General features: G+C 31.7%; 4 protein-coding genes across 4 annotated transcripts in view; 1 reads left to right on the top strand and 3 right to left on the bottom strand.

Annotated features, from left to right (window-relative positions):
* LOC129216969 (uncharacterized) overlaps positions 1 to 34596 on the bottom strand; it is a 45784-nt gene extending 11188 nt beyond the window's left edge. The window contains exons 1-12 of the mRNA XM_054851192.1: positions 34398 to 34596; positions 34186 to 34309; positions 27337 to 27435; positions 27183 to 27248; positions 23774 to 23839; positions 20949 to 21040; positions 18246 to 18340; positions 11379 to 11506; positions 10760 to 10816; positions 6835 to 6909; positions 6611 to 6721; positions 4209 to 4343 (exon numbers count right to left, since the gene is read on the bottom strand). Coding sequence (XP_054707167.1) covers positions 4209 to 4343; positions 6611 to 6721; positions 6835 to 6909; positions 10760 to 10816; positions 11379 to 11506; positions 18246 to 18340; positions 20949 to 21040; positions 23774 to 23839; positions 27183 to 27248; positions 27337 to 27435; positions 34186 to 34309; positions 34398 to 34513 — 1164 coding nt within the window. The 5' untranslated portion in view covers positions 34514 to 34596. The remainder of the gene's footprint in view (positions 1 to 4208; positions 4344 to 6610; positions 6722 to 6834; positions 6910 to 10759; positions 10817 to 11378; positions 11507 to 18245; positions 18341 to 20948; positions 21041 to 23773; positions 23840 to 27182; positions 27249 to 27336; positions 27436 to 34185; positions 34310 to 34397) is intronic.
* Positions 34597 to 41059: 6463 nt separating this feature from the next.
* On the top strand, positions 41060 to 84667 carry LOC129235223 (uncharacterized short-chain type dehydrogenase/reductase y4vI-like). The gene is made up of 10 exons (XM_054868928.1): positions 41060 to 41296; positions 44362 to 44515; positions 49060 to 49154; positions 50323 to 50449; positions 51337 to 51524; positions 59479 to 59658; positions 62468 to 62621; positions 65125 to 65219; positions 65778 to 65904; positions 84455 to 84667. The coding sequence occupies exons 1-10, from the start codon at positions 41115 to 41117 to the stop codon at positions 84653 to 84655; spliced, it is 1503 nt and encodes a 500-aa protein (XP_054724903.1). The 5' UTR covers positions 41060 to 41114; the 3' UTR covers positions 84656 to 84667.
* Positions 84668 to 91092: 6425 nt separating this feature from the next.
* Positions 91093 to 183705, bottom strand: LOC129235221 (cell adhesion molecule DSCAM-like). The gene is made up of 25 exons (XM_054868927.1): positions 183696 to 183705; positions 181509 to 181799; positions 179007 to 179297; positions 175371 to 175579; positions 173489 to 173597; positions 172041 to 172325; positions 168372 to 168650; positions 165017 to 165301; positions 161725 to 162006; positions 157652 to 157942; positions 154784 to 155074; positions 152019 to 152306; positions 137444 to 137563; positions 136344 to 136511; positions 135767 to 135908; positions 127266 to 127414; positions 124661 to 124795; positions 120724 to 120888; positions 117307 to 117377; positions 111910 to 112147; positions 110498 to 110599; positions 104954 to 105136; positions 97906 to 98073; positions 93693 to 93857; positions 91093 to 91374 (listed from the first exon to the last, which is right to left on the bottom strand). Exons 1-24 carry the CDS (start codon positions 183703 to 183705, stop codon positions 93694 to 93696), a joined length of 4716 nt encoding a protein of 1571 aa, XP_054724902.1. The 3' UTR covers positions 91093 to 91374; position 93693.
* A 424-nt stretch (positions 183706 to 184129) lies between these two features.
* Positions 184130 to 254331, bottom strand: LOC129235220 (titin-like). Its single transcript, XM_054868926.1, has 19 exons — positions 254277 to 254331; positions 251942 to 252232; positions 248404 to 248694; positions 236579 to 236869; positions 232515 to 232808; positions 228294 to 228587; positions 224160 to 224450; positions 219415 to 219705; positions 214910 to 215200; positions 211092 to 211385; positions 207507 to 207797; positions 205064 to 205360; positions 202261 to 202554; positions 197056 to 197277; positions 193232 to 193522; positions 190968 to 191258; positions 189518 to 189568; positions 187150 to 187440; positions 184130 to 184425 (listed from the first exon to the last, which is right to left on the bottom strand). Exons 1-19 carry the CDS (start codon positions 254329 to 254331, stop codon positions 184130 to 184132), a joined length of 5007 nt encoding a protein of 1668 aa, XP_054724901.1.
* Between the last annotated feature and the right edge of the window lie 34027 nt (positions 254332 to 288358).

Genomic DNA, 288358 nt, shown 5'->3' with positions numbered 1-288358 from the left:
TAGGAAAACTATTACAAATTAAAAATGGTAAATTTAAGTAAAATTGTTTGACTTGTGACTTGACAGTAACACTGTTCATAAGGAATCATAAGGTCTTAGATTTGCACTGCGGCATTGCTTTAAGTAAAAAGAGTGTAAAGTCATCAATGACATGCTTGTTTAATTTTCATCAAATTTTCTGCTGGGTGTTATCCTGGTATTCTGTCCAACAGAATACCCAAATGGTGAGAAAATCCTACTCCAAAGTCTAGAAAAGCAGTGGTTCTCTACAGTGCTTTGTAAACTTTTAATAAAAAAATGCAACATCCACAGCTCTTATAATTTCAGGGATAAAAACAGTATAAAGTCGAAAAAGAGGAAAAATTGCGAGACCTAAAATTTGAATATACATATATATTTTACATTACGCAAAATTATATTGATACTATACTGTCTTTTAAATATTAAGATATTTTTTTTTACTAGTAGAAATGCTAACAAATGAATAAATAAAAAATGCTTTCATTTATTAAAGATTTTAACAGATATATCAATTCCATTTACCACTTTCGATTTCCCATAGCCTACAAAACAGGTGAAATCAAAACTTTATAATGTGACATCTAATGCTATAAAACTTCCATATAATTAAACACTTAATTCAAGCTGAATCATTGGACACCATAATTACAAAATGATATTATCAGTGTGGCTAACCTTGTAGAAACAATTTGAGGAGCATTTTGAAATTTTGTGGAGCTATTGGGTATATTCTATAAAAATCATTAAAAAACTAAACCCAATATAAAACTTTTTGAGCTTTGATGGTCGTTTTAAGCACTAGCATAAAAATGATTATTTTTAAATTGATAAAAAGTTTTTAACACTATGTCATGATTTGAGAATATAAGCATTTTTAATTTCCTATATTTACATGTCTGCCATAATAAGTTAGCACAGTATAATTAAAATAAATTAGAATTTATTAAGATCTTCAAGAGCTATATCTTTGGTAAGCCTGATGAGCATTCAAACTAGATTTGAAGAATTATGTTGGCTTAAATTAACTCGGATGGAATATGATAAGAATTTTTGAATGGGCGTGGCAGTCTTCATTAAAAATAAATAAATAAAGTATAAGAAGTGTTGAAAATATTAGTCTACAAAACGGTATTAATGTCTAAGGAGTAGAATGGCTTAGCAGATAAAAATGAGAGAGTTTTACAGAAGCAGATGCAATTGGGTTTCAAAAGCTACATCTAACGATTGCACCGCATCTACGGTCACTCTTCAGTATTTCCACCTCAAATCTGGGGAACAATTGGTTCGATTTGAATCATTGCACTTAATCAATCAGATATTACACTATTATAGTCAAGGTGCCAGACAGGGGTGCAAGTGGACTCAAGTAAAATTTTCGGAAACTATGAGAAAGCTTGACCTCCCCCCCCCCCCCTTGTAAAAACTCTTCAAAAATGCATACAAAAGCGTTGAAATCATGGAAAAAAACCTTTTGATTTTTTTTTGAATAATTTTTCAGTTTTACAAGGTGATGTCAGCCCAAAATTTTTGGAAATGGCAACCCAAAATTTTCAGATCACAAACACCCCTGGTGCCAGAATATGCTCGTAAGTTGCACAAAACTGTTTGGCACAAAACAGTAATCAATCCTTATACAAACTGAAACTTCTTTTTTTCTCTAAATTCAAACATGGAATACAGTGTGGAAAAAAAATGTGTTGAAAATAAATAAGCAATCTTTTGCTCACTACGCAGGGCCAGATTTAGGGGAGGGCAAGCGGGGCTACTGCCCCAGGGCCTCCACAACAAAGGGCTCCCCACAAATTTTTACTTCCTTTTCCAAAAAAGGAAGTATTGTATTCACGAAAAAATTTTCACTCAAAATTCGACCTTAATTTCCATTTTGCTCACCCCCGAATTAATGTTGAGTTTTTTTTCGACCCAACCACGCATGGATATATGCCTAGAAAAGTAGAGACACCCGAAATATCCATTTTGACGACCCCCGAGTTAATTACAACGAATTTTCTCATGACGTACGTATGTATGTGCGTATGTATCTCGCATAACTCAAAAACGGTATGTCCTAGAAAGTTGAAATTTGGCACGTAGACTCCTAGTGAGGTCTAGTTGTGCACCTTCTCTTTTGGTTGCATTCGGATGTTCCTAAGGGGGTCTTTTGCCCCTTTTTGTGGGGAAATCATTGTTAATTTCGATGTAAACTCAAGTGGTGTTATAATTTGTCGGACACTTGGCGATATATTGCCAGTCTTTTGGTCGCCAAGTTTTGTCGCCAACTTGGCGACAAATTTGGCGATTTTTTTTTTTAAATTTAATTTCACTTTGTCCACTGTTGGTGATATTTAGAGAGTAAACAATTGAATCACATTAAAATTGCCAGTAATGGGGAAATGACATTAAATTGGGGTAAAAGGAAGTCATGTGATGCACACATCAGCTCGTTTTACAAAATATCCTAACTTTCACGGGTCGAAAATATTGGATATATACATATATATCAAAATATTCGGATATATATCAAAGTATTAGATAATTTCGAAAATATGATCTTTTCAAACCCAGATTAGGGGCCTCCACTCCTTTGTTGCCCCAGAGCCTACACACTTACAAATCTGGCCCTGTCTCTATGAGCAAAATGTGCCTTATGGGGAGATAACATTTCCGGGCTTATTGGCCGTGGTCTAATTGGAGTAGAAATTCCAGACATTTCGGCTTGCTTTGCTGCAGCCATCATCAGTGGTTTGAGTTGGTGAGACTGATTCCTGGCTTCGATGGCTCCGGTATTTAAGCAAACCGCTGCTGGGCTGCTGGTCCTGATTGGGAGGCGTTCTCAAGCCGCAGGTGCAATAAGGTTCCTGATTGGATGAGATTCAAGCCGCTGGGTGATCCTGGTACCTGATGGGATGGGATTCACAAGCTGTGGTGGCTACCGGTTTGATTGGATGGGACCACGGTATGTTTTAGACTGTTGTGGCGAGCGGATCTAAGGGTAGGGTGCCATGTTTTTGGTAAATTGAAATTCTCCTCTTTTCTGTTGAAATTAATGGGGTGTTTGAAAATTTCTATAGCTTCACGATGAAGACGGGCAAAGTAATGAGATGTTGTAGCCAAGATTTCTGTGTCCTTAAATTTGATGTTGTGGACTCCTTCTTGTTGGCTGTGTTCGGCTATGGCTGACTTATCATAGTTTCCTAAACGGCAATGACGCACATGCTCAGAAAGGCGTGTCTTGATGCTGCGCTTTGTAGTTCTGACATAAACTGATTCACAGGAGCACGGAATTTTGTTAACTCCAGATGTGGAGAAAGGGTCACGGGAGTCCTTCACCGGGCGATAACAATTCCTAAGTTGAGTGGTGGGCTTGAAAATGGTCTTGATGTTGTGTTTTTCAAGGAGTTTTCCAATTTGGTCAGTAACTCTGTGTAGGTAGGGTAAGAATACTTTCCCTAATGGTTCAGATGGGGTAGACTTCTGTTCTGGGGTAGACTAGCCTCCAAAGCCAGGAATCAGTCTCAACAACTCAAACCATTGATGATGGTTGCAGCAAAGCAAGCCGAACCGTCTGGAATTTGTACTCCAATTAGACCACGGTCAATAAGCCCGGAAATGTTATCTAACCATATTGACGCCAGCCGTGAAAGCCTTAAACAGTATTTAACTCGCCTCTACGGGGAGGAAGTTCACCTACAAGTCCGCCGCTTCGAGTCGCTCCGGAAACGAAAATGCGGCCACCGAAGTCAGGAATCAGTCTCACCAACTCAAACCACTGATGATGGCTGCAGCAAAGCAAGACGAAACGTCTGGAATTTCTACTCCAATTAGACCACGGTCAATAAGCCCGGAAATGTTATCTCCCCATATTGACGCCGGCCGTAAAAGCCTTAAACAGTATTTAAAATGTGCCTTAATCCATGTACATTGCGAATGCTTTCATTATACACAATTTAAACCTGTTCAAAATAATAGTGCATCTAGTGTGTTATGTACGTGGTGCTAAGAAAGAATCCAAGTACTAAAGTAAAAGTAAATTCCGTTGCCAAATGAGAAGAAGAAACTTAGACTCTTCTCAGCAATTATGCACAAAGATAGACATTGCAATAGTTCTCTAAACCAAAAAATGTAGTTTTATAAAGATGTGCATTGTGAATATCATAACTTAAAATTTATAAAATGTACATTTAAATTACCAAGTGAAGTGAATTTGATGAGCACTCAGCAAAATTTGCAAGACCTCTTCCTACATGTGCTAACACATCACTGGAATCATCAGTTAAAAATGTAAGCAACTCACACAAAGCTGTAATATATTTGTGAGAAAATTCCTGGAAGAAAATTAGAATTAGTTAAAATAATATAAGAAGCTCATTTAAAGTAATATATAGCAAAAATTGAATTTAATAAATTTATAGCAATTCAATAATTTAAAACATACACACTTCACTGCAGCTAATTTAGTACTGCAAGAAATGAACAAGGGTTTCTAAACCTTCTAGTTTTTGTGCATATGTGCATACAAAGTGATATATATTTTTTTACCATTGCCTAAGACAACATAGAAAAGAAAGCAGAAAAGTGTATTTCTAGTTTTCACAATTATTACTATTAATGTTTTGATCTGAAAATTTCAGATTTTCCTAAGCAGTGGCTATCTGGCATTTAATGCAATGGCCTAATAAATAGCTGGAAAAAGAATGAATTGTACCTTTCTGGTATGAACCCCTGAATTTCTGTGAAGTGGCAAATTGAGCCATAGAGGTGATCTCTTGATTGTGCAAGGTCATTTTACTTTCATTGTTGTATTTTGAACCATGGTACAAGCTGCAATTTCATGAATTGCAAGTGTAAAACCATCAAAAATTATTAATCCTTTTTGATATGCTAGTTTATTAGAATGCAAACCAGTTCTTTATAGAACATGATTCTTATATATTAAACTACAACAGAAAAGAACTGTTTAACCCCCCAAAGTGATCCCTCCAAATTGAAAATCAAAATAAAGCACCCAATTTTTCTCCAACCCTACATGAGCACAACAAGAATTTCTTTCTCAAATACAAGAGAAATTGAGAATACATAAAGTATGAAAATCTAACAAGATTTATACTTGGTTTTTAAAGATCTGGGAGGGGTGCACATGAAGTTGTAAACTACAATTAAATGAAAAAAAAAAAGACTGAAGCATAAGAGTACAGTAACAGCTAAAATACATACATTTTAAGCCTACTTACAGTATACAAGACAGATCCAGCTTCTGGTTTTGAAGGGGGTCAGTATTAAAAGGGGGGGGGGGTCAGAGCAAATAGGGGTCGAAGGCAAATTTTTCAAAATATTAGTTCTTAAAACTGTACCTCTGAACCAGAACGATGTAAGTCACACAATAGGAGAGGAAAAAAGGTAGACTGGCGCATGCAAAAGATGGCCCGTACGCTCTTTTAACGCTGGTAGATAATTCCAAAGGAGATAAATAAATACCTTTGTGCTGAATAGTAAAGTCAGACCAAACAACGTAAGTAGAAGCACAAATTTGTAAATAACAGCAGACACGTGTTTCGGCGTTACAGGGAACGCCTTTTTCAATGCAAAAATAATGAGCTTATGGATGAAAAGACATCCGACAAAAGGTCTCCAAAGGCTTTTTTTTAAGAATTATGTTCACATGACTTGATGCGGAATAGGATTCTACATAAAAGACACTAATAAACTGAAAATCACAATCGTTGGACTTACGTCAGTCTGGCTCTGAGGTACAGCAAATGCAGCTGTATGTTTGGCAGTTTAAAAGGGAAGGAGGTAAAGGGATGTGTTCGTAAACCCTATATTTTCTGGATCCACACCTGACTGCATAATAGTTATCACTTACACATTTTCAAAGTAACTGGTAAATCAAACTTGAATTATTTTGAAACATTAACAAACATTTTTAGTTTTCTTTGGAAAATTGTTAAAATTTCAAACTGCAAAAAAGAAAGTAAAACAATTGGTTTGACAGTTTGAAAGAGAAAGAGATGATAAAGGCAGGGGAGAACAATTGTTTTTTTTTTCTCTTGTAAAGGATTTTGATTAAAATAAATAAATAAAACATATAAAGAACTATGAAAAATGAATTAAATATTAAATATTGCTAACTCAAAATTAAGCTCTTTAAAGCTCCTATAGTAAAAAATAACTGAAATTAATCACTTTGAAAGACTCACAAGCCCCCGGTTGGTTTAATGACTAGCATGACGGAAACTTAAATTTACCTCAATTATGTGCTAAAATCAGGTAAGGTTCTATTTCATTTCCCAGGGATTGGTAAAATCTAAAAATAAAAGTATTTTTTTTACACAGACCAATTGCACTGGTTCATTGGTGCGTTATAGAAGGGAGTTCAGAGAGAGGTAGTACAGATGTGAGAGATCGAAATTGAAGGTGCCAAAAATATTCAACTTTACAATACCGCAGAAGATCTATGAGAGTAATAATATATATAATAAAATCTATAAGCACATTCTTATTGTATGAACAGTAAGCATCAGCTTCATCACAAAAACTTCAACTCCTTTTTACACATGCACAACAGCTTGAAAATGATCATGGAAGCACTTACTTGGTTCATCTGCAGAGAGAAATTTGCAATTATACACACCGCATTGATCAGCACATTTGGAGAAGAACCTTTCAGAAGATATAATAGAGGAAATCCTCTTGAAATATCTTCCTGTGAAAGATAATCAGATTTGTCTGAATTGAAATCAAAACATTTGGAGCACACACTATAGAAAATGGTTACAAATGCAACACAATTTAAAAGTAGTCATGAAAATATCAAACCTGTAATATTAGTTGGCGAAATGTGTCTGAACCAGCAGAAAAGTGCATCAGCATTTTCGATAAACATGTCTGCATCTAAATAAAATGTTAAAGAATCAGTATTTCTAACAAAGTATGTAGTTAAGAGTTTATTACAATAAAATAACCTTTGAATTTGTTCACTAGATAGACCTATTAAGGATTAACAAATAACCAAATTATTTTAGGGGTAGATAGAACTACAATAAAACAGAGCAATTTATTGTCATGTGTTTTATAGTGGTCCCTTGATAATTGGTATTCCCAAATAAATTATGTAGTTACTGTCTATTATAATAAACTTTGATAAGGAATTTGTCCATGAGGCAGCTCAAGTAAAGTATCAACATGACTTTAGTGGTGTGTCACTAGGGCTACTATAAAACACAAGACCTGCAACTGACAACATTAAAAGATAAAAATTTAAGCAGACTTTGCATGAATAAGTTAGATAAAAATTAGAGCGTAAAGAAAACTTTTAAAATACAAGTAAGAATTTCTTAAATTATGTTTGAATACGATCAAAACTTTGGAAACTAAATTTATTATTTTTACTTTTTTGAAGTTAAAAAGAAAAAAAAAAATGTAAAATGTTTTAATAGAGCCATAAGTTTTTTTCCTCTTATAAGTGATAATAAAAATTTCATGCAACAGGTAAAAGTTTCGGAAGTTCAGGAAAAAAAATCGGGATTGTTTTAGCATTTTTGGGAAACAAAAATTTTAAAAGAAGGAAAATAAAATAAAAATACTTCAAAAATTATCAAACATATTTAATTTTCATACTTTTGAATGGAAAAGTTTTGTTTTTGCGCTCATTTTACTGTAGGGATTTTTTCTGACATTCTAATCACTAAAAAATCCCTTTTAGGGGTCCTTTCGTCATTTTGATGATAATTCAGGCGATATTTATTTCATTAAAGAGTTCTAGAGTAGGCATCAAAAGGTGGGAATGAATCTCTTGAATGAATGAGTAGGTAGTCATGTCATCACCACTATTCTGATACCAGAAAACATGAGTGGGATACTTACTATATTTGCAAAATCATCATTTTTTTTTCATAATTTTGATTTTGATTCATATACTATTCAATGTAAATATTTGAAAAGTTTGAAAACTCAATTAACAATAATTAATGCTGCCAAACTATTAAGGAAGGCATCAAATGTCTAATCGATCAGTTTGTATTTATACAGTCGTAGAGTGAGGAGGTGCCAAAAATACTACATTATGCTTCTAGAGAAGCGATATTAATGATAGAACATCAATGTTTAAAATTGAAACATTGATGGTATCAATACATTGATTGTTAGATTAGCTATTTATGCTTAGTAAACTGTAAAACATGCTTTTGTTAGAGGAGTGAATTTACAGCCTGTATTTATTAATTTTTTAATCAAGATTTTTGTACTTTCAAAACTATGTTTATAATAAAAATAATAATGAATTATTAAAAATACTTTACTTCTGAATATTAAGTAATACAAAAGAGTAAAAAATTCATGTGTATACTAGAGGACTCGACAGACATTGTTCTGTTCAACACTATGTAAATTGAAAAGTTAAAAAATTTCAATAAACTACCAAGTGTTTGAACCGTTTTATTGAAAAAAATAATCTAAAAGGAAAATGTTTTAAGCTGCTTGGTGTCAGAATGCATATAGAATTTATTACAACTTGATTTATCTAATGCCCACTGAGCAGTTGTTTTATTAACTATTTTTTCTCCCATACTTGATGCCATACTCAAAGGATAAAAAGCGTCCTCAGATATTAAGTGTAAAAAACCATCTAGAACAAATGGGAAATCCCGCTGCAACGTCCGCCATATGAAAAGGAACAAAACAATTGAAAGGATATTGTTTTAAAAAAAATGATAAAGGTAAAAACAGTTCTCTGAATAAGTGAAGCCCCCCTCCAGATGTAAAATGAACACTTTCTGCAACTAAAATGACTAAACACTCGTTAAAAACGAAAACCCATTCCTTGCAATTTGAAATATTCCGCCAAAGAAACAGAAAATACAATAAATTACATTGACAGCAGCTTTACAATGTAAACAAATGATCACGCAACTCTATTGTTCATAGCCAAAGTCGCGAAGCCACAACGTTACTGCAATCCAGCCGATCAGTGAGCGAAGCTGACGCCGACCGATTAGCGGTCCGATCTTTTGAACGAAAACATTTAAAACTTCATGTATAGCATAATTTGTTCTTTCCCCAAAAGATAAAGATCTTAAACTGCACTCATATTTTGTGTACAGAACTACCCTGTTGTAATTTATCTGGACGAAAATAAAATTTGTTCATCTTTAAATTCCATCATCTTTTCCTTTAATAATGTACTGATTAGTTTGATAATCCTTCAAGTATTCTTGACATTGATGCCAAAACTCAGATGGATTTGAGCCGCAAAACAAATGTTGCTAGGTAAGGTACTTTCTGATTATTAGGTTAAGAAAACCTAGAACCACTATATAGTTAGGCCAATGCATCAGCTTAAGTTTAGCCATTCTGGATCGAATTTTTAATTTTGCGCTGCTAGGGTTACCTCAACAAAGTTTCGGATTTTGCCAAATTTACCGAAAATAATTAAATTGTTTATTTAATAAACAATTCACGTGTGGCTAATAATTGCTCTCAATGAACAATCACTAAACGTGATAACTCGCCAGAAAAGACAACCACTCAAACACGCGCTCTGATTCAAAATGGCTAATATTAAAGATAATGCGTCAGCTAATATATCTAGGGGCCTTAAGAAAACCTAAAGCACTGATCCGGTCACATAGTTCAACTACGGCGACAGAACACACGTTTTGCGTTAACCTTCCAGTTACTTTAAAATACATCAAGGGACCTAAAATCGTTGCTTTTAAGAGAGAAATGAAGGCTTCGCTCTCTACGTTTTATCTATTCTCAATTGACATATCCCAATAGGAAATTTCATTACAAAAAGCAGAGCTGGCTTTCTTTGGCAACGGGTTAAATATCTATTTCAGTTCTCGCTCAACAATAGGTTAAAATAAATATTAATCATTTGGGACATATAACCATCCAATGTTTAAATTAATTAATTAATTAACAAAAACATTTCTGATTCGAACCATCACGCTTTAAAACCATGCTTGCCACAACTTAATTACGCACAAAAAATTTGATCAAAATCAGTCCAGCTGTTTAAAAGCCTTATTGTGACAAACGTCCGCACAGAAGATTTTTATATATTAAGATTTAAAGTACAAAACATCAATACAAATTAATAGAAATAACATCACATCTTTTAATTTTCTACCTGAATAATATAAAACTAAGTATTGGTATTCAATGATTAATTGGAACTAATTAGAGAAAATGGTAGCATATTTAAATTAGATAAAGTAGTGGGGGGGGGAGGCAAATTATAAGAATAAATAAGTGTTCTAGTAGATTTATTCAAACTGAATTAGAAGGAAGAATTATACAAATTACATTTAAAGTGTATTAATGTATTCAAACATTAAAAAATATTTATAATGATTTGGAATGCCTAGTATGTATAATTTAAGATTGAAAATCAATCACTTATAACATATAGTAGATAAAAATAATAATTTTCATATATGTCTTTGGATGAAAACTATAATAAGGCTCCATATTTTGATTAACAGTGTGTTGGAAAAAAGTTTTTTTTTTTTTGTTCCAAAAGAAGTCTACAGTTTTCCTTTGAGAAATAACAAGGACAAGTAAATATTTGAAAAATATTACTGTAGCTTTCTGGCTGCTGGAGGGTTTCTGAAATTTTGTTTTTTAGTAATTAACGTTCCAACAACTATTGTTCAACTTTCATGTGCAAGATGAAAAATGAAAAGCCTAATATATTGTTAAAAAACTGGATTTTCTTTTCACACAAGAAGAAAACTAATACCTGATAATCTTCATTTTGAAAGCCATCAAACAAGTCTGATATGATATGTTTATGATTCTGAAAAGATAAAAAACAGTTTAAAGTGTGAAAAAACATCTAAAAGGTAAAACTAAAACTCACTAACTTTTAAGTTTGATCCAATTTTTACTTAAAAGATTTTTTTTTGAAAAATTAAATAATGAAACTAATTCTATTCAGCTGAAATAGTAGAAACAGAAAATAAACATTTGAACACACTGAATACTAGTAAGGGTAACAGGCACACGAAAATTGGTTTACTGTTTGGTTCTTAGAATTGTCATGCTTACTGAACATGCACTTACAAAAAGATTAGTTATTATGAGGTAAAATCCTGCACACTTTATTACATTTTTAATAATTGTATTGGTATCGTAAGCCCAGCTAAAATAAAATTCACAATAAAATACATAAACAATTTTTATCTGATTTTAGTATAGGAGCATTTTAATAAATATTTTAAAATTTTTGTTCACTGAACTTTGAAAATTTTAAGAGCTGATTTAAGTACTTGGTTGAACACCTGCTGAGTGTCGAATGTAACTAGACTGAATTCACCCATACTCTTCATTTTTTCATTAGTTAGAGGAGGGAATCTTACCTGCAGTATAAAGTCATGATGATCAAAATTACAAACTAAAAATTGCAAAATTCTTGCAGCAAATACAGCAGATGTTCCAGTACAACGCACAACAGTAAACAGTGAGGGAACAAATCCTTCCTTTAATACTGTAAAATAGTTTGAAAGGATCAATATATATATATATATATATATATATATATATATATATATATATATATATATATATATATATATATATATATATATATATATATATATATATATATATATATATATATATAATAATTATAATAAAAGTGAAAAATATTGAAAAGAACACACAAAAAGCCCATAGATGCGCAACACAGCAAAACTAAAAGCCAAGTAAATATAAAAAATATGCAAGTCAAAAACCAAATATTAAGCAATTTATATAAAAAATAATGATGAGAAAAAGAAAAATTGTAAGCAGCTATTTAATAGGAAAAGACAAAGTATGAATCCAGAGCTCATCAGCTGTGGAGGATTCAATAACTATGGTCAAAAGACCAAAAAATTTAACTATGAGCTAAAAGAGAGTGTCAAAGCTCCAGTATATGCAATATAGAGTAACATTGGGCAAAACGTACCACATGTTAAACTATAAACAATAAACAAGAGCTCAAACCTAAAAATAAAAGTAGGGGGTTTCGCCTCGACTAATTAGGAAAACAAGTTCCGAATAAATTGTCATCCATGCGACAGTACCTGCCATTATAATAAAACCAATCCGATATTCAACTTGACAAATTCATTCCAGTTATCAATGTAAAATCTAAAAAAATAAACCCATATCCAAAGAGAATAATCCAAAAACATGCCAGTCGTCCGTTTCCCACATGCAAAAACCATCTACATCAGCGATCCAAAAAAAAAGGTTTGTCACTGTTGTATCACACATTTACACAGTTAAACGGTTTCAAGAGAAGTGAAATGTTCATCGAAGGCTATACTTAAGCAAATGTTTTCAACCAGATTTTTAGGAAAGTTATTATTAAAAAGTATATTTTTGAGTATTTTTGAGTACAGAAATTTTTTGATTAAAAGCGGAAATGGTGTTGCAAATTCTTTTTGTTCTGATAGCTTGTGAAACAATGATGCCAATAAAAACCTTTTTACTTAAGCAGGATGAAAAATCTTGTAAGCTGTTAACTTTGGAGTTAAATTCCCACCTTTTATCATAGATTGTAGTGTAACAATTTGAATCAATTTGTATGTTAATATCCAGGAAATTGAAGTTATTTTGAGAAAAACTAGTCTTTTTGAGCGTTAATGAACTATGATATATAGTTTTACTAAGTTCAGAAAAATTCGAAAAATTTATACACAACAGGTCATCGATGTATCTACAACAAAGAGGTGCAGAAGAAGGATTTGCAATTGAAAATTTCCTCTCATAATATAAAAGAAAAAGGTTAGATAATGTAGAGCTAAAATTAGCTTCCATTGCAATGCCATTAATCTGAAGAAAACATGAATTACCATTTTTGAAAAAGTTATTGAATATACAAAATTTAAAAAGACCAAGAAAAAACTTTTCATTAAAATTAAGGGAGTCCTTAACCGAATTAAAAAGCTCTGAAAGAGAGGAAAAAAAGTTCATTGAGCGGGATATTGGTGAAAAGGTTTTCAAAATCAAAGGTTTAAAAGTATCCTGAATATCAAGCATGCTCAGTAAATTGATCACTTCAACACTGTTATTAACAATCCAAAACCAATTCTTTTGTTGAAGTTTAAGTTGTTAAATTACTTGGAAATCTTTGATTGATGGATACGGATCTACATTTGCACCCAGACACATAGGTAAGACTTTGATTTTTGCTGGTGGTACGGTGGAGGGATATTATCGATAGCCTTGGCTTCTAATGTCCGAGACGAAACCCCAGTACTTAGTTTTAGGTCTTTGTTCCTTAAATCTGCATTCATTTTCCACATGTGGTGCGTTTTGCCCAATGTAATCCTGAATGTTGATTTTTTTCGGAAATTGACATCCTATTGTTAGTTTTAGTATAAAATTTTGTTCTTTTGACCATAGGATGAAGTTTCCACTGCTGAAGAGTACTGGCTTCATCTCTGTCATTTATCTATGTTGTAACTTTGTCTGTTTGTTGTTCTATTGATGTTTATATATATACATATATATATATATACACGCCCAATCCTGTTTTTGTGCGGTGGATAGGGACCACATAAAAAAAGTCTCACGTTGAAAATAAGCCAAAAATCTTACAAAGTAATTAGGCATTGCTTCTTTACAGGAAGTCAAAATTAACCAAATGATGATAATTTTGCTGAATCGTCAGGCAAAATTTCCCCGAAAAAAGAAACTTTGGGTGGTCACAGTGACTTCCCATTAGGGTGTCCCAGTGATCACTTGAAGATACTACCTCGTCCCTCATTTTATAAATAATTTTGCCAATGAGTCCCAATCCGATTGAAATGTTCATATACTGCACAAAGAAAAAAAAAAGACTGCACAAAATCAGGTTTGAGTGCATATGTTTGCAAATAAATTTAGATATGTATCTCTATCTAGGAAACAGAAAAGACAAGAAATATTTCGCACAGTAATGAATTTGAAAAAATAATGAAATGAATTAATAATATGTATATATTTTTTAAATTCTCCCCAATGCTATCTATATCTGCAATTAATTTATGGAATACTACTAATTTATAACACAAATCATTTTAGTCTTAACTGGGGAAAGAAAACTTTAAATATATATATCTCAACTTTTTAAACAAACTTATTTATAATAAAGCAAAACTAGACTGGAAGATTAATAACTTTATGAATATAAAAAAGTGGACTAGAATACAGTGCAGCAGTTATTGTGTTTATATGATATTATTGTTATGCTACATTATTTTCATTCAAGTGTACCAATAAAAAATTCTTGCTATATGCATACAAGGAATTGATTAAATATAAATAAAGCACAATGAGGAACTGAACCATTTAATTGTAGAAGGACATGCTCATAGTTAAAAAAAACCTAATTTTAAGATCAAACAAATGCAGATCCAATATTTGAGGAAAACCGAGATGAAGAAAGGGAGATAGAGGCAAACCAAGAAATAAAAGACAAAAGCTCCATTCAAAGTTAAATTTTCTCCCTTTTGCTCAATAATGCATTCTATATGTATTTTTTAATTTAATTTATTTATATTAATGTTCTTCCAGTAGTAACACTTTGCAATTCATTTTAAACATTATAATACCTTAAATTAGTGCTTCTCAACCTATGGTACGTGAGCAATTTTCATGTGGTTCGTGAACAGCTAGTAAAAATTAATTCATATCATTTTTATAGTACTAATCAAAATTATTCATGAAAACTTTTAGATTCATCTCATTTCACTAAATATATATTCTATACAAAAAATCAAAGCACCTAGAAGGAGTTGTCTGAATAAAATGAAATTTTTCATATGTAACGACAACATTGATACACAAATGATCATTTACTAATGGAATAACCCCAAATGAGTGGAAGTTTTAGTTACTCTGTTCAACCACCTCTAGAGTGAATGTATCAGGCCGGAATGGGACTATTTGGCGCCGCCGTTTCGGCGCGGCCATTTCAATACTACCTGTTTAAAAATCGAAATTGTCTGCATATAAATATGCTAAAAATTACTTAAATTCAAGATATCTTTTGTTTTCTTAAGTTTTGTAAAACGTTTTATGAAGTAATATTTTTAAAGGTGTATTTTGTTTTCTTTTTTATTATTACATCATAAAAATATAAGTTTAAAAATATCTTCATTATTTTTCAAAGTAGATAAGTTAGGAAAAAACATTGACATTTTTCTATGAAATTTAAATATAAAACTCATTAAATTTGAATTGAATTTTTTTTCGTTGCTGATCATTAATTTGTGCACTTACTTTATTTTTTTTGGGAAAATTAAAAACTGTCTGATGATTTTTTATATTTGTCATTGGAAAAAGTTAATGTGTTGAGAAAATCATCCGTAACCCTGCTCTCTATAAAGTTTTAAGTTGTGTAGCGTGCTTTGAACACAGGATAGACAAGAAAAAACTTATAAGACTACAAGATACAAATAATATTTATGTAAAGATTATTACAGTGAAACCTCCCTTAACGGACACTCCCGAATAACGGACACCTCTAATTAACGGACATTTTTGCAAGTCCCAGTCCCTCAATATTGACCATTCCATGTAATTTACTCTGAATAACGGACACTCCTAATAACGGACAGTTATTTCACAAAAAATTTCCCTTGCGATCGTAGCACTTCCGTTTTTTTTTCTTTTCAGAATATCTTAGTAACTGCTTGCCTTACAAAACTTTTCATCTTCCACAACTGATATCCCCCCCCCCCCGTCATTCCCTTATCACTGTTTCTTGGAATTAAAAGGGTGTTAATGGGCAGAGGCAGCAATTGGGGCTTAAAAGTTGAGGGCATAAAAAAATAGAACTATAAGACATGGTACTTTTTGCGGGCAGCAAAAAATGAAAAAGAAAAAAAAAGTCATAATTTTGTTACGGCTAGTTTTGAGAGTATTGAAGCTGATAAGTGAAAACTGATGTCAGTCTTAACAATTAACGTACGTTTTTCATTAGATTTCAATGAATTTTATACACAATAACTATTCAAAAGTTAAGATAAAATAGAGGAAACTGGGCGCTTTTTCTAACTGGGGCTCTCGGGAGATGCAATTGAGTAGACCGGCGCCGGTAGTAGTCGCCTTTATAGCGCCGAAGTTTCGTTGGGTTGTTTAATTTTTAGATATGAAAAAGATTTGCCTATATTCAAGGTCATATTGCCAACTAACATATTAATTACACTTGACGTAAAATGTAGTAAACCTTTCGCAATTGTTTCGATTGTGCTCTACAAAGGGAACAACAGCCCATGTTGAAAAAGGTAAATTAAGTAGTTCCTCCTAATAGCGGACACCTCCCAATAACGGACAAAACTTCTAGTCCCTTGACTGTCCGCTATTCGGAGGTTTCACTGTATTATATATTGCTTTTAAGTTTCATAAAGACTAATATAATGAATAAAAAATATTTTAAACTTTTTTTAAAATTAAAATAAAATATTTTGCATCTTTTTAATTCCTGTAACTGTTCTATAACACTAAACTGTCGACTAACTATTTGTAACAAAAAAAGCAGTAATAAATAATAATAATAAAACTTTTTTAAAAATGTAATTTACAAAAACTTATGAATCGATTACAGACAAATAATAGTGTTTAGAACTAACTTTAAAAAATAAGTGATTTTTTAGTCAATTAAAAAAAAAAAATCAAACATTGCCCTAAATTTACCTTGATGTTCATACATGGGTTTGCAATAGTTAAGTAGAGCTTTTTGGTTAGTTTGAAACAAGTTTTCACTTGAAGAAGACTTATGAAATTATTTCCAATAGCTGCTACAACAAAGAAGTAATCACCACAGAAACACAAAACGGCTCAGCATTGATAAAAAAAAATCATCAAAAAGGTAGGACTGGTACTGGCATTTTTTGCTAATTTTTCAAGATATTTTACTTTGTTATAGCAGTGAAACATACGTGGATCACATATGCTCCCTCTTCCCCCCCCCCCGCTGTAAATTTTAAAATAATTTTTAACCAGCTTCTAGAGCACCAAATTCACATACTTCTTCCAGAAGTCTTTTTTTGTCTTTGAACTAAAATTCCTGAAATTCACAAAGTTCAGAATGCAAAAATCTGGCGCCGAATCGTAACAAACCCGTATGAGGCGGTACATTCATTCTAGTTTATTGAGTGTAAGTCTTGCACGCAGGGCTGGATTTGGAAGTGTGGAGGCCCCGGGGCAACGAAGGAGTGGAGGCCCCCAATCAGGGTTCGAAAAGATCCGATACTTTGATATATATCCGAATATTTTCATATATATGTATATATCCAATATTTTCGACCCCTGAAAGTTAGGATATTTTGTAAAAATTTTATTTTGGGGGCCCCGGGGCAGTAGCCCTGCCTGCCCTCCCTTAAATCCGGCCCTGCTTGCTCGATGTCTTACGTCATCTCGTACCACAGTCCATGCTCTCTACCTACTACAGTTACTGTAAACGTTCCACTAATTCAGTCAAACTCATAGGTTGTTACCGTACCAAGCAATTTCAGATATGCTCTGTCAGAGACAACTCAGGAAATCGAGCAGGTCAGAGAAGGAGATAAAGAGGAAGAGTATGTCCTCTGACACCCTTGCTCTGTCCGACCGATCATTAGTATTATCCTGTTAAAAAATGGTTCCCGAGATCAAGCCATGAGGGCCATGACTGAACATGGTACAAATGTAATGGTAGGCTATCTTGGTGTAGTGGAATCATATCAGGGATGCCATTATCATCTGCAGCTGGGGTGGTGTGCCACTGAAAACAAAGGCTGAACTATGGTTTTCACACTGTCATCTCTATTTGGTGTAATATTGTGTTCGACATAATTGGACTGCAATTGAATTCATCCAGATTGCCTTTAGTGCTGTATCCAGCTTCAATTTGGGCCAGAGATGGCAAAACAGGGTACTAAAACCTCCATTCATTTAGGATTTTTCTAACAATAAATGATCATTTTGCTTTTATTTAGTAAACACTTTCTTATATCGTTATATCAATTTTGTTCTTAAGTGTGTAAAATTTCATTTCATTCTGAGAGCTCTTTCTTGTTAAGTTTTTTTTCTTATAGAGTGTAATTGTTGCAAAAATAATATTTCTATCATATGTGGTCTACTTAGGATTCTGGAGGGTATCAGGTGGTCCTCAGCAGTGAAAAGGGTTGAGTACCACTGCTTTAAGTTACATGCTAGTTTGACTTAAAGAACTTTCAAAAAAGATGATAGGATATATCTAAAATTTTTACCTTTTATTCTAATGTTAGGATCCATGCATAACAAATTTAAGGCACTTAAGGAATCATTCAACAATTCATTACAATCATGAGATGTTTCCAACAAACTATAATGTTAGAAAAAATTTCATGTAGTTCATGCAAAGTTTTACAAAAAGAAAAAATTCTCTTGTATATGGTACATTTACATAAACCACATTTCAACTTATTAAAATATGTGGTGAATAAACCAGCTATTGTAGGCAGTTCTAAATCTGTCTATGTGTTACTCAAGATCAATGAGTCAATTCTTTGTCTGTACTAATAACTCATTTATTTAACACAAACTAAAATGAAAATAACTGCTACTAGTATAAATTTTTGTTTTAGATTTAAGATGGACCGTTTTCAGGAGCTTCAAGACAAGATTGAAAAGACATTTCTCAAATTAGAACTGTACCAGCATTGTACTGTAAACTCTATTTAATACCTTTAGTCAATTTTTGAAATAATCTAAATGAAATATTGTAAAAAAAATAAGTAAATAAAATAATTTTAAAGATACAGGAAAATTTTTATAAAATATGTTTAAACGTTAGAACAAGAATAATTGGGACAAATTATTTGTGCTAAAATGTTCTTTGCTGAAACAGAGAATGAGTGAGTTATGCTATGTTTTATTTGTCTAACCTATGACATCAGGTTCATGAGGCATATGAGGCAGGGGCTTCAAAGTCAAAGGTTGTACAGTCAGGGCTTGATTAACGCATGGTCCTGCAGGTCTATGAACCTGGGTACAATTTTAGGGCACAAAATGGGGCCTTGGTCAAAATGAGTTCTTGCCAGATTTGAGTGCAGTGCATAATACAGAGTGCAAACAACGACATGTGAATATTTATTGGGTGAGTGCGAAATTTCATGCAGAGTTTGTGAGTAAAAGTCACACAGTGATTATGCAAACAAAGTTCTTTATTCAATCAATGATATAATCTCCAACATTGCCTATAATTTGTCTTCAACATTAAGGCAGCATATGGATGTCCCAATAATAAAACAAGCACAGTTTAGATTAGAAGAACAAAGACATTACGCTTCATAAGGCATCCAAAGAGTCAAAATTTTTTTCCATGTTAATGATTTTGCAATGACTGGAACAAGTGAAAATCAGATGGTGTGATATCAGAAGAATATGGTAGGACATTCTAGTTCAGGCTGTTCAGTTTGCACAGCTTCTGTCTTGAAAAGTGTGGTTTGGCATTCTGACAGAATCGGATGTTCTGTTTAATTTCTCGGTTCAAATTGGTTAATCAGCAACAGTATTTGTCCAAGTCAATCACTTGACTAGCGGGGAGAAGCTCAAAATAAATTTTTTCCTCGCAGTTCTACCAAACAAAGAGCATCATCTTCATTCGATGCTAACTGGCCTTTGCCATTGCGTCACCGTGCTCACCAGCATGTTTTCATGTGTTTTTAAGCTGAATATTGTTGTACAGGACCCATTTTTCATTGCCCGTCACAAATAGATCTGAAAATGGCTCGTTTTTGAGTCGCCTGAGTTAAGAAATGGCTGCAGATATTCGCTGGTCTTTGTTCCTCTCGGTTAGCACATGGAGCACCCAGTATATCAAGCTTCAAATCAAATCCTTTTTTTTAACGATGGACAGTGGTTGATTGGTCAATGTTACGTGCTGTAGCAACTTCCTCTATTGAAATTTGCAGAATATTCTGAACTAAAATTCGCATGACATCATCATCAATGTCCGAAGATCGATCTGGCTCATCTTCAAGATTAAACTCTCCAGGGCGAAATTTTGCAAACCATTTTTCATTAACTTGTTTAGCTGGAGCTTGATCTTGATAAACCTCCTGAATGTTTTTTATAGCTGCTGCAACCTTTATTCCTTTCTGAAACTTGTAAAGCATAACATGCCGTAAATGCACCTTATCGACACTCATTTTGCAAGTAATCTTTCTCGAAGCAGTTTGTATCTACAAATCATTTTGTTTGAAATGAAAGCTGCACGTATCACCTTTCCAACAATCTGCCTTACGTAGATGCCGGTATTAATGACAAAACTTTATGCCGCTTCTAACAGTATCTATTGCACCTCTGTACGAACTTTTGCATTCATCCAATATATGCAACATATATAAGTTATATATGAATATTGAGCCTCATAAAGAAAACATAAATCCATTATTCCAACCAGGGGTCGATCCAGGTTTTTATTTTAGGACCACATTTTGTGAAAAAAATTAGGTCACATTGCATAAAGTTGTTCAACAATCCTAAATCTACTCAGAAATCCCTTTGGCCTAAAGGAATTCACTGGGAATTAGTTGGAAGCTGGAGGTGTTTTTACTGATATTTTGCTTTCAGACAAACTGATTGAGCTTAAAAGTGATGAACAAACTGTTTTTATAAATGAAATTACATGAAAGATCTAACATTAAGGGATGAAATTTTGGGAAGTGGCCACTTTTACGATCTAGAATTTTGCGAGCGAAGCCTATTCCCGTCAGAATCGACCCCTGCCAACACAGCAATAACAACAAAGAGCAGTTGTAAAACAAACGAAGGAATAAATATTAATATATATAAGGGTTCTACTCTTTGTGAAAAGTCATCTATCAAAAACTACATCAACATCATACAATCATAAAATTATATCAGTTCAATACAATACACTTCAAAAGGAGAGTTTAACAAATTCTTTGCAAATAAAAAAAGTTTACTTTTTTAGAGCTTTCAAGCACCCAGCTTCGACAAGAAATGAGTTTAACATCATACTTTGAGTTATACTGTGCAAGGCAGAAGCAATAGCACACTGAAAACAGAATAATTCATTAGTAAAAATAAATATTTAAAAACTATAATTAATCAGCAATACTTCACCCTTGTCAAAAATGCTTATAGAACTACAAGTGCAGGCATAGAAGTGACGTTCGACAAAGAAAAATATAGGAAATTATAGGAATTGTTCTTAAAAAATATAGGAATTTCTCCAGAAATATGTAGGAATTTTTACAAATAGATAGAAACTTCCCGAAGAAAATAGCACAGGAAGAACAATACAAAGTCCGGTATTTTGAGTCTTTGGGACTCCGGTGGGATCAAATCATGGATTTTTTTTCAACTTTTGGAACGTAACATTTTTACATTAATTATATCAGTCTTGAGTAATATAGACAAATGCGCGAACGACGTTCGGAAATTTTTTTTGGCTCTGCAGAAATTTTTTTAAAACTACCAAAGTTAATTTTAAAAAAAACCTCACACTTTATATCTGTTTCTTCTGGATCTTGTGCTAAATAAATCTAAAAAATAATGATCTCTTCCTGAAATCATGATGATCATAGTATGCTAATTACTTAATAAAAATGCACATTATTTTAGTGTTGAGTGCTCTATATTATCAGTTAAAAAAACTTTCTGAAATAATAAAATGTAAATAAACTGCCAATTATTTATTTATTAGAAAATAGGAAAATAAAAAACAAATAATTAATGAAAAGGGCACTCTAAACTACAATACAACGAAATTTTGTTCATAATTGAAAAGAATTGAAAAATTTACGGTTCGCAAAAGGATCAAAATAATAATTTATTCAGAAAATAATTCTAAAAATAATATTGCCTTTATTTTTTAATGCTTTATTTAAAATACTTTTCCAGTATTTGTAAAAATTTAAAAATAAATCAAAACATGAACGATTTTTTTTATCCTTTCAAGCTCTTATAATTCCCACGAGAAAACATAGATGCTAACAATATTAATTAATAAAATAAGAAGTTAAGATAAAAAAAAAAAAAAAACCCTGCAGGATGCAAAAGAATTTACATCTCAACTACGGTAAGCAATTATTGGAGGAGTATTAATTTATCAATAATACCATGTTTAAATATTGTATTTCTTAATTTTTGTATTCCCAACATTTTTTCACAACGCATTTTTTATTTCAATTTAAAAACAGATGATGAATAAAAAACAAGTATTTAACCCTTTTAAATTATGTAATTTCCATGAAAAATGTGTAAATTACAAATAATAATAAAATATTAATTGGTAAAATAAGAAAAGTTGTAAAATGAAATAAATTTTAAAAGAATAAATTCAAACAAATCAAATTATGCTTGTAAAAATAAAATCAGTGCTGGTTTGTAATCAATGATTTTATAATTAGTTTTCCATAATTGAACAAATTGTAAGAAACATTGTCATCACAAAAACTTTAACAGGTTGAAACAGGGACCTGCACAGGGGGGGGGGAGGGACACCTGTTGACCCGGCTCGAGCCTGAAGTGGGCCCAAGATGTTTAAAAAGAGGGGTGAAATACCAGACACGTTTTTAAAGTAAGTATTGTTTTGAAATAAAAAAAGAACAAGCACAGGATAGAGCAAAGAAATTTATTGGATAAAAATCTACCACCCTTACGCTAATTTTCAACATTGCTCTTGGATTTTCCAAGCATTTGTCATAAGGTGGTACAAGGTTGCCTGTGTAAACAACCTTGGGGACTCTTAAAGGGCTCTGGCTGGGACATTTTTTAGCATTCTCCACACTGTTCTGGCTTTGCTCGCAGCAACTTTCATTCATTTTGGCATCTAAAGTCTTTCCTTGGCGGTCGATGGCACAACATGAGTGATGAGCTCAGAGAACATATTACCCAATGGTTGACTACACAGGTGGCAACTTTCTACAAATAGGTATAGAAAAACCTGTACTACACTATGACAAAACTTTGGAAAATCACGGGAGCAATGTTGAAAAATAGCGTAAGGGTGGTAGATTTTTGAGCAATAAATTTCTTTGCTCTACCTGTACCTGTTCTTTATTTTAAAATGGTTCATTACAGTTTAAATGGTCATTTGTGACGGACCCCAAAATTTCTGTGTACACCCCTGGGTTGAAACACCTAAATCAAAGTTTCATCAAAATCCGAGACTATGAGTGTTAAATTCTATTTTATTGGTTGAATAAGGCCCAACAACTAAAATCAATTTAAGAAGTAAATAAACTATTGAAATCTATGTAAGGTAAAGAATAAAATAGACCGACTTAAGGTAGCTATGTTGCTATACTAACAAACTTCAAAAATAATTAAAAACTTCACAGAATGCAAAACGGTTGAAATCTTAAAACAAGGCATGTAATTTTCGGCGAATCACCTATTTGTAACTGGCATGTTTCTAAAAAATATGTTTTCCAGCAGAAATTATGTTGTTTGAAGATTGAGGTTGGAAAAATAGGAGCTGCAAGGAAGCAGGGACTAAAAAATATAGGAAAATAGGAATGTTTTTTAGACTTATCGGAAAATATAGGAAATAGGAACACTTCTATGCCTGAAAGTGACGAAATAGGCTTACAAAAAGGATGATATGGGAAAATCCTCCCTTTGTAAACTTTCTGCATTTTTTCCATAAACAAATTACAGATTTGTCAGAAAGAATAACCAAAGATGGAATTTAAATAAATAATTATTAGAAAGATTAATTAGAACTTGTTTATTAATTTTTCTGTAGAATTGAAAAAGGTGGAATCACCAAGGTGCATCTTACCTTTAAATTCAAATCTCCATTGACAGTCATGGATAACATAATATGGATGCCGCCTGATTCTATAACCTGAAAATTCAAAAAAACTTTATAAAATAAACTTCACAAAAAAATACTCTTTTCATTTAACAGAAAAAAATTTATAAAAAAAAAATCATAAAATGCTCCCCCAAGATTTTTAATTAATAAACATTATTTCAAAAAGCAAAATACTAAAAAGAGAAAAATTGTTTCAAAATTTTAGAAAAATAGGGTGCAGATCATTTAGAGGGAGTCATTGAGTACAGCTTGAGGACTTTGTATTTTCCAGGGATGAAGTTTTACTTCATTTGAAAAAAATTAAAGAGACTAAGGCTCCGAGACCTGATAATATTTATCCAAAAATTTTAGTTGAATGTGCGGAGGAATTAGCAGATGTAATCGTAAATATTTTCAATGCTTCTTATAACTCGGGGACAGTGCCAGAGGACTGGAAGCTGGCTAACATTACACCACTCTTCAAGAAAGGGTCTAAAGGGAGTGCGGGAAATTATAGACCTGTGAGTCTAACTTCGGTGGTTTGCAAAATTTTTGAAACATTGATAAAAATTAAGATAGTAAATTTTCTAGAGACTAATAATCTATTGACTAGTTTTTGGTACGGTTTCAGGAAAGGTAAAAAAATCTTGTGCAACTATTTTATTACATTTCTGTGACAAAGTTACCATGGCTTTGGACAATAAGAAACCTGTAGATGTTTTCTACATTGATTTTCAAAAAGCTTTCTATTCAGGTACCGCATGTTGCTCTACTTAGCAAATTAGCTGATATAGGAATAGGAGGGAAAACTTTCATTTGGGTAAAAAACTGGCTGACCGGAAGGAAACAAAGGGTAGTTGTAAGGAGAAATTATTCTAATTGGAGTGAGGTTTTAAGCGGGGTTCCTCAAGGATCAGTGTTAAGGCCTGTTTTGTTCATTGTTTTTATGAACGATATTCACAAATATATTTCTGGGAACATGAATTGTTTTGCTGATGATGTCAAAGTTATGGGGACTGTAGAAAATGAAGAACAAGCAAAACAGCTGCAAGAGGATCTAGACCATATTACGGAGTGGGCTGATAAATGGGGTATGGCTGTTAATGTTGGGAAATGTCAAGTGCTACATTTAGGGCATGGAAATAAGTGTACCAGTTATTATTTGCAAGGTTCAGTCATTAGTCAGGCTGACAAAGTTACTGATCTGGGGGTCTTAATAAGTCAGGATTTAAAGTTTAGCCAACAGTGCAGTATTGCTAGTAACAAGGCCAATAAGATGCTTGGGTTTATCAATAGATCTATTTCAAACAAATCTAAAGAAGTTCTTCTGCCCTTATATAGAAGTTTGGTAAGACCTCATTTAGAGTATGCTGTTCAGTTTTGGTCTCCTTATCTTAAGAAAGACATTAATGTATTGGAAAGGGTTCAAAGGCGAGCTACAAAGCTAATAAATGGACTTTCTCACTTAGACTATGATTCCAGGCTTAGAAGGCCAAAAATGTACAGTCTTGAGCAAAGAAGAGACCGAGGGGACATGATTCAGTTGTTCAAATTTATTAAAATGAAAGATGTTACGGGGCTGAAGTTTAGCACTGAAAACAGGACAAGGGGTCATTGTTTTAAGCTATTTAAATCTCAGGCTAACATGGATGTTAGGAAAAATTATTATTTTAGCAGGGTAGTGGAACCTTGGAACAGTTTACTGGAAGAGGTGGTAATGAGCAAGGGAGTAGATAGTTTTAAGAGGGCCATTGATCTTCACTGGGGATTGTAAATTGACTAGGACCAGTCTAGCTGGGCCCAGAGCCTGTTGCTGGTTGTCACTTTTGTATTCATATTTGTATTTACAGTTATTCATTATAAATCAGTGGTGCCCAACCTTTTTTTTTATGTGAGGACCAATCATACTTTATATTAAAATGGTTCTGGTAAGCCAGAACACAAATGAAAACTTAAAAAATATTATAAAACTTACTTAAAGTACTATAAATCTTAAATATTTTCATAACTAGGGTGTCTGCCCCCTGCTATGTTTCAAAGCATTGCTAACGTACATTAGTTATTTTGGTCAACAGACTTTGAAATTAAAAAAAAAAACAATCACTATACACAGTTATTAAATTCACAATCACGTATGCATATAAAGCAACCAACAGCTTTTATCTACATTTAAATTGAATTTTTATTAACATTCAAAGTAAAATGAAAAAAAAAAAAACTGAATGGCATATGTTTATTAAATAACACAAAGTAAACATTAGCACCATATAATTGTAATGGTTATTAGCAAGCATGTGGTTAAAAAAATTAACAAGTCACCCCCCCCCCCCGGAAAAAAAAACTTTTCATTATTAATAGGGTTTAAATGTTACAAATGTGAAACAAGTTAAATATTACATAGTTTAAGTGTAGAAAACACACTGTAGTACTTTATATGGGGCTTTAAATCACAAATGCTGAACACTGCTCTTAAATTCCATTTAACTTTTTCAGATAAAGCTTTCATTTTTAAATTTGCAGAAAAATGAAAAAAATAATAGAATAAAAAGGCTGAAAATACTCTATGTTTATTAAATGACATCATTCGAATATTGTAGCTGCAAAGAAAAATGGCAGGGTTTCCAGAAAGATCCAGAGTAACTAAAATATTCTTAAAAATCGCCTTCGGCCCCTTTAAACTTTGCTTTGTTATTGAATCAGCATTTTTTGAAATGAAATTAAGTGCATTTGTTTGTGAAATCAGAACTACTTCCTTCCGTACCAGGAAATATAAGGTGCAAGGTTGTAATTACGAACCCGCCAAAACCAAAACCAATATTCCTCTTCATGAGGTTAGTATTGTTATTCTTGTTGGCAATAAATATGCATCAGGTGTCTCATGCTGCTAGGAGAAAATAAAAGGTGGAAGGGCTGTTATATTTATCTTTGGCAATAAACAACGCGACTTTTGGCAGACCAGAGCGAGTTAAAAGTTTGGCACTATAGTTCAACCGATGATATTTGAAGTTGAAGTGGTTTTTTTTTTACATTTCCCAACTTTTTTTTAACATTCATCATATTTTTTACATTTTTTAGTTGCTTTTAAACTGAAATAGTAGCAATTTTTTTTACAAAATAGTAGTTTTTGTCTTATTTTAGGCTAAAATAGTCATCATAGTCTACAACTCTTCAAAATAGTCGCTTTTTTAGTCTGCAGCGGTACCCCTGCGTTTGGAGAGAATCTTTCTGCTTTTACTATTCTTAAAATTCAAAAGCATCTAATAATCCAAAACGTTAACTTTTAGTAAATATATTTCAGAATTTTATTCAGACTATTTATATTTTAAGACAGTATGCAGAATGACTGCGATCAGTTAAAATCAAATTATAGAACTTTCAATGAAGTAAATCTTACTTTGCACAAACCAGAAGTGGTTTTTGTAAGGTTACACAATCCAGTAACAGCTTCATATTTCAAACTCTGCAAACGATAAAATATTATAAATATGCTGATAAATCTGTTTAGATACATACTTTGTTTAGAAAACTTTCACTGAATAAAAACCTACCATATCTTCAGATTTAGATTTAGTCATCAATTCAACAATTAACAGGCAATTAAGGCACACTTTTTCTGGCTCATTTATGTCAAAGTGAGGCAAGCACATCTAAGAATATAATGAATAAGCAATTAATCACACACATTTCATATAAACATTAACAAATAGTAATCTAAAAAATTGCAGTGAAGTTAGCTTGAGTGGTGACTTCTACAAAATAAATAGCTATTAAAAGACTTTTGGAACATAGAAATTCTCTACTCACAGATCATTTAAAAGAAAAAGAAAAGAAAGAAATACAAGCACGCATCAGGAAAACTTATTGCATTCCACAAGTTTAGAGTTTTGATTATTTTTTAATTTCCTTAACCAGAAATTTAAATTCGATTATAATAATAAATATCAAAAATACAAATATTTAACTATATTAACTATTGTGTTAACTTTACAGCTATTGTATAAAGAAAATTCCTTTTTAAAAAACTATTATGCCAACTATAAGAGTAGTGAGTGTCTTTTGGTGTCTATGAGCTTCCAGAAATTAAATTTTGTGCCACCCAGGCTATCCTCAGGTTCCTGACTTCCTCCACTGATTTTTTTCTCTAATTTTGAAACACTGGTCTACAGTCAAACCTCGTTAAACTGCCAACCTTAGTGATGGGCCAAAAATTGGCCAAAGTCGAGGGTGGTGGTTTAACGAGTTCTACCCAAACCTACAAAAATACATGTTTTCATGTAAAGACATTTTAAGGCATGTATTTTACTTTCCAAATGAAGTTTGAAAAATAACAGCCATTGGATTTCCAGCAGTGTGTCATAGCTCACGGACGGTTCATTGGCTACCTTTTTTTTTTCTTTTTGCAGAACTTGAAAAATGTTTACCTGTAACTTATTATTTATCGTCAATGAATTGATGGCTTGTGAATTGGTTTTTATTCTTAAACTCAAATTGGAATTTTTTCGTGCATGCTAAAGATTATTTTCGGCATCTTAGCAGAAGGAAGCAAAAGAGCACGATGTTATAAAATGTTGATACAAGTTCATTTGCTGAAGTATTCACACAGTGTCAATTTCAGGTTAAGCCTCAGCACAGTCCCCTGCTGAGCGGAACAGAAAAAGGGGTAGAGAATGAATGCTTTCGTAGCTGAGTAGTGAAATGTCAAAATGAAAAGGTTGGAAAAAGTCGAGGAGCAGATAACACCCAGTTAAAATTTGTGGAGATGTTTGGAACAATGCTCTTTCTCGACTGAATGTGGCAGGAGGCAGATTAAACAGAAAAAGAGATAAGAGAGCTGGACAATTACATAGTGGCTAATGTAGGTGCATTTATATGGGACATTAGTGGCAGATATGTGTGACATTCATGATTTCTCTCTGTGGCTCCTCATGGACATTCACTCTGGCTTATCGCCAAGTTTGAATTGCTTAACATGATCTTTCAAGATCAAGATGGTGGTTAAAACAGCAGTATTATCATACCGAGTATGCAGTTTTCCTCATAAATCAGTCGCGGTTGGCAGGCCTGTGCTGGGCACCCAAAGAGGGCGGTGGAAAAACCAGCTTGGGGGCGCCTGTTTTTTCAAGTCAGGGGTGTATCCCTACAATAGTTTGGGGGGGGGGGGAGGATATAACTAATTCATTATACGAGGGGGGGGAGTGGCTAATAAAAATAAAAAAACATACGTAACTGATTAAAAGAATTTAAATGAAAATTAAGTGTTTTTCGAGAGACAAGAATGAAATAAAGAAAAATTCAACAGTATTCTGAATCCATTAACTTTTCTCAAACCATTCTACTATAGATTCGTTTGAGGACTCGGAAGCTAGAATTGATAATCAATTAAATCTTTAGTGGTACTACTTTTTTATAAATGAAAAGTAGTAATATCAAGATGACATCTGTTTTTACCACTTTCAGTAACAGTGAAAAAAAGGCTTCGGGGGTTCTCCATCAGAAAATTTTTGGAATTGAAGTTCAAATTGTGAGTTATCTTTGATAACGCTAGAAGAAAAGGCATTGGATTCAGAACTCTCCCCCACATATGTTCGATTTTTCTCCAATGATTTTAGAGAAATGAAAGTTTCTGAAACCTTTCCCCGAAAATATTTCAATGTTGAGGTCTAAAAATGGGATTTTTATGGGCTATGACATTAGGGGAAGAGATGGGGTTCAGGTATGCTCCCCCGGTAATTTTTCAAAACAGAGCTTTCAAAAATGTAGTTTTGTTAGACGATCTTCGATGACATTAGGGAATAGGGGATTATGAATTTAAGAGCTCTTCTTCAGAATTTTTTTGAAATTGAAGTCATAAAAATGCAATTGCCAGCCTTCTTTCAATGTTGGGAAGGGACTTTGTTTGGAACTTCTACGTAATGCTTTTATAATTTAAGTTCCAAAAACGCAATCTTTGGAGGTTTGGGGCCTTCCCCCAGAATTTTTTGAAGTTAAAATTTTAAAATTGCGGAATTTAACCTGTTTTAGTAGTTTTATGAGAAATAATCGGATTCGAGAACTCCTCCTCAGTCAATTTTGTTATTGAAGTTCTCCAAACGCTACTTCGGACGATTTTCGTGTTTCAATAGAGGGGATCTGGTTCCCTCTAAATTTTTAAACTGCAACTGTAGGTCATCATTGATGGCGTTAGGCAAAGGCATGGGGCTCAGCAAAACCGGAAATGTTTGATATTCAAGTTCAAAAATGCAATTTTAGAAAAAAAAAAGTGGTGTTAGGGAGAGGAGAGATTTTGTGATCTTTCTTCCGCTGGAAGTTTTTCAATATTGGAGTTTTAATCACTTCCTTGAAAACTTCTAGAAATTTAGACCGTGAAAATGCTGTTACAGACTATGTTTTGTGTTGCTATGGAATGAGATGTTTTGGTGGCCTTCTCTCGGATTTTTTTCTTCCCTAATCTCCTATCGTAAATCCATTTCTGTTTCAGGTCTGATCGTACGGATTCGAACTTTAAAGGTGAGAGGAGGGCAAGAGACACTTGTCTATGTAGGAATTTTTAGGTAGAGAGGGGCATTACTCTTGGGAATGTCTTGACTTGAAACTGCCACCCTTACCCATCTTTATTTAAGTAACTATCAACGTTTAATTAACATGAGGAAAAAAAAATAGAGTGAATTTATAAAACCTTTGATAAATTTAAAACAGATAAATTCCTTTTTGGGTAATTTATTGCTTTGAACGAAAGATAGATTTCAAAAGTTACACGTACTAAAAGGCCAATTTTAGGCAGCCAGAGGAATGTCAGAGAAAAGACAGAAAAGGGATAGGAGAGGGAAGAGGAATCACAGGTTGAACGAACTTCCTGAATTTTTTTAACTTAGTGTAAGTCAATCTTTTGTGGGAAAAAAATTTAAGGATCTGGATTTTCTCCTAGAGAATTTCTCTAAATTGATGTCAAACATAGCTAATTTTAGCAAATGAAGGTTTGAGGTTTCCGTCAAATTATTTTTCAAAACTGAAGTTACTATGAGATAAGCTTGGTGACGTTTGGCATTCGGGAAACGTTCCAGGACATTTTCCAAACTAGAACTTTTGAAAACGCAATTTTATGTTGTTAAGGGAATGCGAAAAATTCAGAGGTTTTTCAATAAAATTTTGAACTTTATCTTTGCTGACGTTGGGCAGGGAAAGGAATAGGAGTCAATGATTTTTGCTGCAAATTGTATTGAATATAAGTATTTAAAACCTAATTTTTTTAGCACTACCTTTGCTGATCCTTGGGATTTGACGTCTCGGCTTCGGTTGCTGATTGACTTTGAAGTTTTAGAAATGCGGCATGAAAGTTTGCTTGGTTAGATGGAAGGGGGGGGGGAGCAGGGAGAGGATTCGAGATTCCCTCTCAAAACGTTTTCCAAACTTAGTCAAAGTTAGACTAACTTTGGAAAGGGGAAACTCGAGGGTTCACCCTCTGAAATTCTTAAAACTGTAATTCTTCTTTTCTCTTATGCTTTTGAAAATTTTCAGACCTTAGGGAAAAGAATAGGAGAGGGAAGGGGTCCACGGTTTTTCAAAATTGAAGTTTAGAAAATTCAATTTTAAGCTAATTTTAGAGACGTAAGGTGGAGGAGGATTTTGAGATCTCCCTCGGAAAGTTTTCCAAATTCGAATATTAACGACCTAATTTCAGACTATCTTCGCTACGCAATCCTTTCTCACAAATTTCAGTTTTAAAAATTCATTTTTAGGCCACATGTTGATCCGTTAGGTCAGGAGGGGGGTGTTCTCCTTGGGACTCTTTTCGAAATCAGAGGCGTGAAAATGCATTTTTAGGCAATGTTTGGTGAAGTCAAGGGAAGATCATTCAGCGTTTGTATCCTTTTGTGCCTAATTGGTCCAAAGCCTCATTTATTCACCTTTCTTCAAGTCTTTATATCAAGTTTCAATGAAAACACATAAGGGTCATTTTCCCTAAACAGAGCAATTTGGAGAGGGCAAGGAATGGCATTCACTGTGCCAGGGGAATGACACTTAGAGGAAATAATGCGTTTTACTGACGATATTATAATTTATGTGGGAAAAGGAAACACTACTTTTATGAAATTGAAAAAGATCCAATGTCGTGGTGTCCAAAAAGTAGTTATTGTGGTTATTTGTTTCCCTTACATTTTACAGGGGAAGGACGACAGGGGAATGACAAAAATTAAAGTTAACTTATATATTGTCATAACTGCAAACAACAAATATCAATGTCACTTAAAGTAAGGGGGGGAAACTCGATACAAACAAGAGTATTTATCAAGATTTAACTTGATATCACCCGAATATACTCGACACCGTATATTTATTCAAAAAGAACTAATTAAGATTATTTCTATGATGAGACCAGAATTCAAAGATTAAATTATGAGTTAATACAACTATTACCAGGTGTGAAAAACATTCATTCCATTCCTCGACAGGGGAATGACAAAAAATCAAAGGACATTTTTTACTTTTTTTTTTAAAATAATGCAAACCATGAAGAATTTTTTTTTCTATTTTACAACATTGCATAACACTTCTTAAGAGGTTAAACAACATTTTCTGGACAAATATGCATGGCTTCCTGAATCTTTAGAGCTGATTTTGCTTTAAGGTGGAGGTAGGGACACACAGGGGAATGACATTTATCACGTCAAAAAATTATTTAAATGTATAATAATAATAGAGTGTTTGTTTTAACTTATTTTACAAACATAAAAACATGTTGTTAAAGCGTTCTAGCATCAGTTTTATTTCTATACTAGTTAGTTTGTTATTTTTTGAGCAAGGACAAGAATTTAGCAGTTTAGAGAAAATGACCCAAAGGGTTCCGTGAAACACAAATTGGATGAATTTGCCGCCCTCAAAAGTTCTGCCGGGGGCTGAGGTTAGGTGACCTGTGTCACCGCTATGGGCGGCAGATTTTAGGGACGGAAAATTTCAGGATGGCAAAATGTAAGGAAACAAAGAAAAAAAACTGAAGTTTATTTCTTAGTTTTTTTTTTGAGCAATCACGATTGCTTATTGCTTTCATTTGACTGTTTTTGATGTCCTATCATTTTATTTTCCCACCGCCACCCTCCGCACCATCACCGTCGACCGGCTCCTCACGATGCTGCTCCTCTAGCGAAAGCCGTCTCCAGGTTGCATCCATATCCTACACACACGCGCATATATACACAACTACACGCACACATACATACACACACAAACACATACAAACACGTACACACATACATACAGACACCTACACATACACACACATTCATGCACACAACTACCCACACATTCATGCAGCACACAGGCACAAACACACATGCCTACACACAAATACACCAACCCCCTACACACAAACACACACGCCTACATACACACACTCGTGATTGCAAAAAACATAATTTGAATGCAAGAGGTCAAAATTCAAATTAAATTTTTTTTTTTTGCAGCTCAAAATGCAGCGGTGAACGTGTGCTCATGGGGTGGCACTTGTCAACATCGCCTGGGGCGACAAAACTACTCGAGCAGGCCTTGCAGGGACAAGAACTCTGGCTTGCTCTCCCTAGATCCAGCTCTGAATTATTCGCTTCCGTATTCAGTTTTTGGTAGACACATTTATCTTTTATTAAACTGGATTATTTTCATTCATAATGGTTTCAAAAAATATGTCTGTGGCAATTTATGAAAAATTTTACAGTTGCAGTCAAAATGTAAAAAGCTGAAGAAAGGGGGGCCGTAAGAGGAGGGCGTACCGGGATTGGTCCCAGCGGCCAGCATGAGCCTGGCGGTTGGCGGACTGCAGTTTAAGGAGGGAATTCGAATTGCATTCATATACTGAACGTCTTTTCCACCACATTTCTTGGCGAACTAAGAAGGTGTCGGTTTTTCTGGGGGCGGTTTAACGAGGTTCAACTGTATATAGCCCTCTTTAAAAAATTTTACTAGTAGCATGTTAAAAAAAAAAATTTTTTCCTTGTATTATGTTTAGCAAAAAATTGCTATTATACAAGATAAATATTCATAAGTTTATAAGAAAATATATAGTAATCATCATGTAATTGTAGAATTTTATGCTAACAAAGAGTCAGGTTTCTTCAGTGGCGGCAGTTTTGAAAATTTTAACTTGAAAATAATCAAAACCCATGTTAAAAAACGAGTGTCTATTAATTTATTGTGTCATGGGTTTGAGCAATTAAAGCTATTACATTCATATAAGATCGACACATAATCAAAAGAAAGAGACTAAAAATGCAACATTTACACACAACATAAGAAAAATGATTATTAGGGGAAGGACTTCAAGTGTTCTTAGGAAAAAAAAAAAAAAGGTAACGACAATACACAAATTGTGTTTTTCAGTTTTAATAGACTTAAAAAATATTACAAACCTTTCCAGAGCAGCATTTGGAACAAAATATTTTGCCGCAGTTTCTGCAATGATGTTTCCGTCTCAACTGAGAAAACTTTAAACCACAATTTAAACAAGAGTGTGCTTCCCCATCCGGTACCCAGCTAAAAATTCAAATAAAGAGTGCAATAATATTAAATGTATTGATACAAAAACACAGCATGGTAATGCGAAAGTGATAAGTCAACTCACCACGGTTTCTGAAAGGTAGCCTTTGGAGACAAACTTTCTTTATCCCCATTCAATACTGGCAATGTTACAGGAATTCCATCAATTAATAGGCTGTCAGGCGGAGAAAAGGGATTCATTTCGATGCACTAATATATTTTAAGTGGTACACATTTTTTAAAAATAAACTTTTTACTATTACTACACTTCCAGCAGACGAAAATAACAAACCAGTTCATAAAAACAAAAACAAACATACGTTACGGGAGGAGTCACGGTCACGGGGAAACACGTGACTACAAGACAGAGCAAAATAACCCATGGAAACTGAGAGGGCGCTACATGGCTGACATGAATCCTCGTAGGCTACACTGTTTGTCTTGAAGTATGCATGTCATGCGATGTGCATCAAATTAATTGAATGTAATCAAGCCATTTAAAAGCTCAGATAAAAAAAATGTTTTAAATAGCTACAATATATTCGCAACTCCAGCGCTCGAATACGCTACCTTGCGGTGATTTACAAAACTGCCGAAAAAACTAAAACATTGCCACATTGCCTTCCACGTATGTCTGTTGACTTAAACATAGGCAGTTTGTTCTGAGTATTTATTAACGCATTCGATGTGTCTTGGATTGCTTTCAGCAACAGAAAGTGTTCGAGCTCCTCAAAATAATGTTAGTTTTCATTATTTCCCTCTAAAAAGTGATTTGATTGAAAAATGGTGAAAACGCGTAACACCAGAAAACTCTGGATTAGCAAACTTGGATGACGTTATACCAGGAAATTTTTTTTATTGTTTTGTGTGAATTTGTAAGAATATAATTTTTTTTTTAAATCTTAAATTAATTTAACAAACCCTATTTTACAGCAGCATTTAGTTGGAATAGACAGTATGCAAAATTTTTTCTTGAATATATTATCGTAGAACGAAATAAAAAATGTTTAACCGAGAAAGAATTTATTTTGTTGCTTTTATTCTCAGCTGAAAGGTTTCGCCAAATTTGTTTAGGGTTATAGTTTTAGCATTGTGCGAGCTAAGTATCCTTGGCGAGATTCCGCCCACGTTGTTAAACCATTTTTATTTTTTATCATGAGTGGAATAAAATGGTAGAAAGATTACAGAATTCGATAAAAAGAAATAATGGTAAATCAATTGAAAAGAAAACTACCACCATATATCCGTGAGAATTTTGTTGATGATTTGTATAGCATGACATAATTAAATCATATCTCAGAAATTAGAAACATACCAAACAGAAAAATTTAAAATGAACCGATTCGGCAATTTGAGAAAAATAACTCAGCTACAAATGCAAAACAATTAGCGCTAGCCAAGCAAGGCAAAGAAGTATCATCTTCTTTTGACAATAATTCGTAATGTCATATAATTGAATTTTCTAGCATTAATTGTTATTCTTCTCAGGCTACAATTATTATTTGGTTTTATCAAGAATTGATAAATATCGAATTCAACATCGTGGAAATGGCTGCTTAGAACTATGAACTGCGTATTTTGCATTAATTTCTGACGTTTAGTAATGCTTCTTGAATTCTCATTTCTTTCTACGTGGGCCAGAATATCAACAAGACTTTGAAAATTAATTTAAAAAGAATAAAGCGAAAAAATCATGCATACGAAAAATTTTTACTAGACTTATTAGCATTTTCTTCGTTACCACATGCGTTTGTTTTAGTTTTTTCGTCTGCCATTAGACAGTGACTGCAGTGCCCCCTATAGTTCGTTGGAGTTGCGAATTGTTTTCATTGCTGATGCTTTTTATAACAATTATTTTTACTCTTTTGCCCGAAAATATTGCAACTGCAAGAAAAGACTTTACTTTTCTACTGACAACTGGTTTCATTGGACAGAGAGTACAAACGGCTATCTTAAATAGAACAACAAAAGAAAACCAAGTTTGAAGAATAAAGAGTAGCATAAGCTTTATGCTGCTGTTTTATTTAATTGATAAATTGCTGGTCAGGCATCAAAGCATTAAAATTATTCTTGGAAAGCTATAAAAAGGTAATAATAATAGAATAAAATAAATTGCTTACTTAAGTCAAAAAAAATAAACCAAGTGGTCAACTTACAAAGAGTTTTTTACAATACTCCGAACCAAATTTGTTGTACATTAGTGGTCAAGATAGAGAGGTGGTCAAGTTACAGAGGTTCCTTCATTATATAATGTAGGACTAATTCCGTTCCTGACAAAAGCAGTCAACATTGGTAGATGGTCAACTTACAAGGGTGGTTAACTTTACAGGTTTTACTGTATGTTAAAAACATCCTTTTTGGTTGATATCATATTCCATATTTGAGCGAATTAAAGAAGTACTTTTAACAAGGGAGGGGGGGGGGGGGAGATGCTCTTTTTTTTTGCGTTCTTAGACTAGAACGAAGGGGACGAGGAATTAAATTTTCGACATCTTGAATTCAAATTATGTTTTTCGAAATCACGAATGTGTGTGTGTGTGCGTGTGTATGTGGGCGTGTGTGTTTGTAGGCGTGTGTGCGTGTGTGTGTGTGTGTTCAGGCGTGTGTGTGTATGTAGGCGTGTGTCGTGTGCATGCAGGGGTGTGTATGTAGGCGCGTGTATGTGTATAAAAGTTTGTGTGTGTGTAGGCATGTGTGTGCAGGCGCATGTGTGTGTAGGCGTGTGTGCTGTGTGTATGCATGTGTGTGTGTGTATGCATGTGTGTGTGTGTAGGCGTGAGTGTGTAGGGACATGTGTGTGTTAGTGGGATATGGACACAACCACCCAGTGTCTCCGCCATGTTTAGTCCAAGTGTTGTCAGCTCGAAATCCTGCGCTGTGTGAATTTTTTAGCTTTCCCACGGAATATAGGATATGAAATCTTTAAAGAACTGACTGATTTTTTTTCTCCTCGTATTTTCATTAAACGGAGTGAGCGCCAAGTCTGGCAATCCGGTGCAATCGTTTCGTACCGTCATAGCGCTTGGAAAGAATTTTTTAATATTTTTTTTCAAAAACTTGTTCATAAAGATAGAAAACAAACAGATATTTGTGATCTGCACATTGCATTTCATAATATCAAACTAGCTTCCAATTTTTTTCGGTACAATGTACAGTGATATTTGGGGCAGAAGATGCATTACGGTCTACGGGGAGTGAGCATCGTTGGACATAAGATGGCCGCCGTTCTGAAGTTGTCCAATCTCTCCCAAAGAGTTCTATAATAGGGTAGAGGAACGACTCGTATACTGCTTCCATTGGCCGCCATGACCAAGCACGGAGACCGGTTTGAGAGAGATTAGAGTGGCAAGAACGGTAGTTTCGTCATGAAACGTACTGCGGTGATAAATGTTTTTTACTGCGTCAAATTGCTGATATTTTTCCTCAAATGCAATTTCAAATGGAAATAACGATGGAATCTGTTGGGAATTTTTGTTAAATAATTTGAGGTTAAACTGTATAAAAAAATTTAATGAATGATGTATAAAAACATAATGCACTGACAGAATACAGTGATTTTCAACAGATAAATCGGGAACTTTTTAATCAATGCTCAAGAACAACAAAAAGCTCTACATATTTTATTAAACAGATTATAAAATAGTGCTTAAATTGTTGGATCTTACTTCATAACAGGGTTGATAAAAATCAGGATTTTTAAAAATATATATATGAAGACTCGGATTTTTTTTATTTAAATCGGATTTTTTTTTATTTAAATAGAATTTTTGAAATTTAAATTTATTTAAATATAGTATTTGATATTAACAAGTTAAAATGCCCAAGTTAGATGTTAAATTAGATAATTCTTTTCCTATATATTGTTAAAAATTCATAAAATCTAAGTTTAAGCAATTCAGAAATCAGTAAAAAATAATTACACATCAGAGCTTGATAAAATCTTGCTACAATATAAAGTCCCATATCCATATGGGTGTATTTCCCAGACATTTGTTTACAATCAAAATAAATAACACCTTCCTTTTTTCTAAGAAAAAAAAAGGAAATATTATGGAATTACATAAACTGAGAGAGAATAAAAATAGCGTAGAACATTGAATTATTTTCCTTTTTTTTTTTTGGAAAAATAACACCTGAAATAAAATGCACGAAGAAAAAAAGGAAACCATATGCTTCTTGTATTTTAAATATTTTAATAAAACTCATCAAAGACTGAAAAGAAGACTGTTTTTCAGAATTCTTATCTTATAAAACGCATGCATATTTTTTTTCACTGTTTTGACTTACTGTAAGTTGAGGAGGATTGTATGTTTATTTTTTAGTGAATAAGTAAATAGCTTAACTAGGGTGGTTCAAAAATACATGTTAAAAAAAAAAAGTTTCTCCTAGATAACAGGACACCCGTCAATATTTTTAGATTTGTGGATAGTAATATACCGGAAGAATTGTGACTTCTTATTTCAACTGAAAGAGGGTGCTTAACTCCCTCCCCCAAACATCGTAAGTATGGGGAAGGGGGCGTTAAAAATTACATTGAACTGAAAAAACAATGCTACATATTATGATATACAAAAGTAACATTGCAAAAAAATTTTTTTTACAAAGACACAGCTGGGGAAATTAAATGTTTCCAAATTTGTGACATTTTCCATGCTACGACTAATGTTAAATTGAGCACCCTCTTAAAATTTGAGTAAGAAACTGAAACTTTTACAGCATAATGCTATTTGTAAGTCTTTAAAAAAAAAATATTTTGCGAATTCTTTCTTTTTTAATGTTAATTGCTACTATGATTTTTTTAAAAATATTTTTCTTGGGTTTCAATTAAATTTATTTAATAACAATATGATTTTTTTTTGTTTCTTTTAGTAAGAGTACTTATAACTAATGTTTGTTTGTTCATTGTTTTTCTAATAAAAATACTCTGAACTTCATGTCCATCAAACTCAGTCTTTTGAACTTTTAAAAATTTTATCTTTAAAAATCATGATTTTTGCGAATCAATGATTTTTTTTTTTTAAATCAACTGATTTAAATCACTCAACCCTGCTTCATAAGAAAAAAATAAATAAAACTTTTATGCATCATTTTTTTATTTACAATGTCACATTTATTTTTAACAAAACAAACAGTCTGTAAGATGATCCTCTAATTTTAATAACATGAAACAAATTTATTTGCACTATTTATTACTTCTGTATGTTGTATCCAACAAGAATACTGTGTTGCCTTTGAGTAAACTTCGGACAGATTTACTAAATCACATCACCAATAAAAAGTTAATTCCACATATTTCACTAGCCATCTGTTATAATAGAGTTCGATAATAGTTTGAAACATATTTTTATCAAATGCAAAATTATTCATTTTTGTAAACCCTAACACAAGCATGAATAAAGTTTTTTTTTAATTGCTCATCTAAAAATGTTTAAACTTTGATTGAGTGCGGTTGCTCTGTTTGTGCAACCATAATGAACAAGATTTCACCATTTTAAAAACATAAACAAAGGCGAAAAGCAGAATAAAAATCTTTTAGTCGACTCGAACTCAATACAATGTTTTGTATTCTGCCACTCTAATTTTTCCCCTTACTGGAACGTGGAACTGTTGCCAGATTCAGTCTCTACCCTATTATAGAACTCTTTGATCTCTCCGTCTACCACCCGGGAGGAGAGGATTTCGGTAGTGCTCGTTGGAGGAGCTGCACCTGCAGGGGGGCCAGTCGACGGTGGTACTTGCAGATGCACAGTTCCAAAAATTAAAGGACTCGGACGTCATTCAATGATCAAGTGAAACCAATAAGCAGTTCTTTATTGCTCACAAAGAAAAAAAAATATATTAATTTGAATTTTTGGCATCTTGAATTCAAATTATGTTTTTCGCAATCACGAGCGTGTGTGTGTATGAATGCGCTTGTGTGTTTGTGTAGGCGCATGTGTGTGGGTGCGTGTGTATGTGTGTATGTATGTATGCATGTGTGCGCGTGTTGTGAATGCAGTGCTGTGTGTGTGTATGTAGGCATGTGTGTGTTTGTGTCTGTGTGCAGGCATGAGTGTGTGTATGTGCATGTGTGTGTGTGTAGGAGTGTGTGTTTGTGTCTGTGCATGTGTGTGTGTGTAGGAGTGTGTGTTTGTGTCTGTGCGCAGGCGTGTGTGTGGATGCGTGTGTGTGTAGGATATGGACGCAACATGGAGACGGTTTTCGCAAGAGGAGTAGCATCGTGAGGCCGGTCGACGCGATGGTGGTACTGGCAGAGGGTGCTGGCGGGAAAATAAAATGATAGGAATTCAAAACAGTCAAATGAGAACAATAAGCAATCGTGATTGCTCAAAAAAAAAAAAAAAAAAAAAAAAAAAACCTGACAAATATAGGGTTAACTTTACTGCACTGTGTAACTATTCGAATTTTAAATACATTCCGTTGAAATAAGAGCAATTCAAGTATGAAACAAGTTAACTAAAAAATATACAGTTAACAGCAATGAAGTGTTAAATTTTTTTCACAGATTTTTTTACCATTTTTGGTGTTTATCTCGAAACAGTTTTCAAAAAACCTCACTGAAGGTTAAAATTTTTACAATGCTTACATATCAACGGCAAAATAGAAGGCAAATCTTATTCACAGATAAAAATAAAAGTTCTTACAAGCTGTTTCCAAAACAATCAGATATAAGAGATAAGGACTTTCTTCATTTACTTATTTCAGAAATGACATTGCAAAGATAACACTTTTCGATTGAAGGTTTGATAGTGAGTAAGTTATTCACTTGCTCTACTGAATTCAACACGTCAACGTTCGGAAAATGGAGCGCTGGAGTGGTAAAGTTGCATTGGTGACGGGCGCTTCTGTGGGTATAGGGGCCGAAATTTGCAAGGAGTTGGTGAAACACAACATTACAGTAGTCGGTTGTGCCCGAAATGTTGAGAAAATACAGAAAATTGTGGAAGAAGTGAAAAATGCTCCAGGACATTTGGAAGCTGTGAAGTAAGCTGTATTTGTTTCTTTGTTGAATGTCAGAAACGGCTTCAGATAATTTTGTATCTTTTTCTATGTCTACGACACATATAGGAATTAAGCATGATCATGTTGCTAAAGATGTTAAACTTAAATTACATTTACTGAAATATTTTTTAAATCACTCGATCTTCTTCTTTTTGCGTTGAAACTATCTATCTCATATGAGACGTGAGAAGCAAAGGAATGTAAGTGAACTTTTTAAAGTTTTGAGTAAAACACGTGTGATGATGAAACCCTAGATAGGTTTCCAATGGAAAGTTTTTCTAAATCATGCTACATAGCAGCACCTAGCCAAGATTACTACATTTCTTGCCCGAAACAGATGAGAACATCTTTTACCATTTATACTAACTAAACTAATTTTGGCAAATATACTTCCATGCCTCTAGGTGCTTTTTATCATTATCGGTTTTCGGAACAAAGAACATTAAAGAAAAATATTGAGTAATTATGCTTAACTTTAATGAAATGAATTCGTTTATAACAAATACTTAATTAAAATACCAGAAAGCACAAGAATGACTATTTACTTTTCTCATAATCTTCTTTATCTTTATCTTTATCTTTTCTTTTCTTTTACTAATAATAAAGCTGAAAGTTTCTCTGTCCGGATGTCTGGATGTCTGTGACGCGCATAGCGCCTAGACCGGTCGGCCGATTTTCATGAAATTTGGCACAAAGTTAGTTTGTAGCATGGGGGTGTGCTCCTCGAAGCGATTTTTTGAAAATTCGATGTGGTTCTTTTTTTAATCCAATTTTAAGAAAAAAAACTATCATAAATTACGAAATTATCATAATGTGGAACCGTAACATGGGCACAAGCCAATTGGCGACATACGAAATTATCATAACGTGGAACTGTAACGTCAGTACAAGCCAATTGGCGAGAAAATTCACCATACATTATTTGTAAATATAGAGGCAAACCAAAAGACCTTTAATTTTTCTATTACGGGCGAAGCCGTGCGGGTGCCACTAGTTACTAATAATAAAGCTGAAAGTCTCTCTGTCCGGAGGATGTCTGGATGTCTGTGACGCGCATAGCGCCTAGACAGTTCGGCCGATTTTCATGAAATTTGGCACGAAGTTACTTTGTAGCATGAAGGTGTGCACCTCGAAGCGATTTTTCGAAAATTCGATTTTGTTCTTTTTCTATTCCAATTTTAAGCCCATTTTTCACAGAAATTTAATAAAATGGGAAAGAATCTTTATCTTTATCTTCTTTACTGATAATAAAGCTGTAAGTCTCTCTGTCCGGAGGATGTCTGTAGGATGTCTGTGACGCGCATAGCGCCTAGACCGTTCGGCCGTTTTTCATGAAATTTGGCATAAAGTTAGTTTGTATCATGGGGGTGTGCACCTCGAAGCGATTTTTCGAAAATTCGATGTGGTTCTTTTTCTATTCAAATTTAAGAACAAAAATATTATAAAATGGACGAGTAATTTACGAAATTATCATAACGTGGAACCGTAACATGGGTACAAGCCAATTGGCGAGAAAATTCACCATAAATTTTTAAATATACAGGCGAACCAAAAGACCTTTTAATTTTTCTATTACGGGCGAAGCCGTGCGGGTACCACTAGTTAAAAATAAAAACAGCGAAGCAAAATCATCATTATAGAACAATTAAGTTCATATATAGTTCAATTTTGTAGGGAAAGAAAGAGCGAAAATATTTTTTTTTTTTTTTTTTCATTTTTATAATTTGAAACTATTGTTACCTTTGCTTGGAATTATGTTACGTACTGCAGGCATATGATTATAGTCAATAAAAAAAACTCAAGAGCGATGGGAGGGGTCTGAACCCTTTGGATCCTCCCCTTGTGTTCCTGGCGACTGGTAATATTTTAACTTTGTAGTAATGCATGTAGTTGATTCCAGCCAGGAAAAGTTCTTTCTGAAGATCAAAACATATCATAATACAAGCAATTTTCACAAACGGATACTCATATTGTAATTTATACTTAATTGTACGTAAAAACTTATTTTTGTTACTATAAAATGATAAACTTCTTGTTATTAACACTTGGAAAATTAATTGAAACCTACTAATGTTCAGTGCAGTATTTATTTATTTCATATTACACTGTTAAAAATTCAGGAAACTTTTATGGTAAATATTACTGTAAAATGTAGTGTTCACAGTACAGAAAAAAAATACTGTAGATTGTACAGAGGAAAATAAACGATTGCAGCGCCAATTTTGATACACCACGTAACTTACAGTGTGGAGCAAATAACACAGTATAACCCCTCACTCGACATGTCCCAACTCGTATGGTGGGCAGCAAAGCCGCCTGACAGTCCGAAGGTCCCACGATAGAACCTGCAGCTTGCATTTTGCGTTTTTTATCTCTAGTTTATTCTACCGTAAAATTTTACAGTAAAATAGGATTTTACGGTAAAAGTTACTCGCAACATGGATGCCAGTAACTTTAACTGTAAAATTTCAAGATTTTTTTTTTTACAGTGTAGGCTTATTTTTATTTTGAAGTTTTTATACAATTAGTCAAGTGCATGCGGGAAAAGTGGATGAAGCGTAGTGAAATAGTTCATTTTGCTTACTTATTCAATCATTTATTAAACCACTTACGTATTCATTAATTCATTCATTTACATTCCTTCATTTAATAACTCATTTACTTATTCATTTACTTGTTTATTGCTTCATTATCTAATGCTATTTATTTAATTAGTCATTCTTTTATTTACTCTTTCATTTGTTCAAAAATATTTTCAACAATCAAATAAAAAATATTTCATTAGATAAATATTTTTTTTTTCACTTTTCCCCATGAAAAAAAAAAGTGAAAACTTTCCATTTTTTTTTTAAGGTACATATTTACAACCAAAATTGAAAAATAATGCTTCAAAACAAGTTTTAATATAAAATACACTACTTTATGTACTGTAATTTTCGAAACAAATTTTCAATTTGTTCATTTTGAAAAAGCTCAGTTATCTTAGCAATTCCACTTTGCCCCACATTCCTCTACACATATTACAAAGGCGCATCTATTTTATTTAGATGTGATATATCAAAAGAATCAGAGATTCTGGAAGTATTCCGTGGAATCCGACAAAAGTACGGACGCCTGGACATCTGCATAAATAATGCTGGATTTACTTCTGAATGTCCACTGATATCAGGAAAAACAAGTGAATGGAAAGATATGCTCGATGTAAGTATGAAACTTTTAACTAAGTATGACGCCCCTTTAATTTTTTTATAGTAAAAACCTTAGAGCAGGAATTAAAGTGAAGGGAGCATCAATCATTGGCTATAGTGCCTAGAAGCTTTCTAGGCACTATACATTGGCTTAGGAAAAGCTGATCCATAGACCCCAAGTCACGCGAATCAACAACGACGAATGGTTGGCGTGTTGTTGCGGGTTTTGCGTGAAACAACCGAAAGAAACCTGATTTCTTCCAATGCTTTGCTTTAAAATCTATCACGTGACGTGGAGTCTTGGTTTCATGAATGAAAGTCTTCACTCCCTCCACTTTATCTCTTCTCAATGGCTCAAACTTTGATGGTTCGCAAAATGCACTTAAAACAGCAGTAAATTTAATATTATGGTTCTACACTTCATAAAACGTTCATCAAACCATTTTTTGCAGGACTGTGTATATAGAGTGTTTCTGAAATCCTGGGCAAAACTTTAGCTGGTGATAGTAAACATTATTACAAATAGTGATGTGCCCCGGATCGTCAAAAAAGTAGATCCGCGGATACGAATCCGGATCATTAGTGTCAAGATCCGCGGATACGGATACGGATCTCATTTTTTTAAACCCAATTCAACTATCCAAGCGTTTAATTTGTTACGGAATGTATTTCCGTCAGAATAATAACACTCCTTCTTCAAAAAATGTCATCTGCGGCGAAAATATAATCAAGACTATGATTTACTCTTTAAAGAAATCTCCGTTAAAATTGAGGGAGAGTTGGAAGGAAAGGGTCAACGTTGCATTAATGCTTAAATAGAATGTGATAAATTATTTCTAGCTAGCTCGGTAGATGTGGGATACAGGAGCAAGAGTGCAAAGCTGCTACTGGACAGGCTAGAAAATTTTTTCGCATTTTATTTCAGCATAAATGCAGCGCTGACCCATTCCACCCAACTTACGCCGACCGATAGAATAACAGAGCCGTGAACACCTTTACAACCTGGAAATAGAAAATTTAGTCTCACTTTTTTTGAAGAATGCCGATAAAAACCAAAATGAAGAATAACAGAAACCCCAAATCAATAACAGAAACTAATATTAAACTAGAAAATAAAAAAAAAAAACATTCCGACCTGATATTGAGATGGATTTCGCGGGTCAGAACACGTATTGTTAACAAATATGAACTGACAGCGGAGAAATTTTAAATCATTGAGCTTTTCTCCTTATCCGACTATGAAATAGCTACCGATCACGAGTATAAAGGTTTTGAATTGCATTTAAAATTTCCTTAATACGATACAACTTTTACTGTACATAACTTGGAAGTTCCAAACAAATATCAAACGCAGAAAACTTAGTTCTTTGAATTCGGGGTCAATATTTTTAACGTACGGGTAAGTTTTTACTACCATAATTCTGAAATACTTTAAGTCGGTTTTTATTAATATTTCCGGTAATTCAAGTTCTGCAAAAACGAGACCAAGATAAGAACACTTTCGATCAACAAGTCACCTTTTGAACGAAAAAAAAAAAAAAAAAAAAAAAAAAACTATCAAAATCGGTTTATCTGTTTAGGAGCTACGATGCCACAAATAGACACAGATACACTTTAAAAACTTATTACCCGTTTCTTTTTGGAATGGGGGGTACAAATTGGCTTCTGAAATGATACCTTATAATTTAAATGTGGAATAAAACCTAATTTAAACGGAATTTAAGAGTCTTTTATTCAAATATTTAAGAATTTTTAGAATAGAAAAGATCCATTTAAGATCCGTCAAAAAGGTAGCGGATACGGATACGGATCTTTATTTTCCCTCGGATATCCGTGGATACGGATACGGATACGGATATCAGGAACATCACTAATTACAAACAATTTAATTAAAGAAAAAAAAAATCAAAGACGCAATGTCATAGGCAAAAGACCATATATTTCCGGTGAATCACAGGCGAATATTAACGTTCTCCTAGTTCGAGCTATCACAGTAACACACACAGACAAATATGTAAAGCACCGTCTATACGTTTTTCAAGGGACTGTATGAAAAAAGCGTATACAAAAAAAAAATTGTATAATACAGTGGTGGACAAAATTATAGACTCAATTTTTTTTTTATTTTGTTTCAATTACAACATGACTCAGTTTAAATTATTTTCATTGAAGTAAAGATGAATAGTTGAAGAAATAGTTCTAAAATTAGTACATCTTATCAATTAAATTAAAAAATTCATAAAATTAGAAAATTTGCAAATTTAATATTTTATTATTACGTGAAACCTAGACAAAAGTATAAACTCAAAGGTAAAAAATCCAGGATTACGAGAAAGCTTCGTTGGAAAATGTTAATTTAACGCCATAGAATGAATAAATGTTGCCATCAGTGATTGCAAAAAGTTTTGTTTTTGGAAATTTATGAGAAACATATAAATGCATCGCTGGACAAAATTATAAACTCATTTATTTTTTCATTTTTTCAATCATAATTTAATTCAGTTAAAAAATTTTTTGCTCCAGTAAAGATAAATAACTCTCTCAGCATGGTAAAGCAGGATTGGCATTTCTTAATGGAAGATAGAACGCTGAAGATTACCAATTAATACTGAAAGATCATCTCTTACCTTTTGCTCATCTGATTCCTGGAGGTAACTGGTTATTTTAGCAAGATAACGCGAGTGTACACACAGCGAAAAGTAGAAAAGAATGGTTCAAGCGCTGGGGTATCAAAGTTACCAAATGGCCAGCTCGTAGTCCGGATCTTAATCCGATTGAAAATCTTTGGGGGACCACGGTTCGCAAAGGTTATCATGATCTCGGCACCAGTACCAAACCATAGAGGAATTAAAAAGAGCAATATTTTCAGCATGGAACCATATGCCACTGCAGCTGTTGGAAACGCTTTGTGAAATCTACATGCCCATTAGCATATTCGAGGTAATTCAGAAAACTGGGAGCCCAACTCGTTTTTAAAAGTTTGTAGTTTACACTAATAAGACTAGACACACTGGCTAGATTTAATGCAATGTTAATTTTTAAAACATTTCAAATATTGTTTTTTTTTTTCAATTTATTCATGTTAATAGCAAAATTACATTTTCCTAAATTTATGCTTCTGTTTTACTGAAGTAATTGCAAATGTAACTTAATTAAACTCAAAAATATTAAAATTTTGTTAGCTTATAATTGTGTTTATGCAGTATTGTAAGTTTGCAATTTTGTAATTCAGCATCGGTTCATTTTTGGGCATTAAATGATTAAGTATTTGAATACAATTCTACCAAACTTCTGAGTTTCTTACTTTTGTGAGTTGATACTTTTGTCCAGGTTTCATGTATTATAAAGATATTAAAGCTGAGATTTTTTTAATTAAATTATTTATTTCATAAAGTTTATGAGTTATACTGAATTTAGGACTATTTAGTCAGTTATTTATCTTTACTGGAACAAAAAGTTTTTTAACTGAGTTAAATTATGATTGAAAAAATGAAAAAAAAGTGAGTTTATAATTTTGTCCGGTGGTGCATTTATATGTTTCTCATTAATTTCCAAAAACAAAACTTTTAGCAATCACTGATGGCAACATTTATTCATTCTATGGCGTTAAATTAACATTTTGGAACGAAACTTTCTCGTAATGCTGGATTTTTTACCTCTGAGTTTATACTTTTGTCCAGGTTTCACATAATGATAAAATATTAAATTTGCAAATTTTCTAATTTTATGAAATTTTTAATTTAATTGATAAGATGTACTAATTTTAGAACTATTTCTTCAACTATTCATCTTTACTTCAATGAAAGTAATTTAAATTGAGTCATTCCTGTAATTGAAACAAAAGAAAAAATAATTGAGTCTATAATTTTGTCCACCACTGTAATATTACGTTAATATGTATTCGACTCTGCAAGGACCAATTAAAAAAAAAAAATATATATATATATATATATATATAAACGTATAATTGATATAAAAGTATAAAATAGAAACGTATAAACGGTGCTTCACGGTATATATATTCCTTTGAATGCTACAGAAGCTTATTTTTGTTGAGCAATCACGATTGCTTATTGTTCTCATTTGACTGTTTTTGGCGTTACGCTGATTTTTCCAACCGCCACCCTCCGCACCATCACCGTGGACCGGCTGGCTCCTCACGATGCTGCTCCTATAGCGAAAGCCGTCTCCAGGTTGCATCCATGTCCTACACACACGCGCATACATACACAACTACACACACACGCGCGCACATACATACACACACAAACGCATACACACACATACACACATACAAACACTTACACGCATACATGCAGACACCCACACACACACACATACACAACTACCCACACATTCATGCATGCACACAGACACAAACACATATGCCTACACACACATACACATACCCCCCCACACATATTCATACACACACACATAACCCGTACACACAAACACACACGCCTACATACACACACTCGTGATTGCGAAAAACATAATTTGAATTCAAGATGTCAAAATTCAAATTAATTTTTTTTTTATTTTTTTATTTCTTAGGTCAATGTGCTGGGTCTTTGCATATGCACCCGAGAAGCCATCAGTTTAATGAGAGAAAAAAGCATTGATAATGGACAAATAATTCAAATCAGCAGGCATGTATTGTTTACCTATGTTCTATACATTGCGTTTCATTCTTGGTGAATTTTAACGACAAATTCGGGAAAAATATACGATTCTGTTGAAAACAAAATATTTGTAAATCTAGAGTATGCATCTGGTATCTTAATACTAATGCAAGTTAAATTTCATCATTTTATAAGGTCCCGAAGAAATTTGCGTGGCATTTGCAATAGTTCTTCCATGCTAATGTAATTAAATTTCATTAAATGAAAAAATTTTTTTTTTTAAATCTAAGTCATGCATGACTTGGATTTTAAAAAAAACCATGACATTAAATAATTTTATTATTGTATGAATATTTCTTCAATCATTTCTAAGATGAATAATCTACGTTTAAACTAATATTTTCCTTTCCTTCAAAAAGGACTACTTTCGTTTTTTTTTTTTAAATAGGTATTTTTAAACATTAACATTTCGAGGAAGGTGCACACCCAAAACAAATTTTGTAATACATTTGTGTCGTTTTAATTAACAAGTCCCGGATTTGAAGTATTTTTTACTAGTTAAGAATTTGAACCGGATATACTGTTAGTTTTTTAAAGGGATGAAAATAATCGTCGACCTTTTTAGACGAGTGAAATATACTTTAAAGGAATGAAATATATGAAAGCAGTTAAAACCATCTTCGATCAATCCGTCAAAAGTATAACTTCCTAGGGATGAATATATGTTCTTGGAAAATGTATGTATTTTGGAATTTAATTTCGAAAATTTTTCTGCGGAGAGTCACCGAACCCCATCTCTTCCTCTAACATTATCAATGACTTCAATTGCGAAAAATTTTCGCGCTTACTTTTGTAAGAATAATAGCATCATAGATATGGTGTAATTTACTTATAAGTTTCTAAAATAGTTAACTTTTCAAGATCCTTGAAGTTCCAAATTTTATGTCCAAAAAAGGGCTAAATTTCTTACAATTTTCAACATTTAAATCGAACTTGTGTGATTATTTTTGTGGACGTTATTCAATGAAATTGAAGAAGGAAATGTATTTCCAAATCGATAGACACATCGCTCGCGCCATTAACTCTTTTAGTGGTATAGATTTTCCGTTTTGTGTATGATTCTAAAATGACGCGAATTTCATGAAAAAGTAAGATACGTATTTAATTTTTAAAAAATCTATTCTTTTTTACATAGCATGGCAGCTCATAGGGTACCTGCTCATGGAGTTAGCTTTTATGCTGGAACTAAATTTATGGTGAGAGCTCTTGCAGAAGGTTTGAGACGCGAGCTTAAGGCCATCAACTCCCACATACGAGTTGCGGTAAGTTTTTATTTGCATAGATGAAATTCTTCAACCCTCTGTCAAAGTTCATATACCAATCCTAATATTCTAAAGCAGGGGTTTCCAGTTTCTAAGTGTTCGAGAATTGCAGCTGCAAACAAGGTTCGGTGGTGGGGTCGCAACATAACTATAGCAGTGACGAAAATACTTTTTTGAGGGGGGGGGGGAGCATTCAGAATTTTAATGCATATTGAAAACTAAAATTATTTTTTTTTGCCACGAGTCTGTTTCATGTTTAACGGGAAAACTGAGGTTGTCAGCTTGCAACCACCAAAAACGATTCCCACTTTAAGCTCTGTCATGGAAGTCTCTACTATACTTCGTGTATGGAACACATCTGCTTTTGGAAGTGCGTTTTATAAGCCGTAAAATAAGATTTTCATTAATGAACAGCATTTGGAACAAATTTGGACTTTCTCAAAAACAATTTTTCTTGCATACGAACATGAAATCAATGTAAAGTAAGAAAAACAACGTTAAAAAAGCACAAATTTGCCAATAACAGCAGACACGTGTTTCGGCATTCCCTGTAACGCCGAAACACGTGTCTGCTGTTATTGGCAAATTTGTGCTTTTTTTAATGTTGTTTTTCCTACTTTACTGTTCAGCACAAAGGTATTTATTTATCTTATGAAATTAATGCTTCAAATAATTTTTCCAAAAGGCTTCACGGGCCGCCAGTTGGAAGCCTCTGTTCTAAAACTTGTGTAATTTGAAGATCCCTCTTGAACATTTTTTTTTTGACGGACAACTTACTGTTATTAATGCAATATAATGATTCAAAACTTATTTCAAACTGAAGCAGTTTTGACACTGTACGTTATTTTTATGACAGTGTATTAATTTCTTTATTTTCGTTTCCACAGTGTATAAGTCCAGGTGTGGTTGAAACTGAGTTTTTTGAGCGGTTTCGTGGTAAGGAAACAGCACAAACACTGTACAACAGTCTGACCTGCTTACAAGCCAAAGATATAGCTGAAGGAGTTTTATACATAATACAGATGCCTCAGCATGTGGACATTAATGATATTCTCATTAGGCCAGTGGAACAAAAAGATTGATCACTACCCTCGCAAGAATATATTTCTAAAGTTTATTGATTAAATTTGAATGCACATCATCAATAAAATGTATAAATAAATGAAAATGTGGTGTTCAGTCAAACTTTTTGGAGTTTAATTTTTTGTCCTCAAAGTAGAGTTAAATGAGGTTCCTACATACAGGCATTAACAAGAAATAGTCACTGGCCAATGAATTAGAAACCTTTGAGATTTGTATTTGAATGCGTGCACTGTGCAAGGGTCTGGAGGGAGTATTGTGATATGGAGCATGTTCTGCTGATATGGAAGTGTTGCCCTAGTGTTTACCGAGGGTAAACAAACAGCCACGCGATACCTAGATATACGGGTAGATCAAGTGCACCCTGCAATGTTGCATTTTTAGTTTAATGGTGACAGATAATTCATGGGCGATAATGCAACTAAACATCGTGCCAGAAGTGTTGAAAATTGGTTCGTTAGGCATCAGTCTGACTTCCAACACCTTCTCTGGCTATCCCGCATAGCCCGGATCTCATATAGAAAATGCATGGCCCCCATAGAAAATGTATGGGATATGGTGGAAAGACGCATCTGGACAGAACTCTCCTCTTCCATCTAATTTAAGAGATCTAAAAAGCTGCATAGCCAATGCATGGTATTCTCTGGATATAAATGCAATCCAGAAGCATGTAGACTCGATGCCCTAACGCAGCGTTCTTAATTTCTTTGATCAGTGGAACCCTTTTAAATGCTCACTTTTTCCGTAGAACCCTTAGTTTTTTGTCAATAGTTTGCAATGGCGAAGCCAAGGTTCTGTTTGAGAGGAAGTCCAGGCTCTTATCTTGAATAGACTATCACATTAACTATTTGTCCGTAATTTGATAATTAAATGGACTTCATTTTTGCTGACTGCTAATCATTATTTGTTATATGATAAATACCAAAACACTCCTATTTGCATAGGCGGCTGGTGCCCCCAAAAGTGGGGGTAAAGGAGGTGAGAGGGGGGAGGGGGGCAGGTTTGGTAAGCGACATACCCTTAAAACTAAATTTTTTCTTCAAAAATTGGGCAATTTAATTTTTACGTCATTATTAATGAATTGACCTTCTTCCAAAAATTCGAGAAACAGATTCAAAAAGCGGACTTGATGGCCAGAGAAGATTCCCTCCGACAAAATCAAAGTTCCATTTTAATTTTTTCGAAATAATAACATGAAAAAAACATAAAACAAGCACTTATTAAGTCAGTTTTTTCTTTAAATACGTGAACAGATCATCACTATAATTTTTCATTCAACCCTTAGTTTTGAACTTAGAAAAGTGGAGGCTCCCTTTACTGTAGAAAGAGAGAGGGAAATTGCCTTCCCTGCCCCCTCGTACGAGTCGCCTATGTCTATTTGTGAATCTGAGTATTATTAAAAGGGATAAATAACTTTAGAATTTATGCATGAGTTATATGATTAAAATATTTTCTTAGTTAGGAAAAGAAATACTAATGTGTTTTACCTACAATAGTGTTAATAATTCACTAAAATTTACAAAGAAAAAGTTTTTTAAACTTAAAACCTAAAATGTCTCTTATTTTACAACAATTTTTGAAGTTATTTATAAATCAGAGACTTTGATGTCGCTGTACGTTATGTTGACTTAAATTGGTCCTCACTCGTTAAATTGTGCTTTCAACTGCTGCCATAGATACTGGAAGAGTGACTAGTGTTAATAGTAGGATATTTGAATTTTACATCAAAAATCGTAATTTCAGCCAATACAGTCAATTTGCGATAGCTCGAAGTCCGATGACTCAAACATCACTATAACTCAAAGTTTTTATGAAGTCCCGACACCTTTGTCTTTAATTCTATGCTAATTATTCTCAATATTTCAAAGTTAACAACTTCCTTTAACTCGAAGTTTTTTCCAAAGATGACTCGAAATTTATTTCGGAAGAACGAAAAAAAAAAGAAACTAACAACTATAAGAGAGGAAAATTAATTCACCTTCACTTGCAATTTATGCACCCCTTCTAAAGCAAGAAGATCACCTGTTGAGCCAATGTGCGATAAAGGAGTTACACGTGCGGAAATGAGTTAGCTTGTTTTCTTTTGTTGTACTGTACTGTTTACACCAGGGCCTTAACATGTTGCTGGACTAGGAATTAGCTTTTAAGCTGTCAAGTCAACGGATTGCACCTTTATTCAAAGGTTGACCGAAGTTAAGATGCATTCCGCTTCATTCTTTAGTTCGATCATTTGCTAAATTCCTGAGAGACAGGGTGAGTTTTCTTTACTATTAAAGATGTGTCTAAGCAAGTACTCTATCAATGATATTAAAAGAAAAAGAGAAATTTCTAAAGCGGTGGAATCAATGAATCCAAATTTGAAACGAATGATGATGTGCACCTTTCCTGAAGTAAAATCAGTATTCAAGTGGTTCTAGCAATATCGAAAGAGAATCCATGATTTTGATTTTTTTCTCTCAATATTTTTGATTAAACTGCGTACATTGTGCTTAAAAACTTTTCAAATCTAATTTTGTCTGTTATATGTATATATTTAAAATATTCGATTGTTTTTAATATTAAAATGTCGAAAACAAAACTAGCGGTAAGTCGAACTTCCGATAAGTCGAAGTTTTTCGTTGATCCCTTTCAATTTGAGTTTTCGCGAATTGACTGTATTTGGTAATGATGCAGGAAAGGGAATTTGCGGTGTCCTTCCATAAGTTTTTCAACATTGCAGTCACTTTTAAACTATCTTTGGTGATATTAGGGGTCAGTAGTTTCCTCCGGATTTTTTTCGAAATTGAAGTGTTAAAAAGTCAGAAAGAGGTGCTTTATAACTGATCTTGGAAAAATTTCGAAGTTGGATCTTAAGGGCACAATTTCAGACGACAAATAAAATTATTCCTATTGTGGCTGACCCTGGTGGGTAATAAAGCTCAGATTAGTGTACGAAAGTAAAAGTAAATTTATTTTTAATTTTGGAAAAGCATTTTTATCGATTTTTTAAGTGACAAACTTGAGAGATGTAGAATGAAAACATGCAAATCTCATGGAACCCCTGATAGAGCTTCGTGAAACCCTGGGGTTCCGCGGAACACAATTTAAGAAACGCTGCCCTAGCGAATCAAAGCAGTTATCCGTGCAAAAGATGGTTCAATAAAATATTGATCTTGGATTTCAAATTCATTGGCGAATGAGTGTAAATTTAAGAAAACTTTAGCCTTACGCATGAAGCAATAATTTCCGTACATTTAGATAGTTGACAGATTTATTCAATATTCTATGGTAACACATTAAACATTTTAGTTCCCACAAGAGAAAAATTCATTTATATATTTTGAAATGGCAGCTTTAATGCACAGACACTCCATTTTCGTTCTTTCCTTCGAGTATAGAAATAAATAAATCAGATTTCAGCATTTTAACATTACATAAGACTACTAGTAAATGCTCTACATTTGGGGGAAAAAATAATAAGATTCAAGGAGAGCAGTGGCGGCACGGGCCTTGAAAAAGTGAGGGGTCCAGACCATGGGTGCACTCCCCCCCCCCTCCTAGTTTTTCAAAAATAAAAAGAATTAAAAAAAAAATAATTTGAATTTTGTCATCTTGAATTCAAATTATGTTTTTCGCAATCACGAGTGTGTGAGTATATGTAAGCGTGTGTGTTTGTGTGTGGAGGGTATGTGTGTGTGTAGGCATGTGGGTTTGTGTCTGTGTGCAGGCATGAGTGTGTGGGTAGTTGTGTGTATGTGTGTGTAGGCATATGTGTTTGTGTCTGTGTGCAGGCATGAGTGTGTGGGTAGTTGTGTGTATGTGAGTGTGTGTGTGTTTCTGTGTGTATGTGAGTGTGTATGTATGTGTTTGTGTATGTGTGTAGGTGTATATATGTATATGTGTGTAGGTGCGTGTATGTATGCGTGTAAGTGTAGGATATTGACGAAACCTGGAGACGGTTTTCGCTAGAGGTGCAGGCAGCATCGTGAGGACCCGGTCGACGGTGATGCTGTGGAGGGTGGCGGTGGGAAAAATGATAGGACATCAAAAACAGTCAAATGAAAGCAATAAGCAATCGTGATTGCTCAAAAAAAAATTAATATTTAAACTTTCTTATTTTTTTTGTTAAATTAATAAAATTAAATCCATTTTAGCAACTAAATTTAAAACGTGAAGAAATTATAACTTTCAAGGAAAATACAAAATTAATATAAAAATAATCTAAAAACTAATGATTGCTTCTCTAAATTGTCGTTATAGTACGTTAATTACTTGAAGACAGAGTCAAGAAAGGAGCAAACGGTCTAATCTTGTGCAAATGAAGCCCTCTTCCTTTACTGCATGTTGTTTATTTTATGATAACCTGAATCTCGTAAGAACATTCAAGCTATGTAAAATAAACAGCATACAAGCAGGGTAATGGTCTTTGCGAATACTGCTGTAAATATTGAGGTTCAAAGCGTTGGTGTTGAGGGAGGGGGGGGGGGACACATACGCACAGATACTCCGTGACAACGTATAATCCGCAACTGCACCTTATTAATTTTACTTTTTAACAGATAATCTGCGGATTATATGCAGGATAATACGGTACAATCTATTTTTTTTTTAAATTTCAAGCACGTACGCACAAAAAAAGAAAAATTAATAAAAAGTTTAAAATTATTGTCTGTTGAAGAAAGTGAGGGGGCCCGGGCCCCCTCTGGCACCTCCCACGAGTCGCCACTGAAGGAGAGAAATGTAGTTTATATATACGAATATCCAGAAAACAACAATCGTTAAATCCTTCAACCGTCTAAACTAATCCCGTTTTGAGGTCTTTCGCTTCTTCTGATAATTACCGGAATTCGCTGGTTAGTCCTTGCTAGTTGCGGCTGTACTGCCGTGGGCAGGTAAATGGCAGTATCTGCGGAAATAAGTTTTCGAGATATTTGAAGAAATGTGTGTTGGATTCAATACTAACAGTAGGGAATTTTGGAATTAGACTTTTTTTCGCGCTTTTTTTCAGCGGGAACCAAATAAGCAAGCTTGTATACTAAAGATAAAGTACAATAGATGCAAAAAAAAAAAAAAAAAAAAAAAATAATTTGAATTCTGAAATTTTGAATTCAAATTATGTTTTTCGCAATCACGAACTGAGACAGGACCCTACTCATTGGAGTTATTGTTTCTAGAAACGGCTCCTGTCCCCCCCCCCCCCAAGTCTGCCTCTCCTCCTGGGCAGTTACTTGTGCATAGTTGTGTGTGTGCGTAGACCTGTGTGTATGCACGTAGGCGTGTGTGTGTGTATGTGTGTGAACGTGCGTGTGTGTAGGACATGGACGCCTCCGACCAGGAGTAGATGATAGCTCAAAACCGGAGCAGCCGCGCCGCGCCGCCAGCAGAGGATGGTGGGCGGTGGTGCTGCAAAGGCTTCTGGTCCAAGTTGAAAAAGGCACGGACACCAAAAACGGTCAAATGAGAACAATAAGCAATCGTGATTGCTCAAAAAAAAAAAAAAAAAAAAAAAAAAAATGAAAAATTTGCTCAACGGCGTTTAAAGTGGAGATTTTTCTAATGCGACACAAATTTATTGGGGGGTTAAATTATGCTATGCAACATCAAAGTTCTCATTTATTAAACTTACACTAACGAATTTTCTGGTTATGTCCATCGTATTTTTTTTTTTTTTTTTTTTTGAGCAATCACAACTGCTTATGGTTTCCACTTGACCATTGAATGGTGTTCTAAACTACTTAAGATCCACCGGACTTCGCGCGCGGCCGATTCTCCTGGACGGCGGAGGAGGAGGCGACTTCTCGGTTTCCTCGTCCTCGACCATGTCCCCGGAATCGACTTTATTTATTCCCGACCCTCCAGACTTTACATAATCATCTTTAAACAAAAACAGAATCCAGTACACAAGATCCAGTATTCAGCACACAAATTTCAGCATCCAGTATACAGGATCCAGCATTAAGAGCACAGGATCCAGCCCACAGCATCTAGCACCCAGCCCTAACGATCCAGCCCAGGGCATTAATTTGAACTTTGACATCTTAAATTCAAACTATTTTTTTCTCAATTTTGATTGCGATAGGAGCCATTTGCAGAAACAAGATATCCAACGAATAGCGTCTTATCGCAGTTCGTGATTGCGAAAAATAAAATCTGAATTCAAGATGTCAAAAAATTCAAATTAATGCCAGGGGCTAGATGTTAAATGTTGTGTACTGGATTTTTTTTTTCTTTTCTGAATTTTTATGCAAGAACGGTTTTGAAAAGTGTTCATCAAACATGGTAAATAACTGAACGTGCTTATGTATACGTCAAATACTTAATGTATGCATCGTAACGGGTACATCCGATGCCGTCGCAACGGTAACGGTACATTAACTTTTGCGACGGTAACGGTATATCGCGTACATTGTACTGATACAATAAAGTGCTGTTTTTTAAGAAAAATAAAACTTTTCTACACTTTAAATATAAATACAATATTAAAGAAATGAATCATTGTGCTTAGTTGCACATTAAAGGCAATGAAAAATTTCCAAACCAAATCATTATGATACGTCTCCTCCACAGAAGTTAAGAATTACTATTCGATTACCAAGAAATACTTCATTAGGTCAAAACTTAATGTACAAGAGAAATCTTTGAAAACCAGCTTTTAGTTTGTTCAAGAAAAAAGATAGCATGAGAACAGTCACAGAATAAGATAAGTATTTATCAAATTCCTGAGTAACGATAACGTGGAGAAGTTCAGTATCTGACAAAAGTTTTAAATTGCAGCTAAAGGTTTTTGGAAGTCCTGTATTCAATTAAAAGGTAATATTGTTTTAGTCTATGAGAATAAGTTATTATGTGAAAAGTAAAACGCTTACTCTTTGGTTAAAATATAAATTTAAAAAAATTATCAATATTGATTTTACAAAAAAAAAAAAAAAAAAAAGGAAGAAGAAGAAATGTCATTGCAAAACCTGAAACTTATATATATAGTTAAAAAAGTGCTTAGTCTGAATTTAACTATTTGTTAATTTTGTATTTCAGTTGGAATTATTGCAATCAAACGCAAAAAGCTTTTAAGCTGCCCCTCCATGTGTCCTTAAAGGGGACCAACGGCCCAAGAAATTGAAAAAAAAAAAAAAAAAAAAAGCACTAAGCTATCACTAAGACGTTAAAAATATACAATGCTGGCCTCTGGAGAGGTGCCGTATAGATTTTGCTGCAGGGGGGGGGGGGGGGGGGGGCAAAATTTATAGATCAGGGCCTGATTTTGATGAGTAGAAAAACAAATCCTGGTAGTGGTTTGGGAAGGGGGAAGGGGAGTGTCGATATTTTTAAAGCCACGTGTATTCTTCAAAGACCATCACAAAAGAAAGTGAAAACAAGATAGTTCAAAGCAAATTAACCGACTTCTTTGGTACTGTACAGAAATTTAAAAAACAAAACAAAGCAAATGTATGAGTTTTATATGATTTTTTTCACGAACTCATTTTTTACGAGAACTCGGTTGTAGCGATTAAATCTGTCAATTCCTCAGCTCTTGATTTCAGTAAGTTCGAATCTACTAAAATCCTTATTCACATGAGTAATTTTAGATTTATTTTGGGAGGGGCTTGGGAAATTTCAGCTCGCTCCTCCCTCAACTATTGCTAATATGTGCTGCGATCTGCAGCACATTTTGGTGTGCACGTAGCACTGTAGCACATGAAATAATTAAACTTTTTTGAAAGTTTCGATATTGCAGACAATTTTTCAACACTATTAAACTAAAAGTCACGTCTCACGCGGCAACAAGTATGATTCCGTTGAGTCACAAGATGCTCGCGAGACGTCGGAGTTGGCGAAGAAGAAAATTGAAAAAGAAAAACAATGTAGCTGAAGTTCAAAAACTCGATGATTCTCCCCGGAAAAGTAAGTTCTGGAAAAACTTCTTGTTTTCTAAAAACTTTTACTCATTTATTGATTAAATTTTCATTTCAAAGAATGGAGAAATGGAATAATCGGGTAGCTTTGGTCACGGGAGCGTCAACTGGAATTGGTGCTGCCATCTGTCGAGAATTAGTCAAGTATGGAACTAGGGTCGTCGGTTGCGCCAGAAACGTTCAGCAAATTAGGGATTTGAGCCAAGAAATAGATACACCTGGAAGTATCCACGCCATTAAGTAAGTTATTTCTTAGATTTTTTTAAAGTCAAGATGCATACAATGTTTGTTGTTTTGTTTTTTACAGCAGCAGTAACCTTTCCTGAACGATATTCTTGAATCTTTTTCTCTCAACATCGTAATGCAATGAAGCAAAAAAGTATTTTTGGTTTTCAATAAATCAAACTTTTGCTACTGTTTATTGAAAAAAGATGACAATAGAGCCAAAGGATTACTCGTAATATTTATTTTCAAGAACAAAGTCAAGAAATATTGCATCCACGAATATTGCATCACGATACCATTTTAATCATTCCTGAATTAATTTGAACAGATTCTTTGAGATAAGTGTAGTAACACACTTATGTAAATGTGTACACATGGGCAACTGAAGATTCCATTTTAATCAGTCCTGTCATTTTGACAAGTTTTATCGCTTGTCTCAACAGATGTATACACGTATTGTATCATAGTTAACACTATTATATAGTAATTTTGCTGTCAGGATCAGTACAATGTCAATTTATAAAGGCAGTTGAGGAAATTAGCAACAACATTTTAGAGTTTCATCGTAAATCCATTGCTGCTTCCTGCATTAATTGAGAAATACTATCCAACCACAGATTGCATGGAATTTTCAAACGTTCAGATAAGACGAATCTATCTGAATAAGGGGGAAAAGTAAAAATTTGATGCGCGTATTCCGCTTATTTGAATGAGACTCTGCTTCTGCAAAAGCTGACATCGGTAAAAAATAATAGATTCGTCCATTTCCGGTTTCCATACAATCCGTGGTCAGACAGTAAATGTTTGCATTGCATACAAAACTGATCCCCTGGAGCAACAGTGTGAGAAAAATTTGATGCTATGGCTAGTTTTTAGCGAATGAAATCCTGTTTCCATTTACCGCAGCGTCTCTTAATTTACCTCAGAGACTGTTCAGTAAATGAACACTGATTTTTGTCTCCATGAGTTTGATGCAGGTAGAAAACCTTAACAAGCGCACTAACAGCACATTCAACTGAAAGGCTGAAAGGCATGGGCTTTATAAGACTTCTAGGTGAAACCTAAACTCATTTAATAGAAAAATTTTAGTTATTCGTTAAATTTATGAAAAATACACACAAAAGTTTAATTTACATCAAAATCTTATTTCAAAGACATAGGAAGCATCCCCCCCCCCCAAGCTGATTTTTTTTTCCAATTACCCAGAGTGTATGTCTGGCGTACCTGGAGTTGCAAACACCTAGTTTGAGCAGCGAGAGCAGAGGAGCAGGTAAAATTCATAATCGATTGAGGCAGTGAGAAGCAAAGGGATGTAAGTGGACATTTTCAAGTTTTTAGTAAAACGCGTTTTAAAGTTGTTAGGAAGGTAACTCTTAGTAAGCGTAGCATTTGCTTTTTATTTTGATTAAATTTGCAGCTAGTGCATATATTGTACAATAAATTATGTTAGTCTAATAAACATCACTCACTACAGCTGAACCATAATGATGCATTGTTAGATTTACAGTGCTTTATTCACACAACACGTGTTTGAACCAGAAGACAGGGAACTTATTCTTTTTAAAGAAAAGATGAGAAAAAAATGTTTTGATATACATGGTATCGGAAAAGTATTTGACACTTTAAAGCAACCAAGAGTCGTATGAATTTGTGGTTTTCACAAAAATAATTCGCAGGTTCACGAATATTTTTGCGGTCATTTGTGTCAAATGTGGTAGCGCTGTTAGCACTGAAGATTTGAAAATACCAATTACTCAAGTATTGTCCGTTTTCCACGAGAAGGCACTTCTCCCCCTCTCAAACACAAAGTTCAATTTTACGCGGGGGTGATCTGTAAACATATCCCCACGTTGTAAATGAGACAACCTTAACTTTGGTGTGCATTTTAATGTTCAAAAAAAAAAAAAGTCAGTGTCTTTAACATCACTTGCTTCACTTATCTGTTGATACTTTTATTATTCTTACATTTTAGAAACTGCTGCTTTTACGACAAAATGCTATGATTCGAATACGCCTTCTGCCGAAAGCAACGAAATAGAATCATCGGATACCACGTGATGAAGGCGGAGTCAAGTGCCTTCTCGTGGAAAACGGACAATAGGCTTAACTGTATCTTCAACCCATGCTCGCTACAGAACATGAGATGAACTTCAGTACCATTTAGATGTGGTTTGAGCAACATACGGTGTACACATTGAACTCTAGTAATGAAAGGAATTGCTTTTTTTTTAAATAAAATGATGAAACACCTCACATTACGTTTGTTTTCCTTACTGTGACGATACAGTGCCGCCGTAAAACACAATTTTGGAAGTTTTTTCTTTTTCTTTTTACGATGTCATAAAAAATTTGTGAATCTATGAAGTATTATTGTGCAAACCGCTATTCATAAGTAATTTATTGCCTTTCGATTTTTACCTGCCTTTTGATTTTTTAAAAATGTGACAATGACTTTATTTTTATGACTGTTAAACAATTTTCCGTAGTTTTGCTATAAGTATTTTTTTTTCAAGTAATGAACGGGAAGTCATCAAAGTAATTTAATTTTTTACTTTGCTTATTACTCACACTACCCGGATTTTCCGGACTTCCTATCATCCGGATTGCCTCTGGTTCTAGTTAATTCACAAATTACAGATTACTGCCATTTGACGTTATTTCTTATTTTACTTTTCATCCACAAAGGTATTTATTTCACTTGCAAAACCTTTATTCTACAAGATAGAAGTGTTTTTTACGGTTTTTTGCTTAAGGTTTACAAATAGCCCAAATCCATGCAATTATGAATAAAAATCTAAGTATTTCGCTTTTTTTAATTCAACAGATGTGATTTGACAAAAGAAGATGAGATTCTCTCTATGTTTGAAGAAATTCGAGAAAAATTTGGCCGATTGGATATTTGCATCAACAACGCTGGACTATCTTTTGATTGCCCTTTGTTAACTGGAAAAACAAGTGAATGGAGGACAATGATTGATGTAAATAATTTTTCCGAAATATCACATTAGTTTTTTTTTGCAATTTAGATATTACATATTTTGGTGGCTTTCTTAGATAGTGAGTACTCTCACTGCTACTATTTTAAGTCTCTGTGTTAGTTATGTTACTGTTTTAGTTATGCTGAAAAATTCTCATTAGTAGTTACATTAATTTTTGAATTTTTCATGCATGTCTCGGATGTTTTGCTTACAACTGCCTCATTATCTTTACAATCTTTCAAAAATAATAATTGTAAAAATTTTAACAGAGAAAATTTTCAACTCTAAAATAAAGAAATAAAAAAAAAAAATAATTTTTTTTTTTTTTTTAAATATACACGCAACGTACCAACAGTCCGATCGTGACATCTAGCGATTGCAGTTCCGTTTTTATTAGGGATTAGTGGTACCTGCACGGCTTTGCCCGTAATAGAAAAATTAAAAGGTCTTTTGGTTCGTCTGTATATTTACAAATAATGTATGGTGAATTTTCTCGCCAATTGGCTTGTACCCATGTTACGGTTCCACGTTATGATACTTTCGTATCTCGCCAATTGGCTTGTGCCCATGTTACGGTTCCACGTTATGATAATTTCGTAATTTCCTCGTCCATCTTATGATAGTTTTGTTCTTAAAATTGGAATAGAAAAAGAACCACATAGAATTTTCGAAAAATCACTTCGAGGTGCACACCCCCATGCTACAAACTAACTTTGTGCCAAATTTCATGAAAATCGGCCGAACGGTCTAGGTGCTATGCCCGTCACAGAGATCCAGACATCCTCCGAACATCCAGACAGAGAGTCTTTCAGCTTTATTATTAGTAAAGATTAAACAGTGTTGAACAGTCAATAAGCGAGATAGAGGCAGATGTAATAGCATTGAAGCTGAGTAAAAACTGGTATCTAAGGTAAATTTGGCTCATCTGCTAGAATCCGCAGTAATAGTGCGGTTCAACTTGTTAATTGAAAGCGAAGTTTGTGTAACAAGCAGTAAGTTACCGCTCTTCAGCCAGAGCTAAATGCTAATATACTGAACTATATGCAATATACTGACAGTCCGGTTATCCCGTCCATAGACTGCAATTTCGTCTTTGATACGGACTCGTGAGTCTTTGTTGGCACTCTCAGCTTTAATGAGATGACATCTGCCTCCAGCTTAGTTATCCAGACTTATAAGTTCGGTTACCCAGTTCTGTTACCTAGTCCTATTATCCCGTCCAGAGACTGCAGTTTCGTCTTCGATACGGAATCGTCAGTCTTTGTTGACACTCTCAGCTTTAATGAGATGACATCTGCCTCCAGCTTAGTTACCCAGACTTATGAGTTCTTAACAAGGACGAAACTGCAGTCCTGGATGTCACTAGGTTGTCGGTATACTGCATGTTGTTCTACCTTAGTCCTGGCTTAAGGGCGGTAACCTACTGCTTATGTCACACATTTATTTAAGTGTTCATATATTATTCTAAAATGTATAAGTTCAGCTTATTTGTTAGTTTAAATTATGTTTTCACTAGAAGTTTGACGTCTTGAATTCAAATTAAGTTTTTCGCAATCACGAATTGCGACAGGACCTTACTTGGGAGTTTCTTGTTCCTAAAAATGAAATGGAATGGAAATGGCCAAGAAATTTGCTTCCGTCACATTATGACCAATGATAATCTAGAATAAGTAATATGAGGCATATTCCTGAAAAAAAAGGGAATTTTTATTAGGATGCGGAAAAAAGATAAAGACGATTGCTGACATCCAGCCGTACACTTATCATAAAGATTATTTACAGCGCATAACGTTATGTATTTTTATTTCTGATCAATCATAAATGGTGGGAATTGGTAATTTGGAAATTTAGTATTTAAATAAACTTTTACTGTTTAAGTTCATCCATATAAGTGCTCGTTAACTAGTTAGCTTTGCAAAGAGGTGAATAATGAAGAAAACGAGGCACTCAAAAGACATTTTAGCATAAATTTCTAAAGAAATTTGAATTCCAAGTTTGAAGTTAGATAGTTATGTTATGATATCTTTCAATGACACAGGTCCACGAAATTCAAGTTTTTGCAACATACGAAATAATTTTTCGCTGGTCTTTATGTTATTTGGTATGCTGATTTCGAAAATCATCTCTATTTTTTCCCATCACATCAGGATTTTTTTAATAAAATTGAGATTGGTTTCTTTTCTTGCTGAAATTCCCCATATAAAATAATTCTCTAGAACATTTTTGCATGTATTATCTGGCATCATCTTTTTTTTAAAAAATTTTATTTATGTTTATAGAAAATATTCTATTCCACGTGAAATTGAATTTTTCATGAAAATGCGACGTGCGAAATATGTGTCATTATTTTTTCTTGAAATCAGCATCGAAAAATGCATAAAGTTCTTCTCTTGTATTCTATTATCTATTTATTTTTAATCTATTTTAAAATATTCTATTTTTAATCTATCTTTAATATCTATTTTTAAAACAGTGTCCTGATTTTATATGTTCTAATGTGTAGGTGAATGTTCTTGCATTATGCATATGCACAAGGGAGTCTGTGAAGTTTATGCAAGAGAACAAAATTGACGATGGACAGATCATCCATATAAGCAGGTAATTTACGCATCAAATATTTAGTGGGAATAAATAAAATTGAATACCATAAAATTAGCTCATTCTCGTTTGAGACATTGTTTATCCAACTTTTACTGTTTAGCTATTTTTCTCTCTTTATAAAAAAATGTTCGTGCGCGCGCGCGTGTGTGTGTATGTGTGACTGAGACAAAATTTTGCTGTCCTGAAATCAGGCACTTAGATAACCCACGAGAATTTTCCAAAACAAAAGTCGTTTCGGAAAATGGTTTAAATATTAAAACTACAGTTCGGGCATCTGCGATTTTGAATTTTGTTCTACCAATGAAGTTTACATGGCAATAAATAATCCAGTAATTTCGCCCAAACTTAAAAGCATGGTTGACAGCAAAAGCATGGAAATTACTTGGTTCATTGATTTGTTCAAAAATATCATCATGATGAGAGATAAAAAGAAATATTCTTTTTCAACATTTGAAATATATTTACAACTGAGTTTTAATGATACTGAGACTGACATTTTCAGAATTTTCAAAATAATTTTATTGAAAGTACTGATGTCTTTCTGAACTTCAACAGCATGTCTGGTCATCGTATCCCAGCTATGGATATAAGCATGTACGCAGGCACTAAGTTTATGGTTCGAGCTTTAACTGAAGGATTAAGGAAGGAGCTCAGAAACATAGGAAGTCATATCAGAGTAGCAGTAAGTATTAATGCTTCCTGTGGATTAATATTGATTCTTAATATTGATCTCTCCTTTGGAGCACAACGAAAAATCAATAATATGTATATTTTTCAAATTTTCATAAACTCTTATAGATACAACTTCTGACAAATTTTCAATGTCACTAATTCAAAAACAAAATGTTGCACAGTCGAACATCGTTAATTCGAACACTCCTAAAACGAATTACCGCTAAGACGAACTCGTCCCCGTCCTATTGTATTTACACATAACGCTGTTTATTGTTTTTTAGATAAGATAAACTACGTTATAAGATGAATTAATTTAAGAGGTCCCTTTGAACTCTTTATAACGTCCCTTTGAACTCTTTTGTACTTTGACTGTATTTCTGTCTTACTTTTTTAAAGTTAAAATATATAGAACTGAGTATTGGATTCGTGAACGTTTACGATTTCGCAATTTTGTCTTAACTGCACATTTTAAGATGTGCTGAACACATTTTTAGAAAATATCGTTCCGTACGAAAACGATTTTTTGTGACCGTTTTTTCGATCGAAGTTTGGAAGACATATGAGGCAGTAAGTAGCAAAGGGATGCAAGTGGACGTTTTGAAATTTTGAGTAAAACGCGTTTAAAAATCAGATCCTAGGTAGGCTTTCATTGATTTTTTTTTCTAAATCAAGCTGTGTACCGGAAGCATTTATGCATACGGTACTCGAGTTTGGACATGTGAATAACACGCGCTCTTCATTGGTCGAATCGTCTGTCAATCAATTGCCTTTCGCTCCGTCGCCGCTGAAACACGCGCCATGTTGTTCTGAGATGGCCGATATGGATTCGCTCTCGTTCTCCATGAAAATAAAAAGCAAACATCTACCTGCTAAGTTTCACAATATTATTGTAGAAAATGATGAAAAGATTTTAATAAGAAGCAACGTCAAGTCCATGGTGGACATAGATACTTGAGTCCGAGAATTTAGAAAGAAAACAAATACTGAGTGGAAGACGAGAAATTGATGCCTATCAGGTCAAAAGTTCGTTTGCTGATAAGTTTATTTTTTTTCCTTCGTCCTTTTTTTTAAAATACTTAATTTAACTTTGAATACTTTGATGTTTTTAAACATGTTATGAACTTTTAAATCAAATTGTGCAGTTATGTTTTCTATAGATTTGTAGTGTTAATGAATGATTAAAAAAAATTATTCATGGCTAATTTATATATATATACATATTTATTTATATTTCAAAGTAAATTTTGATTAATTAAACTGTTGAACTACAGTGTGATGTATTCCAGGATTTATTAGTACAACACTTGACATTGGTGTGAAAATATTTTAAATTATTGCTGAATCTATCAATTGCAAAATGTTTTAATTGACAAACATCAAAATTATGTATAACATTTCTTATAAAATGCAATTAAAACAGAAAAAGGAGTTATTTTTTATATTTAGGCAATTGCGGTTATTTTTTGCTTATGCTTGACTGAAAAAAAAATGTTCCCATGAAAATAATTACTATGATAATAATAATAGCTGTAGCTTGTTGTTTTAAAGCCTTATTAAGAGAGATTAATTTTCGTTAGGATGGTTACAAGTTATCTGTGGTTGCGTACATTTTTTGTTTTTTCTCAAACCTTAAGTAAACCAGAATTTACTTTAAATAACTGGTTCATTTGTGTCAAATCAAAGGATTTCGGAAAACAGGTACCCAAGGGCGGCTTTTAACTACCTTTTTTTGGGGGCGGCAGTGGAGGATGATGCTGACAAATTTTTAGAGTTTTGACCACAAAGTTTTTTTTTGAAACTGATTAGGTGTCAATAAAAAGCACCAAATCAGATAGAATTAAGGCACCAAATAACTTTACGAATGAATTTTATGAACAATTTAAAAAAAAAAAGGTTTCAACCTTTACAACTCAAGATAATTCATGAATTGAATCAAATTTTGTAATTGTTTTCACTTTATTCATAAAATATTTCAACACAAGGGATGGATAGTATTGTGGTCAATTGGGGGGGGGGGGGTGCCCTATGGCCTCTCCTGTAGCTGCCCCAGCGGATACAAAACGCGGATACACACAAGCCCCAAGTAGCACACAATGATGACACAATTCTAGCTTTAAATCAGCGTTAAAGTTTGTGACAGCGTGGAACAGAAATTAACTATACTATAAAGGATATGTCTAGCAAACCATTCCAGATAACTTTTCTGAGCTATTTTGAGGGTTTTAAATCATCGTCTTTTTAATGTCTCTTTTAAGTTTGCTTCTGGTTATTGCATCACTCGAGTTTCGGTTGGTATAATGATTCATAGAAACGTTGGAAAACAATTATAATAAGATTATTTTCTAGCAAATTTCACCTTAGCAATGATTGAACAAAAAGATAAAAATGAATATTCTTATTGATCCAATCCATACGTATAACAAAACGCCACTTATGCATAAAATTCATTAAAGAAAAAGTTAATGAAGAAGCATACTCGATTCGCAAGCAACAGAAATCCATAATGTAAACAACAAAATAGTTGCCACTCAAACATAACCTTCTTTCTAAAATCAGTACAAAATTGCGGCCACTACGCTTTCGAGAAACATAAAACGATAGCAAAACAATTTATTTCTCAACAAAACAATTTATTTCTCAAAAATGAAAAATAAACAGCTTATAACACGATGTTTACATTTGCACTTAACGTTCTCGCATCACTTCCAGCGAAAGGCGATTGATTGACAGACGATTCGACCAATAAAGAGCGCGTGTTATTCACATGTCCAAATTCGAGTACCGTATGCTTAAATGCGTACCGGAACCTACCAGGGTTACTAGAACTATATTTTTCCCTAAGATAGAGGAGGGGTTTACCTACCATTTGTACTGGTTATCTCCAAATTTTTAAGTTTGCCACTTGCATCCCTTTGCTTCTCGCTGTCTCATATTATACCTAGCTTCAATTATTATTAAAAAACTGCACACTACGGGAGATGCCGGTTACAGTGACAAGGCTAAAACACTGGCAAAAACGAAAGCAAGACCAAAATAGAAGTCAAAACAAGTTAATAAAATCAATAAGTATAGCATCTGATTTTTAAACGAAGACATACTAAAAATATCCAAGCCACTCATGTTTTTTTTTTTTAAGTGTGCATAAAATCACACCTTATTCTGAAGAAGAATATTTTTAGCAATTAAAAATTATTTGTTGTCATTGATACTTATCAATATATAATTTTTGCCACTACGCTCGGTCTTGGCAGAACACAATCAATATTTTACCGAGTACCGTGTACCGAGTATGCGGAATTTTTGCTCAGCAGGCCAAATACCGAGTAAGTAAATACCGAGTTGAGCTACAGTGCCCTTCTAGCCACTGTAGTTGAGCTACGGCACTAAAATAATTAATATACACTAAAACAAATAAATGAAAACTATCTTGCTGAATTGCATAAAAAAACTAACAAAAATGAGCAACAAAGCAAATGAATAAAATTAATAATAATAAAAAAAAGATGCAATGAAATAATCATCAGTTAAAAATGGGGTTTACAAAATATAAACGAAACCGTTCGATGAAGGTGAAAAAGGTTTCCATTTAATTTTCACTTCGCCTACGAAAGCGATAACTCACCAAAGATAGTTTACTAAACGTAACGAGCATCAACACACTGCTTATGCTATTAAAGTAACCTTTCCTACTTCCTCTTATCTTTATAAAGATAACGCAGGTGTTCTTTAGCAGCTGATAAAATGTTTTGCAGCAGCAACAGCAACTTATCGGAAACTCGAGGAACAACATTACATGGGTTTTTCAGTCAAGAAGTGGCGCTATCTAGTTGACATTTTAGTAACGAAAAAGAAACGGATATAAGTAGTTTCAGAAAAAAAATGCTTTAAAATCATTAAACGAAGTAAGAAATTCTGTGAAAGGGAGCAGAAATTGCAAAAGTGTTATTTATGTATAACTTATGCAGTTCGTAATTAAAATATTTTGCAAATTAAATCCAAATGTTGCTAGAAGAAGTTAATGAGATCATAGGAAATTACTTTAAAGTTGAAAGTAGCTAAAACACAGAAAGAAAAAAAAATCGATTATGGAAAAAAAAAATCTTTTGGGAAGAACATCTTTCTTTCTCGGTAGGAGAAATTACGAATTTAATTTCTTTAACGAGTAAATAAAAAATTAGGACTCGTTTGGTGTTCAAGCTCAAATATCTTTTTTTTTTTTCGCTTTCTACATCGTAACAACTTCAAAATTAATAGGGAGTAATAAAAAGAGAGAACAGAAAAATTTAGCAAGCAAAACAAAAAAAAAAAAAAAAAGAAGTTAATTGCGATTTTTTTTACAGTTGATAAAAATCTACTAATACTGCAAAAAAGTAAAAAAAAAAAAAGCTTAAATTCATGAAGTTGGTGTAAATTACTGAGAAATGTAAAGTTCGACTATGCATATATACAGAAACTTAATCATGTATTCAGAACGGATTTTTTTACTCTCTCCTGTGCCAGATCACTATACGAATTTTTTCTGTTTTGATTAAGCTAAAAAATAGGCTTATAAAAATAACATTCAATCATTTTTTTTTTCCCATTCCGGCCATTGCTGCGATGCCTTCTAACAAAGGAGATATCACAGCAATGCTGTCGTGGGAAGGTAAAGCGCGATAACTGGAAGGTTCTTCATCCATTATTTCTTTTTACTCTTGTCATCTATTGTTCTTTCGTTTTTTTTAAAATACAAGCTTGTTTATTTGGTTTCCGCTGTAAATAAAGCACGAAAAGAGCGTAAAATTTCAACTTTCACCTATTTTTAGTATGTAACCCAAATGGCGTTTTTTCAACTTTCTTAAGAACTCATTTCTAAAGATATTGCGCTTTATCTTCCTACTGCAAAATGGGTGAAGAGGTGGATTACAATGAGAAAAGAAAAGTGTAAAAGTGCTTAGAATTTTTAATAACTCGCTATTTGTTTTTAATACCATGCATGATGAATGCGTGATTATGTTAATTTTGTAATACAAGTTGCTATACCATTGGTTTTCAAATATTTTAACGCTATCTTTCCTCTTATCATTGAATGGATGCCTCAATTGTCAAATCTATTAATTCCACTTTTAAAAAAAAATCATCATTTCTGCTTTAATAGTACTTAAAAATGCTTAGCATGTGAATTTACATTAAAGTTTTGGTTCAGTACATTTCTGACCATGTAACACGAAGGCCTATTTACTCCTATGGATAACACCATCTTCTTCATAACTGTTCTCCATTTTTTGTTTTATGGAGTTAATCGATTTGGCAAGTGAGACACCCAAGCCAAAGCATTTTGGAAGTAAATCACGACACCTTGATTTAAAAGCATCAAGAATGGATCTTAATCAGAGACAAGTTCACACCCCTGATATGAGAGATCAACCCTGTAGGTGAAATCAGAGTACGATTAAGATATTGGCCAAACCCTAGGCCAAACACTTTTTCGGGGCCCTTTACAATTCTAAACTTTAACAACCTTTATTCAAACCGTGCAATTTCAGCTTTGGCTGAAACAATTTTAGCAATTTGGGGGCTCATAAAAGACGGGATCCTAGGCCATGGCTTAGTTGGTCTGTACAGTAATTAGACACCCTGCGTGAAATCTATACTAATATTATAAAGAAAGAGGGCGGATTTTTGTGTGTATTACTACTACACATATAACTTCATTTTGAGCGTGTTATTATTAGAACTAATGAAATCAAAGAAGCAAAGAACTAATACACATTAATTTGAGGAAATCTATGATCTAAGTGAGATTGGCATATAAGACCAACTACGTTGGTGGGAGGGCTGCAATTGTTTGGGATTGACAAATTTCTGAATGTTAGGTTGAAATTAACGCAGTGCATCAGTTTCAATACCTTCTTCGATGCTTTGACTTTGTATGTGGTGCTAATGCTGAAAATTCAGATTCACTTATATGTGGATGAAAACTACACCAACAACCTGAAAAAGGCGATAATGTCGAAAATATTCACATGTGACCGCAAAATTGAGCAAATTAATAGTTTTATATTTTCATTTCATTTTTTTCTAATCATGCACGATTCCCGGGACACTCTTCGTCGTCCACTAGGGAGGTGTGCACCTCCCCGGCCTCAGTTTGAGAATAACTGCCTTAGAGCGAGCAGAAGAACCTTTTTAAAACTTGCACTCCAGTTTGTTTTCATGTGCAGTGGCGAATTTAAAATATCGCAAATGTTGCAATACTGCAATTGCGCAAAAGGCCCCATGTCCATAGGGACTCCGTAGGAGTTACGAAAATGCTTATGATAAATGTTTTACAAGTTCCGTGATAGAAAAAGAGGGCCCCAAAATGTATTTCGACGGACCCCAAACTTGTAACTCCGCCGAAGCGATACAGAATAGACTGCGTTACTGTGATTCATATTACAAATATCGAAAAATTAAATATTACCGTCGATCCAACGGGAATCTAACAAAATGTCACAAAAATCGGTTTCGTCATCTCATATTTGTTTCCATGTTGGTCTCCAATTCGGAAATATATCACCAAATGTTCAGTCTAAGACGCTTTATTAGTTTTGCATTGAAATAAGTAATTGATAGCCACAAAAAAAAAAAAAAAAAAGTAAATAGGCCTTTTAGAGCACCCGATTGAAAACAAAAAAGGAAGTGCACACCTGGAACGTACGCAGACCCCACATACGAAATTTAAACCTTCTAACAGCTTACCATTTTTGAGTTATGACTCATGAGAGATACATACGCACATCCAGCCGCAAAAAACAACGCAATAATTAACTTGTTTATACCTGAATGCAGTGTTAAAAATTCTTTCAGGGGTGACTAAAAAAGAAATTCATACTGAAATTCAAATAAAAAAGTTTATATGAAAACAATAACTCCCTTTACTTTGTATTAAAAGGTAAAACAGCGAAGGTTCTTTTTTTCGAAAACATCGGCCAATTCCATCGGCTTTTCGATGTTTTTTAAGGCCGATGGACCGATGTTTCCTCCAAGTAAACATCGGCCGCCGATGCCGATGGCTAAATTGTTGAACCATCGGCGCCGATCCATCGGCCAGGCCGATTGCATCGGTCGAGTCCTAGTTGCCATGTTAGTATATGTGTACATATATGAATTGTCAAGCTGGCTTTCCAAGGATTTTTATCAACCAGGACTTTTTTCAGGAAAAAAAATTCTAGCTGTGCCACACTGAGAAGTAAAATACTGTGGAAACAAACGGATATCATTAAAAATGAATTTCCAAGTTCAATGACGAGTTAAAGTAGAAAATAGCCATTAAAATACACAAACACAGTTTACCCCCAAAAAGAAGAAACAATTAACTGCATACTATAAATTGCAAGATTTAGGAAGCAATTAAATTCGCTTAACAATAGAATTACGGCGGTCTTCGTATACCTAGAAATACGGCGGTCTCTGTATACTTAGAATACAACGGGGGTCATTTTGACATTTTGAACAAAAAACTAAATATAATTATATAGGGAAATAAGAAAGGTCAAACTAATTATATATAAATATAATTAATTTGACCCTTCAAAACAATTACATTTATATAAAATTCAATCTATTTAAAGAATAAAGAGATTTTAAAAATATGTAATGGAATATTTAAAAAGAGTTTAAAATGCGCTTAAATAACCAGTTCTGTTTCAGTTGCATTTCATAAACTAGCGGTTAATGGTCCCTTTTATGTACAAAAACATTATGAATGCGTCAAATTCTTGCAGTGATACGTTCCTAGAGGAATTTTGAGTTTCTGCTGTGTTTCATCATCAGTAAATGTGTTTGGATTTTTTTTCTTAAAGGGGTGGAAATGACCCCCTTCCCACGCTTCTAAGTATAACTTTCTAGGTCATGTTTTGTTAAAAAATACAAATTTTTTGAAACCTTTATATTATTACATAGCACAATGATTTAGGAAAAGTCACGAAAGGATTAAGCTTTTTATGAAAATCCAGAGGAGAAGTTTGCAAAACAAGTGTGCTTAGGATCAAAATCACTCCTCCCGTAATTCTAGTTTTAACTTCAAGAAAATGAGGTAATACTTAATGAATGAGTTTGTAATTTATTGAAAAAGCATTCGGTTAATGAAAGATAGATCTTCCCAATTATTTTTTTTAAAGATATTAGGGAAAATAAGCATTAACAAGCATTGTAGGAGTATATCTTGAATTTCGTCTTCCTCCAACGGGGCATATGCAAATAGTGCACCCTCTGCTATCGTTGATGGTACAACCAGACATGCGGGCGCAGGCCACAGGTGGAGGGCAATCTAGAAAAAAGTACACCTTTACAACTGTGGAAATCAGGATTGAAAAGTGGTATTGGTTCCAATAAAACAGATGGAAACTTCGCGTTCATAATGGGGTTGTTTCCTTCGGTCAAAAGTTCTACTTTTAGTCACGGAAATTGATAGAATAAGAAAAAAAAAAAAAAAAAAAAACATGGAGCCAGAAATTTTTTTTTATTTTCGCAATAGTTATTTTTTATTTAATTTTTTATCATGTCCGGTTTTGGAAATAAGTCGTGGTCTTTATGGCGTCAGAAGTGATGTACTTTGGCGCACTACACATTGTTAATAAAAAGGTTGCCATTAAACGTTAATATTAACAGCAATCATAATGAGAATTTAGAATGAAGGCTTTTCTGAAGCGAACAATGAAATTCATTAGTAATTATTGCGCTATAATATTTTATCTTTATCTAATGCCAAAATATTGCGCTCAGAGCTGATGGCATCAAAGAAGGACATTTCATCACTTGTGATGTCACGAGCAGAAGCGTAGAAAATGAAATTGAATCTGTGCACCGATTAAAATAATTTTTAAAAAATACTAAATATTGTCAAATTATTTAAAAAATGGTTAAAACCTATGTTTTTAAGCAGGCTTTTTCGGAAAAAAATGCTTTTAATATTTCGGAAACAACCCGATTAAGCATGCAGTAAGGATACTTCTACTTGGTTTGTAATTTTTATTCCCCTTCTGTGTTATCAGGGGGCGGGGGGTGGAGGTAAATCAAATATACAAGGTGTCCGAAAAGTCGTTACACATTTTAAAAATTCTTAGAAAGCAGCAAATTGCCGTATGCAGGGGCGTAGCTAAGGGGGGGGTTTTGGGGACAAACCCCCCCCCCCCCCCCGAAAAGTTAGTCTCAAAAAAAAAGAGAAAAAGAAGAGAGAAGAGAAAGAAAAAAAAAAGAAGAAAAGGAAAAAATTCCAAGCGATTATACATATATATATATAATATATATATATATATATATATATATATATATATATATATATATATATATATATATATATATATATATATATATATATATATATATATATATATATATATATATATAATAAATAAATAAATAAATAAATAAATAAATGTGTATATATATATATAGAAGTAACCCCCCCCCCCCCCCGAAAGTCGGGTGTAGCTACGCCACTGGCCGTATGGATATGATGTTTGTTCCAAAACACTTCACAGGTTCAAGAATTTTTTTTTTATTGACATCGGAAAAAAAAAGGAAAAAACTAAAAGTAATCGTTGCACTGTAAAAAATTTTGTGTAACCTTACTCCATAAAATCGGTAGCAGCTTAACTGCCTCCACTGCTCAGGAGCAACTTAACTGATATAACTGGTGTAAAGTTACACATCGCTTGTGGAAGGTTACACCATGGTAATGTAACTATAGAGTAACGTCTCACTCATTTCTGCGTTAGGTTTTATACCAGAATTTTCTGTATGCTTAAAGAGAAATAGCTTGAAAGGTAAAAATTTAGCTTTCATCTGACTTTCTTGAGCGGTACTCATTTTTAATGTAAGTAGTAGGTAGTGAGGTAAGTAGACCTCAACCTATACCTCAAGTTAATTATTCGATGGTTTAAATTAATAGCGTTCATAGACTTCGGTGAGCCCCCTTCCCAAAAGAATATATATTTTTTAATTTTAACAGTTATTTTTTCTGAGCGTGCGCCCTCATACCTCTTGCGCCCCCCTCGCCGCGGGAGTTGCGGGGGTGCTATGAACGTCACTGGTTTAAATTAGAGCCGCTATATAGATAGGCCGGCGCATCAGCTTAAGTTTAGCCATTTTGGATCGGATTTTTCATTGTTGAACTGCTAGGGTTATCACAGTAAAGTTTCGGATTTCTCCAAATGTGACGAAAATGATATTTTATTTAATAAACAATTCACGTGCCACTAATAATTGTTCACATTAAACAATCACCAAACCCGATAACTCGCCAGAAAAGACAACAAATCAAACACGCGCTCCGATCCAAAATGGCTAATCTTAAGCTGATGCGTCGGTTCGTATATATAGGGGCTTTAGTTTAAACTATCCAGATATATTAAATGATCAAGTAATAATTTCTTTATGTACGTTTTAAACTGAAAGTACAAACATAAATTAGTAGGTTACAATACTTGAAATTTCGTTATAACAGTACAAAAAAAAAAAAAAAAAAAATCCTAGAAATTTTTTTTACAGCTCTTGCTTTTAACTATTCATTTATTCAATATTTATCAAATTCACGCTTTTTCATAACCAATATACACCAATTATTTATCTATTTTAATACACAAACAAGACATTTTTATTGCATTAAGAGAAGAAAGAACCTGAGTTATGTCCAAACCTACAACACGAGTCTCATACACAGGTTGCAAAGCAAGAACTTTTACCGCTCGGCCACAGAGGCCGATTTTCGTTTCTCTAATAAGGGTTTACCTGCTTTGCGCCGATTCTGATATTTACTCATGCGCTTTGAATTCTACTGAAAACACTGTACGAGGTTCCTCCAACAATTTAAGTTTTTAAAACAATGATACCACACACTTCAGAATTCGTGTAACGTTACACTCATTAAAACTGGTAACCTTGCACATTTTTTTACAGTGCGTATGATGATTGCTTGAAAACAAACGTCATGAGAGATGTTTAATTATTTTATAAAACAGAAAACAATACTTTTCATTACTAGAGTTCATTATGTGCACCGTATGTTGTTAGAACCTAATCTAATCTAAAGCCTTGGTTTCCTAGAAGCGAATCACCGATCTTCGACGTCGCTCCTCGCTGTGACGCTGAAATCAAAGTCAAGTGGATTCCGGTGTGGCCATTCACGACGTCGATTTAGCTCGGGCGCGCATGCGCAGAAGAATCAAGTTTTCGCCTCGGCGAGGAGCGACGAAGACGATCGGCGTGTTCGCTCCTAGGAAACCAAGGCTCAAACGGTAGGGTAGACCTGCCCCCGTTTAGCAGTGCCCTCTTTTCAAAACGAATTATAACTGTACAGCCGGGGCCTCCGTGGCTTTGTGGTAGAAGCATCGTCTTCTAAGCCGGAGGCCATGGGTTCGATTTCTGCCGGAGCCGTGGGTGTTATTTTCATCTCTTGTGCTGTAAATCTTTCATGTGTGTGTCCGGAGGCAAAGCGCTTGGCATGCACTCCTCTATGTATGTGAAGCAGCTTAGCTTCTAAATAGATAAATAAATAAAACTGGAGAGCCAACAGTCATAACATATTGATGCTGCTCCCTAGCAAATATCCTCACAAGTTTTTGAGCGCATCAGTCGAGCTTCGGTCTAGCATGCAGAAGGAATAATCTGTTTTATACCAAGTAGAGTAAATTCTGAGTTAAACATTTTGAAGCTTATTGTGCATAAATAAAACTTTGTCAAGAAAGAACAATTAAAAATTAGCAGAATTGTATCCTCTTTTTTTTTTTTTGAGAATTGTATTCGTATGAACTGAAATGTTATTAATTTTTTTTTCACGTTAAAAATAACTACAAATTTATTTTTGTTGGAGAAAGTTTACGCGTTAACGTCGAAGCACCGTTATACGCACGTTCTAACTATGTCTTACTTCTAAACGTGCCTTGACGCTTTTTTCGCTCCGAACTGGCTCAAAACATTTTTCAGGCTATTTAGTTTTGAATATCACCATTTAATTTTTAATTGAGATACAAATTCGTGTCGTATAGCTTACAGTCATGTAGTGCTGTCTTCATGCCCGTTCAGCTTTTACTTTATACACTATTCAGTCTGCAATAAATTTGCTTCATTTTAACGGTGGTAAGACAATATGTTCAAAAGACTAACAGAACCGCGTTAGGTATCAGAATAAATATGCGTAAACGTGCCCCGTGTCCGGGGCAAGTTTACGCAACTGACTAGGACTCGAAAATAATTTTTTTAGCGGTTAAAAACACAAACTGAGCAGCAACTGAATATATCAATTTTGACTCCCTTAACTGCTTTATAAAACCGCAATCTCTAAAATTTCCCAAGTTAAAACATAAAATTTAGAAAATTCATTGAAAAAACGCGTAAACGTTCCAAAGGTCTACTCTACTTAAGTTTATCCCATATCCACAAACGGTGTACACACTGAAAACCAGTAATTAAAGGTTTGACTTTCAGTTTAATAAAATGATTTCAACACCTCACATGACGTTTTTTTTTTCTTACTGTGCCGATGCAGCGATTACCTATAATTACTTTTTTCTTTTTTCGCCCTTTGTTACGATGTCATAAAAAATTCTTGAACCTGGGAAGCATTGTGACGCAAACCGCATATTCATAAGATAATTTGTTGCTTTTCTATAATTTTTTTAAATGTGTCAAAGACTTTTTGAACACCATTAATTAATTTTTTTTCCAAGTAAAAATAGACTTGGCAACATTGCATAACTCACAATTCTGAGTTAAGCAGCAGATCAGATGATTTGTTTGAAAAAAAAAAAAAAAAAAAAAAAGGAACACTTCAAAATCTCTAAATTTCTTCGAATCCTCTTCATTCATTGTTTTAAATACTGTTAATAAATTTTAACTATTGCCTAAAATAATCCATTTTATGCATTTATTACATCTCTCTTTTCATATTTTCAGCAAGAAATGAGCACGATCAAAAATTACCCCAAAATTGCCCCATGTATGAAGTGCAACATTTGATGTATTTCACAGTAATTAACTTCAATATTTTCAACAGATGTCGAAACAATCGAAAAGCTAACACTGATTTTAGGTCTTTTTCAAAAACGAAAAAAAAAAAAAAAAAAAGCTTTACATTTAATTAAATTTTAAGAGGCGGGAGGATCTAGGAAAATGTGTGCATATTTGGGAATATGCATACAATAAATACTTCAATTACTCCAAAAATTATTCAATTATTCAAAAAATACTTCATTTTGTAAACTAAAAAGCATATTTCAAGTATATATTTGAGTACTGTTTTCTTGAGTAAAGTAAATACCTACTTAAGTAAAGTATTCCAAGATTCTACGCACAATTTCATATTTCATACAAATTTTATTATTTTTTTAAAAATTAAAATTAGGTGATCATAGACCTCAGAAATGCAGTGGATCGAAATTACCCAATTTAATCCCACTAGAAATATATCAAGAGAAACTAAATATTCAAAAATACCTTGAGACTGCGCAACACCCTGAGTAAAAATGATAAAGAACATAGCAATCGCAAAGCAAAACAATCTGACAAGTTTCATTTCAATTTTGGTGTTTTCGAAACAGGACTAAATCTTTCCACCACTTCGAGCACGACGACAGAATAGAAAATTTTCTGAAGAAAGGAAATAAAGAAGAAGACTTTTTATTTAGATGTTTATTCCTGTTGTCATCGCCATTTCGAAATCGACCATGAGAAACATGGACTTAATTGCCTTTTGCAACGATTGCAGTTACATATGAGGACATTTTGCTTTTTTTTCGTATTTCCTACGCTGATTTCCAGAGTCCTTTCAGTCAAAAATTATTCTCCTTGTTAAATAATAATCGACGTTTCTAAATTATTATGTTACTTTATTTTACTTTGGTTAAGAAAATTTTAGTTGATGCCAAAAAAAAAAAAAATGAATATTGTTAATGATACAACTAATTGTTTTAAAAAATTACAAATTACTTTCAAGGCTGAACCTAAGCAAGTGTGGTAGAAGATGGAGTTTTTAAACTTTGCGAACTTCGAAAAGAATACGGCTTATTGAGGCTTTCCTTGACTCCTGTCCCCCCCCCCCCCAATAACGTAAAAACATTTTGATTATTATTATCATTTTTTTTTACCATACACTTGTTGCTAGAGAAAAATCTCTGAATTCTATCTCTTAAAATTATTGCATCGGTTGCTTGATAAGTTGATACTGTGTTCGTATTCGCAACTCCAACGAACTATAGGGGGCACTGCAGTCACTGTCTAATGGCCGACTTAAAAACTAAAACAAACGCATGTGGTAACGAAGAAAATGCTAAAAGTGTTGTGATTTTTATTCGTATGTATGATATTTTTCACTTTATTCTTTTTAAATTAATTTTCAAAGTCCTGTGAATATTCTGGCCCACGTAGAAAGAAATGAGAATTCAAGAAGCATTACTAAACGTCAAAGATTAATGCAAACTACGTAGTTCGTAGTTCTAAGCAGCTATTTCCACGATGTTGAATTCGATATTTATCAATTCTTGATAAAACTAAATAATAATTGTGGCCTGACAAGAACAACAATTGATGCTAGAAAATTCAATATGACATTACAAATTATTATCGAAAGAAGATGATACTTCTTTGCCTTGCTTGGCTAGCGCTTATTGTTTTGCATTTGTTGATGAGTTATTTCTCTCGAATTCCCGAATCGGTTGATTAAAAATTTTTTTGTTTCGATTTTTCTAATTTCTGAGTTACGATTTAATTACGTCAAGTTATGCAAATCATCTACAGAATTCTCACGGATATATGATGGTAGTTTTCTTTTCAGTTTGACCATTATTTCTTTTTACTTATCGAATTCTGTAATCTTACTACCATTTTATTCCACTTATGATAAAAATTAAAAATGGTTTAACTAAAAACGCGAAATCTCGCCAAGGCTACTTTGCTCGCACAATACTAAAACTATAACCCTAAACAAATTTGGCGAAACCTTTCAGCTGAGAATAAAAGGAATAAAGTAAATTCTTTCTCGGTGAAACATTTTTCATTTTGTTCTACGATAATATATTCAAGAAAATATTTTGCATACCGTCCATTCCAACTAAATGCTGCTGTAAAAGATTGTTAGTTAAATTAATTTAAGATTAAAAAAACTCATATTCTTACAAATTCATACAAAACAATAAAAATTTTTACCTTGTATAACGTTATCCAAGTTTGTTAATCCAGTTTTCGCTTTCACCATTTTCAATCAACTCATATTTTAGAAGGAAATAAGGAAAACTAACATTATTTTGAGAAGCTCGAGAATACTACTAAGGGACGAATTAATTTCTGTAGCTGAAAGCAAACTAAGACTCATCGATTGCGTTAATAAATACTCAGAACAAACTGCCTGTGTTTACGTCAACAGACACACGTGGAACGCAACGTGGCAATGTTTTAGTTTCATCGGCAGTTTTGTACATCGCCGCAAGGTAGCGTATTCGAGCGCTGGAGTTCCGAATTGCTTCATTAAAACTTTGGAATGCACCGCAAATGTTTAGCTCTACCTTTCGTTGTGTACTTTAGCAGATGAATGCATGAGTCAATAAAACATAATAACATTTATTAAAAATGGGCCTTCAAATATTATTTTTCAGTGCTTTTCTCTCACTATTGTAATATGCATTACCTGACGTTACATATAATTCGCTTGGAACTAGCAAAACCTTTGAAATTTATTACAGAAGGACTTCACTTAATAAAAACTGATTACTTAACGAACAAATATTTTATTTTTAAATTCTATGGCTTTGAACTTAATTGCGCTTCTGAAATTAGAATGGAGTTGTTTCCATCAGTCAAAAGTACCACTTGTCTCTAAACTTGATAGAATAAGCAAAAAAAAAAAAAAAAAAAAAAAAAAAAAAAAAAAAAAAAAAAAAAAAAAAAAAAAAAAAAAAAAAGGAGCGATAAATTTTTTTTTTATTTTCCCAATGCTTAATTTTTAATTAATTTTTTTTTAAATTTCCGATTATGGAAATAAGATATGGTTTTTATGACGTCACAAATGATGTACTTTGGCGCATCTGTCTGCCGCGTTTCCACGTTACAGGGTCGTAACCATACTTTTGTTTCGAAGGGGGTTTTACCAAACACATTTTTTGAAACATTTATATGGTCTATCATATTTGGTTTCATGTGTATTCTATGATTTTTGTTACAATAGATTATCTAAATGGCGGGAGGGAATGTTCTACATAATAAATGAATTTGCCATATTGCTACATAATAAATGAATTTCTCAATAGCTACCATAAACACACAATGATTTTGTACAATTTTTCAGTCATACTAATTTCATTTCACAAATAAAATTGAAATAATAATGACAATAACATTATTTTTGTCACCAAAATATGAATAAATAATAAAAAGCATTTCTTTGGATGAAAAATTTTGGAGGAAGTTTGAACCCTATAAACCACCCCCAGCTCTGCCACGTTATGATAATCAAGAAACGAATTAAATATTGCGCTCTGTGAATGGCAACAGTGAATGGCAGTTCATCATTTGTGATGTCATCGGCAGAAGCGTAAACAATAAAAGCGCACCGATTAAAGAATTTTTTTAAAAATATTAAACTTAGTCAAATTATTTGAAAAATGGTCAGATCCTATGTTTTTAAGCACGCTCTTTCAGAAAAAAATACCTTTAAAATTTCGGAAACGACCCCATTATTTGCTGCTTGAAAAATTTACTGTTGATTGCTCGAAAAGTAAGAGTAAATGAAGAAAATGAAATTTGAATAAACCGAAGTCGGTTAAACGAGGTTCCGGTTTAAAGAGTTTCAGAAAATGGAGTTTCTGCAGCAATACGCCTGTTTAAAGATTCAGTGAATGCAAAATATGTTGAAGAGTTTTAAGTTACTGTTATAGTTCAAATTATTTAAAGCCAATTTAGTTAATGTATTAAACAACTCCAGTGAAATGAATAAGTTAATTATTATTCTTATCATCATATTCCTAAGCAATTTCACTGGCAAAAAGTAGCTGGTTTGAGTGAAACCCTCGAGGTGCGTATTATGAAATATTCGGTAGGTCACTTGAAAGAATTTTAATCGTGTCGTGTTTTAAGTAAGAGTTTTTTTTACGGTTAGAACTCAAAAGTCTTTTATTTACTAACGGGATTTCTAAGATTTGTTAGTCATTCGTCCCTCTGTTACTCGTACTGAGTGCTGTAGTGAGGGGGGGGGAGCAGTGGCCCGAAATATTTAGTTTATCATTGTATAAATAATGAAACTTTAATTTAAATCAGTTTCAAAGCGTCTTATTTTTTTTTTAAATTTAAAACTGACACAAGTAATCTAAACTTTATTTTTGGCGTAACAAGCATCCGTCAACCATGACATACACTCCCTAAAAAAGGCGTTTCCAAAGTGTTTTTTTTTTTTTTTTTTTTTTTGAAATGCTTCGAACGATTTTAACTCCCTTGCCAGCTTAGTTTATCCAGAGTTTTTCAATTAGCGACTATTTTTTTTTTTAAATATCTCTTTTATTTTCACAGATAAACATTTTTTAAACGAAATAGCAGCATTGTTATAAAAGTTCTTGCTTAAAAATTGAATGTAAAAGTAATGCTCATTTTGGAAAGAAATTTTGCTCACAAGTTATAAGAGAACATTCTTTTGCGATATTTTTTTTTTTGTTTAATTACACATTTCTTTAAAGTGAAATGAGACCCTTTATTGCTTACTCCAAGCAATTTTCTTCAAGGCCGCTTAAAATTTTATATTTATGTAACAGAAGTTCCAGTTCATAATTCTTATTGAAGTAAAGCCGTAGGAGAACAATGGAAATCAAAATGCGATGCTAAAAATCCAAGAAAGTTTTCAGGTAAATATTACTGTGAAATGGAGCGTTTACAGTACAGATAAATTTTATAAGAAACTGGAAAAAGTAACCCGAAACCATTTTGTGCAGTCAAGTTTCAGGAATATTTTTAATAGTGTAGTGCCAAAAACACACACATGCAGTGCGCATTTTCAGAAAGTGAACAATTTTTTTTTAAAGTAATGACTTACCCGCAGATTTGGAGCCGAATGGATAGAAATTGTTTTCTGAAAAATAGATGGAACCTTCGAATTAACAAAAGAAGCATGAAGTAATGCTAAATACAGTTTTTCGTTTGTAATTTTTGTTTCCTTTTCTGTGTTTTCCCATGTTATCTAGAGAATTTCTTTTCTCTTCCCAAAATTCTCTTTCCCATGTGTTCAATGTTCATGCCCGCGAAATTCAACTCAGTAGGTGGTGCAATCGTCGGAGTCGTTTTTTCTTTAATTTTGTAATTAAATATTAGTTCTTGTCACACTTTATAATTTTACCCGATGTTGCGCGAATAAGTTACAAGCATTCCTGAAATATACGTATGATTCATAAAAATTGTAATTTAGCACTTTGTTATGTTTACTAAGTATTAGGACATAAATTATTATTATTGTTGTTATAATAATAATTATTATTATTATTACCATTAATATTTATTATTATTATCTATGATTATTATTATTTGTAGAGTAATATTATTTCATTATTATTATTTTTCAGAGTATAAGTCCCGGATTAGTGGAAACAGAATTCGAGTATCGTTGCTACAGTAAAAACCCAGAAATAGCTAGAAGCATTTACAGTTCCATCAAGTGTATGGACGCTAAAGACATTGCGGAGACTGTGATTTATGTCCTGAAATCCCCACCGCATGTTGACGTGAACGATGTTCTGCTGCGACCAGTTGAGCAAAAAGACTAAAAATTGGGATCTTCCAAGAGTTGTGGCAAGAAAGGAAAAATATGTAACTCTAAACTTGTATAGAATAAATGTTAAAAGCAAAATGTAGTATACCTTTGTGCAACAAAGCACACACTAGCAATTGACTGCATACGTACGTGTTTCAGGGTTTCAGGGAACTTAAGCGCATTTCGGATGATTTCCCCTTCTAAAAGCCTTCTAATTTTTGCATTAAAAAAGTGGCTCGTTGTAACCCAGTGGCGAATCCACAAGGAGGGCAATTTGGGCGATTGCCCTCCACCCCCCAAAAAAAGTTTGTAAATTTGAAAATTTTCCGGGAGAAGGCTACCGAACTCTCCGTTCCCCTCCCCCCAACACATCACAAAAATCGCCTACAAATGTATTTTTACGACTTTAAATCCAAAAATATTCCGAGGTCAAGTCCTTCAACCCCTCCTACCAATGTTTTCGAAGATCGTCTTAAATTTATAATTTTTAGAGCTTTAATTTCCAACAAATCGACGGAATCGACATTTCCCCCCCGAAAATATCGTTAAAAAGGGCCTTCATCTTCGTTTTTAGAACTTCAACTCCAAAAAAATTCCGGGGGAAAGCCCCCCTGATCCCGAGCCCTTCCCCTAACATCAATGAAGATTCACTAACACTGCGCTTTTGAAACTTAAATACCGAAAAGTTGAGGAATAGCTCCTGGACAGCCCTTCCCTTAACGCTAACAAAAATGCCCAATCATCGCATTTCAAGGCTTGAATTTCGAACAATTTCCGACATAGAAAGTTCCGATTCTTCGTTCCTTCCCATTACGTCATAAAAGATTGCTTATAATTAACTGCCTTTTCAGGACTTCAATTTCGAAAATTTCAGCTCCATGTCCTTCTTTGCTCATCTTTCAACATCATTCAAAGATCATCTAAAACTGCGTTTTTGGAACTTCTACGAAATTGAAACATTTCTGAAGAAAAATTTTGAGCCCCATGTATTCTGCTACGTCATCAATGGTGGCCTACAATCCCCCGCGTTTTTAGGGCTTCAATTCCGAATTGTTTTACCGGGGAAAGCCTCCAAACCCGCTGGTTTTTAACATTACTGAATATATCTAAAATTGCGTTTTTGAAGCTCTAATGTCAAAAAACGACTGTGGAGAATTTCTAAATCTCATCCTCTCCCTTCAAGTCACCAAATAAAGTAGAGATTTGTGTTTTCTAAACTATACCCTTAAATTACAAAAATTTTCCGGACAAGAATCTCTAAGCCTCCCTTCCTCCTATTAACCATCAAAGAGTCTAAAAATGCGTTCCTAACAAAGATTTTCGGGGGAGAGCCCGCAAACGCTCTTATTTATGTGCGAATATTAAACAGAATAAATCCATAACTATCTTCAAATTAGATTCACTATAGCAATTTTTGTATTTCTTTATGCTCGGTGCGAAAACTGGTAAAAAAGATGCCATCTTGATGCTGCAACCTTTCTTTCACAAGGAAAAAAGTACAATTGAGGCAGTGAGAAGCAAAGGGATGTAAGTGGCAAAATCAAAAATTTGGAGATAACTAGTACAAATAGTAGGACCATGTTGGGGCCAAGCACCGGCCGTTTCCCTTTGTTCTGCTATGAAGAAATAGTGGTTTCTTAGTAACGCCTTGTTAATAAATATTCCTAGATTCTTCGAGATAACAAAAATCTGAACGTACGTTAATTTTTTTTAATTTTTACTTGATAAGGAAATTAATTTTGATATTAATGTATTTTAATGTGCAACGATGTTTTATAATAATTCTCGATCTGTTTGCGAAATATTTTTTTACTCTCGTCCCCGAAAGCATGGAAATAGGATATTTATGTTGAAAGAATATATATTATTATATGGATTCTTTCAACATAAATATCCTATTATGTTGAAATAATAGAATGTATTGATTATCAGAATAGCATAAATAATTAATCATATATTGATTAATTGCAGCAGGTATACTTTATTTACCAAAAAGTCCATTAAAAAAAATCGTACAAACAAAATTTAGTTGTATGTTACAAAAATATAAACTATTGATTCTTTGAATTTTAAATGAATTTAACCAATTTGTAAAAATATGAGATTTGCAGTTCCAGTTTGTGCATAATATAGGTTTTTATTATTAAACTGAAATGAAATTTCGAATTGAAAACAAATGTGGTATTTGAAAATAAAGCGGCTTTGTTTTCATCCATAAACTAAAACGAACTTTCTCTATTTATTTCAAGGATTGAATTCTTCTTTGTAAACTTATGATTATATTAAATCATTTACTCAAAATACGAATAATCGTCTTCAGCATTAAAGTTTCCCAAAACATAAAGTGAATTTAAATAAAACTTCGAATGAGTAACACAATGAAATGTAAAGTAAGATTTTCTTCCTTTTAATAAAATAATATAAATGTTGTTAAAGTAGCACGTTAGTTAAAATAACGCAGAAAATACGGTGAGTTTTTCAAGTTTTATATTGCAATATTGTTAAAATGTAAGATATTAGGTTAATGTAAATGTTTTTAAAAAATCAACTCTCTCAATAACATAATCTCTGTGAATAATTGAATGTTTTCTTTTCTTTTTTTTAAAATGTCAATGAATAAAAGGATAAATTTGGAATATTATAACTCACAAAATCATAGTAAGGATGATTAAAAGTTATAAATTAGCTTAGGGTTTTAAACAAAAAATTTTAAATACATATAAAGAGATGAATTCATTACTCGTGTTATTGATTTAGTATTGCACATTAATGCATGCTTACAATTCTGTTAAACATGAAAGTAATAGTAAAGCTTGTTCCAAAATGTTGCTTTCGTTTCACTGGCATTTTCCCCAGATTCACTAAACAATCATTCAGAGATTCCAGATCTGAGATAAATAGAAACATCGACGGTAAAGTTTTAAATATAAATTGCGCTGAAATAGTTTGAATTTTAAATTTTAGCCAAATCTAAACATATTGTTGAAGAAAAGTAAATAAATAAATAAGGAATTGGCCATTTAATAACTGCGTGTTTAAACAAAAAAGAAACAGTACCTAAATGTTTTACAAAGCACTAAAAATGACAAAAAAAAAAAAAAAAAAAAATCCTGTTAAAATAATCCTAAGAGAAGAAATAAACAAGAACTTACTGTAAAAAAAAAGTAAAAGATCAGGGAATGCAATATTTTAGGTTACGATCCGTTGAAAAAAAAAAAAAAAAAAAACGTGAGTTTGAATAATGAAGCAAATATTAAAAATATATACATTATACATAATAAAAAACATTTGAGTTATACAGGGATGCACACCAGGGGGGGGGGAGAGATAAAAGAAGCTAATTCATCTCTGCCGATTCAATGCAACCAGATTTTACGTCTTTCTTTATTTCGTTTCCTTGAAGTAAACGATATAATTTGGAGTCCGATTCTGCCCTACTCACGCACTTAAATGCACAGTAAGTAGATGCCAAAATTAACAAAGAAATAAATAAAAAAATATGATCTAGAAGAGCGAGAACGCAATGTTAAAACACTGGAAAGAACTCAGATTTTGGCCCCAAGATGTCAAACGATTACCCACGTGATCAGTCACATCCAATAAGAATCGAAAGCGGCACCAGACAATAGGGGGAAACGATGTCGCTACTTGTACTCCAATCGAGGGCTTTTAGTACTAGTAACCCTGGTAGTTACTGCTGTAGAGCATTATTTAGAAAAATAAAAATGAAAGCCTACCTAGGACGTTATCTTCTAAGTCGTTTTACTCAAAACGTGAAAATGTTCACTTACACACACACATCTCCTTTGCTTCTCACTGCCTCAATTGACGACCTGAATGGCTACTGAAAATACTTGAGTCCTCAAGCGAATCATAAGTTGAAGGTTTTAATTTGGATAATGAATCCAAAATACTAGTAGAAAGTCTTCCTTTCTTTTTCAATTTTTTATTCTTTGTACTCGAAACACTTGTAACTTTTATTCAAACTCTCTGAATGATACACATTATTCGAAAAAAAGAACAAAACAAAAAAACATCATTTTCAGTTCTAAACATTTTTAAAAATTTCATTAGTCACCTCCCCCCCCCCATAATGTATTTCTCATTCGCCCCTCCCCAACAGGATCGTCTGGATCCGCCACTGTTATAACACCGAAATACATGTCTGTTAAGCATTTGCTAATTTGCTTTTTCAACGTTGCCTTTCTAAATATTTCTATCAATTAAAAGGTTCTTCATTATTGCTAATAAATGGTACAAATCAACCTTTTATCCAACATTTAAATCATAAAAAGTACAAGGTAGTATTGACCGATCAGTGAAGGAAGATGTCATGAATTGGCGCTAATTCATTTTTAAATATTCATAATATCGTTGAAACTATAGCATTAGGCACCAGGGCTACGGACCTACGCAGTCGGAGGAAAACTGACCCACATCGAATCCTCTACTCTGAAATCAGTCCGACTCCGTGACTACTAGTTCGACTTCATAGCCCTACCAAAGCTGCAAGCTCGGACTGATTTTCGGGTAACGGACTCTGAGTCAAAAGCTTTACAATTGTCGATTCCTTTACCCGAATAGCAGTCCAACTTCGACTCCACGTCTCTGACACTAACTCCGAGTTCGAAATACAAACCGACAGGTACACTCCAACCACGGATTGTATGCAATTGGCAAACGTCCAGTTAAGACGAGTCTATCGGAATCAGGGGGAAAAGTAAAAATTTGATGAGCGTGACCCTCTCATTTGAATGTGGCTCTGCTTCATTTAGAGGCTAACACATCTGCAAACGTTGACATCCCTAAAAACTAATAGATGCGTCCCTTTCCGCTTGTAAACTGGATGTTTTCCTTTCCATACAATCCGTGGTCAGATAGATCTTTCAGAATCATGCGGTATAGCAGCATCTTCCAGGCTTGCTATTGAAATACCTTGCTTAAAACAGATGATAGTTTCTTCTACCACTAGCAATATTTATCTCCAAATTTTTAATTCTGGTACTTTCACATATTTGCTTTTGGGTTTCATAATTATTTTTAAAAAAAATTATAGACATTTAAATGGTTCCGCGTTAGTTTTTTCTTTTTTTTTTAGGGGGGAGGGGGTTAATGAAATTATTTTACCTTTTAGGCTTTTATAATGTTTCTCTTCAACATTTGAAGTAAACGTTTCCTTTTACAAAGCGAGCAAACGTTTCAGTTAGATCAATTTTAGTAATTACTTCAACAGCATTGCTTTGTTTCTTGCTTAGAATTTTCTAACTTTTTCTTTTTTTTCTAATTGAGATGGTGTTCGGTGAAAGACTTTAAGAACGGAATATTAAGATGAAAATATAGAGAAATAATAGAACTTGTTTAACAAGATACTTGTACTACAGTATTTCCCAATGTAATAAATGTCAAAACATTCATTGCAACACCAGTAAGTTTAATGTTTTGTATCTACTAATAATGTAAGTTTATGTAATGTAAGTTTAATATTGTGTATGTGTTCAACAGCATTGCTGTTTATCTCTGTTGACAGGATGAGGTATAATTCCTCGGAACCCCTTTACTATATACTCAGCTTTTAAATTAAAACAAATTTCCTTTCAGTTTAGGGACTTTTAAGGTCAGTTTGCATACATTGCACTGGCAATTTCCCTTTAATCATTGTTTCTGAGTAACACTTCATCATTGCAAAAGCTCCAAATTGCAAAGATTGTGTGGCCTGAGTAGTGTTTAGCAAGAGAAAGAAAGAGTAGTCCCTTAGATCAAAATGCATTGATAACTTTTGTTGGAAGTCCCTTCTTCCAAAAGAGCACTTTTTTTTGCATAGGAAAAAGGTCCCCGAAAACACATATCTCTTGTTCTTATTAAATGAAAAACGATGAAAATAATTATGTATGTACGTAGAAAAAAATTAATACATAACAAGCAATGAAAAATTCCCCCAAATCCCAGGGACCTGATCAAGAGAGAATATCCCAGGGTAGAGAAAGGCATGAGATCTGTTCTCATGTGTCAACTATTCCAGTTTCAGTGGGCTGCCTTTTGCACCCGATGAGCTAAGTAATTACGCAAAAGTTTTTCCCCCCAAATTCTTAGAACTTCAGTTTCAAAACTTTTCATTCATTTTTTCTTTATGTACCAGTTTTATGCATGTACATACAGTGGTGTTCCCATATATACGCTCCATGTACGGCACATACTCTCAAACATTTTTTAGATATATAGCGTATACCCTCCAGCTTCAAAAGTTTTAATATTATGACATATTATACATATATGATCGCATACACATACTGTGCGTAATGGATTACTGGGAGTATACTCTCAGAAAAATCAGAGAACATCACTGTGTACATATACACATATTTTCAAGTAAAATAGTTATTTCTAAGAAGTAAACGTGAATAAACTTCGCAGAATAATAATAAAAAGAAATAACAGCAGAACATACGCTTTTGTCGAAAAACATTTATTACAAAACAAATAAATGCATTACATAGTTGTAGAGAAACTGCAAATGAATTGTGAAATTTACAAATATGTACATCTTCATGAAGCTGATAAATACTTATAAAATGTCCTTGGCATACTAAAAAACACATTGAGAATAAAGGGCACGACGAACTAATATTTGTTCACATATTTCTACTCACCATAAAAAATCGTAGAAAAGTTGGTTTTACAATAAAGAGAGATTTTCGTTTCTAATGTTTGGGGAACAACTTCACTAGTTGATTCCTGTGGAGAGAAAAGGTTTATAAGTCAGATGTGTAAACATATTCCTATACATTACTTGAAAATTCCGAATTATCGCTAAAGAGGCACATTAGGTTGGCATGTTTCCAAAAGGCATTAAATCAAATTTTGCAAAATTGACTTTTTGGCAAAAAAGATAGCAGCACATGTTAAAAAATGCATTTACAATGTGAAGATTTTCCAAACACAGTTTAGTCGTATAAAAAACAGAGGGTGAAACTCGTCTTTTTCCGAAAAGAATTAAGTCACGAATAAGTTTTGTGACAAAGCCAAAATAGATTGTCAAATTTAACCAATTGCAGCTTTGTTTGAGATCACGTGGCTTCGCGAGTACACACGGGGGAAAATTCTCCCGTGCGATTCTTCTGAAATAAAACTCAAGAACACCGGAAACAAGCAAAAATAATTTTTTTTGTTTGAAATTATTTGAAGCCTTGGAAACTAATAAATAACACGAATGTATTCATTTTTGTTCACAAACTGGCAATGATACACCTAACGCTAAACATAAGTGAAAATAATGATAGCAATGATGAAATCATGGGCGTAATCAGAGGGGGGGGGGGGCAGGAAGCAGCAGCTCCTTCCTAGAAAAGAACGTCGATCTCCCACGCTCTTTCAAAATGTCACCACAGACATTTAAAAATTGCAAATTTTATGACTTCAAGTTCGAAACATTTCCAAGGGAGAGCCACAAAACCGCTTTTTCTAACGTCATCTACTTAAAAATAGCACAAAATGTTTTTTTTAGGGAGTGAGGTCCACACGTAGGGGGGGGGGGGGCCACTAAAAATTACTATTTTGTTGCGCCTATGCTTGTCTTTCGGGCATCATGGCTATGCACATGGATGAAATAATTGGAAAAGAATATTCCTAGTAACTAATTACGTACCTGCCGAAATTGTGCAAAAATACGCCGTATTTACACGAAAAAAAAACCTTGATCAATTTCTAAATATAAGTAAGTTATTTAATTTCGTTTTTTTAAGCAATCACGATTGCTTATTGTTTTTACTTGACAGTTTTGAATTACTATGATTTTATTTTCCGCCCACCTCCCTCTAAAGCACCACCGTCGCGTCGGTCGGCCGCCTCACGATGCTGCTCCTCTAGCGAAAACCGTCTCCAGGTTGCGTTACTCATTTGCCTACACTTACAACTACACCTACACACACAAACACATACACACACGCATACATATAGACACCTACACATACACACAACTACCCACACATACACATACCCCCCACACAAACACACAACTGCCCACACACACACTAACACATATGCCTACACACATACCCCCCACACAAACAAACATACCTCCCACACACACAAACACATACACACAACTACCCCCCCCACACACAAACACACATGCACATATCCCCACACCATAGACAAACATACCCCCCCCACACACACAAACAGATACGCCTACATACACACACACACACACACACACACGCTCGTGATTGCGAAAAACATAATTTGAATTCAAGATGTCAAAGTTCAAATTATTTTTTTTTCGTGTGTGTTGTGTGATGCAAAAAAAGGCGAAAGTCGTACAGTTTTTTTCCAAAAGGGGTTAATTCATTTTTTCTTCTTTTACTTTTAAATTAAGATACTGCATGTTTTAATTTCAAATATAATTTAGCGTTACTATCATCCATATAATTACTGAGAAAAATGATCATTTCCTTGAAAGTGTTTCCCTTTAGTGTTAAATCTTACCTAAGTCTCGTTTTTTCAAGAATGAGGAGAAAAAAAACGCTATTTGGAAACAAGCTCTTCAATTATTTCAGCGAGTCCCCTTCCACACTTATTCTTTTGCACATCAAAATAAATAAATAAATGAAATAAAAAATAAATAAATAAACAAAAATAAAAATAAATAAATAAATGCATAATTATACACAATTAAACAATGATAACGCCGTGTACTTTATGTAGACCAAAGCAGTAAAACAACACAGCATTTAAGCAAACAATTTTTTTTTTGTATCTTTTTTCTCAAGTCAAATATTGAGCTATTTTTTTTTTTTTTTTTAGAAAACAGATTAAGTCATATTACTTTCCTCACAAAATTATATTTAAGAGCCCCTTGTAGCAGCTAGCGACGGTTTCGGAATTTGCTGTGAACAAGTTGGGGTGATTCGATTTTTCAAAGGGAGAAAAATGGGAAAAAAGGGTCTTTTTTCTTTCTTTGATTCGTTTGCTTTTTTTTTTTCTAAGACTTTTCTGTCAAGGGACTCCCTTCCCGTTTACCCTCCTTCTTTCAACGATTCAAGGCTACTGACCTCATTGCTTAGGTCTAGCGACTGGTAGATCCCAGGGAACGTCGTAGGCATCGTCTTGTGTGACAGTAGGACCTGCGGCTCCAGCAGCCATTGGAACTTGCGTCGGGAAAAAGCCGCCTTTGTGCGGCAAGGTGTAATAGGCTTCGGCGTACAAAGACACTCGAGCTGTGTGGAAAAATAAAAATTTCATGTTAGAAATTATACATGAATTGGTTACTTTTTATTAAAATTTTGCAAGTCTCAGTCTGAGCCGCTTATGTAGGTGCCAGTCCTTTTTTGAACAAAAAAAAGAAAAAAAAAAAGAATAGATAATGGTAGCTATATTGACAAAACTTGAGCTTTATATCTGTAACAATTTAGTGACAAAAGAAAAAAAAAACATTGGGGGCTTGTAGTTTAATCTCTTCATTAATAAAACTGATTGTTGAATACCATACCTTTAATATCTCGCAATAACAAAAAAGGGACTTGCCCCGATTTCAAAATAAACAGCTTACTACAATCAATGGCCCGGGACGCCAAGAGCCAAGGTGGGCCTCGTGTCAGTTTGATCACCGTGCCTCCCTCTCCCCATAAAACTAAAAGTGCTACTATTCCGAGCCGGGCCCTCCCAAGGGCTGAGCCCTAGTTTCCGGCTATGTGATAATTAATCTTTACAAATAATAAAGCTGAAAGTTTCTCTGTCTTGTCAGGATCTCTGAGAAGCGCAAAGCGCCTAGACCGTTCGGCCGATTTTCATGAAATTTGGCACAGAATTAGTTCATAGCATGGAGGTGCACCTCGAAGCAATTTTTCGAAAATTCGATTTTGTTCTTTTTATATTCCAATTTTAAGAACATTTTACCAAGCAAATTATCACAACGTGGACAAATAAATTACGGAATTATCATAACGTGGAACCGTAACATGGGCAAGCAAATGAATATAGCCAATTGGCGAGAAATTCATCATCCATTATTTGTTAATATACAGGCGAACCAAATGACCTTTCCATTTTCTACTACGGGCAAAGTCGTGCGGGTACTATTAGTTGTTGCAATAAATATGTATACGATTGTTTTAGTCCTATTTTCAAGAGACATTTTTTTTTAAAAGCAGACTAAAAATGTTTCGCTTTGTTAAAACTTGATAAAAATAGCTTGCATAAAAGCGCTTTCGACTTCTGAGAGGGTTAACTACCCCCAGTGAAACCTAAGCTGTAAACACTGCACCTTATGAATTAAAGTTAAGAAATGAAATTATTGCTACAAACAACTATTAATACAATTAGCGTCGCAAGTGAGACTTTCGGAAAACTTGACATTTTTGCACGAAAAAAAGGTGATGGAAATTACAAAATCGCTAATACTTCAAGAGTACGTGTAGCCACATATCCAATCCAGAACAATTTCATATAATTTTCACATAATTTTTTTTTCATGCGAAAATGTCGATTTTGGAGCCGAATAAGCGTTGTTTGCGGGATTTTGATTGCGTTCTTTAATTTGTAGAAATTTGCAAAAATTATGTATGCATAACTTCTTCTTAATTTGGATATATCTGCAAAATGTCAGCAGAGTTTCTGAAGAAATCGGCATAATTTCTGTAGATATCTTGTTGTCTTGACTGCTCACTCCCAGAACCCTGGTCCCCCTTCATCGCCTTGGGCAGACCGATTGCTCGGCTTTTGAAGTTCTCTCTTCTCAAGCAAAAGTTGTCCTTTCACCTTATGATCAACATTTCAGTGTAGCCTCTTGGTCCAACAGTAACCCAATGGGGTCGTTTCCCAAATTTTAAAAGTATTTTTTTCTGAAAGAGCATGCTTAAAAACATAGGAATGGACCATTTTTTAAATAATTTTACACGTTACGAAACTCAATCCCCTGAATTACGACAAGAACAAATGCAGCATGTTAGAGATAAAAATCGAATTAGTAGATTTAGTAAACAAAAAATTCAGGCAGTGGAAACGCTACCTGCGTTTGTCGCGCGCTGTGTAGCACGCAGGTAGCGTGCGACATGATCCCGAACTGACAGTATGGCGACTGGTTGTTGATAAGATGAATTTTGATTACTGTCATGTGTTTAGTGACACTCCCAAGGTTAAGACAAATCGATTGACGTAAGATTTATCAAAATCGACCAAGGGGTTTAACCTGTACTTTAGGTGGTACTGCCATATAGGAAAACAAACATACATACATATACTCATAAACACATTACCCTCCTTTGCGTCGCGCACGCGCAGTCGGGTAAAAAAAGGGGAAGAAAGAAAATGGAATGTCGAAAAATAGATGGTTAAATAGATAGTTAAAATGAGTATTTTCTATATTTAGTAATTTATAAACGCAAAAATAAATAAACAACAAATAAACAAATCCGCAATAACAATATTTGCCGCGAGTAACCAGATTTTCTTTGATATCATTTGCACTAACTTTTTTTATGTGTCGTCTGAGAAGTATCGTACCATTTATATTGAAAGATGGATTTCTGTTACGATTGCAGACTGAACTAATTCTCATGGCTTATTAGTTACAGAAGCTGTTAATTATTTTATTTAATTTTACTACAATATTCTATTCTTGCCACATTTTACTATGTTAAGCTATTATAATGTTACTATACTTATTAACTGTGCCTATATGTATTTGCACTTAAAAATTAATCATTGAACCTTTAAATACAAATTATCAATACTAAAATGTAAAATAAGTTTAGTTTGTTTTAAATTAAAAAAAAAAAAAAAAAATCTGATTATTCGGACAATATTGCTTATTCTTTAAATAAACACTTATTTTCAATCACACAACATTTCCTTTTTTTTTATCACAAACTGTACTTTTAACAAATTAGTCGTCTCGAAACGACGTTCATCTAGAAATCATCATCGTTAAACATTGTCGTGTTAATATCGGAACAACTTGCCTCACCCGCAGAACTAGCCCCAAGAAGAGGCAAATTGTTCCTTCTTGACTTTTGATACTATAAAATTATAAAAAAATCTTACGAAACACTACACAAAAAACAGTTGTTCCATCATATGGGCATATATCTATTTTAATCTCAGAATAATGATTCTAGAATTACGTTTTCATAACAAATTTTGAGCTTGTTTGAAAAAAGAAACTTCTAGCCCCGCTCTCCCCTACTGGATTTTGATTGAATCACTGCAGTGTAAAACTGCTGAAATGTGTCTGAATAATCTGTCTTGAGATTTAATTACGGTATTAATATTTAAAGAAAAAAAAAAAAAACGTTGTCAACACTAATTAATGTTAACATTAGTTTATTTTGCTATGGCGAGAACTAACTGCATTAATAAATCTTCAAAATAAACACTTTTGTTTAATGACTGGGATTGAAAAAAAAATAATAAAAAAATACATTGCTTGATTACCAACAAATAAATAAACAAATAACATTCCCATAAGATTTTCAGAAACAAAGAAGGAGGTCGCTTGAATCATGTTTTACACTGATAAAGAAGGTTTGAATAAAAACACAGCAACTGTTTTACATATTCTTTCTTCCCTTCGCTATAAGTACCATTTTTGAGGGGGGAGGGGAAGAAATGATACATTTATCAATTCAATAAATGGTTTACATTAAAAATTGCTTATGTTTTTCAAGCTAGCTTTACATAATTATAGTAGGCAAATTTTGATAAATAATGAATTGTGAAAATAAGCGAAATAAATAGTGTAGAAAAGTAAAGGATAGTATTTTTAAAACAAAGTGATTAAATACAAAAATAAATAAAATAATAAAAGTATTAAAAATAAATTAATATTTTACATACATGATATTAATGAAAGTATTGCTGACTGATTTAAATTTTATAAGAACAAATAGACATAAATTTCAAGATGATTCCAAAATTTTTTACAAAATGAATGCAAAACAAAAATCAAAAAACGAAGCAATTATGAACTTAACTTAAAAGGAGAAAAAAAAAATAATGCAACGTTAAATCGTACACATTTGTCGAGAAAACTCGCACAAATTTGCAGTGTTCAGCAAATATTTTCTTTTACTTTATATGCTAAGGTATTTCCTTATTACTTAATTATGAACTTGATCTAAGTTAATTTCATATTTTCGTACTGTAGAATAAATACTTTTTTATTTAATTTTTACCCACATATTAATACTTAAAAGATGGTGCATTTTATAAAAAGATCACAGAAAATATATTTCTTTAAATTAAAAATACAAAAAATACATATTTTACCTGCTTCTCTTTCGTCTCTGAATTGAGCTTTCTTTACCCAAACCCATGCAACAACAATTACTATAACAATGATGACGATAGATGCCGCCACTGGTACGATGAAGTGCAACTTTAAATAATATGGAGTGTCACCTGAAGCGCTGACAATAGATGGCGCTAAGGCCTTGCCTGGAAAAAAGAAAAAAAGGGGAAATGGGCAAGGTCAGGTCAATGTACATGATCTTTGCTATTCATGACATCTAGAGGGGCAATAATTTTTGGCACTTTCTCGCGTTTTAGGCTAGAAAAATATTTATCTTCAAAATTTGCGAAGAACTGGAATTCATAATTTGAATTTTACAAAAACATCAGCAAGACAAATAATAATAGAAATATGTCAGTATGCAAATACACAAACTAAATGTGATGTACAAATTATCCCCCCCCCCCTACATTCTACTAAAATAATGAAGTGAGGAAAAAAAAGAGTAATTTATATAATTTTTATACTTGGAAGTAAATTTCTTTGAGGCATCAAAAACTAAGTTCATTTTGTTTGAATCTGTAACTTGGAAAATATTCATTTGCAATTCTAAATAATATTTTCCATTCAATTAACATATTTTATATTTTAACAACAAAATCGACTCCAGCTTATGATGTCTATATTATTGCACTAGCTTCGTCGCCCGACTTTGCACGGTCTACCTCGAAAATGAGAGATAGGTCAAATGATGCGTGTTGAACAATTAGGCTTAAATAGGGAAAAAATTACTGTAAAATTTCCCGTTAAAATGAGGATTCTTAAATTTCGTTAACGGCAATCTGTACCGAATAAAAATAAATAAATAAATAAAAGGCCAAAAATAATCAAAATAGAACAAAATTAACTCAAAGCAAAATCAAGCATTTTATTTGTTCACAGTCGAGAACAAAAATGGCATCTGATCTTCCTATCGAATAGCTTTATTCACGCTAATTTAAACTCGGCTCGTTGGCAAACGATAAATTCAAGATTTGATATGGATGTTCCATTAGGCTTAACAATGCTTATAACTGTTTTCCCGGTGATTTTACAGCCTTTTTTTTATTTATTTATTTATTTTTTTTTTTTTTTTGAAATTCGAAGGAACTAAATCAACTTTAGGGGTATTTCTCGCGAGCTTTCGAATGGGAACTAATTCAAGGAAATCGGATAATTATTTCGGATGGAAAAAGCCATTTAATGCCATTTTCGGGTCCTAAAATTAAATATTGAACGGTTCGGAACGTTTTTAGCGTTCGAACCTCCCCCCCCCCCCCTAAGTTCCTTCTCGGACGTTCAAGTACCTCTCTGCCGAATTTGGTCAAGGTCCGACGTAAACGGGATTTGTACAGGGAACATAAATATTTACACACACATATATACAGTGGCTCCCAAAAGTGTTCGTACACCTTGAAATTTTGTAGTAAAACCAAAATAACGCAAAACTGAATTCGAATATGAAGTTCAATTTTTTTTCACACCATTCCTATGCCATTCTGAATAAAACTCAGTAGATTTTTTCAAAATATTGCCAGATTTTATTTTTGAAATTTGTCAAAAAACGAAGAGACAGAGAAAAGATACGCCACAAAAGTCATAGTACACTGAAATATTTTCGAATAAATTCATAATTAAAATTATCATATGTGGTTTTTTTTATTATTTTTGCATTGTAATGATACTATAAAGTCATTTGCCTTTAATTTTTTGTGTATTTATTTCCTAATATTCTGCTTATTATTTTTAAATGGCAGGTATGCGTAGAAAACAACAAACGCGATTCGAAATTTGATTTTTTTCCCTCACAGTAGCCGTAAATTGGTTTGAAATGTCTCTAAATTGGGTAATTTATACCATTCTATAGTGAAATGCTTGAAAAAATGTTTTTAAGACAAGAATCGGATCGAAAACAAGGTAAGAAAAGGTCAACTGGCAAAGTTAACAAAGCGTGTTCGGAGGTTTACAGTTAAAAAATACATGAAAAATATACATTTCAGAATTAAAAAAGTTTCTGCAGAATTAAATGAAACATTTTACGTTTAATTTTTACCTAAAATTGTTCGCCAAGGTTTCTGATTAGCTGGATTAAATGGGACCTCTTCCCGCAGAAATTTTCTTGTTCAGACGAATAACAGTAAGCTTACGCTTTCCGTCGTAAAATCAATGATAAATAAGCTCAAAACGCTTTGGAACAACGTCTAAATAATAGATGAAAATAAATTAAAAATTTTGGGTTAAATTGTTGTATAATTGTAAATGGAAGAAAAAAATGAGGAATTTAGTCCTAAGAACTTAGTTGGATCAGTTAATCAGGACGGTGAAGGTGTTTTTGTGTGAGGGTGCATCTCAGCATCAGGACTTGGAAATTTGGAATTTTTTGGTGAAATAATGAGTTATGGTGTTCATTTAAATATTTTAAAAACCAATTTTAAACTATTAGCCCAAAATTTGGTAATAGGAAACAACTTTGTTTTTTTATCAAGATAACGATAAGAAGCACACGTTCGCGTTTAGTGCCTCAAAATTTGTCCTTAAGCTTAGAAATATCTCCTCAATCGCTAGATTTAAACTTAATGGAACATATTTGGAGATATCTGGTGGCTAGGTTACGAAAATTCACCATTGAAACGAAATGCAAACTAGAAACAGTAAGACTCGTAGTGCGGCTGAACACTTACTCAGAAATTACTCAAAAGAAGAAAGAAAAATCAATGAAATCTATTCCCAGACGTTTAAAAACTGTTGTTGTTACTGCATGATCTTCTACTAAACAATAACTTAGTAAAAAGTTAGATTATTTACTAATTTTTTGACATTTTTTCAAAGTGTACGAAGACTTTTGTGAGATAAAATTTCCGGCACATTTTAGTTTTTGATTTTTAAAAAATTAAGTTTTAATGTTTTATTAAAAATTTTCATGTAGTTTTGTCAAAAATAGATCATAGATCTTATAATAAAATACCTGTTCCGAAATATTAATTCTAACCAATGAATAAGGGCCTATTTCATTAAAAATCGTAGGTGTACGAACACTTTTGGGAGCCACTGTATTCTTTTTTTTATTTATGTAGATTGTCTGTTACAGCTAATTTAAAAATTAACAGCATCAAATTGTCTCATGAGTTTTTGAGGTCCTTTTTTAAAAATTAAACATTTAATGAAGTTTCATCCAGTTGTGAAGCAAACAAGATAGATCCGCATTTCATCCATCTAGCAAATCACAAACTCTATCAGGGTTCATAAGGACCAATGAGATCACTTTATAACAAAATGTAAATCTTTTTTTTTTTTTTTTTAAGTATGTTTTATACATTGAAATGATCATTAATTTTTTCACATTGGGTAAAAACTTAATAAACATTTCGAATTATTTATTTGTCCCTGCTAAACACAAAGAGTAATCCGATTCTTAAGTGACTTAATTTATAAAAAAGCTTTATTTATTTATTTATTATTATTATGTTTTCTATTTCTTTTGGATAAGATATTTTTTGTAGAATTCATATAGCATATATGCTACACCGAACAATCAACGTTTTCTTTTCAAATATTATAACATTTTTAACAGTAAGCTTTTCCAAACATTAAAATTTAACACATTTCTTAACTTTTGAAGTGTTCTGATTAATTAGTGTTCTTTTTGTGCAACATTTATTGTGAATAAAAGCAGGAATAATTTATAACTTAGAAATGTAGAGGAATATATTACAAAGCATAGAAATTTGTAAAGATGTATGTGTGATGTGCATTGTGTGCATACATTTCCACTCTTCAGAAAATGGTTCATAATAAATAAGCAAATAGATAAATAAGATAATGACAACAATAAACTAAATTAATTAAACAATCATTAATAAGAATAACAAAGGCAAACAATTTTCAGGTTTTGAATGAGTGAATTTTAAAAATTTGATGCAAATCAAATATGATTAATTAAAATCAATCTTTCGCAATTTGTATCAATTTTTCGCAGTATCAATAATTAAGGTACAAAAACTATTTCATTTAAGCAAGAAAGATATTTACCATAAAATTATGACTATGAAATTACATTTTAATCTTGAAGAAAATAAAGTTGGGTTTATATTTTTAAAATTTTCAAACGGTACTACATTTCTTATCTGTTTTGGATCACGACCTAAATGTACTGTCACGGCCAATTTTGTTGCCAAATAGGGAAAAGAAAGACCACATTGTGAATGGTAACCCTAATAAACATGTGTAATTTTGTTGTTGGAATCCGGTTTATTGCAAAAAACATTTCGAGGTTTATGACGTTTTTATGAATATCACTGAAAGACACAGCGAAATTGCTTACAATTTTTCTTGTGTCTCAAATGATGAACATTAGTTTAGGGTGGGTGCGCTTTTGGCTTTTAAACTCTCGTAGTTTCTTGGAATGGAAACTCGTTTTCCACTTAGTAAGTCAGACACAGTTCATGTCGAAAGAATTTTTCCTGATTTAACGGAAACAAAGTTTTTCGTTTGTTTATATTGATTCTTTAGTTAAGTGAAAAAATTACCAAGGAAGGATTCTACCAAAAAAATCGAAATAACCAAATGCATAAAAAGATATTTTCAAAATTTTGGTTTTTAAATTTAAATGGCCTTTTTCCTAATGTGTACGGACGATACCACTTTCAATTGATGCAAGAAATACTGCCCACGATTTTCATTTTGAAAAGGTATGCAAATATCCAACATGAATGCTGCAAAGCACATCTGGAAAATGCTTGAGCCCTTCAAAATACACAAAATTATCCCGGGGCTTAGATAGCAGTCACCTTCACCTAGCTTATTGCTAATTATCTAGCGGCCAAATTAAGCAACTCAAAAAGAAAACCTGCGATCCTGCGAACACTAGGCTCGAGAGGGCTTTTGGAACAATAAAAATGAAGTTTCATATATGATACTCAGAGCCAGCAGAATTGGGACCAACCATGATTACAAGAATAAAATTTCTAAACCATTACTAAACACTTCTTTGAGAATTTTTGCCCTCAACTTGTCTAAGAAAGACACCAGCATTAAAATTCACTTAAGTTTGGTAAAACTCTTTCATTTTTCAAAAACAAATGCATTCCAATCACGCGTCAAGTATTATGTACGCGACCACCATCGCAACCAGAATTTACTTTCCGAAGAGGAGGTTTTTTTGTGGTAACCAGTTATTTTCAAACCATTTTTACTTCTGACCTGGTGAGTTACCCAAACTTTTTTCTCAACTACATTTGTTTTCTGTTTGAACTCTTCATAAGTTCTCTAGATTGAACATAAAACTACCCGTCAAAGGACGTATGAAAGTAAAATATACGTCTGCAAGTCATTCGAGAGCACTTTTTAAATTAAGAATATTATTAAATGGGTTCTTTGTTTTCTAAAGAATAAATAAATAAAAATAAATAAATGAATAAAAATCAATAGCCACTTAGAACGGAAAAGAATATCAACGTTCATTTAAACAAACACATTTCGATTTCTTAAAGAAAGTTTCCATATCCGTTGAGTTTGTGCGATTTTGTTACACAAAAATTCAATTTGAAATTAAAAAAAAAATAATTATGGTCATTTCTTTAACTTTCGAAGAAAAATATTTTGTGAAGAGTAACTAAGAGTTGGAATTGTTTGAATTTCTGACATTGTAGTGTTTGAAAGGTAAGAGTTGAAATTGAAGAAATTCAAATTAAAGAAGACAATTTCGCAATGAAAATTGCATAAATGTTTCGGGATTTAATTTAACTTGCTATTCCTGTGCAACAAAATGAAGTTGAGCGAGAAAAATAGCGGCAATTGGTCTGCCTTAACTCCATTTTCGTGCTCTCTGATTAAACTTCAAATAACGTACAGAGTTGTGGGGCGAAATCGATGTCGATTGTTTTAAAACATCAATGTTTTTACAATCGATAAAAATCGATATATTTAGAACCGATGTTTTTTTAAAACATAAATGGTTTGCGTTCGATGTTTCTCCAATGTCTATAAGAATCTATATATATTACGGTCTCCCACTCTCAGTAAGTAGTCGCTTTAAAACATAGTTTACTATTATAAGTAGGAGCTATACTGTTACTAATATATGTATTTCTATGTTTATAATCATTAAATATATTTGAATTTTAAACATAAATTGTTAAATTGTACAATTCTACCATGTAATCTCATTGGAATAAGCATACATCATTTATTTATTCTTATATATCCTTTTCTTTTAATTGCTCTTTTATTTTTATTTTTCTATTTTTTTTTGCATGTGTGCGTTATCTAGTTAGAAATTTTTTAAAATATTTCTGCAGATTATTCGCATTAAATTAGTTATTCCTTTGTATTGCACTTAATTCAAAATGCTGATAATTAATTATCAATATTATCATTAACTTGCCTTTAACAGCTTAAAAATGTTAGTTATTAATTATAGTTGGGAAGAACATAACCTAGCAGCATCGTAATCCGGTGATTAGGATCGGCTTCGCAATGCTATCAGGTTGGGTTTGCCACAACGAAAATATCTGAACTGGGAATTTAGTTCTAGTTTAGTTCTAGCATTGAAACATTTATTAGAGTTTATTGTGCAAGAATTGAATATACGTTGAACAGGTCGATGCTTCAAAGCATAGATGTTTTGTGGTCAATGTATCGACAACTACTATGCTTTGGGATCGATGTATCGATAACTAAGATGCTTTGGGATCGATGTATCGATAACTACGATGCTTTGGGATCGATGTATCGATAATTACAATGCTTTGGGATCGATGTATCGATACCATTGATGCTTTGAGGTCGATATATCGGTACTATCAGTGCTTTGTGATCGATTTATCGATGCCATCGATGTTTTGAGGGTCGATGTATGGATAACATCGATGTTTAAATTTCGAACATCGATGTTTTTTCATCGATGTCGCACCACTAATCCAGAGGAATGCAATTTGTATTGAGAACTAGTGCCTAATCTAATTCAGCTGATTGGTTGAAACGAAGGCAAACAATTACAAACACTTGCATTACTTTCAAAACTTATTTCATGAAAGTGGTATATAATACCTTCTGTCAGCAAAGTAAGGGTATCACTGGGGTCACTGACTCCAGATTCACTGTAGGCTGTGAGGTACACTTGATATTTTGTCCCACTTTCTAAGGAAGAGAGCTTGAATCGCTTGTCTTTGGACGGCACATGCACACTGTGCCAGCTGCCTTCGGCACCTGGTCGGTAGTACACCATGTAATCTGAGGACAAAAATTGAATGCTGTTAGAAATATGCGTAAATTTAGTTATTTTCGTTATCATGTCAAATTTACACTAGAATAGACACATTTTACTGTTATATTCCTTCTTAATTAAATGTTTCTACTATAGCAATTTTTTTTTCACTTAGGATAAAAGAATATTTAATGTTTATGTGACCAAGGTTGCAAATTTGTTGTTGTGCATACTTTGTAGTGGCTTTGAAAAAAATCAGGACACAAAATTACAAAAATATCAGGACAAAAATAAGGATACTTAATATTTTATAATATCTATACCTCAGAGCCAGACTAACGCAAGTCCAAAAATGGCAAATTTCAGGAGGGAAGTCGGAGTCGGAGGCTCTAAAATTCCCGCAGTCGAAGTCCGAGCCGGTCATTTTTCCTCCGACTCCGCAGCCGTGCATACATGGCTTTGTATTTCATCATCACATGTTGTAATTAAGTTTACTGGTGCGTATTTTTTTTTGCTGGAAACATTAGTATAAAAACGACCAGCGCAGTTTGATTTTTCACTAAAACTGACAGGTTCTGATTCATACAGCAATATTACTGGTATAATTACTCAGAATTTGGGCTTCGCAATTGCGATAAAATAATGCATTTATTTTAGATAGAAGTAGGAATTTACGAGTGGGGGGGTGAAAGTGCCCCTCCTAAAACATTCAGTTTTGTGAAACATATTACCTCAGTAACTAGTACCTCAGTATGAAGAGACATTAAATCAAGTTAATATAGGAAAGGAAAAAAAAATGAAATGAATAACGCAAGGAAAAAAATATTTGATGTTAAAAAGAAATGAAAAATTAAACAACTAAATTCTTGTCCTTTTAAAGTTTAGTATTTTCTTTACAATTTTTAACTACTAGAAATTGGATAATAGTTCAAATTAGAAATGTAAAATAAATTAAGTATTAAAAACTAATCAAACAAAATTTATGTAAGGCAGCATATTAAAATATGGGGTAATGGCACCAGTAACAGACAAGGGTCCAGTAACAGACAGTCATAAGTTTGAGTTTAAATAATAAGAATTTTAGGCGAGTAAAACTAATTTTGCTGTGGCCCATGAATACGGTGCAACCATCTAGTGTTATCAGAGTGAATTTTATGAGCCACTTGGTATTTACAAGGCAGTGGTCAGGGGCGGACTGGCCCTGAACTTTTAATGTGGAAAAAAAATTCATGCCGCCCCCATCCAAAAAAGTTTGGCTATAGTTTTTCAAACCTAAAAAGTTTCTAGTGTGTTTTTTCAAAAAAAAAAAAAAAAAAAAAGGTTCCTCCAGCACCCCCTCACCTCCCCTCCCCCGCTGAAATACCAAGATTTTTTTTTTCAGAAATCCTTATTTAACTTTTCATTTCAAGCAAACTAGTGGGCAGATTGATTTAAAACAAGCATGCAGCAAACGCCCATAATATATAGGTGATATTTCAAGGATCTAACTTACTCAAAAATATTTGCAAGCTTAAATTGCTCTACGCAATAAAAAAAAAAAAAAAACACTGAAAACTGTGTGGCCTCTTTGAAAATCCGCATTTAAGAGTATTTCGTTAATGTAAAAGTGAATAATAATCTTATTTTAAAACAAAACGTAATACATTTGAGGGAGTGAGGAGGTAAGTGGTGTAAGTAGACATTTTCAAGTTTTGAGTAAAACTCGTATAAAGATTACATCCTAGGTTGGCTTTCATTGAATTTTTGTCTAAATCATGATCTCTTGCCCCAAGACAGAGGAGGGGTCCACCTACCATTTGTACTGGTTATCTCCAAATTTTTAATTTTACATCTTGTGCATCCCTTTGCTTCTCACTGCCTCATATGGCCATGAGCGGTACTATTTACCCTTTAGAAAAAACTCTTTATTTTAAAACCGTCTTTCCTTAAAATTGTATTGTACGTATTCAAACTAATGAAAATTTTCATGTAAACCAAACGTAATATATCCGTTCAGAATGAATACATCACAGATCATGAGACAGTGAGAACTGATCGGAAATATCGGATAAGCCCGAATTACTCTACAAAAAAAACTGATTTTCAAAGGTATCTCTCAAAATGTTATCTAGTGAATGAAATTTATTTGTCAGGTTCTAAGAACTAAAGTGAAAATCATGGGATATACACTTGGGGTGGGGGGATTGCGGATCTATCTATTGCAAAGTGCTGGGAAACATACCAAGAAAACGAAGGATGAAAAGGAAAAAAAAAGCTTTTTAGCAGTCGTTTCGCTCCTATACATTCTATTCTTAGGATGGCGCCTTTCTCTTCTTTCATCAGAAAAAGGTTCAATGTAATCTTTTCCCAGACAGTCTCAGATGGCCACAAAAAAAGATCCCCACCCCCAATAAAACTCCTCACCAGAATTCCAGGAAGCGTCACTTCCGAACAGATACGAGAGACACCCATGGACCCCGAAGGCTTCGCTTCGGACGAAGACCACACAACAAAGACATTGTTTCGTTTTCCCTACGTAACAAGATACGGTAATAGTTAGGCAAGAACAGAGTAACGTCCCGAGAGTGACCGTTGGAAAAGGAGCGGCCGTCCCCCCCCATCCAAAAAAGAGCAGTTCTGGCTGTAGCCCTCGACACAAGAACGGCCGGTCTAACTAAGAACTTTTTTTTTTTAAATAAAATTGAGGAAAACGGTACATACACCTTGAATGCACAGAAAACGGCCCGAGTTAAGGACGGCCCATGTGGAATTTTCCACATCTCACACGTGGCCAGTCCGCCCCTGGCAGTGGTAGATGGTTATAAACCGCCACCACGAAGTCAGCTGGTGTTTCATGTTCATTTGAATTTAATAAAGCTTTAGTTCTAAAAATAATGAACTTTTCACATTTTTAAGAGAAAAAGGGAATTTTGTTAATTACTCGTCCTTTCTTCGTCCTATTTGTTACTGGGTATCATCAGATTTCTCCGTGTCTGTTACTGGGGGGTCGAACCTCTTTTCGAAATTCAGCAAATAAAAATAGAATTAACTAATTCAGAGGATCCAGAAGTAGCCAAACGTTAGATAAGATGTCGTTGAATGAGAGAAAAATAGTTTAAAAAGTCTAAATACATTTAAAGGCTCCGAAAGTTGAGTTAACCAGGGAGCTATGTCTTAAGCATGTCTGTTATTGGTGCCGTTACCCTAGCTATTAACTTTTAAAATGATTAAAACATTTATTGGATGCAAAAAGGCTGAGATCTCTAACACGGCATGTAATTTTCGGCGAAGCACTTGATCAACGTCGGAATATCTCATAAACCCTCCCCGGAAAGGTTTGTATGAATATTTTCTCTATCGAAACTTAATTCAAGTATTAGAGATTTAGTTTAAGATTTCTTGGAAATAGTTCTACAGGAAACTTCCTATTTTGAAAATGAAGTTAAAAAAAATTACGTACTTAAAAATTCGTTATTACTATCTTTTTCCTGTCACACATAATGTGAGATTGTGCTATACACTTTTCTGAAAATAGTATCTTCTAAGTGCTACCCTCCACTTGTAAATACACTGGACTACACTAAGTCAGTCGAAATCGGAAGTTTTGGTCAACTCTTTGGATCATGTCGGCCAGTATATTGACAGTTTCGGCTCGGATGTGGTTCTTCAGGTCCTCGAGGGTTCGTGAACGTTCGTTATAAACCCGCGACTTCAGAAAACCCCACAGGAAATAGTCACAAGGGGCTAAATCAGGCGAGCTTGCAGGGCAGTTTAAGTCCCCATTCCGATCGAGCGGCTGTTTGAAAATGACGATTCCACAGTTAAAGCGGGATGCTGTCTCCATCGACGTATGGTGGCAACTGAAAGTATGATGAAACAAAACTTCGCATTGCGGTCTTTCCGTTGAGCCTCTTCTTATCACTCTGTGATGCTCAACAATTTTTGCGCGCCACATTCAGAAAAGGAAGTTCCCACGCCCCACCCTGTAGTCTACAAAGTAAACATTTTGCAAAATCAAACTGATTAGAACACTAAAAAGTAACCACCAGTGAGGAGCATATTTATTTTCTTAAAAACCGATTTCAAGAGCATTATTAGGTCATCTCCTATTTCATTCTAAGAATGGATGGTTTAAAAAATATTAGGGAAATGAAAAGGCGGGCTTTTCCGAACTTAGGTAAAAAAATTTGGATTTCACCTAAAACTCCCCAAAACTTATCTCATGCACTAGGATTTGACGTCGACAACGTGAAAGGAAAACAGGGGGGGGGGGGACTAGTCAAAGTCAAATTCAGCAAGTTATTTTACTAAGTAAACAACAATTTCAACGCAGAAAATTGTCGACCTGCCCGCCAAGCTACATGAATGTGCACTTCGGTAGAATGGAAATTCGGTGCTTGTACGGACAGGGCCGTGTCCAAGGGGAGGGTTTTAGGGGGTTAAACCCCTCCCATTGGGGGAGAATAATGATAAAAGCAATATGAAGAAAATGATATTTAACTTAGTTATAGTGTTAATGTTTATGTCACTGCTCTTTTTTTAAGTCATTTTCTTTGATTTTTTTTCAGCAATTTACGAGTGCCCACTCTTCACCAACTGAAATTATATTTTAGAAAACCAGTTGCAAAAGAACCACTGAATAGACTGACAATACAAAACATCCAATGGGAATATTTTTTGGTATACAGCATGTAAAAAAAAATAAATATTTGTGCGAAATTTTTAATACCTTTTGCAATATGCAGTGTAGTTAACAGATAAAAAGGCTTGTTTCTGAAGAAGCTGTAAAACAACATTCTACCCACTAGCGCAGCCGGAATTTGGGGAAATAGGGGAGGGGTCACAAACATCCCTACATGTATATAATACTATACTTGTTATACCTTCCTAGGAATAGTAATGTGCTTTAAAATCAATGGCTCTGGCCCATAAAGTACTCCATTGCTTGATTATAACCATAAAACAGGAATGAATTATTTGGTATAAGAGGTGTTTTCATGCCACTGCGAGAAATGATTTTTGAAAGATCTTTGAAACCCCTCCCTTTGTGAAATCCTGGACACGGGCCTGTGTAAGGAACAAATTCTGAGAAAATGATTTGCTTTTCGACTTTTGAGGTGATAAGTTATTTTTGATGCAGAATTGGTACTGACATGTTCTGCTTGAGAAAGAAGTAAAACGAGCATATATATTTAAAAAAAAAAAAAAAAAAGGAATATCAGGACAAAAGCTAAAACTCTGGACAAATCAGGGCGAAATATTTTTTTTATCAGAAAAATCAGGACAACTACGAACTGTGCTATTAAAAAGAAATACTTGCTTGTGTATAAATCAGAAAACTATTGTTTGTTGATTTTTCTAACGAAACCAAGTATTCCGCAGGGGAAAAAAAAAAAAAAAAAACTTACGAGTGAACACATTATCAGGCAGATCTCTTGGATGTTCCCACTCTAATAGGGCGGTATTGTCACTGGTTTCAGATACGTAAAGATGAGGAGGTTTCAGACTATCTGTAAGAATAAAGAAAACTAAGACAGGCTTACAAATCAGCAATGAAATTTTTTTATATTTTATTGGTAAAATTTTATTTTTGAAGATGCACTCTTACTCTAGTGTGTTTGAGCGGATAGATTGAATAACCATAACGTAAAAGTTTGAAATTTTCAAAAATTTCATTCCTTTTTACATGTAAATTTTTTTTGAAATGCAAGTATTTGGAGGACTGGCAAGAAATGCTGTTTTTTTCAAACAAATACAATTTTAACAAGTTTTTTTTTATGTAAATCTCCTAGTTATTAACAACTTTTTACCACCTGATATGAAAAGTTAATTCCAGATCGATAAAACTGGACCGAAATGTCTGGAAAATGTAGTTTGGATATCAGTCATTTTTCCAAGTTTTTTTGCGACATAGCCATCGGCACAAAGGGAAATCAGATGGTACAGTCAGCGGTGCGCACAGAAATTTTGAGGCCCGTCGCAAATGACTTTTACAGGCCCCCCTCCATATTGTTTACTCTTACGTCCCGACACATATTTCACGCTTCATGTTAAAAATATCGGGCCCCCTTTAAGCTCGGAACCCGGGCCAACAGGTGCACCTTCTCTCCCCCCCCCCCCGTGCACGCCTTAAGGTGCAGTGTCAGGTGAGATGGTGGATGAGGTAACCCACCGCAATTCATTTTTTTTCTAGGTCTCGTTTTAAGAAGTGTGATCTAGCATAATCATGTTACAGAACCACACTTTTCTATCGAAATTCGTTAGAATAAAATCACCCGACATTGCAAAATCTAATTTCCCTTTATTCCAATCATTGTATAAAAAAAAATTGAAAGTTATTAAAAATGCTTTTTCCAGATATTTTGATCGAAAATCAATCGCGTTTTATCGATCAGTGTCTGAAAATGTATTCATTAGGTGGTAAAAAAATGTTGATATCTAGTGTTATTGCAATTTACCGATTTAAAACAAAATTTGGCAAACATTTGTTTGAAGAAACTAAATTACTTTCTGGTGGCTCTAACAGTTCCGATACATTTTTTTTTAAATCGTAATCCCTTGTACTACATGCAGTGCTGTAGTTGGGTCGGGGGTGGGGAACGCAAGAGAGAGCCGCCCCCCCCCCCCAAAATATTTTTTTTTATGTCATAGAAATATTGAAAATGTAATGTAAATTGGCGTCCAAACGCCTTTTCTTTTGGTGAGTCTCCCAAACCAAAAGGTGAGTTTCCCCAAACACTTTTTTCCCAACAATGGCACTGACTACACGCATATTCTTTCAAGCACACTAACGTCCAGAAATATTACGGATTCGTCCTACCTTTGTCTGAAGTTTCCACAAGCAACTCGTGGGATTCTGGCCCAGATCCCACGGAATTAAAGGCCTTGACAACGACGGAATACCTCGTAGCTTTCTGCAGACGAGTTAGTCTGTAATCCGCGTGGGTGGACCTTCCTGCTGGAACAGTATGGAAAGCGAAAGGCTCCATTGATTGATGTCGTTTATGTCCCACATAGTATCCAAGAAGTCGTCCGTTCCAATGTTCTCGTGGCGGGGCCTGAAAACGAACAGAGCACTGAGAAAAATGTTTTCAAAAATGAGTACATTCATGCTTTCAAATTTTCTTGAAACCTTTTGTTTCAAACATGAGTACTCATGTTTTCAAATAGTGTGCTGAATTATTTCATACTCAAAAATGAGTGCATAATACTCAGTTTTGAAAATATTACATATTAAAAAATGAGCACAAATACTACAAAAACGAGCACACATGTTGATTTGAGTATTTGAATGTTTCAGATTTGAATACCACGTAGTCGGAGCCATTTTTATTCGCAATATGTTCAAATTTGAGTACTTTTTCGTCATTTTTGAAATTATTGTTTTTAGAGCGAATGCATACGTTATTTGTATGCGTTAAATACCAATAGAAATTCATTTGTAAAACTTTTATAATTGCACTGACTTCCAACAGTTGAGGTACAACGATGTTTTTTTCTAAGCTTAACATTGAAAACAATCTGCCAGTAACAGAAAAATTCAGCGTTTGTATAAATGACGATGAAAACATTTTTGGCGAAGGTCGGGTCTGTGGAGTACGTTGTCTCCTACACCATATTGGCATTGACTGAAGTCTACTCTTTATAAAGAACAGAAGGGCAGCTCAAATAGATTAGCCCTGGGGGCTCACTTGGTCTCAACTGTGCTACGAAAGAGCATACGATGGTTTTTAGGATTTTCCGCACACAGGGGCATATTCTTGACAGTTAATAACTCATTAGGGAAGATTTTATTGAAGAACCCTTATCCCTTACTAGTTTTAGAGTTTTTAAGGGTTAATGATCTCTCGGACAATGTCTGGCTACCGCTAGACAATGGAGGAAATGCAACATGAAATGGACAAACTGATGACCTATATGGATCATTCTTCAAAAAGTAACTTTTCTGTCACATGGCTTTTACAGTAAAAACTTTAAGGAACAATTCCTTTAACTATGTTTTTTTATTTCATAAAAATTGTATCTATTTAATCCTTCCAACAATTTTTTAATAATAATTTTTTATTTTACATATTATTGGTTCACAACATGTGAATTCTCACCTCCGTGTCATGTCACACACCTGGTGTGACTGTTTATGTTACTTAATAACTTGTTTAATTCTTCTGGTTCGAAAGCTCTATTGGAGGACAGTTTATTTTCAAAGTTCGTCTTTTGATTCGAACAATTTTTCGTTCATTTTTGAGCTTTTCCCGAACTAAAAAGCGGATTCTCTTCAATTAAGCTTTGTTGGAAACAACTCTTGAAGTTCGAATACGTACCAAAAGATATACCTATTCCATAATATTAATTCTAACCAATGGGATAGGGTCCTATTTTATTGAAAGTCGTAGGTGTACGAACACCTTTAGGAGCCACTGTATATATGTTTAAAAATTTGGCTACTTTAAATAAAAATTTTTAACACATTTAACATTAACGTTATAGGATAAATTCGAATATTTCTATTAATTAGAAGCAAAACTAATAAAAATATTTTTCTTTGATTCTAAAAGAATTGAATGCATTGAACAGATTATAAACAGTTTCTTAATTTTAGTTTCAAGAAATAAGGAAAAAAGTTACAAATAAAAATCGAAATACGATTTCTCGCAGACTCAATATCGATGAACGCTAGAGATTGGTTAATCGTATCATAATCAAGTGAACTCGAAAAGGAAATGATTTTATTTTGTACATTAACTATTGATGAGATATATTTTTTAAAAATCTATTCTATATCTTTATTGCATTCTAAATTTTTAATTTAACTGTTTTTTTTTTTGGCAACGGTAAATTCAAAGTACATTCTTTTTAAACGAACTAAAGATCCGGAAACGATTTGTTTTTGACAAAAAATGTGTGGAAGTAATTTATTTTTATTCTTTTTTATTTTCATTTTAAATTTGTTTTTATATTTTTAGCAACAGAAAAGAGAAATAAATACAGAGTACTTTATTATCTCACCATTTTTTGATAAATTTGTTTACGTTTAATATTTTTAAAAAATTACTTAAATCGAAGAGCTTTTATTGTTTATGCTTCTGCCGATGACATCACAAATGATGAAATGCCATTCTGTGTTGCCATTTTCACAGTGTAAAATATTTAATTCGCATCTTTACTCACGTGTATTGGCAACGATATGGCTGATAGCAAGCGTAGAGCGCAATTTTAATTCGCTGCTTGATTATCATAACGTGGAAACGTAGTAGAAAGATGCGGCAAAGTGCTTCATTTGTGACGTCAAAACCACGCCTTGTTTGAAAAATCGGACATTTCAAAAAATTAATTAAAAAAAAAACTGTTGGGAAAATAAAAGTATTTTTCTTGGTCCATTTTTTTTTTTTTTGTTCATTCTATCCATTTCAATGACTAGAAGTAATACTTTTGACTGAAGGAAACCACCCTATTGAAAAGCTAATAAATTAAATGCTTTTGTATTGCATAAAAAGTGAATAAAAAGTTCCGAATAAAGTGCATGAAAAGTGTATCTGTTTATTTTGTATCTAGCCAGTTTCAAAGTTGAATGTGGAGGGGAAAAATATCTTTTTTTGTAACTTTGTCGTTCAATTTGTCTCCTGCAAAAGTATACTAAAAATGTGACAAAAATGCTGAATTTAAAATGTTCTCCATAAAAGCAAATTAACAACATCCTCTTTTTACATGAGAGAGGCAGATCTTGCTTTCAGAAATCAATTTTAAAAATTAAGAAAGTATGTTTAAAATAATACGGAACATTAGCTAACTGAGAAATTATAGACATCATGCTAGAAAATCAATGATGTATATGAGACTGTTTGAACTCATACTGCGCAACAGTTTTTATCACATCAAAAATAATATGCAGTCAGTATAGCTTTATTATCAGAAACAACTTTTTAACTCTCAGCAGAAAAAACGATCTGAAGTAGTTAAAATTTGTCGAAATTTTCTATATTGAGGGTTCTTGATAGTAGATAGAATAATTTTGATTCATACACATGAGAAAAACTCGCCCCATCGCCAATCCGGCATATTCTCTGAGCAGATGTTTTGAGATACACCGGAACACCCCAAGGAAAAAGCAATGAAAAAAATATTTAAAGGGACCTCATTGCACTTTCTTCCTCATGAGTTGAAACCAGCTGGTTTGCAGACGATCGATTATGATTTGCGAAGTTTACCAACTCACAACCGTTATCGCTACTCTTGCTTCATGTTTTCAGCAGCCTGTTATTTGTTTGATCAATTTGTTGAGAGTTTTTGAACGGATTTGAAAATTAAACAGTTGCAATTCAACCAAATTATATCTAGCTAAAAAAGGAAGAAGTCCAAAAACAATTTCAAACTCTTAGAAAACGATAATGATACGACAATCTATAAATGCCGGCGCAAAAATTCAAAATTGAAAAGTTTAAATAATAAATGAAAAAAAGTTATATGAATTAGTACTCTAATGGATCATCAGAAACAATATTAAACACCAGACACTGTTTTGACTTTACAGTCACTAAATACGTTCCGCGAGTAATTGTAATAATCTTTGAGTCAAAATAAATTATTATTTGTGAATGCTTACGAGTCCAAAACTGCTTTCACATGAAAAGCAGATTATATTATGAATTTTAACACTCAAAAAAATATTCTAAAGTAATTAAATTACATAATATTCTACTTTATTACATGGACGTTTTGGCGACAGACGGACAATTTTCTGCTTACATATCGCAAAAGTTAGGCTTCCAAATTGCAAAATTTTTACATGCACATGTTTCAGAGCATCTAACAAGTATATTTGTACTTTTAATTTCACGTAAATATCAATTTTAACGGTAAATTGTTTTGAAAATATCAACTTGGCGACAAACTGAATGACTCGCTGCAACCCCAAAAAGCTCCCGTCCGTATGAATGAAGCAATGGAGTTCCACTTGCCGGTAACCCTGGAGCACGTGCAACGAGAAGGGAGAGAGAGAGAGAAAAAAAATCAATAAACGTAGTCGGATGCGGAATATGACTAGAATCACTGTTGACACGCATTTCAAGTGCTATGTTTTCATCGGCTTGCACCTCTTGGAATTCGTTGAAAGATCTGCTAAAAGCAAAAAAAAAAAAAACAAGCTACAATTTTATCTAAATTTATGAAATTGTTTCACACAATGTACTATTTTCTTATTCAATGAACGTTGTAATGCTCCATTTGATGATCTTGAAACTCTTATTTTTTAAACCTCAATAGTCGTATATTATGTTTTTAAATTTTAATACGAAAAACAAGTTCTTTACTTCATAAATTGTTCATGTGTGTTGCATATCAACTATATACAGAAGCGTTTTTTTCTATTTAAATCTTAATTTTCGAATTTAAATTTTTAAAATTTTGGTAAGAAACAAATTTTGACGACGAAAATTACGTCTTACATCAATTTAAAGACAATGAAACGCAGAAGCGAATAACTTAACTTCAATTTTATAATTCAAATTTAATAACATTATAAGCGCACTTGAGCTTTCCATGGTAAAACGCTGTGTGATGCTGGCCCGTCAGCCCGAGAAGGTCAATTGGTTAGAAAAAATTATGTTTTTACATATAATTGGGTATGGGCTTTGCTGTTTTCGACAAAATTTGCTCTGAGCGCCAACCGTACCACCCCTCTATGAAAAAATTTGAAGTGACGGGTCATATATCAGGTACATCATTTTAACTTCAAAAGGTATCAAAGTCGACAAATTTCAGGAACTTTAGCAATCAGAATTAATTGAAAACTCGAAAATCAATGACACTTAAAACTACATTTATTAATGGTAAAACCAGTTTGTCTAGAAACTGCCTACTACCTCTAAACCTTTCCATTTCAAAATATCTGCACATCAACTATCGCATTGTTCTTTGAAAGTCGTAATCGATGTAATTACTAAATTTAGTAAAATGTGTAAACATAGCTAAAAGTAAATCGTACGTGTGAATGTTAAACAAAATTATTGGAGAATGATTTCAATCCAAAGAAAATGTGAACACTTTGATTTTGTTCCTAAAGCTCATTTTTACGACTTTATAAAGATCATTGTCTGTACTTCGTTGTTTCTTCCCGTGAAATTCCAAGATGGTCAATTTCTGATATTTCTTCTTATTTAACTGAAAACTGTTAAAAACTTTATAATGCATATTTCAATGATAATAATCATTTTTACATTACCTTCCAAGTAACAGAGACGCTGGTTGGTCCAGTTGCAATAACAGTTACATCAGTTGGAGGTGCAGTTGGAGCTGAAAGGAAAGAATTGTTGTGTTATTTCGTGGCAAAAAGTATAAGATGATTTATGAATGATTTCTCCAAGACTGGCGAGAGACCATGTCAACCTAGTCTGAAATCTGAAACTAGGGATCCGACCCTTGAGGAGGAGGGGGGGGGGAAGCGGTTAGGAATCGGAGTAGAATAAATTTGACAAATTTTATGGGAGTAGAGTGACTCGGGGATCGCTTTGGCTCTCGGCGGCCCTGGATTTTTCAACATTAACAACTCAAACATTGAATTATTAAGTTTTACATGAAATTGTGTATAGACTTGTGTTGAGGAAGCCCTAGGCATATGAGCGTAACCCCATTAAAAAAAGAAAAGAAAAAAGGAACTGCACTTTGCACACTGTAAAATTGGCCAAAATTCCCACATATATAACAGCCGCTGATCGAGTAACGCGTGAGTTTCAACAATGAAACTCGCGCCACGGCATGATAATTTGATAATATGATTTGGTTACGTTTAACAAGCAGGGAAAGGCTTTATTGTGACAAGGCTAAACTGGGTTTTATTGGTAAGACTGTGTCATTTCAGGGGAATGAAGAGACGAAAAAAGGCTCAACAATGAACGCTACCTACTGGAGTTTAGGGTTAAACACTGGAGTTGGGGTTACAATTTCAAGTATCAAAATATCACCAAATAGGCAATGGCTTCGTTCAAATGTAGAAGCAGTTTTCACCCGTCCTACCTCGACAGGCGATTTTCTATTATCAAAAATAATTTAAACTAAAACGTTTGTAGGTGATAAAACGAACCGTATTAAGCAAAAAATTCTCAAAAGTATTGCATACATGTCGTTTTGGAGTTATACGGAATCTTTTCTTCAGTGCAGAAAAAGTTTTGAGCTTCCAAAGCAAAGCAATGGTCAGAAGCAAGGATCAGGGGCGGATTCAGAGGAGGGTCAAAGAGTCAGCTGACCCCCCTGTGATGATAAACACTGTCTGAATAATTATTATTTTATATTTCCTAAACTTATTAATATTGTTGAATGTCAATTTTTAGTCCTGAAAAATTAGTGTAGGTAACCACTTTTTACTTAGTCTTGTTAGACTTGTCTCTTGAAGTCTAATACATGCAAATTCTATTACATATAATATAACTTTGAAAAAATAGAGGTCCTAAACCTTGGTGGCTCCTGAGCTTCAGTCCAGCAGGGTCATGCGTTAGCCAGGACCCTTTTACAATACAAACTCCGAAACGTTGTTGTATAAAATTTGAAATACAAACTCCATATTTTAACTTTGTTGTATAAAATTTTAATGGGCCGTGGTAGCCCGATCGGTAGAGTGTCGGATTCGGGGCCGGAGGGTCCTGAGTTCGAACCTCGATGGTCGAAGACCCACCGTCGTCATTAAAGGGGACTGGGCGACGTTAAATATGCTCGTGGTCTCAATGTCCTCCAAGTGAACGATACCTCTGGGGGTGCTAGCACCAGGTAGCTATTAGCTCCTGGACTAGTTCTAAATTCTCATTAACTGTTCGATCCGGTGATGGTGCTGCCATCTATCGGTATATAAAATAATGGAGGCAAGGCATTTAGTATGCAGTCCTCGTCATAAATAATATTGTAGTCAGTTGTGACTCTGAATAGGAATAGGAAAATTTTAATGCAACAATGTTGTGCCTTTATTGTTTTCATTGAAAATAAATTTTCTTGGCACATTAAATGTAAAAAAAAAAATGTAATTTCATCAATTTGAACAATTTAAATAATTCAAATATTAACAGCATACTATGCAATGAATAAATTGCTATGTATAGTTTTCATGATAACATTTTTATTGGAATACATGTATAGGTTATTAAGATATTTTGATGAAAGTTCAAATTATACTTTGTTTTTCTTCCACTTAACTGACCACTGAAAATTGACCCCCCCATACAAAAATTTCTGGATCCGCCCCTGGCAAGGACACGTGTATACAATAAGACATGAAGCCAAGAAACATCATTTCATGCATCTTTGCTTATCAGCTGACTACTTCTTGGCATCATGTTATATCATTTATTGCTTTTATTAATAGTTGGAAGTTACTGAAGTATAACGATGGGTGAAGGTACTCAATCTTCAATGTCAATATTTATGAAACGTAATGTTCTTACACTTTTACATCAGTTTCCTAACCTCTTGTAAATAATTTCTTGCAACAAAAAGCAGCTAGATAATGAGTTGCGGTACGATGGTACTGATAACTAGAAATTAAAATGTAAACAAGTTTTAATGCTCCTCTTCAAACATTTCTGATATGGAGGTTTGGTATCTTCACCACCGATGATATTAGAATTAATCTTAATAAATAAATAAACATCTTTTTAAAAAGATATTATGCATCTATTTCTTTACTTAGAATATTTTTCAGATATAACTACAGAAAATTACATTTTTATTTCTAATTATTATTTTACTAGTGATACCCGCACGGCTTTGCCCTTAATAGAAAAATTAAAAGGTCTTTTGGTTCGTCTGTATATTTACAAATAATGTGTGGTGAATTTTCTCGCCAATTGGCTTGTACCCATGTTATGGTTCCACGTTATGATAATTTAGTATCTCGCCCATTGGCTTATGCTCATGTTACGGTTCCACGTTATGATAATTTAATTTACTCGTCCATCTTATATTTTTGTTCTTAAAATTGGAGTAGAAAAAGAACCACATCGAATTTTCGAAAAATCGCTTCGAGTTGTACACCCCCATGCTACAAACTAACTTTGTGCCAAATTTCATGAAAATCGGCCGAACGGTCTAGCGCGCGTCACAGACGTCCTCCGGACAGACTTTCAGCTTTATTATTAGTAAAGATAACTAATGACATTATACTTTTTCAGGGCCGCTTCAAACTTAAATTTTTGGGAGGGTGGAAATTTTCAGTTTGCCGAATGGAACCCTGTACATTTTGCCGACCGTAAAATACGGTAATGCAAATAGAAGTGCATCTAATGAAAAAGCACAATCGGGCATTTTATTGCAATTATGTCTCGAAATTTGTCGAATCGTCAAACAAAATCAGACGAATAGGGAAACCTCTAATGACTTCCTATCGGTGCGCCCCTGTACTTTTTAACGAATCGAAAGCTTATTTTGCGATATCCCCGATGATTTAGGTGGATGAAGTTACAGAAATCTTTCTGTATCACAGAAAAAAGGACGAAATTTTTGTTTTATATACAATAGAAACTGAATAATTGGTAAGGAGCAAAAGTATAGCCTTAATAAATATAGAAGGTAGATCAGAACATTTTTTCAAAGTAGCACAACGCTTCCATATTTTAAAATTCATTGTGTTTTTTTTTTTTTTTTTTTTCACACCAACCTTCTTCTTCTGTTCTGAGTTTGAAAGGTTCCGAAGATTCACCGCGTCCAACATCATTTTCTGCGACGACCCTTAACAAATATGTCGTTCCGGGCAACAAATCGTTCAGCAGTACTGAGTTTTGTGTTGCTGGGACGTTGCGTTCCTGAAGGCGGTGAGATGCGCCTGACAACAGAAGACAAAATTTTGTAGCATTTCATATATTCACACACAGAAAGGCATAAAATACCAACAATAATAACAGTGCAATTGCTATTACGATTGATTATGGACGGACATTTTAAGCTATGAGGACGCTAGTTTTCGCAAATTGATCGTTAACATGTAGAGAAAATATCGTGTTTCCATGAAAAGAATTCATAATCAAAACATGAGCCCTAACATGATTTTCCAGGCATGCTACTAAAGAGAGTCCTACCCCTAAAGTAAACGCCTTTGTTGAAAGATCGTCGTTCAAAGGAAAGCCTTATGGCATGACAGCCAGATGTGATTTAATCATAACATTAAAAAAAAAAAATTTTTTTTTGATGCTTAGATAATAAGAATGTAAAAAGAAAGTTCAGTATTAGAGAAGTTCTGTGGAACACTGCTAGGAATGAAAATGTATCAGTTTCAGCAAAGAGCAGCAGTTTGAGCTACGAGTGGTGCGAAAATGGCCATCAAAGAAAATGCTAAGTACAGACAATGCTATGCAATGGTGGAAAGAATTTTGTTTGTGCGAGTAATTATTAAAATATTTCTCAACTTTGAATACATCTATGGCTTAAACCTGAATAAATGTGCTTTATAAATTATTGTGCATTAAAAAAAAAAAAAAAAAAAAAAAAAAAAAAAAAAAAAAAAAAAAAAAAACCGTTCTCTGAAAGTAAGTCTTTCATACTAACAGAAAATAGAAAATAATGTAAGATCCGGTCTTATTCTCATGGAAACACGATATTAGAAAATGATATCAATTATCAAGTTCTAAATTATGTACTGAGATTCAAAGTTCCCACTTAATATTTGCTTACTGAACTAAGGTCATTTAAAGGCTGATTTTCATTTACCTAAAAAGGTCTTTTCAGGACATATCTCTCTATTTCGTATTATAGAACGGAAAGGAGTATTATGTTTCGTATGATAGGAAATGCTCTAGGCAGAAATCTAAGTCGTTTTTGTTTGAATATCAATTCAATGTTAGTAAAAAACATAACTACCAAAATCCTACTACGACAAATACTAATAGTCTATGAATAAAAGTAGGAGAATGTGGGGCAAAGTGAAATGGTTAAGGTGACTGTTCTTGGAAAAAATCGGAAAATGATTTTGAAAATTACAGTACATAGAGAAAGAATTTTGTTTTGTCATAAAACTTGCGTTGAAACAGTATTTCTTATTTTTAGCAGTAAATTTGAATCGTAAAAGAAAAGTGGAAAAATTTAACTTTTTTTTCATATGGGAAAGTGAAAAATAAAATATTTTTCTAATGAAATATTTTTTATTCGATTATAAAACATATTCTTGGTCAAAAGAATTAGTAAATAAAAGTTTGAATGAATAAAGGGATAATAAACTGAATAAATTAATTAATATATGAAGAAAAATAAATGAGCGAGTAAAAGAAAGAATGAATAAGAAAATAAGTGAATGAATAAATATAAGTGAATTACTAAAAGGAAGGAATATAAATGAACTAATTAATAAATGAAAACGTAAGTGATTTATATTAAATGATTGAGTGAGTAAAGGAAACAAACAATTTCACTTTGCCCCGTATGTACTTGACTAATTGTACAATTTATTTGAATACAAATAAGCTTAACATTAATTAAAGTAATACTGCATTGAATATCAGGGCCCGTGGAAGGAATATAAATGAACTAATTAATAAATGAAAACGTAAGTGATTTATATTAAATGATTGAGTGAGTAAAGGAAACAAACAACTTCACTTTGCCCCATCCACTTTGCCCCGTATGTACTTGACTAATTGTACAATTTATTTGAATACAAATAAGCTTAACATTAATTAAAGTAATACTGCATTGAATATCAGGGCCCGTGGAAGGAATATAAATGAACTAATTAATAAATGAAAACGTAAGTGATTTATATTAAATGATTGAGTGAGTAAAGGAAACAAACAACTTCACTTTGCCCCATCCACTTTGCCCCGTATGTACTTGACTAATTGTACAATTTATTTGAATACAAATAAGCTTAACATTAATTAAAGTAATACTGCATTGAATATCAGGGCCCGATTAAGACATCAAGGGGCCCAAGGCTAAAGAATTTTTTGAGGCCCCCTGTTTTCAAGCATGACAATTTTAGCCATTGGATAAAACAATTTTAGCCACTGACTAAAACAGTTTTTTTGCCATTTGGGTCCCCTAAATAGCGGGGGCCCTAAGCCACGGCATAGTAGGCCTATTTAGTAATCAGGCCCTGTTGAATATTATATTTCCATTAATATTTAAAATGTTAATAACAATAACTTTATCATTTTACAGTAACAAAAATAATTTGTGACTTACAACAAAATATTACTATATGAATATCATTTTTTAAAAACTGCCTGTATTAACAAATGCTTTAATCTTCTGTGGTATTTTTTTCCTGACTGGAATAGACTACATAGTTAAAATAATACCAAATAGGTGGAGCTAAAAGCAAAGAAAATATTTCACCATTTCATTTTGCCCCATGTTCCTCTACTTTAATATTCTCATTTCGGTTAGGATGCATTTCCAAGAAAAGTGAGGCTTTTAACAGCTTTTTGAAAGATATAAAGACATTTCAAGGATCCTAAATTTTTTAAAACAAATGAGGCTTTTTAAGGAGCGTGAGAACTCTGAGATTCTAATAAATATCAGACAATTTGTGACCCATTTTTTTTGCCCAATGTCGGTAGTAAGGGAGTCTGTAATATTTTGCGAATCGTTTTTCCATTCCTTTAATATATTTAAAAATACATACAATATTTTTTGATCAAAATGTACGTATTTCAATCGTTGCAGTTCTTTAACTGGAGGTTGTCATTTATTAGAGCACCAACGATTGTATTGCGTTGAAAAGTTAAACTAATTCCTAAATTAGAGTAAAAATACCCACTTTTTCAATTTTCAAATGTGCCGCAAATTTTCAAAACACTTTTGCAAGAATGGCAGATAAGGAGTGCGTTTTATAGTTTTTTCTGCCATCATTGCTCTGAACTACCAAATGTGTTTCAAAAATTGCATTCTACAAGCTAAGTTAATAGGTTGATTTCAATCGTTAGGAAACAGTGTTGTCTTTAAGCAATGTACAGGAAAGGCAATAGGCAGCAAACGATAGGTGCAAAAATACAGTTGCAAAATCATCGCTAATTATGCATTTTATTACGCATACATTTATTATATTATACTTCTATTCCAATGTCAATCATCATTTAATCAAAAATCGTAGACGCTGAATATGGTTTCCACTTTTTTTTGAACGATTTAAATAACATGGTTCAAATTTCTACCAGATGTAGCAATACCGCTTTTAATAGCTACTATCATTACTCATTTTCATTTCCGGACCTGTGTTTACATAGAAGTTGCTTAATATTCGGAAACTTTCAAGGTACATTCAATTATTATTCTAAAATGTAATGAATAAAAACGTTAATACAAAAATAATAGCTGTTACGAAACTCTAAAAAATGTAAAACATGTCGAAGTTATTTGAATTTGCTCCTTATCGTATCTAATAATTTAATACGAAAATAATTGTTGTTACAAAACAAGAAACTGGTTCAAAACTCTAAAAAGTCAGAAAATATGTCAAAATACTTGTATTCAGGAAGCGAAATGTTATTTAAGAGGAAAGTAAATATAAATTCATTGTTTTTTCCTTAACTGAAAAAAAAATTTGCTTTATATGATGCGATCCTTTTCATCTAAAGTATTTTGAAGAAATGAAAACAACCAACCTTCAATATCTTTCCAGTAATGAACAACATACTGAGTAATTGGACTGTTCCCATCAAACGGACTGGACCATGACACTGTAGCAGCTCGGCTCCAGACTTCTCCGACTTTCACGGCCAGCGGACGTTCGGGAGGCTCTTTGAAGTTAGAAATAAATATTTACATTAGCACATGTTTTCTTAAGTGCATATTTTCTGAAACGTTAGAAAATATAATTTAATCGTAAGGACAAAGCGATTAAACATTTTTCGAAGTGAAACTTCTTATGCGAGGGTTTTGAAATTCTGATCGGCAAACGTTTGTGGGACGGAAGTGACGTAGTTGTTTTGTGTGGCGAAAAGTCGTGCATGCATTCTTCTCGCTTTCTTACTAAAATAATCAAAAACGCTTTAAAAGTTAAAAAATATGTTAAAAATCAGAACAATGCCCCTTCAATTTAATACATACATTTTAACCAACGTACAACATTTTATTTTATTAAGAAAATAAATTCAACAAACTGTTCTCTCTCTCTCTCCTTCGGTGCAAGAACTTTCTTACCATGAAGAGCTCTTTGGGAAAATAAAATGTTTATCTTTGTACATGAAGTTAAAATTTCTAAAACAGCGCTTACATTGCAAATAGCTTTAAAAATTGCTGAAATGCGTTTCTAAGCCATAAGGAAGTATATGGTTCAATGTGAGAAAATGAGCTTATGGGCATGCTTTTGCCGAATGTCCTTTAAACCAAAATATACGATTCCTTGTTGTGTTATAGGATTATTCGCGAGTGTTTCAATATGACATTTATCGTAAATGAGAATTTTTGTTGCAGCTCGTTCAATTTTTTTTGTTGCTGGTTTTGGTTATTTTGTATGCTTTCAGTAATTTGTTTGCTTAAAGATGGGAATTTCAAATTCATTTCAAATTAAATTTTATAAGGAAACTCAAATTCTTCATTTTTTGCAAGCCATGTTGCTATTTATCTTCATGTACTGTCATTCTAGGTAAAGTAAATAAGGTTTTAATGTTTAAGCATAATAAGCCGGTGCGTCAAAATAATTTTAAGCATCATGCCAAATTATAACCAGCGGTTTTATTAAGTAAAATGGAGCATGTATATCCAGAATGCGCGCGCTTGTTCATGAGAAAGCAATTCCTTTCATTCTATATAAAGAACTAAAATTAACTACTTTAGCTCCTTTTTCAAAGAAACTTTTTAGTTCAATGAAACCATTTAACAATGAAACTAAATGGTTTTCTAACTTTAAAGCGCTTCTATTTAATTTTTTCATAGAATATTTATCGTCTGCTATCAAGTAATTATCATTTGCCTCTTGTTACATGGCGCTTGTATGAGCAAACTTGTAACGTGTTGCGTTCGTAGGAACATTTTGCGCGCTTATGTAAAACAAGTGTTTCTACAAACCTATAAAGATTATTAGACCTTTATTGTGTAGATACTTTTACTTACTAAAATTATTTTACTCTGATATGGGTTTTGCTTGTTGTCGCGTTTGCAATGAGTGTAAGTTAAATCTTAGACACAAAGTCAAAGTTTCCCACTTTATAGAAGAGTTTTCTTGCCTGTTTCTCTTAAATTTCGGATGAAACAAAATAACTAAAGTTTTAATAAAACCATAGATTCGCAGTTCAAATAAGCTGAAAGAGGTATTGCAGCCTCTGGAGTCTGAAATAGCTTAGGTTGGACCTGTCCAGTGAGGCAGCTGCCTTGGCCGCGCAAAATTGAAATGCTTTACCTCTTTGATGGTTAATATAATAAATCACCAATCTCGAGAAATGCGAATTTGGTATAGTGAAACCTGTGTAAGTTGACCACTTGCGGTGCGCTACTTAAGTGGTCAACTTAAACAGGTGGGTCAACTTACAAAGGTTGATTTATATGATAAGGGCTGATTCCGTGCCTGAAAAAAAAAACCGGTCAACTTAGACAGGTGGTCAACTTACAAGTGTGGTCAACTTCACAGGTTTTATTGTACATGAAACAAATAAATCGGTTACATTTGAAACGATTCACGGCGAATTTATCACTATATGAGTGTCAGCAATGGGATGTACTTAATTGTCAAAAGTAAAAATTGGAGATAATCAGCACAAATGGTAGAATAAACCCTCCTATGTTTTAGGGATAGAAAGGGTACTAGTAGCTCTGGTGGGTGCTGCTATACAGCATGATTTAATAGAGAAAAAATCAATGAAAGACTACTTAGAAGCTAAACTTTAAGCGCGTTTTACTCGAAATTTCATAAAAAGTGCACTTATATCCCTTTGCTTCTCCCACCGTCTCCTATGTATTCCAGCACAACATGGTTTAGTTATATTATCATTAGTATTTTATTTTGTTGTTTATTCATTTTCGTTTCATACGTTTTCTTTTTTTCAATTAGCAATAACTATGTATGATTGTTATTGAATGAATATTAATTACCCTAATTAAACTTAACCAGGTGTAAGAGTACATTGTTCCTCATATTATCGAATACCCCATTGAATCGAATAATAAGGGATGAAACTAATGATACTCGTTCAAGTGGGATCGTTAGTGTAGTACATATTTAATTAAACAATTATTGTAAGCGAAAAAATAAAAAAATAACTTAATACTTACCGACGATTCTGAGAATGATAGTATTGTTAACTTCTCCAAATTTATTCTTAGCAGAACAAACGTACGATCCACCATCATTTCGGTGAGTTGATAAAATCGTAAACTGGGCGATGACTCCAGTGGCAGAAAGTTCTTCATTTATTTGCACCCTGGAAGACAGAGGTATGAGCATTCAAGATGTGAGAAGCAATGTAATTATGTTCAGAATTTGATTTTCGATAATTATTGTCCACGCTAAGACGATAACACGAGACTTCTAAAAACGAACTGGAAACAAAACTTGTTTAGAATAGTAAGAATGCATAAAATTATTCTATCTTGACATGTAACTCTTCTGCACGTGCTCCAATGATTATTGAAATAATAATGATAATAATAATAATTACTATTATTACTTGCCACCTGCCTTGTCTAGTGATCAGAGAAGTCTGACTACGACAGGAAGGTCCGGGTTCGAATCCCGGCTCGGGCATGGACGTACTTTCTATCTCCTGTCCTTGTTCTTTCTTTGTGTGAATAGTTGCCTACCTTATAAACGGGTCCTTATGGTATGTGTGTACTGTAGAAGTCGGAATTCACACCAAATTACGGTACAGTTGAAAAAGCGAAGCGGCGCACCCCCCCCCCCCCAATTGCCAGCCTAAATGGCATACAACAACGACAACTAATACTATTTTGTTTAATGCTTTATGTGTTAAAAACGCTATGTTATAAATCTGTCATTTTCAAGTTTTGTTGCAATAAAATACTTAAAAAGGAACAAGAGAATAATTATAAAAAACTTAAAAAAAAAAAGAAAATCAAGTTTTGATATATAGCGTATTTGTTGGGGAATTCCTCTAGAGAGAAAACTTTTTACTTTTTAGAGCTTATCTGCTACAGATTGCTACTTAGCTACTTTCAGAGAAATTTACCTCGATGCTATGTTTTATCCCTTAGTTAGCCTCAAAGTTAGCTTTGTAAAAGCATTCAAAATACCATAATTACAAGTCTGATTACCTGGAATTCTGATTTTTTAAAATCATTAAGTTATATAATAAGCATTCAATTTATAAAATAAACACAAAACTCCTTGTGCTTAATATAAAACACAGTGCAAGTATAAATAGTAACCAGACAAGTAAAATATGTTTTGTTGTTTCTGAACCTTGTTTAAGTGTACGTTTAGATAAGTTTCAGAGACAACCAAAAAAAAAAAAAACAAATAAAAAAAGATTAAACTATTAAGGCTTCCTACACACGAGGCGGTTAGTGCTTCGGCGGTTTTCGAAAATGTTGCCTGTCAACTAGCTGACTGGCGGCTTTCGTTATCTTCACACAAGGCAACTTAATTGAATCAATTTATCTTCTAATAAGTCAATTTTTTTCGAGCAGTTGCTCCACAACGCTGTTTAAACTTAACCGAGTTGACTGTCAATCATGGACGCCCATATGAAGGGAGGAGGCAAGTGGGCGCTCAAGCCCCCCCCCTATAAATTAGAACTTCCTTGCTTTTAGTACTTTTTTCTACGCAAAAATGTAAAAACATTTATTTTCCAGCCATTAATAAATAAGTTATTAATAATGTCCAATTTTAATAACTCTTATCTGTACTGAAATCTGTTTTCATGGGGAAAATATCTTGCTAAACCATGAGGAAAATATCTGAGCTCTGTTACAATTTTGCATATGGGTGCCCATATATTTCTTTGTGTCTTCTCGCATAGCTGTAAAAACAGCTTGTAAGTAAGTCAGTTTCGACCAGAGGCGCAGCGAAGGGCGGGAGGGGGGGGGGTTAAAACACTCCCCAGAGATATTGGTTTTAGCATAAATGCGTCTTCTAATTACAGTAATTAAACATATGAAAGGACTGTTTTGATAAAAAAAACTCCCTCCAGAAGGTATTTTTGATAAAAAAAACCCTCTTCAGAAGATATTTGTAAAAAAACAAAAAAAAAAAAAAAAAAAACTCCTCCAGTAGGTATTTTTGATCAAAAAACTCCCTCCAGAAGATTTTTCTGGGTGGGCTAGTGGTTTCTACAAATAAAATGTACCAGTTTGCAATATGGAGGCTTTTTCTGCAGATTCACATTCCAAAAATAAATGAAAAAAAAAAAAAATCTTCAGTTGCAGACTGTAAAATGTCTGGACAAAGAAAATACGAAGAATTACAAGCGAAATTCTAATAACAAAAGGCGTAATAATAATAATAAAAGTCAGACGTGAGAAGAAATATTAAAACGGGGTGTAGCACATTGTACAGAAATATGTGTTCGATAAAGAGGGTGCATAAAACAAGTTAAACTTTTGAACGTTGGAGCTTGACTATTATTTTTTCTCGATATTTTCAAAAAAAAAAAAAAAAAAGTTGAAATTTAATACAAAATTACTCAAGAGTTCCTGTTGTCACTCAATCACTCTTCATTTTTGCGTATTTTAGAAAATTGTGATTTTCCGTCACATTTTATTTATTAATTTTTAATACTAGTCAATGGGTCACTAATTCAGTGAGCTTTATAGAAGTAGAATTGCTGCATTAATTGAAACTAAAATGAGTGCAGGAGTTAAAAAAACCCATAAAAGTTAACATCTTTTTTGGCTTGAATGCAGAAGAATAAAAGCGATTTCATCTACAAGCTTTGTTTTATAAATTGAAGAACACTTAATAAGGATTTGTTCTTCACATATTAATGTTAACATCCAACTTAGTTTGTTCTACACAGGGTTCATACTCTATTCGGATGAAAAAATTCCATGACTTTTCCAAGACTTTTTCATGACCTTGTAATATGAAGAGAACAGTACTTTTTAATGTCTAACTTGCCAATTTTCGGAAAGGAGCATTAGCAAAACTTCTATGTGAATGCCACTACCTCATCGAAGCACTTACTTGTGGTTGAAAATATATCAGTGTATTCCTAAAAAACTAAACTATTCTTATTTGTCTTCATCATATAAATTTAAGAAAAGTAAAAATACAGTAAATGGAATATAATGATGCTTGAATGTCTAATAGTTATTTTTTACAAACAGGCAAAATATTAAATGAATTTGACAAAGGTTGAATGAGTCATTACTAAGTTTCAATAAATTGCTTGAAAAGATCAAGATTCAATATTAAAAGATTTTACGAGTGATGGAAACGAAATCGAATGCAATTGAATTGCGTTTTTTTAAAGGGGTGTGGCAAAATAAAGAACGTGCAATTTCGCTACTACAAAATATAAGAAGTGTTGAAAATAATGATAAATTCAAAATGAGTGATGTCCAAGCAATGAAATCACATTGCAAAAAAAGACAAACGGCTGCTACAGAAATGGATGCAATGAGATTTCAAAATTCAGATTTGTATTTCACATCGTTTAATTTTCCAGTTTTGTAATTTTTATGGTGCAATACTGTTAAATCACTCAAGATTTCTAATGCTCTTTTAGCTACTGTTACTTTTTCTTCGCACAAGACATTTTTCCATGACTTGGAATAAATTTCCATGACTTGGAATGAGAATTTCAATTTTCCATGACTTTTCCAGGCCTGAAATTTGCTTATTTTTTTTCCATGACTTTCCATGATTTCCATGACCCGTACGAACCCTGTCTACAATAATTCAAATCCGATGAAATATTCATTTCCATTCCCTTTGTTTCTGACACGTGTTTTAACTGAATGTGTGCTTTCTGGCCAAGCATCCTGCCTGGATGCAGTTTATTTTACCATACCTTCTTTGTTACGCAGTGTGCAGCGGCAAAGACTGCTTACGGGCAACGAGACCGCTCAATTTTAGCGGGAAAAATATGTTGAAAGTTTTATTTTTTATTCTTTTTTTGAGTTTGTTCAATTTCATACACTGCTTTTATGCGTTAAATTGCAAAAGAGAAACGAAAATACCTTAGGATTAATTAAATACAATGATTTTTCGATGACAAAAATTCGTTTTCCAAAAGTTGATTAAACAATGGTTTCAGAAAAATAGTGCGTATTAGCGATTGATCATGCGTATTAAAGAACGCGACTTTCCATTATTGGGTAGAAAAAGATGTATTACTTCGTGCGGATAAAAATATTGTTCATACGGGTGGCAGTATAACTGCTTCATTTATAATTCAACGGTTTAACATTGACATTAACACTGTTTACACCGATATTAAGGCTAGCTGCCCGAAAGCAGTTTTTTTTACCAGACGTTTGTTGTTTTGACGTTTTTAAATAAATTTAATTTAGAATAGTATTAAAAAGAAACTCATGATGCAAAAGGCAAAGTGCTTTACAATATCCGAAATTCACTTTTCGGTTAAATTACGATAGTAAGGCGTAAAAATACTTCAGGAGAAAGAAAGGACCATGATTATTAGATAAATAAATAATCGCAATCAAAAAATGACTAAGCAAATTTTGTCTTTAAAGGGGTCTGCTTTGTAACACATTGTAAAGCATTTTCTTTACACTACTTTCCATGATTGCCCCTGCGTAATAATACAAACAGCTTGTAGGCAAGCTAGTTTTGAAATAGAAATGAAGGGCTCGGGGCAAGAATATGATAAGCCGCACTTTTGAAAAAATGAGTTTTTTGTTCTAAATGCTGTTTGGTAATTGAAATAAACATGACAATGGGTTATGTCACTGGCAGAAAAACGTATCTGGTTTTAGTATTGCAGAATATAGAATGTATAATATCTCTAAAAAAATGTTTTTAGAATTTTTCAAAAGTTGGAAACAGACCTACCAGAAAAAAACTCATGTGGCATATTACATTCTTGCCCCAAGCCCTTCATAATGCATTACTTTTTTTTTGTAAATGCGTCTCCTGTAGTTAAATGTTTTTCAACTATTTAAATTGAAAAAAAAAATCAAATTTTGAAGATATGACAACATGGAAATTAGAAATCTAGGCCAAGATCCTTCTAAGAAAATCTTTTTCGTTTGGATCAGTTTATTCCCTCAAAATTTTTTACGAGGGTAGACAGACGGCCAGACTACCGGCAGACACGATTCCCTCCTCTAATTCTCCTGATAATAATTTTAAAAAATCAAACATTTATTCAGTTAGTATATTTAGCCTCCTGATGAATTTTTGTTTTCAGATAGTTTTAGAGACATTGGACATTCTATCGCAAAATTCTACATTATTAACTTTTTGTTCATTTTTTAGTTTTAAAACTTCTCCGAGAAAGTAATTTAAAAATTGACAAAAAAGCAATGTTAATGCTTCTTGTTTGTTTTTTTGTTTAAATACAATTAAAGTGTCTTTAAGAGGCTGCTGTGCTACTGCTAGAATTTGAGGATAAACAGATGAATTTGATTTTCAGAAAACAATGCTCCGTATTGCTCAGAGAAGATGGTGGTGGTGGTGGGGGGTGGGGGGGGGGGGAGGGATGTACGAATATTCATTAGAGATTCTGTGCAAAGAAAAGTTAAACGTGTCTGTTAACCTTCGATTTAACAATAGTAGGAAACTGCCTATTACGTACAGATAATCGAAGGTAGTTTTACTGAACACTAAACAAGATTAAAATATTTCATGAGAAATTGTTTCATTCATCAGGATATTTCTCAGTCACATATTCTGTGACGTCATAAGAAATAAAGTTAAAATGTGAAGAAATAAAGTGAAAATACAGCATTTTACTGATATCTTACTTAATATTATTATCTAATTTAACGGCATAATTTGTAGTAAAATTACAGGATCCCTGTAGTTCTCAAATCATATTTTTGTAAATAAATAGGGTTAATTTCGTTTAAAATATTAAAATTTACATAAAACTGATAAGGAGTGCAACATCTCAGCTCCAGTGAACTCCCATGCAAGTTAAGACCTGCATTTAACAGCATTAAAAAAACACAATTGAAATTTGCTTTTAAGATATGCAATCAGAACGATGATGATTAACATAAGTATTAAACATTATAATTTTTTTTTTAAATTCAGAGCAGCATTTTAAGATGCAAAGGCGTAACTTCATTAATTCACAAGTACTGATGTGGTTGAAATGATTTACGAACACAAAATTAATAGCTTGAACAAATAGTGAAATTATTAGGGGCGTCAGGATGTATATCAGAATAACAATAATTTGTATATTTATTACAAGAATCAAGAGAAGGTTCGTACTAAACCAACACAAAAGGGGAAAAATATAGGCAAACAATGATTTTAGTGAAATAAAATTATTTTAATAAGTGAAACTTAAATGTATGCAAAATTGAAAATGATTATAAAAATTTAATTTCCGTTTCAGATGCTTAAAGAAAATTTAATTTGATCTACAAACCTTTCTTTCTAAACTGAATGATCAATGGTTACTAAGAATAATCAATAACGATTGTTCGTAACACATTAGTGTTTACATCCAATTTAATTAGTTCTACAATAATTCTAATCCGATAAAATATTCAATTTCATTTTCTTTGTTTCCGACACGTGTTTTGACTGAGTGTATGCTTTCTTGCCAAGCACCCTGCCTGGATGCAGTTTATTTTACCATACGTTCTTTGTTTCGCAGTGTGCAGCGGCAAAGACTGCTTGCAGGCAACGGGCCCGCTCAATTTAGCGAGAAAAATAAGTTTTCAGTATTATTTTTTATGAATTTAAGTTTAGAAATGTGTTTAAAAGAAAGTTATGATGCAAACCAGAGTATGTTTAATCAATATCACATACTGACTATCTACAATTAAGAACAAAAAAGACATTAACATACTTTACGAAGATTATTCGATCACAAATTAAAATTAATATTAAAAAATTATGAGAAAGCTAGTTTTTTCAGAAAAATGACCCCCGCCAAAATCTTCTTGAATAACGTTTCTGTTTTAAAATTTAAACGCATAGTTACGTTATTTATTTTGATTTATTTATTATTATTATTTTTTTTCGAATACGCATATTTGCGTAACTTTTACGCGCATTAACGTGACCTTAAGTAGACATTACATTATTAGGCATAAACGTAAGGTTTCTTTGTACGGGTATGAGTGATGTTTGTATGGGTGGCCGCAGGGGCGTGTACAGGGGGGAGAAGAGACACCTGTTGGCTCGGGTCTGAGCCTAAAGAGGGCCCGAAAATTTTAAAATGCGGGATAAAATATATGTACGGACGTGGAGGTAAACAACATGGAAGGGGGCCCTTAAAAGTCATTTATGACCGGTCCCAAAATTTCTGTGTAATCCCCTGGGTGGCAGTGGAGTTTCATCGTTTATAATTTCGCGTTGTTTAATTTTGACTTCAACATAGTTAATACGGTTATTAAAGTTTTTTTTACTGTTGTTAACATAATTTCTTACTGATATTTGTAAAATTTTCTAACATATTGTTGCAAATCATTGTGTAAAAATACAAATACAGGCAGGATGGAATTTATGATAACAAAGAGGAATGTTTTGTTTGCAGGCAGTACCATTTGAAGAGTTGTTTGATTGTCCCGGCGCAACTAGGAGGGAGCGTTTCTAATTACTCTAAGTTCTAAGCTAATATTTTAACGCTAAGAGTTTTATTCTATGAATAGCGTGTTCTTTCGTGACCAGCAATGGATTGCTATGATATCTTCGAACATGAGCAATAATTTGGTTATTTATTACTGATATGAATAAAAAGTAATGCCCTTGCTTAAATAATTGCGAAGAGGAAAAATGTAACAAAAAACAATCAAACGATTTTTCAGAAATAACATTAAGTAAAATGTTGAAATTCAAATGTATGCAGTAATTAAAAATGATTATACAAGCTGAATATCATTTGCAGTTTGAGCAGCGTAAAAGGAAAACTATTTCATGTACTAGTCGTGTTTTCTAGTGAATAATAAATATTTATATGAGTAATTGATAAATATATGTTCTTAACATTTTAGTGATTAGATCCAACCTAATTAAGATTGCAATAATTCAATTTCGATACAATATTCATTTTCTTTGTCTCTGGCACGTGTTCTGACTGAATATACGCTTTCTGGTCAAGCACGCTGCATGGATGCAGCTCATTTCACCATACGTTCTTTGTTCGCAGTGCAGCGGAAAAAACTGCTTGCAGGTAACAAACCGACTCAATTTAACGAGCACAATACTTCGAAATATATTTTGAAACATGAATTTAGGGGAAATGAAGATTTGAAAAAGTTGTAGGGATACCTACGAGAGACAAAAATGTAAATATTGACAATGTAAAAATGTTCTAAATGTACTTCCATTTCCATAATAACCAGAATTAAAAGAAAGTATATACATGGCTTCTGCTCCCGATTAAACACTAAGATTATAGAAATTAATGAACATTATATCAAATAAATAGAATAGTTACTCTTCTGTGTTATGGTACACTTGAAATTGATTTTTAATCACGTTCCCGAGTTTTATTATACAATTGACTCGTACAAAATATTGAATTAACCTTGTTTAATTATTTTGAATCGGATAGTTTCTTAAAAGTGTAAGATCAGACTTCCTCCTTCGGGAGAACAACATGCAGAAAACTGGTTATGACATTGTGTCTTCATGTTATATGAACTAAATAGTATCGTCGAAAAATTACCTTCCGGTGGTTTGCAATTCAACTCCATTTTTCGACCATGACGTTATCAATGGTTGATCTCCTTCTGCTTCACACACCAAAGTTGTCGATTCAGCTTTACGGGCATTTTTGATTCGATAGGCAGAGCCAATCCGGGGAGGAGCTGAAATGTAGACACATTTCAATGAAGTGAAGTTAAAAAATGTTTCATTTAGATAATTTTCGGGTTACTGCTACTGTATAGATTTAAAAAAAATCTATGCCAAATATTCTTTCCAGCGTTCTGTTCCTATACTTTGTAAATAACTAAAGTAGAACAAATACACTTTTTGTAACAACTTAATTTTTTAAAAATATTCACTTCAATTTGTATTTTATATTCTGATACCACTTTTCATTCATATATAAGTAACTAAGAAGACATTCAGACTTTAGTAGTTTAAATAAACATAACAAATTTCAACGTGCTATATGACACTTCAAGTAGCGAAAATAAGCATTTTATTTAATTTCCTTAAAACCTCTTTCACAGCTTAAAGCAATGCATTTTTAAGATCCATACAACACACAATTTTCAAGCACAAAACGTAGCTAATACCTTTGACACTCAATCTGGCCGATTTTCTTAAGCCTTCTCCAACGCCATTATTGACATCACAGGTATAAACTCCTTCATCATCTTTACTGATTTTCTTAAAAACGAGGGATCCATTTTCAGCAATTTTCCAACGAGAACTCTCGGTTATCATCAAATCACTACCGTCATCTGAAATAACAATAACGTGGTTGAATTTGCATCTTGAAAAAAAGTATTTACACAATCAGAGACATTTTCAACTTCTGTTCAATGTAGAAACGTATTTCAGGCACTAAGTATCGAAAATGCGCGTCAAAAGTTTGGTCAAGCGTATTTTCAACAAAAATTGAACATCGTGGAAAATTAAACAAAGAGACTGAAGCAATTGGAATTCTTAAAATGATACAATTGATATTTGCTTGTTTGTTATTCATTTAAAATATAAAATGTCTAAATAATAAAAATCAGAATATTAAACATTTCTTCTTTCTTTGACACTTTTTCGTTTCATCTTCAGATAGGTTTTTTTTAAAATCAAATAAATCACTATTTCGTTCTTCGCTATTTTCATTAATTTCACTTCTCCAAAATGAATTTCACTCCTCTAAAAAGTGGCAAAGACTATTTTCATGCCATGAAGAAGAGAAAAGAGGCTAGTTATATTTCTGTTATGGTACATAAACTGAGAATGTAAGGAATCTATGTTTAACTATAAAATAAATTAATTTATGTTTTAATTCGCATTATTTTTTGGAGTAATAACTTTACATATTTATTTATTAATACTTTATGTATTAAATAGCTAATTTTCTTGAAGTTCTAAAGGTTCTGGAAATCTTAAGTAATATTTTATTAATTTCTTCACAATTTTTTTGCCAGAAATCCCGTATCACTTTTTACGTTAGCATAGTACCAATACATACGAATAGGGACCGACAAAGTTATGCTCAATTCAAATTACTCGAATTAAAAATACAATGATCAGAATCAGAAATAGTCAATGAAAAACTGAAGGGATGTCCTTTTTGAAGTAGGGTTCAAGAATGAGAATCTGTGAAGTCTCATTTTTTTCTGAGAAACCTTGAAAAAGCCAGTTGGTATTGTGAAAAAAAGTCTCATACCATTTTTCTTTTTCCAACTGACATTGGGCTTCGGATAACCTCTGGTAAAGCAATCCAAAGACGTGATTTGTCCTCCCATCGCTGAAAGGTCTTTCGGCTCCTGCACCCATTGTGGGGACACTACAATAAGAAATAAGTGTTATTCACCAAGTACGCAATCAATTAAAAAATGTTGCGATACGACGAATTCATACTACGTTTCGCGAAGGATGGAGATTTAAGGTCACTTCTACCCATATTGGTGCAAATAATGGAAGTTGAAGATAATTTTGAGCAAGACAATTTTTAGACTAGGGTTCAATGCTATCCCCGATTTCTAATGACGCTACTTTTTCAAAATAGGGCAAAACCTAGGGGTTTTCTTTCGCTAAATATTTTAGGTGAGCTTCGTGGAAATAGGTAGATAGTGACATTAAGTCTCCTGCAAAAAAAAAAAAAAAGCGTATATTCTTAAATTATTATTTTGACGGATGGGTAAAGCTCAGACTAAAACCACTTTCTAGAAATGTTTGAACGCAAAAAAATATTCGTAAGTAAATACTATATACATTTCCTTTTCTTAATGTTTATAATGTTTTCTTAATATAATGACTGCGACATTATAAAAATTTGTTTCAAGGGAAAATTAACATTAATACTTATTTGAATATAAATACCAAATTTGAAATAAAAACTATACTTTTAAAAACTCAAGATGGTTATAAGTTAACTTTTGAATTGAAAACATTATGAATCACATTGCTGTAAAATAAGAAGTAATTAAAACCAGTTGGAAAAGCAAATAATTATACGCTGGAAAAAACATTAATTTTTAAAACGAGAAACAAAATCAACATTAGGAGATCACAGTATATGATGATATGCTGAAATATAAAGCATTCAAAATGACAACGAAATATATTACCATTCGTGACAAGAAAGAATTTTTAATTGAGAACAGGAATAAATATTAAAATACAGAAAACTATTAATTTAATTGATATCTGATGCACTTAGTTTATATTTTCATATGATAAATTACAAAAATGAATTATGCATACATGAAACATTAGTGCAATAAAGGAACACTAAAACATTTTTAAATGAATGATGCTAATCATCATAGACAATTTTACAGATAATTAATAATTTTAGTAAAAATATTTCCTCGCAGTGTCATAAACAAGAAATGAACACGATAATTGAGGGTTTTTTTATCGTTCAATCTGAATAGTAAATTATTATTTTTATAATTTTTAAGCAGTAATCGATATATATAATGTGAAAAAAGAAAACAACAATTGTTTCATTTCATTAAAATTTATTTCATTTCCACACGATATATGAATACAAAGAAAGGATTTAAAGTATTTCAAGCGAAATAGAATCCTTAGTTTTTGATGTTCAAAAAACAGATATTTTTACTTGACAATAAAGCTTAAAAGTGTAAGTTGAGGAAACATACGCAGAGAAGCGATTTTTATCGAACGCTTTCGGAAACACTTGTACAAAAATTATAGGAGAAACCTTATGATCAAAGCCATCAAATAATAATAATAAAAAAGAAAATCAAATAAACGTGGGTAGGAGTTACATCATCAACAAAAAGCGTCTGCATGACTCACCCTTAACAGCTAACAATGCAGTTTGTTCTTCAACACCGAAAGAATTTTCAACGCGGCAAGTATAGTTGCCATTACTATTTGATTTCACAGACGATATAGTTAAAGCAGAAGTATAATCGTCAATACTCGATAAGAGAACGTCCCCAGTTGTTACAACTTTCCCATCTTTTAACCATGTAAACGATAACGGTATACTCCCTGAAATTGCCAAGCAAATAGCTACTGTTCTTTGTCCTTCTTCACCTCCTGTGAACATTAATGGCTTCAATACTGGAACGTCAGCTGAAAAAAGAAATGAAAACAATTTTTAATAGGTCATAAAAAACGTAACGCAATAATTTTAGCACAGGTGAGAGTTTAAACTTAATAGAACCCTTTTATAATGAGGTTCAGGTCATAATAACGTTGTTTACAGCAGAGTGCAAATACAATTATGGAATATCATTAAATATTCTTAAAAGATTTTCTGTAGATTAAAAAGGTAATTTGAAACTACGCCAGCAAACTAGACATTTTATACATTAAAATAATTACTTATTAATTAAAACAAAATTACTGATCTCATAAGATTCATTCGCGAGCGCATGTATGTGTTCTTTTTTGTGTGTGTGTGGGGGGGGGGGGGTACATCTATTATTAAAATTTACATGACATCAATAATTCCTAATAAGTTTTAGTTCAAATTGACACTTGTATATGAAGATAATTGTTACTTTGGTATCAATATTATTTGTTGCTCACATATTGTTTTTTAATGTAGTTCCTTCACTTTTTTTTAAGAATCAAAATTGTAAACAACTTTACCAATTTATTTTGTTTTTCAAGAGGTGGTTGGAAGAGTTGGGTCAGTAGAGGACCAATGAGTACCTGGAAACGGGATTGGGGAGTGAGAAAATAATACTTATCATGTAAGGTTGATTTCTTTATATGGGGCATTCCACGAAAAAGTCAACCTTCTTTTCCGCACTGGACGTTACATATATTTCATTAAAAAGTAATAATTTTAAAGGGTAATGACGAAATTTGTTACTTAAGAAAGCACACATAAGTTTTCAATTTGTTAAGCAGAAAAAATTAATGTTTTAAAGTATTATTTTTAATGACACATCAGACGTCACGTGCGGGACAAAATTACCGTTTTTTTTGTGAAATGGCCCAATGGAGAGTTCGTTATAGAAGGTTAGATTTTTTTTCCCTTTACACTTACTCAATTAAACGAATGTTTATCATTGTGTAAGAATACCTCAAACATTGCTTATTATATGTGAACTTGATTCTAAAACGTAACATAATCTTGCACTGAGATTTCAAATTTTGTTCAGGTTCTATAAAACACAAAACGGCCAAATTTATGAATAACAAGACTACATTACGTTAAAAAATACTTTATATAACAGCGGGAAAATTAAGTAATAAAATAATAAATTAAGTAAAATAAATATGAACTCACCTAGAGTTGTTTTTGCCACCATACTCCATGCGATGTATATAAACGTGAAACTGTGAAAGCACACACCATTTTTACTGCAAATTCGGCACATTATCAAATTGAACGAATTTTCGGTAAAGTAGTTTATCACGAATATATCTTTGGCGGAAACTTACACAAAGTGATTTCAGGTAAAATGTAACGTGCACTCAAGGCAAAATAAAGTACTGTATCTGAAACGATGTGTATTGCATATGTTTTGCGTTCACGGTACTATAGCGCCACATATCGTTGGGAAATGGAAACATTTACTAAAGAAAGATTATTTTAGAAAATTCTCTTTCAGAAAAACTACAGTGAAATGAGTTAATTGGAAAATTTCCCAGGGGGGAGAAGTCCTATAACTGTAACAAGGAACTTAAATGCTCTTTTTCATAGTGAGTGATAATTAACGAAGTTTTGTGCCATACACATGAAACTTTAAGAATAAAATGGCAAAAGTTATAAAGAAAGAAAAAAAAATGCTGAAAAATCTATACATTTAGCGATATAATAAGTATAACTGAGGACTTATTTCTGTTTAAAGAAGAATATTTACAAATAGTGAAAGATACTGCTAAGTATTTGTAGAAAAAAACCATTGCTTTGCATTCGACATGTTTAAAAATCCTATGCAATTGCAATAATGAATGCGACAAGAGCAACTGCTTGTCATATTAAATGTGTGAATTAGAAACTTGAGGAGTAAAAAAGTAATGATCCCTTTAGAGAACCTATCCTCGAAATAAATTGATAATCGTGACACACAAAAATTAAAAAAGAAAGTGAATAAGCCTCGTTGTACCGTTGATGATTAACGTATCATGTTTTTCGTCTGTTCCTTCTGCATTATTTACCCGACACGTATACCTTCCAATGCTATCTGGTCCAAGTTTAAAGATTGTAATCATGGAGCTATATTCTCCAACATTTTTGATTGTCAATCGCTGGTTGTCTTGCAGTTCTAAACCATCTTTTAACCATTTGAAGGTAAATGGTGGCTCCCCATTGACGACATTGCAGTTTACAATTACACGTTGTTTGACATCAATTTCTTTCGGAAAATGAATTGGACTTATCAAAGGCGCATTGGAACCTGTGGATGCAGAAAAAAGTTATTTGTTAGAATTGAACCAAAAGCATAACAAGAATAACATGATAAAAATATATTAACAATAAAGACTGAAATCCATTTAAAAATTTCACTGCTAGATTTGTTTCAGGCACTTTGAGTTTAGCTCTAGGGCTCATTGACATCGTTATAGATTCGTGATTATTCGGAAATTTGGTATAAATTCGATATTTTGGACACATTTTTTCAAACTTAATGTACCCTAAACATGGAAATCTAATACGTGAAATATTTGAATCATATTAACACTCTAATCCTGACTGAAGCTATTTTTTGTTGCGTAGGTTATATTTTGCAGATATTTAATTTTTGATTGTTTATTTACTGACGGAATAACTTTTAAAGTTATGATTTACATTTACAGTGAGGGGAAAATACCAAAACTATTGTTTTTACATTTTTGCATTTTAAACGACATCAATCACCATGGTGCTTGAGTGAAAACAATAAGACATATCTCATAATTTGTAGGGTGAGATTTGTCCATTGATATGTTACATGCATCGCCGAACCCTTTAGAGGTGTATATCTCTTTCCTTATCGACAAGAAAAAAAAATTTAAGCAATATTGAAAGATTTAAATCAGGATTTTGGGTTTAAAAAATCAACAAAAATTATTTCACAAAAACAGCGGCAATATTTCTTCCTTCATCTTCTTTTAAAGTCAGTGAATGAAATAAAATATAAAAACATTGGATGATATTAAATTCTGAATACTCAAAACAATAAAAAGTTCATCTTAAAAAGAGCAGGAATAATATACACTGAAAAGAAGTATGTTAAAGGTTGCAGAGCACTAAAACTTATAGCAGAAACAGCCATTTAATCGTTATAAATTAAAGAACAACTTTTAACTTCACAGCTGATAAATTACGTTAATATTGCTGTACAATTATACTTTTTACATATTGAGAAAGCATTGCAACCAAATATATATTTTCATTTCATCGTGCACAATCATTTGAACTGATATTCTATACTTTTTAGCAAATCAAGAAACAGATTAAAAAGAGCTTACCAAGTGTTGACGAGTAATGATGCAAGAAAACCCAGTACAATAAAAGAAGTTCCATCATAACCAATACTTCACAAGGTGTACAAAGGAATTTCCAGTAGTTATTCTACAAGAGATGTCTTCCAAGAGATCGCCGCGGCTTCAGAATTTCGCCATCGCTATACATTTTAATTCCTAGTACTGACAAAGAATCATAGGGCCACATTTGTTCTTGGTATATGGGCTACTAGCGCCGCATGGTGGTAAAATATAAAAACAAATTTTCTTGCTTGCAAGGTTTTTAGTTCATTTTTTAAAATTAATTAATAAAGTATGAAAACTTGTGCACAGAAAAAATACCATACTTTGGGTAATTAAAGCGAATTAAATAAAGTTGAAACCTATAACATGTTAAGTGTAAACTCGGTATAGGTTTTCAATTTTATTCAAGACTTATTCCAATATAATAAATACATTCAATATTCATAATTAAAATTGAATGTATTTAGCACTAAAGTTTGAATTCGATTACGATTGTTAAAAACAGCTAGTAGCAAAATGAAATTTAGTGAACTTATTTTCACCACAATTTATTTTTGCTTAAGAACTTTACATTAGCTATTTATATAAAATGTTAAATTTCGACAATACTCCCAAAAATACGTAGTTGGAAGAATGAAAAACTCTCAGAGAAAAATCTAGGAAGGATTTAATATTTAAGTTTTCCTTCGCTAAATATAAGAAAAATCAGTGGAAATTTGCACAATTATAAATAACACATTTTAAACTTTAAATATTCCTAGTTAAACACGTGAAGACATTTTTTTGTAACATAATATATTTTACAATCTTCGCACGTATGAAATATCGTACAACGTATACAAATTGAAATTATTTCAGATAAGAGAATTCTCAGAACTTTATATATATATATATATATATATATATATATATATATATATATATATATATATATATATATATATATATATATATATATATAAATAAAAATCTTTGGTGTTAGTATTCCAGTCTTATGAGAAAAACATACTTTCAAACGTAAAGATTTAAATTAAAGCGAAAAAAGTAACGAACTGTTACTTAACATACTTTTCCCCAATGCTACAATTGTATGGAAATATCAAATTATGAAAATAAAGAATAACGTAACGATTTCACAAACAATATAATTCTTAATGTTTGAAAATGCTCAAAATGCTTGAAAATGTTTCAAGGGAACCTATGGGCTGCATGGAGCTCCTTTCGGCGCTTTTACTGACATTCAGACAATGAAAAAAAAATCATGACAAAATTAATTTTTACGAGTGCAGACAATAGTCAAGGAAGATGTTCGTTAAAGTGAAGGTTCAAAAGTTACCTTTTACTTGCAATACATCAAATTTCTCGTCCGAACCATATTTGTTTGAAACACGACAAGAATAATTTCCGTTGCTATGAACGTTCAGTTTAAGTATTGTCAGCGTAGAAGTGTAATCATCGGGGAGTGCCGTAATAATATTATCACCATTTTTGACAATATCACCATCTTTAAGCCAGACGAAGGTAAAAGAAGGATCTCCATCCCCGACGAGGCAAGTCACACCGGCTCTTTTCCCGATTACAAGATTGTCGGAAAACCGGAATGGAATAATAACCGGCTTTGATCCACCTTAAATTAGAGAAGGATCCATAAAAATAACTTACAAGAACACATTTTACAAAAGTTTGTAAAGAAGTTGTAAGATAAGAAATCAGTAAAATTTAATTTATAAAAAGAAATATATAGGGAAGATTATTACAATTAATACTGTATTTACATAATTTTTTCACACAAAGTTAAAAATATGAGAACACGAAGTCAAATGAAATGCTACGTCATTTAAATTGCTACATACTGTTTGCTTACAAATCAAAGGGTAATACGGCTGAAAGAAAAAAAAAGAATGGAAAAAGAAAAAAAGAGAGAGATACAAGTTTCTTTTTTTCTTTTTTTGCATAACCCAAACATTTACAAAAACACAATTTTATGCTACAATTTCAACTGATGAGTTGTTACTCTAAATAGGTTTAAAAGCTTTGCTTTATATGCAAAGTTGAAAACTGTTAGAATATTGAGCATTTTAAGAAAGAGGACGTTCTTAAGGTTTATAATTTCAGAAATATTGCAAAACTTAGTGAAATAGTTTTCAAAATATTGCACTGTTCTTGCAATGTTGTGGTTTAATAATGTTGATTTTTTATAATTTATTCCTGAAGTACAAAAGGTAAATGTTTTATAATTGCAAAATTTTAAATTTATTTGGTGTGAAAAATACGGAGCGTAAAAATTAAAAAAGAACCATTTAACACAATATCGAATGTTCTGTTTAGTCTTTAAATGAAGTAATTAAAAATTAAAAGCAATCGGTTAATCAACTTTTCATATTATTTAAAACTAGATGATGCAAATTAAAAGTTTTAAAGTATGGGATTGCTGCAAGTTTTTATTTTACGCGTAAGTTACATATACTGAAATTCAGCCATAGATTTGGAATAAATCTAAAGGTTATCGGAAAGTGTTAAGGATCAGAACATTTGAAACATAATCAGAAAAAGATAAAAGCAGAAGGATGTTTCACATTGATACAAAGGTATAGCTAATAATTAAACGAAAACATTAACAATACTACAGATTGAAAATGAAACTTACCAGCGATAATAATGATGAAGTATAAAGACACGGCAATCTGAAATTGAATCCGAAGCATTATAAGATGAAGCAGCAGTTCACTTCAAGCGCTCATCGGATTTTTGTTACTTAAGAAAAAAGCCTTCGAGTTAATACTAGATGTAAAGTGTACCAATTTCGAAAACAAGGCAATGGTGCAGTTTTAAACGTTTTGAACGCGTACGGGAGCCGAGTGATCAAGAAAGAAAATATATTCACAAGAATGGCAGCTACAAATATGAAAGATAACAAGGACACTGGCGCCACATAGTGTGCAAAAATAGAGTTAAATAAAATTGCATCAATGGTTACAGAAAATTTTAACTTGGTTTTTAAAAGCATTTTACAATTTTCTTACGTCAAAAAACCAATGAGGTTTAATTTGGGCCAAAAGATTTTGATGTAAATAATTCAGTTATGATTTCAACATGGTCTTTCAAGCAGTAAATGGAAAATAAAAACATTAAATGTGATGTGTAAGTATTATTTAAACCTTTCATAAGAAGTAGATCGTGCTTCGCGTCCACACCGGCGGAATTAGAAACTTTGCACGTGTAATTTCCATTGTTATGCGCACCAAGGTTGGACAGAGAAAGAGTTGAAGTGAAAGTATCTACAATTTTGATTGAGTAAACTTCGCCTTCTTGCAATACACGACCATCTTTAAGCCACTGGAAAAGGAAAGGAGGATCCCCATCTATTACGTTGCATGCAATAACAGCTCTTTTTCCAGGTCGAAGATCTTTGTGGAAACCGAACGATCCGATCTCTGGTTTCGATAAAGCTGTAAAAAACACGAAAATAAAATCCATTGAGAGAGTTGAAATATTCTACAAGTTTAAGAGATCAAAATTAAGTGTAATCCAAAAAAAAAGTTGAAGGTAAAATACAGAAATTCTGTGTTGTGATAATTTTTTCAAAGTATATTTTCTTTCAAATCAAGAAACGACCTGCTTGCAACATATGTGTAAAAAATGTTAAAAAGTTCCCTTTTAGACAGGAATTTCACGGAAATTTTCAATAATAAGCACAATTTCCCAATTTAAAAAAATCTTAAAGATCAATATTCACGGGAAAAAAAACAAACAAACAAACATAAAACAATCGTATTTTCGATGATTAAGTTAATAAAACTTTTCATTTAAAACCTTAAACACGTTTCTTTTTTAAAAGTAATAATTTACACATTCTTTTCCTCATTAAAAAAAGCCTTTGGATATGTTAATTTTCTGTCTTACGTTTTCTTTGAACTGTTCCCAGAAACCTTAGGTTCCGTGGTACATTTCTGGGATTCCGAGAGTCAATTAGTAATTTGTACGAAAACAAAATATATATGAAGCTATCTCACTGATTGGTTATCGTTTATTCGATAAAACATATTAAAATAAATATTTAATAGGGATTGAAGACGAAAGCAGACAAAATCTATGTGGCTAGATTTCGGCTATTTGTGCGAAAAAAATGTAAGCATTTATCCGCTAACATAGCGACAGTAACATTACTTTTGTGCTAAAAAATTGTTTTTTCTTTCATTGTCTTCAATTACGGGATTTACATAATGTTAGGTACTGATCTAATTTAAATATTGTGTTCATTTGTTTTTCTAAGCGGGGGATTGGGCTTCATGAAAAATTCTTAATTAAGAGTAATCGAAGGGTTCCGTTAGTTCATAGTGTTTCAGCTTACAATCTAAACATTTGAAATACTGAACTTGAAAACATTTGAAAGAGAACTTTTTAGATTTCTAACTGTGGCACATACTTAAGTATTTACGAATCGCAAAAATTAATACCACTTCCGCAGCATTAATAAGGAATTTATTTAATAAAAACATTTTTTTCTAATGCAGTAACGTAAGGATTTTTTATATAGTTTAAAACATCTTATAGACATATTTCCATTGGAGAATGAAAGAAGAAAAACTATTCAAGATCAAAATGTTTTTTGGAGTAATATTATAAACAACTTTTGATAGAATCTTTCTTTAAGAAAGTTTCAGATTTTAGAAGCAGTTTCCCTTAACAAATATAAGTTACTTTTGAATACATTAATTGAAAGCTATGTTATTTACATTACAAAGCTAATTATTTTTATCAAAATTAAATTTGTATGTTTAGAAACTATGCAGCAATAAAAATTAATCTTCGGTGTTGTTTCGTTTTCAGCATTTTTGAAAAAATATGCAAAAAATGTGCTGAAAAAAATGCAGGCAAAGTAGTTCTACTTCCATAACAATATACATACAGCAAAAAGAAAACTACAGCCTGTTTTAAGGCTATGTTTAAAAATTAAAACATAAAAACAGAGAAAATATGTAACGACATGGTAACAATGTAAAACAAAAATATTGTGCATGTGTAACATGAAAACGATAACGTATTTTCTGAATTGTTTTGAGGATATTTGGAAAAGTCCTTTTTTTTCTTTTTGAATTAAAAAAGGAAGGAATTTTTTTCAGATCAATTTCCGGCACTCAATAAGATGAAATTAGTTTCTTTTATGCTTATAAGTTTTGATATTTTATGTTTTTTCTTTACGGCTGAACAAGATAAAATTACCTACGCATGTGAAAATTACCAAACCCTTTGAATAAGCAAGTAATTACAAAAACTGCATTGCTTTTCATGCATAATGGTTTTTTTCTTTAGACTTATTTGATAGTTAAAATGAAGTATTTTACTAATATATGCATAAAAATAGAGGTTTATGACACATGTTAGTGTATTCTTAGGGACGTTTATACACACCCACACACACACGCGCATATGAGTTTAAATTAATTGTTCTGAAAATATGAACACAGTTATTCTCGAAAAGTTTAATACACAATTCGACAAAATTTTAACAAAACGATTGAATTCAAATTATTAGGCTCTTTAGTGCAAATGTAATATAGGTAGGACAAAATTAAAACCAATTTCTTTTAGAGTGTGACTGAAAAGCTAACTTACCGGTCAAGCTTCTGAAATGGATTACCGAAAATAAGGACGCTATTGCCAGGCGCTGCAAGAACATGATGGAAAAGCTTCAGAACCTCAACTGAGTTGATTCAAATATTCTAGAAACGAATTCAAGAGTAAGAAATTGATAACAAGAAAAACACACAGTATTACGAATTTAAAAGCGAGTTAAACGAAGCAGATCTTACCTTCATAGTCAATGAGTAAAATATCTTTAATGCTGAAAAGTAGCACATCATTACATGATGTATTAGGACACTGGCGCCACACAGTGAAGAAAAATGAAGTTAAAAATATATGTGTCAAGTTTGACAAAATAATTTTCATAAATGTTTTGAACGAGTGTTTTCGGAAACGCGCAGAATGATAATATAATTTTTGTTATCCTTTTTCTATTGCGTTCAAGTCCATTACGTGTACAGACAGTTCCTCGCCCAAGAATATTTTCCCCAGTCTGTCAATATTTTTATGCTGGTAACACACAGCATTTTTTAGTTTTGATAAAAATGTAAACTATTTTCTTAAGTTTGAATAAAACAACGATTTATTGACAGCCAACAAAATTAAAAAGAACTCTAAGCATTTTTATACAAACTATTTCAAACTCTAGTATTATTGAGGTTTAAACAAGAACTTCATGTTTCGCATACGTCTCAACATATTAAATCGAAATTTCATGTGAAAATTCGTAATAGAGCTTTAAAAAAGATTAAGTTTTAAACAACTTTAACAAGAAAACTCCTAATATTTTTACTTTCGATAGAAGCGGGCAAAGAAATCTTTTGCAGAAATGAATAAATGTTTTCCGAACATTAAAAAAATATTTTTTAAGCAAGTGATTGAGTGCAAAGACCATAGTGTAAAAACGATTGGTGTAAAAAAAAAAAGGTCAATTATGTAGCTGTAAATGTATTTCTCTTTAACAGTAAAATGGAAAAATGCAAGGACCACATTATAACACATTTTTAAATAAAAACAACAAAAAGTTTTACGTTTTAGGACATACAACTTTGAAGCTAAGAATTAGTAGCCAATTTCCAAATCGATCGCATCATACGTTGGAAAGAAAAAAAGGTTTCAATCCTAGTTGCACAGATTATAAACAGTCAGTGATGCGTAGGGCGTAATTTTGCTCCACAACAGTTCCCGAGTGATTACACAACTATTCCAATAATTAAGTTTCTAAATACATAAATAAATTGATAAATACGCAAATGATTAAAATGTAATTGATAATACATGAAATGAAGTATTACATTGCGCACTTGTTACTTCCAAGATCAAACTTGTAAACAAACTGTGCTAATATATTTATAAATTTTTTCTGCTATGATAAATATTGATTCAACATGGACCAAAAATTCACTTCATTAATTTAATAGTATTCAAAGTGGTTCACAAAACGTAAATATATCATTTCGAATGAAGGATTTTCGCAAGTTTATCATTACTAAGATGTACGGAAAAAAAGTACGGGCTCGTAAATATAATTCAAGGAAAAATAAATAGTTGTACGAAATTGGAAAATTTAAATAAGATCTTTTGCCTTTTATAAGCAACATGTCATGCTTTTCGTCTACTCCCACGTTGTTACTGACTTTACAAGTGTAATTTCCGTTGCTTTCAGCACTCAGGTTTGAAATAGATAAGGTTGACGTGTAACCATCAATGCTGACTATTGAATAAACATCGCCATCGTTGAGAATATGGCCGTCTTTAAGCCAGTTGAAGGAAAAGGGACCATCTCCGTCTATGACACCACATGCAACAAAAGTCCGTTTTCCGAGACGAAGGTCTCCAGAAAAATGAATCGGCCCGATTTCAGGTTTCTTTAATCCTGTAAAAAAAACGAGAAATGAGAGTAAATCAGTTTCGAGCTGCGAGCAAATGTAACATAATGTAAAGCACAGTAAGGAAATGCATAGTTGTTATAGTAAACACCATGTAGGTCATTAAACTAAGTTACGCTACGACTCAAGTTTACTTATCACATTTAACAATGAAGATGGATATTTTTAATATTAATAAACTGATGTTGTATTTATTTAAATGATTGGGTCTGTGAAAAAATTGCGATGTTAGTGAAGAAAAAGGCAAACACATTCGCTAAGAAGCTTGCTTGAAAATTAATAGTTTTAATTTTGCAGATTAATCTTTCTACCGTTAAAAGAAATACTAGTAGTTGAATATATTTATGTAATCTTAAGCACTTTATAAAATAGGATTAGTTGTTTGTTAAACTACTTACCTTAAACGTTGAAAAAAATACTGATACGCAAATAGTATTAAAAACATGCAGCTAATCACTATTAATACTGTAATTGCGAATTGATGTGTTTTTGTGATTTATTAAACCATTCAATAAATCAGAGCTTCCTTGAATAGATTTTTGAAATCATGAAACAATTCTAAATATTTAGAAACATGCATAAAATCGTAACAAACAATTAAAGGTTAGATAATTATTCATTAAAATATGTTTTGAGTATAAATTATTCAGTGTAGGCAGCAATTTATATAATAAAGAATGAATTATATGTTCTAAATGAGATAAAATCATATTATGTGGAAAACCGAGTGTGCTGTACTTAAAATTTCACTAAACACAATTGAGCAGTGCTTATAATAATTAAAAAAAATATTTATACAAAACAATAAAAATGGCGTTTAAAAGGATACAAATTTATAACGTATCTCAAAATAACGATCTCGAATGAACAATAGACATAAAAAAAAGCACGGGTGTATCATCTTTAAAATTGAAAAGTAATGTTTGAAACATAGAAATTATACTGAATTGTTATTGAAAATAGCTTTTAATATACTGTTCATAACTTTTTTTGTAGCTATCACAACAACATCTTTACGTTTTACAAAATAGGTTAAAAATAATCATGCGATTTATTTCCACAGAAAATTAAATGTTACAACAAACTTACCAAGTACAACGGTGACGGTAAAATACATGGTTGTCTGCAGGAGAAGCAAACCTTCCATGGCTTAAGAAGTGCGATGCTCTCTGATTCTGAAGATCAAATTCAACGCAACAGTTAAATTTTCTTTATCGAACTAAACCTTATATAAACAAGCACAAATTAAAAGAATTAAATTCTTGTACATTCGCTAGGTGTAGAATTAACTCATGAACATGAAGCACAAAAAACATGACCAAACACTTTGAAATATGAATAAACACATCGTCACAAGAAAAATAACTGATGGAAATCAGTATAGTAGCGCCACATAGTGTCAGAAAGAAAAAATAAAATGTTTTTAAGAAGTATGGTACTAGCAAAAATTGAGCAAAATTCTAGTTATCCAAGTTGTCAACATTCAATTTAATTTTTAGAAGAAACAATGAACTTTTAAAAATGAATAAAGTTTCTATTAAAAATATAAACACAAAGCATAAAAACAAAAAATAGCTATAAATGCAGGTAAGTTACTAAATAATCGTTAGTAATGTTCCCAAATAAAATGATTTTTTTCCCTCAAAAACTCGAACTTTGAAGTATTTTCAGAAAGTAGGCTCAAAAATGGGAACTTCTACTGCCGTTAAAAACTGCTTAATAAGACTTTCACGGCCGGCGTCAACATGAGATAACACTCTCGGGCTTATTGCCGTTATTTTTACGAATTAGTAATTGGTCCAATATTTGAAATGCATGAAAAACTTAGAGGTTAAATGTTCTGGAATCGAGAAATCTCACCATTAACAAGAAGTGCATCAAATTTTTCATCTATACCATCTTTATTTGATACTCTGCAAGAATAGTTTCCATTGCTTTCAGCACCAAGTTTTGCGATAAATAAGGTAGATGTGAAATCGTCCTTTGCAACAGAAAATCCTGCAGTTTCTTTGATTTCATTTCCGTCTTTAAACCAAGTAAATGTAAAAGGTGGTTCGCCGTCGATGACAACGCATACTACTCCAGTTCTTTTACCCACGGCGAGATTGCCGGAGAAACGAAATGGTCTGATGTCTGGTTTAGAGAAACCTAAATGATCCACAAATACAGGCATTAGAAAAAGAAAAAGATAAATATCTTCCATGCATCCACACTAAAGTAAAATACCTTTAGTTACAAATAGTAAAAATGTATATGGTAAGGTTTTATTTTTTAATCATGCAAGGATTAGTTTAAGTAAGTATTTTAATTTTTTTTATTGGAAATAAGAAAAGTTACATTTTTAAAATTGATAAAGCATTATACAAAATGTCTCCTACCTACAAAATATTTTTTGAAAATAATATATATAAATAACAAATATCTCGATTTTCTCTCTCACACACACAAACACACGTATATAAAACTGAGTTTTAAGCAGTATAAATGGAACATGGCGTGTATATATATATATATATATATATATTAGAATCGCTTACTTCTAACAATGTCCAACAGCATTTTTCACAAAACATTTTGATTTCTCTCTGTCTTCTCCCCCTTAAAAAAACAGCACTGAAAAGAAATTGCTGAACGCGTAACGTAGTAAAAGCGAAAACAACGTGAATTGGTGCAACTAAAAATAAATATTTATTGCTGATTGTACAAATTACATTTTAATTTCTTTCTGACTGTAGGTTCAACCTGACGAAAAGAGCAATCGCTCCAGAAACTCCTCGGTGATGTAAAAAATCTTTTCATTTGCAGCAATTCGAGTATTATTATTATTATACGCAATACAAACTTTTTAACGTCTTTTTTTGGAAGGGGATGTTGAAAAATGCTGTTAGCGTTTGTTAGAAGTAAGCAAATGCAAAAATATTGATTGAAAAATTAAAAAAGACAAGCGTTGATAAAGTCTTATTGTCAATAACTGTGATTTAAATTAGACGAAAGCATCGTGTCATCTTTTCCTCTCTCTTCCCTTTTTCAATCTAACTTCAGTTCATTCTCCCCCATTTTACCCAAAAGTTTTCGTTTTCTAGATTTTGATTGTTTTTCCTATCATCAATATTATTCCATTCTTAAAAAATGAAAAAATCTAAAACAAATTTCATTAAAACTAATAATCTTGTGTTTGTATTAAAACTTTTACTATAATTATGAAGCATTTGCTGAAATTACAAGTAACCTGAGGGAGAAAAGTCTACATATTTTGCTTATGCATGCTTTATCGAATAATTTTTTAAATAATTTTTAATAATTGTTAATAACCTATTACAGTTAAAACAGAAACATCATTTAAGATAAATTAAAAGAGTATTACTTACTTGTAATTCTACTAAAAAGACACAAGTGGAGAATAATCTTCAGGACATCAAAATATGCCATCGAATAGTCGCTCGTATTTCACGGTTCTTTTTACACAAAGGAAAAATATTTTTTGTGCAATTATAAAGTAATGAAATACATATAATCATATAATTAACAGACATGCATTTTTAATGCGCTAAGTCTAGATGATATGCCGATTAACCTTTCCTTTAAGAGAGTAAAAAATAAATGGCTGATTCAGGGTACTTTTGGTGTAAAATATCAGCAGTACACACACAGGATACTAGCGCCACATAGTGACGTCGAAGAAAAGTAAAAATGCTTCGAACGCAAACTTTAAAAAAAAAAAAAAAAAAAACTGCTACAAGTCGTATACGAAAAATTGGTAAGTAAACATAGACATAAAACACGAGCCCCCCCCCCTCTCTGAAACAAAAATCAGTACACCAATATCTTTGAAAGTTTGAATATAAAAAATCAAAGTACGGAACGATTGTAATAAAATATCCAAATTTCAAATATCAAGAAAAATAAACTACTAGCACAAAAACACGTTATAAATTGTACAGTAAAGGAAGAAAACGTGGTTACAATAGGGTAAAAACTAGTTTTATGGAATTGAATAATATTTCAGTTTTATTTTGGAATTTATAGATAATTTTGCAATATGATTTCATAACAGATCACTGAAAGATAGGGCATGTGGCATAATATAAAAGAAGGTAGCGTAATATTTTGTATTTCCACACATTTTAAGTGTCGTCATTTAAAAGCATACACAAGTGTAACTGCCCATACGAGTAAATGCTATTCGAAAATTATTGGTCCAGACAAATTAGCAGAAATGGCTCTGGTACTTCGCTGCATTCTAAAAAGTTGAATTTTTTAAATATAGGGAATCAACATTATAATTAATCTACTAAAAATAGAAAACTGTACATCTTATGGATAAAATAAGAAAAAATAAGAAAATTATTCTTTTTCAAAGTTGAAGAGAAAATAAATATTGTTTTAGGGAAATACGTTGCGGTTAAAGTCACGAAATACCTGAAATGCACAAGTGTTAGACTTTAACGTAGAAGTTCGAATTAAACATCTGATGTTTCTCACTCACCCCATCCTGCGAAAAAAAATAATGTTTTTTTTTTAAATAAGAAAGCAATATCAATCGCAGCTTAAAAATTCTAATTCATGTTGTAACAAAAGTAGAAAAATATCGTAAGTATCGCAAGAAAAAATAATGGGAAAATTGCCTTTTACAAGGAGTACTCCATGTTTTTCAACGGTTCCCGCTGCATTGTCAACTTTGCAAGTGTAATTGCCATTGCTTTCGGCTGCAAGTTTAGTAATAACTAGAATGGATGTGATATCCTCAGGATTTCCAATGAAAGAGTATCCTTTGATACGTTCCAAACTGACACCATCCTTAAACCAGGAAAACCTAAACGGTGGTTCACCATCAACGACTGTGCAAGTGATAGCTGCTCTTTTTCCGAACTTGAGATTGCTAGGAAATAGCAGTGAAGAAACTTCCAGTTTTGAACCTGAAAAATATCAACATATGTCTTAAAAGTGCGTGCTAAACTTGTTAATAAAAAAAATAAAAATAAAAATCAGAACAAGAAGCTATCTCTATCCTTTTCTCTTAAACGTTTCCAAAAAATTATAAATTTTACTTCTTAATAAATTACATTTGAAATAAATTTTTACGTACAGTAAATCTGAAATTTTTTTTCCAACCGTAAAATGTTACATATTTTAAATCGAGTTTCAATCAACTTCACAAAAAGTACAACAGTTAAAAAATTTCATAGAATATTGACCCAATTCGACCAAAAAGCTTGGCCACCATTATTTCGTGTTAAGGAAAGATTACGTACCCGTGCAGCTTATTCATGAATTAACTTTATTTTATATAAGTGTGCATTAAAATCCCGTATAAATGTATCGTAAAATTAATTTTTGTATGAATTTGAAATAAAGTATGATGTAAAAAAGAAAAAATAGAATGTAAACTTACAAAAATTCCAACTTAGAATATCAATGTTTTGAAGCCAATGGTTTTCTCGAAAAATTGCGAAAATGTTAAATTAGATTTTAAAGAAAAGTGTGCAGACTATTAATGAAATAAAAGATATTTTCAGTCTATTAAAATGAAATAAAAAGTATATTACTTAGGGTTGGTTCAAGACAATCCTAAAATTTCAAACTATACACTTCTATATTATCATTTCCATGTTTATATTTTCCGATCTGTAGTTATAAGAGGTCCTCAGTAAATGGTTATTACATATTTAACTTTATGTGTTGTAAATCACTTTTATAACTATTCAGGTTGTAAAATTTGTTAGGGGTATTTACATCTGAAGCTCTCAAATTTATATATTAAGGAGCTGTTGGCACCTCCAAAATAGGTGTGCAACACATATATACATATTTTCAATTTGAGCAATAAATTGCTCATTTTTTCAGTACAAAGTTAATAGATTTCCAATAAAATGGCTTGAATATAGTAAAGTTAAACTTATTGTTAATTCAAATTTTTGAATGGCGAAAATGCCGAAAATAAATTCAGTGAAGCAATGTTTCCTGTCTAATAAAAAAACATTAATCAGAAATTCTGTGGCAGAGTAATTAAATTGCTTATCAATAAACTAAAAATACTAGGGATTATTACGTGTGTGGATGAGATATGGCAGCAATAGTTTTGGTATCATAACTTTCAGGACTAAGTTATAATTTTTACAACTTAATGGCCTTTTTCTCCCTCAAAATTTTTATGTTAGAAAAGCATTAAGAACTTCAGTTGCTTAACGTCTGAAGAAAAAAACGATTTATTAAATAAATAAATATATGAATAAAAATCAAGAAAAGATATTATCATTTTTTATTCTCATAGTAGTGCCTAAAAATGCATTTCATGTCCAGGAAAGGTGTGATTGAAACTTGAATTATACAAATATGATGAAGCAAATATTGAAAATATTTAGGTAAAATTAATTACATTATACAGCTTTTTAAAATAGTAAATTGCTAGAAATTATCATTGGGGGAATTATATAAATAAGATTTGTATGAATCATTACTTACCGCAGGTACATGAGAAGAGTAAAAGAAGAATAGCTGCTTCATAGAGAATTAATCTTGAAAAATGAAACATGACGTTGTAGTTCCAAAGTATGAAGAGTCTTTAATAGCGAATTTGCAACACTATATTGACAGTAAAATGTAAACTTATTTTTCCGTGTTAGTACTGATGTTATAGGTGACGCGATCAGCTACGTAACAACTGATGACTGAACTGCATAGATGTGTAATATGTACCACAATTGGAATACTAGCGCCACATAGCGTCAAAAAAAGTAATGAGAAATTCACAATTATTTTGTTTCTAACTTTTCTCTGAATTTTGTTACACTGCATTTAAAGAAACAGGTAGTACAGGGAATATTATATCGGAAAAAATAAGAGAGCATACCCTATGAACGTTATCCCTTAGGATGAGGAAATAATCATTGTGCAACAAAATAATCATGAAACAAGAGACAGTGTCATATTATTCGTTACAAATAATTACTTTAAAACTTTTATTACCCAATAAAAATCCGTAGAAGTCAGGGAGAAAAAAGCACACAATGGAACTTCGAACAAAATAAAATAGAAATTTAGAACATTCTAAAAACAAATGGTTTAATACGTCCATTAATCAAAGTTGTGCACTGAAATTAATAAGTTTAGTTTATTTAATAAACTCATTTTATCCACTGGAATTAATAAATACGATAATACACTGTATAATGCATTAAAAAGTAGTATCTATTACGTAAAATATGAATGTGTCGCGTTAATCTAAATGTCTGAATTTCGTGAATTCTTGAATAAAGTTTATGAATCAGTTACATTTTTATATTAACAATAAATTTGATACAAATATCAAAAGTGACAAAAAAAAAAAAAAAGTTTACCACCAAAGGAAAAAAACAAGTACCAATTCACTTTCTCATGAAAAAAGAGAAAGAAAATGTACTTCCTTTTGTACAAGTTTGTTGAAAACACATGAAATAATTTTAAAACAAATATGCAGATATTAATTTAACACTAAAATAAGAAAATGAAATTGCCTTTGACTTGAAGCAACGCATTTCTTTTATCATCCCCATGCCCATTAGTAACTTTGCACGTGTAGTTACCATTACTGAAGCTGTCAAGTTTAGAAATGGACAACATTGAATTAAACCCATCCATAGCTCCAATAAAATAGTTACTATCTTCTTTGAGCAAGATATTATCTTTGTACCATGAAAACGTAAATGGCGGTTCTCCATCAACAACTGTGCAAGTGATAGCAGTCCGTTTACCAAATTTAACTTCAGCAGAAAAATGTAGTGCTGCCAGTTCGGGTTTCATTGCTCCTGGAAGAAATACGCAATACAAATAAATTCTGAATTGAGAGTATATGTTCGTTATATTTTTTAACAAAATACAGCACAAATACTAGTTCATATGAATGCATATATGTTGAAATACGAGTTATTACATTAACTTGAATAAACTCTTTCAGCGACATAGAATGGCTTTGATGAATATTAAAATTGACACCAAAAATTACACACTCAATTGTGGATCTTTCCGTAAAGTATAACAAATCTAAAAAGAGTACTGCAATTTTCCCTGTCAGAATAATTTTAAAATGACGTACAAGGGGTTAAAAGGCATCACATTCAATTTCACTGTTGAGTGTTAATGCTAAATACAAGCTCGCCATTTGGGGGATCACTTGCTTGGAGGGGGACAGAAGGACAGAGAAGTCGAGAAGATATTTAACATTACGTCATTAATACTTTTTAAGAGGCGAACTATTTATTCTCATCGAGTTTGAGAGGGAAAAAAAATCATCTTTAATATTTACAATTATTTAACTACATCGTGTTGTAAACACGTAATACACAGAATTTCAAAATCTCATTGAACACAATAAATCTTTGTGCTCAAAATTTAAATTCAACTTATAGTGAACTTAGAAAAGACTATTTTAGATGAAACTAAATAAAAAAAACTATATATTTTTTAATTCATTATTACTTTTCTACCGTTATAAACAATGCACAATAATAACATGCTAATACCAGTTTTTTATTATAACAAACTACAATAGCTGTTAACACAAATACTAGCGTGCTGTAATAAAGTTTCGATTTGTGCACTATTTTTTAAGTTCCAACTAAGAATTATGAAAATACTGTTAATTTTTAGAGGGGGAAAAAGCACTGGAAAAATATTTTCACCCGATTTAAAAGGATTTTTTTTGCTTCAATTTTAGACTAGCATACTGTCATTTTCCGAATAGTTCTTAAAAATCTTTTCGTTTGGGAATAGATAGCATTTATAATGTTCCAGTAAGTGCTATTGAATGTATATGTATCATTTGTGGACAAAAAAATCCTACTCTTAAACTTAGATACAAAGCTTTTTTGTTCCTTGGTACAGAATATTACGGAAGTATGAAGTTTAATGAAAAATATTGAACTTCAAGCCGCAAATACATGAACGTATATTTTTTTTAGAAGCCCAAAATAAAATAAATTTACACATAATTATTAATAGCTAAGATTCTTTTAATTTCATTTTACTTTGCATACCATATTATTTTAGAAAACATATTCTAGTCGTAGCAGATTTTGGCAAACCATCAGGAATATGAGCGACTGTTTCCGTACTGTTTTGCCAAAATTGAAGAAGGGTTGACTTGGAAAGTAATTTTTTCGTTATGCCTGCTCAAGGATGTATCTGAGATGATATATTTGACACGATTCCTTCGGGCAGCTTCCATCTAAATTATCGAAAAACTACAACCATAGCTCTAAAATTTATGGATTTTAATTTCTCCCTTTTTGAGATCATTTTATTATTTATAGACACACTAGCGTGGAAGCAAAATATAGTCAAGGAATATGAATCCTTTACGTACTTTATGTATCATAAACAATATCTATACAATTAAATTTGCATTTGATAAAAGCAATGGCAATATTAAAATGTGAGCATGGTTTTTAACGTTTTGTAAGAAACGCATTCGATCCATCGCGGACAGATAAACTAGGATTAAAAAAAAAAAAAAAAAAAAAAAACTCCCAAGCATCTATTATATTAAATAAAGAATTCTGAAAATGCTTCGCTGCTGAAAGACATTCAATACATTGAAATTACGTAACTAGCTCGACCTCCTTTTAAAAGGATAAAATAGCCATAGTTTTAAAAATTTCCCTAAAATCACAAACCAGGTTAAAAGTTAAGAACCTAAATATTTGCTAGTAATAACTCAACAATAAATTCCTTCATGATTACAGAGCATTCACTAATGCATTCAGTAATATCTACTTTTAATTTTATTACTTTCTTAAGTGAAAAAGATGAAAGACTTACCACAACTTGGAAACAGGAAGATGCTCAGTATAGCAAAGCGAAGACAAAACAAGTAATTCATATTGACGAAATTTTCAGGTTGGAAACGGCTGTATACAAAAGTACATGAATTAAAGGTAATGTTCTTCGAGTTCATAAATTCGCGAACCTTAATATATATATATATATCGCATTCCTTAAGCATTCAAAGCGTTTCCTGGTAAGAGCGCTACATGCCAGTAAAACAACGAAGGCTCTCTATGAAAGCCTCTAGATTCCAAACTGTAGGATCATAGGACACTAGCGCCACATTGTGGCACGGAATGAAAACAAAATTATGAAAGAAAAATATTTTAATGACAATTTAAAAAACTAGATTGGCATTGCTTTTTATTTGTGCCTTGTGACATAGACAATATCTATATGTTATTACGAAGCAATAACACATTAATATATATGGATTTTATCATACACAACACAATTAACAGTAAAGAGAAAGAGATTATAATTCATTCCAAGTAACGAGTTATTCAGTAAGCAGTTAAAGTAACGTTAGTTTAAGCACTACTTTAATTTCTATTTTAAAACATTAAAACTTTCATCCATAATTGGATTTCGTACCACAGCCCCAGTCCCATCAAGCTAACCGAGTCATTTAGGTATCATTTCGTTAAATTTGTTCTACAAATCAATTAAAATGACTCATGTGGTAAACAAATGCTTTTTTTCTAAAAATTCATTAGATGAAATGCTATTCCAATCATAACTAGGTGAATAGAACGCTTGTTTCGGAAGAACTAATTTCGACTAGTCTTTCATTCACATATTACAACAAGTGTAAAAATTAAAACTAACGTTAACAAACTATGAATAAAAATGCTACTGTGAACATAAATATATATTTATACGACGCATGCAAGAAATATAAACGACCATTTTCTCAAACTTGATAACCGCGTTTATCTTAAAAACATTTTTGAAGCAATAATTGTACACTTCGTTTAGCATTTTTTAATACACACACACACACACACACACACACACACACACACTAGCGCATCATTTTAAGAAGAAAATTTAAATTAGCTTTTTAAGGCAATGAATGAGATAAAATATACATAGCTACAACGAGACTGTTTTTCCAATACACTCGCGAAAAAGTTGTTAATGAAATATTCAAAAAAAAAAAAAAAAAGCAATCAACTTAGAACAACAGTGAATAATAACACTAATAGGTAACATATTTGCGTGTCTTTCAAGGAGTTCAAAGACAATAAACCCATAAAAATATACAAACTACTTTTTGCATGCCGTAATTTGTATAATATAAAAATTTAGTAACTTTTATAAAAGGTGAGCTATAAGAAACTCGGATAAGAATGCATCAATTTAAGCTCAAGAAAAATAAAAAACAAATCTAAAGATAATTTCCTCCGAAGAATTACTTTAGTAACTAGCAAATATTTAGTCAATTTTATTTTCAAAAAAGGACAAAGATATTTAATCTGTACAGTCAAACTTTACTATAAGGTAAATTGAAAATATTTTTTCTTCATTGATTACCCATAATTGTGTAATAAATGCATCCATGCTTTGAGGTTTTGTAAAAAAGTCCGCAACAGAAAATATGGAGTTTAAAAAACATTTGTTCTTACCAAAATATTATTTGCTTTAAAGATTGATGAAAATCTGAAAATAGGTTAGTACGAATATGAAAATGCATGACAAAAAATTAAAAATAAAAAAACAGAATAATAGTTTAAAATATCAGAAACATAAGCTATTAGTTCACCTTTCATGCTTAACACATCAGATTTTTCATCCATACCCGCAGCATTAGATACCTTACAGGTATAATTTCCATTGTGTTGAGCCCCTAAGTTTGTTATGATTAAGGTAGAGGTGAATTCGTCAAAAAGTTTGATGTTTGAGTCTTTCTCTTCTTGAGAGTCTTTGAACCATTGGAAATTGAAAGGTGGATCGCCATCCAACACATTGCAGAAGATGCTGATCCGCATTCCAACGCTTAATTCTCCAGCAAAATTGAAAGGTTTGATTTTAGGAGCCTTAAGAGCTAAAGAGGTAATAGACGAATACATTACGAGCGAATAAATGCATACATACATAAAAACTAAATGAATTAGATACAAAATACGATTATTGTTACAATATCAGTTTTTCTTTCGGACAAAAAGTTAATTAAATGCTCAGTGTTAAATAGAGGAAGAGTTCATAGTTCTACTACGATGTACTAAAACTCAGAATGGAAAGAGAGCTCAGTTAAGCTCTTTACGTAACAAGCCCTCAAATGAGGAATAAGAACATAAAATGGTAGTTATGATTTTGTTCCATCTTTATTGAGAAAGTTTTCCCACTTTCCAGCTACTAAAGTTATAATCTGCATATAATCATAAGTGCTGTGCGAAATTATTTTCTTGAAATATAGTGAAACAAGAGTGTCGAGTTGGTGAAGAAGATTATCGAACTGTGCAAATATATGTTTTTTTTTTACACTAAAAATACTTAAATTACTGCCTTTTTAATGAAATGATGGTCCTTCATTTTCTACCAACGAAGAGAGAGAAAGAAAAAAATCATTCCGATTCATGAATTGAAAAATGGAAATATATTTTACTTAAGATTTCGGATAGATTTTGAAAATTTGCTTTGCTCAAGAACTTGCGATGTTGTGAGGAGCAAAAATGCTATTTTTTCCATTTAAGAATTTTGTTCTCGGAAAAAACTAAAATATTACTTTTAAAAATTCTTCAAAGGAAAAAATGATTTTAGAGAAGAATTCGTTTTTCTGAATGCGAATCATGCTAAAATGCGTTTTATAACCCTGGAAAAGGAGGTTCCAGCTCCTTTGAAAAAATTAAGTGAATTTAAAAGAGGTATTCAAAGAATAGCTCTTGAATCGAGAGAATTTCATCGAAATGAATGTCAAATATATTAAAAATGCAATTTCTTGCTCATTGTGCAGATATTACTAGCATGCGGAGAAATAATGAATTAATTAAAGTATTAGTCAGTTAAAAAATCATTTCAAACGCTACATTATGGACCATAAATGACATTCAAAATAGAAATAAGTATCATCAGTATTGCTGTGTGTGGGAGAGAGAGAGATTTTTTTTAAACATTATGTCGTTTATTAATGAACATAGATAAAAACTGAATGATTTAGAATACATAAGTATTGCTTTACTTCCCAAATTAAGTTAAATAGGTATAGTCACTACTACGCAATTTAAATAAACATGACACTTTGGCTGTTTGATGAAATTCAATCTATAACAGAATCCAAAACTGAATGAGTTTAATTTACATAAATTAACGTTTATAAAACATTGCACAGAGTCTGGGCGTAACAAAAACTAATAGAATTAAAAAACTTTATTATCGCTTTAAGTTTTGAAGCAATAAAAAAACAATTTTCAAAAAATAATCTTTTCAACTCAACACTTACCATTAGCTGTCCAAGTTAGGCCGTGAAAGATCGAAGCTATCAGAAAAATATGGAGTTCCATTTGTGTTCCAAGCTTCTATGAAAGTAAAACGATATTTTAAAGGCTCTTTATAACAATTTTAGTTAATGTTTCATCGCAGATGCAATTTCATGAAAAATAATTTCGTGAATTGCTTTGCAATACATTTGCTACGTTTACAACCACAAAAGCTACGCATATAACATGAAGAAAAGGTGCTACTACAGGCTTTAATACAGATTTATGGCAGACCAAGGCACTAGCGCCACACAGTGAGATAAAATGGAATGAAAAATCAGTTTTACAAAATACGAATTGAAGTAATAAATGAAATTGTTTTATTCAATGTTTAGAAAAATAAGTTAAAATGAAGTTAAAAATATATAATGCTTACTTTGGATCTTTGAAATTTCTCCACCTTATATTTGCAATATAGTTCATACACAAGCATACTTATTTCTGATTAAAAATATATTTGCTGAAATATATATGCTGTCAAATTTGCATGTAACTTTCTTTCCGGCAGGGGGAAAAAAAGGAAAGAAAACGATGAACAATGAAATATCATGTACAAAATTGAAAATTTATAACTTATACGAATTTTTTAAAAAGTGATGTTATTTATTCTTATTCGCCATATAACTTCCATTTGAAGTGTCAAACAATGAACTCACGATATCAATGTAGATTTGAATAAAAACAGGAAAATAGACGAAATGCCAAGTATTTTGATGGCGGAAGAAAGCAAAATACCATTAAAACGATAACAACAAACATATGATAATGCAATACAATAAAAACGACCGATATTACACAAATAACATTTATTGCAGCAATTAATATTTAATCCTATTGCTTTGATTTGTTATGCTACAAGTTTAAGTGAACGAATTTTTTTTATAAACTTTAACAACAACCATGATGCTTTAAACGAACGTTAATACAATCATAAATACAAAAACAATTATTCTCTAAGCTAAGAAGGAAAATTAACTATCGTTTTAATGCAGATTTAATGGAATAATACAATGCAACTTCATGATATAGGTTTTGAAAACATTTATTTGAATACAAAATGGTTTAAGAAAAGGACGACATTTTCACACAATAATAATCGTAAATGTAACACGTGACAATGTTTCTTTAAATATAGTGCATGTCAAAAAGATGCGCATAAGCTTTGTTGAATTATTCGACACAACTGAAAAACTTCAAAACGTTTTTGCCGTATTTTCTAGTGAATCTTGGCAAGAATAAAACTATGAGCAAAAAGTCAATAAAGAAAATAAAAAAATTCATATTGTTCATATATCTAATAATTTTCGAATCCTTTTCCGCCATTTTAAAATCAATATTAGCGTTTCGGTACACTACGATGCTTATTAAATTTATAAGAACAGTTTTGAGTTTAAAAAACAATAAGAGTAACTCGCGTACTTCACTGAGTCACACATGTAAGTACCATAGAATTTTCTCCATTTCATACTACAAATTTATCGTAGGAAAAATGATTTTAGTAATAAAATGTAGTTTTACTTTTATTTTTACAATAAATAACAAAATACAAATTTTAAAAGAATGATTTAAAATATTTGCCTTTAACCAGGAGCAAATCATGTTTTTCATCCACACCAGCTGCATTAGAAACACGACACGTATAATTTCCGTTACTCTCAGCTCCAGGATTCGAAATGGACAACATAGAATTGTATTCCGTGGTCGTAATTTCGTATTGCCGTTTGTTTTTTAGATCTTCTCCGTTTTTTAACCAAGAAAAAAGGAACGGTGGTTGCCCATCAACCACAGAACACGTGACAGCGGTTCTTTTGCCTTGTTTGACGGTTGGTGGAAAGTGCAGAGGTGCTAATTCTGGAATTGCACCTAAAGAAAAAATAAAAAGGTTATATCTCAAAAATATAGATGCATTTAGTAATTCAGTTGTATTAGCTGGGAAATATTATAAACTTAGTGACGTCTCTTTTGGGACAGTATTACTGAACTTTGTTTTTGTCCAAATCAGCAAAAAGAAATAACATATAACTCGATAAGTAACGATTGTTCTTATCGCTTTTAACTTGTGTAAAATGTATTATTTGTCTATTCTATGAATGTTAAAGTGAAAATAATCTATTTATTTGAGTATAATTTGCTTTTGTCAGGGACTTTTTTTTATTCGGATGCAAAATTTTCTTGATACATTAATTTATGAATACAAACACGAAGCGTCATATGCATCCACGTTTTGTTTTAAAGTGAATATCGTCGCCTCAGAGCAACAGTAAAGGCATCTTAGTGTTATTTCTGGGATTAGATATCTTACTGGTGCTCTGAGGCGACGATATAATGGGGAAAAGTTATGCATTTTCATAAAACGGCAGTTTATGATGTCAAGTAAAAGGGTTTTATTGCAATCATAGGTGCAAGTAAACCATGCAAAGTGTGTTAATTCAAGAACTCTAAGCTAAAACTGGACTTTAAAACATTATTTAGTACTGTTTTGTCTTTTAAGAAATAAATAGTTAGGAATAGCATTATTTCGGATTTTTAAGCTCAGTATCAGTTTAACTTAAACATAACAATTAAACTTTATGCATTAAAGACTATTTTAAAAGCAGTAACTCTGCTATATTGAGTACATTTAATCTAAACTTAGTAATCCTAACCTTTGACCCAGAGTCTTAGAAAAATGGTGTTTACGATGACTAGAAGAAAAGATCTAATAAAGATTACATATTTTGAAAAATATAAAAACAAAATCTTAAGTAAAATTTCTAACAGAACAAAAATTTTGGAGCAAGAAAAGCAAAGAAAAACTAATGTATACAGAATTTGTACAACTATATAAATATGAGATGTTTTAAGTTTTACGCTCAAAATAGTGGTAAAAAATATTAAGAAATGTCGATTAATTCCGAACAATATATGTTTTTCAAAAAGCACTCCTGCTATAACATAACTTTTATATTCAAATTTAAGAAAATAGCAATGTTGTAAGTGTGTGTGAGCGTATATTTTACTATATTTTTAATGAAATTATGTCAGTTTCATCTAAAAATTGAAGCATAATTGAGATGTATAGTTAATTGATATTTTTGTACTACCAGATATACACAATATGGTAATGATATTGGGATTATTCTTCTAGCCATGTCAGTACCAATTCGCTTCAAAAATAAAACACAATTTTTCAAATACATTAAAATTCTTTGTAATGTTACGTAAAATTCAAACATCTACACATTAATTACAGATGGGAAAAAGTATTAAAGACACTTGGTTGCAGTCCACTGAACCTAATTTTTTGAAAGGTGTATTAAACAAAAAATGTTTTTATTCTTAACTAAATATCAAAAGATAATCAAATTTTCACGTGTTTAATATTTCATTTTTCAAGTATCAAAAACTAAAAATATCAATAATACTCACCAAGATTGAAGACTATACTGTCGCTGAGCAGAAACATCATTAGGGTAAAACAACACACCATTTTCTAAAAGGTAATTTGCTGAAACTACAATGTCAAACCAATCTTTGCAATCAATGAAGACAAATGAGCAATACAAAATCACTAATCATAGCACATCCTTTAGAAGAATACTAGTTCTAACTTCAGCACACCTTTGACGCTTTCTTTTTGAGTATTCTGAATACAGAGCTGGTATATAGTTTGGTCTTATTCACAAACAACGGGAAACTAGCGCCACATAGTGGCAGACTTCTGAATTTTTGGAAATTTTCAATTCAATTACGTTAAAAACTAGTTTTTAACATCATCCTGCGTATGAAGCTTGAAAAATGTCGACTTAGTACTGATGAACATGTCATGTTTGAAACCGAATGTAATCTAGTGTTTTTATGAGAGAATTCATTTTGCGGTAATGAGAATAAGTAGGTTTGCTGAGAAATTGCTGTTAAATTTTGCACATGAAAAAGTTATCAACGTTAATTAAAAAATAAAATGATAATCAAAATAAAACTTTTTTACACAGTAGTTTGAATTAAATACAACACTTTTTAAATGCAAAATTGAACCGAAGGTATTAAGACAGTTGTAATGTATGCAAGCAGTTTTGAACATATTTCTTTAAATGCACACTTCTAAAGCATAACTTCTACAGCAAACTTACACTAAACTCGAAACCAAAATAAGGATGAGATATTTATTAAAAATTAAAAGGTAAGGTTTTTCAAATGTTTATTTCAAATTATAATAAAAATGTTTTGTTCAAGTGTTTTTCTTTTAAATTCATTATATGCATAAGATCTCTAGTTTGATAAATGGATAAAAAATTTTCATAAAATCAGTACGCTCAATTTAATGAATCAAAAAAATGTGAGCAAGATATTGTAAATTGAATGATATACTCAGAAAACGTAGATCTTGCAATCAGAAAAAATAGTTTTAACAACATGAAATGTTTTATCATAAAATTCTTCATAAGACTAAAATAGAAACCAACAATAAGTAAAAATTCAGAAAAAAAAATCAAATGATATACATAAGAAGCGTGATAAGCCTTCCTTCTAAAAACAACTGCTATATCAGAGAAAAGGAAAAACTAAAAATGTGAATAATTGATAAAATATATGTTTTATTATAAATTCTGATGTTCAAAAAATCGAGCGTAAATAAAATACCATTTTTCTTAACTGTGAAAAATGATGTCGCACTAGAGGATAAGATAGTAAATAATTCCCAAAAGATAAATTCGCTATATGTTAAATTAACACTAAAAATTTTAATGTTTTAAAAAGTATTTTTATTCATTGATGATTATCACTTAATGTATAAATTCAAATTGGATGCCACAGTTTGAGCATTCTCTATAGTAAATGCGTTTGAGTGTTAAGAATATAAGAATGCGGTATCACGTGGATATTTAATTCATCTAATAATTCGTTAAGTACTTCAATATCGTCAGCCAATCAAATTCATAAAAAGGTACATTACCTTTCATACTTAACGAATCAGATTTCTCATCCATACCAGCAGAGTTGGACACTCTACAAGTGTAATTGCCATTGTGTTTTGCTCCGAGATTGGTAATAGTTAAGGTGGAGGTAAATTCGTCAATTGACCTGATGTTTAGATCGTTATCTTCTTTGGAGTCTTTAAACCATTTGAAGGAGAATGGCGGATCCCCGTCCACAACAGTGCAGAAAATACTTATCCGCATACCAGCTTTCAACTCGGTGAAATGAAAGGGTTTGAGTTGAGGGGCTTTGATTGCTAATTAAACATGAAAGAAACATTTAGACACTATGGAAACCATAAGTATTCAATTAATTAAATCATGAGTTGTTTAGTACAAAACCTATTTATTTTTGTCTATCATCGCACTCGTACAATTTTTTTGCGAAAGCAGCAAAACCTCAATAATCCGGACTGATAGGGGATCCAGTACAAAGGTAATAACGGATTAAACAAAATAACCTATAAATTGAGCCAATTTATAAACGGAAAAACTACTGCACACAGTAAAATGTATTTTGAGTTTAGAATGAAATGTAACATTGCACAAAAGAAAGTTACAAAAATACTCGCTAACTCGCTTTTTTTTAAAACAATATGTACATCTTAATGGCTGTCCGAATTTAGCGAAGTGCGGTTTAATAGTGTCCGGATTAAACGAAAGAAGCTAATTTCATTCCTCAACGATAATTTTAATTTGAACGCCGTTTTAAAGCTTTCAATGCACTACATAACAAAGGGGGAACCAAGAATAACAAATTATAACGTTGCAAAATGTTGATTAAGGATATTGAAGTCCATATTTTAAAACATGTTTAGCTAAAATAGAAATATGAACGTAATTTTATTTATTACAGTGTGAAGATGAATTTTCGAAGATCCATAGTGAATATTTAACAACAGAAGGAGAGTAATGAAGCATGTTTCATTCAAATAAGTGTTTGGAATATAGACTAAAAAGTTCTGATATTGATTTCAATGAAAGAAACACATTGACGTTTATGCTTTTACATGGTGGTTTCCAAAAATTACTTAATTTATGTTCTTAATATTAGGGAATCAATATACATCTACAGGGAAAGAAAGTGAATAGTTGTCGCACCAATAAAATTATGTTATTGATTATGATAATTGTATTTTGATACTGATACATATATTGATCAAAGTACTGGTGCAACAATTGCAACCACTTTATTTAAAAATGACGAAAATCATAATTTGTGTTGATAATAAGACACAGTTTATTAGATGTACACTAAGGATGGAATATAATAAATACATAGATATGTTTTTCGTTGTATACTTTAAGGATAACTTAAAATTTCTAAAGGGAGTGAATAATAACTAGAAATTCAAACTTACCAGAAATGATGAGTAGTATGCTGTGAATAAGAAAAAATTTCAGAAAATATGAGAATCTCATATTAGTATGTTTTCTGAGTGTACTGTCGAAAAGAAAAATGAACGTATGTTTGCTAAAGTACACAAGACGTTACAAGATTATTTTTTTTCAAAAGTGAACGTTTTTAGTGAAATTCAAGTGCTGCTTTTCTGTAAAAAAAGGATCTTCTCTGAAAAGCAACATGGCAAGGTAACTAACAACGCAATGTACGCTATGAGTAATGAGCCACTAGCGCCACACAGTGACGCAAAACGAAACGAAAAAGATGTTTCAGAAAGAGTGTGCTTAATGCAAGAAAAATAAAATCTTTGAAAAGTTTCTTAAGAAATGTTGTTTACAAATAATTACTACGGAATTCAGCACAGTTGTTTTATAGAAAAATACTCAAATACGTAATTAATTTATTACAGCTTATGAAACGTAGATACAATATATATATAATTATTAAAACTTTACTTAAAGTATTCTACATTTAGGAAGAGCAAATGCAGCTAAAATATTAAATGTATCTTTGATAACGTAGCAGTTACTGCCCATTCTATTGTTCATATTGTTCAACTTTTCATATTTACATGGTTTTCACTTTATATTGTTAATATTCTTTTGAGTTTGTTGTTGTTTAGTACACTTGCCATTGTGCTAACTATTAGTGAGACTTATATTTTATATATATATATATATATATATATATATACATATATAGTTGATATAACCATCTCTTCCAACAACAGACGCGAAAGATTCACATACATAATAAAAATTGATACAAAATTGTCAGTGACTGATTTATTATGTCGCAAACCGAGGGACCGCTACGATATAGGGCTCTCGAAGGTGCTCCAAAAGGCATATACAAATATTTTTCGTCAATAAGTTCATCTCTAACTGGTGAACGAAAATGAGTTGTGATAGGCCCCAAAAAATGTAACTCTGCCACTGAATTAAAAGAGGGGAAATAAAAAGTACTTCGCAGCTAAACGCAGAATAAAATGCAATAATTCTATTACACATGAATGGTTAAAATATTTCGTAGAAAAATTGAATTTATGCACAGTTAAAAATGCATATTATTCAGTCGTTATAAATACACATGTCTTAACTGCATAAAATATTATGTTCAAAGTAATATTCAGTCTATTTTTCGCCATTTCAATAAATACAAAAGGGTATTAAAAATAACAAATGATCCAATGATAAAAAAAAGCACAATCAAAAGAATGTTTAATGCAAATTGTAATTTTTTAATAGATAACGTTCGATTGTCAAAAATGGTTTCAGACATATAAAAATTTTTATTTGCAAGAGAGCTAATAACAACATCTACAACATCTTTTATAACACTCAAACTGATGAGTGACAGTTTTATTTCCGGGTTAGAAGAAAAGTATTTAAACAAGAAAAAGTATTTGTACGTAAAAATAACTTTTTTTCGCATAATCGTGATTGCAAATCATTTAGTACAATCTTCAATTTGGTACATGAAAGTATATTTACCGTTATTCTACAAAATCTGCTATGAAAATTATTAATATACATTTTAAATATAGTGAAAATATGTACCTTTCTTATAACGAGACGTTCAAGAAATGTGTAGTAGTATAGCTCGCTGAAAATATTCTTCACAATAAGGTACAATTCGTTTGACATTTGCAGACACACGTTTTGAGCTGAAACTGAACTCCTACTTCAGCGTAGAAAAAACAACTAAGCAAGAGCGATGCTGAATTCAAGTTTCAGAACAATTTTTGTGTTTCCATGAAAATTTATTGGGAAAAATAGTGCACAAAAATGTACACCAAAAAATAAGTTATAAAACTACGAAAGTGACAAGCTAAAGCGTAAAAGAAAACGTGAGGGAGAGTAAAAATTCCACGTAAAGTGCCGATCTTCAAGATTTTGATAAAGATTTATTCTTTCGTTTTGTCGAACGACGATTGCAGGATATTTTCTCTTAAATACGACGTTTTGCCTTGTTTACCATATTTCTTAATTTTCTTACACTAAAAAATAAGCGATAACAGAGAGATGAAAATTTTTGTTTCAAGTTTGTTTTACCAGGTAGAAAAAGTGTTGATTGTGGACCAATTCCAGCATTCTAAGAACTGTTTGAAACACCATTTTCCGATTACTAGAAGCACGAACTCAAACTTTCCGATTTTGTTTTAAGTATGGAGCTATTAACTTTCCTGAAAACATATATAAAGCACAATGATCAATGATAAAAAAAATCTCAATAAAAGTTTTGCCTTTTACTAGAAGTACACCGTGTTTCTCATCCATTCCAGCTGTATTTGAAACATGGCAAGTGTAATTTCCGTTACTCGTTGCTGTATTGGGTATAGACAGTACCGAACTGTATTCCATGGTTGCTATTTCATACTCTCGATTTTCCTTCAATACATCGCCATCTTTTAACCAAGAAAAGCGGAAGGGTGGCAGGCCATCTAGTACTGTACAAGTGACGACGGTTCTTTTACCTTGTTTTATAACAGGAGGGAATTGTAGTGGTGCTAATTCTGGCGCACTTGAACCTGAAATAAAAGTAACTTTACAAGAGAAAACCTTAAAAATCAAATTTTTAATCATGCTGCATGTTTAACAGTTTATATTTAAGCATTCAACCGATAGAAAATAATAAAAAAGTACTTTTTAAATTTAATGAAATTATTATTATATTAATCAAATATAAATTTATCTATAACAACTTTTTCAGTACTGTTCCCTACTCTGTTTAGTTTTATTTGACCTGCTCGGATAAAACCAAATACTTGAACAGTTCCGAAAAATAATTCATCTGTACTGAAAGAGACTTTTTTTCCCCTAAAAATACGTTTTTATTTGGAGAAGGAAATGGCTAATTTATTTCAAATAGACATTAAAGCAATTTTATTTACATAGCTGTTTAAAGAAAAAAAGATCAGTTTTTATCAATTTTTCACAAAATGAAAAGTTTATGTTTATATTTGTGCTATTTAGAATATTAGATAAAAGCTAGTGATTCTATTATTATTATTATAATGTAATTTATTTAACGTAAGGTATCCTTCTTGTACAGAAATATATGTTTATTATTTTTTTTTATCTATACAGTAAATTAATGTTCCAAGTGTCTTCGAATAGCAAGCCTTAGAATATAAAATTAGGACAGAAAAGAGAAAATTTTATTTAACGTGGAAATCTGCGTAACTCCCTAACTAGACGATTGGTTCACTTTTGCGAAATTGTTACAATATCTCTTGAAAATGTAAAACTAATATAGGATCTAAAACTACAGTTTTTTTCATAGTAAGTGTTTATTCATTTTGATAGGAAATGTTTTTGGTACGGGTAAAAAATACAAAATTCGAATAGTGCCCACATCACCTTAACCTTAATGACACTTTTGCACATTAAAACGTACTGAGAGCGGGATATTAAAACTTATTTGCATTTTATACGCCTACAAGAAAGCGCAATGAATTTCATGTTGTTTTATTTCTCAAAAATAGGAAAAAAAGTAATTAAGAAATAGTTTTAAAATTTCGTTGTATTAATTAAACAGCATTTTTATGAAGCATTTTCAAATGCATAAACAACAAAATCGTTAAATGAACATTTGTTTGGAAGGGCAGGCTATTTTTTTAAATCTAAGCCTAAACTTTTATATAAACTGCTTGTGGAAAGTTTTAACTGTACAAAATAAACAATAACTTACCACAAATAAAGTCTGAGTATTGGATCAGCAAGCAAGCCACAGCAAGAAGAGAATTTACCATTTTAGTAGCTAACTTGTTTAGGCTGAAATCGCAACAAAATATTTGCTTCTAAATATTGAAATATATGCTTAGAGTTATGACCTATGATAGAGTATGTGTAACCTATAGAAGCCAACTTTTTGCTCCGACACAGCGTCCCTTTCTACAATAACGAAGCAAACACTGGGGATATTTTACATTATCGGGTAAGTAGCGCCACACAGTGACGAGCAGAAGAAATTTTGTAATTTAAGTTAAGTTACCAATAAAATCTGATCAACAGCTTATTTAAAATCCACACATTGTGAAGCTTTTTTTCAGCGATATAATTGAAAATACATGCTTAGGGTAGACCGGGGCACGTTTACGTGGATCTTTTTCAATGAATTTTCTAATTTTTATGTTTCAACTTAGGAAATTTTAGACATGGCGATTCTATGAAGCAGTTATTGGAGTCAAAATTGGTATAGTCAATTGTTGCTCAGTTTGTGCTTTTAACCGCTAAAAAAATTATTTTTGAGTTCAAGTTGGTTGCGTGAACTTGCCCCAGATACGGGGCACGTTTACGCATATTTTTTTTTGACACCTAACGTGGTTATGTCAGTGTTTTGAATGTAACGTCTTACCATCGTTAAAATAAAGCAAATTTATTACAGGCTGAATAGTGTATAAAGTAAAAGCTATAAATAGGCACGAAGACAGCACTACATGATTGTAACCTATAAGATACAAATCTGTATTTCAATTTAAAAATAAATGGTGAATTTCAAAACTAAAGAGCCTGAAAATACTAAAAAGATTTGAGACAGTCCGGATAGAAGAAGGCGTCAGGGCACGTTTGGAAGAGAGACACCGTAAGAACGTACGTAAAAGTGCTCCGACGTCAACGCGCAAAGTTGGCCCGTCGCGAAGTTTAAATTAATTTTTAACGTGGAAAAAAAAAACATTTCAGTTCATACACGTACAATTCTCAAAAAAAAAAAAAAAAAAAAAAAAATAAAATTCTGCTAATTTCTATGTATTTGTTTTTCTCAACTAAGTATTACTTATTTACAATAAGCTTCAAAACGTTCAACGCAAAACCTACTCAACTTGGGCAATCGTTGAACATTGGTAAAAAACAGATTAATATTTCTTCATGCCAGACCGAAGCTCGACTGATTCTCAAAAACTTATGCGAGCATGGGCTAGAGAGCAGCATCAATGTGTTATGGTTGTTGGCTTTCCATTTATATTTCGTTTTTTTTTTTAAGGCACTGCGTAAATGTGCCCCGGTCTACCCAACGCTCCTTAATCCACGTCATTGAAAACGGTATGCATTATATTGAATAAAGGAAAAATATTTTCAAACAATTTAAAGGAAAGTCTACATTATCCTTCTCTCAAAACTCACAAAAAGTAGTTTATTTGGAAGATACGTATTTAGGTATCTTTTATTTCAGCAAACTTTGAACTAAAAATACAAATATGTATTCAGTGAAAACACATAATTTATAAGATGATGTGATGAATGGTACAATGGTACCTGGAAGAAAGCAATTTCCGAAAATATAATTACTGATTAAATAAAATAAGTTCATTAGATTAAAATCAAGTTTACATAAATTAGTCTCGAAACTATAAAATGTATATGAACAAATTTAAACAAGATCATAAAAAGTACGCAAGCAAAAAAAAAAAAAAAGTGTTTTGGAGTTATGGAAACCCCATAGAAGATACATGAAAACGAAATAACCTTTATGATCTTCTTAATGAAATTTTGTAATTACGTGAGAACATTACTGGAGAAATGATCGGTTTTTGTGTAACTTACACATTTGCCTAAAGATAAATTATATTGACCCTCAGTTTTGGAATGGATAAAATTGAGTTGAATCCATCTGTCGTTAGGATAAAATTGATTGCATCATCCTTCAGTTGTTCACTGTCTTTAAACCAGAAAAATTGAAATGGAGGATCTCCAACAACGACAGTACACGTGATACCAGTTCGTTTATCAAATTTCAACTCGGAGGGAAATCTCAAAGGGGAAAGCTCAGGCGCGGAACTACCTAAAAACGAAGAGAAAAATACACTGTAAAAAACATGACATTACTGTCTAGGTAGTCTCCTCCCTCACCCTCCCCCAAATAAACAAAGTTATGACAAGCTGACGATACTACGAAAATTTTCTGAATAGCAACGACTGAACATAATTGTTAGAAAATTATTGAAAAAAAAATCCCTTGACTACATACCAAGATGTTAACCTTAAAAGATTTTGCTTTACGTTTCAATTATTCATTAACCTTGAAAACATATGTTTATTTTCTAAACTTGACAAGAATGTATAGCGATTAGCGTTACTAAGGATAGATTTTTTCTTCTACATCCAAGCGAATTACAGTCGGACCCTGATTTAACGAACCCCTATTTAACGAATTTCGTAATTTAATGAATTTTTCTTTTTCCCCGACTAAAATAAAGCCAAAAACTCCTATTTACCGAATAATAATACCCCGAATTAACAAATTATTTTAACAGCCAAAAAAAAAAGAAAAAAAAAAAATTTTTTTTTTTTTTTTTGGAAATTTGAGTTGCGAAATGTTACCAAATGGATTGTTAGATTGTTTTCCAAATGTTATATCCATATTGTCTGAAATAGAAAAACACTCTTCTTGGAATCACTCAGCAGTTTTTGACGGGTATGGTGGAAACCAATGAATAGTGATTTTGACGCAGAAAGCGAAAATAAAACTCCCATTAAAACGGTTACTTTTTCAAATGCTTTACACAACCTAGAAACTAAAAACATACCTCATGCAGCTGGCTGAAAATGATACATTATTTTGTTCTCTCCATATAGTCGAAAGAGAACTATTTCGATCATGGAAATTGTCGAACACCTATTACCCAGTAGTTTAAAATTTCAAATTAACTAGTGTGCAGTAAGTCATGAAATACTGAATAAAAAGTTTCTATTTTAGTTTCACTTTCTAATTATGGATATTTTTGCGTAGTTGCTTATTAAGGGTTTTAGGTAAGGTAAGTGTAGATTAAAAAAAATTTTTTTTTCACACCCCGATATTACGAATAACCCCGATTTAACGTTTAAAAGTTTCGGTTCCAATGAATTCGTTTAATCGGGATCCGACTGTATTACGTGCGCAAATTTGTGCATGGAATATATTTTGAGGCTGATAGTAACGTAGATTTTAAAAACTTTAAGAAAAGCGCTGCTTTTACCATTTTTAATTTTAGATATTGCAATTGAGTTAAATGATCGTTCACTTTCAGAGCCATTCTGTTTCACACAAGCTAGATTGATTCTTATTGAGAACGTGTTAATCTGAAGAGACAATTAGTACTTATCAGATCAATAAAACTCAATCAGGTTTCTAAGGAAATGTATTGAGAAATCATTTATAAAGCGCAGCATAAAAAATGCCGCTAAATTTTTGTCCTAAAATTGAATTTCCTCCTTTCAACGTTCATGTATTTCACAGGATTTTCTTTACCGTTTTTTTATGAAATCATTGTGGAACAAAACTTTTTGAAGTATTCTACTGTGCTTGCATGTTAGACCGTTAAAGTTGCCGAAAAAAAAATCTCAATTGAGGGTACAGCAAATAAAAATGTTAGCGAAAAAGGATAAAAATATTAAGTTTAAATTAGATTAATTAAAAGCTAATAGTGGTATGAACAATCAAGTCTAGAATAAATTATGTCACATCTACACTTTAACATTAAGTATATATTACATTGTGACTCTTTAAATAGCGATTATAAATAATCCTAGCATGCATTTAAAATTAAATTAGTATTAATTTTACTTACTTGAAACATAATGCACCACTAAGAGCAATGTAGCAATGATACAGGGGAAAAAACTCCTCATGTTGGAAAAGTACTTCTAATATTATCTACACTGAAACAAATAACATCACATTTCGTGAAAAATGCACTATTTTATTCAATGCAGACGTACGCGGAATCACTTTTCGACAAAACAGAATCAAAATATATACTTTTATGCAGGTTACAATATGAGTAGCAATGATGAGCAACGAAAGATGGTTGTACACTATATACGCTTAAGATGTATACACATTTTCTGAAGATCAGTAGGACACTAGCTCCACAGAGTGAAGCAAAATGGAAATAAAACTATTGCAAAAGATGCAATGTACACTACAGTAATAATCACAGCTAATAAAATCATTCTTTTACAAAAAGAAGGAACAATAAGTTTCACTTTCATTTAAAAAAACAGAATTTTATTTAAAAAGAAAGTTCCTGCGAAAGTCTCATAATTTTCATCTACTGCATGTACCGAAGGAAAAAGCTTCCACTTAAAAATGTTACCATTAAGAAGAGTAAAATCAGAATTAATCAAAATGTATTATTGTTGATGAAATAGTTTTTTCTTTAGTATTAGAGTATGTTGAGTATGTCCGCCTATTCTTGAATATCCGCTTAAAGGATCATTGATAACGAAATCTGAAAACTAAACGATTAAGTTGCATACAAAAACAAAATATACAAGAAATGCATTTGTTTGTAGTGTGATGTTATATTACTTTATACTAATTGCAAATTAATGCATCACGTGGAATACTTTGTTTCATGAGATAAACTCTTCATTTGTACTTTTCATGCTTTTTCACTAGAATATACGTAATACTAAGGATTTATAATGTACTTAAAACACTCATGTCAGTGTTTATATTTTGTTGCATAGTGGAAATCATTGCAGGTGTTTCCAAAAGAGTTCTGTGACACTCAAGGGACAATCACAGTAAAATTGAAAACAGTGATTGCACCTAGGCGAACCTAAGTAAGACCGCAGGCATTTTTAACATGATTGCATTCGCTTTAATAAAATATTTACCAATATAAAAGTATAGATGTGATTAATAGTCATAATGACTCTAGCAGTGAACGAAGCAAAATTAATAGGAAAAAATCGACACAAGAAGAACATGAATCATACTGAATAGCTACTTGAACTGTTTATTTGTTACATATACATTTTTTGATTTAAAAAAAAGCAGGATAATTGCACTGATTAAATGCATTTATGTTATCTTTTTCTAAACGTAACCTTCTTTAAATGAGATATTTGCAGAAAAATTGCAAACAAATCGGTTATAAGTTACGAGTGTAGAGAATAAGGTTCGTAGAAAAGCTAGCGGATTTTCCGTTTTTCATGCGATAAATATGTCTTCATACATCGAAGACGAGATTCTCAGCAAACCTAATTCATTACGATGAGTAAAATTTTATTGATATGTTTATTATTTAAGCAGACTTCATTTCAGAAAACTAAGAGTATAGGGCGTGAAAATGCGGAATAAATGTCAAAAATTCACCGTATCAATTTAAGTTCAAAAAGAACTTGTAAAAAGTTATTCCCGTTAATAAACAGACTATGATTCATTAAAATTTATTTTATGCATCAAGAACGTTGATAATGAATAAGAACCCACGTAATATTACCTTTCATACTCAATTTATCAGACTGTTCATCTGTTCCTGCAGAATTGGTCACTCTGCACGTGTAATTACCATTGTGCTGCGGTCCCATATTCGTAATGATTAAATTTGAAGTGAATTCATCAAAATGCTTAATGAAGAAATCTTCCATCACCAGGACTTTCACGCCATCTTTAAACCAATCAAACGTGAAGGGTGGATCTCCTTGAATCACTGTACACATCACAACAGTTCGCATGCCTGGACTGAACTCTCCAGAAAAATGGAAGGGTTTAACTATAGGGGCTTTCATAGCTGTAAAACATGATTGATCGATTTTGTAAAAACATAAATTACCATATAAAATATTAAAAAAAAAAAACAATCAGAATATTTTAATACTTTTAACAACTTAAAAAAAAAAACACAACCGAGATTTACAAGTTTGCTATATGTAAGTGTTCAGGAATCTTTAAGTAACCTTCCCTTTCTTAAACGAATGAAGGATCGTGCAATAAAAACAAACTTCTGCTTCTGATTAGTGATCTTTTCAGTAAAATCTAAGGTAACTCTTTAAAGTTAAGCAAAATAACTATAACAATAAGTACTGAATAAGATTATACGTTGGAAAAGAATGTTTCGCTTAAGAAAGTACATATTTTTAAATGCATCAAAAGTTTCAAAAATAATGCGCATTTTTTCATTAAATTTCTTTTTATTGTTTACAAATCACATTTTATAGCTAACATTTAAACTCCAATAAAGCTTTGACCATCACAGGTTTCCCAGTAATTCAGAATGATCTATGAGCATGAACTTTTGTTACATCATAGTCATTACCTTAGCATTTAATACTGTAAGCTCATATTACGGAAACATAAAACTTTTTTTTATGATGAGAATTGCAACAAAACCCGAATGAGTCCAACTTGAAAGTACAATCTGCGAGAATATTCCCCTCAACTCACTAAAAAACAAAATTTAAATTTATATACTTAGTTTACTGTGTTTACAAAGTTTAAAATCGCCTTGAGGATAAAAAAAGTTAAATTTTCAAGTTTTAACTGATTAATCTAGAAATTAAAAAGGAACATTGTAAGAAAAATATTGAAGTAAAATAGAAACAACGAAAGTTGCTTAAAATGCTCTCTCGTTTAGTATTTAGATGTGAAACAACATGCAAAAATGAGAGTTTTTAAAAATATTAGTTGCTAAATTGTTTGATATGCAACAATACGGATGCTAAACAATACGATCAAAGACATGATTCTATGTGATGAAAAGGTAGTATTGAAGTACTTAAAAGTCAACTTACCTTCAGATTCAGAAAGAAGCAGCAACCATAGCGTTAGCAGGAAACGTGTCCAAGTCATGATCACAAACTCATGTGATTGAAGCACCAAACGCAAAAACACTAAGACTCTAATAGAAACGGAATCCGGTGAAGAAATACGTGTATATGAGAAATACAAGTATATGTAAGTATTTCATTAATATATAGTTATTTTCGGTAGCCATTAACAGCAAACACTGCGAGCAGAGAATAGCATAAAGCATACCGTAGACAAAATTTTCGATACTAACGAGGTACTAGCGCCACACAGTGAGAGAAAATGTGCTAAAAAATAAATTTTCTGTACATTTGAAGACTATTTAAATTTGTCAAAATTTATTAATGATATTTTGTTCCTAATAATTTTCAAATGGTACTCTTAATCAAACACAAAAATTAAAAATGCAGTTTAAAGCAAGTTATTTGCTACAACGTTAGTTTCAATGCATTGAAAGGATATGAGACTTTTTAATTAAAACTATTCAAAACTAGAAGTAACACACAAATAATGTTTTATGTATGTTTGTTACTTTTCACAAAAAAGGTCAGAATACTTATACTTTATGAATTGCTTTTCAATTAGTTCAATACGTCTTACATTTTATAGAAATTATCTGAATTATTGACTAATAAACATTTTCTTATATTTATGTGACACAAAAACTCCCAGAAGTGATACGTTTATTTTTACAGAGGCTATTATTAAAGATGTAACTAAATACCACATATTAGCGAATGAAAATACATTTCGATGAGTTAAATGAAAATTACAGTACGAAGAAAAAAGTAAACGATTCACTCATACATTACGTTATACGTTTATGTATACACGTTCATCGTTAACCATAAATTGAGTATAATCAATGATATACCGCCATTATCTCTCCCCCCCCCCCTTTTTTGTTAAAACATGAGTTCTCATTTGACTGTAGATTATTTTGTTATTTTGTAGAATTTTCCACTCTCTTAGTAATTATTATAATGTCTACACACACAGTCTCTCTCTATTTCACTCCGCACACACGAATATACATTTGTAATGTGTTTCCAACATGTAAGAGAAAACCACTTTATTGATTTGCACAATCTGAAATTTTCATTGTATCGACACATGCAGAAATGAAACCGAAAAAAAAATATGACCATCTTTGAACTTATTTTTATATCAATCACAATTATAAAAATTTTCTCACCCTTTACCAAAACAGTGTCAAATTTTTCATCTATTCCAGCACGATTTGCAACTCGGCACGTGTAATTACCATTACTTTCTGCGTCCAATTTTGAGACAGAGAGCACAGAAGTAAATTCGTCAACAGTGGATATAGGCAAATCGGGAACATTCTTTATTTCTCTATTATCTTTTAACCAGGTAAATGTGAACGGAGGATCACCGTTGACTATGACGCACACAATACTGGCTCTTGCTCCGACGGCCATATTTCCGACAAATCGAACTGATCCGATTTCTGGGTTCTTTTTAGCTGAAAAATTAAAAGAAATTAAAGGAGAGGTCAACATAAACAGGAGCAAAGAAGACAGCAAACTAATTATAATCATAACTACATATTTCGTTTTAATTTCTTCACGGGTAAATTAATATTTTAACACAAAAGTAAGCAAACACTCTTAAAGTTTAAACAACTTTTCTAAGAATAGCTTTAATTTTGACTGATATTGCAATTCAAAAAACTTAGAAAAATTGAACTAAAAAAATCTGCGCAAGTTACAAAGCATCTGGCATCTAAAGCAGTTAGTTCAATTCTTATGTAGATTTTAGAAACGCAAAAGATGCAACAAAAGGTACGTAAGTTTCTTAATTCAACTTTAAAACAACCATATAGATAAAAATCCTGTAATAGATACATTTTAATCTGTTCAAGTTTTTGAAGAATATGCTACGATTGAAATCTAAAAAAGAATTTTAACTATTTTACGAAAAGCTTATTTTAAACCCGTTTGTTACAGGAAAAAGATAAGCTGCTACACATAAAAAGCTGCATTTTTTTGAGTTTTCTATTCAAACTAAAATGTAAATAGTTTGCGAAGATGTCCTTTTTATCAATGTTAAAGCGACTTAAAACGCAACCGATGATAAATCACTGAGTAAAAAAAAGAACTTAAATACTACAGTATGAGCAAATCATTTATGGCATTATGTTAACTGGTTGGTTTTTTCGATTTAAAAACGTTTATACTTTAAGTCAGAGACTTCTTCTGTTCTATATTATCAAATTTTAATGATGTGTCCTTAGTGATTCTGTAGTCGTCTTTTCTACAACTCCAAACTCTAACGATGTCATCTAACTGTGTCGTGTCGCGAGTTTTGTAGTAAGAAAGAGATCAAATTTAGGTTTTAATCAATAATTAGTATTATGTCATTTTTTTTTCATTCAAATTTTGAGTTACGTCACTTGTGTTTCCAGGGCACGATATATGTAATGAATGAATGGTAAAATATTCTCAGTTTAATGATTTTTTCCACAACTAAATAACAGCACATATTTGTTTATTGGAAAATGTTTAAGGCTTTGATTTCAGTGAACAATTTAAGGATAACATACTTTTTTATACTCATTTAAAAGACTTTCCAATAAACCGGTACTTCGTAAAAACTAATGAATAAAGTGACTTTGTAGAGAGCTCTCCCTATTCCAAGAAGGTGAATCAAAAATATATTATGCATTTTAATCTTCAAATGCATGATTTTTTAAAAGCACTTTAAAATATGTCCTTTTGCTTTAAGTTTCTGTTTAAATCTCGAGCAAAATACTTTAAATAATTATAGTTCAATTTAAGTATGGTTTATAGTTAAACAACCACTTAGAAACATTGAGCTTTAACTGAAAAAAAAAATCATCAAATGTCCAAAATCATTGATATAAATTGCAAAAACTCCTTACTATTTAAGTATTAGTCAAACTTTATGTCAAATTAAAAGAATTAGGATATCTCACGCGTCCTGAACTTAAAAAAAGAAAAAGAAAAACTACATTGGAGAATGCCGAAAAAAGAAATCAATATTTGTTCTTATCAAATTGGTGCATTTACAAATGTAGAGTTTCAATTGTGTCTTATAGCATTTCAGAAAACTTAACTGGGTATGCTGCTAAATGGCTACGCGATGCATTTAAGGATTAATCGTTACGCCAATTCAAACTAGTTACTTATTTTTTACTACGAAACATTTAAAAACACAAATGAGGAAAAAAGGAAACTAACTCCGAACAAATAATAAAATATTGAAATAACCACATACGTAATAGTTAAAAACTGCTCTCTTTGTCTATCTTGGACACTTGCAGCACATATAAAATTATCAATTAAAAAAATCAAAGGAACATTTAATAATTTAAGGTTGAAGAAGTTGATTTACTTACCATAAGACATCTTTAGAAGAAAGCAAAATATTGCAACGGGCAGTAGCTTGTTTAACATGGCGATTGGTGGTACCGCAAGAGGTTTCATGTGAAAAATTCTACTTTTGGAGAGGCAACTTTTAAAATCTTGCAAAAAGCAAAACGTACACTTAGACAACGAGGAAGTAGTTGGAAATATAAACAAATGTACATCAGAGAAAGATGAACCTAGTTCATATGACAAAGAATTAAACATCAGCATACGCAACACAAGCTCGAATAAAACTCAATAGAAGGATACTAGCGCCACACAGTGAGGCGGATGCAAAACAGAAATGACTTCAGGGTTTTTAAAGCAATATTTTATAATGATTTCATAAACTAGTTAAAATAAAAACACATTAAAAAACAAAAAATTAACAAACAAATACGAACTAATAAAAATATCGTTTGACTTATTGCCTTTTATTCGAAGTATATCGCTTTTTCTCATCTGTCCCAGCAAGATTTGAGACTTTACAAGTATAATTTCCATTGCTTTCAGCCCCAAGTTTGAATATTGTTAAAGTTGAAATATATCCATCAACGCTAGCTATGCTATATTCTCTGCTGTTTTTCAATTCTAGGCCATCTTTTATCCACTGAAAAACAAATGGAGGGTCGCCATCCAAGACAGCACAGGTTACAACAGTTCTACGACCAAATCGAAGTTCTCCAGAGAATTGAAATTGTTTGACGTCAGGTTTAGTAGCTGAAAGAAAAACAAAATTACAAAGTATTATATGTTGATAATTGAAACAGTATAAAGCCTTTGAATCATATTTCTGCTTTGTGTTTAAAAATTATACTTTAAACACATGCATTATCAAAAGAAATACATACTCAAGTTTTTCACAAAATATATGAAAGCTATGTTTTAGTAATTATTTGATTACGCAATTTAATAACAGGAAACAAGAATACAGCTTCTCAGAATGAGCTCGCACATATTCGGAGTTGGTAAATAAACATACGCTTTAAATTAAAATGTGCACTTTATTTCGGCAGACTCGTTTAAAGAAAAAAAAAAGTACATTTGCCTTATCTTGAAGCTTGTACTTATATAATGATGAATATTCAAGAAATTGAGCGTGTAGCATAATTATTAGATTAGTCTTTTTCTGAAACCTATGTTATTCTTGTATTTTAACGACATTATTTCAAAATAAAAGTTATTGGAATCGTGCTACAGATATTCTCTTTCATAAATTACATGAGAAATAAGAATCATGGATATAGTTTCAAAGGAAAATATATTTAGCGAAGCATTAAATGTTTACTGCATGGAGTATTTTAAAAACGCAGCTTTATTTTTAAAACTAATAAATACAGCGTTACACTATAAGCTATTAACTGTTTTTTTTAATTTATTTTTTAATTTGTTCATATGAAAAATGATAATTTACTAAAATTTCGTGAGAATTTTCAAGCAAATTTATATTGATGTTTTACTTGTGAATAATGAAAATGAAGTTTCTGTCAACTTTTTATTTTTTTTTTATTTCGAGGCTTAAACTAATTTACGTTATTTGTTTTATTTTCCGTTTAGCTACAAAATACGTCACGTACCATGTAAAACTATATTGAAGTTTAAGTTAGCAATAATTATATATTAAACGAGCAGTGAGAAATAATTGGAGGATGAAGGAGGTAAAGAATGTGCATTAAGATATTTATAACTCCAAATTTTGCATAAAATAATATCATCAGCTTAAAGAGGTAATATCTTAAACAAAAAATAAAAAGGAGTGCATCTAATTTTCTCCCGTAGCAAAGACATCTTGGAATAGATAAAAATCTTAATTTCATTGTTATTTTATGATAAAAAAATAGTTAAGATGAACAAATAATGTTTAAAATGGAATAATTAATAAACTTCAAAAATAAAGTAGAACAAAAAAATTAAAAATCAAATGTTCAATTGTTTCAAATTTTAAAATTCAAGAAATTATTGTTCTATTAAAAAAGTTTACTCATTCAAACTATTCTACCATTACAAATCAAAAGAAAATTTAAGAAGGAAATTATTATATTACAAATTAACTTAAAATAAAATGATGCTTCTTATTGTAGTCAGAAATATTGTAATAAATGCGTATGGTAATTATACAAAAAACAAAATGTTAAACGAAAAATAAAAATAAAGTAAAATTGCGTGCTTAAAATATAAATTTTTTTTTATCCTTTATGAAATGAATAGTATATAATATACTGTAAAAATATACTTTGAATATTCAAAATAATTGATTAGAACAAAATTTATTGATCGCATAATAAAGGTCACGAAATATTTACAATGTGCAAAAATATATATGTTGACTTAATGCTTAAATGCTAACATAATTAGAGAGAAGATCGTGTGCAAATTATGCGCATTTCTCAAGGTATGTATATTATATATTAACCAAATTGATGATGACAAAAGAAAAAAAAATAGAATATTAAGAAAATTAAACTTACCAGTAACAATTATAGCAACAATGAAGAGAAGTGATATTTTGTACGAAAAGCTCGCTACACAAATGGGATTCAACTTCATATTTTCGCTAAATGTAACTTTTTCTAAATGTGCTGTCTATGACTGGAATGAAAGCGTTATAGATAAGCCGAGTTACAGAGTTCGTATGCAGTACGTATACTCAGAAACGAAGTAAGTGAATAAACTATATTAAGTTTATGAACATAACATCATTGTATACTGCCACACAATAAGTAAATATAGACCAACATGGCTTGTTTCACCGAAGATGGGCTCTATGTTTCTAGATGATGGGATGCTAGCGCCACATGGCGACATAGATTGAAAGTTAGAAAGAGTTTCTTTTGTAATTTTGGGTAAATGCTGGAAATAATAAAAATCACAAAAGAACCACAAACATTTAAATCGTAAAATTTTTTTCTCTTTTAGTCCTTGCCTCAATTTAGCGAAGAGCTGAAGAAAAGTCCGCTCATGTATAATTTTTTTTAACCTTCTGTCAAAAGGATAATTTGATCTAAAAGTATAAATTCAGTTACGGAATCAAGTGTTTATTAGAGTACAAAAGATTAAGTATATAAGTAGCCTTTAGTACTTCCAATTTTCTTTTGGCGTGTTCAGTTCATTATTTTGAAACAAATGAAGAATTATTCCATCAGATTAAAATTGATAAAATTTAAAAAACATAGCACAAGTGAAAAAATATATGCAGTATGAAAAACGGTTTTTTGCATTATGTTTCTGAGGGAGAGTGTAATAAGTAAAAATATGTTTAATTACAATTGTCTTATTAATCAAAAAACGGCATACCGAACAAAAAGGAAATAAATAAAAATATGAGGAGAGGACTAAATCAAAAATTTCATTGAAGTGAAGTGACTACAACAAAATAAAAAAAACTGAATGAACAAATATAATGAGAAAGTAATTAATAGCATAATATGCAAAAATTCACGTTGCCTTTCATAAGCAAAACATCATGTTTTTCATCAAGACCAACGATGTTGGATACTTGGCAAGTATAGTTCCCATTACTATGAGGTCCAAGTTTTGCGATGGTCAAAGTTGATAAGTAGTCATCTACATTGGCTATAGAAATTTCTTGATTGTTGTTCAACTGTTGTCCATCTTTTAGCCAAACAAAGGAAAAGGGAGGATCACCGTCAATAACTGCACAAGCGACAGCTGTTCGCTTGCCGATTTTCAGGTCTCCAGAAAAATGAAATTGACGGATGTCTGGTTTTGTCCCACCTATACGAAAATTCAACAAAATATAAATATGGCTCACGAATAATAAAAGAAAGGTAACTATTTCAAAGTAATTTTTTTGTGTTCATAATGTAATGATACATTATTGCTCAAAAACAAACTTTTTTTTTGAAAGCATTGAAAATGAAATATATTTGCAGTCATACTGCAGTGTTTCTATTTTTATTCAATATTTCTGTTTTATCGACAAATGTAGGCAATCAGAATAATTATCCAAGTATTTTAAATTAAGTAACAATTTAGTAAAATTTTGGAAAATGTGCTATTAGAGATTTTATAAAACTTTTACATATATTTTGCGCATTGAAAATAAAAAATAAGATTCAAAAAGTTAGTCAAACGTGTTTTCTCGCTTTGTATTTAAGCATCTTGGAAAAAAAATAGAGAAAGAAAACCGCAAGTGGAATTTTTAAAATATTATTTTCTAAAGTTCCGTTACTTTTTTTTTAAATTACAAAAATGCCAAAACTTTTAAATATTAAAATCAAAATAGAAACTCTTCTTTCCCGTGTTTCATTTCATCCTCAGAGAGTTGGTTTTTTTAATGAACTTGATGACCATTATGGCCTTTCCTCGTTTTGTATATTTCAATCCTCCAAACTGAATTTTTCTCCACTAGGAAATGTGAAGAAATAGTCTCGCTACCTCTCTCTTTTCAAATAGCGCATTTAGTTTAATGCTAGCTATAATGCATAAATATTGCATTATAACTTGCATTAAACTAAATTTTACAGAAAACTTTTACCGTAAAAGATGCTAAAAAAAATTGAGGAACGGTTTTTGAGATGAGGAAATATTGGTCACTCGGTCCATCTGTTTCAACCTAATAACTTGTGCAGGAATAATCCGCTTCGAACAAGCCATTTTTTTAAAATCAGAAACAGAACCGATTACTTTATCATACCGTTCCTTAATAACAGGTCTTTTAAAACATGTTTTAAAATACTTTAAATTGCACGTGAATAGGTTAAAAGTCATTGATTATTGCAGTTTCTGAGAAATGAAAGATTTTTTTTTTTACAAATCATATGCAAAGGAAAAAAAAACCATGATTTTCAGAACAATGATTTCAGAAATTTTATAAAACATGCATCAATGTTTTGCTTCGGGTTTAACGCAGTTTTTAACGTTATTCGGCAAATATGTATAAAACTTTAAGGGTGTCATTTCTTAAAAATGTATAAAAAAAAAATGAGATTCATATTCGTTACAAGAAATGTAATTCCTATCAAATAAGTTGACCAGTTTAGCGATAATACCATTTTGTGTTTATAACATATTAATTTAACAATTTTTATCATCAAATGAACTAGGCAATTTATCAATACTGTAATACTATAGTTGTGAAATATGTAGATTTAAAAAAATTACATTTACGGCACAGAAACGGAGTATTTCAAATAAATATAATACCACAATTATGAGATAATACTTAAAAACCCAGTAGTATAAACGAAATAGATTAATAAAGCACAACAATTCTATATTTTCCCAGCTATGAATATTTTTGAAAACAACTTTTTTAATCAACTACGCAGAATAGTTAAGTAAGCATAATATAGTGCTATGTAACATCAACTGAAATTCACTGTTTCAAGTAAAACACCGGCTTCTTTTTTTTTTTAACTCGTACAAAAGTTACTGATAAAATATTTTTTATTCAAAGTAATTAAGTAATTTATCAATAGTATGAAGCTATAGTTAAGAGAAAGCAACAAATATTTCATCTCAAATAGTAAAATCAATTATATAAAAACAGAGCTGTTTAATAATATGCTAATATGATATTCTGACAACAAAATGCATTCAGAGTCAAGTTATATGCGTATTTACTGAACAAAAACTAAGGGAGAGTACTCACAGTTCGTAACTTGTACAAGTATGGACACTAAGAGAAAAATGACACCACAAAATCTTGCCATTAGGACTAGAAAAATTTCCTTTGTTCCGATCATTGCTGGAAATAATGAAACGACGGATTTCAGTTAGATGGTTCAAAGACACGAATCGAATAAATTTTAGCTGCAAAAGTGTGTATAAAGATAAATACAAAACTTACCTCCTTGAATTTCGTCAACTAACTCTGGATTGGCAAGCACGAATTTGTAGACTGGGATAAATAGAACGCGATGTTTAATGAACAGGACACTAGCGCCACACAGTGACGCAGATCAGAAGTAAAATCTTCAATCAAAGCATAATTCATATGGTGTGAAAGTCTTTTATTACATTTATACGGAGATTGGAATAAATAAAGTTGAAAAAAGTTAAAATGAATGATTAAAACACACAAAATTAAGTATTTACAAAATGTATATATTGATTATGTATTTCGTTTTAAAGTTCTATTGCAATTGAAATAAAAATATATTTTTAAATTAGAAATCCGTTTGGATGAATTGTAAATGTATGTGAAATCAGTTGTATTTCAATGCAAAATACTGTAGAAAAACAAACGTTTATTTATATATTGGATAATCAATGTCATAATCAATATTCTGATACAATTCTCTTATAAAAATATAGTAAGGAACCGTAACAATATCAGACCGAAAGAAACCATAATAGATATAAATCTTTATGTACTTCAGTAAATTTTGCCAGGATGTGAATAGTCATTTTTGAAAACTAATCCATACTTTTCATAATGAAAAGTTCATAAGATATTTCAAAACCGTTTTGCGCCGTATTAACTTTAGGCGGATTCAGTATTTCGAATTAGGAAACTTCTGTTACGTACTGTCGACTTACGTCCCTCCTCCCATTGCCTGAAAGCAAAACAATAACCCTATGAGTATTACTGTCAAGACAGTTTTATTTTTCAGCTTCTGTGTGCCCTCATTCTGAGCACTGACCCTCACTTGGTCCAGCAGAGTGTTTATTTTGGGAAATAAGAACGTTTAATTTGTCATGTCCTCTGACTTTGCATTTATGGGAAGGATTAATGCAGCAGGTGACTCACATAACTCTCGCAAATGCAAATACAAAAAAGAAAAAAAAAAGTTATGTCTAAGAGTTTTCACGTAATTGTGAGTTGAACGCAAAATTAAAAAAGTAGATAGTAAAATATGTAGGTAAGTAAATTGATTGAAGAAATGCACAAATCACCAAAAATAAAAAAAAAAATGTAAAAAAACCTTCATCAAATAGGTATTTTAAAGAAATAGCAGATCAGTCAAAAATGTTAGTACTTTCATATCAATAAGCAGAATCATTAAAGATGTATGCGTAAACTATAAAGTAACATCACAGAAAAAATATGTTTTATCAGAGCTGTATACCCGAAATTTCTCAGATTTTTTTTCTTTATTTAATTCTCGAACACATTTAGTATCTCCTCTGGGCCTTGCATTAACATTCAGATTTAGACAACCCTCATTTGTGTCGGAATGTGAAGCTCAATGTATAAGTCACGCCGTATTTTGTATTTGAGATGTCACATAATCAATTGCAGAAATATTACCATCAGAAGATAGACATGTAAAAATTAAATAATGTGTGAATGTTACCTCTCATGCTAAGAATGTCAGAATGTTGGTCAATACCAGCAGGATTAGTCACCTTGCAAGTATAATTGCCATTATGATCAGGGCCGAGATTTGTCACGATCAACGTTGATGTAAATTCATCAAGCGCTTTAAGCGTAACATCTTTACTCTCTTGCAATTGTTTTGCATCTTTAAACCAGCTGAATGTAAAAGGTGGGTCTCCATCGATTACAGCACACAGAACAACTGTTCTCATACCAGCGCTTAGTTGTCCAGAGAAATGAAAATCTTTAATTTTGGGTGCTTTGAGGGCTAAATGGAAATAATCAAACGAACACTGTTGATTAGTCAAAGAAGTACATTAAAATAAAAATAATGTAAGAAAATAGAGAAATAACATTACAGCAATACTTTGAGTGTCCTTTTATATTTTCCAGTATTACGGCAGGAAGAGAATACAGGTTTTGAAGAAGCCGGTAGTAAGACATCACGAATTTTAAGAAACTTATGGGACTCAGAGATAATTATTCAAATTAATTCTATGTTTCGCTTTCAAATTGATAAAATATAAATCTAAGTTATGACAAATTGTATAAATTTTATGAACGACAGTCGTAACATGTAAAGTTTTGTATTTAACTTGGTGACACGACGAAGAAAATACATTAGTAACAGATTTCAATGTTAAACCGTACAGCATTTAAAAATTAGCCGTTTTAGCATTTAAAAATTAAATCAAGCTTTGAGAGCAAACATTGTCTAAACATACAGCAAGTATTTCTCTCTATATCAGCAGAAGCATTGGTTTGATTTGTAATATCTTACTACATATAATTCATATGGCGTTTGCATGTTATAAAAAACATTTGCCGTATTAAACAATCATCTATGCTCGCTTGGAAAAAATTTGTCTCCTCTCAGAACCTTACTGTGCCTTAAATGTATGCGAATCATTAACGTACGAAATGTTAGTAAGTTATAATTGCTTTTATATTATAACAATTTGGCAGTTACTACTACAATGAAGCAATTAATTGGCAAGTAGAAATTGACAAAAGAAGAGAAACAAGTAAATTACTGAGAGATAATTTAACATTCTAATAATCAAACACAAGAATATTGCACATTTAAAGTATAGAACCAAAAATAGACGATAAACAAACTTACCTGCGCTTACGATGATCAGATGCAGCACAGCATATACAATAAGGATTCTGCATGCCATTTTTTCCCCAGAAGTTTGCTTAATATTTAATCTGAAGAAATAAAATTGCGCACAACATGCGGAATATACTAGTACATTGCATCCGATGAATATTCTGCAATTTATGATGTTTATAATTTAAATCAAATACGACGACAAACGCTGCACAAAGCACAACGGCTATAGAAGCTCGGAAATTATTTAATTCACCAGAACGTCATACTAGCGCCACACAGTGTCAAAAAAGAGTCTTAAAAGTTACATTTATCTGTTATTTTTCATCAGCTCCCACAAAATTATAAATAAGTAACTATATGTAAAATATGTTTTACGTAATTAAAACGTTACTTCATAAAATAAAAAGTAACTTCATTTTTAACAGAAGAAGTGAAAATAATCGCAGCAATGACAACCGTTAATTTATAAAGTAGAGCGGTTGCCTCTCCATGTTTTAAAAATTGGGTTAAAAATTGGGGAGTCAAACACATAAGAGGAATGCTCTTTGAAGCATGTTATGCGATTTTCAAGAGTAATTTTAAAGCAAAATAAAATGACGCAATGGCGAGTTATATTCACTCAAAATACATAAATCATACACATGTGCATACAAACAAATGCAGCTCTCCGAGACATAAGATACATTTAATAAAATGTATAGAAAACAAGTAAAATATGAGAAATAATCAAATTCTTAAGACATTTCATATTAAAAAAAAATTTATAGTCAGGAGTAATGTAACTGTGAATAAAACAAAGAATAGAACACATTTTATTATATTAAAAACATTAATTTCATTTTTTTTATTGTGAATTACGAAATTTACATTAAAAATAAAAGAATAGTTTGTAACTATGTTACATGCCATTTGAAAATGGATGATAGTACTATTTTGTTACATTTCAGAAGTTATAACACAAGTCAACAGACAAATTAATTAAAAAAACAGTCGTTAGCTAAATTAATATAATATGCATTGGAAGTATAGAGTATGGATTGAAAATAAAGTAAGATGTCAATTATCACTGAAATTATTAATGTAAAAGAAATAAAGCAGAACGAATGGATCAAAATGTATCTTACCCTTTACCATTACAGAATCGTATTTTTCATCTATACCAGCCTTGTTCGAGACTCTACATGTATAATTCCCATTACTTTCTGCCTCAAGTTTAGAGATAGATAGTGTTGAAGTATATTCATCTACTCCCGCGATGGATAAATTGGGAATATTTCGAATTTCGACGCCATCTTTGAGCCAGGTGAATGTGAATGGTGGATCTCCTCGGCTGACAACACACATAACTCCAACTCTGTTCCCTACCATCATGTTACCAGAGAAGCGAAATGGACCAATGCCAGGGCTGTTCAAAGCTGAAATAAACGCAAATAAATAAAATATCATATAACTTATATAATACTTATATATGCAACATTTTTTAAAACTTCGAGTTTGATTAGTTAAAACACGTTTTCACTTTCGACACGTAAAAGTGAGTTTTAAAATTTTTGAATATATTGTCAAATAAATAGGAAAACAACCGATTCCACATAACAAAATTCAGAAAGCTCTTTACCATTAATCACTAGCAAAAATGCCTATATCCACCTTTTTCATTATCTCTATTTACATTCAATCAAAATTTTATTTAGCTAAAACAGTGCTTAACTTGCATGAACGGGGGGACTGATTAATGAATAGGCCAACTAGGCTTTAGCGCAGGGTCACTGCTTTCTAGGGGCCCAAATAGCAACAAAAAAAAAAAAAAGAATAGAGTTAAGATTAAGATTTTCTACATGATTTTTCAATTTCTTCTGCTTACTTAAGATATCATATGCTCCGCACTTCAACAAATATTTTCAGATAATATTTGTGCCCTGCAGCATTCTTTAAGTCGGCTTTTCTGGTTCTCAGTGAATGTTTGTGTTTATTAGATTTGACTACAGGCGATCCCATGAAGTGTTTGGCTTAGAGTCCTCCAATATCTTAATCGGGCCTTATATGGGAAATAGGCTCTGCACGTCTTTTCAATTTTACGTTACTTTTCATATTAGACGAAATTCAGACCATTTGCTCATTGAAATGAGTTGCATACAACGATAGGGCTCTCTTACTGCTGTCATTAATTAACCCCTCATCTAAAAGCATACCACCATATTTAATTAATCACCTCACAAATTTAGTGTGTGGCAAAAGTAAAACCAATTTCAGTGATAGAGTCCTTCATATCTGTAACATTTCAAATTTTAAATATTCAAAGCTAATAATCATAAATTTTAAACACGGGCTATGAATATATTTTGTTATTTTGTGATGAATCCAGGGATTTAGCTGATTTTAGATCTTGTGCTTGGAAACTTCATGCTTAGCGCTGTTCTCTTCGTACTAGTCAATTCCTTAAATTTAAACAAAGACGACACTTTGGATGTAACTGTCACTAGTTTATATAATTGCATATATTTTAGCATTCTCGTTTTTAAAATGTTCTCAAAATCGCTTTGCCATAAAAGTAATGGAAGATACATTTTCCCCTGTTAATCTCAATTTTTACTGTTTTCAAGATAAAGACTAAATTAAAAAAAGTGTAACGAAAAAAAGTGCAAGAATCTTTCATTTTCAAAAATTATTTTCACGCGAAAATAGCAAAGTGTTTTCTAATCTGACAAATTTTACCTAAAAAGAAAATTAGTACTGGAGCTGAATGTTTGTGAGCTCCCTATAACTATTAAGCTTAGATGTAGCAAAATTGAGGCCTAAATTTTCATAAGTGAAGTTCTGAAGTGAAAGTAAGAAAACGCAGTAAAGGATTTAGTTAGAATATATTTACCATTAAAATAGAATACTGTATATGCGCTGAGGAAAAAAAATCTCTAGAGTAGATTTTTAAGCTAGAAAAATGTAAATTGACAAGAAGGCATATTTGCGATAATGGTCTGAGAAGGTAAAATTTAAAACAGATTAGAATTTTATTTGAAAATAAAATAAGTACTCTGATTTTTTACATATAAGTTGCATGCATTGCACATTCAACAATATTTTAAACAAAAAAGAAACTCTTACCTGTGGTTAATTCTGTAGCAACGAGAATGGTCAAAAGGAACAATTCACGTATCATGGCTCGTAAGGCGACGCACATTGCTAATTGTAATAGGATTGAAGTTTTTCAATGATTGGACGAAGTTTATCAGTGACGTGATACTATTAGGAAACAGGCTTGTCTAACATTTCTCTTTGAAACACCAAAGTTACACTTCCACTCTTAGAAACATCAGTTGAAATGGCTCAGATGTCACATAGAACACTGATGAATACAAGCAAGCATTTTAGCACCTTTTCTAAATATGGGACACTAGCGCCACATCGTGAGGTAAAATGAAGTTAGAAAGAAAACTAATCTTTTGATTTGCAGATTTGCCATGAGAGTAAAGAAAAACAAATCAAAATATTTTATCGAGTTCATAAATTTTTAAATTAAGACATTGTTTTAATGGCAGAAATGAAACAATAGTAATCAAATAAAGCCGTTGGGTATGATTTGCATTTTAGGCGAAAATGGATAGGAACAAATGCAGGTGATCAAGGGGGGAGGGGGTCAATCGATCTATATATTCAAAACATAATGTAATAACACGTTTTGATGTTTTTTCCACAATAAAAGGCATTGAATATGAACCCTTTGTATCCCCACCTCTCCAGAAAATTTTTAAATGACGGGCATAAACAAATGATAGAGAATGATTGAATTAAGCATTTTTAAACACGTAATAATATGAACATTCAGAAATTATTAAAAAAACCCTTTAAAAGTATAAATTTATGCATTGAGATTTCATTGCTACTAATTTCAGATCATATTCTACACTAATAAGGAAATACTAGGAGCGCGTTCGTCTTTCTCTCGAACTATACTACTTTTAACAGCTCAAAATATTAACTGAGCATGGGTGCTTTTTACAGTCATTTAATAGTTATGCTTTTAAAATACATAAACAGTCAGTTTCATAATGCTTTCTGAAAATAAATATATAGAATTGTACCCATGTACTCTCTCTAAATCAATGCAAGCAACTTTGATTTTAAACCAATCATGGTCAAAAAGAGTATGGAAGTTAATTGCTAGTTTTTTAAAATCATTTTAGAGATATTTCTTAACATAATATGTTGTTGTATATGCCACTCGGATCGTGAATCCTGATTACAATTTACTACCCGAATTAAGGACAGATGAGCGTCTTCCAATTTATAATCCAATCCAAAATATCCAATCCATCACTGGAGCTTAAAAAACAATTGACCCAATAGTCTTTTTTTTTTTTTTTTGGTTGCTTCAAAGAGCATGGATGTTTAGTGAATAAATTAGACGAATTCAATAAAATTAAACACCAATCGCACGAAAATTTTCAGAAGTAACGTCTCAGACAACAACAACACAGCAAAACTATAAACAAGTTCTTAGAATCTATTTTACTACAACAATAAACACTCTTTGGAAGGTAAAGTAATGTTTGAAAAGAAAGTTCACATTAACAGTAAAAAATGTTTTTAACCTTCCGTGTCAGTTAAGCAAATAGCTCAGAAGCACCAATAGAGCTTGTTTGCATTATTATATTCCATCGCACTACGTGCCTAAAGGTCGAATTTGAAATTAAATACTAACTTATGCAAAGTCAATAGCGGTTGAGTTGCAAAAAAGACGAAATAGTATTTTTACACAAAGATTATACTAATAAAATGACGGATGAATCATTTATTTATACAATAAAACAATTTTTTTGTGGGAAAATAATGTAAAAGAACAATAAAACAAATGTATAACAATCAAAACAAATATTCGTACCCTTCATACTCAACTCATCTGTGTGCTCATCGGTACCTGCAGAATTCGACACCTTGCATGTGTATTTACCGTTACTTTCAGGACCTAAATTTTTAATGGTCAAATGAGATGTGAATTCATCGATAGACTTGATAGAAATGTCTCTAGGTTCCAAAAGTTTTACTCCATCCTTAAACCAGGACACCTCGAAAGGTGGATCACCAGCGATGACAGCGCACATCACAGCTGCTCGCATACCAGTTTCCAGATCAGCAGAAAAGTGAAAAGCCTTTATTTTAGGCTTTTTCACACCTGCTAAATGAAACACACCACGCTGTACAAACATTTATAATTTTAATAAATTGTACAAGTATATATATCACACTCCGGCAACAGAGGCGAAAAATAGCATTAGGGAAAATCAAGGTTTTACGATACTTTAAACTGATTTACTCTCGAATACTACAATAAGGGCAAAATATTTATGATGTTTTGTTTGCTGGTTGGGTTTTGCAGATCTAAATTAATGTTATACACTAAAAGTTAATTCTAAATAGTAAAATATTTCTAATAAGTAAAATATTTCTTCTTAGTCATGAAATTTTAATCATATGTCGCTACTGATTATTTTGTTTATACGCCACGTCACAGCAGATGTGCAAGTTTTGTTTCACTATTTGCGAGTTTTATGTCAAAAAAAATAAAAAAAACCACTTCCCCCAATTAACTCTAATTTGAATTACGAAACTTTGAATTCAAATTATGTTTTTCGCAATCACGAGTTGCGACAAGACCCTACTGATTAGAGTTATTGTTTCTAGAAATGGCTCCCCCCACCCCCCAAGCATGTTCCTCCTTCTGGGTGATTACGTGTGTATAGTTGTGTGTGTAGGCTTACGTGTGTGCACGTAGGCCTGTGTACGTGTGTAAAGGCGTGCGCGCGTAGGGGAGTGTGTATGAGCATGCGTGTGTAGGACATGGACGCCACCGCCCAGCAAAAGTGGATTCCGGTTGACAGTGCTCAGGACCAGTTGCGCCGCCGCCGGTGGACGGTGGTGCTGCAGCCCTGGTCCAAGCTGAAAAAGGAACCGTAACGTCAAGGACTGTCAAATGAAAGCAATAAGCAATCGTGATTGCTCAAAAATAAAAATGAAAAATAAAAAATAAATAAATAAATTAAAAAAAAATAAAAATAAAAAAAGATTACATTCAGATTTTAAATCAATGAATGGTGCATATTTAAATTTTTTGAGATGTGTCTCTGGGGTGCGATGTTATACGGGTGCAATATAATTAGATTCGTTGAGTTACAATGAAGATATTTTTGGTATCCTTTTTCATATTGCATATCATTCAAGTTTCCGAAGACAGACAGGAATTTCGCAAAATATTGTGGAAAATAGCTGTTAAAAAGTTGATATAGTATGATACATTGCTGTATTTTGTTCTAACTGATAGATGATCATAAAAAATATAGCTCGTAGACGGGTATAATACTAATCACAATTTTAAACATTATGATTGCAAAATAAGCGTATGTATCGTATTTCATTCATTTATACCGTTGCCTCAGAGCAACATATATCTTAAAGTTATTTCTGGAATTAGATGTCTTACTGTTGCTAGGAGGTGACGATATATCTAATTGGAAATTTAATTCAATATTAAACTGTTGACATTTCCGTCATTGCATGAGACTATATCGTATTTACTCGCTCGTATAGGAATTAGAAATATCTTGAGAAGAAGACTTTTTCTATGAAATTTCTATTCTTTTCATACATTAGCTTAGCAGAATTATCAAATTTAAAGTAATAGTTACTTTTTGTACAGAATTTTTCATCTGACAAATATGGCTATTGAGGAGAATCAATTCTTAATCAATTCTTAATTCAATTCTTAAAATTATTTTATTCTTCACTTTTAACACACAATTTCCCATTGACACCACCTAATTAGTAAGCATGGGTGTGAAGTTTAAAAAAGAGGGAGAATTTTTAAGCAACAGAATTTATAACAAATGTTTTGACTTTCTGAATGAACCTGAAAGAAGGAAACAAAATACAAATTAGAAGTCTGCTTTCAAGCTAAACTTCATAACTGTGTGTGTGCGGGAGGGGGGAGAAGGGGGCACGTTAGCAATAAACTAAACTTAATTATTCTTCACATTAATTATTTCCCATTAGAATACATTTCTTCTGATTTACGCACAGAAAATAACGCTTTCTCTAATGCGTCCGTATTGTTTTGTAAAGTATTCCGTAAAAACATAAAACATCAGAATTCTCAAAAAATTAAACAGAAAAACTTATTTAAAAGTTAATTTATTAAACTGAAAATGCTGTAGAATTGTTTGTGTTAATAACTTCTTTTAATATTGACTTAATTTTCAGAAAGGAACTAAATTACGTATCGTGCATGAGTTATAACCAGGTTTTAAATTAAATTTAAAAAAATCATGGAATTGTTTCAGCATAAGAAGAGAAAATACGTCTGAAACAATATATTTTTCTAATGCTGTGATTTGAAATTTATAATTTTAATAAACTTGCCTTTCTTATGTTAGTGTAATTGCACTTTCAGTGTTAATTTAATGTAATTACGTTAGTGTAATTAATGCAGTGCACTTCCTCAAAAATGCACGAATTTCGTTAGAGGGGGAATACTTTTTATACGATTCGTATCCACATTAGTTTTTAGATAAAAACGATGAAAACCTTGGTACATTTATATCTAGACTAAATGGAAGGAAATGCAAATCAATTTCTCTAAAAATATAATTAAAAAATCATTTTAAAAACTTCTATTTTTGGCGTTTCGATATGTTACTAAAGAATTGGATGGTCATAAGTTCGTAATTACCACATTTATATTCCAAGAAATTACAATGATTTAGCTTATTAGAAGGAAATGTGAACTGATCTAGAAACAGTTTATTATATTGAAAGGAAAAAAAAAAATTTGGTAAACCATAAAATAGTAAGAAAAATCACAAGAGAAAGAGTTGTTGAATGATAATGAACTATTTAGATAATTTAAATATACAAGTTATAGCTTTTATGAATGAGATATTTGACAAAAATAGTTGCTTACCTATAATGGACGCAGGAAACATCAGAACAAACGCAAGCAAGTATTGGCAAAACATTTTCATTTAAATCAGCTCAAATATTGAAAATCTTGTAATAACTTCTGCATTCAAAATAATGGTGTCACAATTTGAACAGCAGTTTGTATAGGATGGAGAAAATTCGATGCAGCTAAGTCACATAGAAGTGTTACGGAATACGTTGTGCACATAAAATATCACAACGCTTCGTGCATTATATATTGATGTCATCTTCATGGGAAGCTAGCGCCACATAGTGAGAGAAAATACAAATAAAAATTTAACAAAATAAATTCCTGAAAAACAGCTAAGAATTATCTTATTCAAGCGGAGATAATTTAACACAATTGAAAAATAAAATTGATTGCTTAAAAAATTTCCTTAACATAATATCAAAAATTATGGTTTCTCGGTGCGTAAATCAAATGTCTCGTCATTGACTTGCTATAACGAATATTTTCTCAAATATATTGAATTTACACTACATTTACGCATCTACAAACCATTTTAGAAATGGCAGAATAAGATTTTTTCCAAAAGTAGAAAATGGGACTAAATTTCTGAAAGAAAAAGGATTTTTCACAATTTGTAAAAGAAAGTTTGCAATTCACATTAAAATATTTTATAGTCTCAAAATATTCAAGTGTACAAATCACAAAAAACAATTAAGCGATGTCAAAATATTATACGCATTAGCCGTAAGATTAAAAATAGTTCTCAGATCATTTTTCTAACAAAAAATATGTTTTGTTAGGATATTTCAAGGAAGAATAAATTCCAAAAAAAAAAAAAAAATAATAATAATAATTTCCATAACTAATTGGTTATTACTTTTTATGTCTCCAAACATTCCAAACAATTAATAAATAAAAAGCAGTCTTAACATAGAAAAAAACGTGTATAAGCTTTGACACGAAATCAAAGCTCAGCATTTCAATAATATTTCAATTATCAATAAGCTTCGTTAAAGAAACATCGGGATTAACATTGATCTTAATATGGGTTTATGATTAGTGACTCATTTGATCAATTATTAAAATAACTATCCATATCGACAATATCGATATATATACGCGCACACACACACACACATGCAAAAATTTGCCACATAAAAAGCTTGTATTTTTACAATGAGGCATAAAACAGGTGCTTCAGTTTTATAAAAATTACATTAAATTTTGTATATGTGTTTAGAACAGTCACAATAGTTACTCATTATAAACATTACTATTAAGTTTTCATTATATCTAAAACGCAGGAATGTTGTACAAAAACACAGAACGAATGAAGTGTTAATTTTGCTTGTTGCTTTTGCTTTGGCGTTAATATTTTTGAAGACGTTCTGAAAGTACAGTTTATTGTATCAGAGTATTCATGACTATGTTTAAAGTATTCGTTGTCCTAAGGTGAAATTGAAGCAATTAGTATTCGATAATATGCCAAAATCATCAAACCACCAGTGTTTCAACGATATTATACATGATAAACCTTGTTGACAAACATTGGTCGTCACCAGCTTTAGTAGTCTGATTTCAAGAGGAAAAAAAACAGTTTGACATGGTAACGCTCTAATTGGAAGAACTCCTATTAACTGGGATTCAGTAATTGAACTACAGTAACAGTGCTTAATTTTTTTTTTTGGAGTTCTCTTAAAGTTGAACCCGTTTGAAACGTTAAAAATAATCGAAAAACATTCAACCACTTAACAGTGATTTGATTTCGCATTTTTTAAAAAATGCACCGGTTATATTTGTGTGCGAGACTACCAATACAAGGGAAAAAATTGATATAGAAAGAAATTTAAGACATTTTTTATTTAGGACTATAAAAAATGTTAATAAAATTTTATGTTAAGAGTATTTTAGGAACAAGTTGATGTAAAAATGCGAAATATTTATTTCCATCCGTACGTTGGGATCCGTACGAAAAAGGATAATTTCTGTACTATTAAATATTGTAGCTTGCTGTAGTTCTCAGTAGCTAAACTTCAGTATATAACAGAAATAATTACGATGTCACTGCACTTCACCCCAAACCCAATGCAAACTTACTGAAATAAATAATAAAATATGAGTGGAACAAAGCTTCAATTACGTTTAACATAAGATTTAAATATGTATAATGTTAAGTAACGATAGTAGTATTTGATAGTATACTCAATGACAAACAAAAGTTAAAATATTTACTTCTCATAAGCAGTTGTGACGTATGTTGGGAGCTTCCTACACCATTTGAAGCTTGACAAGTATAATTGCCATTGTCGCCTGGACCTAGCTTAGTTATGATAAGCAACGAAATGAAGACATCCTCTTGGGTCCGAATTACAATATTACTGTTAGTTTTAATTGGTAAGGTATCTTTAAACCAACTAAATGCAAATGGAGGATCGCCGTCAATTACAGAGCAAGTCAAAGAAGTTCTCTGCGATAGTGTGAGCTCACCAGAAAATTGAAAAGGTTTGATTTTTGGCCTTTTTTGAGCTGAAAGAAATTGAAATTGAAAATGATTAGTTACAAGAACGTTACACATATGAACTTTATCAAACTTCAATCAAATTCTATTTTATTTTTGTGAATACCGAAGAATTATGACGTGAATTAATTTTAAATACTTTTCAAAGTCATATCTTTAAATTATTTACGAAATTGTCTGTAAGAAATTCAGATTGAAATAGTTCATTTCATTTACGCATAATATATTATTTCATGCTTTGCCATTCATTTGGACGATGAAAAATATCTGAAACAAATTATGTTTTGTCCGTATTTTATCCCGAGAAAAATATTACTATTTAACAAATTTGCTTGTTTAAAATAGAAGAGAAGGCAATCACTTTTTAGATCAAACCTGTTTTTGTTTCTTGCAATGAAAGTCAGGGAATTGCTTTATAGCGTAAGATTTTAATTGAAAAACGAAAAACGATAATAAAACGAAATATTGAAATAAGTATTTTGATTCAGTTATCGCAGAAATTATTTTGCATAACGTATAAAAATCTCAGTGATATTTTGGATTACGTATAGGCATTAAGCACTTATAACATTCATAAGTGTAATTGTAACTGTGTTTTTAATTAGGAACGAACACATATTTGCAAAAAATAAGACCGTCACAAAGCATGCGTTTTGTATTAAATTAGAAACTAATACTATACACACACGAAAACAATGTATGCAATAGAAAAACATCAATTAGAAATTATTCTATTTTGCAGTTAAAACTGAAATGAACTGAGTCATCACTTACCTGATGCAAGTGTAACAATGAAGAGCATGTAAAGCGTCAGAAGTCGAGACCTTTTCAGCATGTTCAAAAAACTATTCTTGATACTAATTTAATTTAGTATTTTACAAAGAAAATCAAATGAACCGCACTATTGCACACACTATTGCACACGCACTATTGCACACACAGCTTAAAACTAGTATTATCATACACGACTAGCGTTTTTATAGCTTCAAAAAATAGCTTTACTCCACGAAGCAATGGCACCAGATAATGGAAAACTAGCGCCACACAGTGACACACAACGAAAACATAAATAGAATTTTTCCAAAAAGGAGCGTTTCAATGAAACCAAATATTTCTTTCAAAATTCTTTAACGTTTAACAAACAACCAGTTTTTCACAAGCACTTAAAAAAAAATGTTTTCACTCACAAATAAAAAAAATATCTAAAACGAACATGATTTACGCCCGATTTTCAACGCAAGTGCATGTTACTACCAACATGAAACCCCAGCATTGATGCACCCATACATAATTTTACTATCTGATTAAATGTGCGACGATTATGATTATTTTAGTCACTACAGTTACAGTTAAGAAGATAGCATTACGATAATCTTTACTAATAATAAAGCTGAAAGTCTGTCCGAAGGATGTCTGGATGTCTGCGACGCGCATAGCGCCTAGACCGTTCATCCGATTTTCATGAAATTTAGCATAAAGTTAGTTTGTAGCATGGGGGTGTGCACCTCGAAGCGATTTTTCGAAAATTCGATGTGGTTCTTTTTCTATTCCAATTTTATATATATATATATATATATATATATATATATGGTTGAAGCACTTATCTTCATCCCATCATGTTTTGTTCGTGTCATTTGTTTTGAAAACCAATATAGAAACTAAAAGCATTTAAAACTAAAGCATTTCAAACTAAAAACATTTCAAAGCAGAAAAAAATTAACTCATACGTTGGAAATTGTAAGTTTTAGTAACAACCTAAGCATCTGTATTACATAACATACAATGAAATTAAAATACTATTATATTTATTGAAAAAGGTCGTAAAAAAGTGACTGAAATGAAAAATAATACTTAAGATAAATTTAAACTATAGTCACTGTTGAATATCTTTCAGTATTATAATTTAAGGTAATATACAGACACAACGAAGTGTTTTGTTCGAACAAAAAAATTTCATTCGCCTAAATCGAAATGAAATAAACCCTGGCAAAGAAGCATGGTTCAAAAGGAGGTACGATACAGTGGTTACTTACAGTTACTCTTTTCGTTTTTTTCCTTTTTACTTTTTGTCGTGAAAACTCTTGAGCCCATGAAGCATTAGGGCGCAAACCTTATAGTCATCCAATTTGTCGCTTTCCATGAATTTTTAAAGTATGGCTAGGACTTTTTGGACCCCTGTACATTCCTAAGAAAGTCTATGACACATTTTGAAATGCGACAACAATCTTGCGCACTTTATTGATGGTACGTAGCATAATTGCATTTCTTTTTTGCAGAATGACAGCGTAAATTTTTTTTAATAAATCGTTCCGTATTTTATTTACATCTCTTTACGATGTTTTTCGGCATCAGAACTTACAAAATAGTTCATATCGTGTTAATAAATCCTTAATAATACATAAAGGCGCTAAGCATGTAAATCTTACATGTTAAGAGTAAAACAATTCAAATCAATAATTTTTGACGTGAATGCACAACAAGACCATTTAAAAACAAGAAATAAGACCACAAAAATACCTTTTACAAGTACGACATCGAACTTTTCATCAGAACCAGCATCGTTACGGACTTTGCAAGAGTAATTACCATTGCTTTCGGCACCTAATTTTGAAATAGTTAAAGCAGATGTATACTCATCAATTGTGTGTGAAGCTATTCCCAGATTGGGTAAATTTTTTATAATACTTCCGTCTTTCAACCACATAAAACTGAAAGGTGGGTCTCCTCGAGATACAAAACATATTATTCCAATTCTTTCACCCAGTACGATGTTTCCATTCACCCGAATAGGAGCAATTTCGGGACTCTTCAAACCTAAAATAAATAAATAAATAATGATAATTTTCAAATAGAAAAGGAATAAAAATTTATGCCTGAAATTTGCATAAAAGTTTTGACAACCTACATGCAAAGCCATTGTTAATCCAAACCTAACCCCGGAAAACTTGGTGGTTATAAACTAGATTATGACCAGCGTAAAAATATAGTCGTTGGTCGATTTTGTAATACTGAGCTAAAGCCTCAAAGTTCACCAACTCTCTAGTGCCGCAACAACTTTTCCCAAGGACATAGTAAAAATTTAAGGAAAACCGGACAAAAAGGTTTAGATTTCAGATTTAGAATTATCAAAAAAACATATACTTGTTTATTTCAATCTGATCTGCCATTTATTCATTTAATAAACTAAGCAAAAAACACAAATAAACCAAGCCTAAATTAAAAACTAAGCTTCACAGTCGTATGACGGGCTCCCAAGCTTTAACAGCGAATTGCTCAGAGTAGGTAAGGTTTTGTTTGCCTTAGAACCTTGTGTTTATTTCTTGAATCTGAAAAAAAAATATCAAGAAAAAGGAAGCAGCTGTTCACTATTTTCAAAATTGTACATTTTGATGCGGAACGACCTAGCAATGTCTTGTCTAATTAAAGAGAGCAAAACATATGGTAAATATATCTATTTTATTATGCTTTTATCTATGACAGAAAAATTCTTTGATGATTTTTCTTGCCCAGCTCTAAAAAAAATGCAAATTAACAAAATAGATACATTAAAAAAAGAGGGCACAAATTTAAAATAAAAAATAAATTGCATCGCTAAATAACTGAGTAAGCCTTCATTAAAGAAAAGTTAGTATTTAAAAAAGAATAAGTATTAATGAAACAAGTACTTTTTGTAACACGACCCTTTTAGTGAAATATATTAATACACAATATTTTTTTAAGTTACGTCATATTTAGTTAAAAAAAAAAAAGATACAACTTAAATTACACATCATACACTTATCAATTTATGCATTTAGTGAATGTTTATTTGAGTACCTTATTTAGAAAGTGGCATAAAAACTGCAAATATGATGCTGGTAAATTGAAAAGGTATTATATGAAAGTACAATTGTTTCCTTCTCTACGACAATGATACTTAAATATAATTTCAACGTTATTTAACATCTTTGAAATAAAGTGAAACTGCCACAAAAAAGGGTAATTGAATGTATAAAACAATGCAAAATATTCAGTTGGTGAACCGTCGACAATTGCAAACATTTGAACTAAAAAAATGTTTTTTTGTGAGGAAAAAATCCATTTTTTAAGAATTAGATTTCATGTTTTTGTTTTATTTTGCTACATCTAGAGGAAATGAAACAATCCCATGAAATATTAAAGCAAGAAATGGAAATAGATCTCAGCTCTATAATTAACAAATGTTGGGCATTTTTTCATGATAGGCAAATATTGATTTTTGTGTACAATTTACTTTAAACATTTGTTTGATTGTATTTGAATTAATCCCAAACGTAAACATAAAAAAAACATTGTTTTTCTCAGAAAATAAAAATTTTATTGAGTTAAAACAATAACTATCTAAAATACTTAAAGCATCAACATAGTGGAAATATAACTTTCATATATAAAATTAAGGACGCTAACGCATAATACATTTATGCATGAGACTTTTTAGGAAATATTTATACTAAAACGTAAGTCTATATTTTGAAATCTTAGACGCATGAAAAAAAGAAAAACTAATAAACAAACATGAAATGCTTACCTGTCGTAGAAGTAAGAACAGCCAGTAGCGAAAAAAAGCAAAGCAATCTTGGCATGTTTGATACTGGAGAACTAATACAGTTGAATTAAACAGATAATAATAAACGCATTAAGTTGTTAGCGGTTCCCATTTACATTTGAATAAAACTTAGCTCAATGCATGAAAATAGTCTACAATACTAACTGAGGATTCAGTGGACGAATGCTATACGCTTCAATCTAAAATGAAAAAGTGAGACACTAGCGCCACATTGTGTGAGAGATTCGAAACAGAAATTCTTGATATTTATTCTTCTGCTTTTGGACAATATTGTTATAATCGTTATAGTTTTGATTTCTCTTTCTGCATAATTATGCAAAAAAAAAAAAAAAAAAGGCATAAAATACGTCAAGAAAAGAAGGTAAAATTAATTGCCTTTAATACGAAGAACATCGTTTTTTTCATCCGTGCCAACATTATTCCTAACTCTGCACGTGTAATTTCCATTACTCTCAGCGTCGAGTTTAGGAATTGTTAATGTGGATATGTAACCATCCACGCTTGCGATCGAAAAGTCTTGGCTAGTTTTGAGCTCCATCCCATCTTTTAACCAAGTAAAAGAAAATGGTGGTTCCCCATCAATCACAGCACAAGTAACAACAGTCCGTTTTCCAAATCTCAATTCACCAGCGAAATGAAAAGGTTTTACATCAGGTTTGATTGATCCTGAAAAATAAAGGTTACCCCTTAAATACCAGCAAATGGAACACAACGAAATCGAAAAATGTACATAACATAGAAATGTAAAAACACCGCATATGTATGAAACTACTGTATATGAATTTTCTAAATGCCTTAGAAAAAAATACAGCTGATATTTTAATACGGGAAGAGAAATATCCACATAACATTTTAAAACTTCGAATTTGTAATAAAAAGCTACATATTCGTACATTTTTTGAGTAAAATTGGAAAAATTTCTACACTGAAGCTTTTATTAAACCAGACCCTATTAAACCGGACTTTTGACAATCCGGTCATTAAGGTGTACATTCAGTAGAAAAAAAAGGCAAGTTGGTGCACAATAATGTATTCTTGCGAACCGAATTCGACATTCAAAAAAATTTCTTTTATATCGTTTTTTATTTCATTCCCTTGAAGTACTTTTTTTTCTGTGTACAGTAGTTTATGCACCTTGGTTAAATGTATATAAAATTTTATTTAATCTGTACTATATCATCAATCTCAGAATTAATGGGTTCTACTATCATTGAAAAAAAATGAGGGAATTCATTTTTTAAACATTTTAATACCTATTCATTGTTTTAACCATTTGTTATTTAAAAAAATACTTTAACAATTAAACGGCAGCGTGTGCTGACTAAAGAAAAAAAAAGAAAAAATATACAGTTGTAAAATTAAATTATAATGAATTAGTTTTTTAAAACATTTTAAAAATTCTTCACTGTCTTAAAAATTTGTTACTTAAAAAAAAAAAAAAAAATACAATAGCGTGTGCTGCAGTTTAAAAATATTTAGGCCTTGTTCAGTAGAGCGCAATGTCGTCTGTAATATTCTCTACTGCTCATTTGCATATGCAAAAACTTTACGTAGTACCATTTAATAAATGGAATTTTAATAATAAACAAAATGCCTGCTTTCTTTCAATATTGAAAAATCTAATTCCGCACCGGTGCTACATATACGAGTAAAATTTTAAAATAAACTAAACTAAAAAATGTAAAAACTATACATTTAGAAGAAAGGTGCGGTGATCATCCCATAATCCAAACTTCAATTTTAATCATCAATCAAACGCCTTAAAAAATAGCGTATATCCCATGTTAATTTATACTGTGTCCTATAGTAACAATTTAAAATTATGTAAAAATCCTTTTTATTAATATTAATTTTCAAAATATACAGATTAAATCAGAAATCACTGAATTATTAAATTAAAGAATCCGAAGCGTAATGTTTAGTTGTGAAAAAGCAAAATTAACATTTTTTGAGGTATTTTATAAATGAAATTTTCTATCATTATGTTTTTTTATGATGATTTATGTCGTGCGGAAAGCCGAGTTTTCACTTTCGTATGAGGAAATTTGTTTTAGTTCCAAAAAGTAACAATGATTTTGGATGAATACAAATTAAATAAATGACAAAAAAAAAAAAATCACTATTCAATATGAGACTGTGAATGGGTTTTTAAATTATACTTGTGCAGTAAAAAAATTAGCCAATATTTGATTCAAATTAGTATCAATTACTTTGCCCTTTTAAATTTTTTTTCTATTAAAATAAAAATTGAATTAAACTTGACATAATTGTTTTAGAGGCACGCAAAAACTTTTGGGTAAGGTATTGCAAGCAATAAAAAAACAAAATCATCTTTGGAAATATGGAGGAAAAAAGGTTGAGATTTAGAAAAAATGTTAAATTCAACATTCCAAACGAGCTTACATACGTATTTTGTAGTATTTATTAGTTGTAGTCAAATTAGAAGCTGACGTTTGCAAAAAAGATATTCAAAACACAGTATTTCCTAAATTTAAAGAAATGAGATCCAGTTTCAGAAGAAATAGTAGGCGAGTGTTACTGAAAGGGCAAAGAAGAAAAAAAAAAAAAAAACCTGCCTTTAAAGATTTTGAAGGCAATGTAGAAATTCACCAACATAATAATGCGCACTTGGATATAGAAACAAGAATTTTGATAAATGATTCAGAATTAAATAAGAATCTAAAAAAATTAAAAAGGTTGCAATAAATTTCGTCTTGTTGATCAAAACGTATACACATATACACTCAAAAAATGTAATACCTCTAATACGTACCTGATGTTACAAGGGCATTCAAATACAGCACGCTGTAAAACAGGAGTCTGTATACATCGTTCATTCTTTAAAATGGAAGCTTTGTACTATTTTCAAGAGCACGATTAGCAACTACAGTTATTAAAAGTATAGGAAATAGTAGAAAGAAACACACACAGAGATTTAACTAATGCGAAGAGAGATTCCCAATGAAGCTACAAGCATCATCAAAACTAGAACATACCGGAGCACTAGCGCCACATAGTGAAAAAAAATCGAAAGAAAAATAAAACTGATCATAAAGTGAGATCTATATAATCTTTAATTTAAAACGAGTACGTTTTTACATAAATATTTCAAAATGTACTCCAAATTTGAAAAAAAATAATGTCTGTGTAAAGCAAAACAAAATTAGAAACTATAACACTAAAAAGAAAACGGCACTAAAGATCAGTTACATAATTATGCATAGAATAGCTCAAATTGAGCTATTTTAATTTATAAATTTAAGCATACATTTTAAGCACATACTATTTCAAAATATGTTTAAAAACTTAACTTCTTCTCCTGAGTTTCTAGTTATCAATTATATGTCGTCGTAAACACAACGAATGCAACTACAGCACATAAATAATAACTCATTCATTAGGTATTACACAATTGAGGCAGTGAGAAGCAAAGGGATGCAAGTGGACTATTTAAAATTTCGAGAAAAACGCGTTTAAAGATCAGATCCTAGGTAGGCTTTCATTGATTTTTTTTTCTAAATCATGTTATACAGCATATACCAGGGCTACTAGTACAATCTCTTTCCCTAAGACAGAGGAAAGGTTCACCTACCATTTGTACTGGTTATCTCCAAATTTTTAATTTTTCCATTAAAAATTTGGAGTTAATTTGGATTTAATTGCGTCCCTTTGCTTCTCACTACCTCAATTGAAGTTTCAGTATTTTTAGAACAAAATGTGAAGAGTAAGAAGAGTTTTATCAATTACTATTTTCAAACATATTACAAATTCATATTCTTTCCATAGACACCGTAAACTTTGCATTTTTCCGTATCCAGTTTTCTTTTTTTTTTAAAACAATTTTAGCACATTAAAATACTATATGTTGTAATTCAACATCATGATATGAATTTCTTACCGGTTTCATTAACACTGAATGTTATGTTCAAATCTTAAAACAAAACATGAATGTGAACTTACTCCTCATTAACAGAGCTTCAGAATGCTCAGCGCTACCTGCTGCATTCGAAACACGACAAGTGTAGTTTCCATTATCGGATGATCCCAGTTTTAGGATAACAAGATTAGAAACGAAAATATCTTCTTGGGTACGTATAACGATATTATTGTTTTGCCGAATTTCAACATTGTCTTTCAACCAACGAAAAACAAATGGTGGCTCTCCATCGATGACAGAACAGCTGAGTGAAGTTCTTCGGCCGGCCTTAAGTTCACCAGAGAAGTGAAACGGCTTGATTTCAGGTACTTTTTGACCTGGAAAGATACTAATATTTAGTTTAGCAACTACATGCTACCCTATACATACAAAACTTGATGGATACGTCAGAGTATAAAGAAGATTTTATGAAGGTTGATCTCCTAGTGTAGTACTCTGAAATGTTGATGCACGTATTGAAGGGACTTAATTTCTAAGAAGAAAAGGGGTTGGATAAATAAGATTTCATAAATAAGAAATTAAAAAAATCACCGAAAAAGAAAATCGCATGAGCTAAGCTCCGCACTTCTCATGAACTTTCCTGCAAATATAGCCGTAATTTAAAAATTATGGACTAAAGATAAAAGAGCAGTTAGATTTTTTATTCACTATTTGATGGTCCATCAACACATTTGCATTTGATGGGTTAACTTGAAGAGATTTTGACAATGCTTTAGTTTCTAAAATTCATCTCGTATATAAATCAACATTCCTCCATCATATCTTGTAAATAGTATGCTAACGTCAGAAAATATTTTTGTTTGAAAATGCTTATTTATGTGAACGGGACTCTATCTTCAATAAAGTTGCAGCAGTATAGTTTTAATTTTTTTTCCTGGATCAATTGATCAAGGCTATTACTGGCTTAAGAGCCATTAAGCTGACAGTATCCCAGGTACTGTCAGATGTCTACCTATTGCCTGAAATGAAGAACTGCCTGTTTAGTTGTCTGCGGGAGGAAACGCAAATTAACTCTTTGTTACAAATTGTTTAAAAGAGACAGCCGTGACCTAAGTTTTGAATGCAAATTTAAAACACGTGCTTCAGTCAAATCACCCAAATGCATGAAGCTATCTAGAGCCGAAATGGCTTGAAACACTACGCATGCTAACAGCTAGTACAACAGCTCCTCAGGAAATCTTGAAGATATTTTCTTTATAAAGGAAAATTCTAGAGTATCTGTAATTAACAAATTACTTTACCCAGCATCAACGTATTTTGTTCATCTTAAAGTTCAGTTATTCTTCCATTTGTTATGGAATTTTTATTTCAATATGATTTCGAATTCTCATGCAATAACAGTAAGAAATAAGATAGAAGACATTTAGATGTCGTACGATTTGACACGAGAAGAAGAAAATTATGATATAAGTATAGCACTAGAAATTTAAAGTTAACTAATAAATAGCATACTAAGATATTTTTAGCATGTACTCCCTATGTTCTTCAAAATGATCTTTTATTGCCTTATTGTTCTCAATCATTATGTTTTTAGAATTTCAAGAAAAAATGAAGAAAGCTTGAAACTAGAATGCCGACTTTCGTACTTAATAGAAAACGCATATTGATTTAAAAAGAAAAAACTTTGAAATTTTAGACAAAGCATTCTTAGTTAGGTTTGAACATTATTTTCTAGGGAAAAATAGTTCATGTTTTATGTTTAATATGTGTTTATTTTAAAATGAAAAATTAAAATTTTCTAAGCTATTTGATTTTGACGCTTAAGAGCTTTTACATTGAATACAATGATATATTGCCGTGCTAAGCACAAAAGTTGTATCTGCATTTGAGATCAAAATGAGAAACTGTTTAAGTATTTACGCCTTCATATATTTGATTCGGATTTCCTTTTTTCAGAAATTGTTTTAAAAATTTCACATTCAGAAGTGGTCATAAAACATAGTACATATGTATAATATGTTTTAAATAACCACCTCGTGCAATGACTCAATTTTAATAAGGGCATATACGACTTTTGTGCTCAGTACGGCAGTATGATGAAAGTGTAAGTTCCGGAAAAAAATTCTCGGGAGCAGTTCAATGACGGATATTCTGTTTGGCATTTATTTTTAAATGAGAAAAAATGAGTCATTTGCATTTATTAAGAGACAAAATTCATAATGGGACCAGAAATGACTGTTTCTGGAATGGTAAAGGAAAAATATTTGAAATATATGACCTAAAATGTCAAGAATATGCATACTTTTCACTCATCGATGTTTTTATCATTTATGAAACCATACTTAATACTGACGATACAATATGCATTTCAAAGTTACTTTTATCAAAAAAGAATCAACATCATCATCATTTTTGCTAAATATTACCGACAAAAGAAATATAAAAAAATAAAATCAAGGAATGCGAATAAAACGCGAAAGTATAGGGAAAAAATATAATATGTATAAACCAACTAAATCAATTGTGGAAAAAAGGGTAGAAAAATACTTACCTCCTATACAATGGATGCCGACCATCACTAACGTTGTCGTCAGAAGATTCCATTTCATACTTAGAATTTATGCTATGAAAAAGTTGCAACTTTGCTTAATGAGAATTTCTATATAGAATTTTAGCTGGTTGGTGAAGCTAACAAACTACAAGATAGAATCGAGCTGTAATAGCGTTGAATTTACTTTACAAGCTTTGTATATTATAAGAGATCCCATGGAAGACTAGCGCCACACAGTGTCAGGAAATAAAACCAAACTTCAAAAGTTGTTACTTTATGATTTCAGCTTTAAGATAGAACTTTATATTAAGTTGCATTAAAATCCAAACAGCACAGTATGGATATAATAAAAGTCACCCTGTTAAGACCTACGCAGTGCTTTTTCCAATAAACGTCATTGAAACATTGCATATAGTTTATAGGTGTTAAGAGAAAAAGAAACATGTAATAGAAAATTCTAGTTTTTTTTTTTTTAGGAAAGTTTTTTTTTTTTTTGAGAGTTCTTTGCTTTTTTCCAATTGAAATTTTCACCGCCAATTTGCTGCAACCTCTTTGTTCTACTGCTAAACGCACTACAACTGGGTTTGAACATGTAATTGGAAAGTTTATCTAACTCATTCTGCGAACAAATAAGGATTTAAAGTGTGTTCTTTCCCTTTGTTAGTAAATAATTTCGAAATGAAAGGATTGTTTTACTTAATTGCGTAATCGTTTGTCAAACATTAATACTTAAAAGAATATCAGCACATCCGCAGGAGAGAAGAATACAAGCAAAGAACCTCATACGGAACTATAATGTTCATGTAACATCAACTGTTCTCGATGTGAAAAAAGTCAATCATTGCTATAAATACGTAAAAGTAAAAAAAATAAAGATGAAACACAAAATCAGTAAATCTGATAATGGGAAATGCATATACACACTTAAGATTATTATGAGCAGTATCTAAATTAAAAGAAATAATTAACATAAATTGCATCATTATATAATACAATTGAGTGGAATCATTCAATTCTACACATTTGTTGAAATAAAAAATGTATTTGATACGGGATAGAACATCAATTAATAGGAATCTGAAGAAAAAAGTGATCCCTACCACTACAAGACTGAAAAAGTCAATGAAACAAAATATTAAACATAAAAATGTTAATCATGAAAAACAAGCACGCATTGTTATTCGTTTTTTAAAATAAAATAATATTCATAAGTTGTTCTGTCAGTCATTGTAGAAAATATTAACTATGAATAATAAGTAAAAATATATTTTTATAACGTGAAATATTAACCAAAGCAACTGCTGGGAAAATAACTCTTTGTTCTTATTGTTTGAAAATGGAAGAACATACCTTTAACTGAGAGCAGAGCGGATTTTTCGTCGTGTCCATACTTGTTAGTAACTCTACAAGAATAATTGCCATTGCTATTCACTCCAATTTTCTGAAGGGCAAGATTCAGGGTGAAATCATCCACCTTGCGAATGGATATGTTCGACCCATCCGAAAGAAGAATGCCATTTTTGAACCAAGAAATCTCAAAAGGTGGATCTCCATCAATTATGGCACACGAAACAGAAGCTCTCATCCCCAAGTTAATTTCGCCAGAAAAGTGGAAAGGGTTAATCTTTGGAGCAGTTTGGTCTGTGAAAGCAAAACCGTATGGAAAAATGAGTCAGAGTTGAAATTATCTACAAGATTTGTAGTACCACCAACCCTCCATTTTCCCGTACAATTATTGACTCGAAATTGATGCCCTGTAAATTGAGATTTTGACAGGTAAAGTAATTAACTAGAGTTATTTATTTGAACTGGTCAATGCAGTTTTCAATTAATAAATATGTCATTTGATGGCTTTTAAGACAACAATAGAAAGATAATAGGATTGACAACACAACTGTGAAGTAAAATCGTTGCCTTAGGTCCGGACTAACGTAAGTCTAAGAATGGCGAGTTTCAGGCTTCTGTACAAGCATTGTGTATAGCATCCTACTCTGAATTGAGCCATAACAGCGTAGTTTTATAAAACCTTTTCCTTTGTAATTTTTTACCAGCGTTACAAGTGCGCGAGTCCCAACCTTTGCATGCACCAATCAAGGTTATTTTAGCTTTCCCGAAAATTAGTTATGATTTACGTTAGTCTTCGAGGTACAGAAATTATTTATGTAAGTTATTTATTTAATATCAGCGAAAACTCGAACTAAGAATTTTTTATTGTTTACCATAAATGTTTACCTATACTAGATTTCACCCACGAATAAGTCACTTACTCTAATTTTCTTCTACTGTAAAAACATAATTCCAATTTGAATTGATTTTTGAAAGAAACTTAGAGGAAATAACTTGGAGGAATGATGATTGGGAATTTTGAGGAGCCGATTGCTTTTAATTAAACAACTCAAATTAAACTATTTGTTACAAAAGAAGAACCTTGTAGTATATGGTTTGATTAACTTTTCTCCAAAGGGTCAAAACGTTAAACTATTTTTGAAAGACAAACTTAAACGACCAAAAGTTTCATAAGCTGAGAAATATGTTTCAGAACATGAGCATGTTTTTTCGGACGAAGTAAAAATGTTTTAATTTCTATAAGTATGGGAAATGAATTCTACAGCTATGTAACATTAAAAATAGCGATTCTTGGATTTTCGTGTTCATTAAACTTACAAAAGTCTTTCAAATTTCATAATACAAGTGTTATTTCTAATTTATAAAGAATAGATACATTTCGGAATATTCTAAATTTATATTTAATTCTATTTAGCGTTTTGAGGTCTGACATTTAAAATTTTTTTATTCATTTTCAAATTACAGATTACATGTTATTAGAGCACATGATATATAAGAATCACGAGGCCAAATATTCATACGTTCAACGAAATTAATTTTCTACCCGATAAAAAAAAATTACTGAAAAAGCATGCATTGCTGTAGAGATAATAAAGGCATTTTATAACAACTAAACTTGCGTTAAACTAAATACAGATTTCGTGTTTCATTTTATGGTTCATTTTTTGACTATAAATCAACAATTGTTTAGCTAATCTATTTGCAAAAAGGAAAATGCATACAAATTCTTTTCATAAATGATTTGCGTACTTTTATAATTTAACGTGATAAAATAATTCAAGCTTCTTTTATTTTTGGGGATGTTATGTATGATTTCGTACAGGTAGGTGTTAGTGATTTTATATGAAAGGAGAAGTTTTTAGGTAGAAAAAGTCCATTCAGCGCGTTGAGTTAACCTCATATGGAAGTTATGGAGAAACTTCCATAATACACAGGTGACTTTTTTTTTTTAATTTCGCTTTCATAAAACCTTTAACAAACACTTGTATTACAGTATATTTGAATCACTGGTCACTTAAAAAAATAAAACAAAATTCAAAATTAATTCTTGTAAAAGATACGCGGTGATAAAATTCTTCGCATTCAGACATGACCAGGTACTGAGTATGCTGCATTATAAAACAATGATTTTTAACTGACAATGAGTTTTAGGGTAACACTGAGTAATTCAGTAAGTAACAGCATAGTAATTCAACATAAAATGAATTACTATGCCAAATTAAACAATGTATTTAACTCATGAAAAGTATGAATTCATGTATTTCGTATATATCACAAAATATACTTACCCGATGATACGAGAACGAGAAGTAACGATAGCAAAATGCAAATTTTGTGAAAAACCAAATCCGCCATTGCAGTTTGTTTTTCATTCAGGGGTAATAAATCAGTTATACATCATAGAAAGGATGAGTCCGATAGAAGTATCACACTTCTTTCAACGCAAGTCAATAAATAGAGTACACAAAATGGTGTTTCCGAGATCTGTAAAATCTGGTCACACATTAGACATTTTGTAGGACACTAGCGCCACATAGGAGCGTAAAATGAAAAAAGAAACGAAGGTAATAAAATAATTTGATGTTTTTAGTCTGTGATAAAATATTAGTAATCTAAATTCATACAGTAGCAAAATTACGTTTTTGTGTACAATAAACAAAGTTCCAAAAATTAACAATAATGCTGAATACAGCCGTGCAATAGCTGTGGTTATAAAGTATATTTTATGATATAAAATGCTCACCTTTTCGAGGTGACTGCTTAAGTTTAAGTAAATATTCATAAACTTACGTAACAAACGAAATTTATTTTTAATTAAATCAGAGTTGTATTATGAAGAACAAGTAGCCGAGACACAAAGTTCGAATTAGTATTTCGTTTCACAGACGTTACCCCATTCAAAAACCAAGTACGCATCAGAAAGAATGGAATTTATTTTACTGTTTCACATGAAAGCATACGTATAAGCAACAATTCAATTTTAAAATATAAAGTTGCATTCTTAAGATCATAAAAACGAACCTATGTTTTGATCTTGAATATATTAAAACATAATTACTGAAAAATTCTTTACAAAGGTACTAGCCTTTTGAAAAAAAGGCATGTGACAAATGCGATATAGCAGAAGCTCTAGTTTAGTCTTCAATATTAGTCTTTAAAATGAGCTTTGTCAAATTTTGCACTTAGAAATTAAACACTTTATATCTTTAAGAATGAATATCTGTGTTTTTTGTCCTGAAGTCACACAACAATGATTTCAAAACCAATCCAGAAAATAAAAATAACAAATAAAAAGTCCATGTGAAATTTTTATAGAAAAAAGTGTAAACTATGTGTTACATCGTATTGAAGAGAAACCTTCAAGTGTTTCGAAGAGGAACAATTTTATAAACAAATTTAATTTTTAGTTCGTAGAAATAGCATTATATTCACATAATCACGGCTTATTCAAAAATTATTAAAGATTTTCTTTAAATGACTAATGCACAACGTTTTGACACAACTTACGCAAAAAATACATTTAAAAAGTCACGAACACTGAAAAAAAAAATTAATATACAGTTTAAATAAAGGTGACCTTCAATCAACTTCCTTGCAATATGTTGAAGATAAAACACATTAAGATGCAGGAGAAAAATCAATTTATACATTGCATGCAATTTTTTTCTCACATGTACGAGTTAAATCTTCATCAAGAAAGCACAATACATTATCACATCACCGAGCTGTACTCCAAGCAGATACGGACAAACTAGTGTTCATTTAATTCGTTGAATTTTTATTTAAACAGACTTGAATGTGATCGAGTGTTAGTATAAGATTCAAAGTTGGAAAGTAGGTGTTTTGGCAAAGGTTTAAGATACATTTTGTATGAAGTTACAGAATGCAGTTTGAACATTAATCTACTATAAGTGACGATTATAAACACTCCTTTGTTTTTCATACATGTAATTTCTAAAATTTGAAACATAAAAAACGCTTAAATGATTCTATTTAAAAGCATAAACTAAAAGATGTTTTCGCTTATAATATACTCAAAACGGTAAAGTAAGTACACAGGTTTTTCGGGATGTACTTTATACAAGTTGTACGTTATACTTGTACTTTATACAGGTGAACACAGGTGTAACAGGTGTTCAACGGTTAAATTGGGCGAAGGTGAACACTTTTTGAACAAATATTATTGTAAGTTACTTAATACATTACAAGAATACTACATGGTTATAATACATGAAGGATTGGAGCTTAAGTGACATAAATGATCATCAGTTCATAAGAATATCTTGAAGAATCAACATAATTAGGTATCCATATTAAGTATCTAATATGGAAAAAAAAGAACGCATCTAAAGTCAGCAGTATAGAGACTCGTTGTAGGAAATTAAGAATCATTAGTACAACACGCATTAGAATAAATAGAATAATCAAAACATGGTTAAATTAATGAGAGATAAAAGCAATTTTTTGTGTTAATATATGATATTTAAAAAAATGCAAAATAGTCGTACCTTTCATACTCAGTTCATCTGAGTACTCATCTTCACCTCCAGAATTCGATACTTTACACGTGTATTTACCGTTACTTGTAGGTCCTAAATTTTTAATGATTAGATTAGACGTGAATTCATCGATAGACTTGACAGAAATGTCTCTATGTTCCAAAAGTTTTACTCCATCTTTAAACCAGGAAAACTCGAAGGGGGGTTCTCCACCGATGACTGCGCACATCACAGCTGCTCGCATACCAGTTTCGAGATCAGAAGAAAAGTGAAAAGCCTTGATTTTAGGTTTTTTCACACCTATTAAAATCATAAGAACTTCATCGTAATTCCATGCAGATAGATTTTAATCTATACACTTTATGATCAATTAAAAATATATCAAATTCCGCAAATTACAGTGAAGAGACATTTTGCGGTTCAGTTTCGAATTGCTTTAGATTAATGACTCATCTGAATTTCTATAAAAGTATGGGATAAAATCCCGATTCCGAGTTTCATTTAATTTTATAACTTACTGCGTTTTGTTCGTACAGATATTCGTACATTTACTCTTTATCCCGAGTTAAATAGTAATTAAAGTAAAAAATAGTAAGTAAGTAGTAAATGATTTATAAAAGTAGTTTCAAAAAGTAGCTGAGTTGTCAGATGCAAAATCGTTTAATTCGTTAATAAATTAGTTTCTATAGCTTAAAAAGTTATGATCCATGCATCGATCGTCATTTAACTTAGAATTTGGGATGGGTTTTAGACGTCCGAAACTGGCTTAAGACAGCACAGGTGGTTTTTACCGTCCAAAATTGTCTAAAACTGTCCGAAAGTGCCCTTAACTGCCCAAAAGTATACTAAAGCTAAAGGGGTGTAATGTAATCAATTTGTATTTACAGCAATATTTGTAATGCATGAATATAAATAATAATAAGTTTTAATGAATGAGTATTTGGTAATATTTTTCTCTGAAAAGTTCATTTAAGAAATATTTTGCATAAAAAAAACTATCAATAACTCTATTACATAAAAACTTCCTTTAGTAAGAGTTGGTAGTGATATGAAAATGAACTCACAACACTACTATGACAACTGATTTCATTTCCATTTATAACTCTAAGAAAGGAATGTTATTCAATCTGTAATAGGTGCAAAAAAAAAGCTTAATTTTTTAATTGGTTTCTGCATATAAGTTATAAATGATGTTTTAACGAAAATTCTTTTTAAAACTTGGATAAACAAACAATAAATTGATGATTAAATATATGCATTTAAGTTTTAAAACTTGTGCAATGTCTTTCTTTAATTCATAATTGCAATGTAAAACATTCTGTAACTACAATAAACAAAAACTGAACTATTGGCATTATCTTTAAGCAGTTCGGTGATAATTAAGTTTTAGATCATGAAACAGCACCATAGTCAAGAGAAGAAAATCTACACAAAGCTGTAAAGAAATTGTCATTTACTGCAAGTAGTCAATTATTGCACTAAAGTTTGAACACTTTCATTTGCACATATGCATAAATGTCGAAAAATTTGGTTATGGAAAAAGAAAAAAACTCATGCGTAGAAATGGAAATTTTTAATGAAGTATTCAAATTCTATGTAACTAGATTAGAATCAGCTGTATAAATAAGTTATACATGCATATATATTTATACTTGAAAATTCACAATGAATAAGTACTCATTGTAAAACATTACTTTGAAACACATTTTATTCTGACTTAGATATTTCCTCACAAAATAAAATTTCTCCAAAAACGTATTTTCGGACACTTTCGGGTAGTTTTAGACACAGCGGTTTGGGCAAGGATGGATGACGGAAAACATCAGTATTTACCGTGGTTTTTACCGTAGAGTCCGAAACTTGCCAACCATTCTGCTTAGAATGTTTCCTTAAATATTAAATACCATTACTGTAGTATTGTTATTATTTCTATTTTTGTCTGAGCTAATATTGCATTACTTTTGTAGCAGTAGAACCAGAAATACTTTGCTGAGAAAAAGAGTGCGAGAAAAGTTGTACACTTAAAAAACAGTTAATTATGGAAAACGTCAATGTTTTTTCTTCAATAGTAATGTAACTTTGAGATGGCACATTTTTAGCAAACAAGAGCAGGAATAAAATACGGATACTTCTAACAAATATATCTTTCATTTTTCAGATTCTAAACTTTCTTTAAAATATTCAAATGTAATTGGACTTTGAAAATACGCATATATTAACTTAAATTATTAAATCCTATTTGCAGCAGTATATTCATTAATTTGCCAAAAGCTGCATTAGACCATCACGGATATCAGCAATTCCGTCTTATAGTAAGAAAAAATGGTTTCTTTCCCCGTTTTGACTAGTAACTAAATCACTACGGTTCTGATACTTATGAGTTATTTCATTTGAACGACAAGCGATTACACTACATGTTGTTACAAGAATAAAGCGCTTGCTGATAAAAAATGGTTCACCTTTTTGCGAGAGAAATAATTTTAAAATAGAAAAGTAGTACTCGAAAACCATTGAGGTAGAATTTCGGAATGTAGTTTAGCAATAAAAATTTGGTTTATACAAAAGGGTTTTCAGTAATATCACACATGCTTACCTGCGATTGGCAGAGGGACAGTCAGAATGCTCACAAGAAAGCAATAACACAACATCCGACGAATCATTTTCACTACTTATGTCTATTCCAATGTTGAAAATCGAATTAAAACTTCTGCAGAAAAAAATGGTGTATAAAGTATCAGTTTGAACACCAGTTAACATCGGAGGAATTGTTCAAGGAAAGTTCAACAGAGCAGTTTGATGTAGCATTAGGAATTAGTTTGCTACGTATAACATATAACGACGCCTTGTTCTTTACATGTTAAAGTCTCTGTTATGGGAAGTTAGCGCCACACAGTGAGAGAAAATAAAAACAAAAATTTAATGCAGTATGTGCTGAAAAAGAATTAAAAATTATCCCCTATGATACTAGGAAATATGTTAAAGCAATCTTTTAGAAGAAATCGAACATTAAAAGAATTTTACTTTAACATTGTTTCATAAATCTCGGCACAATAAAGATTCATCTAATGTTTGCTCATTGTAGAATATCGTTTCATACGCAACGTCGAGTAACCAATAATTTTATACTTATGTAAAAATATTTTGGGAAACCAACATAGTATAAAATATCTATTCATCAACATGCCAGTGAAGTAATAGGATTTCTGAAAGATAAATGATTTCAGTCATTATCAATAAAAGTATTAACATAGTCAACCTTAAATATTTTTATGTTACAATGATGTATGCGCTTTGTAATATTTAAACAGTAATAAGCACGTTTTAACAGAAAAAATAAAGTATAATTTTAACAGTAATAGAAAGAGAAATGAAATATAAATTACAAACATTTAAAATCAACGCACAACATGCGGTTTGAAATATTTATGTATTTTTTAGATTATTGAATACACTTTGAGCTAATTTTAGAGATATTTTTGACAGAAATGAACTAAAATTTTCCATGCACAAATACTATCAATCCCGGCTCTTGCATGTAACTATTCTTTTTTATTCCCTTTTCAAGAAAAGACTTGTAGTGGTAATATCTTTTTCGGAAAGAAGAAAAATACTTTCAAATTATGTAACAAGGAGATTAACATATTTGATCCATATGTGTAATGACACGGTCTTCGACTGTAATAGGATTCAATCAAAAAAGTTAGCACATTGAAATAAAATGACGGACGCAGAAAAAATATACAGATAATAATGCCATAGAATAAAAATATGTTTGATCAAAATAGAAATCAATTACAGTAACAAGAATTCGCTTACGTTAGAAATAATTTCAAGCAGTATAAATATATTGAAGGATATGATTGGTAGTTAAAGATCGCTGATGAAATCATATTTATACGAAATAAAGGGTGACTTCAGCGGTGTGTTCCCAATCTGTTCTCAAATGTGTTCCCAAGTTTGAATTTAAGATCTTTAGCGGGACATTTTTGTAACCAATTCGGAGCATATTTTAGAACACTGCTTATAAACGAAGCACATTCGGAGCACATTTTAGTGCACATTCAGACAACTGGAACACTTTTTCTGAATTGTACAAAAAGTGCTCCAAACACCTTTTCAAAAAGTTAGTATCCAAGAAATAAAACAGATGCGAATGCCATTAAATAACACATAATTTCTTTATCTGGCAAACATAATAATAATAATAATATATATATATATAAACGTGCTTTATCAACAAAGCTACGAAAATTAGTCTTGTAAAGATATTTTTATTTATAATTTCATACCGAAGTTATTCCCGTTAAAAATGAGATGAACAAAAGCTCACATTTTTCAAAATTAAAAGACACTGAAGTGAGCATATTCTTTCCCATAACTGTAATTTTACATATTAATTATTTTATGACAAAAAACCTAGGAACTGTCGGATAGCTAAAGAAATGTCTGTTGGTAAAATGTCTTGAAATGAAAATTATGTTTTCATAAGATAAAATATTGTCCTAAATATAGAAGAAACTGGTGTTCTAAACAAGTAAAATTAATGTAACATTTTTATGTAAGAAAATCAAATGATGTAGTTTTGGAAAATTAGATTAAACCAAAAGAATTTACATAAGTTTAAAATAATTTTTAGCATGATAAAGTATCAATTGATACAATTATATAAAGTATTTCACACATTATCACAAAAGTTACTCAGTTTATTACTCAGTTTTGAACCCTTCCAAATATTTTTAATTAAAAGAACATACCCTTAACTGATAGTACAGCAGATTTCTCATCGTGTCCATACTTGTTAGTAACTTTGCAAGAATAATTGCCATTGCTATTCACTCCTACTTTCTGAATAGCAAGATTCAACGTAAACTCATCGAATTTTCGAATGGCTGTGTTAGGTTCATCCGAAAGAGGAATGCCATTTTTGAACCAAAAGAATTCAAAAGGTGGATCGCCGTCAATTATGGCACACGAAACAGAAGCTCTCATTCCCAAGTTAATTTCACCAGAAAAGTGGAAAGGGTTGATCTTTGGAGCAATTTTATCTGTGAAAAAAAGAGTTTCTGGTATGAAATGAGAATTTTACAATGTTCCAAGACATTAACGTACCATAATAAATCTAACTAATCATTTTTACAGGCATTTGATGCAACAGAAAAACTACGGTAAAATTATGACAACTGAAATATTACAATTTGAAAGCATATTTAATATTAGTTAGAAACTCGTTTAAACAGTGAGATGGTGATATAGAAAATTTACTATTTGTTCGTAAATTTCAGTACGATTGCTGAACGCATACTTGCTAAAAGAATAAACGTTATTTTTTAAAAAGCTCTAAATCATATTTATTAAGAGCATGGAATTGAAGCGTACATTTTTAGGACTGAGATAAAATTAATTCTTATTTGAGGTTTATTGTCTGCCTTTGAAACTTTGAGAACTATCAAACCAGAATTTGGTGAAATTGATTGCATTATAGCTAGGCTACCTAGTTAGTTTTAGCTAGTTACGTAGTTAGTTGCGTTTAGTACCTTTGATTCAAAAAGGGCACTAAAAATTATTTTTATGTCGCACTGAAAAAGGAGGTGCCAACTTGCTGCCTACAAAGCATGGTGTTTGACTATAGTTGGTATTTACTAGCGTAGCGTGTTACACATCAATGTAATAAATTACGCACCATCCTTAAAACAGCAAACTAACAGCATCTTTATTTGCTTTTAATACAACATGCCACAAAAGTCTTGATTGTGTAGATTTAAGAAACATAGTTGAAGTGCATCAAGTTTCATAGAGGGTTGTTTTCGTATTTTTCACTATGTTTAATAATGAATTTGTATTCATAATTCTTCATGCAGACAACGAAACAAATTTTTATTTTTTGTAATATTAAGTACTTTCTATTCCTATCAAGTGCTCTCTCAAACTGTTTTATGAAAAAAAATCAAAATCCTGGAATTTATGTTAAACAGAAGTGTGTGCATGGTGAAAATTCTTCCAAATGAATAATGAAAACGTTGTACAAATAGATCATTAAGATTGAAGAATGATTATCTTAACAGATGAAACATTTAAATGACATATTTTTACTGATTTTATACCGTGATCTATTGACGAGGTAACTGGTTAACGATTCATTTTTTCTGTCTCAATATTTTTGAAGACTAAAAGAAACGTGTTTTAAGTAAGTGTATTTCTTGAAAACAAAAGATTTTTACGCATATTACCCTCAATACTCAATTCTCCCGTTAAAACTATATGCAGTTTTTGAAATATGAGTTTTAATCGCGGAAGAGTGAACTACGTTTAACGAAACTCATTTATTCTGATTGCTCATTTGACTCTGTTTGGAGCGTAAGAGTTTAGAAATATTCACGTATTTTCATTCCTTCTAAATAAACAACAGTTCGGACAATGAAACAAATACGTAATGAACAAAATCAAAGGCATAACTGAATGATCATATTAATTGTTAACTCACTAATTAAAAATCCACATTTAAATGTTCCATAAATACAATATTTTAAATTAATTTACATAGTCAAACATAATATATTTAAAGCAAAAAATGCATACCTGATGCAATGGCAAGAAGCACTGATAAAAAGATGCAAATCTGGTGAAGAATAAAAACTGCCCTCATTGTTACTTTTTCATGCAGGAGTAACAAATTGGCAATGATTTAGCACGTATCAATTTCCAACGAAGTACAACACTCCTTCGGACGCATAAAGAATGGCGTGTACAAAATGGTTTTTCAGAGGTACTGTAAAATCTGACCAGACATTACATTTTGTAGGATACTAGCGCCACATAGGAGCAGAAAAAGGAACAAGAAACGTAGCTGTAAAATTTAATTTGTGCTTCACACAAAACTTAGTGTCATAAATAAATACAAAACAGTGTCACAACTAAATACAATGATTATTTACACAGATAATCAGAAACTAATCAAAAACCCGTTTAAATGTATTTTGAGTAGTAAGTGCAAAAAGCTAAACTTACATAATAAGTTAGAATTTATGATTTTTGAATCAAAATTGAAAATACTTGGGTCTAATTTGAATGCTCAAAGTTTGATTCGATTTCTCCAGTTACGTCTAAGTGATTTGTGACTTTTTTAACCAAAATTTGTTGATACTTAAAAAGCAGGTAAGAAGACATGTGTTAACTTATTCGATGTTTCCCTTCTTAATTTGAAACTTTTTTTGTGATTCTTTTTATATCTGTTAAAACTGTTTAAAAAATTTTCTCTTCCCCAAAATAAATTATAAAATCTTTAAGTAACTATTTTGTTTTTGTTCTTGCTTGTATTGCGTTTCAGGTTGTACTACACACAAGGTATTATCACATTGGCCGCAATTTTTTACAAATATATTTCGATGCATTTTTCGATCGTAAAATTATTTGAATGTTCATGAAAACTTCCTTCAAAACAAACATGAATAGGACGGATCGTGAATAAGAAGGGATAGGAAGAGCTGGACTTTGAATATCACTCACTGTGTGCAAAAAACGTTTACAATTCCAAGAAAATTGAAATGACAGAATTACACACGTAAATACTTTTCGCTTCAATTCACATGGTTAGGTAAAAAAAAAAAAGAAATTAAGTTCCAAAATTTGAAAATGTTGTTTCACGTACACTTTGTCTCAAAATTAATAAAAAAATTTATAGGTTTTTACTTAATAAAAATAAATACAAATGAAAAAAAAAAAAACATAATGAAATGTGATACAGTTAAGATTTCTGTGTAAGTGTAGGTGAAATTACATTCAGTTTAATCAATTCACATAAAATGTACGTAGTTGGAGATACATGTAACTGAAACCTTTGATTCAGTAAGATTACTTTCGGAAAATTGCTATATTACTGTGTTACACCTTATAGTAAACGCATAGAGGAAATAATACGCACATAAAAAGTAACCTGCGATATTATATGCACTGGATCGTTAAAAAATGAATATACCTCGGTTCAAACATAATAGGTTTAAAAACTTAAACTTCAGGAACGTATGAGAACTCTCATGATAATAGCATTTAATAAAATATATCTTGAGAACCAAGTTCTAATAACTATAATAATTGGAGTTTTAATACAGGATGGAAAAATATTCTCAAAGAGTTCTTTTCCATAAAACTGCCAAATCCACATGCATTTAACTGGAAGTGCATTTCAGACAGGGTAACCAGAAGGGTCACATTCGAAATTTACTAAGCTTCAAAGTAAAACCATGAAAAACTCGTTACCTTTATAAGAATTTGAAGCTTATCACAAGCTACATTTACGTGCTGTAGTACTTTTGCCTAAAAAATATTTTCTGGCCGACCATAATGAATTTCTCATCATGACTCATTTCTTTTACATTCAAAACGGCGTTCCTTGTAATTCCAAAACACGTATCTGCAGTAATCTGCGATTTGTGCTACTTGATGTTGTTATTTCTTGTTTTACTTTTTTGTACAAAGGTACTTAACTCGTAATGAATTCATTAAAATGTATCAATTTTTTAAAGGAACAAAATTTCCTAAGTTTGATGCAAACAGACTTTACTCGTGGATTAGTATAAATAACTAATTGGAACAAAACTACATACATGGAACAAAAACACCTAAAAAAAATAGTGCAAGAAGGTACTCATTAAGACAATTTCAGTTTAGCACACTATGATGGTGACAACTTCTCTCCAGGTATCATCACAGCTTCACTTCCTACCCAATGGAAATTAACGATTAATTTCCCATAAAAATTATTAACAGCGTAAAATTTCATGCTTTGTCCCTAAATTTCTTGGAATGACACAAATATCAGTTTGCGAAAGACAAAAGACAGTAAATTACATGATTATCTCAATTCATTCTAACCATCTGCTTGAATTTCTCACCTTTCATAAGCAACTTTTCGGAATGTGCATCGCTTCCCGCGGAGTTGGATACACGACAAGTGTAATTTCCGTTGTCATCAGGAGCTAATTTAGTAATGATCAAATTTGAAACGTAAATATCGTCTTGAGTTCGAACGATGATTCGTTGATTTTGTTTGACATCAGAGCCATCTTTCATCCAGTGGAAAGTGAATGGTGGATCACCATCTACGACGGAACAGGTGAGAGTCACCCTTTTTCCAGACTTCAACTCACCGGAAAAATGAAAAGGTTTTATTTCTGGAAGTTTCATGCCTGGAAAAATTAATATGTATGTGAGACATACTAACACACGTTTTTCCTTTCTGAAGTCACTTCGATTGCTTTATTAGTTATGCTATTATTTGGACTGAAATTTTGAGACTTAGCTTTAAAAATCAAAGGCGAAATCGACGAATAAGAACGGAAAAGCTACAGCCGTTGTTAAATCATGTTCATATTTAATCATAATTTTAAGATAAAACCTTTTTTTTTGTTATTTTTAAGGACAACAAATGCTTTATAGTTCTCATCCGATTTGTAAAAACGAATATTTTCAACAAAGGAGCGAGCTTTTAAACATAATTTTAAACATTGTTACGCAGCTGAATTTAAAATAAATTTTTGCTAATAAACGTACCTACTTAACTTAGCAGAAAATAAGTTCTGTAGTATAATGCAAATACTTTATGGAATTTTAGATTTTATCATTTTTAAATGATAGTGTAGAGAAAAATTGAACCTGCTTATATTAATCAAACGTAATTAATTTCTTCGTTTGAACATTATTATTTTGTTAGCAATTTCCAGTTTTAAAAAAACTTATATTCAAATATCTATATATAAACAGAAGTAGAATTTATAAATAAGTACAGTGAAGCCTGTGTAAGTTGACCACTTGCGGTGCACTACTACTTTAGTGGTCAACTTAAACAGGTGGTCAACTTACAGAGGTTGATTTATATGATAAGGGATAATTCCGTGCCTGAAAAAAGCGGGCAACTTAGACAGGTGGCAACTTACAAGGGTGGTCAACTTCACAGGTTTTACTGTATGATGTGGTTTCTGCCAATCCTTTCCTATTGGCTGGGAAGAAATAACTTATTTTCAACTTGCGTGTTTAGGAGCGGAACTACTTTCGCTTTATAATATTTTCATTAAAATACTATTACGAATATCAAATTTCACATAAGTATCAAGTCTATCCACAAAAGTTTTGCGTATACTAGTGATAAATGTATGATTTTTTGGTAAATGTCATCTGAATAACACTTTACTTTTCAGAATAACTTACGCATATTCTACAACATCAACATTATACATTACAAAACAAGTAAAATTCAAGATTGCTTTTTAAGAAAAAATTTCAAAGACTTTTAAAATACCTGCAATGACATACTTTGCTCGTGATAACGGGTAAACTTTCAAGAAAATCGGTCTTGTGTATTTATATTTAGTAATTATGAAACAGAAAAAAAAAATTCATGCCGATATTTTTTACAAAAAACATTTGATCTTGAATTTAATTTAGCTCATCTGCGAACACCCTACACGTATTCAGAGGCCTGTCCAAGAAAAGGTCTTTTTGTGTATTGTAGTGTACTTGGTGAAAAATCAAATACTTTTGCGCCATTTCAAATTTTAAACCTACAATAATAGATCAATATTAGTTCGTTTTTTGAATTTGCCTATCGCTTTGGAAAATGATGAAATTTTTGGTATAAAGCCTGATTTGATAAATCGGAAATCTGTGAAGAGTCCGTATCGGTTCAACGGAATTTTGTGAAAGGTTTGTAAACAGACCCAAATTTTCTGCAGCCAAACCCTTGATACTACAGATCTGATGTTTACCATTTATGTACTATTTACATTACATGATTTATTACTTATTTCTTCATGCTTTAAAGATTTTATCAAATAAATTAATATTCGCATATCAATATAAGTCTCGAAATTTGTCATTTATTTATCAAAGGAAATTACGGAAACAAATTCAATTATCTTGTTTGAGAACTTTATTTATGGAAATGTAAATATTTTCTAAGTTGCTCAGTCGGGCAAAAATTTCCTAAATCTTTTAATGCATGTTTGTTTGATATGGAACATGATTTCTCTATATAAACAATCTCTATTTTCTATTTCTTTTACATTGCATTGAAACGTTAACTACCATACGTACAAAAGAAGCATGAAAAATCACTTACCTGAAGAACACATGATGATGATGCAAATTATCAGCATTTGAAATAAAATGTCCAATTCCATTTTGTCTGATGCGCTGAATATAAAATTAGATATATTTTTACATTTTTACATCAAAACACAATTTTGTTCTTTTCTTCTCTGCGCGAGAAAATTATGAGTTCAATGGCGGGTTTATTTTGTAAATGACTAGAATGCAAGCCCTTTAATAACACTAAAGTATATACAGAGCCACAGTATACTAGCGCCACATTGTGACAGAAATCCTAACGAAAAGTGAACTAGAACAACAAAGGAATTGATAATGTGAAAGTTTTATTGCTTAAATATGCTTATAATTACGATTCTTACGGTGCGATATGTTAGAATTTTTCAATAAATAACAAAATCCACACTTAGTCGGAAATGGACATGGTTTTACAGGACATGGTTTTGGCACTCACAATATTACAAAATGAAAAGCTGCACTTGAATGTACAGCTCCCATATAAGTACTAATACTAAAAATAAGGAATTCATTGATGTTACGTATAAAGAGAGAATACAATTGTTGACTGTTTAAAAAACTGATTGATCAAAATTATTTTTTCTTCGACTACTAACCTCTATAGTGTCTGAAAATCAAATAATGTACACAAGAAACGTATATGCATCATAATATATACAAAATTAATCAGAATACTGGATAAAGGAATGAAATAAATAACGTGAAAGATAAAAAATGAAACGAATATAAGTAGAACATTTAGATCTAGTAAAGACTATTGGAGAGTTTTTACTTTCCCTAATTTCTGAAAACTGCGTAAGACATGACGTGATAATATAAAGGGATTAAATAGTACAAAATGGCGAACTAAATCATCTTTATTCAAACTTTCTTTTTATAGCATTATAGGTAAGCAACTATACTTACCATGATTATTTTCTCCTATACATTATATATTTATGAAAACAGTCATGCTTTTGAAAATATATGGAGATCAAGTCGGAGTGTTTAGAAATTTGATATGACAAACAGACCAGTTTTTTTTGGGGGGGGGGGGGGTAACAGGGAGTCAATTGCCACCCCTGGCATTGAAAAATTAATATTTTTACAAATAAGTGGGTATGGCTTTTGTTTTTTCCGATCATCCTAACCCCCTCTCCCAGCCCCTGGAACATTTCAAAGTGACGATCCTGACATCAATTCATTGAAACCATAGAAAAAAGTGATTGAAGAACCAAGAAAATATTACTGAAAGTAGCTAAATATCCAATAACCAATGAAAAAGTTTAATCAAGATATATACGATTTATAAAACGTGAAATTTTCAAACGTATTGCACTTAATACCATGCTAAACAAATTTAAAAATAGTAATAGTGTTTTGATTGTTTCTTACGCAAAAAACGAACTGAAAAATGTATTTCAATTTCATTAACAATTAAATTTGGTACCAAAATGCATTCATTTTCAAAAATGCAGATGAAACGACCCATGGTCGTCTGAAACAAGATAAATCGTTCTGAAATTGACATTTTTTAACACTTATATTAAAATTTAAAAAAAAGCAAAAATATATTGTTTTTCGTCTTCAAAGTTAGAGATAAATAAAAAGGAGAATTTGCGGTAAACACGGCGTGAATGAAAAATTGATTCGACAAATTTAACATTCAAACATGTTGTATATGAATATCAGACCACAAAGGTTTGATCATAATTCTGGAAAGAAAAAGAAAAAACCGCAGTCGAAAGAGATTTCTGTATAAAATCGGCAAAATTATAAATCTACATGCAAGTGAATAATTATAATAAAAACTTCAGATATATTATGCACAGAATATTTATACCAATGTCCTTATAACTTTCAACAATTAGTAAAATACTTGTTTACACACATTTCGAAAAAAGAAAGCACGAAAACCTAAGCTGATAACAGTATAGGAAACAAATTACTAAATTCAAGCAAAACACAGTAATCGGATGTTGCTTAAACTATTTGAATTTATAAACAAAATATACCTTTGATCAATAAGTTTGCTGAATGTTCATCATGACCAGCAGTATTTGACACTCTGCACGTATAATTTCCGTTGCTGTCAGGATTTAATTTCGCAATTACTATATTTGAAAAATGGTCTTCCTCATACGTTTTGGTTTGGATATTTCCTTTTGCTTCCACTTTTGTGCCATCTTTGAACCATTGAAATTGAAAAGGTGGATCGCCATCTATGACCGAACATGCCAATGTTACTCTTTTACCGGACTTGAGTTCCCCAGTGAAATGAAACGGTCTGATTTCAGGCTTTCGCACACCTATAAGAAGTTGGAAATTAAGTTAGCACATTCAAGTGATACTGATACTACTAGTAATAACAATTGGAACACTGCTACTACTAATTAAAGCATATAACCGATTCCTTCAACCTCTAGTATGCATAAGAAATATTAATTTTCCCTCATTGACTGATCTTTCCCACTTTTTTATAAATGCCAAACGATCGTCAAAATTATATAATTCTTCGGGCATAAATAAAGGTATGAATTTAGAAGATTTACGTTGCTTTTGTCTCTTAATATGATTGTGTATCATACATAAAATAATAATGAAAAATGAATCATATTCTAACGAACAGCAGATATCTGGAGAATCTTGGACAAGTCAAACACCATTTTACAGATTAATTGATCGTCTGAAGCCTTATAATAGATAGGAAAGTGAGAAAACTTGTTTCTAACGTTCACGCATTTTAAATATTATTTCGAGTTACGTTTTCACTCTCTGTGAACGTGCGACAGGGATTTTTTTGAATTAAAGGATATTCATGTTTGAAAATTTCATGCATTGAAAATACAAAAAACCGCTACAATACTTAGAAATTTTATTCTATTATGATAAAGCTACATTAAATATACTCTAAATAAATTTGAAGTATAATAATTCTTACATGGCAGTAAAAGAGTTGAAAACATTTGAAAGAATGTTGAGAAAAGATTCAAACGATATTCTTTTTTTCTCATCTAAATTAAGCATTAAAACTACTTTTAATTTTGATTAAAATTATCATTATTTTACGCTACCATAATAATTATTGTTTCTTAATTATAAAATATGTTTGAATATCATCAAAAGTACGTTTTTATTAAAACGATTGATACATTTCGTATCAATTTCATAAATTTTAGCAATTATTTAACAAGAGAAATGACTTTAGAAGTTATTATAAGTAGGGATAGGTTTAATAAAAATGGGGATATCTATCACTAATAGAGTGTAATCAGATAAAACGTATAGTCATATCGAGAGTATACTTCATAGTTGCTTGCATATCTAACGAGCTGAGTTCAAAAAATTAAATATACATTTTTAAATTTTCGCTGAAAAATTACAATTTAAAGCAAAATAGGCAAACAAATAACATGTTGTAAAAATACTTACCAGAAACAGTTGTGAAGATCATCAGACACAATAACAGGCGATAACTCATATTGACGATGCTACGCACAGAAATGCTTTTCTTTACAAAAGTCAATAAATTGAAAGACGTATAAATTCAATAAATTAATATTAGATTAAAAGTATTTTATAAAAGAAACAGGTAATACTTCGACTCGTTCTGAGTATGAATGGCGCTTTACTCCACACGCTTTCTTTTTGATGATACATAACTCAGCAAAGCAGGATACTAGCGCCACATTGTGACGTAAAATGACGTTAGAGACTAGTGAAAAGGTAGAACATTATTCATAAAAAATATTACTTTTATTCAAACACGTTCATTAGTTTCATTACATTGTGAAAAGCAAAATAAAGTGTTTCAGTAACAGTAACCTTGAAAAATGTTATTAAATGGAGGATTATCATAACGTCAAAGATCATCCTTATATTATTCTAAAAAAACTTGCTTAGTTACTGTGAAAACAGAAACTTATTTTATTTTGCTCTTAAAAAATACTATTAAATAAAAAAAACTTAAGATAAAAGAAAAGGAAAAGCTGTAAATAGACACAGTGGAATTAAACTTTGCTAGGTAGAGTAGACGGATCAGTGAATGATCCCCCTTCCCCCAGTGAATGAACACCATTTATTAAAAAAATAAAATTTTAAAACATTTTTCTTTGATGAATTGGCAGCAGTAACTTTCTTCTACACATTTCCAGATAGAATACGGCAAGGAAATGTTGTGTTTGTCCACTGGTTGGGGGCTGTTCATTTACTGAGTTGGGCATTTTTATTCAGTATCATCCCCCAAAAAACCTGATACAAAACCATATAAAAGTTCCCATGTTTTTTTTAAACATATCAACGTACATCGCTTAAAGGGTTTTTTTTCTGTCATGTGGAAAATGCTACAATTTTTAACGAAGCTATGAATTTTTCAAGATGAAATTGGGCTTAAGTGTTCCTTAACTGGTCGGTCTACCCTAGATAGAGATCAAAGTGATGCTAAAAAAAAATCATTACTTTTACGTGAACTAGAAACTTAACACGCAAATTTTTATCAATAAAGTACATTTGAAAATTTTTAAATGTGCCCAAAATGTCTGTGTTTTAGTGCCAGTCGAACGTAAATCACATAATCGCTTCTTTACAGGGGAGAGCGAAAACGTTTCTCTAGCGTATACAAAGGATCGAACGTGCTTTCCTTTAACTCCGGTAAATAATTGCAAAGGATTTTTCTAAGAATTGCGTTCACATAGCTCGATGCAAAATAGGATTCTACGTAAAATGCACTAATAAGCGGAAAGTACCAGTTTCTGAACTAACGTCAGTCTGAGCAACAGATATGATGATTTATTGGGAAAAAAATTAAATGTGCAGAAATTAAAAGCTGTATGGAACTGTACAAAATCAATCATATGTTTATTAAACATAAAAACATATGTACAATGTATTTCTCAAAGGTTTTGACGGAAACTAAGTTTTTCTTTGCATGATGTCAACTAAATATAATACGCAAATCAACGTACGTTTTTGAAATAATGTTTTAAAACAGCAGATTATCTCCATCTTAACTTGAGGGGAAGAAACACAATATTAAATACATAGATGAATGAAAAGTGGGTTTCTGTTTATTCTAAAGCAATAGAAGGATTGGCAATGCGTATAATTCTAAAAGAAAATCCTTAAAGTATACGCTAATAAGTAGAAAATAATGTTATTAAAAACTTCGAACTATCGTCGTTTCGTTTATTGAGCACAATCTTTATCATAATTGTACCAATATCGATAATGAAACACATAATCCAGTTTTTCTATAAATTACTAATAATAAAGATCCCCACAGGTACGGACTCCCGAATCTTAACGGGCGGGTCACGTAAATTTACATTATTCCATTGTAACTTCCTAGGACGGACCATGGTAGAAGTTTTTGTTTGAATATTTAGTACGCTGTCTTAGTCTCACATTTCATGCATCTTGCTTAAAAAAATTTTTTGGTATCATTTGTTAAATTACTAGCTGTCATGTACTAGACATGCTAATAAATAACTTTTCAAAATAATGCAAGCAACATTGTTGATTCAATGAAACTTTAAAGAACACACGCGTATATGTTTATTTAATTCATCTATAAACGAAACCGAAAGAGACCGAGCAAATTCGATTGATTCGTGCGTTAAATGCAAAGCTGTTAAAATACACCTACGTTTCAAACTTTGATTAAGATATTGAAAAGCATAACTCAATTCTCGTAAGTCAAGGAAATTTATCCAGAAAGCAAACAATTTACCAAAAGGCAAATTTATAATAAATTAATATTTTCATTTTGAAGAAATACTTTTAGTAATAAATGACAACTTCAAATTTGTTCCTGCAATGCAAGGGTTTCTATATGCTATTTTTTCGGCAGAAGAAATTAACTTTCTGAAATGAGCGTCAATTGAAATATAATCCTCACAAACGACTTCACGATCTTAATAAATAATGATTGTAAGAGCTTCAAAAATCCATGCATGTCTTCTTCTGCAAAAGTTTCAGTTTTAAGGTAATTCAAATATTAAAAAATCTTTTACTAATTAATAAGGGTAAATGAAAGTGTACTTTTCTTAATGATTAAAAGAGAACCATAAAGCTATGATACCTTTTATGGTAAGCACATCAAATGTTTCATCAACTCCAGCTGCATTTGAAACTCGGCAAGAGTAGTTACCATTGCTATCGGCTTCTACTTTCAATATCACAAGATTATAAGTAAAATCATCAATTTTCCTGAGGGATATTCCACTTCTTTCTGACAAGCGCACTCCGTCTTTCAGCCACATGAACTCGAAAGGAGGATCTCCTGATAGTACTGCACACTGAACAGACACGCGCATACCAAGGTCCAAATCTTTGGTGAAGCTAAACTGTTGAATCTTTGGCGCATTGAAACCTAAAAAGAGAATACAAATATTATTCATGTATACTCACAAAAGCATGTTATGTATAAATGTACACAATGTTTACTATTATAGTTAAACGTAAGTGGTTTTGAACATGCGATTTAACGGTTTAACGGTGCAGCTGCTAAATTAAAAAGGTGATTTGAATAATATTTTTTTCTTATACCACAAATATATTTGCCTGACAAATATAAAAACGCATAATAAAAAAGGAGAAAAACACTTTTGCACGTGTATTGTATATAGCTTTGCAAAGGGTTAAAAAAATAATACAAAGACGAAATTGATGCTCATCAACACACTCTGGGCTCAACTGGGATGGCCTTAGTATCTCAATCCTCCATAGAGATCAAAAGGCATCTTAAAACTATTAACCCCTCTGCAAATAATAGCAGTTTGTGTTAAAAATTATTCCAAATTCCAGTACTCTATTAAAGTAGCAATTTTTCATAATTTAAAGATTTTCTTCGAATTTGAATAGTTTAAAAAGCAATTATTCCTAATTTCACCAATTGTGCAGAAATTTAGTTTTCCAAATTCCAGTACCCTATTGAAGTAGCAATGTTTCGGAATTAAAAGGTTTACTTTGAATTTGAATAGTTTAAAGCAATGATAACTTATTTCGCCAATTGTGCTGAAATTTCTCATCAGCATCTCCCATTTTTTTTCCATTTCAATAATTGGTTCATGTCGACTGATTCTCTTTTGCTGAAGACTGTACATGATATGTCCGTTTTAGGTAGCTGCAAGTAATCTTTTCTTTTCCGCTGGTAAAAACTGATTTTCACCAGAAAATTAATTGCAAGTAAGGTTTTTACGTCAGTCAAAGCTACCAATATGCTAAATTCTAGAAGATTATTCGCTAAGAATTTGATTTTTTTTTTTTTTTTTGACTTTCTCTGTTTCGTTTCTGATGCCCGTTGCAACTGGGCATGTTTTCTGGTTTTCCTCACGTAGATATAAATGTATATATATGCGTATAAACATGATGAGCAAAATATGTAAAAAAAAATTTGTAAACAGATTGAAAAAATTAAGTAGATAAACAGATAAATTGTCATTAAAATTTAAAATTGAGTGTTTAAAAGAAATTTGTTTTAAATATAAGGAAAAACTTAGTTTTAAAATGCAAATATATTGATAAAAAATCCGATTTAAATGCGTTTAAATTTCCATCTGACTTCCTTCTGTTTAACTATAATACAAATTTAAAATTGTACTTCATTTACATATTCAGTCGCACGATAAATATTGAATGTAATGCAACATCTCAACCTGACTGAGATATGAAAAGGATTCCTTTTTACACAACATTCCTTTTCCTTACAATTAAAGCTCTAATTACAAACTTCAATACTGCAATGGACGAAACGTACAGCTACCATTGTTGACGATAAAAGTTTAGCGAGTGAATAAATAGAAAATATACACAGCAAAAGTTACTGACAAATAAATTTAAGCAAAATAGAGATTTGAGTTCTTACCAGCTTCGGACGCTCCAATAACAAAAAAAGCCAGAAAGAGATACTTCATACTCCCAGTCATATTCACATCCACAGTAATGTTATTTCAGGGTGCTCTAAAAATATCTAATTACATTTAAACTAAGAATCTTTTACAAAACTTCATTTCGTTATGGAACTACTTAGAGAGTCGCCACAACAGCTATTTAACATTTAGCTCAAACAAGCGGTGTTTTTGATGCAAGCTGTAAGGCTGAAATGGTTTCAGTCTGTGTAAGGCACTAGCGCCACATAGGGGCAGAAAATGAAACAATAAATGGTTGAGCACACTCGTGGCACGAAAGGTAAAAAAGTTTGCCGAAGTGTTAAATTCTGGAGATCTATTGTAATTTTCTGAGCATGTGTGTATTGCGGAATCAACTATTACCCAAATTATACTTTTATTAAGCGCATGGTAAGTATACTTTTCTTTAAAATTTTCATAGCACAGTTTTAAAACTGTAGCTTGCGAATCACCCTTTTGTGTATATTATTACGTAGTTGGCACACACATTAAAATCACAATAAGAACAAAAATATTCGGCAAACTAAAAGTAAATATATTTAATTGAAAGGCATTAGAAGGACTAAATACTATAAATAAATCAAAGACTTAAAATACTTGGTAATATCGTCTTCTGAAAAAAAAAAAGAATCTTAAGAAGGAAAGTTATGTTCGATGGCCTTCGATCAAGATAATCACCTCAAGTTCAGCCACGGGCATTGCAGATGCTTTATTTAATATGAAGAAGCACCATTTTGGGACCAAAAAGGAAATTAATCCGGGGTTGGTTTATTAACTAACACCGGCCATCCTGGGCTCACCTACCTTATACTCATGAGAAAACTATTTAGTCGAAATAAGAAATGGTAAAAAAACTCGTAAGATGCATTATTAGGATCCGACACCTATACACTGCATCCAAAAAATTTTGGTTCATTGTAAAAATGAATTATATCCTGTAAATGATTTTACTTGACCTTATTATATGAAACTTCTTGCATATTTTTACTTGGAGAAAAAAATTCAACAGTGTTCTGCTAATATTTCTCATTGGATATTTATCTTTGGAAAAGTGAGTCTCTTCACTTTCATACTAAAAAATACATCTAAATGAGGCACCATTTAGCAAAGAATTACGCATTTTAAAAATATGGAGTTATACCACTTTTACAATGAACGACACAAATAAAAATAAGCAATTTCACCGCATAAATAATTTCACCAAAAATTACAATGAAATTTTTAGGTACTGCACTATGCTACACGAAATTTAAAAGTTAAAAGCAGATAAAATATAGCTTAAAATTCATGAGTCACTCTAAACGAATAATATAAAAGTAGTTATCGAAAGCGTATGACACCTCTTATAAAAATGTTTTTAAATGTGCACTAAAATATAACCGTCCAAGGTAACATTTTAAAATAAAAGTTGAATCGATTATAACACACGAAATCAACCACAGATAAGCAGTTGAGAACAGACAGCAAAATTACAACTCTGGAAAAAATAAGTTTCATCTTACTGAAGCCTCATTTTTACAAATTTATTTATTTATTTATTTTTTAAATTTAGAACGGGTATACAAAACATATTTTTACGATTGACATATGTTTACTAATAACGTGATAAACTAATGCAAAAGTAATTTATTGTGTAGAGATCTTAAAACCATTTGTAGTAAAATATTAGTTAAACAACACTAATAATATTAGAATAAGTAATTTGATTTTTTTTTATCATTACGCATCTTTTTTTTAAACAATATTGTTCAAATAAATGGACCAAAGGGTTTGAAACATCTTGTAAAAACATAAATTCTAGAGTTAAAAGAAAATACAATTTTGATACTAGAAATATTGAGAAGAAAATAAAACCTTCCTCAAACTGTAACAAAACAAAAATTTCGACTTCAATGATTAGTAACTACAGATTTTTCACAAAATTTTGCAATCAAGAAGAATCCTTTAATATTATGAATGATATAATCAGTTTTTGATAATTTTAAGAATTCGTTCATGTGTTAAAAATAAAACATGAACTTTTAATAGCAAGCAATTTCATTCACTTTACTATCAAAATAGGAAGCAAAACCTTTCAGCAGTAGTTCCAATTTTATATTTTAACTTATATAGTTTAGAGCTTTAGTGTGAAGAGCAACTTCAGAAAATAAGGATACTAAATATTATCTAAAACAGCATATCATTCAACTAATAAATTCTCTTAGTTCGTCTTTTCAAATCACTGGAGTAGCATTTCTATGCAGTTGGCATAAAAAGAGATAAGAAACTTAGTAGATGAAATTATAAACATGTTGAATAACTCTAAGCTCATAACTCGAATATCCCTCTATCTCAAAGTTTTCATTGGATCCCAAACTTTTGAGACTGCTGGAAACTTCCCATAACTCGAACTACCAATAACTCGAATGTTTTAGCCGGTCCCTTGAGACTTCGAGTTATCGAAAGTTGACTGCATTACGTTTACCTACGATGTCGAAGATATGAGGTTTTTTCGTTCAAAAAAAAAAAAGATTGGAAAAATTATAGAGATCTGAAAAATGAATAACAATTTTGATGGTAAAAAAGAGTTTAGGGGTGCATATTTGGTTTTTAGAAAAATTCCATCGATATGGAGAGCAAAAAAAAGGGGGGGGGGTGAGGTGAGAGATACCATGATTATTATAACGTATGGTTTAAATGTGAACAATTTTGGAAAGAAAAAAAAACCTGTTAGTTTTCACTAAAAATTTCGTAAATTGTGCATAAATTACGTTACATAGACGTAAGACGAAAAGAGGTTATAAACGACGCAAAATGCAAGTTGAGGAAAACAGCGCAGAATGGCATAAAGTTTCTAATGGAAAAAACTAAGCAGGTTAGCATTACATATTATATGCTAAATTCTCAGACAAAAGTTCTTGACTTAAAAACCAAAATGCAGCGGTGGAAAAAATATAATTTTTATAACTCATCGTTTAATAAACATCTTTAAAATGCGAAATAATTCGCTGTTTTGGATAGTCTTCTTCAATTTCGTTAAAAACCACTACCGCTCTTCATTAATGTTGATTTATCACGATGTATTTTACGTAATATATCGATTTAATGCCACAAACGTTCACAGATGCGACTAAAAGAGATTATAAATAACGCGAAATGAAAGTTGGGGAAAACAGTGTAGTAAAGCAAAATGTTTTAGCAAAAAGATTTAATGGTCAAACATAAGCCATTTACGGTTACATACTTCATATGACCTTCTTTATCCGACAAATTGTCCTGAAATAAAAACCAAAAATACAGCAAAAACGTACATTACTTCTTATGCCGCTATAAAAAAATTTGTACGTTTCGGGAAATGAAACACAGTAAAAATATTTTCATTTGTGTTGAAAATTAAAAACAAGATAACAGTTTTAGACACAATGTATAATTACACAAACAGCTATAAGAATTGCAAACATGTGTTTTGGGTATACAAGAAAAGATATAAAGAGCAAACCAAAAACCTGCAATAATTCTTAGATTACAATGAGAAAAAGTACTTCATTTCAAGTAGCACCACGTATTTAAAAAGGTTAAATTTTTTGCGAAAAGCTTAAAACATGCTAACAACTATAAAACAGCGTATAATTGCAAAACTAACAAGCAGAAATGCGTAAAACTGTTTCAGTGTTACAAGAACACATATAACGATCAAAAAGGAAACACTATAGTTATTATGCCGCAATAAGGAGGACATTAAAGCTCAATACAAATAAATACAAACAACGTTAAATACAATGTAAAATTGCAGAAAAAGCAATAATAACAGCAGACATGTGTTTGTACATTACGATGCCAGGTATAAGGTCCCGAAAAAAATCTGCGATAGTTCTTATTCCACAAGAAAACGTACATCGTTTCAGACCGTAAAACACAATTAAAATTAATTTTTTTTGGAAAGCTAAAAACATGTCAACAACGTAAATACAACGTATAATTGCACAAATAGCAAGCATAAGTGCAGAAAATTGTTTCAGTGCTACAAGAAAGCATATAACGACCAAAAAAGAAACAGAGTACTTCTTTTATGCCGCAATAAGAAATAGTACATCGCACAGTAAGGCACAATCAGCATATTTACATTTGTACGAAAGGTAAGAATATATTAGCAACGTATAGTACGACGTATAATTGCACAAAGTTGCAGTAAAAATTGTAATCATGTAATTCGGGGTAAAAAAGTCTTTTATAAAGAATTCTTTAATAAGCTTCGTTTGAATACGACTAATTTTGTCGTCTTAAGATTGCAAAAATCTTGCACATTTTCATTAAACATTGATTATCGCTAAATCGCAATGCACAATATTTCAAAGGATATTTCAAGACCTTTCCACGACATAAAATTCCACGTAGTAAGGGATACATTTTAAGTAGAAATTTCATAGACATGTTTGAGAGCCCTTATAATTTCTTTCCAATTTTACATATAGAAGAGGTGGAGTGCCTTATAGCTATGAAACACATATATAAACTTCTTCGTGTTAATAAGGACTTAAATTAAAACATGCTATAATAATTTATGGAGAACTTGCGCACAAAAACAAATTATCTTGCATAAAATAAATAAACAGTCAAAAATACCTTTCATAAACAAACTGTTTGATTGCTGAGCGCTTCCAACCTTGTTAGCCACAAAACAAGTGTAATTTCCGTTGTGATCTGAGCTAAGCTTCGAAATCGCTAGATTTGAATTAAACTCGTCGATATTTCTAATCGTAATTGTGTCACTTTCCTGGAGCTCCAGGCCATCTTTCAACCATTTAAAAGAAAAAGGAGGCTTTCCAACTGTTACAGAACAAATCACAGATATTCTCTGTCCACTTTTTATGATGTTCTCCAAACTGGAAAGGGTTTACCTCGGGCTTCAAAGCAGCTGAAACATTTAAAATTTAATAAAATCAGGCATGTCATGCTTAGACTCATATTTTCCAATTATATCAAGAAAATGATAATGAGAAATATTTAACCAGCTACTGTATGAATGTATTCAGATGCCTGTTCATATGCTATAGCTCCAAGTGGGAAAAATTTACGGGATGGCTTTTCAAAGATATTTCGAAATGGCTTAGATATTAAGAGAAACTTTCGCTTGAACAGCACAGAAATTTTAGTTTTATGCACTAAAAAATGAAAAAAAATCTAAGTTCGAATCAGATCTATCTAAAAAAATATAATTTAATGATTCAAGAAAAAAATAATTTTTTGCTATAATTTCATTTTCTGTATTAAGAGTAAGTTAAATGCTTTGACAAAAAAATTTTCTCATCAATGTAAATGACATTATTTCATAACCTTTTTTCATTTTATGAATTTATTCATGATTGTCTTTAAATTTAAATTGTCCATTTTAATTTGATTTTACGAGAGTAGGAAAATCGAGAAATCTCATTCGTAAATACAAGCCTCGTCAGCTTGAAAGTATGAAGAAATCAAAGACACGCTTAAATTATGCGTTCAAACCAAAAAACAGTAAAATAAGAGAGAAAAAACCAAGAAGAAAGAAGTAACTGAAATTGCTATTATTATTCCAGTAAAATAATTACTTAATGTTATAAAGATGTATTTAGTATTATTGAAGTTGTTAAAGGAGTATACAAGTAAACAATACTTACGTGAAGAAAGTTATTTTGCTTCAGTGGTAAATAAGATTAAGCCTTTCCAATGTATTATTTTAATCATCGCTATTTTTGGTAAAAATTATACAAATATTTTAGTAAAGCTGTCATTTTTCATCTTACCCACGTTTTATTTACTAAAGATGCCCACTCGTAGGAAAATTGGGTATGATTCAGCAAGATTTTCTTTACTAGTTTCACTTAAGATGACATGCATTTTTTAAGTATTTGACTTTAATATTGACTCTTTCAATGCCTTTTTACTGAATGAATTTCTACTGGCCACAGTAACAAGCATTTATTACACTGAAATAATTTTGAAAGCACGAAAAGTCTTTGTTCAGCTTAAATACAGATGAATGGTAAAAAAGTCATCTATAACTAAATTATATTGTTAAAAATGTAATTTTCCTATCCGATTCCAAAACACTATTATGGCACAAAAAAAAGCTGCCATAAGGAAAATTTAAATTGAATATTGATATTTTTTTTATAAAACCTACACTACTACTATACAAAATATCGAGGAAACTGATTCCATAAAATTTTCTAGTAGCCGGTATGGCTTCTTCCTACATATTGGAGTAACGTTACTTAAGAAACAGTACCGGTTAGTAGAAAATCGTATGAAATCCCAGTTTCCTAGAGATTTTCTACTAGTATTGCATTTGCCCTTACTATTCAGTACAAGTTTTTAAATTCAAAGTAAGCAATTAATCAGCACCGTTGAATTTAGTTAAGGCAAATTTATAAATTGTAAAGCAATTGAAAACTAAAATTAATATTTCGGGATAATTACATTTTTATTACGGCTGAAAATAAATAATTCAGCGTTCATATTAATGGGTCTTACCTTACAAATGAAATGCGTTTGTTAGATATTGTAAGGCAAAAATATCTAAACGTCTCGCAAACACATTATAAAAATCTTTATTTTTAATTGTAGTGTTTTAAAACACAAAAATTGAAAGATTACAAATTATTACAGCTAAAAGACAAAGTTAAAAAACAAATCACCATAAATATTAAGCAATATGTACTAACCTTCTGTTCCGGAACAAAACTTCACCACAATCACAACGATGCAGATGCTCCAACACATTTTCTCCAACTAAAGAACTACACCATTAAATTGCAAAAAGTATTATTCCAAGAAGTTACGTTTGTAACTGTAAAAACTCTAATGTATCAACTATGTATTGAAGAGCTTTGTGCACGACGCTTGAAGGTCCATTATACACATTAACATGGTTTTCGGTATACTAGCGCCACACAGCGTAGAAGAATGAAAACAAAGTATGAATAATCTTAAATTCATAAAGTTTTTCAGTAACATAAAAACTAAATAGCGAAACGATTTCCTATAAAAAATTAATAAATAGCTATTGAAGGTAAAGTTTTTTAATACAAATTGTTACACTCAAAAAGGTTTTTATCTTGAAAGTAAATAGCAATAGTTGAAACAAAATAGATACAACAGAAACAAGAAACGAAAATGAACATACTTAACTATCGTCAAACAATCTTTTAAAATGTACACTGATTGCGTCAATTTCATTTCGACATTTAGCTGTTGAGCTACATATAAATGCTCAAACTTTAAATCTTTGTCACTTCGCTATGTTGGTACCTATTTTATTGCTCGTTACTGGAGATGTATACTTCTAACTTCCCCTTAAAAACGCACAGAGTTAATGTTTTGACAGTTACTATCAAGTTTAAATGAGAAAAAGCAGTGACGCAGGGAAGGAGGGGGTTTTAGGGATAAAAACGACCGCTGGGGGCCTTGATTTTTACATTATTGCCTATCCCAATACTGTAGTTTATGCACATGTACGGACTGTTTTTATAAAAAACTCATCTAGAATGTAATTCTGGCTGCGTTAGTGGCAAGAAGTTAATACGTTTAAATTCCTTAGTTTGAAAAAACTTCTTCAATGTGCTATAAAATACAACGTGCGACTTCTTTAAATAAATAAAATTTCATTAATATATATTGAAAAACGTTTTGCATATTTAAAGAAAAAAAAAAGCATTTCAAATAAAAATTAAGCCTTGATTTTTCTGGATGAGACGTAAAAAAGTGAGGTGTATGAATTAATGACAGAGTTGAAATGATGATCGCAATTTTTATCTTTCGTTTATTAACATAAAAGGTCATATGTTTTTCAAACACATGCAATATGGAAAACGTAGTTCCCCATTCGCAACAGTGGTGCAATGCAAAAGATGAAAATCGTTCCGAAATCTTAGTTTTGCACATAGAAATATAATTACTCTTAGGATAATGTTATTATAATACCAAAGACATTGAAACTACAGTGCAGAACCTTTTATCCGAGAAACCAAAAAACCGGGAAACCAGAAAACCGACAACCTTTTGCCGATTTTCCCGCCATTTAATAAAAAATATGCATTTTTGGCAATTTTTGAAAAACCAAGCATTTTTTGAAATACCTAACAGAATATGAGCTGCTTCTTTATAAATACCATATTACTCATCTATAATTCGTGAAAATATTTATAAAAACGAACTTCAAAGGGTTATCCTTAACGCGGGGCAAAATTTCCGAAATATTTTTTTGAATTAAAAAGTACACTCGTAAGTCTGACATTTTTCGTCTTTTTATTCCAACTGAATACTAAAGAAACAAATATTTTCACATTCTAATGCAATATTTTATTGAATAATCTCTAATTAAAGCCGTTTGGAGCGTAAGTGACGTTGGAAAAGCACAAGAAACACCGAAAACCAGTTTTGCGAATTTTTTGGATAGTTGATGGTGGAATCTAGAAATCGTTAAACGCAAGACTCATAAATTGAATTTCTATTGGTGTGAGCTTAATGCAAAAGCAATAGTTATATCAATAACTACCGCAATCGCAAACACTAAACCTTAACAAAAAAAAAAAAAAAAAAAAAACGCGTTCATGAAAACAAATTCTATCATACATTATAGTAGAAAAAATCGCACATTTACGTTCAAAAACTTGTTTCTTGCCCCTTTCCTTCATTTTCATCCGTTTTAAAACATGGAAAAGTGATTTTTTTTTTTCCTTTTCAAAATGAATGTGAGGGTCTCAGGTCTTATGGATAACTTTCAATAATAAGCATTTCTGAACTGTTTTTCCTTCTTATTTCAATATGTATTACTATTTATTATAGTAATTTAAGTTTCATACACAAACGACCAATAGCGCTTTTTAGCGATCCAGAAAACCGGGAAATTCAGATATCCGGGACAACGATGGTCCCGAACTTCCCGGATATATGGTTTTCTACTGTATTATTTTTCATGACAAATATGGCTTAAACTTTTCCTAAAAATCGGAAAAGTATGGTTTAAAAATTATCTAATAACAAAGAAACGCTCAACCTATTTCATGTTCTCAAAGTGTGGTTATGTTTTGTATTTCCTCACAGTTTAGATTATGGTGCATTATAAAGTAATAAAAACGCATAAACAATTGTAGATGATACAAGTTATTTTTAAACAACCTGAAAAACGTCTCAAAAACTTTGTGACACAATTGGGCTAACATGACGCCTTACCTTTTGATCGAAATTGCATTTTTACTGGAGAACAAAGACGGTGATTTTTTTTTTCAATTTAAAATACACGGTTCCTAAACGAAGACGCAAATTAACGAAAGCACAAATAAAATGTATTATTCAAATAATTGAATCTTTGGTTGCAAGTTTTAAATGCACTAAACGCACTTGGTTTTAAAGAAAACGAATGCTTAGGTAAAATCATTGAATATTATTACTTTTTAGTGTAACAAACACACATGACAGAAAGTTAAAATCACTTCAAAGCTAGGAAATCAAGTTAAAAATACAGCTGTTTGCTATATCCGACTACAATACATAAAAAGGCTGTCCCAAATGAAAATGTGACAGTATAGTTCATAAGGTTTTACAATATATCGCTCTATAAATTGCAGCGCAGTACTGTCAGTTACTTCACATGCTTTTTTCATTAACTTGCTATTTATAATAATGAATTCTTTATCATTTTAATTTTGAAAAGTTTGTAAAAAGGACAAATATACGACAAAAAGTAAACTTTATGCATGTTTCCTTCCCCCCCCCCCCAACAAATTCGGAAAATTAAGAAAAAAGTACTGTTTCACGAAAACAGGCCTACATAACCTACGACACATTGAAATTCAAGAAGTCATCAATGCTGATATTACAAAAAATAATTAAAAATATCTCTTAGCACAATCATGTTTATAAAATTTTTATTCATACAAATGCAAGACCATTAATAATAAGCTGATAACTTTTACGCACGATATCAGTAGTTTAAGCAAATTTGTATAGTTAATTATCATTAGAAACAGGCAGCATTTACCTTTCATTAATAAGGCATTTGATTGCACATCGTATCCAGCTTGATTTGAAACTCGACAAGTATAGTTTCCGTTGTGTTCGGGTCCTAATTTTAAAATGGCTAGGTTTGAGTTGTACTCATCTATATTTCTGATAGTTATCGAATTACTCTCTTTCAAATCATGTCCGTCTTTGAGCCATTTAAACGCGAACGGGGGTGTTCCCGTCATTACGGCACACATCACGGAAGTGCGGTGTCCGGTTCTTAAGGATCCACTAAATTGGAAGGGCGTAATCTCCGGCTTCTGTGACCCTAAAAAAAACGAAAATTTACTTTCACCGTAATTTATATAACTGCAATAAGACATAAATTTAAGTTTTGGATAATGTATTGTTAAAATGCATGAAGAATGTCTTCAGAAGATGGCCCAAACTTACGTAGCATACCGAAGTCTAATACTTGAACATAGGGCCTGCTCTAAATTACCAAGAACTTTGAGTTCGTGGATCTCCTAACCGAAACTACACACAGAACAGCGGCACTTTGAACAAATTATCCCATGCCATGAGAGATATTTTTACGATTTCGCATTTAAGTTTTGATTTGTTGCCATTCATATTCTGTTGGTGTTATTTTGCCGACGTCACGTTTTTATCCATCGGGTATCAAAATGTAAGTTTTACACACATATCATTCACTACCAACAGTACAAACCGAACTATTTATTGTCCAATGATATTGCAGTTCCATAATTAAAAATAAGAATAGGTTTAAGAAAAATAAATAGATGCAGATATAGATACAGTAAAAGGGAAACATATTAAGCAGTTACACTAGCGATAATTCTCTATTGGTTGAAAAAGTTCACTTATATATTTTGCTACACATTTGATTATGAATAAATTTCTACCCTCCCCAAAGCAATTTCTTACTCAACTTTCCTGCAAACTAAATTTTTACAGTAATGAGGGGGAATTTTTTAGTTCCATTGTTTATCTCGCTGTTGTATCGCCTTTTGCTTTTAATGATTTTTTTGATAATTTATGTGCAGTTGTTTTTCGTAAATTTCTCTCTAGCTTACAGGAAGTACGACGCTAGGAGCTTTATGTATTATAAAACTATTATCTTGTAAATTTCATCTTAATATTTTTGATTATTTAACCTTCATTTTGCTGCATTTGATTAAGATAAGCGAAAATCTTGAATGATTGCATACAATATTAACAAACAAAAAACTTACTGCAATACGCTTTTGAATGTTTGAGTAACAAAAAACGTTTTGTAATCTAGCAGTGAAGTATGGTTAAGAAAATAACAAAAAAAATTCTTCAACATGTATGAGGATAAGTTTTTGTATTTATCACATTTGTAACCAATACTTTAAAGTATACTTATAGAAGTAAAAACGTAGATACTTTAGATGATGTAACTGAAAAAAACACTGAAATCTAATCATCGATCATCGTGCTGGCATAATTACCTATGTATTTCCGTTCTAAACGCTAATAACTATCATCTGCACAAATTTATTTTTACAATCGTTGACATTCATTTAGGCAAATAAATAAAAAAGATCTTATAAACGGTGGAAAGTATTAAACTTTCAATCATAGTAAATACGAATAGAATATTTATAGAAAACTATTTCACATACCTGAGGAAGCACACACGGCATAGACGATGAACAACGCCAGTCGAAGATAAAAAGCCATAATGCGAACAGCAGCGAGTTCTTGACCAGGAGGAAGAGTTTTTGTCATCTTTGTGTTTAAAAGGACAAATTTCTTTAGGTCTTAGGCTTCCATTGTTACTTGTCGCAAATGACAGCTTTTAGTTTCTGGAAAATTGACGCTTAAGCGTTCTGAACTAAACATTAGAATGAGGATATTTTTCAGTACGCTAGCGCCACATAGCGTTGGAAAATGAAAACAAAAACTGAAAACAGAATGTGTCAAATAAGGTTTAGTGTAGTTTTCAAAATTGGAATGAAGTTAGTTCAAAGCTTTAAGTTATTTTAAGAAAATTAAAACATCAGAAATAGGAGTTGCAGAAGTATACTCTTATTTGGTTTCTGCTTCAAGTGTTTGATACATGTGCGTTGTAAAAACATATAATTAAAAAAATTCAGTTGAAGTAATACAAAGTCGAAAATTTTGTAAATTTTTAATTGATAATGAGAGTTTTCTATACGTGTGTTTCAGCAGGACGCAAATACTTAGCGAAATCCGTGTAGAAGAATTTCAAAATATATTTACAAAAAATAAATTTTAAAGTGTGCTTTTGATTTTTGAAACAATTGTTTAAAAACGTGATTAAATGAAAGAAATCACCTCAAATGTGAAGAAAAAATCAGATTATAATGGATAAATAAGCTGCCTAAGCTTTTATTCACAACGTCACGTGCGAAATAAAAAATGAGAACTATAAAAAAAGTACGAATGCAAATTTGAGATTAAAAACGTTTCACTATTACATTGTGTAAAGGTAATGAATACCGCGATGAATCAAGTAAAGAATTTCTTCAATTTCTTACATACCTCATGTTTATTGTAGAATGGAATATTGATAAATGTGTTGCCCAAGTAGTTCATTCTTATCTTAACAATAATTTGAGTAACAAACACCTATAGGTAAATAATATATGTGTGTACTTGTAACAATTACGTTAAAACGCATAACCCATTTAAATAAGTGCATTAAAGTTTAATCTATTGAAGCAAAAAAAAAAGAAAGAAAGAAAGAAAACAAAAATATAATAATCAAGAAAATCAAAAACAATGTATATATTTTTTAGAAAGTTAATAATTTCCTTTGACCGAATGTATACACATCAGTAGAACCTACGTATGAGTTAAACAGAGATATTTATTGCAGTTTTTATCATAAATATGTGATTTTATATGTTATTTACAATCTAATTTACAATCACGCTCACTAAGTATTATTATACGTAATTAGCAACTTTAGAATTTTCAAGTTGACTATTCAAACTTAAAAATACATTTTACCTTCAATCAATCGTATCATTTAAAAAGTTTCGTTTTCAGGTTAGGAAAGAAATTCGGAAATTCGAGACACGATCATCGTCATACATGTTGTAAACCACGTGATACCATCAACTCAACATCTATTTCGAAATCCAGTTATTTTTATATTGCAGTCTTGGAGTCGATTACTAGTACGAAATGTAATTGCTCACGATTATGATTACAGGCGTCAAAAATAAGAGGAAAATAATTAGCAGTTTAGCAACGATTGCATTAAATAAAATGTGATCGGTTACGTAGTCACGATTGTTAAAAGCTTGATTGGTAAAATGAAGTTCATAGAGGATTTTGACAACCATGGGTGTCATAGAGTAAAAAATAAGTATAAAGTTCGCTTTTTTAAAAACTGCGTTATTTCCTACTTTTTATAATTTTGCAAAAATTAATAAGTTTTAAGTACGAAATCGTATTTTAGACACATTACAATACAAAAAAGTGTCCGTATATGTTACAATATTATTTTTTCCGTAAATATGCAATGCTAAGAAGAGTATTTAAAATTAGAAAAGTACCTTTCAGATACAATGTACTTGAAAATATATCAGTGCCAATCTGGTTTGATACTTTGCACGTGTAGTTTCCATTGCTATTTGTAGAGAGCTTTTTTATTGCGAGAAGCGAATTGAACTCATCTACTGTTTTTACGCTAATAACGTTATTTTCGTGAATTTCAGATTCGTCTTTGTACCAAGAGAAAGCAAAAGGTGGATCTCCATCAATGACTGTACAGATAACGGATGCTCTTTTTCCAATGTTCAATTCCTTTGAAAATTGAAAAGGTTTGATTTTTGGTGATGCCCCATCTGAAAAAGAGAGTGATATGATAAAATTTGAAGAACGCGACCAAAAAAGTGGAACTGTAGTTATACACAAAAATCGTCATTTATGTTTTTCTCAATTTCTTTCCGGATGATAAAATAGCAAAATTAATAACACATTTATAGCCACAATATTATTAAAATTGGAATAAAACAAGCGTTGTGGAATTTGCTTTTGCAGTTCTTCATATACATTGTTAGTCACAACCGAGTCGTTGCAAACAACCAAGTTTGTGCTCAATAGCAATAATTTAAACTGAAGTTACATTAAATCACTTGCGTTTTTTAAACTTCAAAAATTGTTTTTCTAACTTAAAACGACTTAATAAATGCATTTCAACTTTCTGTCAAATTTCATCAAAAACACGTTTAATTAAAAGCCCATTGGTGGAAAAGCATTTCAACGTTTTAAACACCTTCAGTTCACGATACTGCAACTTGAAAAATATCTAAGCTAAGAGAAACTAACATGTCTCCAATTTTAAACTGAAACACAAAATTATTTAGAGACATGTCAATTTCACGTTAACTAGTTTTGCAACTTTGAGATTAACTTTTATATATTTTTGAAACTACTTGGCACTAATAAGAAACATTGATCCAATATTTAAAAAAAATGACTTTTTTCTAGTGAAAACTTTACAAATAAGTTTTAATAATCATGTTAAGCAGATATAAGTACCTAAAATGGCGCGCTTTGGGTTACGTTTGCTGCAATCTACTTCTCGCTCATAAAAATGTGCATATTTTTCCCCACACATCGCTCCCTTAAAGCAAGAGTGTACCTCAAATTTTCTTTGAAATGTTCTCCCTCCCACCCTGTGATTTACCAGGCTTGCATTCTAGTCTTAAATATATTAGGTTGAAACTGCTTAAAAATAAACAGTATAGATATCAATATTTATAATTAAAATAGTGTAAATAAAAAGAAGCGGTTGTCGCAAAAATTTAGAATGTTGCTTAAAGGCAAAAATTAGCTTTGTGAAATTTCCTTTATTTCTTAGGAGGGTAGTAGAAAGCTTGGAATTATCTGCCATATTTAATGCACTTTTCACTTTGTTTTTCTTTCTTTCTTTTTGTCAAAACGAACCTGCTTTGCATTCGTAATTCTACACAAAATAAGTGGCAAGAAAAGATTTATTGTTAAAGACGTTTTGGAACTTTTATTTTTAGCCTCCCCCCCCCAAATGTTATATTCGAAAGGTAAGACAAATTTTAAAGTCTAATGTATAATAGAAGGATGTTTCTTGATTATAAATAGCACACGTTACAAAAATGGGCAGTATTTAAATTTAATATGACTACAAATGGCCAAGAAATATGAATTAATATTTATAACCTTTAAAAAAGGCTAATTTGTTATTTATAAAGGGAGAAATTGTGCGAAGATGCTACATATTACGTACTTAAATAGAAATTACCTCCTTTTTTGCAGCATTTTCTGGTTTTCTTTTAAAGTAAAAAGTGATTAATACTTAATAAAATAAATAATAAGGGTATACTTAATGTTGAGCTGTTAAAATTAGTACATGTATTATGTAACTGATTTAATTGAATGATTGCTCAGAATGTTTTTAATTATATTTTGTCGGAACCATCTAAAAAACTATTCAAATGAAAGCGCTGTTTTCCAATGTGTTATAGGAATTAGAGCAATAAAATTTAATTTTGATTCATGACAATGAAACCTTTTCGAGAAAATCTACAGGATTTGTGATAATGGAGTGCACACTTAAGCTAAAAACAGATTAATCAAATGGAGAAATGTAACTTTAGCTCTAGTAAAATAAGAACCATTGTTCTCTTAATTAAGTACAAAATTTAAGTATGAAATGAAAATTTCACGAACTTCTAGCAGAGTTATTGGGATAAAATTAAGCAGTTACTTTTACTCAACAGCCTTTTATTCAACTTTGATTTGTATAATCGAAAAAATATAATCACAAATCTGGTTTGTTAAACTGTATTTGCACAAATACGCAAAGAATAACTTTAAAAAATTGTAGTTTAAACTTAATGCTTTACTTACCAGCCGAAGAAGTAGCGATGATGTACACAGTGATCATATAAAGCCAATGATGCATCTTGGTCTTTGTTGGAAATAACGCCGAGTGCGAAGCAAAGGTTTGTTTCAAAAAGCTAAAGTAGTCAAAACTTAATCAAAGTCACACATAAAAGAGCTTTGCAGTGCTGCATATAGTTATTGCGTACAAGTGTTGATCCATACCGTAAGGGTTCAAAAATTATAATGGGCACGTAAGCGATTTGCTTTGTGTTGCCATTTAGTGAGCAATCAGCCCACTAGCGCCGCATAGTGACAGAATTTAAAAATATAAACTCTGAAAGTCAACGCAAGTGTATTAATGTATTGGGCCCATTACTGCCCGGGTACCCAGTAATGGGCCCCAGTAATAGTAATGTAAACTAGTTCTATATCTTACGCTTTTGTAATGTTTTATAAATACCACTTAATCACTTGAATACAAAAAAAAAAAAAAAAAAAGAGAAAGAAAGAAAGAAATATGAATGGCATAATTTTGGAAGACTTCAAATCTGGATGATGTTTGGTAAAGGAAAGTTTCGTTAGAGTTATTTAAAACAATTCCATGGAAGTTAGAATACTTACAAAACATTCAGTAGAAAATTGAATTTTTAAAATTAATAATTGCAGTTTAAAAAGTAATAGGTGAAAATATGGAATAACTTTATTAATGCTCTCTGATTTTACTTTTGCACTCATATTTTAAGTATCAGTTAGTCATTCATACGATGAATTTCACTTCTATCGTCATTTTTCTTAGCTTTTTTAAAAATTAATAAATGGAAAGGATTTTCCAAATTCAAAAGGATTAATAATTATCGTTACTATAATCGGATTAAAACGTTTTTTTTTTAATAGAAATTGTTGCTATAGCTACCTGCATAATAAAAACAGTCCAGCTGTTGCATGCATTGGAGGTTAAAAGAATTAGCGTATTATTACAAAGATATAATGCGAAAAGTATCGGAAAAGAACAAAATTTTTATAGTATCATAAATTTAAAATTACAGTGCACCATAGTATTACAAAATTCAATATAACTTTTAAATCGATAAACTGAATTTAAAAATGTAATCAGAAACAACACAATTTGACACACCAGTCAAGTCAAAGGTTTTATAATTGCTACTGAAAAAAAATTAAATTAAATAAAAATAACTTTTTACGTGACAAATATCAACATTTGTTTAAAACAGCAAATAAAAATTACCCTTCATCAATAACATGTCAGATTGTTGGTCAGAGCCAGCTGCATTCGTCACCCGGCAAGAATAATTTCCATTATGTTCAGGATTTAAATTTGAGATAGCTAAATTTGAATTGAAATCATCAATGTTTCGAATCGTCACAGATTGTCCATGATGAATTTGTTGACCATCTTTTAACCAGTTGAATGTAAATGGTGGATCGCCATCAGTAACAGCGCAAGTGACCGAGGTCCTTTTCCCAGCTTTCAATATTCCAGAAAAATGGAAAGGTTTAATTTCAGGTTTTGTTCGACCTGAAAATACGAAAAATAGGTTACAGTACACAGGATTACGGCCCCATCGTTTTCTCAAAAAGTCTTAATCATCACTTAACATTTTTTAATGAATCTTGTAAGATTTAAGTAACTCTATATATTTTATGTAGTTAGCTTTATTATTTTTTAGCATAGAATATAACAAAAAAAAATCTATGAAAGGGGTTACAATGGATTCAACAGTTTCAGTCAACAAAAGGTTTCATTGTAGCTATCCATATTGATAAAAAAATAAGTTCAATGTCTAATTTCATATTAGGGTTTCTTAGAATTGAAAATTATTTAACCTTATTTACAATAGTAAAATTTAGTTAATTGACTATGCTTAACGTCATTATAATTAACTCCTTAAATTGATTAGGATTAGTATTCGACATCATGATGCTCATGGTGCACAATACTAAATGCACTTTAAGTTTCATTATGAAAGCTTTTACTATCAAACGGATCGTATCTGTGTTCAAATCTTGCTGCATTAATCGTTTTGTTTTTAAACAAGCTCATTATTACAAAATATTCATTTATTTAGAGAGAGAGGGGGGGGGATCTATGTTTGTTCACGAAAGAGCTCTCTGTACCAAGAGAGAAAATATATTATGCACAATGCAATTTGAAAAAATATATATACACTTCATCACGACAGAATGGTAGATTTAAGTGTCTTTTTCCGGTATTTTTAAAAATCATATAGCAGAAAAATAAAGCATCAGGTTTTTATGTTATTGAAGGAATTGACCGCAAATGTAAACACATTTTTGACGCATGAGATCTTGTATGCAAATCCAATCGTACAATTTTTGAACCAGCAAATGATCTAAAGAAAACTCTTAAAGTTTAAAACCATTAAGTTTTGTTTGGATCATAAAAGAGTGTGACCGTATCAGATCTTTAGACGGATCTGCATGCTGACAGACATTGATAAATACAGAGAAAAGGTATGACCTGTTTCAACGTAAATTCATAAAATACTGAAATGTAATGCTATACCAGAGAACTAAAATAATCGCGCTGACTGTTTAAGCATGTTTTATGTTTAGAAAGTGCACCAAATTGTAATTCCTAAAGATAACCTTTTGCGTAAAAAATAAATTTAAAAATAAATTTAAAATGATAATAAGTTGCTTTTTTTTTAACCAAACATCCTACTCAGGGATAAATAGCGTTTTGTTAAACGTTTTAAAATTAAAAGGAAAAATAATAAGAAAGATTTAGATAAACAAAAAACAAAAGTGTACTAACCTGAAACTTGCAATACAAATGGTAACAGAATGAAGACAATCCAACACATCGCTGAAGGTGGTTTAATTCATTGAAAAAGCAGACTGAAATTATAAGTCATTAATTCTTACAATAGGTGTCTGTAAAACGTTCAGGGGAGAATTTAGTTTTTACGTGTTTTAATAAGAAAACAAATCTGATATATTTGGAACAGACCCTGCCACGCTGATGACAAACGCCTTTTACAAGAGCATTCATACATACGAAAATATGAGACACTAGCGCCACACAGCGTTTCAAAACGTAACAAAAAGATATGTTTTCAGGAAAGAATTGTTAACAGTATATAAAGTTGAGTAAAACGTTAAAATGGTTTGCATTCTTTATCCAAAACTTGAAAACGTATTTGCAATTGAATACCATCTATCCACGCATCATAAAATTACTTTCATTATGAAGATAATATATGTAAAACACTGTTGCTGGAACAAAAGTGAAACACGCAGCTTATTAAAGCCATCAAAAACATTGAAAAACAGACATTAGAAGGTGTTTCAAAATGAAGACTCCATTCAGGTATGGCTAAATAAAACCATAAAAATCTTTTTCCCATTTAATACTGAGAGTGTCTGAAATTTAAATTATTTATAGTTATTATAACATCAGAAGTACAATTTAAAATACAATATAATGCCCTTATTCACCTAATTTATAGAGCTGTAGTCGTATTTTACTAAACATTATAGAAAAAAATAATTCGAACAATTCCAAACATATGCTAAAAAGATTTGAGGGGATGAAAATCACCATTACAAAAAAATTAACCATCAAAAATCAACCACTTTAGTTATTATACAAAACATAGTTTCTTTAACAATTTGCGTTGTAACACAAAATATGCTTCATTCTTACTTTCTAGCAAGTAAAGAACAACTGCGATTGCTCATAAACACATCGAAACAGAGAATTAAAATAAACAGATTATTAACTACATCAATTGTTTTTTGTTTGCTCATTTATTTTTAAGTGATAATGAAAACAATCTAGATGGAATTAATCTAAATAAACGACTTAGCTAGCTGTTAATTATTTTATTTTCTCTAACGTCATAGAAATTATTTAAGAACAGCATTTTTTATTTAAAACGCTTACACTGTTAAAAATTTTCCGGAAAATTTACGGTAATTGTTACTGGCATCCATGTTGCCAGTAACTATTACCGTAAAAATCAAATGTTACTGTAAAATTTTACGGTTTCCTCGGTAGGCCACAGCAACCAATTGGAACTGGGATCGCTTATTTTTCCGGTATAAATCAGCGATGCGTTAAGTTCGCCATTTTACAGTAACAATTACCAGAAAATCTTCCTTGAATTGTGTACTCACATTTTTTTCAATGTTTACTTATTGCTCATCACAATTTAACAAACTGAAGGTGATAACGTTTCATTTTCGAAGAAAATCTGATGGTCGTGTAAGATACCCTTTTTAAGTACAAACAAATGAAACCAAGTAAACAAATAATATTAATACCAAGCATAAATTTTTAAAAGATTACATTGAAAATGTTTATATCGCCAAGAACCCCACATTTGTTTAAGACACAAGCTTATGGTAGATTATCACTTTTGAACACCTGACTCTGAAACACTGGAGTTTGAAACAGTAATGAAAATGAAATAGTATTTTTTAAAATATTTTCAGAAAGAAACGAAACTATAGGGTGATGTACACAATTTTTGAAAGAACAAAATGTCGGAACATTTTGTAAGTAAATTATTAAGAACATTTCTATGTATTTATCGCATGAGTACGTTGTTCAACCTTCGTTTTGTGATCCACTTGCCAAAAACCTACCACTAAGAGAAAGAAAAGTGAAGCTTTTGCGGTGACAAAATTTAAAAAAAAAACGGCAAATATCAAAATATCATATTCTGCAGATGTGCAGCTGAATACTTAAGGAAATAATTTTTTATTTAAAAAAAAGTAAGTGAAAAAAAGTAGCGTTTAAGGACTGACATAATTCTTGACAACGCGTTTGACACTACATCGTCATACAAAATGTCATTAAAATCATTTTTTGCCCCCTGAACATGCCCCACCTAATACGTCAATGCTTTTTCATGTTACAAAGAATGAAGGGAAAGCTGAAAGAAAAACATTTTCTGGACTTAGAAAAAGTGAAGAAAATTCACTGCAGACACTTCAAGTAGTAAAAGATGCATTGAAACAAGTGAATATCATCTAGTGGCGACCATACCAAAAGAAGACATCACAAATGTTCAATTTGAAAAAGATCGAAATAAATAATTTATTTTTTTCTATATAATTCGTTTTTAATTGCAACGAAGTATGTCAATCTATTTTTAGCTTACAAACTACAATAATACTTACCAATAATTACAGAAAATATTAATACTAACTGTGTCAAAATAAAATATCATCTTACTCTTCATCCGCAGAATATCTGAATGTTGATCACTACCAACATCGTTTGAAATTCGGCAAGTATAGTTTCCATTGTGTTCTGGTGCTAAATTTGTGATGGCTAATGTCGAAGTATAATCGTCAATCCTTCGTAAGGTTATAGAATTTCCGTCCCTTATTTCAACGCCATCTTTCAGCCAAGTGAATTTGAATGGGGGATCGCCGTCCATTGCACTACACATTACTGAGATTCTTTTTCCGCTTTTCAAGGTACCAGAAAAATTGAAAGGTTTGATTTCAGGCTTCGTTGCAGCTAAAAGTTGAAGATAAATTGTTTAAGTTAAAAATATTTTGCTTAACATATCAACTAGAAATTTAAGTGAAATGTTTAAGTTAGCAAAAACAAGATAACATTAATCACCTCATTAAAGTGTTAGGCCAAAAAATATTTAAGTAGATTAAATGAGCAGTAATTAAACTAGCATATGAAAAGATTAAAACAGTAATCTTAATCTCTACTGCATTATTCTGTTGCGAGAAACTACTTTGAACGTAGTTCATATTAAACGTTAGAAAATGCTTTAACAAAGTTCAGGTAATGGGTTACTCTAATTATTAGTTTTAAAATGCTAATAATTATTTTATCAATGTATTGATTGTTGATTTTCAATTGTGTGTTATCATTTAAGAAGAACTTTTATTCCAAGATGTTATAGATATTTTAAAGCGTATGTATAGACTAATTTACAAAGATGAACAATGGTTTATGTAAGAAGTAAAAATAGTAATAAACAGAAGTTATAACAGAGAGCCAAAGCCATTGGATAAGTGTGGAGTGCATGTAGCAGATGCCTTTTTAAACTCCGAGTTTTCAGAAAAATTCTCAAAAACCTGATATTGATCTCATAGCATTGATACCTTTTTCTTATTGCATGTAATAAAGTAAAATGAAAAATAGATAAATGTAAGGTAGAAGCCACCATATTTATGCATCGACTTAGTCATATTTGTATTATACTGCTCTTAAAATTGTGCAACTGTTTTTATTGCTACAAGCCCATCCTTCTACTACTTTATATACCGACGTCAAATACATTATTCCACTGACTTAGTTAAATCGATTAGATTTCATAATCAGTTTACTTGTATTTATATTTTTTTACTTATGTATAATGAACCTATTTGTAAGTTGTTGTATTTATCGCTATTCAAATTTGCCCGTTATTTTACTTATACATCTTCTAACTAAAGACGTATTCATGCATTTATTCTCGTACCTTAAAACGTATTTTACTTTTTTCAACATTCTTTCTTTGGTTATTCAGACAATTTATCTATTGCTTATAGTTCTGATCCTCTATAAATTTAGTTACTGATAATATGGCAGCTTAGTGCTTTTCTTTGATAAGCATAATATATCCAAAACTGCTTTCATTAAAGTGCGTATTAAGAGTACAACATATATTTTTGCTATTATTGAAACTATATTTTATTGGCGGATACTAAAATTTTTGAAATACGTGTTCTCTGACTACTTGTTAGTTAAATTCAAACATCAGATCATGTCTTAAACATTTGATATGTGGTATTTAACAAGAGCAAAAGGTGTTGCTTACCTGATATACATGAGAACAGCGCTGTAAAGAGGAAACAATAGATCCAAAGAATCATCATGTTTCCTTTTCTTGATAAGATTTTGTAAACATTCGTACACCCAATGAAGCATATCAACCACATTTCTTTCACTGTTCTAAGTAGCTTCTTGTTAACACTATTCTATAACAATGAAGGTTAGTGGGAAAACGCTTCCATGGCCCCTCTCCTAATAAACAAGTTGAGCCTAAAACTGAACGCTAGCGCCACACAGTGAGATTAAAATGAATTAAAAGTTTAAAAGATGGATTTTAAGAAAGAAAGTGTTTACCTCTTTTATAGGTTCTTTGTTGGTTTTTAACGGAGAATAATTTTAATTAAAATCGTTCCGCCACAGTAGCAGTCAGCAGAGTAGCAACAAGATATTTTCATTTGCAATAAAACACAATAGTTGTAGTAAAAGTGTACAATAATATCGAAACAATCCAAATAAAACTAGTAAATACTTTTATGCATTATACGTTCATATTGTTTATAATGACGCATTATTAAACCCAAGTTAGTATGATTCCTATAATGTGCTCTAAAATAAAATCAGCAAAATCAGTGTTTGGATCCGATACAGACGATTTAGGTTACAAAACATGTCAAACATAATAAGCAAACTACATTTATTTGATGTCAAGAAAATATCAACATTTTTTATAAAGAAGCATTTTTTCATCTATGTGAGTAATTTGGCCTTTGAATCGTAAAGTAATGAAAGTAAAAGTTTTTTTCAATACTTAGAAAGTAAAATAATAATAATATCTGAATGCATCACAAATAAAACTATCGGCAAGAATCAATACTTTTACACAACGTGTAATGCATATTTAACGTGAATACGTTATAATTCATGTGATATAAATCTCTAAACCAAGTACTCCCGTTCCTTGGAGTAAATCTCGATCTCGTAATATTGTGATGCATTGCAAACCACTTTAGAACACTGAGCAGAGATCATATTCAATGTTTTCAAAAATCTAAAATCCATGTAAACTTACTTTACAACGAAAAACAATTAGAATTCACATAATTTAAGAAACTTTTGTGTAATTGTTGCATTATTGTCATCAATGATTTACAACGCATTTACGAACAATTGAACTGTAGCAAAAATCTCATAATTTCTGCTGTCTAAAAATGTGTATTTCGTAGTTACGTAAACTAAAGCGCATTGTTATATCCAAATTCTAAACTTTAAGCTTTGCTCGGCTGTTCCATTCATAAAAATTCTTCCCTTTTCTTTATTATCTCCACCTGCAAATCGCAAGAACAACAAATCTATGAAGTCTATAACAGCTACTGCACTAAGCAATTCCTTCTAGTGGAGAAAAATCTGCATTCAATAACTTTAATCATTAATAAAATAATCTTTAATTTCTATAAACTAATCTGAAAATTATAATGAAAATTTCAACCGTGGTTTAAAGTTTTATCACTTCTAATCAAGATCTTTTTATTAGAAACATTATCTATTTTATGATTACGCATTTTGTATAAACTCAATAATTTTACATTCACTAAGAAGTTATAGTATTTTAAAATGCATACCTCTCATCATTAAAACATCCGACTGTTGAGCCGATCCAGCTCTGTTATCCACGTGACACGTATAATTGCCATTGTTTTCCGGATTCAATTTGGTAAAGATTAAGTTTGAATTAAATTCATCAAAGTTTCGGACGATTACACTGTCACTTTGAGTGAGGGATAAGCCATCTTTAAACCACGAAATAGTAAAAGGCGGATCTCCATCAATCACAGAACATAATACAGACACTCTTTTTCCTGGTTTCAGAACTCCAGAGAATTGAAATGGCTTTATCTCCGGTTTTGTAACTCCTGTAAACAAAATAAATAAATATTTTTTGGAAAAAATATGGTTTTTTTAAAAAACATTAATTGTACTACTGATTATAATCCGCTATAATAAGTGTTATGCAAATTAAGGAAATGATCGTTTCAGAGGCAACCTCTTTTTTGTTTTAAAATAACTTGTTCAATAATTTTCTCTCCGTGAACAACACTATGAACGAATTCCATTAAAAACAGTCATTTTCGTAACCTTTTAGTGTTTTAATAAGTTTTGGGAAACAAAATTCGTCAAACATTTCGCGATACAAACTAATCTTACTTTTAAATGTCTATTTACAAATTTTGTGTAAAGAAAAGCTTCCATCCTTCTAGAGTAAAAGTTCTCTTAAGATTGTAGATGGCTAAAAACCGTCAAAGATCAGTTGATTGTGCGTAACAGAGGCAAATAATTTTGATTTATACATAGTGAAATTAAAGAAATTATTGGCACGATATGCGTGTCTTTAAATATTTATGCTGTTGTAGCTAAAAGTAACATGAAATAAAACAGTATACATTTAAGGAAACTTTTTTTTTAAAGTGATTTTTACACCTACACCAGATTTCAACCGGTGAAAAAGTGATTAGTTTCAGCCGAAATGTAGCAAATGATTATCAGCAATATAAACAAGCAGGAACGTAGCAAAGGAGGATTTGGGGATATGTGCCCCCCCCCCCATAAAAAAAACCTGAGAATTTTTTTCAATCATAGAGATGGACTAAAACTAACCATTCCTCCTCCGAAATTTAACCACATTTTCACATACGAAAATACTTTTCTGCCAACGAAACTGGAAATGCACCAATACTGCATTACATTACAGTTACAAAAATCACTGTGGCATTATTCTTGGCAAATATGCACACAGTTTTATACGTGCATCATGCACATAACATAAAATCGAAAGCAAAAATTAAAAGAGATCAATAAAGGATGAAAACCATCAGTGTACGTTGTTAAGAAGACTTACTAACCTTGTACAGCTACGATGGCCATCAAAAAAGACAAGCAGGCTGGGATTTTAACTTGAAGTGATTCTGGAAAATACATTGAAATTTTACAAAATGTTATTTGTTAGAGCATTTAAAATGAAAGAAATACTTTTTAAAATGTGATGATACTTACTCATCATGATGTCAAGATCATACTGTGCAAGGCGAAATGCTGCATGCGTCCGTCTGAAAGCTAGTGTTAGACAACTGGGGCACTAGCGCCACATAGTGTTAGAAATGGTTACAAAAAGATATATTTGTTATGAATAGAAAAAAATGGCGAGTATATTTTTTAATCCAGTTCATAATTTTTCTATATATTACTAGATACAACTTTTTTACTGAATTATACCAAATTTAATTTTTGACGATTTGTAGTGAGATAATACTCAAGAAAAGCGTAAGATGTTATTCAGAGTGTTTATTAACAGTAAGAAATTGAAAGAAGTATAAGTCTTATAAAATAATAAAATAGAAAAAATATAGACAAACTTATTTAACTGCAAGATCACATTGGGGCTATTTCAGAACTTTCAAAAATTTTAAATCTTCAAGTTCTAAAATTAAAGTTATTAAATTCAGATAATTATAAAAGCTGTTTCTAAACCTCCTGAAATTAGTCTAAATAAAGGTTCCTTTATGCTAAAATATTATGTCGATAAAGTGCTTCAATGAAGCTATATCAATTTTAAACTTGTGACTAAGGTTTTTTTTTTCTGCCCTCGCAATTTTATTTATTAAGTCAGTGAACCGAGAGAAAAGGGGAAAAAAACTAAGCAATATTAGTGAAGGAAAAACACTGACACCGTAAAACTTTAAAAAAAAAACGAGATTGAATATGAAAATTCGAAATCAGTATTTTTCCAATTCACATTACGTTCTAGGAATACACCGTCCTTTTCCTTCAAATATAACAAATATTAGAGCAAATAATTCTATGAAAATTTTCCATATTTGTACTCACATTGAATTAAAGGAAACTATAACACAATAACGAACTTAAAATAACTATGACAGAAAATTAGGAACAAAGAATCAGCTTAATCGAGCAATATATTGTCAAAATTCAGTTGCATATGAGTAATTAGCTTCCTTTTTTCCACAGATTTTTTAGGAAGAAATGAAGTTTGGTTTTTAAACTTGATGTAACTATAAATAGTAGCATAACTAAGTAAAATGGGAATGCATTTCGATAATAGAATCATCTTCCCAAGTAATTCCGAGCAAAGATTACACATTTCCATAAGTCATTAATTTGTATAAGTCCAAAACCTCAATGATTAAAAATAAAATTGTATATTTTTGTCAAAGAACATAAAAATAGACAATGTTTCCTACAATAAATTAAAGCAGTTCTACATTTTCATTCTGGGAAAGCATCAACGAATCAGAACATAATTTCGGTATAATTTTGTCTTAATTAAACAATTCGTGATTTCGAGTATACCAAGTACTTCAGGTATCAAAATAAAATAGTTCAACAAGTAAAAAAAATCAACTAGTAAAGACTTTAGAACTACACATTAGTTCAGTAAACTTAACTGTTTAACTTAAATCTGTGTTCAAAACTTCACGAACCAAGTCTTTTAAAATAATTTTCTCATATTTGCATAACACAAACATATTTCAGACATTACACAGTCACCAAAACCCTGTTCTAACTGTCAAAAGCTTTGACCACTATGAAATATCTACCATTATGGGTCAATATTGTATAATGGATAGTACTTTTACATAAATAAGAGCTCTTGAATGAATTAAAGTAATTTCCATAGCTCCAGTGTTGGAGATTACTTTATCCATTTAAACGAATTGATTTATTCTTTTAAACGATTGTTTTACCCGAGGATCACACTTCCATGACGCTGGAACCTGTAAATTGAAAACATTTTAAGTAATAGACAGAATAACGAAATACCTTTCACTAGTAAAACGTCGAACTTTTCATCAAGTCCAAATTTGTTCGATACTCGACAAGTGTAATTTCCGTTACTATTTGGTCCAAGCTTCGTGATGGCCAGGTGAGAAGTGAATTCGTCTACAACTCGAGTTGATACGTCGTCCGTGTTTTTTACCTCCGAACCATCTTTGATCCAGATGAATTTGAATGGCGGATCACCATCGATGACTGTGCACATGATTGCAGTCCTTTTGCCCAAAGTAAGTTCTCCAGCGAAGTTGAAGGGCCTGATTTTGGGAACATGAGCACCTAAATAGAAGAAGATGAATGTCAAATAGTATTTTGCGTTTAGACTATTCTGTATTTTTTAAATAGCGTCGTAAAAGCATTGATTGTAAAATTTAACTGCAGATAGAGGAAACTGGGGGCTAACGAAACATATTTTGCACCTTACGCTATGGAACAGCTCACTCTTATCATGCTTTTTAATTACTATTATTATTATTATTATTATTATTATTGCATGTAATACAAACATGTCTATTCAGGATTAAAAGCTTGAACTTGTAGCTCTTTTTTTCAACGAAAATTTGACAAAATACATTTAGTCCCACTGGACCCAAACTCTTAAGTCTAATGGGACTTGCCGAGGGTCTAATGGGACAAACAAATTAAACTGCTGTACATGAAATTAACAACACGTTTATTGCTTCACAGAAGTAAATAGTTACGAAAACCACTATTTACATTTATTTTAAAAGATTTTTCAACAAATTAATGCACGATGTGCCTCGCAGTGTGACATGGTCAGTGTTAGATGTTGTTGAGTTCAATCATCATTCACTTCATGATTTTGTGCAACCAGTTCGGTTCAGCCTGACAGTTTTCGTTCAAATTATTTGGCATGGCACTTCTAAGAATTTTGCATATTGATATGTCTATTTTCTGTACTCAACAGTTGTTAATTTATCATGCATATTGTGGTAATAATCAATTATTCAAGCTAAGATTTCTTTTGTTCAGATGTCAAAAATTAAGGCACTAATAATGTTCTTTCATAAAACGTATAAGTTAAAATAAATACTAGATCTTATATTTCCAGATATTTTAGTTAGGGATCAAATGAGACTTGTCTCATTAGACCCTATATGAAAAGTTCCATTAGTCCCTGTGTCAATGTGCCCAAGTGTTAGGTCAACCTTCGGTCAACTATTTAAAACTAACACAAAATGAGAATCGCAACAGAGGAACATAGTATAACTAAGCTTCAAAATAGCAAATGTCAATGCTTTGAAAAAAAAGAGATTAAAGTTGGCAGAAGCAACTATTTATAAAATGTGATAAAAACTTTACCTTGATGCTTGAACAAGTCCTCTTTTTATATCCAAACAGCGAATGAAAAACAAATGGCTCTTACTCAGTCATGTGCAGTAAAATTAGTACCATATGGTGAAAATTTTTCAAACTCGAAATTAAATTATTTCTTGAGAAAATGTACGTGTCCCATTAGCCCCAAGTCACATTAGCCCCCGGTCTCCCCCGTTGATGCTTATTTTAAAATTAAATTCAACTGTAAGCCAGTTAAGGTGTCTAGCATACATACTTTTTTTTTCCAGAGAAATTATGCGTTTGCATCAATATGTGTTATTCTGATATTTTAGAACAATATTTTATAAGTGTTTTTATTTTCTCTCAAATGCACATGACAGTTTTTCATTTCTATAAAACCCTTGCAGGTTTTCAATAAAAAGATGCCCTTTTTAAAAACTGTTATTATCGGTTTACGACTGTATCAATATTTTAAAGGGGTATAAATTTTTTCTTGCTCAGAAAAATCTATTTGTGCAACAAGTTCCCAAAATATTGTAGACCATCATATGTTACAACAGCACTTAATAGACATGTCAGTTGAATCTCTATCAAATCAAAGAACTTTATTTCTTAAGTCTAGTCAGCTCAAGATTTGTTTACTCTGCCGTTGAGAAACATCTAAAGGTATACTGCTGAAAATATATTTCGATACAAAGTATGACAATAGGCAGCCGATCGAATAATGCTTTTGAGAAAATTATTTTCCCCCCCAAAAATGATTGAGAAATTACATGATTTATTACTAATGAAGGAGATTTCACTAAAAATATTTTAATGAAAATATGCCGAAATGATGGAATAACTAATTGTATTTATAGGAAGCTTTTTTTTAAAAAAATGGAATAGAAAATGACTCAACTTTGATGTTCAAATGGAAGTGAAAAAGTGCTAAAAGCAGTCTTAAATCTGAGTGTTTATATAGGACAGCTATAAAATGATGAGCTAGAAAACTAATTACACATAATTACCTAATCCAAAGTCTATTACGACCAGGGCCGGATTAAGGATTTTGGGACCCATAGGCATTAGCAGTGTTGGGGCCCCCTCACATGTGTATTTTATGCATAAACTCATATACTATTTCTCTAGCCTGTATTTCTGTCACCACGCAAATCCTTCATCAAATTTCATAGCTTACCCCTCATTTTAAAACTTATAGTTTTAGGTTCTGACTACAATTTTAAGTATTACCAATAATATATATTAACAATTAATACAGTAACTAAAAGGGAGCTCCATTTTGTTTTACTTTTTCCTCTCTTTCCTTTTTTTTTTTTTTTGTCGAAATGAACTTTTTTTCTTACATATTTTCAACTTTAAGATTTCTCTGGGGTCCCTCAGAACCTAGGGGCCCTTAGGCAACTGCCACGACTAACAACTAAAAATATTAGAGAACTTGTCTACGAATTCGCATTTTAGGAAAAAAATAAAAGTGTCCGATACTTCTTAGTTAAACTCGTACGTATAAGTTGAGGAAGAGAAGACAGCCAAACTGAAACTTGTATTTGCTTCTAGTCAGATTCACGTTTATCATCTGACTCAGATTGAGCGTCTTCTTTAAAAGCTACGTTTAGAAACTTCATTTCTTTCTTTTTACATCAGAATAATATTATTCATTTTTGTATCAACTTTTCCCACGTTGGTTATGGTGGATACATTAAAAAAAAAAAAATAAAGATTTCTTTTATACGAACAAAATTAACTAAGGTGTTGTAGTTATTAATTAGTATAAAATAGAAATAGCAATGCATGAAATTTATTTTCATGCGTAACATTAGAAACTAGAAAAATCGAAACACAATACCTAGTATTCCCTATTTTACAGTTATTTATAAATAAAAAAATAATGAACGTAAAAAAATAAAAAGATTTGTAGCGTAAAACGGTTCACGTATACTGTCCCATTTTGAAGCAAATTGGTCATTGACAAGCAAAATGGTTAGTATTTTCGTGCAGCAATTAACCATTAAACACCTAGTGAACAATGAATAAAAATAGTTTATATTCAGGCAGCAAATGAATTAGCTCTAATAATAGTTTCTCTACAAGCAGATAGATGAAAGAAATTACGGATCACAAGGTTAGCCAGAACTAAAAAGATACATAAGGTACTATAGCTAATACACTTAAAATAAATCAGAATGCTTAAGCTGTAGCAATCAAAAAGTCTGCAGATATAAAAAATGTTATTACAATAAAGGAAAAGTACTTACTAACTGATAACGTATAGAGAAAAACCATGACAAAAACATTGTACCCGGTAAACATCTGCAACTTTAGATTATCCATTACAGAATTTCCGAAATTCATGTCCACATAATGTTTAATTTACCTGAAATAATTCAGCAAAAGTATAATAAATTGCCAGGAAAACATACATTATGAAGTTGAATAATCTATAGCATTAAAAAAAGAGAAACTTATTAACTCACCCTTAGGAGAAGCAGACTTCAGTAACGCATTGCAATGGCAGCTACTTCAAAATACGATGGCATTATCCTGTGACGCTGAGATGGTTATTTATTGGAAACTAGCGCCACACAGTGATGAGAAACGACATTAAAAAGTTATTGAAAGGAATTTAAGTCAATTGCTCAAATCATTTCAGTAATTGAATTCATTTTCATCAACGAAACATAGTCTCAGTAAATTCTGCTTAACTTTTTTCTGAGACTATTCTTCTTAAATTTATGGAAATGGTAATATGCATCAAAAAAAAAAAAAAAAAAAAAATCACTGGTTCTATTATGATGATGTATCCAACTTTGAGGATATATCTTTCTAGTATAACTTATGACGAGAATTTTAAAGGAATAAAATTTTTTAAACATTGTTTTGTGAATTTAATACAACATAAGGAAGTATAAAAAAAAATTCATAATTGCATGCAAATGACTTTTTTTTTCTGTATCTACATTTAGTCAGAATTTACATCTGCAGTGTTCTTGGTGCTTAATGTATTACAAAAATACTAGAAAGTTATTTTGTTATAATCAACAAATGCAGAACTTCATGAAACGCATGAAAGCTTTAATAATTCCTCTTAATGGGTGATTACAGCATCACAATTTCAATAAATTAAATCAAAAATGAAAACTATAATCTCACAGTTACAATATAACAATATATCCTATTATGAAAATTAATGATGGTAGTGTTTGCAGACCGATTTGAAAACCAACATCCGATTTTCGCTCTTCTTGAACTTCATTGAATAGTTTCAGCAAAAATAATCATACAAACTTGATTTGTAGGATACAATTCATTAGAAATTCCACCTTACTTTTTTTAGGCAAAAAAAAAAAAAAAAGATAACAATAACTAAATTCTGCCAAGCGCTTCAATTATTTAAAAAATTTAACCATCTTCGAAAGTTTGACATAAAAAATCACGCAATATATACTACAACACTATTCTAACAAAGGTTCCTCTATAATACCTTTTTAACTATTCACTTTCCAAAGATACATCACGATTCCAAAGATAATGCACAATTTTAATCTAATATTACATCTCAGTTCGGAGGACATATCTCCATTTGTTCTGGAGTTATGGATCTTTTTTCGCAAATACGCCATTTTCCTTGACCATTGACAGAAATGATACATCTTTCCTCTCTCGGAAGGAAAATTGATAAGTGGAAATTAAATCGCTCATTTAATTAAGTTTATATATATATATATATATATATATATATATATATATATATATATATATATAATCAAAATATGAACACCACTAATACTATAAACCACTTAAAAGTAATTCTTCTACGCTGGAAATATATGGTTCAACACATACTTATAACACCTAGTAAAATTGGTTTATGTTTTAAATTTACTCATTAAGTTACCTTCAAGATTCAGCCTTTCTGAATGTTCACTGGTGCCAAAAGCATTGGTCGCTCTGCAGGTGTAATTCCCGTTGCTTTGGGGCTCTAACTTGGCAATACTGAGACTAAATGAGAACTCATCGACTTTGCGGGTGGAAATGTCAACATTCTCTTTCACTTTAACTCCATCTTTTAACCATATAAAACTGAAAGGAGGTTCTCCATCAATAATGGCGCATAATACAGAAGCCCTCATACCGATCTTGATTCCAGCAGGAAAATGAAATGGAGCAACCTTCGGCAGCTGGGCACCTAACAAAATATCAATTTAAGTGTTTATTCTCAATTAAGAAAAAAAAATGCACTAATGTATTTTTATTACGAAACATGCAGAAAAGCAGAATAAAAACATGTTTTTAAACAGTGTGGAATTAATATTTATTTACCTATTATACGCTTTCGAGGTTCAGATGCAATATATATATATATATATATATATATATATATATATATATATATATATATATATATATATATATATATATTATTGATGATGTTACTTGCTTTTCTTTGGAAATGTTTGAACCAACAAAAAATAGCGTCAGAGCTGGTGGCACTTCAGTTGTAAGATTTTCCACTAATGATTTTAACTTAATGATAATTAACTGACAAATACCAACACATTTTGCCTCAACCCTTACACTCAGGCTGAAGTAATTTAAATAAAACCCCGGTATGGAAATAGTTTTAAAAGTATGTTAACTATGTGCTCGCAATAACCAAATATCATTAACTGATCACTATTGAACCGAGTTGCTAGAAACTTCCCAAACAAGACATTAGCCACACTTCTCACAGCTAACCAATAAGGTAAACAATTTAAAAGCCATTACAAGTAAATCTTTTTATAAATAATTTTTTTTTATAACTGCTTCATAGTATCAAATTTTAAGTGTCGGAGTATGTTTACAACAAAATACAAAACTGAAAAGTTTTATTAACCTTGTTTTATTCATACCTTCAACTCCCTTAAAAGCCTCCATTACTTTATCTCCCAGAGGGCCTCTATACCTCCAAAAAATACTTTTATCTCTAATAAACTTGATAAATAGTGCTTTTTGAAGTAAACATTAAATCTTACAAACACAACCATACATTGCTAATGGTGTTTTGTTAGGTATATAGTACAAATATGTTTCCTACATAATTTTCATCATCTCATCAACAACTCCATCAATTAAATTTTTTTATTACTTTTTAGCGAAATTAAATTTTGAATTTCTGTATGATGTTCTTATAAAAAAAATGCTTCAAGCGGTTTGCTGTTCGATGTCATTGAAAAAATAATATTTTAAAATTGTGATTTAAACCATGCGCATAAGCTGAAGCTTGGCCGGTTCCAAACAGACTCTATCGACAACAGTTGAAACTTGGCTCGATTCACCCCCTAAATGGCCTTGAAAGAAACCTCTGAGTTCTGTAAGAGGTCCCGGTTTCATAAAATCTCTATTAATTCGCCTACAAGCGCCTTATGGGACTCGCGAGCCGCACTTGACTACACCTGATTGCTTAAAGACCTAAACACGTGTAGCGAACACTAAGAGTATTGTAAGAAAAACATGCTCTGTTATTTCCACTGATTGACAAGAAAACCAACTTTACGGAACACGTGGTGAGGAAACAAAGACAGGTATTGCGGAGAAAAAACTTGGTAGGCAAGGAGGGTGGATAAAAAGAAGTAATCAATGGAGCAGAAAAAAGAAAAAAAAAAGATACGAGACAAAAGATAAACAAACGACATGGAATCTCTTCAAATGATAGTTTAGACATGTAGTTTAAAATATAACAGCAACATTTGCACGGTTTTGGAGACAACGATTAAGAACATGGTAAATTCCCTAATTGAATCGCATCCAAAATATTGTGCCAAAATTGTTACAGAAGATCAACAAATATATTACTTGACAAAATTGTACTTTACTGGAACAATAGCTTTGAAATATTTCAAAAAAATATCGGCAGATGGAATAAAAAATAAATACTTTTCCTCCTAAAAATTTAATAATAAATGGATTTTTCTTTGAAATTATTTTGAAAAATCAATTAAAATGCAAACAACTGGACAAATACCTAATGCAAAAAATTGTAGTTTCCAGAAATACTACTGCTGTAAATAATTTAGTAACTAAAAATGTTCAATCTTATGAAATATATTTGACTCATTTTGACATGGTGTAATATTTCCTAAACTGTTAATACTGTCGTAGGTGCATTATTTTGTTTTGACTATGAGATAGTCAGATATTGACTTATACACTACACAACTCTTTATGAAACACAAAGATTGTTTGAAATAGCTAAATTGTATTTTGCTAATAAAAAAAAAGAGTTGATAAATCGACACCGATTTATCAACTCTTGTCGCTAGAAAAACTAGATATTTTTTAACATGAATTATAGTCATTTAATTACTTACTTAGTGGTTTCGTATTTACAGGCTTAATTCATAACATTGAAAAGAAAATCTTGTCAAACATTTCTGTTACAAATGTACGTACTTTTTAAAAATTATTATTCCTTAACTTTGAAAAAAAAATTAAAATTAACCAACTGCTTTAGAAACGTTTTGAAACATTAACTTATATGTAGGAATCATAACAGAAGTAATAGTCTCCCTCATCACATTTGGTATTGACAACTACTTTACAGACAAAAAAAAAATCCTCAGTTTAATTTAATGCTAAAATTTTTCTATCCTTCAGGTACAGCATTTTTACTTATTTTCTTTTAATAAAGAATTAGATGATGTAATAAAAATAGTGTGATGTATTTTTTTTTTTTTTTTTTTTTTTTTGCTGCATGATAAAGGTGCCAGTGGTTTCCCATGCATATAAATTTTACTTACTACCATATTTTAGGCTTTAGGCTTTGAAGTACATGATTGGACTATTTAAAAAATTTAATCATATGTTTGGCACTTAAACACAATTTTACACGTTTTAAAACCACCTGCTGTCTAAAAGCAGTTTTGATGTTAAAAGCATGGTTCTAAACATTAATATTTATAACAATTGAACTGAACTGAGGAGGGGGAAGGGTCTGAAAAGTTCTTAACACATTTTATAAGTTCGTAAACAACGAATTGTCGTACTACTATGTGGTTTGCGCCATAATATTTCACATTCAAGAATTTTTTATGACATCGAAAAAAAAAAAGAAAGAAAAAATTATTATAAGTAACTTACTGTGACGGGGTTATAGTCACAGTTCGAAACACAAACGTCATGTGAGGTGTTTTTAATCATTTTATTAAACAAAAGCAATACCTTTCATTACTAGAGTTCAATGCGTGCACTGCATGTTGTTCGAACCACATCTAAACGGTACTCAAATTCGTCCTATATACACTTATATAGTGCATTGAATTCTGGTAATGAAAGGTATTGCTTTCGGTTTAATACAGTGATTAAACACCTCACATTACTTTTGTTTTTCTTACTGTGACGATACAGCAGTCCGAGTAAGTTACTTATAATTACACTTTTTCTTTTTTTCCCCCTTTTTTGTCTTTTTCCTTTTTTTGCGATGGCATAAAAAATTCTTGAACCTGTGAATATTACGGCGCTAACCGCATATTCACACGACAATTTGTAGTTTTCTGAATTTTAAAAATGTGTCAAAGACTTTTCGGACACCCTGTACATTAAAACTGCACATAAACTAGGAGCCCCCCCCCCCCCCAAGAACTAGTTGCTGTGTTCTGCTGTTGTTAATACTATTCTTCTTATAATTATTACAAGTAGGAATGCCTATCTAGAGGGTTTCATAGCGCAGACTGCGCCAATGAATTTTTAGGGGGATTGTTTTGAGGGGTATTTTTTTTAAGATTGGGGAGGGGCGGGGCTCTTGCTTTTGGGGGGGTCTTCGGAATACTTAGGGGGATGCACCCTTTCTCGTAGGGGGGGAGGCAGCCCTGATTACAAGCAGTTTTTAGATCACAAAAGTGATAAAATTACTTGTAAAATTAAATGCACCAATACGATGGTAATAAAAATGCAAATGTACACTGTTAAAATAAACGCATATTTCTTTGTTAATATAAATTTCCCCTCAATTGGGCTGAAACAGATTTTAATTTTTTTGGCCTTCAAAATATTGCATAAATAATGGCATCTAATCGCTTTAATGACTGACGCTTCACTCGCTCAAAGTATTAAGTATGTTGAACGATTATTTTTAATTTAAACAAAACATTTTTCAAATCATGTTCTACAGTAAACTTGCATCAATAACATAACCAAGAATAGTTTGTAAAATTGAAATAATAACTGGATTAAAATTTAACAAGCACCTATACATTTTTACAAATATTTAGTAAATCGTTCACTGCTTAATTTACTTCAAATGCGTACCTTTTCATGTCCGAGTTAGTTGCTTTTTAATCTAAGTCATGAAATTTCAGCAAAAATGTTCTTACCTGAAACTGAAAGAGAAATGACTGTGAAAAATCCTAGTGCTAGCGTTACGTACTCAAACATCCTCATCATATAGTCACCTATTTTATAATTCTCAAAATTAAAATATTTCCAAAAACTGCAGTTAAACTACTTCATATGTGTTCTAGACAGAAAACTGTGCAGAACTTAAGTTTCGCCTGTAGCTGTTAGTGCTGGTCTTGGTTAAATGTTAAGATGTCAAGAGACGCTACTCACCAGAATTTTGTACATGCATGGTATTGTACCGCCACACAGTGTTGCAAACTGTAGTTAAAAACGTTCTGGAAAAGTAAGATGGATGTATGAAAAACAGGTGTATGAAATCTTAATTTCTCGCTAAATAGGGCTGCCGAATATGTTTAGCAAAACGTGCAAATTGAATAAGTAAATAAATAAATGCCTGCTCGCTGCAGCAAAAGTTGGAAAAGCAAAATCAACAACATTTTAAATAAGTACAATTTAGGGAAAATGTAGACACGTGTTTCATGGTTCTTAGAAACTCTTTTTTCAACGCAAAAAGATCTGAGTTCATGGATATAAAGACAACAGACAAAATTCATCACACATCCAACTCCCTTTTAGTACAAAATAAAGCTCCTTACAGCCCCAAAACAAGCGTTTCCCCCCCCCCCCCAATTTAGGCTGTTTTCCGCATTTTTAAACTTTTACTTTATAAAACAAGCTATTTATTTCATTTTTTAACATAAACTGTAACGACCTGTAGAACACATGTAACAATAACAAAGGTGCTGTGTTTTGAAGCTCATTGGGAATGCCCAACAACAAAGAGGGGAGCAAGATTTCTTCTTCCAATAAGGCACATGGAAAATATCAAAAGTTGTTTTATTCAGTGCTTTTTTCAAAAAAAAAAAAAAAATTGGATAAATGCGAACTAAAAGGTACTTTTGATCGTGAAAATACAAGAAAAAAAAAAAAAAAACTCGAAGAACTTCTTTGCTACGCTCAAAGCCCCCTTTGCTTAACGTACAACGATATTTTACGCTACCGAAAAAAATTCCAACGGAACAACGCACTTATTCACTAGGGTTTCCAATCTCACGCCGAATTCAGTGCCGCGGAATTTCGGGATTGTAAGAATCCAATGCCGCGGGATCCCAGGATGCCGCAGGATTCACTTGATTAATTTAATTTTAATTTCAAGCAGAAAAAGTTGTCCTTTTTAGGAAGAATTGCTTTTGTTCCTTGAATTAGTAGTCTTCGCAAATTCCGTACACTCATTGTTTCGCAATGCAAAGTCAATTCCCAATTAGCAATTATCGTTCAGTACGCAAAAGTTTGTCCTAAAAAGTCCAATGCGTCTTAAGAAAGCTTATATGGAATGCGAACGGATTTTTGCTCAAAAAATGATGCGCTTGTTGAAAACACATGCTGTGGCTTCACAGCAGTTGGTTTTACTGAGATTAAATAATTGTTGACATTTAGCAAAGGATCCTTATTAACTTCATCACATTCTGAAATATATTCTTCTTTTCTTATGCTTGGTTTTTCTCAAGAATTCCAAATTTCGGACAAAAACGATATGTGAATGTTAATTGGTTTTCCCAAATCGCAGTCTCAGTAAACGTTTTTGGATAACTTCGCTAATTTTGCCTCTTACTTTCAAAAACATTCAAAAACATGAGCAGTTAAACTTACTGCACTGTCATGCGAATCATCATGAGTTTCATCAAAGTTTCCGTTAAAGAAACTGTTAAGGCAACTTTAAGCAGTCAATTTTATCAATTAATTGATTGTATAATACTTCTAAATTACGAACATTAGTTTCATTTACTAAAGTGACGTCTAAACTTTTAACGAACTTAGTTGCACTGCATTTAAGCGCTTTACGCTTATTTTTTTTTTTTAATCTTTTCAGCATCCATACTAATTGACATACAAATTGAAAAAAAATAACTCACCCAAATTTCTTCAGTTACTATGTCCAACGGTACGAAACAACAACGATGTCAATATAACATAAGAAGCACATCACTATTCGACGAATTCTAACTATCAAATGGTTGTGCAGTACCTTCCCGGCCGATGCACTATAAAGAAAATGCTAAAGCAACTATCTAAAAACATAAATTAACTTTATTTGGATTTCGAATTTGCATATCGAAAAGCGCCCTCTTGCGCACAGGTATACTTGAGGATTTTTATGGAGATTTTCCACATCTGTCTCCTCTTTTAGAAACGTGCCAAACATATAAAGCCAGGCATTTTATTGTTTTCCGCTTTGGAGAAAAATATTGTGCACTTATTATAAATCTTGAGTGCATTCTTTAAACTTACAGAAGTGTTGCAACATTGCATTCTGGCTTCTCCAGTGGGTTTTGCAATCTGTAATATATTTTCTCTAATTTTTTTATTGCGTAATTTTCTGGATTTTTAATTTTAGTGATGGATTTGGAAAATGTTTATAAATTTTACGCTTTTCCCCAATTGCTGAACTTGTGAAAACTCATCCTTCAAATGCGAATTCCAATTCATGTCCTAGGTTTTAATGTTTTCTTAAATGGTAAATCCACCGTTCATCATATGAGACGCAAAATTTTCTTGCTATTCTTGCAGATATACGAGGATGGTGGTTCTAATTTCAGATGTTGCTTGTGAAATTGGTCATTTTATGAGCGGCAAAAGTTGGAAAATGTTTGCGTGGAAAATAATTGCGGGATTGGAAATACCGCGGGATTAATAATGCTGCTGTCCTCAAAGTACACCTGTTGCTCACGAGACCAAAGAGAGCCTAAATTTGAGATTTTATGGCTCTAATTTCGAAACTTTTCCCCTTTTCCCATGTTCTTCCACAAATGTTATGAAAAGTAACTAAAAATTGCTGTTTAGTGCTTCAATTTGGAATTTTTTTCCAATGGAGATTCATTTACCCAGTTTTTATCCCTTAACTTGCCTAAAAACGGCTTAAGTGGTCTTTTTTTTTGGGGGGGGGGCATCGGAAGGTTCATATCGGAAAAAAACAATTTCCGAACCTTCCATCCTTTCCTCGTTAATAGCGTAATACTAGCTTTAAAATGAGGTTTTTGGAGGGTCGCGAATCTTCCATCCCTTTCTTTAATATGTCTAAATATAACTTAAAATTGGATTTTTAGTCTCAATTCAATGGCAAAATATTCCCAGGAAGGAGAGATTCCAAGGAACTTCACTCTCCCTTTAATGTCAGCAAACATTGGCTAAAGGGGCATTCTTAAGCTCAACAGGAGAAGAGCTAGAAGAGCATCTACATCTCTCCTAATTTCTCAACATATAACAGCAGAATATTTCTGTTTCTAAGCTTCATTTTCAAAAAATATTTTGGGGTCATCACCCTTACCTTTCTTCTTACATCATCAAAAATAGCCTAAATGCGTTTCTAGGACCCTAATTTTTAAAAATTACTCGGAAATTTCAGTTTTGAAACATTTTCGAGAGAGATTCCTTAATCCACCCCCCTCACTTAACGTTTCTAAAGATAGTATAAAACTAGTTCTTAAAACTTTATTTTAATAAAATTCCTGTGGAACTTGCTCCAAAATTTCGAATGGCCCCCTCCCAAAATGATCGGCTAGATCCGCCACTGTAATTAACTGCTGTACTTCGAAGCTTCAAATCTTAATATTGATGGAAGAAATTCTCTTTTTGCTATAAAAATGTTTCCTGATTAGTTCTTTTGCGTTGTATAGATACCCTACTGTAATCCAACTCCTTTATATTTCGCCTTTAGTGCATTGCCATGACCAATAACGATTTCTCAAAAATAACAAAGTAAGCATTTCTTTGAATCACCGGATCAACCATGTTTGGAAGATTATCACACATCTGACTTGTAGATTTCGTAACTTTAAATAACTGTACAGTAGGCCGAAAAAGGAAATTTTTGTTAAGCAAACTTCTAATTGCAAAAAAAAGTTGTGTATTGCCATCGTAAAAATGGGAAAAATAATAAACAAATTTAATATTTATGTCTTCAGATCGCGCATTGGCAGCAAAATTTGAAAAAAAGGTAAAAAATGGTCAATTTTCAAATATTTTTATAAAAATCCAAATGTTCAAAATTTTTGTTCGAATCCCATTTAAATGCATCCTTTTAATTTATCTTTGAAAATATTTACTTTCCTTTACAGTTTTTAGTTCGCGCATAAGCCGCAAAGTTACGTGAAATCAACCAGAAATTGACAATTTTAGCTTGTTTTGTATATTGCAGTATTTCCTCTTTTAGATACCAAATGTGTATTTTTTTTTACAGCAAATGTGCACTATACAGCTCTTTGCTGGAACTGCAATTATATTGTGTTGCATTAACAACCCAGAACACACTCCCAAGTAGGTGGTTGTACTTGGTACTACACCCTGCAATTCCCAAGAAGGCTGGACTTATTGACAAGACTTGTCAATAGTCAAATATATTTGTTTGTAAAGTAACTTTCATAATAACTATATGATTTAAAAATTTTTGAACATTTGGATTTTTATAAAAATATTTGAAAATTCACCATATTTTACCTTTTTTTTTTTCAAACTCTGCTGTAAATGCGGTCTGAAGACATAAATATTAATTTTTTTAAATTATTTTTCCCATGTTTAGGATCGCAATACACAACCTTTTTTTTTTTTGCTATTAGAAGTTGCTTAACAAAAATTTCTTTCTTTTTTTTTTTTTTTTTTTGCTCACCCTAATCAACAACCAGACGCCATATTGTCAGTTCGAATCGTGTCGCACGCTACCTGCGTGCGACAAATGCAGGTTGCGTTTTCACTGCCTGAATTTTTTGTTTACTAAGTTAACTAATTCGATTTTCATTTCTTACATGTTGCATTTGTTTTTGTCGTAATTCAGGGGAGTGAGTTTTGCGACGTGTACTTTCTTGATAGGCTGTTTTAGTTTTGCGAGAAAGACTTGGTTTGGTTAGGTTTCATTGGATTTTTTTTTGGTGCAAGAACCTTAGTAGGATATAGTGCACCAAACGATTGTCGAAGAGAAAGACTTGACTGACGACGTTTCTGAGTTCGCGTCATCATGAGCTATACAGGCTGTTTATATAGCTGTAGTTGTTGACTAAAGTTCGCGTATTTCAGCTAAAGGTTAAGCACATGCAGCTTTAAGCCGAGTTAGGTCCCTAGCGGGACTAATAATCAGTAGTTTAGACCATCGTAAGTTACTTAATAATCGTCACAAAATAAACTCTCTCGGTATAAAATGACAAGATTGCAAAATTTACTGCATAATCATAATACCTTGTCAATGAAAATTAATTAAAAAGTTTAAAAAATAAATAATTGTAAAATAAAAACAAATAACCCGACTGCGTAAAAACCAAAAAAAAAAAAAAACCTAAAAAGAAAAAAAACTGTAAGCCCAGTAGTTCAGAATGTTATTGAGTTTAACTGAATAACTACACGATTGAACTAGTTTTATAATCGATACACTCATAAGACAAATCATAAATTCAAAAGCAGAACAGAAGGATCAAATGTCCGGGCCCATTCAAATTTTACGGGGTTCCTTGATTGGTCAAAAAAAAACGAGGTCCGACTGTTCAGTCTTACTGCCGCTGAACTATAATAATAAAGCGCTTGCGTGACTACGTTTACCACCGACGTGACAGCGCTTTATTCAAACGACACACGTGTTTGAACAAGAAAACAGTGGGCCAGTTCTCTGTTAAGAAATTGCATGAAAAACTGATATTTTTAATGTCTTTTAAACAATGGAGTAGTTTCCAAAATTTTAAAAGAATTTTTTCTGAAAGAGCATGCTTAAAAACATAGGATCTGACCATTTTTTAAATAATTTGTTTAAGTTTAATATTTTTAAAAAACTACTTAAATCGGTGTGCTTTCATTGTTAACATTTCTTGCCGATGACATCACAAATGATGAAATGCCATTCTGTGTTGCCGTTCACAGCGCAAAATAGTTAAGTGGCATTTTTACTAACGTGTATTGGCAACGATATGTTTGATAGCAAGCGTAGAGCGCAATTTTAATTCCCTTCTTGATTATCATAACGTGAAAACGCGGTACAAAGATGCGCCAAAGAGCATCATTTGTGACGTCATCAATATCACGCCTTGTTTGAAAAATCGGACGTTTTAAAAAAATAATTAAAAAAGAACCGTTGGAAAAAATGAAAGAATTTTCTGGGTCATGTTATTATTATTATTATTTTTTTTTTGCTTATTATTCTATCAATTTTAGTGACTAAAAGTACTACTTATGACTGAAAGAAACAACCCCATTCTACGTATTTTTTCTGAAAAATATGATTTTTTTGTCGATATGAACAGTCTGTTTGTTTATTTACGGCTTTGCTTTGCTTATTTTGCACAGTACCCCGAATTATCCGGATTTTCGACTCTCTTTATTTCCAGTTAGTCCGGATAAAAGAGGTTGTTCTGTACTCTCTTGGTAATTAGGGGATGTTACCCCTCCTGTATGACTTCATGATTTGCACATTTCGCTAAAGAAAAAAGGGTATATGAATCTTTGATCAAACAATACTTACTAGCATACTCGTGCAAAGCGTTCCTGCTCGACAGCGATAATTTAAAAACATGATAATTTGAACAGTATTTTTTCGAATAACAGCTAAAATGTGACTTCACAGTTGTTCGCCGAAATCGGTCCAACTCTTTCAAATGACGCTTTATTTACAAAGTTTGATGAAGTAATACTTAAGTTATCGTGTACCTACATAAAACACACACACAAAAAATAAATAAAGAAAGAAATAAAACAATCCGATGTGCAATGCAATAACACAACTTTAACTTAGAATAACGCCATTCGAATATGTACTCATGGTAATTCGGTACAAATTCTGCTAACAAAAATAAGTCATTAAAAGATTAGTTTTTGTACTCGGGGACTCGAGCGAAGACCTTCGTACTGTTCGCACGACGCTTTATGAGCCATTACTTTCAAGTGAGGTGGAATAAAAACGTAAAAAAAAGAGTTTTTTTCCATTACAACAACTGTAATGTGGTTTATTTTTCGCCGAAAGCTGGGAAATAAATTTTCAAAATGATAACGTACTTAAGAAGTTGGACGACGTTTGAAGAAAGTCATGGCGTTCCCTTTAAAGAAAAAAAACTTTTGAGAAGTAATATTCATGATTACCAGAAGAGCAACCATTTGCCATTGATAATTCCTCTAATGATCATTCATAGCTCATAAGAGAGGAAGAGGCTAAAAAATTAAACAGATCAGGGGTGCCCGTGGGAGGGGGGAAGGGGAGATTATGGCGCAAGTGCCAGCAAAATATTTCGCTGTGACTTTTTAAATTTATACTTTTTATTCATTCAAATTTATTTGTAGACTTTATTATTTTTTTAAATTATTTATTTTATTATATTTTGCTCTGTTTATATTTAATTTTATTAATTTACTTAATTTGTCTAGGTGTGTGTGTGTGGGCATGTTAGTGGATTAGTATGAAATTTTCGTAAGAAAATAATTATAATAATTGAAAATAAATAAAATATTTAAAAATATATATTAAATAATAAAGAGAGCTAAAAAATAAAAAAAAGGAAAGAAGGTTGAGAAAAATTAGGGAAGGGGGGAGGGAGATTAGCGCCATTGAACTTGTGGGAGGGGGATGGACACCCCTGAAACAGATATTTAAAAAGCAACCATATTTGATGCTCTATAATATAATATCTTTTCTTCTGTTGCATATTCGCAACTACAGAGCTCGAATATGCTACCTTGCGGTGATTAACAATACTAAAGAAAAAGATAAAACATTCCTTTCCACGTGTTTTCTTTGGGGTAAATTACAGGCTTCAGACAGTTAATGATGTAATGTAATTTCAGAGGAATAGAAAAGAAAGCTTTCCACAAACACGATGAAAAATAAGTCATTCAGTAAGCGTGAAAGCAAGTAATAAGTTACGGCATTTGTTTGTTTTACCTTTTTCATCCGCCATTAGACAGCGGTTGCAGCGCCCCCTACAGTTTATTGGAGTTGCGAATAGCATGGAACTAAATTTTGAAAGAAGAACATAATTTATTTAAATCAATTATAAAAATGAAATTTTACGAAGTCACACTTTTGGATTGTACATTACTTAAACATAGATGGCAGCAGCTTCAAGACACATCCGTATTTGAACATTATTTTTCGTAAATGTGATGAACAGTAATTTAACAGCTGTTCTAAAGCATAATGTTTACAAATCTGAAGTTCAATTGAAGGTATTTTGATAGTTCTCTTAAAAAGTTCGGTTCTTTTCTTCTGTTATTTATTCAACACATTTTACGACAAAACAAATATTTTTTTTTAATAAATAAGTAATTGTTTCATGCTGAACATATGTTGTAACAATAAAATTTCAGCTCTGAAGAGTGAAATCTTAATTCATATTTTTGATAGTATTGAAATTTATAAACGTGTAACAATGGCTAAGTATCCAAAAACAAAAAAAAAATCTTGCTTCCTGTTTTATCAAAATAGATAGTATTAACGCGAAAAAGACGCAAAAATCATTTTTTTCTTCGGTAACTAATTTCTGTATTAAAAAAAATGAGCTATATGTTAGAAGTAATCAATCTTGATTGGCTCCAGAAATTACACAAATTTGAAATGAAGAAAAATTTATAGGTAATACTGATATGCTACATAGAATACCTCCCATTCTCCACTTTGTTTAAAAATCTCTTAGCACTGTTCCTGGTGCTGCCATCTAGTAAGAAAAATATATTTCAAATTCTAGCCTTATATTAAAGCGAAGTTTTTTTTAAACAAATTAATTACTTTACGTAATTTCTTCACCAGAACAGACAGAACTTTGCTCAGGAGGGAAAGGGGGATGTTGGACGTGGGAGGGGGTGGGGGTCATTTCTCGAACAAGTTCTAATTTTCACCTCGGGGATGTTGGTCAAACTGTTTTCATATATTTAGACGAAAAAATAGGGGTTCTCCCTCGCAAATTTTTTCATTACAAAGTTTTCATAATAATGTCTGATTGTTTTATGTATCCTTGAAGCCACTTAAACTACTAATTCATCTTTTTCCTTTGAGATGGTTTTAAGTACTCCAAACTCCCCCGTACCTATCTCTGCGCATGGTTTAACCTTAGATCATAAAACACATTCTTTCAAGGCAAGGCTTCCCAAACTGTGGTCTACGGACCCCTTGGGGGTCCACCAAGCCTTAGATGTGGGTCCGAGACAAAATTTGGTGAAAAAATGTTTCAAATCCGTGAAATGACATTTTAATAATGCCCTTATATTTGATAACCAAAATTTTCACCTTCGTATGGAGTTATCTTTTGAGCACTACATTCCGACATCTCGAGATACAATGCTCTTTGATCATGAAGCCACCACGACACAAATTCCTAGTACACATTGAAAACACGTTTGGAACGATTTCATTCAGTAAAAGTGTTCCGAATTTGCTCCTTTAAAAAGAAACTGAAAACATTTTTTTCTTTCATACAAATATAATTTATACCACTTTCTTTAACTACCAATCTGTAAAATGTCACACCATGATATTACTAGAAATTTTGTTTAATGAATCGCTGTCGGTTGGTGTTGAGAATGCCGGAAAAAAGAAAGATCTTCCCTGGTCGAAGACCGTCCATTACCGGCGGCAACTGCTGTAAAAAGTGCACCAAAAACTGTGTGACAATGTGTATGTCGACGAGTGTCAGTTTTCAAAAATTGTTCTCAAATGCGTTCCCAAGATATAAAAACGTGTGTTGAGCCAAATGAAAGTTCTGAAAAGTACTCTCAGAAGTGTTTTGAAAACTGTTGAAAGGTTGTGTAAAGCAGAGATTCAGACAGCTGAACATAAACAAATACGTTTAATACGAAACATGGAGACACACATACAGCAAGACATAGAGAAAAGTAGTGAAGACCTGATAAACAAGACTGTGGCTCCTTAAATGGAATAGAGGGCAGACATTCAACATCCAATGATGTTTCACAAATAGCAATAAGCTTTCTCCTAAGTCCGATGGTGGATTAAAGAAGAGATTTCGTGAACTCCGTGGAAAGCTGCAAATGTCTCTTCCAATAAGATATAAGCACAGTTCTTTCTTTTAAACCAATAGAGAAAGCGATTACATGCAACAAACAATTCCAAAATGTGTGCTTCAAAGTGTTCTAAAAAAGGGGACAAGTGTCCGAGTTCAAATAGTGCTCAAAACGTGCTCAAAAAGTATCAGATTACTGTGCAAAATTAAATACCGAAGCTGTCTAGATTCTGAACCTGATATTTGATTCCATCAGTCAAAAAGCAAACCCAACATGTGTGGTAAAATTGTGCTAGCTAAACCAATTTCACTCTTCCCATTAATTCAATATTCAATTTTGAATTTTGACTGTTTTGTTACCAATTTATTTCTCTCAAATTCTCTCTTATTATTTCTGAGGTGAAAATAGCTGATGGAGGGGAACTACACATCAATAAAGGGCATTCTACCAAAATTATAAATTGCCAGTATATCCTCAAATTTACCAAATATTTTGATTTTTAATCATTTTGAGTTTTGTATTTCATTTTGATTTTTGTACTTCAGTGATTGTAAATACAGTTACACATTGCAAACTACCTACCAAGGTAATGAATAAATACCTTTGTGCTGAAAATTAGAACAGTTAGTAATCCAACGTTGTGAAGCACAAAAAATTGCAAAATTATTGCAGACACGTGTTTCGGTGTTACAAGGAACACCTTTTTCAATGCTGAAAAATGTGAGCTTCTGGATGAGAAGTCATCCGAGAGAAGCCAAATTTTTCTCGGATGACTTCTCATCCAGAAGCTCACATTTCTCAGCATTGAAAAAGGTGTTCCTTGTAACACCGAAACACGTGTCTGCAATAATTTTGCAATTTTTTGTGCTTCACAACGTTGGATTACTAACTGTTCTACCTACCAAGGGTCCGTCTACGAATGATGTCATGCTTTGAGTGGGAGGGGGCTTAGGAAATTGTTTTAGTTTGCAAAGAGGGAAGGGAGATGATAGCAAGAGGGACACCAAACATTTTTAACACGTATTTATTAGCTTCACTTGTATGTTTGTGAGTAACTCTCCATAGGCCTAAGAGCTAGTGGCTTATTACTGTTAGTACATTTCCGCACTTTATGAACGTTCGTGGCCGAGCGGTCTAAGACGCTAGTCTTCGCTGACGTCCACCTCCGGGAATCATTGGGCGTGCGTTCTAATCCTGTCTACATCAAAATTAAATTTATAATCTTGCAACTCAATTTTCGCCCACTTTTTGTGATCGGATTTTTTTGAAATTTGGAATGCAACCTCAGAACCGATGACAATGCAATATTCCATAACCAAATTTATTTATTAAAGATAAGTTATTAGTCTATTCTAATTAACAAGCTTTTATTAGCTTAACTTGTATGTTTGTGGGTATGTTTGTGGGTCGAACTTTCCTTTGGACAAATAGCCAGTGGCTTATAAGAATTACTCACAACGTACAAATCAGAGCTGCGGAGTGTAACAATGTTTGCACATGAATTTACCTGTAAGCATTTAAAATGTCTGATGCAAATAATGCAACAGAATACTAAGATACATTCCATTATAAAAATCGAACACAAGCACGAAGATTTCATTTCAGAGTTACAAGTGTTAGCAATATTTAGTTTCTAAATCTTATTTGAGAAAAAAAAATCAGTAATAAGGACTTTATATTTTTCAGAAATAAAAAAATAATAGTTTAAAAACCAAAAAAAAAAAACACGCTTTTGCAGCAAAATGAACTAAAAAGTTAAAAATAATCTTTGGATGACAAGTATATAAAGTAAGTAAACAAACATTTAATTTTACTGTAATAAAAAAAAGCGTGTGGGGGGGGGGGCTGCCGATTTACATTTTTGCATGAATAACAAGTGGAAGAAATGTAAGACAACTGATAAGAAGCCCCTCACGCTTTTTTTCTATTACAGTAAAATTAAGTGTTTGGTCAATTACTTTATATACTTGTCTTCCAAAGATTATTTTTAACTTTTTAGTTCATTTTGCTACTAAAGCGTGTTTTTTTAGTTTTTTAAACTATTATTTTATTATAATAATATGCTCATGAAAACGTGACATGTAACATGGTGAAGTGTGACGCTGAGTGACAAATGAGGAAGGGGGTCAAGTATGTTGAAAAAAAAATGTGACATCATTTATGGACAGCCCCCAAAAACTTTTTTAAAGGGGTCCGCCATAAATATTGGTCTACAAAAAGGGTCCGCTGGCTATTAAGTTCGGGAAGCCCTGGTCTAAGGGTTTAACCGGTTAGACGGGGCGCTGAAGACAGTTCTGTGACAAAATCCAGATAGGAGCGGAGCAACATATACAGTGCAGAATCAACAGCGGTGATGATTTGAAATGGGAGCTTGGAGGACTCTGACCACGTTGACCACGACAGTTTTTATTTAGATTTTATTTATTTTTGTGCATCAGTCTCCATTAGCGTACACACACGATCTTCGATTGACTTGGTTCAAATCCGCGACATCCAGTTACGTTATTGTTAAACGGAATAATTAAGAAAATCAAAAAGTATAATTTTATTGAAGTAGTTTTATTGAAACTATTTCTTTAATATTCAAAAAGTGCAACGTCGTAAATCGGAGGGGGGGGGGGTAGGGTTGCTATCAGAGTCCCGCTTAGCGCTATCCTTAATTCGTTTTTAAAAGTAATCCGCCAGACCCAGGTGAGAATCAATCTCACTAAAAATGTAAAATCGTAGCTTAAGTAGTGACACGATCGACATCTTGGGTCTAAATACCTATTTCTTCCCACGTCTGACATGATGAAGTGGAGTGTTCTGCTTATTGATTGTGGATTAAAGTGGG

The sequence above is a fragment of the Uloborus diversus genome, chromosome 2 (genome assembly GCF_026930045.1).
Source record: "Uloborus diversus isolate 005 chromosome 2, Udiv.v.3.1, whole genome shotgun sequence".
Lineage (NCBI taxonomy): Eukaryota > Metazoa > Arthropoda > Arachnida > Araneae > Uloboridae > Uloborus > Uloborus diversus.
This window is presented reverse-complemented; position numbering and strand designations above follow the sequence as displayed.

Coding starts and splice junctions, on each gene's coding strand:
- LOC129235223 (XM_054868928.1), top strand. CDS start 41,115: ATGGAGCGCTGGAGTGGTAAAGTTGCATTGGTGACGGGCGCTTCTGTG. Junction 50,450..51,336: donor ACTCCCACATACGAGTTGCG/GTAAGTTTTTAT, acceptor TCGTTTCCACAG/TGTATAAGTCCAGGTGTGGT. Junction 65,905..84,454: donor GAAGTCATATCAGAGTAGCA/GTAAGTATTAAT, acceptor ATTATTTTTCAG/AGTATAAGTCCCGGATTAGT.
- LOC129235221 (XM_054868927.1), bottom strand. Junction 172,326..173,488: donor ATACTCAGACTTTATTTGTG/GTAAGTTATTGT, acceptor CTTTTATTTCAG/GTTCAAGTGCGCCAGAATTA. Junction 162,007..165,016: donor TGATTTGCTCCTGGTTAAAG/GCAAATATTTTA, acceptor TTACCTCTTTAG/CTCTTAAGGCTCCTAAAATC.
- LOC129235220 (XM_054868926.1), bottom strand. CDS start 254,331: ATGCATCATTGGCTTTATATGATCACTGTGTACATCATCGCTACTTCT. Junction 215,201..219,414: donor AGATGAACTGAGTATGAAAG/GTACGACTATTT, acceptor TTGCTTTCACAG/ACCAAACTGCTCCAAAGATT. Junction 189,569..190,967: donor TGACATTCTTAGCATGAGAG/GTAACATTCACA, acceptor TATTTATCCCAG/TCTACAAATTCGTGCTTGCC.